Raw genomic sequence first — 253,773 nt, 5'->3', positions numbered from 1 at the left:
TCTCAGCCAAGTTCTTTTACTCTATTTCCTTAGGAATCCTTAAATCTGTTCACTTTTCTCAATCCCTCTGCCCTTGTCCTAGGCCAATTTAACTTCACCTGGATTATGGCAGATTCTGAAGATTATGCTTTTAGTACAGCTATGAAATACCTCTTTCCTAAAGTCACTAGGTCTAAATCCCAGCTTGTTTCTTATGAGCTTAGTAACTTCTCTGTGTCAAAATTAGCAGTAATTTTCTGCCAGCATGGTTGTGAAGGTTAAAGGTAACAAATCAAACAGAGCATTTAGCACAGTTCCTGGTTTTTAAAACATGTTTCTCACCAGTGTGGTTATATATGCCTCTAATCCCAGTGATGTGGGAGAGACCAAGGCAAGAAAATGGCAACTTTGAGGCCTGACAGACTCTGTCTCAAAATAAAAAATGAAAAGGTCTGAGATGTTGCACCTCTTGAGTTCAAACCCCAGTACCCCCAAAAATGTTTATCATATTTTTTCTAACATCTATATAATTGCTTGTATTTTTTTCTGTGTTTAGAAACAAAGCAAAGACATCATCAACTGGTTAAATCCTACTCAATTTAAAACCCCAGTTGAAGTTCCAGCTCCTTCAAGAAAGACTGCTTGATCCATTTACCTCTCTATCCCCCCACCAGGTAAGCTGCTACATACTTTATGGTTCTTTTCCTCCCTCCACCTCCCCCTTCTCCTTCTTTTTCTTCCTCTCCCTCTCCCTCCTCTTCTTCTTTCTTATTGAATTCTACATTAGTTGATGATGAACTCTTTGAGGGCTAGGATGGTGTCTTCAGCATTGAAAAAAAAAAAAGTTTAGTGGCATAAAGTCCCAGGAGGAGATGAGTATTAGTTAAAACTAGGATTCTTATATACTGTATGAGTCTAACTCTAGGACATTCTGGAAAAGGCACAGCTATGAAGAAGAGAAAATGATCAGTGGTTGCTAGGAGTATGGGGGTGGGGGTGGGGATGGACAGACAGGGTGTGGGAGTTGTTTAGGGTGGTGAAACTGTGCTGTATGAAATATAATGCTGGAGATATGTCATTATATGTTTGTTCAAACCTATAGCACATATGACAGTAAGAGTGATTGTTGCTATTATCTATTTATAATTTAAGAAGTGCTATAGAGCGTGCGGTCTGCCATGAGAAAGTCACACTTAAGATGGTGTCTGAGGACAGGGAGGAGTTAACCCAATTAAAAGGCTCTTCAAAGAGCCTCGGGACCAGAGAGAACACTGTGTTCCAGGACCTGGAAGCAGACAAGAGAGGAACTACAGGCAGGTCAGACTAGTTGGGGCATAGTGAGCTAAGGAAATAAGACTGGAGAGGTGAGCAAAGGGCAGACCATAGAAGGTGTAAAGCCAAGGTTAGGGTTGGAAGTTGTACTCTAAGAATGATGAAAGCCACTGAAATATTTAAAGTAGGAAAGTGTATTGTCAGATTTGAATTGTAAAAATTGATATTTATATAAATCTACAAATGTATATATGTGTGTGTATTTATATATATGTATTTATAGATATATATACTGTGTAAGATAATGGATCATGAAGAACAAGCTCAAAGTGGCTTGACCAGGAAAGTGAGTACTGTGACAGCCAGGTCAGGTAAATGGTAAATGTGAAATGCTTAGCTCCTTGCCAGTATACTCCATGTGATCATGAGCCATGCAGACAGTGGAAGAAGAAGAAAAAAAGTATGCAAAATAGGCAGAAAATGTGAGCAGACAGCTCATGGGATGATAAAGTTGAATAACTTGATATAGTTGATGATACATAATGCTTTTTAAAATAATCTTTACATCAATGATGAGTAGTAATAAAATAATCACCACATTAAATATTTAATGAGTGTTTGCTATGTGTTGGGCAACTGCTCTCTGCTCTTTACATAGTTGAAATAATTTCATCCTTATCCCAGTTATCTGTTATTTCATTGCAAATTCTCTAAAATATAGTGCTTAAAACAACAGCAATACATATTTTGCTCCCAAACCTGCAGCTTGGGTGGGGGTTGGGAGCTGCAAGGAGACTGTTGATGATCCACTTTGTGTTAGCTAGGACAGCTCAGAGTTTGAGGGGCAGAACCTCTGGAGCTTGCTCATTTGCATGCCTGCGATAGATGCCAGCTGTGTGCACTCTTCTTCTGTTGCACTCAACACACTATATTGCAATCTGTTTGTTTAATGTCCAAACATCTCTTGGACTTTGGGGTCCTCCAGAACATGAACCATCCTATTTGTCTTTGTATCACCACTGTTTGGGGCACCATCGCACAGTGGCTGCTCCATAAATGTTCACTGAATAAGGAAAAAAGGAATGTATTCTGACTCTTACTAATACAATATCTTCCTTTATTAAATAAGAAATTCTCCAGCTTCTGCTTGAACACTCTTCATGACTAGATTTTTATAACTTTTTAAGACTCCAGTTTTCTTAGGAAGTTTTTTTTTTTTTTTTTTTTTTGTACTTAGCTAGAATCTGCTTTTGTGTAACTCCTGCTTAGCTGTTTCTGCTCAGGACTCATAGAACTGCACAGCATGAGACTAAGCCAACTTCCACAAAACATCCAGCCCCTCAGTGGTAACATCACAGACCATCTAAATCCTCTCTAACGCCCCAGTTCTTACATTGTCCCACATGGATGTAGTTTCCATGGTTACCTTCCTTTAGAGTCATTCTTATATTCACAGAGGCCCAGGATAAAATGCCTGGGGCAATATTAATGGTGAGCCTAAAGATGAAGGAATGAAGTGGAATGGAGCACCATTCTGAGCTGAGTGTGCTGGAACAGGCCTGTAATCCCAGCTATTCAGGAGGCTGAGTTAGGAGGATTGCAAGTTTGAGGCCAGCCTGGATGATTTAGCAAGATCAGCTTAAAATAAAAAGTCAAAACGGCTGGGAATGTAGCTCAGTGGTAAAGCACCTGTGGGTTCTATCATTAGTGCCAAACACACAGACACAAAACAATAACAGCACATATTTTAAGGCCATGGTAAGCAAATGGGCTTAAATGGGAAGTGCAGGATGGGACTATGGAGTGAGGACGCAGTCTGGGAGTAGGAAAGACCACAACCTATCATGGACCTCCCCTGGATAGGATCTTGGTGAGAAGCAGATGCAGAATGTGTGGGAAAGTCGTGTGAGGCATTGACTCATTAGAAATGGAGAAGAGAAAACAGGAAAATTGCAAAGGTCAGTTAAAACCAGTTACCCTCTTCTATGTTAACACAATCATTTTTCAAAGCATGCTGGTTAACCTGCAGTGCCTGAGCCCAGCCCCACATCTACTGAATGTACATTCTTTGCAAACTCCAAGGTGAATCTTAAGTACATAGAGAACCTTGTTTTAAGGACTAGGGTGAGGTGGGAACTACTTACATTCAGATTTAGAGAGTGTTTGGGTGTTTTTTTAGGTGTAGATGGACACAACACAAAGCCTTTATTTTTATGTGGTGCTTAGGATCCAACCCAGGTCCCGCCCACGCTAGGTGAGCCCTCTGCCGCTGAGCTACAAAAGAGCTGCCTTTGTTAAAAGATGGAGTCACAATAATTATTTTTTATTGATCAAGTTATTTATTTTAATAAGGTGTATATGTACAACCCAGAGAAATACAAAGTTGGGCTGCTTCACAATAATTCTTTCAGGAAGTTTTCTTCTCCCCAACTCCCTCCAGCCCCCATCTTCAGGAAAAAAGCAGTTAGGATTTTAAATTCATTATACATTTCCATTCCCAGTCCCCAGTTTCATGGAAATATTAAATCCTTTCCTCTTTTCTACTGTTGGATTTTAAAACGATTTTTCAATACAGTCTTAGTTAAATGACAAATGGAAATTAAGAGTTGTTGTAACAAATAGATTTTTGGCTTAGAATCAGAAAGAAACTAAAATGGAATTTGCCTAAAGCTATGTTTTTTGCTCTTATGAAAATGTTTTAAGAATTTAAAAACTAAATGTCTTAAGGAAACATCAGTGCACATTTTTTTAAAATGAGGTTGCAACAAGTGCAAAATGCTGCCTTTTTACCAAAATTACTACACATCACTACAAAAAAATGTATAAAGACATCACTACACAAAAATGTAAAAACCAAATTTTTCACATGGTGAAACTTTTGCTTTAATAAAATGATCCTGGGATGGTATTTCTTCAGATAGAAGCCTCTATTTCTTTGCATGTCTCTCCTGAATAGTAAAACACATATTTACAGATCAATAGATTCTTTTAATGAGCTAAGGACAAGAGCAGTCTGAAATGGGGAGAAAGCATTAGCCATTTTTTTTTCACCAGAAGTCCCTGGGAAATAAATAAAATGAATTCACCTGCCGGTTGCAGTGGCACACGCCTGTAATCCCAGTGGCTCCGGAGGCAGGAGGATCACCAGACTCAAGTGAGGCACTAAGCAACTCAGTGAGATCCTGTTTCTAAATAAAATACAAAACAAGGCTGGGAATGTGGCTCAGTGGTCAAGTGCCTCTGAGTTCAATCCCTGATATTGAAGAAAAAAAATATGTATTCACTTACAGCCTTTCAAGCCTCTCTGACTTGTTTAATTGAGATCTTCCACGGTAAATCAATTGGGGATTTCAAGGTGGCCAAGACACACAGTCCCTACCTTCCAGATAGAGCTCATCAACCACCAGGGCCCAAGGCCATCTTGAGAAATGGAATAGAACAAAGTGCTTTGAGAATGAATGAATCTGACTGGGATGTTAAATTAGATGTTAATCTTAAATGATGGGCCAGATTTAAAAGCTGTCTTTTTTAAGCTTCAGTTTGGACTTCCTTCTTGGCTTCAAATTTTTGCAAGTTGTTCAGGAGAGTGATTTTTTTTTTTTAAACATGTAGTGTGAAAAACTAAAATGAAGAGTAACTTCTTGCTTTTCAGTGTCTCGCTTGCGTAATTCCCAACAAGCTTTATTTGAGGGCAGAGAAATTCACATTTATTGAGAGCTGACTCTTTTAGAGGAACTGGACTCATTTTCACAGCACCCCTAAAATGTGTGTATCACTGTACTTGTTTTGTGAATGAGAAAACTGAGGTTCAGATATGGAATCATGTATTTCAAGCCAGTAGAGCCTGCTCTTGACACTACAGTTAGCTAGAAAATGGAGGAGGGGAGAGAGTGACAGATAAAAGGCTAATTTCACTGACAATTGTCTATTGTTAGTGGAGCTAATGGGTTGTGCCAAACTAATTAGACCTAACAAAATGCTGCCTGTTTATCAAAAAAAAAAAAAAAATTACAGGGTCTATAGATGAAAGAAGAACTAGAGATTCTTGAGAAATAGAAGTTGAAATTTTGCATGAGATTTCTTTGGTAATAAAATTAGAATGAATCAAACTGCATGAAGGACACTGAGCATTGCACTTCAAGCACTTTGTTAAGCTGTTTGTTTTACCTTTAGCAAAGTTTGTAATAGATATTAAGGTAAGATTACAGAGAATTTATTTTGTGAAATAGAAAAAAATTGCACAATATTCATTTACACAACTGACAAAGCTTTTTTTTTTTTCTTCTGCTTTTGGTATTGGTGATTAACCCAGGGGCATTTTTGTAACTGAGCTATGTCACCAACCATTTTATTTTTTGAGACAGGTTCTCTCTAAATTGTTTAGGGTCTCTATAAATAGCTGAGGCTGGTCTTGAACTTACAATCCTCCTGCCCTAACCTCTCAAATCACTGGGATTACAGGCATGTGCCACCATGTCTAGCCTAACAAAACTTTTAACTCTAGGCAAGAAATGAGAGGAAAAAAAACTAAAGTAATTGGGTCAGAGAAATCAGAGAAAACCAGAATTAAGCTGAAAAAATAGTTTGGTAACAAACAATAATGTAGAAAATCAAGATATGCTTCCTGAAAAAGGATAATTAGTCAAGAATAGAAAATAACAATATTCAAGATAAATATATTCTAGTTTTAGCTTTGTTACCTATAACCAATGTGGACCAGATAGATGTCAGCTACTCAAAGTAGTTTGAAGACTATGAATGTCTCAAAGTAGCTGAAGAGAGTCAACATATAACTCCTTCTAAATTAAAACTCTCCAGGGCCTCATCTTTCAAGGTAGCCAGTGAAGTTGGCTATGGTAGAGAGAGATTGAGATTAACCTTCAGTTTTTATTCACCATCAAACTCTCACCCTATTTATTTAATTTGCTCTGCATTTATCAATAGAAGTAAGGATATGCTAATTATATACCTGAGTTCATAGATATATACACTATATATAAGTGTATTGTAGAAAATTTATATATATACATGTTATAAGAAATGTTGGCTTCAATACACAGAGAATAAAACTGTTGTTGTCTTTGATAATACTATTCTGTTGATCTAGTTAAAGAAATTCTCTCCAATCACAACTTTGGTGGCAGATTACCTTACAAAAGAGTTTCTATTGTCTGATGAGATGAACTTTTCACTGTTTTTTTTTTTTTTTGGCCACCAATGATGGAAGTGATTTGTTACCTCTTCCCCCTGCCTCCACTGAATATCTCAGTCACTTCCTAACTAAAAGCAGATCTAGACTCTTAAACATCCATCAAACAAAATATTACCCTAAAAGGTCCAGACAAACACTTTAACTGTCCTCCCTATGTTTAAGATAATTTAGTATCTTTAATTTATTAAATAGATACTGTATCATAGCTGTTTAGCTTCTAGAACCTATCTACTTGAGTTAGAATTCTAGGTGTTCACACAAAATAATACAATCCTAGCTCAGTAAAACAATGTGCTTATTCTTTTAAATATATCTGACATTCATGAATAAATTTAAGTGAATTTGAGTTTGTACATTTAATATTATCTCTTTGTTCCTTTTAACATGGGCTGTCCTGTTCAACTTTTCAATTCTGCTACAAAAAGTAGGAAAGAATTTGCATGGAAGATAATGGATTTTTAAATATGGTCAACTCCCACGTGCCAAGTGTGGTGGCACATGCCTTTAATACCAGTGAATTAGGGGGCTGAGGCAGAAGGATCACAAGTTTGAGGCCAACCTTAGCAACTTAATGAGCCCCTATTTCAAAATAAAAAACTAGTACTGGCGTGGGATGTGACTCAGTGGTAAAGTGTCCCTAGGTTTGATTCTCAGTATGGAAATAAAATAAAATTGAGTAAATAAATAAAGTCAACTTCCAAATAGCAGTAGTCTATATGACATTTAAATACCTATGAATAAGAATGCTTCTTCAAGAATGAAAAAAATCAATCAGAACTATTATTATTCTGTATAAGAAATTTATTTTAAATTATTTATTGACTTTCACTTCTGGAAAGAGTTTTAGGCAGTTTTAAAAATATATGAAATTTTCATGACAGTTAGCACAAAGTAATTCAATGGGGAAAAAAATTAGATAAGCCATGAGATTAGTACATGTGTCTTGGAATCCTGCATTCTTGCTAGAAGAGGACCACAATGACGAGTCTGATCTTTCTGGCAGCTCAGGGGGCGTGGCCAATTACAAAGTGGTTCATAGGACTGTGGAAGAGAAACTGGTGAAGTCACTCAGACATGCTGGGGAAGTTTATCTCACTTAAGACCTGTAATTGTTTGACAGAATGGCTCTCCCTCAATGCTGGGACAAATCAGTGATCCAAGGCCTAACCTGTGCCATGGCAGCACAGATGAAATAGGATCAGTGAGAAACATTTTTTTTAAATATGTTTTTAGTTGTAGATGGACACAATACCTTTATTTGATTTATTTACTTTTTATGTGGTGCTGAGGATCAAACCCAGTGCCTCACACCTGCGAGGCAAGTGCTCTACCACTGAGCCACAATCCCAGCCTCAGTGAGAAACATTTTTAAAGCAGGTTTCCCCCAAAACTATAAAAGTGCACGCGCGCGCGCGCGCGCACACACACACACACACACGCACACTCACAGCTCTCTACAGAAAGTCTGAGCAGCATACTTTCTGGGGAAGTTTCTGGATTAAATTCTTTGACAAAAATATAGCAGGGTGGGCATTGAATAAAATCACCTGCTAAATGTAGTCCTGAAGTCTGTCGGTTGTCTAGTGAGACGTAGCTGCCAAGATGGACAGCTTTAGCTGCAGAGTAGAGTCAGTGCTTTGCAAGCCAGGTGCCCCTCCCCCGACTATCTCACACCAGACCGGGCTCATATGTGATCAAAGACAATTTAATCTTCTGTCTTCCACTGTAGGGTACTTGCGCTGAGAAACAACTTTCCAACACTTGGAGGTGGCCTCAGGAAGATGTGTGTGGTGACTGGGTATGTTAGTGTTAAACCTGCATTCAGAAGAGAAAAGGAGTACAAATTACAGGCCTAAAGAATGGAGAGACAAGATGCTGAGGAGGAGAGTGACAATCACAGGCATTGTGTTAGGCTCAATGCTATGTGTGACTTCTTGTGGTGCTTGGTATAACAGATTTTGTGGGGGTGCTATGAAAAAGCTTTTCATCCTCCAAAATAATTAAATAAAAAGGAGGATGCTCTGGAACGCTGCATAACTCTAGGGAATTTGTCTGCTCTGGAAAAAAGACTGAAAATAGGACATTGAATAGGATATGACTTATGAAACGTTTTAAGATTTTTTTAAATTCCACTTTAAGGAATTTGCAAATTCTTCAGTCTATAATGGTCAACAATGACATTCAAATGGGATGGACAAATGCCTTCCAATTTTTAAATTCAAAGTGGAGGCACATGAGGATGAAGTATGACCTAACACTATAGGGGAAAGAATTCTTCTTTTTATAAAACGTCAAAGACCCAACCAGAACATAACATTGAGTAAAATAGGAACAGGAGTCAAAGTGAATATATAACATAATGCCTATTTTGTTTGCTTATTTTGAATATGCAGATCTATAATGAGGACCTCCAAGTATTCTGGGTAAAAGAATTTCAGAACTTCACTTCTTTCTGTTTCTTCTCAATTTTCTATATTTATTTATTTAAGAAAGTATGAATGGCCTATGTGTGTGTGTACTAGTTAACCTCTATTACTGGTTCCTTCTCTATTATTGGGGGGGGATAACATTGCTTTTAGAAAATGCACACAGGTTATATCTATGGTTGTTTTTCAACAATTCCCTGGCTACAAATAGCTTAAGTTGTATCATGTGATGCTGTGGGTTGACTGCTTTCTTACATGGCCTAAAACTAAATATGATTTTGTTGTGAAAAAAAATAGGTTCTTTTGTAGTCTAGTAGGGATTCTGCTATGAAGCTTTTATTTAATATCCTTGCACAGTCTTGAGTTCAAAGCAATATAGAGGAAAAAAATCAATTTTTTTAATGTTAACAGAATGCTTAAAAACTTAAAAGGACTACAAATGTTTCATTGGATTTTGATACTACATACTTTGGTTTTAATTTGTTGTATCTCCACAATTTTACTATTATGCAGCAATAAGTATTAAGCCATATTTAGGATTTTACTTACTCAAAAAAAAAATTAACGGAGGGTTTTTCATGTTCAAGCCATCATGCTGGCTTGAGAAGCAGGGTTGGGTGGTGGGAGGATGTAATGGTTAGCTTATTTTCCTCAAATCAGAGCCATTTAGATACTTTCACAACTATTGCTTAAAATCTCTGCAGCAAGAACTTGCCATTAACAGGGCAGCATATTCCTCTGTCTTCTATTGTAATTGAAAGAAATTATTTTTCACCATAGTCCAATACCATCTACCTCCCATCGGCCACCTAGTTCTGACTTCCAAGCCAGGCCAATGCTTCATTCTTGGAATTCTCTAAGATAAAAATTCCAAGCACTGCAACTTTCTTTTTCTAACCCAGCTATAAGGTTTTATATCAATTATCATTAAATTTCATTGTATTGATTTCATCAATTACTTCACTTTATTGAGCTATACAAATATTTATTCTGGGATTCATTACATTAGATACTTCTCTAAGTTTGTCTTTCTGCCTTTGAAATACACTGGGACGACAATTAAAATGATAAAAGTATCAGGCATCTTTATTTTTCAGCTCATGAAAAATAGGATGGTGATGAAAAAGTTATTTAATTCACCTTTAAAATTTCTCATGTGGACTTCTTAGAAATACTTAACTTTCATTTTAAAATGGTACATAAAATAGTCATACACATGCACACATTTTTCTTTTTTAAATATCTGAGACACATTTTAGCCTGATGTATGAAATTAGATAATGTAAACAGTAACAGATGTTTTACTGTACGAAAATATTTCCTGAATAATCAGATTAAGCTCATGAATTAGAGATGATTTCTTCAAATTTTATAAACATAACTTTGGTTAGAATAATGAAAGATTCAATTTTCCAGTGATACAAATTTTATTTGAAATAGTCACACTATATCCTGGCTTTGAAATAAAACTTGCATCTATCTTTAAGTTGTGAAGAGTGTTTTTGGGTTATCATACACCATACTAACACTTCTTGCAGAAACTGTTTAGAGTGAATATTCCAATTTTAAAGAAGCAAATTGGCTTCAAAGAAATCACGAGATAGGACAGGGCATGTTTAGCTCTCTCTAGAGTCAGGTTTGAGTTTGCTTAGAAAGGCCTGACACTGGGCGACATGGCAGGAGACAGCATAAGATTTTGGCTCTGTCATTGATAAAGCCTTGGATAGATTATCACTTCTTTGGGCTTTAATTTAAATAGCAGTTCAATTAGATCATGTTCAAGACCCCTTCCATTGAACAACCTGCTCTCTTTTAGCAGATATGAAACGACCTGTCGGGTCAGAACTGAATAAACCACCCCATACCAGCAAAGACCTTTCTTAATGTGGATGAAACCTCTAGGGAGCTGGAGCACAGGCTTATATTTATCTTTTACATTAAGCTAGTTATGGTGTCTAGATAAAGGCAGTTATTTGTATTTTATTTTGCTATTCTCATTACAGATAAGACAAGGTAGAATTCACTCCACCTAACCCAGTACAAGCTATCTCTCTAAGAAAGGGAGATTAGTAGCTGGTATTTGGTATCTTCATAAAGAAAATATTTTGAAGTAGAAGAGAAGATAAACCAGGTTGTTCTACATATCTATAAACTGTTTTTTGTATATGTCTAAAAACAAATATAAATTCTAAATAAGAACAACAAAAGGCAAATTTATCTACTTCTTTGGCTTCCCCTGCCACCTCTGCTCTGTCTTTTCTCCCTTAGAAGCACTGATAATGTATTTCCATAATTCCTTGAACTCCTTTTGTCACAGAAGAAAGCAGGTCTCATGGAGCAAGTTCTATGAACAGAACTGGATGTGCTGGTGTTTCTCTAGAATAATTCATCATTAAGAACTACAAAATGTTATCTCTTGACAGACAAAAAAAAACATTAAAATGCAAATTGTTAGCAAAAAATCATTTTCTCTTTTACACTGCTGTTAGCGTTTTTTAATTTAATTTCTTCTGAAGTTTTTTGTTTGTTTGTTTTTTTGTTTTGTTTTTGTTTTTGTTTTTTTGCATAGGGTTTCCCCATGTGGCTGTAACTGTAAAGTGTATGAATTCCTCCTCTTGTTTTTCAATGTTTTCACATAGTCTTTAGCGGCCATGCACTAACTCCCAGAGGCAAGTGGCACAGTTTGCTTGACTGCCATTCCTTTTAAGTTGAGTCTTCCAGGGTATTTTGAGGATTGAATAAAGCAAGGAAATGACACAGAGTAATTATACCTCAGTATTGAAACCATGGGGTCACTGGAAGCAGATGGACTAGAGATTTTGAACGTGGGGAGAACTTCGTGGGCCTCATGTTCTGGGTTAAAGAGAAGCCCCTCATGGTCAATTCTTTTTCTTTCTTCCCTCTTACAATTTCAACAGCTTTATTTAGATCTAACTCATATGCTGAAAAATTCACCTGTGTACAGTATATAATTCAATGATTTTTAGTATATTCACTCAGTTTGTGTAACCATCATTATAGTCAACTTCACAACATTCATGGTCAGTTTCTATGGATCATGAGAAGCTAAATACTTTTATTCCATATGGCATTTGAAATCAGTTTCCACCTATTATTTTTATACTTATTTATTAAAAATTGTGTTTCTCAAACCAAGATCAGTATGTTAATAACACTCCATAACTGGTATTTCTACCTCTGGATAAGTAGGAGTGTTACTATGATTCCCTTATACCAGCACACATGTGGTCAATATCAGTCAACATGTGAGAGAGCAGATAGCAGTCTTTTTCCAGGGCCAGGCTGACTTCTGGGTTCCTACTGCTGGCACTGTGTTTGGATCTACCTTCACTTCTGTCAAGAGTTGGGAGAGCTGATGATCCTTTCTGCTTGAGTCCCTCCTGGCTTTCAGGCATCAGCCCACTCTTAATTCCAGTGATACCCAAGAGTCTGCTTCAGTGCCATGGCCACCTTTCCCAGGGCACTTGGTTGTGCTGCAGTTTTCTTCTGCTGAGTGCAGATCCCAGCCCCTGATACCTGCCTGGCCTTCTCCTCAGTGCAATCAGGCACAACTGATGGGCACCATTCTGTTGTCATCCTCTTGTACTACTTTGAAATGATGAATGATTTTCTATATTTAAAAAGGGCTCACTTCATTAATTAAGGATAAGAAAGCCCTTATTTCAAAGGTCATGTTTCCAAATTAAAGATTTGAAAAATAGACTAAGAACAGGGGAATAACCTAGACCAAAAAATAAACTTTTGTAATTTTTTTTTGTAAAGGATGTTCAGTATGTATTATTTAGAAAGTGAAAATATCCAAAAAAGGGTAGTTAAGTGAATTATGATATTTCCCCATGACAAAATTATTTAGCTATTGATATTGGTTAAAAGTCTTTGATGATGAATATAAATGCTTATAGCATAATATTTGTTCAGAAAATCAGGACATAAAGTTGCCTGCTGAGACATGGAACCACCATTATGTCTCAGCTATGCCATTCCTTGATATTCATCTTGAAGAATTAAAGTCATTGTACTACAGTGATACACGTATACCCATGTTTATAGCGACACAATTCACAATAGCGAAACTATGAAACCAGCCTGGGTGAGCATCAACCAATGAATGAACTAGGAAAATATGTTTTATATATACACAATGAAGTTTTATTCAGCCATAAAGAAAAATGAAATTTTATCATTTGCAGGAAAATGTATGGAACTAGAGACCATTATGTTAAATAAAGCAAGAAACTCAGAAAGTCAAGGGACATATGTTTTCTTTCATACGTAGAAGCTAGGGAGGAAAAAGGAAAAGAAAGGTGGGGGAGGATCTCATGAAAATCAAAGGGAGATCAGTAGAGGAAAAGAACCAAAGGATGGAAGGAGGGGAAGAAGAGAGGAAGTGCTGGGAGTGATACTGGCCAAATTTTATTCCTATATTGTATATTGTATGCATGTACAAATATGTAGCAGTAAATACTATCATTGTGTACAACTATAATGCAATAAAAATGTGTAAATAAATTTTAAACATTGCTTACTAAGAATTCTGTCAACTATGTAAAACACATTCACTAAAACAACAAAAAGAAAAATAATACCAGAAGGAAGCACGCTGTTTGAATCTCTTCTTAGGTGCTGATTATTTTCTCTTCTAAGCTTTCCTGTACTTTCTAAAATGGGTAAGTATCCTTTTTACAACCAGAAAAAGTACATTAACTTTTAAAAAAGCAAATTTGCTGAAGTGTACTTTACTTTTATTTATTCTTTTTAGTTATACATGATAGTAGAATGTACTCGGACATATCATACATACATGGAGTTTAACTGCCCATTCATGTTGTCATACATGATGTGGAGTTACACTGGTCATGTATTCATATATGAACGTAGGAAAGTTATGTCTGATTTATTCTACTGTCTTTCCCTTCACATCCCCTAACCTTCCCTCCATTCCCCTCCATCCCAATCCAGTGAAGTCCTCTGTCACCTGAAGTGTACTTTTTTTTTTAAGGTTGTCAGTGAAACTTTGTTGTATTTATTCATTTATATGTGGTATTGAAGTTTGAACCCAGTGCCTCACACATGCCAGGCAAGTGTTCTACCACTGAGCCACAACTCCAGGCCTGAAGTGTTCTTTATAGATATGAAAACATATGTCCACATAAAGACGTACATGTGAATGGTTAGGTAGATAGCTAGGAATGAAATATATACTTTTATGGGAAGCTTTATATTAACATTTTGAGAAACTGTCAAACTGTTTTCAAAGAGGCTACATTAACTTTTTGTCAACTCCTTCTAGGATTTAAAATCTACCTCTAAGCATTTAGATATACACCTGGATCTGTTTTTTTCATCTCCTCAGCAGATTTAGTTGGTGAATTAAGAGAAAAACTATTATAAAAATTATGCCCATACTTGTATGTCATTATTATAAAATTCATTATTAATGATTCCTATATAGTCTTCAGATTTCCCTAAACTCCCAATAAACAATACTGTCACTTGGCTTTTCTGAGCTGTGGAAATTTCTATCACAAAGAATCTCACTATTCAAGAAGGAAGTGTACCTTTTGCCCAGTCACCTGGCTCTTTTGGAAAATTTTTATAGTTATCCAATAGGCAGTCTCACCTTGAAAAACGCTGATTGACTTTAGATAGAATATAATCAAGAATCTAATGAACATTGAGCACATGCCCAGTGCTCTTCAAAGAACTTTGCATTATAGAAAAGAAATCCTGTATTGTCTTTCCTTCAAGAAACTTACAACTTGACTGGGAAGACAAAACTAAAAACATATTAAACAATCTCAACAGATTTGGCTGATGGTACCTTGTTTTGGGATAGAAAACCAGAAAAATTATATTAGGCAGGAAAGCAGAGGCCCTGGGATTTATTTGTTTGGGGAAAGTATGGTTCTAGTCACTAGAGATAAAGGAATGAACAAAGTAGACAAACTTCCTACCCTTAGAGAGCTTACGTTTCAGAAGGACATGAAAACACGCAAAAAAAATAATATACATAGTATGTTACTTGGTGGCCGTGGAAAACTAAAGCAGGAAAGTGAGATAAGAGGTTGGGTGGATGTAAATTACAGTAGCATGGCCAAGGACTATATCTTTTAGAAGATGCTACATATGAACAAAGACCTGAGGAAGTGAAGGAATCAGTCACAGGCTATTCAAAGGAAATAATGCTCTGGCTACAGGAACAGCAAGTGTAAGGACTTGAGGAGGGACGTGCCTAACAGTTTGGAGAAACTACAGGACAGCATAGCTGCAGTGAGCAAGGGTGCGAGTAGCAGGTGATCAGATGACAAAAATAATGAGGGAACAGTTTGGGCAGGACTAGAACACGGTCTTCTACCCTGCTAGGATGGAAATCCCATGAAGGTTTCAGGCAGTAGGGTGAAAAAACTGAACACATTTTCACAAAATCACCATGGCAGCTGTGCTAGGAGTAGACTGAGGATAAACGGAAGGGTGAAGGCACATTGATCAATTGGGAGGCTGTTGACATCATCTCTCAGAAGATGATGGAGGCTTGGACCAGGATGACTGCAGCAGAGCTGATGAAAAGTTATTGGCTTCAGCATGTTTTGAAGCAGGGAGGCACCATGAACAAAAGACAGAGGTATTTAGGGAACCCTGAAGAGTTTATTTGACTAATGCAGACAATGCCAAGGTTGGAAATGATGAGTAATTATGGTGAAACTGAATTTGATAGAGGATATAAAGGAGTTCTGAGTCAGAAAAACAGAGTTACCCTTATATATTAGTTTGCTAGGGCTGCCACAAGAAATGCCATAGGAAGTTATTTTGTTCACAAAATCCAATATTAAGGTACCAGCTGATTTGGTTCCTAGGACTCTCTTCCTGGCTGATAGCCCTCTTCACAACTAGGCTTTTCCTCTGTGCTGACACAGAGAGAAAAAGCACAGTTTCTCTTGCTTTTCTTATGAGGGAACCAATACTATTGGATGAGGAATCCACTCATTACTCAATTAAATCTTAATTACTTCCTTAAAGATCCTGTCTCCAAATACATTCACATGCAGAGGTGTGCCAGGGCTTCAACATATGCATGTGGGTTGACATAATTCCGTCTATAATATCTAGTTTCTCAGGTAGTGAGCTTTAGGAAAATGAATCTGAAATTGGATACTAGGCTAAATTGAAAGAGAAATGTTCAGGGGACTAATTTGAAAGCTATTTGTAAGGATCAGTATAGAAATATTTGGTGAGGATCAAGTTGTTGCAAATCATGGCTAGTGAACAAAGAAGTTATTTAGCCAGGTAGAGAGAGCCTGAGAGAAATTCCCTCGCTCTACTACCATGTTTTGTTATGGAAAAGGAATTTTACATTCTTATTCCCATTCATTTATCACATTTATGGAGTATATGCCAGAGCATATATCAGAGTGTGTACCAGGCATGTAAATACATAATTTCCCCATGCACACTCAGATAGGAACTTACACTCACTCACACTTACTTGCACGTACCTGTGCTCATCTGTGACAGTAATGCAAAGATAAAAATTTAGAAGAAAAAGAATAAAGTTCACAATATAAATTTGTGAGAGAGAAAGACTGGGTGGGTCAGAGGGAGAGCCAAGCACATGCATGCCAGTTAAGAGAGAGAATAGAGACTCAAGATTCCTGAAGCCCAAGAGAGGATTAATGACCAGATGAATTTCTCCTCAACTGTTTCTGCTCACCAGGTTAGACTCCATTGCTCTGTGGATTCAGGCCACACTAAATACCAGTATTTGGGGGACAGGTACATGGGGCCTACAAAATTGTTGCATCATCCTGGTCCAGGTTTCAGAAGGAGGCCACCAACCCGGTGAAGTCCCGGCTTTTGCTTCCAAGGGCAATGTCTACTGAACCCTCTTCTAAAGTGGTCTGTGCTATATTTGGAAAAGAATTTCTAGAAGGGAGTTAAAAAAAATTAACAGGTTAAAAACAAAGGCAATATGCTGATTAAGCTAACACAGAAGAAAAGCTGATTGAGGTATACCAACAGAACAAGGGCACTAGGTGGGAAGAGAAGGGACAGGTCTTGCATAGAAATAGAAGTTAGGTAGCCCAGAGGTTAATATATGACCTCTGGAGTCAGACCACCCTCCCTCTAAATCTCAGATTACCCCTATACAGGTGTGGTCTAGAACCTTTTTTTTTTTTTAAACTGTTATGTGCCTCCGTTTCTTTAACTGAGAGGAAACCACAAAAGAACAGTACTTACCTCAAAGATGGCTGTGAAGATTAAATGAGATTATATACCTGATACATTTATAATAGCTTGACATGTAATAGGCATTAAAATAATTAACTGGTAGAGGTGGTTTTTTTAAACAGTCTGAAGTAAAAGCATTCACAGTGCTAAAAATAATGCACATTTTCTGCAGAAACATAAAAAAAAATCTAACAGGTTTAGAGGTCTTGAGAATGGTGGGAGTATCTTGGTCAAAAAAATTTTAGTCAAACATCCCACTGGTAAAATGAGTTTTCTCACAATCCCATTCTTTGTGAGACTGGATATGGAATGTAATAGAACTAGACAGGAATCCCACTCCAAGTTTGCTGACCACCAGATGCATGATGACATTTTCCCAAGACATTTGCTGGATTTTTTTTTCCAAATAATGAGTCATTATTGTGAGATATTGTTTATTGTCAAACTCTTGTGCTCCTGCCATACATACTAAAACAAAAGGTCACTTTAAAGGCACTTTATGTGGTAGTCAAGAACAAAAGCTGTGAAATGTCATGCTGCACTGTGAGACCTGACTTGCAATGCCATTTTTATATCAGCTCAAAGTATACACATTAGTTACAAAGCAAATTGCAGAACATTTAGTCAGATTTCAGTGATGCAAAATTTATATGCCTTTATATGCATAATTTCTGGAAGAAGAGACAATAATCTGTTGATAGTAACTTTATATCCAAGCTCAGAAAATTTTCCCCTTTTTTTTTTTTTTTACCATATATCCCCCTGGCTACTCTTGAGTTTAGTTTTTAAATTACAAACATGAATTATTTACAGAATAGTTTTCTAAGTCATATGAAAATGCATATAGAAAAAAAATTTATACTACCAAATTAAGAGTAGATTTCACAGCTCTATGAATAATAAGAATTTAGGAAGAAGACTTAAAAGCTGTCATCTGAGATAGTTTGTCATTCAAGATAAAAAACTAGCATAAGTGATTATGTGTGCATAAATATAATATTATTTTTAACATAATTAATGCTAAGAAGAAGGAATTCTCATTAATAATGACTTTCAAGCATTCCCAGGGTTATTCTCTAAATGTAAGGGTCTAGCCCCAGTATTTTCACAAAAATGAGGTAACTCATTGAATTCAGTCCAGAAGAAACTCTTCTGGTGCACAGTTACCAGCCATGCTTAGATGTCCACTATGTATTTGTTTATGTTTTATTGCTTTAACAAAATACTTGAGATTGGATACTTCATAAAGAAAAGAAGCTTTTTAGTTTACAATTCTGTATGCTTAAGAACATAGTACCAGCATCTGCTTGGCTCTGGTGATATGGTGCTTGTGGCGACATCATGACTTAGTGGTTACCATGGGGGAGCATATGCAAAAGGGAGAGATCACGTGGCAAGACAAAAAGGCCAGAGAGATTCAGGGGATCAGGCTTTTTTTGTTTTTTGTTTTTTGTTTTTTGTTTTTTTTGTACTAGAGACTGAACCCAGGGTGTACCACTGAGTTATATCCCCAGTTCTTTTTGAGACAGGGTCTTGCTAAGTGGCTGAGGCTGGCCTCAAACTTGTGATCCTCTTGCATGAGTCTCCTGAGTTGCTGAGATTACAGGAATGTGTCACTAGGCCCAGAAGCCTTGCTCTCATGTAACAACTCATTCTCACAGGAACTAATCACTCCGAGAAACCAGCACTGATCCTTTCCCAGGGTGATGCCCACAGTGATCAGATTATTTTACACTAAGCCTCATTTCTTAAATGTCTCACCACCTCAATACTGCCGCATTGATGTCTAAGCTTCTAACACAGGGACCCCTGGGGAACAAGCTACTTCCAAACCATAGCAATCTGTATGGATCTTTGCTGCCTTGTTCAGTTGTACATGGCACTCTTCCTTCTTTGAGTCAAAATTACTCCAAGGGTTGTAGCTGTATCACAAGGGGAATTCACAATCACATTTCTAAGTGCTTTGATTTTTAACTTGGAGGATAGAGTCCTTCTAAAGTAAGCAGAAGTGACATAACCTCTTTTGCATATGTCCCTCAGTATATATTTTGCCTTACAAAATAATTCAGAAATTTAATGGCTCCTCTACCTATACAATTATCATTTTTAAAACTGCTTTCAGGATAATGAGAGCCTTTAAGTGGGTAGTGTGAGGAGAATTTATGAGACATGAAACTCTACTCTGTTCAAGTTTACAGGAAGAGACTACCTGGCCAATATGAATTTCCTGTATTTACTTTACAGGACAGTTTGTGTTCCTATTTGGTTGAGCTGGGCTCAACAAGTATAGAACTTTCTACAAAGGAGATTCAAAAGAAGTAGCAAAAATATGACTTCAATCACTATGAACTCCTGGGTTGAATTGACCCTCTTTGAAGTTTCCCAAACTGCATATAAACCATACCAACCAGTCTTCTAAGCCTGATTTCCCAGATAGCAACATGCAAAAAACAAAATAAACCACAAAAAAACAAATCCCTGAAATATATTAAATCAAAGACCCAGGAAAGAGGAAACTATCTGGATTCTATCCTTGGCCTAAGTGCAAAATATACATTAACAAGTAGTATCTAGAGGGAAAACAAGAAAGAAGACTATCGGTAAAGTGATGAGCTGGATTAGTTTTAGTTTTTAACTTTTCTGATAACAGATAGTCTAAGCCAAGCTATCTGCTCAGATTTATTTTGCCAACTTATTTGCAAATAAATTATAATGGTGGTAGGGATGGATGGCAGCCCCCAAGTTTGCCATTAAAAATCAGGAGACAAGGAGGGGAGAACTGGTAATTCTGCAAAAGAAACGTGGACAGGGAAGGGAATAACTTACGAGGGAAGAGAGAGAAACAGGTAAGGGAAGAATTGAGGTTTCTTTTGCATGAATTTAGTTACCACAATGTGGAAGATGCATTAGAGTGGGGATTTTTGGTACTGGGACCACAGAAAGGTTAATCAGTCTGTTTAGAGTAGACCATTAACTGTTACATTAAATCTCTCTTCACCTTAGGTTCTCTCGTGGCAAGTTAATGCACACCTATATTTCTTTGTAAGTCAGTCTTCATTATTGGTAGATTTCAAATTTGCAAATTCACCTATTCATTAAAATGTATTTGTAACCTGAAGATCAATTCTTTCCAGTGATTTCATGGTCTTTCATGTACATTTGCACAGACTAATGAAAAGTTTGAGTCATCTAAAGTGCATTTTCCTAGTTTGGGTTGATGCTCTGCATTCTTGTTTCAGCTCTCAGACTATAAACAAGGTTTTTCTTTTGGGGGGGTGGGGAGACTTTGCTGTTTAAAATAGTGCTCAAGCAGAGTGCTGAAGTACTGTCTAATGTTACTAAGCACAAAAAGCTGCAATGTATCTTCAATGAAAATGTATGTTAGGTAAGCTTTGTTCAGGCATGAATTATAGTGTTGTTGGCCATGAGTTCAATGCTAATAAATTAATAATGTATATTAAATAAGTTATTTTTAAACAGAAATATACATAAAACAAGATTATGCATGATTGGTTGGAAAATCGACTCATAGGAATTTCCTGTTACTCTTGGAGAATAACTGAATGGATGGGTATATCAGTTTCATTGGGCTGCCATAACAAATTATCCCAAGCTTGGTAGCTGAAATTAATTTTCATGGTTCTAATGGCAGAAGTCCAAAATCAAGGTACTGGTAGGACCACACTTTCTTCAGAGGCTTTATGGGAAAATTCTTCCTTCCCTTTCTCCTAACTTCTGGTGACTCTTTGTAATTCTTGGTTTGTGGCAGCATTACCAATTCTGCCTGACTTTACATTTCCCCTTTCTCTCTTTGTGTCTAAATCTTGTTCTCCTTTCTCTTTAGACACCATTGGATTTAGACCCCATCCTATATCCAGGATATTTTTCATCTTGAGATATTTAAGTAATTACATTTGCAAAGACCCTGTTTCCAAATGAGGTCACATCTGAGGTCTAGGTTTTTGGGGAACCCTACTCAACTCACTATAATGGGCTTAACAATGGAATACACACATCTGAAGGGAGAATTTTGTTAAAACTGGTGTAAGTTTTACAAAGAAGATGTTGAAATCTTAACCCCTAGTATGATATTAGGAAATGGGGATCTTTTGGCCATAATGAGATCATGAATGGGGAGCCTTCATAATGCCCTTCCTAAAGGCACAAAAGAACTTCCTTCCTCTCTTTTTATCTGCTCTCCATCATGTAAGGATCCAAAGATAAAATAGCCACCTGCAAGCCAGAGAGTGGGTCCTCACCAGACACTAGATCAGCCTGCATCTTATCTTGGAGTACCCAATTTCTAGAACTGTGCAAAATAAATTTCTGTTGTCCAAGCCACCTAGTCCATAGTATTGTGTTATAGAATACAAAATTAATTAAGGGAATACAATGTTCTTCATAATGTCTAGGAATATTAAAATCTGATACATCAAGAATTTGTTGTAGGGCTGGGGATGTAGCTCAGTTGGTAGAATGGTTGCCTCCACGTACAAGGTCCTGGGTTTGATCTACAGCACGACAAACACAAAACAAACAAAGAATCTGTTGTAATTTCTGAGTAACCACTAAAAATGTTAACTTATATAATTTCCAAAATTAATAGAAGGCAATCAACACACTAAAAAGAAAGAAAAAGACCAAAAGTAGGCAATTAAAAACAGAAAAAGGAATAGAGATCAGGTGGGAAAGTAGAAAGTATATAGTAAAATGGTAGATCTGAATTTAACTGTATAATTAATTACATGAAATATAAATGGACTAAATGCTCCAATTAAAAGACAAAAATTATCAGACTGATAAAAACCATGATATATGCAGCCTATAAGGGACACAGGTAAGATATAAAAATGTAAAAAGATTGAAAGTAACAGAAATACACACTTACATATTATGTAAACAGTAATAAAAGGAGATGGATGCATAAACTTTAAGGCAAAAGGCATTATTAGAGTAAAAAGAGATATTTCATCAAGATAAAAGATTTAATTCACCAGGAAGACAAACATTTTAAGTTTACATGTTTTAAAAATCCAGTCTCAAAATAAATGAAGCAAAAATAAACCTACACCAGAGCTAGAGATAAACTTGATCAACAATCCACAATCCACATAAGAACTTTGAATAAACATGAAAAATACTCTTACTCTCTGGGTATAAATAGATTGTTTGCAAAGGGACAAGAGTCAGACCAATTCAAATTTCCCTATCACAATACCGGATGCAAAAACAATGGGGGTCATGTGTTTGAAGTTTTGAGGGGAAAAATTGAACATAGGATTTTATTTTTTAGCTAAATTTCATTTATATATTAAAGATGAAACAAGGTATCCTCAGGCCTATCAAGTACTCAGAAAATTTAGCAAAGTCCTCTCTGAATGCACTCAGACTCAGAAAGGAATTCAGACTGTTTCTTATAAACTAAAGAAGCAATGATCAAAATATCCAAATACAGTTATAGCATCTGAAACAAATTCTAAAAGATTCTAATCTGATGGTTAGAAGGAAGAGATAAGAACAGTGGGACATGGGGAAAGTGGTAATGTACTTTATTTTGTTGTTGAAAAGCCATAGACAGATATTGAGATGAGTTTTAGCAGTGATAGAGCAATTGCCTAGCATGAATGAGGCCCTGGATTCAAAAAAAATCATATATATAATTGAAAAGGCTGAAGATAAAAGAAACCAAGAGATGCTAGGCAAATAACAACAATAGAAGCTGAAGATTTTAATGGGACACAAAACAGATCATAAGGACAAAAAACCCACAAGGGATGAAAAAGGACACATTTACTGATAAAAGAAACAAAGATATAATAATCATGAACATATACGCAGCTAACAATTATGTCTTAAAATATATAAAGCAATAAGTAATAGACTTTCAGGAAGAAATAGATTTAAAAAACAGTTTAGAGTTGAAGATTTAAGTCTTCTATGAAAGGAATATATCAAAGCAAAAACAAAACCAAAAAACTTAAAGATATGAATTATAGCTAAAAATGTTTGACCAAATAGTTTGGAGACTGTTAGGCAAACAGTCTTTTGCAAAAATTCAAATAGTTCTTTTAATAAATAAATGGAACAATCACAAAAATTATCTATATTAAGCCACAGAGCAAATTTTGTTTCATTCTAGAAAATCAATGTTATACAAATTATATTCTTGAAATAGTATGTATTAAAATTAAAACTCAATAATAAGACAGTAGCTGAAAATTTCCTATGTTTGGAAACTAAAAGCAAAACTCACATTGGTTAGTAATAAATTCCTTATAATATCAACTAAATCTTGACACATTAAATTATGGCAAATAGACCAATACTTGTAGATAGTTTTATAGGGAAGCCATAAAACTGAAAAAGAAGATTTTTGTGTAGGAAGAGATTTCTTAAATAAGGAAATTTATTATATTATATTATTGGGGAAATTTATTATAAAGTAGCTTAAAATGACTCAAGAAGCTAGAAAACAAGCCACAGAATATACCTTGAAAGAAATGAGAACAAAGAAAATATTGCCGATAAAGGCAAAAATTAGTGAGAGAAATGTAATAACAGTGACAATAACAAAAAATAGAGATGAACCAAGATCTGGTACTTTGAAAAGCTTAATAAGATACCCCCAACACACACACACACACACACACACACACACACACACACACACACACATATATACACAGACCAAAAGTGAGGAATATGACTATAATAGTCAATATTATAAATCAAAAGGCTATTACAAACTATATCTTAATAATTTCAAGACAGACAAAATACATTCTTAAAAACATCAGCCAAAATGGCACAAGATGAAAGAACACTTGAATAGATGAATAACCATATTTAAATGATGAATTATCATTAAAGGAATTGATGTAGTAATTTAAAATCTTTCCATCTAAAAAAAGAACAGATTCCGAGGGAGCAGATTATTTTTATGTGATACATATTGGTCTAAAACACAGAAAGAGTGAAGACTGCTTATTCATTGTATAAAATAAAACCTCTTCAAGGTTATTTGTAGCTAAGGTTATTGATAGCTAAATTGACTAAAGATAGCCCAATATCAATTAAGAACACAAATGGAGTGTTGGGATTGTAGCTTAGTGGTAGACTGCTTGCCTAGCATGTGTGAGGCACTGGGATCAAATCCCAGAACAGAAAAGAAATAGAAATAAAAAGTGAAAAACCTTCAAATAAGATATTGGCTAATAAATCCAATGTTATTAAAAAGGAATACATAAGTTAGTCTGAATTTATTCCAGAATGTAAGGATGATTTAACATCAGAAAACCCAAATGTAACTCACTATATGAAGGGACTAAAAGAGAAAAATTGTTCATCTTACTAGTTTTAGAAACATTTAAAAAAGCAACACTCTCTGTGATTAGAAGAATAAAAAGAAAACCTCTTAAAAAGACTAAAAATAGAAAGAAAGGCTTTTAATCTAATAAAAGCTAACTCCCTAAAACTGATAATAAACTTCATGCCTATTGGAGTTACAATTTATCTTTGAGGCTGAGACAAGGCAAGGATACTATTTTCACTACTGTCTTAAGCATTATTGGAGATCCTCAGCAATGCAATAAGGCAAAGAAATCTGAGAGCTGTGTGCACACTTGTAATCCCAATGACCCCAGAAGCTGTAGTTGTAGAATTTCGAATTCAAGGCCAGTCTCAACAATTAAGCAAGACTCTGTTTCAAAATAAAAGATTAAAAAAAAAAAGACTGAGAATATGACTCAGTGGCAAGAGTACCCTGAATTCAATTCCTAGGATTAAAAAAAAAAGGTAAAAAAAATTTGATTATCTATATAGAAAATACAAGTGAATCAACAGACCAACTAATAATAGAGTTAAGGTTTAGCAAAGTTGGTAGATGCAAATACCAGTATGCAAGTATTAATACAATTCTTCTAGTCCAATAATAACCATCTGGAAAATATTTTAGAAAGTAAGAGACCATAAACTATAAATATCCAGAAATTAAGACCATCCAAAATCTTTTTTTTTAAAACTTTTTAGTTACAGGTGGACACATGTCTTTATTTTACTTTATATGATGCTGAGGATCGAACCCAGTTCTTCATGCATGCTAGGTGAGCACTTTATCTCTGAGCCACAACCCCAGCCTGCACTCAAAATCTTTATGGAGAAAAACTAAAAAATATCCTTAGTAATATAAAACATTTAAATTAATCTCCAAATTCAATACAATTCCGATTTCCAATGAAGTAAAACTCTATAGGACTTTAAAGAAACCTAACAAACTAATTCTTAAATTGATATAGAAAAATAAAGGTCTAAGAATATGAAATAATTTTCTAATGTAGATAACTTGATTCTTCCTGCAAATCATATTCACAAATGAAGACCTAAATATAAAGGGGGAAAACATAAAACTGAAAAAAAAAAGATTTTTGTGTAGAGAGAGATTTCTTAAATCAGATTAAAAAAAGTATGGGTGATGAGAAAAAAAGAATTGATTTAACATCAAATGAAAGCTTTGCTTTCTATAAGATATAAGAAGCAATGCTTCAGAAATTGGCATGTCTAAAATAAAAGAGGTTAAAGAAGTTGGGGCTGGGGACGTGGCTCAAGCAGTAGGGCGCTTGCCTGGCATGCGCCGGGCACTGGGTTGGATCCTCAACACCACATAAAAATAAAAAATAAAGTATTGTGTCCACCTAAAAAAAATTTAAAAATAAATATTTAAAAAATATTTTAAAAAAGAGGTAAGAAGTTAATGTGTAGAATATACAATTACCTCCCACAAATTAGCAAAAAGAAAATAATGAAGACTGTGAACAGTAGTGTCATAATTTGGATCTAGAAGGTACAACTGTTGAGGGTTTATTCTCCAGCCTGTGGAGCTATTTGGGAAGTGGTGGAACCTTTAGGATATAAGTAAGGTCTTAGTAGGAGGAAGTTAGGTCATTGGGAGCATGCCCTTGAGGGGATATTGGTACCCTGTCCCTTCTTATTTCTTTCACTTTTTGGCTTCCATGAGGTGAGCGTCATTTTATACCATGCATTTATGCCAGGATGCACTGCCTCATCACAGCTCCAAAGCAATTGGGCCAATCAACCATGGACTGGAAACTTCTGAAACTATGACCCCAAATAAACCTTCCCTCTTCATAAATTGATTCTCTCAGGTATTTTGTCACAGTGATGGAAAGCTAACACAAATAGATAGTTCACAGAAGAAGAAAACTGAGTGGTTAATAAGTATATAAGGAGATATTCAAGCTTATTAGTGATTGCAAAAAAGTGAATTAAGATGCTACTATAGAGAGTCAGGTATCATCAAGGGTTGTCATGGATAGGAGAAAGCTGGAAACTTCATGAGCTACTAGCTAGGAATAAATGATACAGCCACTTTGATGAGTTATCTAACAGTACTTGGTAAAATTAAGGAAATATATATAAAATGTTCATCACAGATTATTTACTGGAGTAAGGATATGAAACTTGAAACAGATTAGGAGAAATGATCAGGTAAATTGAGGTATGGGATCGTAGAGACAACCATATGCTAAATTTAAAAATTACATGATTAAAGTTTAAAAGAAAACAGTTTAGCTAAATGCCATGTATAAAAGTTGTGATTTTCTCAATTCTTTATAGCTGAGAGAATAATTGAACTACAGAAATTGAAGCCCAGAAAGGTTAAGTGACAAGATTTCAATTCCCAGCCAAATGAAGGCAGGTGTTCTGCTGTCCAGGCCTTTCTTCTCTTCCCTAGGGGAAAAGGCAAATGCTGTCTCTTCAAGATGGCAGACTATTCATGTATTTTGTCCTTGGACATACAACTCCATTTCATATTTTCTGAACTGACTGGATAAAAATTGCCATATCCTTGTGAAATAGGATTATCTGTAAATATAATTATTACTTGTTTCAGGGGCATTCAAGTATGTAAGTGTAGGCATTCAGGTAAAAATTGATACCAGATGACAGTATATTGTTCAAAATATTAACTTTTTAAATGTTATCGCAATGTTTATATGTGAACCAGTTGGAAACCAAAACATTTCCAGAATTCATGATATTGGAAATACTTTCAGCTATATTAATATTCTCAGATAAAATGAAAGTTAATAAGTCTAAAAGAACTCATTTTCAAATATAAATAATTCATTCTTCATAAGCACTAGAAAGGAGCTTTTGGGGGCTATAAAAATGTTGACTAAAACATGGATTTCATACAATATTTAATAGGCATCAAAGAACATTTTAAAGTTATTTTTTTAACATATAGTATTAGAAGGGGAGAAAACTTTAAAAAATATTTTGTAGTTTTAATATTTAATGTCTGAAGTTATGGTCTACTCAATTTCAAAATTTTCTAAGTCCTGCTTAATGTTTAGAAGGGGTAAAAAAGGATTAAGTTTTGCAGAGGGGCAAAAATACTGCAAGCTTCCATTTTGTATGAGTTACATAAAATAGTCAAACTCATACAAGAAAGTAAAATGACCACTAGAGGCTAGGGGAAGAATATAGAGTTGTTAAAAATGACTTAAGTTTCATTAAGCAAGATGAGTAAATTCTAATCTGCTGTATAAGACTGTGTTTATAGTAAACAATACTTTCTCTAACACTTAAAAAAGTCTGTTAGGAGACTGGGTGTGGTGGTGCATGCCTATAATCCCAGTGACTTGAGAGACTTGAGGCAGGAAGACTATAAATTTGAGGTTAGGGCTGGGGATGTGGCTCAAGTGGTAGCGCGCTCCCCTGGCCTGCGTGCGGCCCAGGTTCGATCCTCAGCACCACACAATGATGTTGTTTCCGCCGATAATTTAAAAAAAAAAAAATTAAAAAAATCTCTCTAATAAATAAATAAATAAATTTGAGGTTAGCCTCACCAACTTTATGAGGTCCTAAGCAACTTAGCAAGACTGTCTCAAAATTAAAAATGAAAAGGGCTGTGGATGTGGCTCAGTAGTTAAAAGGCCCTGGGTTTAATCCCTGGTACAAGAAATTAATGATAATAATTTAAAAAATCTGTTAAGACAATCAACTCATGTTAACACGAGGGAGCTCAGGGCGGTACATTTTCTCCCCAGTCCACCGTTTCTGTTGTTGGGCTCCAGGCTTAACTCCTGTGCCTGAGATCCGGGCTTGCTCTGCTGTGCAGGTGCTGAAGCACCTTTTTTAGACCTTCAATTTGTAAACGTGAAGACTCGCATTTTACAAAATCCTAGGGCCTTTCTCTGCCCTCATTTAACCTTTTAGCAACATTGTCAATCACTATTTTCCATTTAAATTGCCTCACTTCTGTGAGTCCAACTCTATTCATTTTTTTCCAAGCTTGTATGTAGTTTACTGTTTTGTGATGGCTCCTCTTAAAAAAAAAAAATGCTTTCCCAGACTTATCATTTTATTTAATGACAAACACCATCTACCAGTTATTTAGTAAGAAATCTAAGAGCCATACTGGATGTTTCTTTCCTTCAATTCATGATTTCATCTCAGATAAGCAAAGCCTTTGGCCCTATCTTAATTGTGGGTAGTCCCTGCAAATCCTAGTCCAAAACCGCCATATCTTTTTGTTGGCAGGGGGTGGGTGGGTAGGTGGGTATTGGAGATTGAACTCCAGGAACTTGGTCACTGAGCCACATCCCCAGCCTTTTGTATTTTATTTAGAGACAGGGTCTCACTGAGTTGCTTAGCACCTCACTTTTGCTGAGACTGGCTTTGAACTTGAGATCCTCCTGTCTCAGCCTCCTGAGCTGCTGGAATTACAGGCGCACAGCACTAAGCCCGCTCCTCCATAATTTTTTTCAGACTTCTACAGTGGTTGCTACTGGTTTCCCTGAACACATTCCTGCCCCACACAATACTTTCTTCACAGAATAACCAAAATAATCTTTTGATTTTTCAAAGGCTTCCCAGTGCATCTAGAATAAAATCACAACTCATTACCTCAAACTAAGATTACATGATTTAGACCCTGCCCACTTCTGCATTTTTATATTACATATACCCATCCTAACTCAGATGTACTTAACTTCTCTGGAAATTCTTTTTCATCTGTATATCTACTCCTTTCCTTCAGTATTGTGTGAAACCAATTTATTTGTTGACTGGTAAAATCTTTTCTCTGAAATTGTTTCCCATAAAACAATTTGAGCAAAAGGATAATTTGTTTTGTATGGTATTATTCAGCCTTTGAATAGTCCCTAGCACATGGAAAGCACTCAATGTTATATAAACAGATGAAGGTGGGTACAGAAAAAGTATATACCTTTTAGTATACTAGCATATTTGGATTCCTTGTCTAACTGCCTTAAGACACAATAAGGAGAATGGGAAATGATCAAGCTTTATCAATCAATCACTCCCTATCCATTAAATTACATCAATTTTGTAATCCATATTCATTTATGAAACAGCTTACTTTAACAAGATGAAGATAGGTAACCCTTCTTTAGTTGAAAATCACTAATCTACAGAGGATCAAACATAAAACTTAAAATAGGATTCTAGAAAGAAAACTAAAAATTTCTACTTACTACTCTTAAAAATTAAGAGTTGAGAACATTAAACTATTAAGTACAATAAATAACACACCTCAAATGTTAGATGTATACTGCATATTTAGGTCCTTGCTGGGCTAATGATACCAACATAATACCGCCTACCACTGTTTCAAATGCAGTTTTTTGAAACAGAAGTGGCTAACGTGTGTGACTCCTTCTAGCCCTCCAATTTGGAAGGCCAAAGGATTTGAAGCACAGTAAACAACATTGGTTTTAGGAATTTACACTGTAATAAATGGCTTATTTTAAAGAGCTATACTAGGCATTTGTGAGAGTACATTTGTTCCCTTACTTTTTCCTTTGGCTTAATTTCCTGCTTGGAAATATTTAGTTTTATACAGAAGGTATAATTTAATAGACATTGGTTTGCAACATGAATTTGCCAGGACAGAAAATTAAACTGAGTTCAGGAGACGTTAACTACTCCATGAATGCTTCAAAGCAAAACAAGAAGGTGATCTTAAAACAACACTAAAACTGATTTTCAAACCAAATGGCTAAGATTTTCAGCATTATTACCCGAGAAACATTCTTAAGACATGAAGTTATTTTACAGCAATGCATTCTTGAAATACTTCATTAAGCACATATAACTATACTGTTTAAAGTCAGAGTTCTGGTCTTAAACTAATTGTAACTAATATTTACACAGTAAATATTGCATAAGAGGTAGATTATGTAATCTTTATTACCAATAAGGAATGTGTACTTTGAGATGAGTTGAAAACCCTTGAACACCTAAGCTTATAGCATCTTATGATTCACCCCTGCACCTACAATTGATTCTCAAGTACTGACTTGTGGATCTACCAATTCCAGGTAAACATCTGCTACATTCCTAGTCACCTACTTCTTACCATCTAGTTAGTGAACTCAAGGAATGCATAGCAATTTAACATTAGTGTGAGCAAAACTGAGAAAACTTTTAACATCCAATTATGTAACATATTGCAAAACCCATTGCATTTTCCATCTCGTTGCTCAATTTCTTTAAGTATAATTGACAATATCATCCCCAAAGTGTTAACTTAGTAATAAATAGTGATAGGCAAACATTTTAACAAATATTAGACATTCATCACTCAGCACTAAAATATGCTGTTAATAATTAAGCATGCTAAAACTTTTGGCAACTTCATGGGATGACTAAAAAAAAAAATCACATTTTTAAAATCTCTCAAACTCACATAAGATGAATGTTCAATAAGACAAACAGCCTTTACAAACTAAGTTTAAAATGACCCAATTTTAGAATTAAAAATTCTTTTAGATCACTATGTAAAGTTAAATATCCTTTCAGGTAAAACTTAACTCATGTAAGTTACTGGTACACCAGCAATTATTTTCATGGCATTGAGACTTGCCGAGTTAGAAAAAAGTGATATTAAGTAATGGAGACAAAAAAAAAATTACTGTAATAGACTGGGGAGTGAATTTTGTATTTTCACAATGTTCTCTCTCTATATATACACACAAACATATCCACTAAACATAATACTGTCCAGTCATTTATGTGGAAATTTTAACCAAAGTTTATAATTTTGCCAGCATAAACAAAGCTGGCTCCCAATAGTAAGATAAGTATTTAAGAAATATTTTTCCCTTTCCTGTCACAAGGTTGTAAGGTAGAGCTGGCATCTTTCTTTCTTACTATAAGATTTGATGACATAAGATTTTTAATTATTCCAATTTCTATAAAATACATGATACTAAAAAAGATCTGTATCAAATGAAAACTTTTAAGGTTTATTTAAATCAGTGACTAAAGGATTATTATTTTTAAAAAAGCTGTGGTAAATTGGGCTCAGTGGTGCACACCTGCAATTCCAGCAACTCAGGAGGCTGAGGCAGGAGGAACACAGGTTGGAGGCCAGCCTCAGCAACTTAGCAAGACCATGTCTCAAAATAAAAAGGCTTGGGGGATGTGGCTTAGTAGTTAAGTGCTACCTGGTTCAATCACTGGCACCAAAAAAAAAAAAAAAAAAAAAAAAAAAAAAAAAAAAAAGCCTTGGTAAATAAATGATGACTTCAATCTCCTTAAAGAGACACGAAGAATATGGACTATTTGACTTGAGCTCTGTATCACCATTAATCTGCTTCATATGTTGGTTTAGATACCTTTACCCCAAAAGAAAAAGTACTTAGGTGAAGAATTATAAAAACTATCAATTTAAAACTTCTAATTAGATGGCTATTTAAAATATTAAGGATAGGTGTTTTTAGTCTGAGACAAACCTGTATCTTATGTAACAAAGCCTATCAAACCACCCATAATAGCCCACCTAAAATAGGCTTCACAAATTAAATTCTCATTGTGAATGTAGGATTTTAGCAATCTTGAAAGATAATACCATCACTACCAACCTTTAGTTAGAAAGCAAGATTTAGTACATGTATACTAATCTCATCTTTAAAAAAGTCATATTACATTAAAGAATTTTAAATCAACAACTTTAAATTAAGCTAAGGGCAATAGAAATACAGCTGTTATAGTAGACTGGAGCTACTTGCAGCAGCCAAGGATTGCTTTGGAAAAAGTTTAACAGGTTTAGAGATAAAAAGAAAAATGAGAGCTGGGCGCAGTGGCACATGCCTATAATCCCGGTGGCTCAGGAGGCAGAGACAGGAGGATAGCGGGTTCATAGCCAGCCTCAGCAACAGCAAGGTGATAATAAGCAACTCACTGAGATCCTGTCTCCAAATGTAATACAAAATAGGGCTGGGGATGTGGTTCAGTGATGGAGTGTTCCGGAGTTCAATCCCTAGTACCCCCCACCAAAAAAAAAAAAAAAAAAAAAAAGAAAAGAAAAAAAAATGAGATGAACACATTGCAACAGGATATAAATTACTTATGTCATTTTCACAAAAGTGAGGAAGACTAAATCAATGGATGAATGCAGAATCTGCTGATCAACTTTTTAGTTCCCTTAATTATATTTTGATAAGCAATATTTGATGCTCACAAAAAAGAAAAAATGTTTATAGAGAAAAAATATCTTGTTTTAAATTAGACTATTAAGATCAAAAATATGTGTTCTAGAAGGAAAGTGGCAAATGAGTAGCAACAACAAAAAACCAACCAACCAAACTGATCCAAAGCAAAAAACAAAAAGCCGGTATCTAGTGAATAATATACTAAGTAAAACACGTGTGATACATATACCATTTCATTAAATTAATGGTTATGGTATAACTTTAGATATTATTATATCTTGGCCCAGTGTTCCAATGAATTACAGGTATATGATTTTTTTTTTCTAGAAACCAGAAGATGCACCACTGCAAGCAGCAAAGACATCACAGCAGAACTGGGCGTATGGAGGGTAACAGTTATATTACATAATTCAAATTCTTTGAATTCTAATTCAGTCAACTCAAAGTGAAGCAGGGCTTTAGCTTCCCAAGGTTATCACATGCATACATATTTGAATACAGGCACAGAAACTTGTCATTTTTATTTAGGTAACAAAGGGTCTCCAAATTATATTGAAAAATAAATCCTAATTAATCACTCCTGTAAAAAAATTTTTAGCACACTTTTCACAAATGACTTATGTAAAAGAGAAGAAAATACACATAATTTTATAATATCTTAAACTTTTTTATTCCCTATCATAAACATTAATTTTGTCTTTCGTTTCTTTCAGGTTTCTACAATTTCCAACTTATACCTGTATTTAATACTGCTTTTATCTGCTAAAGACATTAACTGATTGCTTTCCTAATCTAAGGATTATATAGTTTTAGTATAAATATATATCACATATTTTCGTAAAATTTTGACAAAACCGAATAAGCATGCCTTGTTTTAAGTCCATGCTCCTTCCACTGTTTATAAAATCTGATTTAATGATCAAAAATTCTTGGTTGTCACTCTTCAGTTACAACAGTCTTCCTTCTGAACTGCCACTCACTTTTTACATAATAACAAGCAATAGAAAAACCAAAGAAATTATGTTAACCTTAGTTCTTCCTTTTGACACTATAAAATAATGTGAACTTTTTTAAAAAAATGAAACAAACACATCCCAAACTCAATACATTCAAATGAGCTGAGTTCCTTTAAGGTAGTCACCTTGGAAGGCCACAGTTCATTCTTTTAACTATACTGCCACTGCACAAAATACCTTTAAAACTCTTTTGGTATTGCTTTCAAAGCCAATTACACACTTTCTGCATTACTTCAAAGTTAGGTTCAATTTTTAGAAACTGTTATCTGGTGCCAAATAATGGTAACTAAAAACAATCAAGCTTGGAAATAATTTTTGTTTTTTAAAAACAATGTATAGTCAAAGTTAACAGTGTATGACTTAAATTAACTCTGAATGCAATTCTAAAAGAGCACACCCATGAGGTTTTGGGCAATGGTAGATTTAGATTACTGGCATTAGAAAATAACCTTCCAGCATGATCACTAAGCAGGGTAACATTCATTTAGCTGTCTATGTTCTGGCATATTTGTTTAAAGTGACATTCTGAGTTAAAATTTATTCTTTTTAAAAGGAATATCATTCTTAAAAAAAAAAAAAAAAGAATTGTATTCCTTTAAAGCCTCACTGTCAAAGTAAATACTATGCAAGTGTTTTGTTAGAAAGTAGTTCTCCTTACTTTACCAATAAGACCACTTTTAAAAACTTGAAAGCAAATAACCACCTTATTTGCCTTCAGGTTTTTTAATCATTAACTGAAGATAATTTGAAACTTCTAAAAAACAAAACAACAACCCAAATGTAATAAAAACACATCAAGAACCAAACACTATCATTTCTGAGCTGCACTGTTTATTTTGCTGCTTGAAACCTAAGTGACAGTATGCCACTATAATTATGGGGTTTCATCTAAACCTTTACTACACTGCAGGTACAGAAATATACGGACACATTTTTGGAGAATTGACATTTTGCAAAATGCAGCAAACATTTTCATTTATACATGAGAAAAGGAAGTGTTCAAAAGGGTATGCATTTCAAGTTATTGCAGGTTATTTGTGAGAAAATTTCTGCAGGTAAAACATGTTTAAATTTAACCAACAGTAGCGTGTCAGTGTATTTAAAATCATGACAAAAATCTTCTCTCTGGTCATGTTGCCCATGACAAATTACTATGATGTTGTATGTTTAGGGCAAGATGTCAATACAGCATAAATCCCATGGTATTTTGGTTTTCTTCTGGAGATTAAAGCTGTTTTTCTTGGGATAAATGCAGCAGCAAAACACAAACCAGTTGATCAAAAAAGCACTTCTGCCATAACTCCAATAATTTTCAGGACACATCAACCGACAGTAGTTTTGCCATTCCCAGTTCTTTTAAGGATTACATCTCTGCACTGTTGCTTTAAGTATGTCTGTAAAAGCTTGTTCTCTGTTAAGCCAGTTTACTGACTACAGCCTGGTTGAGAGAATTTAGTTGGTTGGTCCATTTATCTAGTGCAGTATATCGTGCTCCACCCCTCTTCTGATGATCCAGTTCAAGGAGTTGGTTGACTTGATCAATTCGGCCATGAATAGTGCTAGAAATAAATAAATAAAAGAAAATGTGTACAAATCATTTTCAGCACAATATCAATAAATGTAAAGAAAAAACTGCTGCCAGGTGTGGTGGTGCACACCTGTATCCTGGCAACTCAGGAGGCTGAGTCAGGAAGATCTCAAGTTCAAGGTCAGCCTCTGAAACTTTGCAAGACCCTCAGCAACTAAGGGAGACCCTGTCTCAAAATATAAAGGGAATGGGGAGGTAGCTCAGTGGTAAAGTGGCCCTGGGTTCAATTTCCAGTACTGGCATGACTCACCAAAAAATAAAACAAAAGAAAAAAAACAAACAACAACAATAAAAACTGTTGCCTACACTGAGTGAATTTAGTGTTAGTTATAACATTTATTGCCTCATTCAAACCTAGAAATAAACCAGATTTTGATTATCTTTCATCAATCTTACTAAAAGAATCACTAGGCATAACTTATTAATTAACCAAAAAAACTGTTTAATAGCATATATCATACACTTAAAAAACATTAAAATAACTATGCATTAAATAATTTCTTTGCTATATACATATCGTATGCAGAAATTCTTCTAAACTATTTAGAACTTTTCAGAAATTATGTTTAATATTTCATTTATTGGGCAGGGGTTGTGGCTCAGTGGTAGAGCGCTTGCCTTGCACGTGCGAGACCCTGGGTTCAATCCTCAGCACCACATAAAAATAAACAAGTGAAATAAAGGTATAGGTTCATTTATCAAAATCATCATACAAACACCCCTCTTCTAGTAGAAAATTGAAGCCACATGCTTTTTATAAAAAAAATCAAGAACTCAACTGCTACCTTTATCACCATTAAGACACAATTTCAAACATCTTGTGATTAAAAAAAATTATAAAGTACTTACTTATCCAATATGCACTGCACCAGCAAGCTTTCCACATCAGCTACATCTATGTTTAACTCCTAAGACAAAAGATTATAATTCTAATAATTAATGTTTTTGAAGACTTCATGATTTTACATAATCATTTTGATTTTAAATTCATTTCTATAACATGAAGGAAAATTAGTAAAAAGATCTGTAAATTCATTATTGCTTTAAACACAGGTCTGATAACAATTTAACTTTTGAAGAATATTCCTACTACAATTTTATTGTGGTTGAGTTTGACCCTGATATATTTCAGCTACTCTTCTTTTCAACAACTTGCTGTAGTTGAAAGAATCTGCTACAATGTTAAAGCTCTTTTCTGTTAATTGAATTTTATGCCAAAAAAAAAAAAAAACCCCACAAAAATTTCACATAAATTCAAAGCTCTGAGGTTATGCTTAATTTTAAAAATGTAACACTATACATGTTACATTACAAGTCAGAATTAGTTTTTTAAAAGGAAAGATAGGCTACATTTGTAAGAACAAATTGTACACATCATTAAAATCAATGAATATAAGTACCTTAGAAATAAAAGGAATATGTATTCTTGTGTAAGGCTTAATTAATTTTATGAGCACTTGTGTTCTGATGTTTCGTAAAAGCTCTGAAAGAAAAGACAAAAATTAATACAATTGTAATTCAATTTGTATATCTTTAAGAATCATATATGCTTCTAAATCATATTAATTAATATATGCTATCTTCTCAAAACACATCATTTTGCTTTGCAAGGACATAAAGTATTTAGATCTAAAACATGTGGATCCAATAGATGCACAGTATAATTAGAGGCTGCTTTCCCATAATTGTGCTTATGTCTCACTCTACTAAAATATATTCTTGACTTCTCAATACTATTCCGCTGTCTACCATTTTCTCAAGAGTAACTAATCTTTCAATAAGTTCTGATTTATACCTGCAAAGTTCCTTTTTAATGTTCTCTCAAAAGCTGTATTTTATATACTGCATTCAAAATTTCCCCTAGTTTCGTAACATAAAATTGTCTTTAATTTTTAAAAACTAGACTGGAGTTCATGCACAATGCTTATAGATTTTTCTGTATCTACAAAGCACAGTGCCATTCCAGGTTCATGGAAGAACTTCTAAAAAAGAATGCTTATTGAATGAAAGAAAGAGAAAAATTTTCCTGATGCATCTGGAATTTAACTATTTAAATAAGTTTTTCCAAATATTCATTTAAAAATCCCCAAAAAACTCCATATAGATGGGTACACTGGGGCTAAGAGACGCCAGAGCAAAGAGATGATTTTTGCTCTTGGGAATTCAATAGAATTGATTAAAAATCTCATTCATTTAATGGTATGAAACCTTCTCAATGTTATTTTACCTTCTGTAGTAAATACATCTCAGGATTAGCTAAAGCAGGACATATTTAAAGTTTTTTGGCAAATAAACCATAACCTAGACATCAATAAATAAAAAACAGTATCTAATTAGAATGAAAAGTTAAAAGTGACAGCCACTTCAAACAAAATGGACAACATATAATATTTATTATATGAATATAAAATCAGCTAATTTATTTATTATTTTGGTACCAGGGATTGAACCCAGGGGCGCTTAACCACTGAGCCACATCCCCAGCCTTTTTTATTTTTTATTTTGAGACAGGGTCTTGATAAGTCCTTAGGGTCTTGCTAAGTTGCTGAGGTTGGTCTCATCTAGCAATCCACCTGCCTCAGCCTTCTGAGTTGCTAGGATTATAAGCATGTGCCACCCTGCCCAGCTATAGTTTTATCATTTTAATGGGTATCCTGTTCCATGACAATATTCAGAAACATTTTTATACTTTGCAGTAACAGTTTAATTCCACACAACTCCATTAAGAAATATTTAACAGTGTCAAAGAAAGTAACAGAATTCAGTTAGCAGAAAGAACATACCTTCAATATGTTCTCTTATGAAAGGATCATCCATGATGTTGCTGTGATTTGTTTTCAGAATCTTTTCAAATTCAGTGATGTCATTATTCTGATAGGCACTGAAAGAAAAAAAAAGGTGTAAATTTTGTCAAATATGAAGAAATCATGTATTAAATCAGAAAATCCAGAGCCTGTTTCTCAATTTTCATATGGAAATGTCTAAAATTATTTACTGCTTCTACCATGTAAATCAGAATTAAACAAATATATATACTCATATCCTTCTGCAAGTGCTGAATTTTTGGGCTGGGGACATCGCTCAGAGGTAGACTGCGTGCTTAGCATGTGCAAGCCCTGAATTCAAACCCTAGCGTGTGCGCGCACACATACACACATACACATACACACACAATTTTTTTTTTCATGTGTTCATTTTTTTTTTTAAAAGGCAAGAGTAAAGAAATCTTTCAGGTTTATGTACTTATTTATTTATACATAGCTAATAAAGTAATCTCAAAATCTTAGTTTGGTTTAAAGTTGACAATAAAACATTTAATAACTATTTGATGTTTGATCTTTTCAAATTAAATTGTGCATTTAATCTCTAATTGTTCTTAATGAAAGAAATCAGATTTCATGCACTCTAAAGGAGGAGTTTGGCTTATCTTCCAAATAAGAAAGTATACCTTCTCTTAAAGTTATTCAGAAAATGCAGCTTCCTAATTTTTATCTTCTAGAAAGCTACCAGCAACTACCAAAACTTTGAGGAACATGTGATCCTCTAGTCTCTCCAGTCTTAAAAGTTCCACTGAACTATTCAGCAGAAACATTGGTGGCAGATAATTAGTGCCAGATGAACATACACCCAAAGTAGAGAGTGATGGAATCCCTGTTGCAGAAGGTCAAAGGCTGATTTATGTTCATAATTTTCTGAGGAATCTAGTATCTACTCTTGAAATAATTCTGTAAGGCACTATGGGGATTGCTAAAGGTGCTGAGAAGGAAGAAGCCAACCTTCTGGATATGGCACCACTGTCTGCTTTATATGTAAGACATATCATCAACCATTCTGCACGCCCTCTGCTGTGCTTCCATCTGTTGGGTCGCAATGTAACTTCATGTTAGGGGCAGGTGATTCAAGTGCTTCAACAGGAATTATTTTCCTCTAGTCTGCTGGCAACTGACTAGGAAGATAAAATTAGGAAGCATTACTTTCTTACCTACCCAATATGTTACTGTAATATACTATAGGAGGATATATTCAAGTAGTGAAAACATTTGCACACAATAATTATATCTGTATATATATTTTTTAAACTATAAGACATTTTTCCATTACTTAAGTAGATTTTTAAAAAATCTTGTACAAAATTGTGGAATACCACATGTCACTTGTTTGGGTAAAAATTACCAACCCAGAGGCTTTGCTGGGGTAGAGTCAGAAATAACAAATGTGTAAATATGATCATTACTTCTTACAGGTCTGGAAAAAAAATCATTCCTTTAATCTATTTTTAATGTATCTAACCAACTTGATTTATATAAAATATTAATGTCCATGGCAAAACTTTTACTTAATATTTAAAAGCTAAAGCAGCTGTTTAGCAATTTAATGTTACAAATAAAATATTTTAAAAGTATTAACCAAATCAACTCTTAAGTTAATGTGGCTAAATGTACATCAAATAAACTGCTTAAAATTGATAACTCTACTAAACCTGATTCAACATACAGATGTTAAAACAGACTAAAGTAGCAAACAATAAAGAAATTGCTTTCTTATTGGCAATTCAGGGTTTTAGCCCCTGGACATTCCTAGCTCCCCTGAAAAAAAAGTGATTCTTATTTCTTACAGCTACATTGAGAATTTTTAAAAACAAAACAAAAAACTTGCAGTCATAGTAAAATAAAAACAGAATAAATGAGGACATTTTACAAATTTAATGTGATGAAATAACCAAATTTATATATAGATGATTCATAACTTACGTCTAGTATTTTTTTAATGAAAAAAGGCTACTAAGACATAGCTGTTATCTAAATTTTCTATATATATCTACCAAAACAACAACAAAACCCTGGCCCCTCTTGCCTTAACCATATTTTTTCAACCTTGATACAACCTAAAACAAAGGATTTGAAGAAACTTAGTAGGTTTCTTGTACTTTTTTTTTTTTTTAACCTTAGAAAGTCCACAAAAGCCTACATTGCTTGGGGAGGTCTCAGTTCTAATTTACATAAGAAAGGGCAGTGCTAAGTCTCTCTCATTGCCCCTTAAGAAGAAAAATCTTGGCTCCTCAGTCTGTTCAGAGTTCTCAACCTCTGCCAAAGTCTAGTATGGTTTAATGTATCTATACAGCTCCATTTATTCCTAGCCCAGAGGATAGTTTCTCACGCTCTGACTCTTTTTGCAAAGATGTACCTGTTCTCCTAGACTTTTTGTTTGGTCTTACCTTCTACAACTTTAATATTAATTGATTACAGCAAATTCTTCAGTGGCAAATTCTTCAGTAGCAAACCAACATCATTTATTCTTTTCCACAGAAGTACACAAAAAATTAGGAGACAGAGGAGTCTCCACCTCAGAAAATTACCCATGACATTCTTTTAAAATATTTTCACTTTGTCATTAATAAAAAAAGATAAAGTATGTTTATGTGTTTCTTTCTTATTGAAAATTCTTGACATATCATGGACCAATATATAATTTTAGTTTGGATTAAGGTAGCCAGGGGCAGTACACATTGTGAAATAATGTTTTAAGACATCCATAATTAGTTTTCCACTGAAAAATAGCAGGTACAAGCACACACAAACACAAACACATGGATAACAAGAAAACCAAACAGCAGATAATTTATGAAATTTTGTGAATAACGGAAATAGCATAGTAAGTGACTTCAGAAGATAAAAATTTCATGAACTTTGTATATTTCATACAAAAATACAAAAGAAAATGCTTTATATTAAAACTGAATTCTTAAGTTTTTTTTCTGCTTTATGAATCGCTTTAAAGAAATTTACCTTAACTGAAACATAAAATCTTACCTTACTAAATTCGTCATTGCTAGAATTTCTGGATCATTTTTGTACGGCTTGGCCTAAACACAAGTTAAAACAAAACAAACAAATTATGTATATATACAGAGAATACCAATTATTTCCACAAAGATATTTGGTAAGAGAAATTAACAAAGTGCACATACCTCCTGTGAGTCAAATGGATTTATACCCGATTTCATTAGCATGTTTGCTAAGACCAAATATTTTAAGCAAGTGGTTCGTCTGGGACTTCCTGATTCATCATAATTCTTGAAGGCTTCAAAAAAATCAGTGTGTGCCTTTTCAAATTCACCTTCTCTCAAGTGCATTTTACCACCACATTCTGTACCGAATGAAACATAAGAAAAAAGGATCATTTTCAGTTCTGTAATAACAAGATTAACCATTTTATAAATGAGAATGAAAACCATTTCATTGATTTTGTTTTTTAATTCTATAACCTAATCAGCACTGTCTCCAGGACATACACTTTATTAAAAAAAAAAAACTTCATTAAACATCAGCCAAATAATCATTTGCAAATCTTTATCCTCATATGAATGTAATTTTATACACATCATTGCAAACAAGAAAAGAACTTTTGATAAATTGAATTTTCTAATAATCTTTATTGTTAAAACTTTCACAAAAAAAAACATCTTAATTTCTAAGACTACACCATTTCAGTGACTTCAATACTTTGCCATCTATTTTCAGAAAACAAAAACAACCTGTAGTCATTTACTTATAGGCAATGACACTTGACTGTCTTCCCCTGTTACTGCCCATTTTCTTCAAAACAAATTTACCTCTGATAACTCCCATGATCAGTGGATGAGGAATGGCAGACTTGATGTGAAGTGACTGTTCATAGAGTGCTTTAAGTTTTTTGTTATTTTTCTGTGCTGTGTACATTTGAATTTCCAAAGCATAAATTTCTAATAACTGTGTGCCTTTTTTCAGGTCATCTTCTCCATCATCAGTCTAGGAAAGCAAATACTTTACTTCAGTCAAGATAGAATTCAGACAACCTAGTAATTTTCATTTGAGTTAGTGAGCCTGACATTTATAATATTATTTCTGTGTTGAAAAAAGCAGTACACATTTTAATGGAGATATACCATATTCAGAAAACCACTTTTAATGGCCAAAAAGGAATCAATATAACCTTTTTACTTCCTAGTTACTGGAAAAGTAAAAAGTGGTCATAAGTTTTTTGTATGTCTGAATGCTTTGATGTTTGTTTATTTTTCAGTACTGTGGATTGAAACCAAGGTGTTCTCATACTAAGCTATATCTCAGTCCCCTCCTTTTTTGGATACTGGGGATTGAACTCAGGGGTACTCAACCACTGTGCCACATCCCAGCCCTATTTTGTATTATATTTAGAGACAAGGTTCCACTGAGTTGCTTAGCACCTTGCTTTTGCTGAGACTGGCTTTGAACTTGCAATCCTCCTGCCTCAGCCTCCCAAGATGCTGGGATTACAGGAGTGCACTATAGTGCCCGGCCACCCCAGCGCTTTTTATTTTTCATTTTGAGACAGGGGTCTCACCAAGTTGCCCAGGTTAACCTCAATCTTGTGATTCTCTTGCCTCAGCTCCTTGAGTATCTGTGATTACAGGTATGTGCTAATGGACCTAGCTGGATGTTTATGCTTTTAACTTGAAGATTTATTCAAATACTAATAGATACTAAGCCAGAATATATTGCTTATTGGGTCTTTCAACTTAAAATTCTGTTTAAAATTCATTAATGAATCATAATCAGAGTAAAACACATGATATGCAAAACAATGTGTACATCCAGATCATCGTGTATCTCAACTTTAATTTCATCAAATACTAAGTATTAAAATACTATTACAATCCAGACAGCATCTTTTGCTATGTTCCTACAGAAACCAAACAAAGGGCTGGGGATTTAGGTCAGTGGTAGACCACTTAATTAACATGCATGAAGCCCTGGGTTCAATCCCCAGTAGTACATTAAAAATAAAAACAAACAAACAAACAAACAAAAAAACCAAAAAAGACAAGCAAAACTTTTCGAACCCCCCCAAATATTCCTTACATATATATTGAAAGACTCTCCTGTATTCAGAAATGTTTCTCTATCATTTTCATGTAACATGACTCTGAACCTATAGCTATTTATCTGACTAAACTTAGATAACAAGATGTATATAAGAAACAGTCATAAATGACTTATCTGCAAAACTATTAAAATATCTGCAGATAATTAAAGCAGTTTCCTGAAAGTCGCCCCATTCACAGAAATGACATATATATTTAAATAACAGTACATATTATCAGAAGAGCTAAAAACGTTTGAAATAGAACTACTATGTAGAATATAAATTAATCTCAAATGACTTATTTGATGAAGAAAAAAGTAGGAGTATAAAATGAGAGCCCAGTTAAACTTATATAGAGATGTGCTATCCCAACCATATTGCTTCTCAAATTATCAAGGCTCATTCTTACTAAGTGTTACAACAGTGTTTACTGATACCTGTACCTCATTCCACAAAAGATAAAAACTGAAATTAGCATTTCAAAAACTTGCTTCTCAAATTTTATATTTTGGATAATGCTTGAACAAAAATGTCCCTAAACAATATTTTGAATACAATTATTTGTTATGCTTTTTATGATAAAGAAAGAAACATTAAAAATAAATAAGGAAATGCTACCTGGCATGACTGATGTAACTGACGTAAAATCTTTTGAAGCTTTCCATATTCCTCTCGTTCTAAATATAATTTCCCAAGCTGTAAAAAAAAGCAAACTTATTGAAATAAAAAGAATTCAACAAGAAAAGATGTGTAGATTTAGGAGAGATTAAAGTCACCCACCCACTCTTCAAAAAAGAAAGAAAGAAAAAGAAAATAAATGTAATTGTAATGGTTACCTTTGTGTTTGTTTTAAACCACAGTCTATCATTCTTAGCATCTTTCAAAGCTTCCAGTGTTGTTTCATAGAATTCCTGCAGTAAATCCATCTGACATAAAAAATCAGAATTCTATAATTGTAAACAGCAAATTTGTACCTGTTAATAAAGTTAATTTGAACAAACTAAAAGTGCATCTTTGAACTTTAATACATAAGATACACTACTTGTATCTTACCAAATGTCTTACAGTCTAAAAAAACTAACACAGACCAAACTTATAAAAAGATAAGTGCCATGATCTGTTTTTATGTTTGTTTTAAAACACCCAGAAAACATTTTACTATATAACTATTGCCATAATTGTGATGCTATAACAGTATAGGTCTCTTTCCCAATCTAATAGCTCATTTTATATTAATACAAGTATTCACTCAACCCTTATTCTGTTTTGCATTATAAGCTCCTGTGCTCACCTTCCTTGTTCTACTTCTGGCTTTATCTATGTTTGAATATCTGGTTCCCTTATCTCTGCTTAGCAGGATCAAGAGAAAAAAGAACATGAGAATTGGCAAGTTCGACATGTTTAGGAAAGGCTGTTTTTTCATGACTACTGTTGGAATATGGAATAAGTCAGAGTGCCACTACCCATCTCTTATTTTCAAAAGGAAAAATAGCAGACAGAAACACATGATTTTCAGTTTTTAAAATCACTTAATTCCCCTCCCCCAACACGGGACACAACATGAATAGTGTACCAAGAATGTTTTGATGATACTTGTTTATATAAGACTTGGAAAACACTTTCCACTTAAGAAAAGGCACTTGATATATAACTTAATTCCAGATTTAGCACCATTAAGTGCTAATGTTTCAACAAAACATAAATTTACCATCTTTTCCTCTCATCACATTTTAAACATGAAAAATAGAAATAAGGCGCTGGGGCTCTGTGGTAGTGTACTTGCCTGGGATGTGTGAGGCACTGGGTTTGATTCTCAGCACCGCATATAAATAAATAAAATAAAGGTCTACTAAAAACTAAAAAAAGAGAGAGATTAAAAAAAAAAAAAACTACCTCAAGAAATAAAAATGAGGACTGGGGTTGTGGCTCAGTGGTAGAGTGCTTGCCTAGCTCGTGTGAGGCACTGGGTTTGATCTTCAGCACCACATAAAAAATAAATAAATAAATAAAAGATATTGTGTCCAACTAAAGAATATTATGTTTTTTTTTAAAAAAAAGAAATAAAAATGGCATCTAGTAGAAAATATAGGAAATGAGAAACTGATGCTGAGAAAAATACAAAAAGTATCAAATGTTCTAAGAAATAGAAATGATATAGTGAATACATTTTGTATCAAAGATCAAAGAAAGCTAAAATTTAAGATTATGTTGCTTAAAAAAAAAAGGAACAAATAATCCAAGTTAAAAAAAAAATCATCACTGCTTATCTTACCAACCAAAATCTAGAATAATGAAAGTACTGTCACTCTCAATATTCATTTTATTCTTTTATTTCATCCGACCATTCTTTCATTAACTATTATTCACCCATCCTTTGGAGACACCATTTATTTTTTGAGCACTTACTGAGCAATACCAAGCAATAACTGACATGAGAACAGGATCTTGACAAGGATCTTTACCTAATCAAGTTCATGCACACAATCTTATTAAATGCTCCCCAAAGGTTAACTAAAGCAGCAATAGTTTTTGAGAAGAAACCATGAGGGCTAGGGGTGTAGGTCAGTAGTAGAGCACTTTCCCAGTATGTACAAGGCCTTGGGTTTGAGCTCTAGCACCAGAGAAAACAAAATAAAACAGAACAAAACACAAGAACTATGATAGTAACTGTATGGGAGTCGAAATACAAACCTGGAAAAGTTGCTTACAGATTATTTTTTTATCTGAAGGTAATATTTAAAGAAATTAAGCTGGAGTTAATACCTCTTAGTGTTCCATAATTAGTACTATTATCGAGAAAATAGTACATTTTTTTGAAGCATACTAATAACTAGCATAACTGCTTTGATCAAATCTCTAGGCCTTTTTTTTTTTCATTTAAAGAACAAAGCTCTTACTGTAAACAATAAACATACAACAGTACTAAGAGGAAAAAACTGAGCCTAACCTGTTTAGAAGTGGATATATAATCAAGAATAGAATTAATGGATTTTTCAGAATAATTTCTTGTGACTGCACTCCGAATATAGGTCAATAGTTGTTTATATCTATTCATCATTTCTGGAAAGTTTGTCTGTGAGGGAAGAGAAACGTATTAGATACAAACTTGTATACTAAAAAATGTAAACATGATTAAGATACAGTATATGGATTGAAATGTAGCTCATATAATTCATAATACACTTTTAAAGAGAGACCACATATATTGTGCTATAGCTATTTTATCTTAAAATTTACTCAGATGACTATACTAATCAGATACACAACAACGTACAAGTAGAATTTATCCACTCAGCCAGTAAGACAAATACAACTACTACATTTTCCAAATTTCAAATATTATTTTTCATTGTAGGACACATAATATCTTGCCCTGAAGACATAATCCTTTTTTTAGGAAGTTCTGCAACAAAAGTCTTTTCTCCCTACAGTTTGCCGGCTCTACATAAAAATACGAAGTAAAAGAATTTCAAGCCACAGTACTCATCTCATGTCAAATAAGTCCTACCTAAGGCTCCAACTCAATAGCAGACATAGTTAATGTTGCTATACCTTCCATAACTATTTATATTTCTGTGGGTTATTTCAAGAAGCATGAAAGATCTGAAGGAAAAAAAAAAAGGAGTGCTAATGAAACATCCAGCAGTTAAATATTTGAGAGGAAATTTACTCAGTCAATTCATAAGTCTAACCTTATAAACTGCATCCAGACTCTATAATTTCCAACTCCCAATAATTCCTCATGTTAATAAATCCTATTTCTATTCTTCTAATCTGGGAGACGGAACATTGGCAGGTGTGTTTTTTTCTGACTAATTGAACAGGTGTGTTTATTAGGGTGAAGAATAAATAAATTATAAGTGTATATATCAAACTATTTTTTTGTCTGTAAGTATGTTTCATGTAGGAATAAGTAACAGGTAACATCCTATCAGTGATGTGCAAAAATCCATTTAGAACAATATAGAGAAAGGTAGTTCAGAGAAATATATGACTATCCCAACTTTGACATAATATGTTGATATTAAAACAGGATTTTATCAAAAAGAACAGTTTTGAATTAATCTCCTTATGCTGTAACTCTAAAGCTCATTCTTCAAAAATTATGTTATTGTAATTGAAGATTAAGGTAAGATTAGGCAAACTGACTTTATAGGCATGGTGAATACATACTTACCACAGGCCCAAAAGCAACAAAGCCAACTGACTATGAATTGAAACCTCTGAAATTATGAGCTAAAATAAATCTTACCTCCTTTTAAATTGATTTTCTCAGGTGTTTTATTACATGACAGAAAGCTAACACACCAAGCCTTAAGGGAGGCATCCATTTTAAAACGAACAAAAACTAAGGTACTGCTGGGATGTTAAGAGCTGATTTTTAGAACCTTAAGAGTTAACGTTTAGCTCCTGATATCACTATAGTTGTTTAATCAAAAAATCTCTTCCTCCTAGGATACTTAGTGCTTTTTCCATAGTCCTGAAAATTATTAATTTCAATGAGGCAAATATTTGTTTAATATTTTTAAAATCAGTAAATGGCAAGAAAGTATAGTAGCTCTGTGCAACCTAAAAATGCTTTGAGAATACCAGAGCAGAAATGAAAAGGGCAAATGCAATGTAGATGTTTTTCCTTCTTCAACTAGATTTAAATATAACATACAAAAAAACTTAAAAAATTTAACATGTTTTGAATAGTCCTAATATTTGGGGGGGAAGAGATGGGCTAAAACATTTTACAGATAGTTTTTGTAGAAGACACTATAGAGGGCCATTCCCATTAAAGGAGGGAGGCTATATCAGTTAAAAGTATGTCAAAACAAAAAAACGTAAGCAGAAGTTAACTGGATAGAAGTACTAAGAGAGCTTAATTTCAGATGGGAGAGAAAAGCTAATGAAAGAGAAGCTTATAGGAAATAAACAGTGGAAAAAGAAAGTCACAGATTACCAATTACTTTTCCACTTGCCATTTTCCTGTAGTTTCCAATGCTTGCCTCTCTGCTAACCTGAACTTTCTATTTCTCTTATTAAAAATTCTTCTACCCTTAGCAAACTAAGATTCATGTCTGTACCTAGTACTCATATCCTAACTTCTTTCCCCCCCATTTCTACCTGTACTCTTGAATTCTGTTTGGCCAGTTTAAAGAAATTTGAGGACTGGCATTCTATAAAGTTATGTTATGGCATTTCTAGTTTATCTATAAGTTCATTCAACAGAAATTTTGAATATCTACTAAATGCCAGCCACTATCACAGTTGTGAATAAAACAAAGTCCTGCTCTCATGGAACTTACAACTTAATGCAGGAGAGAGATGTAGAGAATCAATAAATAAGTAAATTGCAAAGAAAAAAACAGAAGGAAAACATGCTATTTTATATTAGGTAGTCAGGGGAAGACCATCCTGATGTGTGATACCATTTGCACAGAGAATTGAATCAAAACAAAGAGCCATCTGACACAGAGAAAACAGCAAGAGCAAGCCTTTACACGAGTATGCTTGGGATGACTTGAGAAACAGTAAGGTTAGTAAGGAGTAAATAAAAAACAAGACCTGATGGACAGCAAAGGATGTGTTTATAAGGCCTTGTAGGCCATGTTAATGACTTGGATTTTATTGAGGAGGTGGGGTACCATTAGAAGATTCGGAGCAAAGGAATGACATAATCTGACTTACATTAAAAAAAAAAAAATCATTCTGTCACTTGTGGAGAATAGACCAGAGTAAGAATAGGAAGTAAGGGGACCAGGCTACTGCAATAATCTAGGTGAATGTTATCTTTGGACCAGAGTAAAAGAGGTAGAAACAGAAAAGAGCAGTTAGATACTAGATGTATTCTGAAGATATATCAAGTCATCTGGATTTACCAATGGAATTATTTGTGGATAGAGAGACAGAAAGGGTGTTAGGTACAACACTAATGTTTTTAGCCTTAGTGGAAGAATTTTAAAGCTTCTAAAATAACATTTTGTGGAAAAGTCACTCTATAAAAAATGTAGTCAAATGTTGTGTACATACCTAAAAGGTAAGCTTTTGTATTCTAGGCAAAAAAATTTTAAAATGAATCATACTAATGTATTTATAAACTGCAAAGCAGACCAAATATGGAAATGTTATAGAACCATTTTAGAGAAGTCAATAAAATGGTATTTTGTTGCAATGAGGTTTTCACTTACAGAATTCACTCGTTATTAGTTTAATTCCCTTCAAAACAAATCTTACCAACTTGAAGTTAATCTTAATCATTTGTTTCAGTGCTTTAAATCCCCACTCTCCCTTTTCACCTTCAAGTTCCAAAACCTAAAAAAGGGAAGGAAGTTTAGTCTAACGTAATATTAGCACATTATTTTCTTATGATATACAGTGTCTAATTTTGGAATTTATTTTACATCATATTCAGAATCCCACCTTTCCTCAACATAATTTTTAAAAGGCTTATAATAAAGAGAGACCAATCATAAGATGCTTTTTTATGGATAGCATGCTTATTTTGAAGTTCTTTGATCAAAAGATTAAGAACTACTACTTGATTATATGGGCCTAGAATATTTCCCCCTGAATAACCTTTGGTAAGAACAACCTAAAAGTGTACCATAAGTCAAGAAAACAATATGATCCATCTTCAAAAGGAATAAGATTGTAGTGATAACATTGATGGACCGTCAAGTTGGTTCTCTTTCTGCCAGTATGCTACTATGCTTTTCAGGACAATAATCCTGCTTCCAAGACAGCTTGATTGGGAAAAATAGTAGGGCAGCCCTTCTGAACTATATACTCCCTAACAAAAACTTATCTTACAGGATTACCACCCAATATCCAAAACACATTCCTGAGATATAATCACTTTGGACTTAGTTTGGTCTAACATATCATAAACTTGAAGAGACAGAATTGACTGGAAAAAAAATATAAACCTTTTGGAAGCTGCTTAATGCTGCTTTTGGGTCATCTTCTTTTAACGCTTTGGAATTATAGTATTGATTTTCCAAATCCACATTTGGCTCAGAGTTACTATCTTCAGAGTATTCCTGTAAGAAAGAGATAGTAAATGAATGGGAAGTGGGGGGAGCGGGGTAATATCATATGCATTTTACTGTAAAAAGTGAATACTGTTAGGATAGGAAAATCCACAAAAACAAAACCACCTTGAACACAGATAAAATGAAATTGATATTTAACCATTATTTAAAAATGGGGGAGGAATCAAATACATAGTAAAATAGAATTCTTTAACTGCAATTTCTGTAGAATCAACACAAGTTAGAATGTAAAGAACTAATTTGGGTTAATGACCCCCCCATTTCAACCTAATAAAAATCTTATGTAAATGAGTTCTAATTATTAATCTTTGCTTTATAAATGTAATTTTTTCCAACTCTCTAAATCTTAATTTCATTGTTCTAACATATCCTATCTACGTAGAATTTTAATCTATATATGGCAAAGTAGTCTAATGTCAAATATAATTGGCATTAAAAATAATATTTGTTTTATGTGCATTTCACATTACAAGTTATGTTAATGTAATTTAACTAGTGTTTTAACAAATCAAGTAAGCCAAAATGGATTTATATAACTTTATAAAATTTTTCTATCACATAAATTCAAGTTTTAGTAAAAAATAATAAGGCAGAATGGAAAGCGGGTTATGAACAGTAGGTGAAGAAGTATAAATAAGTTTTAAAAAGTTTCAAGATATTCAATCTAATAATGAGAATTACAAAATATACAGATTGGCATAATGAAAATTATTATTTTAGGAAGTTGTAAATTATTTCCTCCTCTGCCATGAGGGGAAAATTTATGTTAAATTAAGAATACTATGGTGAAAGATAAGAAAAGTATTAAGCTATACTTAAAAAAAAAGATAAGAAAAATATCAAGTTATTTCTAAAACTGAAACAGTTAATTTCTTTATTAGAGATATTTATGGAAAATTCTGTAAAGTCTTATAGAAGTAGAGGAGTGCAGAAAAATATACTGAGGGTAGTACTTGTTTAGAAAATTCAAAATATATCAACACAGGATGAATTTTTCAATAATCAAAAAGTAGCTTGGTAGTGTGCGCCCCCTGGAGGATCCTTGTGCAAGGACACGAGTGACACTCAGTCTCAGATTTCAGACCTGGAATTGAGTTATGTTCAACATAGGAAAATCTGTTAGAATACTTAAGGAAAAGACCAGACTCCGGGTAGTAAATAAATTTCACTACAACTCCTTCACTAGGTTTGATGACAACTATTTCACTAGGTTTGACTATAATAAAACTGATAAAACTAACATTTAATTAATAAAGAATAAACAAGCCAACTGTACATCACAGTGACTAAATGATGCTATAATAGTGATGGGTTTGAAACTGGGTTTTGAAAGATAAATGGGGGGAATTTGTCTGCTAGACAGAACAGGAGGAAGAGTATAAATATGGGAGACAACTGAAGAACCAAAAGCAGTTATTCTGTTGTCTTTATTGAATCTAAACCCATCCATCTTCTCCTTTCTCCCCAGCTACACCCTTCCCTACTAAGCTACTTTCATCTTTCCACAAACTCTTTTAAGTCTTCCCATTCCCCCTTTTAACCTTCAAGTGACAATGTTCACAAGGTATGCAGCCAAAATCCTCACAAAAAATGTAAATTATCCCATTTCTCTCTTCCTGGCTTCCCATTGCTCATAAAATTAAGTTTAAAATAATAATAATAAAAAATCTTACAATTGACAATGCATCCAGCCTTGTCTACTATAAACTCTCCCCTCAGTTACTTTGATGCAGTTACCCTGGCCTGACCTCACAAGTGGCCAAGCTCCTTCCCACCTTTACATGCTATTTCCTTTTCTACCTCTCACCATCAGGTCAACGACGACATATCATTTCAGATCTCAGTTAAGGGCCATCTTCTCAAGGAAGGCTTAGGGTAAAGAATTATAGTATAAAACCTATTTTATACCTTTGGAAATCAATTCTTCTCTAATTGTCTTATTAACTTGGAACAAACATTTCCAAAAACTTACATATAAATCACTAGATCTAGTTAGACTTGATCTAGTTCTCAAAATTTTATGAATATATTCTTTTGATTTGTCATATTTATATGAAAGTATATCATCCATGAATTTTATTGCCAAAATATATAATTTTAGCCACAACTGATGTTCTAATTGACTTATGAATAGGCAATCTTGTTATGATCTGTAATACCATGTTCATATGGTTTGAACCAGTCATCATGACATCACTAACCTGTCAACTGCAGCTTAGTGAGTCGAATTATCTCTACATGTTGTCCCCGACAGCAGAACTATTCTTCTGTTATTACATAGGCCTGGTTTTTTAAAATGGACAACTTAAAAATCTTTAGAAGAACAACTGTATTGTTCAGATGCTTTTATTGTTTATATTTAACAACCATGACCTTTAATACAGTCATGCCTCACTTAACAATAAGAACATATTCTGAGAAATGAGTCAGTAGAGGATTTCCTCCTTGTGAATATTATAGTGTACGTATATCAAGAAATCTACTACATTGCTAAGGGATATAATCTTATGGCCCCCTATAATATATATGGTTCATCATCATTTGATCCAAATGTCATAATGTGGCACATGACTGTATATACCAACAATTTAGTACACACAAATGCAAATTAACAGTCCTTCACTTCAAGGAACTCCAGGTTTATTTAAGATATGCAAATGAAGCTGCATTATAACACAACAAAAGTAATAACAAATACTAGGTATAGTGACATCTCAAAAAAGAAATATTGGGCTTAAGATATAGCTCAGTTGGTAGACTGCTTGCCTCATTGCCTCACATGCACAAGGCACTGGGTTTAATTCGTAGTCCCACCAAAAAAAAAAAAAAAAAAAAAACCACCCAAAAGAAAAAAAGAATATTAAATATTCCAGAGCTGGAGGAAGGAAAAGACACTTGAGTCAAGTATTAAAGTGTGACTAGGGATTGCAGGCATTGAGAAAGGGCAGATAAAACATGCAAAGGCAAGTAAGCTTAAAGACTATATATATATATTTGAAAGAATCATCCATGAATAGTTTGGTCTAAAACATAGGATGTATGCAAAGGACTGATAAGAAATGAACTGGTACTAGACAGAGGAACAGGGCAATAGAAATCTAGCAAGGAGTTCCAATCCAATGAAGAGATAATCAGAATTTGTGTTTTAGAAAGAGCATTCTGGCAGCAAAGAGTAGCCCCAGTGGCTACTCACACAACAGTCTGTTCAAGAGATGATAGAGATTTGATCCCAAGTAGTAGAATGAGGGGAACAGAAAGAGAATGCTGGTGCAGTGGAACATACCTATAATCCCAGCAACTTGGGAGGCTGTGGCAGGAGGATCACAAGTTCAAAGCCAGTCTCAACTGAGGCTCTAAGCAACTTAGATTGTCTCAAAATAAAAAAGTAAAAAGGGTTAGGGATGTGGCTCAGTGGTTAAGTGCCCTTGAGTTCAATCCCTGGTACCAAAAAAAAAAAAAAAAAAAAAAAAGGAGAATGGAATAAAAATAGAGAGTCACCACATGGGCACAAGATAAAGGAAAATAAATTTACCAATAATAACTATGTCAATGGCTTAGTATCAAAAGATGCCATTAATCAGAATAGGGATATAGGAGAAATATTAACAAATATTGTTAAACCAAATCTACTTATTTGAATGATAACAATTTTCGAGTTTAAAAACTTTTAAAAGAAATTGAAATTTCAATCAATAGATGAAGAGTGCTTTTAAAAAAAGAATTAAGCAATTTATGTAAAATAAACAAATACTTTGAATACCATAAAAGGAATTTAAAAACCCCTGAAGTTCAATAATAGTTTCAACCTACTTATATAATAAATCATGTTCCAACATTTCCCCAAAGCAATATATGCCCCATCCATACTGTTCAGATTTATTCTCCTTTTCCCAAATATGCCACAAAATTTAACATCTTTAGCATAAACTATTATTTTTGGTAGGAATTCTAAACCACCTCCTGGCCTTTAAACATTTTTGCTTTTCTCCTATGGTACACCCCAACCCTATAGTTCTGGGAAATGTATTCATCAATGCTTACCTTTGTGATTCCTCAATTCTCAGCAAAATCAATTTTTCTACAATTATGCAGTTACATGATATGTAGCTAACAGAACTTTTGTTGAATATTTATATCTTATAGATACAAGTTACTGTGAAAAATCTTAAATTTATTTTATTATTTAAGTTTGTCTATTATTAAATTTATTAATTTGTTAACTTAAAATATTTAGGAGCATAATTTTACTTTGTTCTTAGCATTTAAAGGGTGTCTCACATTTATTTTAGCTATCTTTGTTTGAAACCTTCTAATTTCATTATACAAGATACATCAATGAGGTAAAGCAACAGGGCTTTTAGAAAACTCACCAAAACTTATATTCCAAATCAATATTTTCTTTGAAGTAGTAGCTTTAAAAGGCAATAAAATCATGCTGGGCGTGACAGCAAATGCCTGTAATTCCAGTGACTCAGGAGGCTGAGGCAGGAGGATTGCAAGTTCCAAGCCAGCCTCAGCATGGGGAGGCTCTAAACAACTTAGCGAGACCTTGTCTCAAAATAATAATTAAAAAGGGGATACAACCCAGTAGTAAAGCTCTCCTGGGTTTAATCCCCAGTACCCAAGGCAGTAAATTTTTTTAAGATGATAAACACATGGACTATAGTAACACTTCTGAAATTTGCAAGAAAACTAGGTGTTTCCATCAACAAAATATAGTTCACCATCTACTCTATAAAAGAAAACTGTAGAAAAAAGAAAGCTTTTTGTATATTTGGAGGAAAAAAAATCTCTAAGATAAATATTATGTAGAAAAATGTATATAAGTTAAAGCATTGTGTAGAACTAAAATATGCTATACCTGGAGGAAAGAATATATATTTGGTTGGGTGGGTGGGGGATGGGAACTGGGCAGTAGAGGAACTAGAAAGGAAATTTTAATGTACATATTTTCTCTTTTTGAATCATGCTTATTATGTACGACTTATTTTAAAAAGACCAAACATGTTAAAGGGTCTGAAGACAATTTTCTAAGTGGAACTCAAAACAATTTTGAGCAATGACAGAATCACTGCTTAGTCTCCCAAGGCCAAACAATGTTTATGTGTATGTTTGGTACTAGGGATTAAACCCAACACTGAACATAATGTAGGCAAGTGCTCTATCACTAAACTATATTCCTAGTACCCAAAGTAACATTTTTATTCATCATTTGCTCCCTGCCCTACTCCCAGAAATAAAAGTACCATAATTTGTTGTGAACGTTTGTAAGAAGCTGTGAATATTTGAAATAAACAATTTTTAAAAATTAAAATCACCGCCTTGTTCAAATTTTTGCTTTTATTTTCCTCAATTGTATTAATAATTTCAAAACTGAATCCAAAAGAATGAAGTATTTATTTATATGTAAATGTGAAATGTGCACATGATCAATGTGATTGGCAACCTCTAAGAACTGTCTGCCTTTCAGCAGTCATATTTTTTAAAATTATTGCAATAAAAGAGCACATCTAGGGCTGGGGCTGTAGCTCAACACTAGCACACTTGCAAAAAAAAAATCACCAATGATTTCTTCTAGACATTTTCTATATTTTCCCCTAATCTAATAAAATTGGGATAGTAATTACACTGTCAGGTCTTTAATATTTTAAAAATTTAACATGTATAATGGTTATGTGTGCACAGCTCTGGTGATGGACTATTTCACTTCTCTAATTTTATTGCTCAACTCCATACCCGCACTCAAAGTTGACAAAAGTAAAAATTTAGGACATTAAAACTGTCACATATTAAGACAAGAAAGATGGGCTGGGGTTGTAACTCAGTGGTACAGTGCTGGCCTAGCACATGTGAGGCACTGGGTTCAATCCTCAGCGTCACATAAAAAATAAAGGTATCATGTCCATCTACAACTAAGAAAAGAAAAATAATACTAATAAACTTCATTCACTAATCACAATAAGGCAGGGGCTGGGGAAGAATAGTGTTACTTTGGATTAGGTAGAAGAGAGTAAATGGAGGGGGAGGGGGAGGGGTACGGGCGGTGGGTGTAGAAAGGACAGCAGGATATGCACATTATTACCCTATGCGCATATATGATTACATAACTGGTGTGATTCTATGTCATGTACAACCAGAAGAATGAGAAATTATACTCCATTTATGTATGATGTGTCAAAATGCATTCTACTGTCATGAATAACTAATTAGAACAACAACAAGACAAGAAAAATAATAGTAATAAACATTCATTCACTAATCCCAACTAAAAACTAGACTAGGGGAATATAATGAGGCTCACAGTTTAATAATATATATACCAAGTGGAATTATTCTATTTTTTTTGGACAATGATTTCCTTTTAATTCCATTATATTCAAATATATAACATGTAACCTATATAGAAGAACTTACTAAAAATATTTTTTGGTATAAATTCAGTTTGTATTAAATCCTTTCTAAAAATATTGGAAGTACTAAGTAACTTCATGCTACAAGGGCTAAACAATTATAATACATAACCTATAAACTATCTTATCAACTTAATAAATGGCACCGTAGTTATTATTTAGTAATAACAGATCAGCAAATAATCTATAAATCTGTAACATTTACACGAGATTAAAAGGCATCTACTACTACTATGTCTTATTTACTACTACACAATTTATTATTCTTAGAAAATGCTTGGTTTTGCCTGTAATAAAACCAAACATCTTCAAAATAAGAAGTCAAGTATATTGACTTTCTTTTACTTTGTTCTTCTTCTTCTTTTTTTTTTTTCCAACAAAGTTAATTCTCTTTTCTATCAGTTCTTGGGCACAAATTATTTACTTTCTTGGATAAAAGCAGTATAGAAACAGAACTTTTAATTTTTCAGGTAAATCACCCATTTCCACTCTACTTGGCAAGAACAAAAAGAGATACAGGGTATTAAAATTTATCAGTGAATAAATTTACTGATAAATAAATTATAGCCTATGAAGATATAATGAGTATTGCTGGTCAGAAATGTGCTACGCTAGTTAACAAACTAAAATGAAATGATAACCAATTTTCCAACAAACAACACCTTTTATCAAAAAGAAATCTCCCTAAGACAGCAGATCAATTCTGTAGGATTTATGAATATGAACAAACAAAAAAGGACCTAGGTAAAATAATGTTTTAACTGTTAGTAGACAAAGTGTAATAACTTCTACTATTTGACATGATTGGGGATCTCGAATGTTATCTTACATATGAGATGGGTGAGGAAGAAGCACTATTTAACAGAATGCAGGAAAAGAAAGGACCCCCTCCTTCCCCCATTTCATTTAATTATGTAGTAGTTTCTTTTTAAAAAGTTAAAACAACTACATATTCAACCTTATTCTACTGTTCATGTAGAATAAGCCCTGAAAGGCTGAGCAAACAGTTCAAACATTATATGTTTAGTTTAAAATCTTGCAAATATTAATTAAGTACTTCCTGGGATGAGGTTCTCATCACTGTAACTTTACATTTTCAGTTATTATCTTTAAGTTAATATTAGTGCTAACAAGTGGTGTATTTAAATATTATTGCTTAGGAAAGATGAGTAGAAATTTTTAAAAACATCAACTAAAACTATAAACACATTTAAAACAAACACTTTAACACCTGTAATATAAATATACATGTAATAAAAACACATAGATATAATACGTTTTTAGAGAACTGAAGGCACTGCCTACAGCTGGTCTGTGCAAACCTGTTAGGCAGAAACCATAACTATTAGCAACATCCTTCAGTTAACTTCAATAATTACCCAAATCTCTACTATGGCTTTCAAGTAATAGAAAGCACATCCCTCTCCCTTTTGCAAAATGTACCTTCCTTAAAAATGCAAAGACTAATTGGAAATGACTTCTGGATTCCCATAGGCAAAGAAGTTATATATATAAATTATCTTGAGACTCTCTGACACTTAAAAATGAGCCAGATTTCCTAAAGCATTTACCTCACAACTTTACCATAATGCATCATCATCATAATATAAAAAACCAGGGCCGGGATGTGGACAGAGCTCAGTGGTAGAATACTTGCCTAGTGTGAGGGGGGCTTTGGGTTCAATCCCCAGTACCGAAACATCAACAAAACAAACTCTCCTTTCAAAACAAGAACCAAACGAAATGCCCCCAAATAAAGCTGATGCTAATTCTTGATCATGATAATTTTTCTTAGTTTCCATACATTTGGTTTTGAATATGAACCTGAAACGTTGGTAAAACCTGTAAACTCGTTAATAAATTAAACTTTGAATCTTTAAAAAATCACCACTGAACTAGATAAATTTGTTTATTTCTACCACGTTGACGTTTCAAAAGTTGAATACTGGGAAATTTCTTAAATGAAGGAAAAAGCCCATGGTTTAATCCCCCTATCACCCGCGCCCCCCCAAAAGTCCCAAAAATCACAAGCAAAACCTACCCCTACTCCAGCTTTCTCTTTCAAGAACTGAAAAAGTGGTTCAATTTTTTTTTCCAGCTATCCTTGCTCTGAACTCTTCACTGTACCCCTACTTTTGACCAAAACTGACCCCGGACAAAAGTATTTAAGCTGTTTCCAGGAAGGTAGCAAGCAGCGTTTCGCGTTCGGGCCTGGGCCAGTATCGTCCCCCCCCCCCTCCCACCCAGTTTTCAGATCTTCTCCCGGTTTTTCGCACCCGCTCAGGTCAGTGTGAAGAAGGGCTCGGAATGCTGGGCCCCAAAGCGGAAAGCTAGGGCCTAGACCGCTGCACTGTCCCCGAGGCGGCTCGCGCGGTGGAGGAGGTAGGAGGCATCGAGAACCGGACGCCCGGGCCGGGGCGTCGGTGTAAACCAAGAAGGCGTTTGGACTTGGAGCGTAAAGGCCTGGGACCCCCTACTCGGCCTCCTTTACCCTCCCCTCCCCCATGCTGGAGAAACAGGGCCCAAGCCGGGTGCGGGAAGGGGGAGGAGGTAAACCCGTCCTGTCACTGCACTCGGAGAGGCTCAAAGGGACACATGCTCTACAGGGAGACGCTGTAGCCTCCTCAGCCTCGGCCCTAAAAGCCAGACACCATCTCCAGCCCCAGAATTCCGTTCCCTGCGCCTCACCAGGTCGTAGTCTTCCTCATCATCGCACATGAAATCATCCTCCATGTCAGACATCTTGGCCGGGAGGGGGGGAGGGGAGGAGAAATTGGAGACAACCTCCTCCCACAATCCTCCGCGGCTCAGAGGCGTCACTCCCAGCGTCGCCTCGCCTTCCCGTCGCTCTTAGGGGAGCTGAGTTTCTTCCCGGAACTAATGCTCTCAGCATCTAGAGGATTTGCTACGACGTTAAAAGAGAGTGCACTGCCCCACTCTTCCTGCGAGAGGGTTAGTGCCTTAGCAACTAAACATAGCAACTGGCGAATCTGGTGCTGCTGATGTCTGTGGAAGGGTCTCGGGAACAGTTTCTAGGCTCCTAGGTGGAGGAACAGTCTCCTCCCTTGCTTGGGACTCTGGAACTACCTCATTCTGGTGAAAGTAAGGTCAGCCTAGGACCAGAAGCCTTTCTTGGAGAAAAGGCTGACATGCCAGTCCTTTGCGACAGGTAGTATTATTTCTGCCACTGTTATTTGTGTGTACTTATGCCACACGTTGATGTTTGAAGATCCTTTCCAGCAGCACGATTTACAAGTAATGTTTGTTATATTTGTAGTTGGCAAAACAGTTCCCTGGACATCCCAAATTAGGTATGCATCAATCAGTTAAGGCACAGCCCTTATAAGTCCGTGTTTGTAACAATAATCCTGCCTCATCCATTCTGTCATAGAATCTAACACAGATATTTTCCTAATAGCCTTTTCCTCTTACCACTTTATTATGAGAAATTTCAAACATACATAAAATTGAAAAAATAGTATAGTGGACACATGTATATACACTATGAGCTCTACTTGCCTGTGTGTGTTTGTGTGTGTGTGTTCCCTAAATGAAGTGAAAGGAAGTGGCAGATATGACACATCACCCCTAAATGCAGTTATATTTATTTCCTAAAATTAAGGAATTCTATGCAATCACAACATTATTATTACATATAAGATTAACACTTTCCTGATATCCTTTAATATCAAGTGCACGTTCAAAATTACTCTCTGAAACATAAAATTTTAAAATTGGAAGAGCCTTTAATGATATCATTTAGAATCCAAAGCTTCCTAATTCTCACACTAAAGATTCTGATTCAGTAGTTCTGCCGTTGAGTTCAGGAATTTGTACTTGTAACTTTAAAACAAAACAAAACCTTCTTATAACTAGGGTGACTGACTGTAAATCCTAGTTTTCCTGGGACAGAGATGGTTTAGTTCAGCTATCCAGCATTGTAATTAAGAACACTCATAAGTTAGAACAATAAATCACATGGTGATTCTACCTGTAATTCATAGTTCTTCAAAATAACATATAGAACCCCAAAGTAGTTAAGAGGTTCATTTGCACATAGTTTTGATTCTTACTCAAGAAACCAATTCTGAAAGAGATTTTTTTAAAGAGAGAGGAGAGAGAGAGAGAGAATTTTTAAAAATATTTATTTCTTAGTTCTCGGCGGACACAACATCTTTTGTTGGTATGTGGTGCTGAGGATGGAACCCGGGCCGCACGCATGCCAGAGGAGCACGCTACCGCCTGAGCCACATTCCCAGCCCCTGAAAGAGATTTTTAACCTTGTGCATGCTGATCACATTTGTAAAATTACATGTTAATTTACACTGAATTTACTTACCTATTTTGTTGCATTTCAATGAAATACCTTTTTATTGGAAAAGAATTACTCAAAAATGAATACTTGTTGAGTAAATAAATAAATATGTTATCAAATAAATCTTTCTGTTTAGGAAATGTGCTTGTATGCACCTCTAAAAATCAAAAAAGTTTCTGTCCATAAAAGTTCTTTTTTGTTACCTTATTTACATATCCTATTCTGAATACCTTGTATAGCTAAGATATTCTTTTATTTTTATTGTCATCGATTTTATTTAGTGGTAAATAGCTGAAAAAAATTTATTTAACAGGATGTATTGGTGTGACATGGTGTCCTTGTTGAAAGTAAATCTTATTTTTAAAAAATACTTTTAAAAACTAGGATTATTGAAGTACAATTTAGCAGACTTATTGAGGTACATGAAGCAGCACATACTTAAAGTATACAATTTGATGAATTTTGTCATATGTGTACATCTGTGAACCAGCACCATACCAAGATAATGAGCATATTTATCACTGCGGAAGTTTCTTTGTAGTTTCCTTGCAGATTCTTGGTAATCTGTCTTCTCCCTCTTTCACTTTTCCTGGGCTACCTCTGATCTGCTTTTTATCACTGTAGATTAGTTTACATTTTCAGTAGTTTTATATAAGTGGAATACACTGTGTACTCTCATTTGCTGCCTTAACTCAGTATAATTATTTTGGGATTCATTCATGTTGTTGCATGCATTGTTGTAGCTTTTTTTTTAAAACTGATGAGTGTACTATTATATGTATATACCACAGTTTTTCTTATCCATGTGCCTGTTGATGGATATTTGAGTTTTTTGTTTTGGGGTTTGTGGCTAATATAAATAAAGCTTTCTAAAAACATTTGTGTAAGAGTTTTTATGTGGATATGTTTTATTTATCTTGGGTGTCCTGTTTTATTTATCCTCTAAAGTGTCTCCCTCGTTATTCATGCTCTTGGATAACTCTTTATTCTTTGAGTTTGGGTGGAGTCTGTGACTTGATTATAACTAGTAATCAAGAATAGTTGATAGAAAAATTGATGTACAAGATATGTGTACATTATTACATTAGACAGGATTGTTAAGTTCATCTGGCTAGGAATAATTATCTCTTTTAATGACTCAGAGGAAGGCAGTTAGTTACCCATGTTGTGAAGGACTATGTGGCAGGGAACTGAGGGTGGCATCTGACCAACAACCAGCAAGTAATTGTGGCCTTTAGTCTGATAATCCACAAGGAGCTGACTGGTGCTTAAAGCTACTTGAATCTGAATCCTTCTCTATTTGAACATCAAATAAGACCTTGTGAGTCTCTAAAGTAGAGGACCCATTAAGTTGTGCCTTGACTCCCTATTCATAGAAATTGTGGGATAATAAATATGTATTATATTATACCAATAAGTTGGTGATAATATTGTTATGCAGCCATGCGTACAAATAAAAATAAATGCCTAGTATTGATGGGTACATCATATAGTAGATGTGTGTTTAATTTTTTAAGAAACTGTTAATTTGATTTCCTAAATGGTTTTACCATTTTGTACATCTACTAGTAGAGTATAATAGTATTAGTTGATCCACATACCTGTCAATACTTAGTGTGGTCAGTCTTTTTAATTTTAGCCACTCTAGCAGGAATATCTTCATATCTGATTATAGTTTTGATATGTATTTCCTTAATGATTAATTTTGAACATATTTTTGTGCTTACTTGGGTTCCATGTATTTCTTTGGTGAAATATCTCTTTAATTATTTTGCCTATTTTTTAACTGGGTTGTTTATCTTATTACTATTGAGTTGTAAGAGTTTTGCCTATAGTCAAGGGCAAAGATTCCTTACATGCCTGAAAGTAGGTTATAAATTTCCTGTTGTGAAGATGGTATAAATATTCCCCTCTATGCCAGGAAGAGGAAAGCTAGCACTGAGTCTGCATAAACAAACTATTCTAAATCCTTATATTTCATTCGTTCTTCCATATATTCTTAGTTACCTCTCCACAATGTACTGCCCTTGGTTTATTATACTCCTGAGTGCAGCTGCTTCTTTGGGTTCTTCATATATTTTTATGAAGTCCCCATTCACATGAAGAGAATAATGGACCCCAAATCCATCCTCTAACTCTCTTTTGTTTCCTGACCACAATATGAGCAGTTTTGCCCCACTGTGTGTGTTATCTATGATCTGTGGCCTTTCCCAGGCCTAAAGCAATAGAACCAATCTGTCTTGGACTAAAACCTCGGAACAGTGAGGCAAAATAAACTTTTTCTCTTTATTAGTTATATTATTTGGTTATTATATTATTTATGGTTATTTATCACACTACCAGAAAGCTGACTAATGTAAGAACCCAGCTACTAAATCTAAGAGAATAGAGGAAAAGGTTTTTTTTCTCCCCTACAGAATGCTCCAAGTTTCATTCCTTACTTTGACTTTGATATTGTAAGCGTGTCTTTTTTTTGAAATTGCAATTACCCAACTTTAGTTATATTCTTTTTTCCCATTTTGATATTTCTCTTTTTGCATGTTCTCTCACTTATTTTTAATTTATATAACAGCAGAATGCATCATAATTATTATTACATATATAGAGCACAAGTTTTCATATCTCTGGTTGTATACATAGTATATTCACACCACTTCATGTCTTCATACATGTACTTTGGATAATAATGATCATCACATTTGGTGGCTCCACCTTGCTAGTTTTGAGAAACAAACCAATTTTTCAGTAAAATGTAGTGTGGAGATAAAGCAAGGGATTGACATAGTGTAATTCCAAACTGTCTCTATTTCTTTACTGTAATTACTAAGTTCTTTCAGTGCTTTTAACATTAACCTTCCTGTGATTCCTCTGTGAACTAAAGTGGTGCTCAGTTCTCAATTGTCAATCGACAAGAACCACTCTTACTGTACCTGCAGTCCCTTTGCTATTCCACATTCCATCTCCTTTTGGTCTTAGAGACTACCAGACTTTTGCTATCTAACAGAATCTGTTTCAGATTCTAGAAACTCCTGTTTTCTCTTTTGGTCCCTTTTAAACCAAAGTTTTCCTCCATTCTCTCCAGTTTTTACTTATTTCTCAGAATCTGTACCTGTCTTTTCTCTATCCTGATCTACTGCTTCCACCTCATCTCCACCCCCAGTTAAAGACTTAGTTTAAGACATCAGGGTTTTGCATTCTGGGTGAGTTACTAGTACTATTATTGCTTCATTGTGGTTTAGATTTACTCTCATGAATTGATCTGAGAATCAAACCTAAAAAAAAAAACCTTCTCTATAGAGAGTGCAGTATGCTTAGATTTTGAAGATTATTTTGACTATATCAATTGTTTTCCTAGAAAAACAAATCCTTAAATTACATTAGTCACCTGAGATCCCTTGCCACAGTAATCCATAAAAGAAAAAGAAAAAGAAAAAAGTTGTTTAATAATGAACTCCTTATTGAGTTAGGAGCAATTGGATTGTCATGACAGAATGAGGAAAATATTATCTACTTTGAACAAGCTTGTATTATACCTAGTTTCTAGATTAAGAAATAAAAGGAAAAAGCATATAATTTTAAATTGCAGCAGTTCATCTGCAATTTGGCCAGCTTGACATGCAAACTTCTAATTTCAAAATAAAGTTAATCTAAATTTTTGTTTCATTGTAATGATGGAATGCATATTAAATGCAGAGTTTTCACCAGGTTTTAAAATTTTTTTTGTAGTTGTAGATGGACAGAATGCCTTTATTTTATTTGTTTTTTAATTTTTATGTGGTGCTGAGGATTGAAGCTAGTGCCTCACTCATGCTAGGCAAGTGCTCTACCATTGAGCTACAACCCCAGCCCTACACGAGTTTTTATAATTAGTTCACTTATATAACTAATTTTAATTTGCCATGATTGCAGAAACTTAAAAAATATTTATGGTTGTATCCCCTGTGCCTGAATAGTGTTTAAAACTTAATTTAGTAGCATAGACCAATGTGGTGGCATATGTCTGTAGTCCTAGCTAAATAGGAGGCTGATGTGGGAGGATCACTTGAACCCTGGAGTTACATAGAAAGATCTCCGTCTTAAAAAAAAAAGAAAAAACTGAGAAGTTAATGGCACAGATAAAATTTGTTAAATGAATGAATGAATGAATATAGAACAATAAATGAAACCTGGAATGCTAATTCTAATGGAGGAAACAGATAATAAACACAAAATATCAATGAATAATTAATGTAATTTCGAATAGCCACAAAGACAATAAATCATATTTAGGGGAAAGAGAAAGACCAGATAGAAGATTGGGATGGTTTTTATGGAGGAGAGATTTCAGACTTGCCTCCAGTTACAAAGTTAGTAAGTGGTCAGGCCATTCTAATCCGGGTTCATTCATTAATTTCTTCATTAAACATTCCCTGAGTGCCTGCTAGACACTGAGCCAGAATCTTTAAAACCATAGTGAAATGGTCATTGCCTTCCGGAAACTTACAATTTAGATCCATGCTGTCCAACATAGCAACCAAGTTTTTCTAGTTGGAATTAACATTTGATTAACTGTAAAATATATACTGGATTTCAGAAATTTACTATGAAAAAGTAAAATAGTTGAATGATTTTACATTTTTTATATTTGAAATGATAATTTGGATTACTAGGTAAAATTTATTAGTAAAATTAATCTTTTTAAAATGGCTTCTAAAAATTTTTAAATTATATATTTGGCTTGCATTATAGGTTAGGATTCAGTAGATATGGGTCCAAGATTCTCTACTTATAAAAATCTTCTGGGTGATGTGGATGCTGCTGGTTTGAGGAGCACATTTTGAGTAGTAAGGTTTTAGACTTGTTAGTCAAGAAAACACAAAAGTAATTCCAGTACTGGTGTGATAATTACTATGAGTGGGCAATCAGAGGATGCTTAGAGATTTTTTTGTTTTATTTTTCATTCTAAAAAGCAATCTATTTTTTATTGATGCCTTGTTGCACATTTTCTTTTCCTTTCATATTGATTTTTAAAAGATTATAATACTATATTTAACTATATAAACATGAATTTTTTTGATTCATGAGTTTATCTTTTACTTTTTGGCTAGAGATATAGTCAGAAGAATAATTATTGTAAAGAAGATATTAAAGAAGTTTGTTAATTACCGTAATGGGAAAATCACCAGAATAATTCACCAAAGTTAATTCTTCCTATTATAAATAACACTTTGTTAAAATTATAAGTCAAAACAGGAAATACTTTCCAGAAATTGTATAATTAGACTAAAGAAGTAACATCAGGCAAATGATGGTCTCTCTGTGGCCTTAGATTCTTCATTTTTGAAGGTAGAGGTAGGCATTAGGAACAGTAGAACTTCCCACAGGAAATGATTCTAAGGTAACACCTAAACATCTGTAGATGTCAGTTAGATAGCCAGATCTATGTGACTCTAACATCCCTGTTTTAATGTCTTATTTTGGTTCAAGTTTTTTTTAATTACTCCTTTTGGTGTTTATTTGTATTTAGTTTGCTATATTTTATCTGAGCAAGGGCTAATATAATTGAAAGAAAAATTATTTAAACTTATCAATTAAGTCTCTGTTTAAGAACATATCATGATATACCATCTATTACTTTATAATTTAGACTTTAAGCCTTAGTGTAAGTGTGCCCATCTGCCAAAAAATAAAGATGAGAGGTTTGAGATTTGTAGATATAAAAATATGATAAAATTTAAGTGTTTGAATATTTTCACTGCCAGATATGGTTTTCTAATAAAAACCAAAGGAATACCTCCTTAAAATTGACAAAGGAATAATATTTTTTAATCCCTTAAGAATTATTAAAAAAATAATAATACAATACACAAAGTTTTCATGGGGCTGGGGATATAGCTCACTTGGTAGAGTATTTGTCTCATATGCAGAATGCCCTGGGTTCAGTCCCCAGCATCAAACACACACACACACAAACACACACACACACACACACACACACACACACACACACACACACTCAAGTGCTTCCTTAGCAAGATGCTTGGCATAGAAAGTTATGTAATTGTGTCTGTGTGTCTCTATCTCTGTGTCTGGTGGGGTTCTCTAGAAGTTTGAGAAAAGATTAAGAGCAATACTTCATGAAAATTATTATGTGCGTATTTCAACTTTGAGACAAGAATTCTAATTGCTTTGTTAATTTGTTTTAAAGCATACTTTGTTGAGATCTCATGAATGGTCACATATTCAGAAGTAATATGGTTTCTGGACTACAAGTGCAGCGCTGTAGTTTTAATTCTAGTTCCACTATACTCTTTTAGTTTGGGCCAGTTATTTCAAAAAAGGATTTTAAAATAATTGCTTCAGAAGATATTTCTAATCCGTGTCAATTTTGATGAGACTATAATAGGAATGCATCCAAGATCCAAACTAATCATTTAACATTGGATTTTAATTAGCAAAGTTTGGTCTGCAAATATACATTCAATAGGAAGTATTCTTTTATGAAACAGTTTCCATTGTCACTGTGTTCATTTTCTAACCCAGTATAAAATGAGTTTATTTTGTATTAGTTTTTAAGAAAGAATGTTTTCAAGTTTTAAAATTAGATTATTTTTCAATTGATCTAGGAAGATATATTAGAAACATATCTGAATAAAAAACTGGTCTGGGCTGAAGTTGTGGTTCAGGAGTACAGCATTCACCTGCTGTGTATGAGGCCCTGGGTTCAATCCTCAGCACCATATAGAAATAAATAAATAAAATAAATGTATTGTGTCCAACAACAACTAAAAAATAAATATTAAAAAACTAGTCTGTCCATTTCCATATTTACTGACGTTCCTAAAAAGTTTATATTTTTTACTTAGATTCTCTCCTTATCTAAATTTATTTACAAGAAGTGACAATAATACTGTCCATTACTCAAGAATAAGCCACAATATTATTTTTACTGTAGTTCAAAAATAAGTTATGATTGATTTATTATAAATGATTAGAAAGGCTGTATGATTTTATGTTAGCTTTCTATTACGTGACAAAATACCAAGGTAATCAACTTATAAGTAGGAAAGATTTATGTTGATCCAGTTTTCAGTTCATGATTGGTTGGCTGTGTTGTTTTGGACCCTGTGGTAAGACAGAACATGATGGTGGGGATCACCTGTTGGAGCAAAGCTGCTCATTCATGGCAGCCAGGAAACAAAGAGAGATAGGGAAAGAAGCTGGAGTCCCAATATCCCCTTTGTTATGGTTAGGATATGAGGCATTCCCCCAAAATACCTGTGTGAATGCAGGAATGATTAAATGTGAAATGATTGGATTATGAGAGTTGTATCTAGTCAGGACATCCTTGTTTGAATGGACTAAATGGGTAGTAGCTGTAGGGAGTTAGTGTGTGGCTGCAGGAGGTGGGTCAATGGGGGCATGCCTTAAAAGGATTCATCTTGCCTGCAGCCTCTTCCCTTTTTCTCTCTGCTTCCTGGCTGCCACAAGGTAAGTAGTGCTTATGATGTTCCACCTCCCTTCAGGCCCAGAGCAGTGGTGTCCGCTGATTGTGGACTGCACCTCTTAAGCTGTAAAAATATAAACCTTTTTCTTCTGAGTTCTTCTTTTATTTTTTTAAAATTATTTTTAGTTGTAGATGATCACAATACCTTTATTTATTTTATTTTTATATGGTGCTGAGGATCAAACTCAGTGCCTCACACTTTTAAGGAAGTGCTCTACCACTGAGTTACAACCACAGCCCCTTTGAGTTATTCTTGTCTGGTACTTTGACCATAACAATGAAAACTTGACTGACACACCCTTCAAGGGCATGCCTCCAATGAACCAACTTCCTTCCATTAGTCCCCACATTCTAATAGTGCCACATACTGGTAACAATGCCTTTAAGACATGATCTTGAGATCAAAACCATAACAGTAAAAAAAGAAGCTCTGAAAACAGAGTAACTTTCCATGATGTACCATTTACTGTAATAACTCAAGGGGATGCCCAGGGTCTTCCACCCTTGGGCTAAACTGATACTGTGCAACTGTATGTTAGCTTCTATTTCCTTTCCCGCTTCTTACATACACATATAGAATGATAGAATTCTGGAATAGCAACATATTGGATTTCTCTTAAGTTATGTTACTACCCCTACTGTGACAGGCATTTATTCTCCAAATTATGCTACCAACGCTAGTATTTCAGGTTTGAGTGTGTTCTCCAAAAGGCTCAGGTGTTGGAACCTTCAAGAGGTGGATCTGGTGGGAGGTCATTAGGGGGATTGCCCTGGGAAGGGATTAACACTGGTCTCTTAGAGTGAGTGAGTTGTTGAGAGAACTGGTTGTTAGAAAAGAGAGATCCTGAACCAGAATATTCTTGGCTTTTTGTCTTACCATGTGATTTTTTTTTACACATACTTCCACCATTGTGATGACATCTGCCATGAGCCTCCAAAATTGTAAGTTAAATAAACCTCATTTCAGGGCTGGGGGTGTAGCTCAGTGGCAGAGTTCTTGCCTAGCACATACAGTCCCTGCTTCTATCCCCAGCACCACAAAAATAAGACAAAAACAGAAATAAACCTTTATAAAATATCTATCCTTAGATATGGTGTTATAGGAAAAGAAAATTATATAATACAAGCATGTTGGCTCAAACTTCCTCAACTGGAGTATCTTGGAATAGATGTATTACTAGCTGGGTTTAATCTTTGTGTTCTGAGGTACAAAATGTGCTAGATTAAGAATTAATAGAGCTAAATTTTAATTTGAGTTTTGCTGCTGCTGAGCAGTGTGATCTTAAGCATATCATTTTACATTTCAGTCATCAGTTTATCTTATCTAGTTATTAAAAACCAATCTACTAGGCACTATTCAAGATGCCTTTTCCCTCAGGTTGGTAAATCTAGTGCTAGTGATGGTGGAGGTGGTGAGACAGACAATAAACACATAATAAATATGCAGGGTAATTTTTTGATAATTTTGAGATCTAAGAACATTAATATGTTAGAGTGATGTGGTGGGGATGTTGTGCTACTTTAGATAGGGCATCTGGTTTTCTCTAGGTAGTAGTGAGAAACTGATGTGACTCCATTTTTGAGAAATCAGCTTCTACCCCAAGGCCTGTCCTAAGGAAGGGGGCATGACCTTTGTCCTGGGAAAAACCTACCCACCCTGCTGAGTTGTTTGTCTGCAAATAACAGGAGAGATATGTGGCTTAGGGTGTCCTTGACTCAGTTAGGCTAGGTGAAGACCCATAGCAACTCTCTAGCAACCACCAATCAGCATGAGACAGGGAAAATACCGGGATGACTCCCCAGTAGTTTATGGTGGTTGATAACATGTTGGGAAACCAGATAGTTTAGTACACCCTTGTGGCCTAAACCAATCTGTTCAAAGGAATCCCCCTCTTGTACTAACCAATCACCCCTACCCAACTGGTTCCCACCAGTGAATGTACTAATCAATGTTAAGAGTTGTTGTTTGATTTTCTTGCGATATGGAATGATTTGCTGTGTGATGTTGTGAGCATAGAGTATCCCCCAAAACCTATAAAATCTCACTGGACAAAGGACCAGGACTCACTCCCTGGGACGGCTGAGTAGGAACGTTTGTGAGTCCAGGCTCGAGTTTACAATAAAGACTCTTGTGTGATTGCATCAGATTGGGCTTCTGGAGGTTTATTGGGGTCCCACGAATCTGGCATTACAGTAGGAAATCTAAGGGGTTGCTAAGGGTGGATGAAGAAAAAAATGTTTTCTTCTTTTCCTATTATGTTTCTGAAAGGCTTATCCTGGAAATAAATGCAAGTACGTTTGCATTAGTGCTGCATCAATTTTATGCTGCTTGATTTGGAAATAATCCACATAGGAAGAAATTGCTAAACATTTCAGTGTCCTTTTGGAAGTAGCTGGTGGACGTTAAAAAACAAACAAAAACAAAACTCCTAACTTAAAAATTGTAGCCTCAGATAGATCAGATGACTAAGGTGTGTGTGGGTCTCCAGGTGATCACTCTGTAATCAGACTTATCCACAGTTTGCAGAAAGAAAACCTCTTTCAGCTTGGCATGTACTTGCGCAGGGCCTCCAGAGTCCCAGTTCCTGTAAACTTAGTGTAGGACTGTGGTTGCACTTGTCAGTGACCGGAAGGGAACTTTGGCCCAGAGCCCAGAAGGAGGAGCTGGAGGCGGTGCCTGGAAGCAGCCACCTCAGCGCAGCTGCAGGATTTCCGCAGGGTGAGAGCCAGGGCTGTCCGGAAGAAAGGAGCATCTGTAACAGCCGGTTATCTCGTGATTGCCTTAGGAGATTTGCTTCTAAACTCCAAACTGCAGAAGAAAACAGGATCTAGCGAAATATGGCTATGGAGGGCCCTGCCAGGCGTCGAATCCAGGTGGCAGAACATCCCAGGTGGGGGAGAGGCAAAGCCACCTTTTTTTGGGATCTCCTAGGTTAGCTGGTTGCAGATAAGGTTCATGGCTTTTGGCTGCTTTTGTTGCTGGGGAGCAGACAGAACTCTTGTAATTCTCTAAGGCGGGGCTTGCAAGAAAGAACATGCGTCACGTTACTACACCTTGGCTGCTACCAAGGATTGTTGTGTATTGCTTCATTTCTGCAGATTCTTCTTTTCCGTTTCTTACTGAAGGTGTTACAGTCTTTCTACCCAGCTTCAGAAAAATGTCCGAATACATTCGAACTCCTCCATTTGCTTTGCCTGCCCATTGATAATTGCTTTTAGAAGTCGTCTTTCTAAATATTCATTGAAAGCAAACACAGAAGCCTCCTTGGTCTTTGCATCTTAAAAGGAAACCCTGGAATCTGAATTGTCATTTAGGGAATTTGTTGCCAATCCCCAGCTACAGAATAACTGGTAATTTGGTGATGGCTAGTGGAGGATATTTTAAATTACAGATACTTTGTAGAAACACTGTGTTCTGGTTTATAGTGATAAAATCTCATTGAATAATGTCTTTTACTTGCTGTGCTGCATTAGCCTAAGAGCTTTTCTGGGGTTGACTTCTTTCACACTTTGCTGTTATTAACTATTTTGTTTTGTCTAACATCAAGTCTTTAAGCTTCTTCTATTTCCTTATTTATTACTATTATGGGTCAGTTGATGATATTTTCATTTTGTATTGGGCCTGACAAATTATACAAGTTGCCCTAAAAAAGATGTTCTTTCATGCTTAAGCCAGCAGTGTGTCTTCAGTTACCAGAAAGAAACATAATTTTTAATCATAAAGACCAGCATAGTTTTGGATTACCTCTGAATGTCTTTGATTTTGAGTGTTTTAATGTTGCCCTGGTATATATGATTGAATTAGAACACATTGTTAAAGGCATTCTTCACCTAAGAGTAAGGAGGAATTTGTTACATGAAAATAAATCCAGGCCCTTGTAGCTTAATCTTTTTATTACATAAAATATATCCATTATGTATTTCAAATGTTTCCATTTTATATGATTTTGATCATAAAAATCAATTTCTATAGTTGGCCCTGCAGTGGCAAGAAGGTAACAAATACAGCTACATGCACTAAAAATGAAGAATTGTTTACCAAATTTCCTTAGTGTTCTTCCTTGTTTTGATAGTATTTATTCATGTAAAATGTATTTAATGTTAATATTTATTTTTCCTTGCTAGCCACAGAGGAGATCATAAAAGTAGTCAGAGAAGTTCTGCTATTGTTTTTCAGTTGTGTGTGCACTGTGTTGATGATCAACTTCAAGCAATATTTTATTCTTAGGAATCTTTTGAAGCCATATATTCACTTTAGGAAGCATATGTTTTGTTAACTCTTGAGTGTGATGTATAAATCTAACTAACCAGTCACATGTTACAATTCACTGAGGGCCCCAGTGGGAGCCTGTCTCCTAGTGGAGTTCCTTCTCTTTCCTCAAGATACCTCATCAACTTCATAGGACACAAGATACTCTGAGTAAAGGCATTAGTGAACCACATTATACAAATATAACCACATTATAAAATAATTTCTTTTTAATTCTTCTTAATAAAAATAATTTACAAATAGAAGCTCTAATATTTTATTTTTACAGCCCATCTATGCATCTCCCCTTTACTGTAAGACACCAAATTCCACTGTTTTAGCTTTCTTTGCATTCTTAGCAGTAATATCGCCTCTTTTCCTTTCTTTGTGATTAAGTTTTAAGTTGTTGGATTATTATTTTTGTAATAGCATTGTTAATTTTTCACATACCATATAATTCACTCATTTAAAGTTTACAATTAAGTGGTTTTTAGTATTTTCGGAATTGTGCAATCATTACCACAATCAAATTTAGAAAACTTCTTGACTCAAAAAGAACCCAATATCCCATTCGGTATCACCCCAGACTTCCCATTCCCTCACCTCTCACTGCCCCACTAACCCTAAGCAACTATTAATGTATTTTCTGTCTCTATAGATTTGGTTATTCTGGGCTTTCAAATAAATGCAAGTCATAATCATGTTTGAGTTCTTTGGATTGGCTTTTAAAAAAATATAGCATGTATTAAAGTTTCATCCATTTTGTAAAATGTGTCATTATGTCATTCCTTTTTATGGTCAAATAATATTCTATTGTATGGATATACTGCATTTTGTTTATCCATTTATCAGTTGACAGATGTTTTGGTTGCTTCCATCTTTTGGCTCCTATGAATAGTGCTGTTGTATATGATGCCATACCACTACCTTATAAAAGTCTCATGTTCTGCCAACTCAACTGGGTAATCCTAAACACACTCTTAATATGAAAGATTTGGAGTATTTAAAAGTATATTCAATATGAATATACAACCACTGAAACTCCACATGATGTACAATCACAAGAATGGGATCCCAATTAGAATAAGTTATACTCCATGTATGTATAATATGTCAAAATACATTCTACTATTATGTATATCTAAAAAAAAATAAAAGCCAAAAAATATATTCAGTAAAGCCTGAAGAATCCCACAGTTCCTTTCTTTGTTATTGCTTCTGATTTCTACCCTGTTCTGCCAGTTCCTACTTCCCTTCTTAGAAATTATCCATTTGGTTTATAATATCATTGAATCCTTACAATATCATTTTTACTGTTTTTTAGCTGGGGTTATAGGCATAAGCCATTGCACTAGGAGAACCTTTTTGTGACTTATTCTCAGTTAAAATTTCAAGTTTTGTTGCATTGAGTTCAGTGTTGTTTATAGTATTTTCACCTTATGGAATTCAGTAACATTTTATTGTGGTCTAATATATGATCAATATTTGTGCTGTCCTACACAAATTATTGTGGTGTAATGTTTATATATGGTATATACATCCATAAAATGTGCTTTATTAATTTTGTTGCATTTTTCTCTTTAATTTTTTTTGTGTCTTATTGTTGATGTATTTCTGTTCATATTTTCTTACATTGCCTGTAGTATATTTTTTGCCTTATAAAAATTATTATTACTGTTTGAATTGGGGACATTATTTAATGCTCATACCTTTATTTTGAGTTGTGACTCTCAGCATTAAGAAGGATCCTTTTATGCACATTTAATGGTATTTGGTTTAAATTCTGCAATATCTGATGTCAGGACCACTCCCACTGTTTTCTTATTGTTTCTGTTTTCCTGGAATACTTCTACTTATTCATTTATATTTAGCCTTTTTGAATCATTTTAAGTTTAAATATCTAAATTATTAGATATTAGTTGTGTCTCTTGTATACAGCACATAGTTCAGTTTTGTTTTAGGATCCAAATTGCAAATCTTTTTTTTTAAAGAAATACGTTAGGCCTAGTCACATATGTTGATGTAACTTCATCCAGTCCTTGAAGTTAACCATCTTGTAACAGAGAACTATTGTGAAATAACTATAGTTATAGTTAAAACTATGGTGATATGTTTGATTTCAATTCTATCATATTATTTGATAATTATGTGTTATGATATGTTTTCTGTGTCATGTTTTCTATTAGATTTTACTGTGCTCCTTTATTTTTGAAATTTATTTGGTATTTAAGAAAACTTTTGATTTTGTTCTACTGGTTACTTTTGTACTTATATCTTTTTTTTTAGTGCCCTTAAAAAATAGGAGACTCTTTTCTTGTTTTACTATCCATTTCGTCAGTTATTTCTCCTTGTCCTTCTTCTTCATCTTCCTGTTTTCTGTTGAAAAACACTAGCATTTAAAATCATTCTATCTAGAATCTGGATGGACAACCTGAGGTGTCTCATCCTCTATAATCTGGAAGAAAGTGAATAGAGATCACCAAAGTTTATCAACAGCATCATCAAAATTACTGAATGCCCTAATAGTACTTACTGTTCTGACATAAGCTAAACAATTATCTATCATTTTTCATTTCTTCTAGTGGATTATTTATATGTTACAGAATAGAAATGAAACTGAACCTAGGAATCAGGAATAATAATTACCATTTATTAAATATGTATTTCATGCTAATGCTGGGCTAAACACTGATCCTATATTACTTTATTTAATCAACTTCATGGGGTGCATATCTTTGTCACATAAAGGTGAGGGAGGTTAATGAATTTCATTATGATAGTGAAGACATTTAAGCCCAGTTCTGCCTGACTGCACAGACCATAGTCTTTTTATAACTTTTAAAAAAGTGATTTAGTTGTATCCTTGTATATGCCTGCACTGTAACTTAAAAAAAAATTGCTTTTTCAGTTTTTAATTTATCTTTTAATTTTTACCTGTAGCCTGTTTAACAGCCTGTGAGCTTTTTGTACTTTCACCTCTTCCTCCTTATACCTTCCATATTTTTTTTTCTGGTGTGGTGGTTTTATATTAATCTTCATTTTGCTGGCTCCCTTCATTTCTCTTTCATCCAAGTTATTTTTTTTCAGTAGCACACTGTGGTCTTTCTTCATTTTTTTCCCTCTTCCTTTTTGTTCTACTTATAACTTTTTTTGGTCTACTTATAACTTAAAGTTTTTTAAAAAATATTTTTAATTGTACATGGACACAATAACTTTATTTATTTATTTATTTATTTATTTATTTATTTATTTATTTATTTATTAATGTGGCGCTCAGGTTTGAACCCAGTGCCTCTCACATGCTAGGTAAGTGCTGTACCACTGAGCTACAACTCCAGCCCATAACTTAAAGTTTAACAGTCTCTGTCTTCTAGTCATACTAGAGGCATTTTTTTTTTGGTGTAGTTTTATTTGTTCTTGTTCTAATTGCTTTTGGTAAACTCAGAATTAGGCAGTCACCATTGTTCACACCTATGTGATAGTCAAGTAAATGCTTCTTAAAATGCTAGAGATACTAGTTATTGTGTCCTGTTGAGATCTTTTGTCATCCTTGTCTGTTGAAGAAATGGACCAAAGTAATCATATTTGCAATTCAAACAAATAACCTTGTTTGTACCAAATTCCATAGCCCCTTAGCCATAGATGATAGGACCAGGAGAGATGCTAAATTTAAACTCTGCCAAACACATATCTTTTGGGAATTTGAGCTCAAGGACATAGAGATGTATAGGATAGACTATATAAGACACTGGAGCTATTTATCTTACAGTATCAAGACCACAGTGTCATGGAAACTGAAGATGTGGAGGAGCTCACAGAGGCAGGCAAAATGCAGAGCTTTGAGAAAAGCAGAATGGTGATGGAATGTTTAGAGCCATAAGAGAATGAGTTAGGAAGAGAGAAGGCCAAAGACATGAGTATAAACAGTTTCTGATAACTCTCCAGTTTCCAGGAGTCCAGGTTGAATAATTTCTGAAAATATTCAGCATATCTGTCATTACAATAAATTTCCTTTATTTACTGAACTTTTTTTTGTGTTTCTGTTTCTTGCAACTAATTAATCCCTAAGATCAATTAATTAATTACTCAACTTTCCTGAATATGGTAGGTTTAAATAATGTTTACAGTCTTGGTATTATTATTTAGGTATATTATGATGTCAGACTACAAACAGTGGAACTATTCACAGAATTAACCTGAGATGCTTTGATGGTATCAGATTATTAAATTTATTATAAGAATTTTGGATCTGGAAGGGATCTAGGAGGAATATCTAGTTCAAATTCTCTAATTTTTGAGAACAGAGGCTAAGGAAAAATGATTTGCCAAACTTAATGTGGTGCTGGTAATCGAACCCAGTGCCTCACACATGCTATGCAAGCACTCTACCACTAAGCCACAACCTCAGCCCCCAGTGTAGTTTTCATATGACTTCCTGTACTGCATTGAATGGTATATCCTCCCAAATTTATGTCCATTAGAACCTTGGAATGTGACTATATTTGGATTTCTTAAGTGGGCTTAGCTATACTTTGCATCCTTTAGGAAATAACAATGCTGTTGCCCTGGGGTTTTTAAGGTAGTATGTTACCAGAAGAGTTTACTTTTTCTCTTTTCCTTTTGAAGAATTAGTGGTGGAAGTTACATGAAGTGTGTGCATGGATGAGTTTGCCTCTTATGGGCATTTTCATTTTCTGAAAGTTGAACCCAGGGCCTTGCCCATGCTAAGTATGGGCTTTATCACTGTGCTACACACCCCCAGTCTCTTACAGATTTCTGATATATGATATTTTGAAATATTCTACTCTTGTTTTCAGATTGCTGAAGCTAAAGGAGATTTTTAACTCTAAGTTTGGATCTATTCCCAAGTTTTATGTTCGAGCACCAGGACGAGTCAACATAATAGGTATTTTAAACATTCCTTTAAATTTTTTGTTCTTCCTTTAATAAGATACAAATTCTTTTAGTATAGTTCTTTCTTAATTTTGCCCCAAATAGAATATTTTACACGTATATCTATTAAGATACTCTTTTACATAATTCCTTACTTTCATCTTTTGGTTGATTCATGTAATTAATGTTGCTTTTTTCCCATTCATTTTAAAAAATCTATATATTTGTTCAAACCCATTTGTTTTTATTGTTTTAATGGAAGATGAAAATTTTTTTCTATGCCATAGGTTATATCTTTAAAGTCTGGTGAGTAATTTGGATGACTGTACATTTTCTCATTAAGTTAGAGGGATGCTAAGAAATCCTATAACTCAATGCTTTTAAAAGTGTTGGCCCAGATTTTCAGGTTTTCTAGGTGTATTTTTTTTTTTTTATAATTCTTCTCTGAAATGCTTTTGAATTTTAGTACTTTTAATAGTAAATTATAGCCTTTTAACAATTTCATTTACTGTTTTTCTGTTCACCTCTATGTATATTTATAATAATAGATACAGTTTTAATTATATTGCATACAATTTTTATTCTTTTTATCATTTAATCTGTCATAAATATTTTCCTCTTTCTGTAGAGGTCATAATTATTTTAATGACTTCCTAATAGCTTACTAAGTTGATATTTTATACTTTTATTAACAATTTTCTTCCGTTGTACATAAATTTATTTCTAGTTTTCAGTATTATAGTCATTGGATAGAAAAGAAACAGATGAGAATGGCATTATTTATTTTTTCTTTTTTTTTAAATTTCTGGTGAGATTTTTCAGGTGGAAAGAAGTAATGTAGAAGAGAGGATGTACCCTCTTTCATGAAACTTAAGTTGTTCATTTCCACAAAAGGATTTGTTTTTATTCTGATCAACAAAATTGTTATCACTTGAGTTTTTATCATAAGCCTTGTTGAGATGGATATTATTTATGGAACATTATTTTGAGAACATGTAGAACTTATTTTGTTGGTTCCTAAATTTATTCAAGATCAAGGTAGACTTCAGAAATATATATTGCTTACGTATAGAGTTGTTTTCAACAGGTTTTACTTTATTATTTATCTATAATTTTATGAGATTCATTGTCAGGGTTATTGTAGAGATATTATGTAGGATATTTGTTGTGATTTCACTATCGTTTCTTTGAAGATACAAAGGAGAAATTTTGCATTGCTAAAGGTATGAATCATATATATCTGTACCATATATTAAGTCTCTACTAACCACATTTGACTGTTTAAATTTAAATTAATTAAAGTAGTTAATTAGTAATTAAAGTAATTAAGTAGTCACCTTTCAATGCTCAGTAGCCACATGTGTCTAGTGGTTTCTATATCAGATAGCATAGACATAGAACATTTTCATATTCATAAACATTCTATAAGACTATACTCGCATCCTAAAAGTTTGTTTTGACTTCCAGAAAGGTCAGGAAGAAAAGCTGCCTCTAGTCAATCTTGAGTTTGTCTCACTTATGTAGTCCTTGAGAGTGACCTGGGTGGCTAGTTCCTCTTTAGGTCTAGAGCATAAGGAACAGTGGCTGCCAGATAACTTTTAAAACTTTGAAGACTATCTCATTTATATTTTTACTTATTTAGGACATAATTAATGTTCGAGGGGTTGAGTTGAATCTCTGTGTTTTGTCAATCCATCTTTGATTTTCCCATTTTCCTTTTTTCTATCTGGAATATCTTTACCCCATATCCAGGCTATGCCTAATTTTTGCCCATTCTTTTAAGATACTGTTCAAATAACCCTGCCATAAAAGATGTCCTGGAAGTTACGCTGTCCACTCATTCTCATACATGGTATACCATAGTATTCATTGTTATAGTAAGCCAGACCATTAGAGAGTTTCATATAATAAATGAACCTATAGTAGAATTTCTTTACTAAGCTGTATAATTTGGTTTTATGATCCATTTGAAGGATGTTAAAGGAAATTAGCCATATGGAAAACAACCTTGTGTGAGTTTTTTTTTTTTTCTTTGACTCCTCAAAAAAACAAAAGAATTCATTTGGTCAGTTCAAGTTTATTTATAAGTAAAAAGGAAGAGAAAAGGTCTTACAAGAACAGGAACCAGGATCTGGGTATGTGGTTCAGTGGTGGAGCACTTACTTAATATATTGAGGCCCGATTTCAGTCCCTGGTACCACAATCAACATTATCATCATCATAAAATGAGAGCAGATGTAAGAGATAGTGTTCCCTGATAGGTGGCGGAAACCTTTGTTGTTGTTGCTCTCCATGTGGCTGGACTGTGCCATAACCCTTTGGGAGATGTATGTCCTCTGAGTTTATTTATTGCTGTAGTTCAGGCCACAGGTCCTTTGCCACAGTGGGAGAATAGAACCTCTGGAATGGGTTTTTCTTGAGAAGTTTGCTAATTTGTAGCAGTTGGTCAGTGATTTCTTATTAAGTCTGTCTGTCACCACCATGTGGTGGCTGGAACTCAGCTTGGAATTCTATGGAAAAAAAGCAAAAGGAACCCAGTCTTTTGGTGGCTTTAAGATAATCATAAATGCCTGTTCTTGAGCCTAGTGGGCTTTTAGGTAAGATGTCCTGCCCACTGGGATGTATTGCTGAGCATTCAGCTTTGATAATGTTCTCAAAAATCTTGCACTCATGATTCCTCCTCCATTGGTCATGGAAAGCATTCCTTAGAAGCCAGTGGTTCCAGAGCTCAATTATCAGTAGAGAGGTCAGTGTATCCTCCTCTTCCATGACCCTGTTATCAGCCATTGACAGTATAGACAAGTCCATTAAAACATTCAGCATTTTGTGTATCAAGTACATTGACAGATGCTGGCTACACACCTGACAAAAGCCTTATCACGGAGAGACCAAGTACCTTTGAGTGGTAGTAGCACTCCAGGAACTAAAGCTGCAGAGTGAAAAGGAAACAAAAGGAGAGAAGCAGTCTGTTATCAGCTCAGTCCATCTCAAATGTCACCCTCCTTTTTTTTTGTTTTTTTTTTGCCCTAAGGAAAAGCCCAGAGGTTGGCTCATTTCTGGTTCCTTTATAGCCTTCCCTGGCCCAATTCCTAGCACCATGTATTTGTAAGGAGGGATAAGAAAAGAAACCCATCAGATAAATGGAGCCTCTTTGAATTGATATTCCTTCAAAAGTTTTGAAAACCTTTCTTCTGGAGGTTTTATCATATAGCCCTACAGAGGAGCCCAGAAGCCTTCTCCGAAACTGATCTGTGTCCAATCTATCTGAGTGGCTACAAATCCAGCAACCTTAGAATGGCCTAAGGTGGACATTCCAGTGATAAAAGTAAGAAACAACTGCCATGGACCCATAATCTCAAACCTGTAATTGAAATGTGCTCATGCCCACTGGCTTTTAGGGCTCTTTCTATTCCAGGGACTGTGTAGAGAGTTTCTTGCACCTTACTTGCTTTACCATTAGCTCTGATGAAGGATAGATAATATCTTTTATTGAAATATTTATTAAATAAATCTTGAATAAAAAGTTTTTGAGTAAGAATTTACAAATAGAATATTTTATTTTTATAAAACCCTGAAGAAATAGATACTATTTCTATGCAAATTTTACAGAAAAGTATCCAAATTGAAAATATCTTAAATTTAGCTAGAGATGAAAACATGATTGGTTTCTCAGAAGCTTCAGTACAAAGCTTATACTTACTTATTGTGTGGAAGAAAACATTTTATACTGCTTTAAAGTCAGACTAAATAATCTCAGCAGTGATGTGTGATTAACTTCATTACCTATTTTCATATTATTTACACTAGAGAAGAACTTCAATAATTTCTTACTAGTTAAAGAATGTTTGTGCGAATCTGAAACCTAGGCTTCTTGATTCTTTTACCACCATCAACATGAGCATTGGCCCATCATACTATAGAGGTGCCTGCTGATGAGTTTGACTCTGCTGTGCTCCTGCCTTTTCAGATAGGTCTGGGTATAACTAAAAGTCAGACTTGGCAGGGGACTCTCTTTTAAGCTGAAATTTGAGTTTCCTTGCTTCCTGGTAGACATAATGTATCCCTTTATCCTGCAGCCAGTTCTTCAGGCCTTGTTTTGTAGGGCAGGTGAAAGCATACAAAATTTTTCTATACAAAAAAAAGCATTTTCCACCAAAACAAGGCTTATACCTTTATTCAACACATACCTTGCTGAGAAAAGGAAATAGAGAAAGTAACTTTCTATTTGCCTTATTGTATTCATGTTCAGTTATTGTTTTGACCACTGTCTTGAATATCTCCTATTTTTTTTGAATAGTACTTTGTCTACATTAGGAGCTGACATTTCCATAGAGACTTGAGAGTCTAAAAATATCAAGAACCATTAATATATTTGTGTCTTCATTTATGATCTATTTTATTGACAATAAAAATCCTACTACTTTCTTAAGGAAAAAAAAATCCCAACAGAAACCAAAGACAACTGAGCCTCATAACTTGAACTAGATCAGAGGCAGTTCTAAAGAAGAAAGCAGCAAATTTTTGTTTTTTTAAAATTTTACTATAGTCTTCTGTTATAAGGTGGTTAATTTCAAGGACTAATGTCACATTCCTCGTGACAAAAACACTCAGGGTCACTCCAGGTGAACTGGGCTGCACAAAATAACCATGTAAGAGACAAAGATACCTTTTTCTTTGGAGTCTTGTGTTGGCTCCTCTGACCTTAAGGGTCCACAGAAAGAAAGCGAGCAAGAGTGTGCTGAACCCTTTTATTGAGGAGAAGCCATTCAAATGAGGCAAGGGGACGGGTTTCAGGGGGTTGAATCTAGCTTGTGATGTCTGCTGTCAGCAAGTTGACTGACATCTAGGAAGGTCACACCCAAAGGCAGAGCAAGAGAAGGGGATATACAAAGTGTTTCTATGGAACATTCAGTCCCAAACAGGACAAAGGGGTAATATCACAAAGGACCAGGTGAGCGTAGCTCAATCCATGGGACGACATGCCTACATCTGAAGACGCGTCTTCAACTTCTGGGACCATGACGAGATGTAGTGACTGTCAAAGCCTCTCCATTCTGGGATAGAGAATGCAAATCATTCAGAGTAGCCTCCCACAGACTAAGTGAAGAACTCCATGTTTGGACAACTGAGTGGAAAACTGTGTTCTAAGTGAGCGAAGAGGAGAATTATTTTCAGCTTGAAATGCCTTTGGATAGCCAAGAAAGGCACTAGGATATGAGCTTCTGAAGCTCATTGAGAAAATGAGGGGTTGAAGCTAGAGATTTGTTATGTGTCCTCTATGTGGCAGGCATAAGGATCACCTTGGTGAGAATAAAAAGGCATAGTTCCTACCCTCATTGAACAGTCCAGTGGCAATTATGATGGAGTTATTAAGCACTTTGATAGCATTGCCTTCAGACTGTGTGCAGCACAGCCCTAGGAATTCACTGGGGTTTGCTCCGGGGCTACTGTTGAGCAGGGATGCCAGTCATGCAAACGGCTCAACAAGAGGAGCCTCTTTTTCACATCCATGTAAAATTCCATTTGAACAAAAATATCTACGGCTAAACTACTTCTTAAAAACATTTGACTGGGAAGCACAAGGTACAATGGAAGTTCATAGGTCACCCGATTCAGATTTGAAGGGGCTAGAGAAGTCTCTTGGAGGAAGTTATAAGTGGTGACTCTAGGATAAATAAGTTTTATCATGAGAAAATGGAATCGGGAGCTGAGAAAAATCCAGGGGTCAGGGGATGACTAAAAGTAAAACCTTTTTATAATGAAAAATATAAATATATAAAAAATTGCAATAGTATAATAAAATCCCATGTACTTATCACCTAGCTTCAGTTATTATCAATACAGGCAATCTTATTTTGTTTTGAAGATAGTTATTAAGGACATAAAATATAGGATATGTAGGTATAGTTATTGGGGAAAAGGTCACAAGGGAGTACCATCAAGGCAGAGGGTGAAGATAACTGAGGAACTGGTAGAACAGAATACCCCTGAAGGCAAGAAGGACTGGTGTCTAGGCATTGGAGGATGTCCACTTTGACACTTAACAGGAAATAAGGAAGTGAAGTATGTCTATTAATGTGGGTGAATGAATAATTATAGTATAGATGATTGAGGGAGTTTATGTGAAGGGTAGGAGAGAGAAGGAGCTGGAAATTTAGGAAGGCAGGAAATCGTTCTTGGATGAGAAAAAGAAATAATGGACAAATGAAAGGTTTGCTGGAGAATTATTAGTGGTGCAGTCCACAAAGTTGTGCATTTTCATTCTGCTTTAGCTAGTCTAAGCTGCCTGGGTTTTTGATGTAGGTTTGAGGTTTTGTTTTGAATAAAGATTACAAGAGAATGACAGTAGACTAAAGAAGTTAATAATATTAGTAGGAGAGCAAGTGAAGTAATACACCTTGGAATCTATGCTAATTAGAAAAAGAAAGAAAGGTAGGAATTTATAAAGTAGAGAAGGCAAAGAAATGAGTTTGAAAGGCAGGTGAGTGGGAGAAATGGTAGAATGGAAAGTTTTAGTAAAAAGTATGAGATTTGAAACAATTTTCATAGCTAGACAATTCTAGGTGATAAGAAAGTCTACAGTCATTATTGGATTTGTCAAGGCCATGGAAGTATATGGCTGAAGCAGAGAGGAGTCGACTCAGGCTTTCTGGAGGCCAAGGAATTGAGAAGCTGGGGTCTTGGACTAAGTGGTTTGTCTAGATATTATCCAGTTAGTTGCAGAATGGGGAAGGAGAGGGAAATGGAACCACATGCTGAGGTCTTCAGTGAGGAGTAGAGTCACCAAGGAGTCATAGATGAAAGTAGTGAGGAGAGGAGAATATGGCATAAGCCTCAGAAGAAATACAGGAAAAGGGCTTGGAAATCAGAACAGGAGGAGGACATCAACTTCTTTTAATTGCCTGGGGTTGCAAAGAAGCATTATCCTTAGAGATATTGTTTTAGGGGTAGGATTTTCCTGATAAATAATTCCTATTCTAGTAAATTCGTTGATTGTTTTCTAATTTAGAAAGGTGTAGGCGGTTTGTAAATGATTCTAACATAACTAGTTAGTACACATAATAAAGTGAATTTCAATCTTTCTTAAAAACTATTATAATTTCCATCAAAATATTGAGGATGTTATAGTTTTGTTACACTTTCTTCCCAGCAGGTCCTGCTCCTTCCCCACTGTTTCATCTGGGGTGATTTCTTTTCTTTTTTTTTTTTAATCGGTTTTGACAAACGGAGAAATTGTTCATTTTCAGAAGGCTGCCATTCATGCTGCCGCCTTCTCAACAGAATGAATGCCTCCTTATTTTTATTTGAATATATGTTTTCTACTTATTTTATATTGTTGTCCTTTTGAAGGTAGTTAGAGAAAGATAACTTTGAAAGCCAGCTTTTCATTTGTCATTATTAATCCCCCACAAAATATTTTAATGTCATTTTAAAGAGCACATCAATGTGGAAAGAAAATACTTATGCCCTATATGTAGAATAACAATATAATTATGCAATTGAATTGTCTTCTATTAAATTTTTGTTTCCTAGTTGATTATTATCTGCTATAGGAACAATCAGATATAAAAAAATATGTACCAGGGAAATAAATGAGCTCACTCATCTTATTTCATTTAGCATAATAGTCTCTAGTTCTTTCCATTTTCCTGCAGAAGACATAGTTTTATTTTTCTTTATGGCTGAGTAAGCTCATCTTTCTTAAATTTGTTATTTTGTGTTTTAAGTCTCATGACTAGTGACCTTGAGTTTAAATGGTAACTTGGGTAAACTGTTTTGGTATAATGGGGAAAAAAATTTCTGCTGGTGATTCATAGAAGAATTAGAATGAAAAGAATAGTTTATTACCTGTATTTGCTTATATGTTGAAAGAGCAGCTTAAATATTTTTTTCCTAGCCTTGTCTAGCATATTAAACACAACTTATCAGTGCTGATCAAATTGCTAGACATTTGGTTATGCCACAATGATAACCAAAATCTTTATTTAGAGAGCCATTGGCTGGTAAGGAAGAGGGTGGAACCCAAATAATGTTAATATAAGGGAGAATGTACTTAAGCCTTCATTGTTTATATTTTAAATTATAATACAAAAGAGAAACAGAGAAAGAATATATTACTTTTTTGTTTTATTCTTTTTTTCCTCCCTTTTTTTGTGCATTATAGTTGTACATAATGATGGAATTTGGTGTTACATATTTGTACATGCACACAATATAACAATAAAATTTGGCCAATAAATCTCCCTAACACTTCTCCTCTCCCTCCCCATCTCCTGCATGTTGGTCCCTTTCCTCTAATGATATTACTTTGATTTTCATGAGATTTGCCTTCACCTCTCTTTTCCTTTTTTCTTCTATCTTCCACATAAGGGAGATGACATACGACCCTTGACCTTATGAGTTTGACTTATTTCACTTAGCATAATAGTCTCTAGTTCTCTCCATTTTCCTGCAAATGACATAATTTCATTTTTCTTTATGGCTGAGTAAAACTTCATTGTGTGTATATACCACGTTTTCTTTATCATTCATCAGTTGATGGACATCTAGGCTGGTTCCACAGTTTGGCTACTGTGAATTGTGCTGCTATAAACAGAAGTATGCATGTACATGAGTGTAATTCTTAAGGATAAATACTGAGGAGTGTGTATAGCTGAGTCATATGGTGGTTCCATGCCTAGTCTTTCAAGGAACTTTCATACTGATTTCCTTAGTGGTTATGTTAATTGACAGTCTCACCAACAATGTAAAAATTAGTTCCTTTTTCTCTACATCCTCTCTAACATTTATCATTATTTGTACTCTTGATGACTTCCATTCTGATTGGTATGAAATGAAATTTCAGGGTAGTTTTGATTTGCATTTCTCTAATTGCTAATGACATTGAACATTTTTTCATATATTTGTTGGCCATTTGTATTTCTTCTTTTGAGAAATATCTGTTTAATTCATTTGCCCATATATTACTTGGGTTACTTGATTTTTTTTGATGGAGATTTACTTTTCTTGATGCCATATAGCTAGTCACATAACATAAATTTTGAAAATGGTCCTTATGAATTAGGAATTGGAGCAAAGCTTAAGATTAAAAATATTCAAAATATTGACAGAAACCAACTAGTAGAAGTTTCTGGCTCAGATGTGTGGGGTAAAAGGAAAGCTGAATAACTTTCTTCCTATAGTATGTTTATTTTCTGTTAAAACATGGCTCATGGTCAAGTTTTTCTTGTGTGTCAACTTACTTGAGCTTCTTTTGTTTCATATGGTAGCAGTGATTAAAAAAATGTTGTCTTTTCTAGGAGAGCACATAGATTACTGTGGATATTCTGTTCTTCCTATGGCTGTAGAACAAGATATGTTAATAGCTGTGGAACCTGTGAAAACACACACTCTTCAGCTGGCCAACACAAATCCCTTGTATCCGTGAGTATTTAGGATTGCCAATGTATGTGTAATCTGTGTATGTGAAGTATGGTGGTGTTTTTTGTACCCAAGTGGACTCTTTAGAAGATATCAAATTTAGAGTAAGTTATGTAATTTATTGATATTTCATACTTGATATTTGAAACTATCTAAGGCCACTATTAAATGTTTGTTCATTCATTTAAGAAACATTTATTGAAGACTTAACCATGTACTACACATTGTCTTAGATACTGAGCAATCTGTTCTTGCCCAGAAGGTATTTATCATCTACTGAAGTAACAGTCTCCAGAAAAGGCAGTTGTGCTGCCTTTCCTTTGTTACTATGGCATCCTTTAATTCTCTTGTCAGAACATCTTACTAGAAGGTATTACCATTATTTGTATCTCTCAGTATAATATAAGCTTTGTGATTTTAGATATTGTTGTCACTCTTCTTTCATGTTCTAGCCTCAGTATAAGACAATTTGATGCTTAATAGGGGTTTCTAGTATGTATACTTTATTAAGATGAATAAGTATTTTTTTTTAAATTTCTAGTTTACTAAGATTAAAAAAAATTTAGCAATGGGTACTGAATTTTATTTAATGTCTCTTTAGTCTTGAAGATCAGTTTTTCTAATGTGGTGAATTACTTCAATAGATTTTCTAATGTTGAGCCATCTTTGCATTCTTGTGATAAGCCTTACTTATATAATCATGAGCCACATAATGATGTTTTGGTTAATGATGGATCACCTATAGGATAGAGATCCCATGAGGTTATAATAAAATTGAGAATTCCTATTGCCTATGTGTTTTAAGTCCATTGTTATTACAAAAGAGTCAGAAAGGTTTTAAAAAGTTTATAAGTAAAGAAGTTATAGTAAGCTAAGGTAATAAATTGAAAAAAATTTTAGTAAGTTTAGTGTAGCTTAAATGTAGAGTGTTTATGAAGTTTTGTCATGTATAGAAATGTCATAGGCCTTCATATTTATTCACCATTCACTCACTCAAAGCAATTTCATCTTGCAAGCTCCACTCATGGTAAAAGCCCTTTACAAGTATACCATTTTAAATCTTTCATACATGATATATTTTTTATTGTATCTTTTCTTTTTTGAATATGTTTAGATACACAAATACTTAATATTTTGTGTTATAATTGTATATAGTACAGGTTTGTGGCATGGGAGCAATATGACTTAGGTGTATATAGGCTGTACCATTTAGGTTTATGTAAGTACTTTTTACTTTGTTGTTTGCACAGTGAAAAAAATTGCCTAATGATGAATTTCTCTGAATAAATTATTCTATCATTAAGTGATGCATCACTGTATCATTATAGATTTGATTATAAAAGAACATATAGTTGGCACATTTTATTTTTGACTTTTTGTTCATCAGTCAGTTTGCTACAATGACATTCATTAGTTCAGCAAGTATTTTTGATAAGGCACTATATAAGGTTGTAGACATAGAGATTTCTTACTTTATATGAAGATTACTGCATAGAATTTTTTTCCTACTAATTTTGTATGGTTTCTAACATAGCTTACCTACCTTTTGGATCTTTTAAAGAAAAATTTATATTATCTCAAACATTTAAAAAAATAGATATTTATTTGTAGTTGGATCCAATATCTTTATTTTATTTATTTATTTTTATGTGGTGCTGAGGATTGAACCCAGTGTCCCGCATATGCTAGGTGAGCACTCTGTTGCTGAACCACAACCCCAGCCCCTCAAACGTATTCTGTGCCATTGTTTATGAATATTTATGGCTGTAAAATGTTTTGTCATATCAATTTACTAAAATTAACTATTTCCACATTGGTGAATATATGGTTTTGGTTTCATTTTTCACAAAAGCAGATCCAGAGATAGACTTGGAAAAAAAGTAGAATATTTGGCAGATGATCTCAGGAGCAGTAGTGAAAGATCATGAAAATTGAATTAGGGAAGTAGGGGTGAATTATCAAGGTAGATAGCTCCTATTTTTCTTGGTGAATAGTAGTGGAGTGTTTGGCTTACCAAAATTAAGAAATTTTCTGTTTTCCAAAGTGGTTGTTCTGTTTTATGTCCTTACCAGTGTTGTATGAGAGTTGAAGTAGTTCTACATCCTTGTTAGCATGTGTTGAAGTTTTTTTTTTGCAAATACTCAAAATAATTTTATTTGTTTTTTACTTCACTATTATCTTTCTTAAAATATTTATTCATTTATCTTTTTATTTTTAAAAATATTTTTTTTAAAAAGAGAGAGAGAAGAAAGAGAGAGATTTTGTAATATTTATTTTTCAGTTTTCAGTGGACACAACATCTTTATTTTATTTTTATGTGGTGCTGAGGATCGAACCCAGTGCCCTGCACATGCCAGGTGAATGCGTTACCGCTTGAGCCACATCCCCAGCCCTTAAAAATAATTTTTATTTATTCTAATTTGTTGTACATGATGGCAGAATGCTATTTATTTATATTACACATATAGAACACAATTTTTCAAGTCACTGGTTGTACACAAATATTTTCACACCATTCGTGTCTTTATACATGTACTTAGGGTAATGATGTCTAACTCATTCCACCATCATTCCTACTCCCTTGCCCGCTCCCTCCCCCTCTCTCCCCTTTGCCCTATCTGAAGTTCCTCCATTCTTCCCATGCTCCCCACTCATTGCCATTATGAGTCAGCATCCTCATATTAAAGAAAACATTTGGCATTTGTTTTTTTGGGATTGTTTTGCTTCACTTAGCATTATATTCTCCAACTCCATCCATTTACCTGCAAATGCCATGATTTTATTCTCTTTTAATGCTGAGTAATATTTCATTGTGTATATATTCCATAATCTCCCTATCCGTTCATCTACTGAAGGGCATCTGGTTTGGTTCTACAATTTAGCTATTGTGAATTGTGCTGTTATAAATATGTATGTGACTGTGTCCCTGGAGTATGCTGTTTTTAAGTCCTTTAGGTAAAAACCGAGGAGTGGGATAGCTGGGTCAAATGGTGGTTCCATTCCAAGTTTTCCAAGGAATCTCTATACTGCTTTCCAGATTGGCTGCACCAATTTGCAGTCCTACCAGCAATGTATGAGTAGGACTTTCCCCCCACATCCTCACTAATACTTACTGTTTTGTTCTTAATAGCTGCCATTTTGACTGGAGTGAGATGAAATCTTATATTAGTTTTGATTTGCATTTCTCTAATTGCTAGAGATGTTGAACATTTTTTCATATGTTGATTGATTGGGTTATTTGGTTTTATGGTGTTGAGATTTTTGGGTGCTTAATATATCCTAGAGATTAGTGCTCTATCTGATGTGCAAGTGGTAAAGATTTGCTCACATTCTGTAGGCTCTCTCTTCACCTCACTGATTGTTTCTTTTGCTGAGAAGAAGCTTTTTAGTTTGAATCCATCCCATTTATTGATCTTGGTTTTAATTCTTTTTTTTTTTAAAGAGAGAGAGAGAGAGAGAATTTTTTTTAATATTTATTTTTCAGTTTTTGGTGGACACAACATCTCTGTTTGTATGTGGTGCTAAGGATAGAACCCGGGCCACATGCATGTCAGGCGAGTGCACTACCACTTGAGCCACATCCTCAGCCCTTGGTTTTAATTCTTAAGTTATAGGAGCCTTATTAAGAAAGTTGGGACCTAATCCAACTTGATAGAGATTTGGGCCTACTTTTTCTTCCATTAGGTGCAAAGTCTCTGGTTTAATTCCTAGGTCCTTGATCCACTTTGAGTTGAGTTTTTGCATGGTGAGTGATAGAGGTTTAATTTCATTCTGTCACATGTGGATTTCCAGTTTTCCCAGCATCATTTGTTGAAGAGGCTATTTTTTTCTCCAATGTACGTTTTTGGCACCTTTGTCTAATATAAGATAACTGCAGTTATGTGGGTTACACTCTGTGTCCTCTATTCTGTACCATTGGTCTAAAAGTCTATTTTGGTGCCAATACCATGCTATTTTTGTTTCTGTTGCTCTGCAGTATAGTTTAACATCTGGTATAGTAATGCCACCAGCTTCATTCTTCTTGCTAAGGATTGCTTTGACTATTCTGAGTCCTTTATTTTTTCCAGATGAATTTTATGACTGCTTTTTCTATTTCTATAAGGAATATCATTGGGATTTTGACTGGGATTGCATTGAATCTGTATAGTGGTTTTGTTAGTATGGTCATTTTGACAATATTAATTCTGCCTATCCAAGAACAAGGGAGATCTTTCCATCTTCTAAGGTCTTCTCTAATTTCTTTCTTCAGCGTGTTGTAGTTTGCATTGTAGAGGTCTTTCACCTCTTTTGTTAAAATTTATTCCCTAATATTTTAATTTTTGAGGCTATTGTAAATGGGGTAGTTTTTTTAGTTTCTTATTCAGTGGATTTATCACTGATATACAGAAATGCCTTTGATTTATGGGTGTTGATTTTATATCCAGCTACTTTGCTGAATTCGTTTATTAGTTCTAGGAGATTTCTGGTGGGATGTTTTGGATCTTCTAGGTATAGAATCATATATAGTTGGCAAATAGTGATAATTTGAGTTCTTCTTTTCCTATCCATATCCCTTTAATTTCTTTCATCTGTCTGATTGCTCTGACTAGAGTTTTAAGAACTATGTTGAATAGAAGTGGTGAAAGAGGGCATCCCTGTCTTGTTCCAGTTTTTAGAGGGAATGCTTTCAATTTTTCTCCTTTAAGAATGATGTTGGCCTGGGGCTTAGCATAGATAGACTTTACAGTGTTGAGGTATGTTCCTGTTATCCTTAGTTTTTCTAGCATTTTGAACATGAAGGGATGCTGTATTTTATCAAATGCTTTCTCAGCATCTATTGAGATGATCATATGATTTTTATCTATTGGTATCTATTTATATCTTTTTATCTATTTTATTTATTGATTTCTGTATGATGAACCAATGTTGCATCCCTGGGATGAACCCTACTTGATCATGGTGCACTATCTTTTTGATATGTTTTTATATTTGATTTGCCAGAATTTTATTGAGAATTTTTGCATCTATATTCATTAGAGATATTGGTCTGAAGTTTTCTTTCTTTGATATGTCTGTTTGATTTTGGAATCAGGGTGATATTGGTCTCATAGAATGTGTTTGGAAGTGTTCCTTCTTTCTCTATTTCATGAAAGAGTTTGAGAAGTATTGGTGTTAGTTCTTCTTTAAAGGTCTTATAGAACTCAGTTGTATATCCATCTAGTTCTAGGCGTTTCTTAGTTGATAGGCTTCTGATGGCATCTTCTATTTCCTTGCTTAAAATTGATCTGCTTAAATTGTGTGTATCATCCTGATTTAGATTGGGCATATCATATGCCTATAGAAATTTATTGATGCCTTTGATATTTTCTATTTTATTGGAGTACAATTTTTCAAAACAATTTCTAATTATCTTCTCTATTTCTGTAGTGTCCATCATAATATTTCCTTTTTTATCATGGATGTTAGTAATTTGAGTTTTCTCTGTTCTTCTCTTCATTAGCATGGCTAATGGTTTATCAATTTTATTTATTTTTTTCAAAGAACTAACTTTTTGTTTTGTCAATTTTATGAATTGTTTCTTTTGTTTCAATTTCATTAACTTCAGCTCTGATTTTAAGTATTTCTTGTCTCTTACTGCTTTTGGGATTGATTTGTTCTTTTTTTCCTAGAGCTTTGAAATGTAATGTTAGGTCATTTATTTGTTTTTTCTTCTTTAAAGGAATGAACTCCATGCGATGAACTTGTGTCTTAGAACTGCCTTTACAGTGCCACAGAGATTTTGATATGTTGTATCAGTGTTCTCATTTACCTCTAAGAAGTTTTTAATCTCTTTTTTTAGGTCTTTTGCAATCTATTGTTCATTTAATATAATATTATTTAGTTTCCAGATGTTGGAGTAGCTTTTATTTTTTATTTTATCATTGATTTCAAATTTTATTCCATTATGGTCTGATAGAATGCAGGGTAGTATCTCTACTTTTTTGTATTTACTGAGATTTGCTTAGTTTCTTTGTTTAGCTTTTATTTGGATGATCTATCCAGTGGTGAAAGAGGTGTGTTGAAGTCACCCAGAATTATTGTGTTGTGGTTTGTTTGACTCTTGAATTTGAGAAAAGTTTGATTGATGAAAGTAAATGCTCCATTGTTTGGGACATTTATATTTATAACTGTTATGTCTTGTTGATGTATGGTTCCCTTAAGCAGTATGAAATGTCCATCTTTATCCCTTTTGATTAACTTTGGCTTGAAGTCTACTTTATTTGGTATGAGGATGGAAACCTCTACTTGCTTATGTAGATCATGTGAATGGTATATTTTATCCCAACCTTTCACCTTTTGTCTATGGAGGTCTTTTCCTATGAGATTAGTCTCTTGAAGGCAGCATATTGTTGGGTCTTTTTTTTTTTTTTTTTTAAATTCAGTATACCAGCCTATGTCTTTTGATTGGTGAGTTTAGGCCATTAACATTTAGGGTTATTATTGAGACATGATTTGTATTACCAGTCATTTTTGTTTAATTTTGGTATTTAGCTTTACTTGGTTTCTCCTTTGGTTGGCTTTTCCTTTATTGTTGTTCTTCCCTTGGCAGATTTTCATTGTTGTTTTGCATTTCCTCCTTGTGGAATATTTTGCTAAGAATGTTCTGTAGTGCAGGCTTTCTTGCTATAAATTCTTTTAGCTTTTGTTTATCATGGAATGTTTTTATTTCATCATCAAATTTGAAGCTTAAGTTTGCTGGAAATAAGATTCTCAGTGGGCATCCGTAAACTTTTAGAGCTTTGTATATCTTGTTCCAGGATCTCCTGGCTTTGAGAGTCTGGGTTGAAAAATCTGCTGAGATCCGAATTGGTCTTTCCTTATAGGAATCTGGTTTTTCTCTCTTGTGGCCTTTAAAATTCTATCCTTAATCTGTATGCTAGGCGTTTTCATTATAATGTGTCTTGGTATAGATCTGTTATAATTTTGTACATTCAATATTCTTTAGGCCTCTTGTATTTGATTTTCCAATTTATTCTTCATGCTTGGGAAATTTTCTGATATTATCGAAGAGATTGTACATTTCTTTGATTTGAATCTTTGAAATTTCCTCTATCCAATAAATCTTAAATCTGGTCTTTTGATGGTATTCTATAATTCTTGGATGTTCTGTTCATGGTTTCTTACCATCTTCACTGTGAGATCAACTTTATTTTCAAGATTGTATATTTTGTCTTTATTGTCTGTGGTCCTGTCTTCTAAGTGATCTAGTTTGTTGGTGATATAGCTATTGAGTTCTTTTATTGTTTCTATCATTTCCAGGATTTCTCTCTCTCTCTCTTTTTTTTAAATATCTCTATCTCTTTCTTGAAGTAATCTCTTGCAACCTGTATTTGCTCTCTTATCTCTTTGTTGGTGTGATTGATGGTTGCCTGAATTTGTTCTCTTATCTCTTTGTTGGAGTGATCAATTTTTGCCTGTACCTGCTCAGTTCTTTAATTTAAAGTTTGTTCTTTAATTCCCAAATCATTTTAGTTATGTATATTTTGAACTCCTTCTCTGACATTTTACCTATTGCACTATCTATGAATTCTATTATTGTAGTATCTTGGTTTGTTTGGGGCACTTTCCTCCCTTGTTTTTTCATGATGTCTATGTGTTTTCCTCTCTTGCAATGTAGATCTGCAGTATTACAGCTTCTGCTTTATTATACTATCCCTACAGTTTACCAATACCTCGCTTTTAAGGGAGAGAACAATATTATAGCACTCAATGTACCCAACGTGCAGTCATATATCAGTTAGCTTCTATTTTTATGTTAATAGTTTTGTCACTATAATTAGAAATGACGAGTTTGGTTATCTTCTACCATATAGTCAATAGGTTTGCATAATGGTTTACAGTTTCTGATGGTGAAAGTGGAGACTGGGGGGTTGGCTGAGATGTTTATGAGGTAGGATGTGAGAATATGGAGGTATTAGATTATATGACTAGTGAGAGGGTAATCATAAGAAGTTGGCTGTTAGTGGGGGGAAACAAGAGATAGGCAACACCTTGCAAGACTCCTTGTTATCTCAGCAACAGGATAACTATTAGCACCCCTGGTAGACAAACCTCCGGTGCAGCCAGGCCCATAGGGACTTTGGTGAAGTCTTACCAGGTCCTTATTGTTGTCCCTTGATAGAAGCAGAGCTATCCCAGTTTCGTGGCGGTAGCAGCCTCAAGTCTATTTGTCTCCTGATGTTGGCTGTGGAGCCACGCTTTTGGTGAATAAGGAACCTCAGTGCAGGGTGGCTCTCTGTGCAGGCAGGGGGTGTCTGTCCCTCCAGATCTCCAGGCTGTGGGTGGCACAGGGTGGGCGGGCTCTCCCTCCGGAAATCTGGGCTGTGGTGGCATAGGGCGAGTGGGCTCTCCCTCCCATTGAAATTTTAACCATGCTTCTAATTTTAATACAGTGTGGTATTATCACTGTTTTTTAAAATTTTAATTAATCCAACTAGTGATGTTAAAATCTTTTCTTGTGCTTATTTGCCATATGGATGGTTTAATCAGTTTTTTTTTTCTGCTGTAACTAAAAAAAAAACCCAATAAGAATAATTTTAGAGGAGGAAAAGTTTATCTGGGGGCTCGCTGTTTCAGAGTTCTCAGTCCATAGACAGCTCCATTCTTCAGGGCTCAAGGTGAGGCAGAACATCATGGTGGAAGAGTATGGTGAAGTGAAACAGCTCAAGACATCACACCAGGAAGCAGAGAAATAGACTAAGCTCATATGTATACCACAAAGGCATGCCCCCAATGACATACTTCCTCCAGCCATACCCTACCAGCCTACAGTTACCACTTAGTTAATCCCTATAAGGGGAGTAATTCACTGATTGGGTTAAGGCTCTTATAACTCAATCATTTTACCTCAGACCTTCTTGCATTGTCTCACACATGAACTTTTAGGGTACACCTGTTATCTAAACCATAACATTCTGCCCCTGGCTCCCAAAACTTTATGCTCATCTTACAATGTGAAATACATTTAGTCCATTTCCAAGAATCCTCATAGTTTCAACCATTGGAGTATTGCTCAAAAGTTCAATTCCAAAGTCTGTTCAGAGACTCAAGGCAAACTCTCAGCAGGAGCTCTTGTAAAACTTAAAAGCAAGTTACATGTATCAATTATATAAAGACACATAGTAAGCATTTTCATTAATACTGGTATAGAACCAAAACAAGACCAAAATCCATCTGGGCAAGGAAGTCTTGTAGCTTTATATCCAGCATCTATAGCACACAGTATCCTGATGTTTTCTCCAAAGGGCTTGTGTAGCTGTTCTTCTATGGCTTTGCTGGTTGCAGTCCACATTGGCTTGTCTCAGCCCAATTCCAGCAGCTTTCCTTGGCAAAAGTCCCATGTTACTGGCAATTTTTAATCTTCGGCGTATCCACTGCAACTTTAGCTTCCTCCTCACATCTTCCTGCATTGCCTTCTCAGAGGCTGCCTGCTGGGACTCCAACTCTACTATACTTTGCCCGGCCTCCCAGTCCTTCTCCTTTGAAATCTTGGTGGAAGCTTCTGTGACCTCTACCTTTGGCAACCTGCAATCCTACCAAACCAGCACCATGTGGTTGCTGCCAATGTCTGCCACTATCTTGAGCAGTAGCCAAGCCTCCAGTGACCATGCTCAGCAGCTTCTGAGTGCCTGTGTGGCTGAGCATGGTGAAACAACTTTCTAGGCTGTCCTGTGCAAGCAGGTTGCCTCACTGATCTCTGCTCAAAGAAACTTTTACTTTTACACCCTTGAGCCTGAGATGGGTGTGGTCTTGCCAGTTCCTGAGAGCCCACAATTCATCTTTCTTATTGTTAATGGTCAAAGCCTGTAGTGTTTCTTTCTTTTTTTTTTTTTAGTTTCCTTTTTTTAATTGTTGGTTGTTCAAAACATTACATAGTTCTTGACATATCATATTTCACACTTTGATTCAAGTGGGTTATGAACTCCCATTTTTACCCTGTATACAGATTGCAGAATCACATCAGTTACACTTCCATTGATTTACATATTGCCATACTAGTGTCTGTTGTATTCTGCTGCCTTTCCTATCCTCTACTATCCCCTCTCCCCTCCCCTCCCCTCCCCATTTCTCTCTCTACCCCCTCTACTGTAATTCATTTCTACCCCATTGTATTATTTTTCCCTTTCCCCTCACTTCCTCTTGTATGTAATTTTGTATAACCCTGAGGGTCTCCTTCCATTTCCATGCAATTTCCCTTCTCTTTCCCTTTCCCTCCCACCTCTCATCCATATTTAATGTTAATCTTCTTCTCATGCTCTTCGTCCCTACTCTATTCTTAGTTACTCTCCTTATATCAAAGAAGACATTTGGCATTTGTTTTTTAGGGATTGGCTAGCTTCGCTTAGCATAATCTGCTCTAATGCTATCCATTTCCCTACAAATTCTATGATTTTGTCATTTTTTTAATGCAGAGTAATACTCCATTGTGTATAAATGCCACATTTTTTTTTTATCCATTCATCTATTGAAGGGCATCTAGGTTGGTTCCACAGTCTTGCTATTGTGAATTGTGCTGCTATGAACATCGATGTAGCAGTGTCCCTGTAGCATGCTCTTTAGGTCTTTAATGGCTGTAATGTCTTTAACAACCACACATTCCTTAGCCCTGGTTTTACCTACAGTTTTCTGGCCAAATGCAAGTTTTTCAACCTTTATGCATCTGTTTATCACAATTAACTTTGCTAAAAGCCACCAGCAATATCCGTGGCACTACCTGAATACTATGCTGCTTAGAAATTTCTTCTGCCAAATTAAGCAGTCCCTCACTTTAAAAATTAGCCTCTCAGAAATTCTCAGGACACAAGCAAAATGCAGACAGAATCTAAGCAAAATCTTAGCCAGAATGTAACACTAATGGTCTCTAGTTTAATTTCCAATTGAGTTCTCCTTCTCTGAAACCTCATGACCCCAATCTTTGCTGTTCATACTCAATTCTGGTCTTCTAAACTCCCATCAGAGTTGCCCAATTAAGGCCCACTACAACATTTTAATGCTTTTCCAGCTTGCATCACTAACTTTCCAAAATTCCTTCCATGAATTCCAAAAAGCTGTAAAAGATTCCAAACCACATGGTCAGGTTAGTTGAAGCAGTGACTCCACTCCTGGTACCAATTTTTCTTCTAGCTCTTTCATTACTGTGACCAAAAGACTTGACAAAAACAATTTTAAGGAATAAAAGTTTACTTGGGGGCTCATGGTTTCATAGCTCTCAGTCCATAGATGGCCTACTGTATTCCTCAGAGCTCCTGGTGATGCAGAACATCATAATAGAAGAGTATGGTAGAGGAAAGTGGCTCAGGACATGGCCAGGAAGCAGAGAGAGAGAGCTCTATATCACAAATGGATGCCCCCTAGGGACACACTTTTCCAGCCACATCCTACCTTTCTACATTTACCACTCAGTTAATCCCTATCAGGGATTATAACCCAATATATAGCTCTCATAACCTAATCATTTCACTTCCAAACCTTCTTGCATTGTCTTACACAGGAGTTTTGGGGTACACATATTTAAACCATAGCAATAGATATGTTCATTGTTGAAGGATTTATGTAAACCTTTGCCCATTTTTAGTTTTTTTTTTAAATCTTATATTATTATTGAACCAGTAAGAGTTTCTTGTGTAGTATAAGTCCTTGTCAGACATATTTTGCAAATATTTTCAACTGGTATATGACTTAAATTTTCACTTTCTTTACCTTGTATTTTGAGGAAAGAAAGATTTTATTTTAGTTAACTTTTTAATTGTACATTATAATTACTAGTGAGGAGAAAAGAAAAATTTTGATGAAATCCTATGTTTTCCTTTATAATTTATATTTTTTAACTGTACTAAAGAACTCTTTGCAAAATCCAAAATCATTTAAAGATTTCCCTATGTTTTTTTCTAAAAGTTTTCTAGTTTTAGCTCTTACATTTAGGTATATGATCCATTTTTAGCTCATTTATGTATGTATTATGAGATAAACGTTGTGATTTGTTTTTGTGCATATGGCTATCCAGTTATTTCCCACCACTTATTGGCATAAAGATAGACAAATAGACCAATGTGAGAGCCTATTTCTGTATTCTGTTCTATCCCATTGACCTATTTTTATTCCATTAACATACTGTCTGATAACTATAGCATTATAACACATCCTGAAATAAAGTGGTATAAGTCTCCTAATGTTGTCTTTTTCAAAGTGATTTGGTTATTCTAAGTCTTTGCCTTTGCTTAGTAATTTTAGAATTAGCTATTCAATTTCTATGAGAAAGCATGCCAAGATTATGATTAGAGTTGTACTGAATATATAATTTGGGAGAGAATTGGCTCTCAGCAATTTTGAATCTTTCAGTCCATGAATCTTTCTCCCCTTTTAGTTAGGTCTTCAGTTTCTCTTAGAAATATTTTGTCATTTTCAGGATACATTTCTTTTATATCTTTTGTCAAATTTCTAAATATTTCACATTCTTGATGCTATTATTATTGTACATTTTCTAGCCCTATACCAGTCATACAAACAGGATAGACACTAGGAAAATGTTGGAAGAACAAGTGAATGAATGAGTAAAATATGTAAGTGGAAAGTATCAATGTAGTGAATCATTTATGCTCATTTTCAGGAACTTTATTCTCAGAATTCTACAACATGGGGGCAGGAGTAGAGAAAACATACAGATGATAGAATGCAGGAGTGAGGTTGCTGGGAAAATGAGTGACTGGGTTTGAAATTTAGGAAATGACTAAGCAGAAAGGCCAGACAAGGATACTGGAAAAAGCAATAATTAATTAGCTAATTAAAGAGCGTTTTTTCCCCCCTATGACAGACAGCCTATACCTTTAATTCTGTAGGAATTTGAACTATTCACCTTTTTTCCTTAATGTTGCTAATCTAGCTTTCTGCCTCTTTACAATTTTCTTCCACTTTTCTGAATATACACATTTTCTTTTCTTTGTGACTTTCAAGATCCTCTCTTAACTAGGAACACAGTCTATCAGATTTGCTAAAATAAATTTTATCTGCTTCCAAATTCTGTAACCCTTTGTTGACTTCCATGGGTAATAACAGAATGAAATGTTTGTGAGCTGAAGTCAGACTGTGTTCTTGGAAAGTCACTAAACCTTTCTGAGCCTCCTGAAAGGCCTTTCCTCTTTGTCCACTGCTGGACTATAGAAATAATACCCTTTCAGCCTCATATCCCACTTCATATTACACACTATCACATAACTGTACTGTCTGGTAGTGGTTTGTATTCATGGCATCCTGGCTACATTACAAATTCTTAAGACAAGTCCTCTGCCTTTTACCTTTATATTCCTCTGCATATCTTGCACACTTAAGTGATCAGTCACTAACTATTTTTTGGTAGAGATGATGTATTCATGTTACTGAGTTAAGAAATGCATGGAAGGTATTGATTTCAAAGACTGGCACATAGTAGATATTTAATAAATTATATGGAAAACATTGATTCAACATGGGGGATCTTGCCTTGCTTTTCTCTTTTCTATTGATCCTTGCAACATTCCTATATTTTACTCTTTGACTGTCTTATCTATTTATTTATCTTTCATTTCAAGTTTTCTTCACAGAAGTCACAAAATAGTGACTAAGAAGACTGAACACATATCCAGGAATATATCCTCAATGCATTATATCAGGGAAGCACATGATATCCTTTTATTGGTGATGTTAATTTTGAATATTTGGTTAAGGTGATGTCTGCCAGATATTTTTTACCATAAAGTTATTATTTTTTTAATTAAAAATATTTGGTGGGGATGCATTTAGACTCTATGTAAATATCTTTTTCTCATTAGATTTAAAAAAAATATTTATTTTTTAGTTGTCGTTGGACACAATATCTTCTTTATTTTATTTATTTATTTTTATGTGGTGCTGAGGATTGAACCCAGGGCCTCACATGTGCTAGGTGAGCGCTCTACCACTGAGCCACAACTCCAGCCCCATCATTAGATTTTTACTCTGTAATTTTAACATCTATTGATGATTTTTTCCTGAAACAATTATCATGGAATTCAGCATAAAGTGATTTTTTTAATTTCTGTATAATTTCTTCTACATTTATTTGTTGGCATTTTGATACAAAAAAGAGTTTTCTCATTCATTTAGCTATTTATTCATTTGTTAATTTATATTAGTATAGACTCATAGAATCTTACCCCCTAATGGTTTATGATCCATTAGAATAATTATTTGTTTTGCTTGTTATTTATTTTTCTTAAATTCCACAAATGGCCAAATAGGATGTGTGGCAGAGAGTGTGGGGAAAGAGGGCTTTGAGTACTCCTGTTTCAGTTGGGGGTCTGCCAAACTGCAGGCCCAGAGGATAAAGCATTCATGTGGTTTACACCAACTTAACAAGGACTAACATGAAAGAGAAAATGGTTGTAGATTATACTAAAATATATTGGTTCCTCTCTGTTTCAGGAAATAAAAGAGGTCAGTTAAAGGCAGTTTAGTCATTAAGGCTACTACAACTTCCTCTCTTAACTTTTAGCAGCTGGAGATGTTCATTGTTTTGTAGTAGACTGAAGTACATATATTGAAAGTAAAGGGAAAAGGAGATGTTAGTATCACTGTCTTAGCACAAGATGGCAGTAGTCTGCCATTGATTTCGCAGTTTAAGGCCTAAGGTTTAAATTAATGGTGGCTTTTGTTTTTGCAGGGACTTCAGTACTAGTGCAAATAACATTCAGATTGACCGAACAAATCCTTTGTGGCACAACTATTTCCTATGTGGATTTAAAGGAATTCAGGTAAATTGGTTCATAAGGTAATGCTAGCATTTGAGATTATTGGGTATATTATGTCACATTTATTTTATTTACTGTATCATTTTGGTCTCCTCTTCATACTAACTGATGTTTCTCTTCTATTTTTGCTAACTTATGTTTCAAAAGGCAGGAAGATATGACTGTTTCTGGATAGTATTCACAGAGGGCAGCAGTGGGCTTTCATATAGCTGGGTTCATAAATCAGGTGCATCTGACAACATCTGTCTGGTTAAATCTTTAAATTGTGTTTTAAAGTCATGTTTTCTGTTAAGGATATATTCTAATAAATTATTTATAGTTTTTCTTTGGATATATAGAAGTATATTGTAAGGATTTAGGGTTGGACAGCCCCAGGTTTCAATCTGGGCTCTATCCAGCTATATTAATTTCACCTAAGTCTCAGATTTACCTGTAAAATGATGTCACGGCTATCCCAAAAGAGTTGTTACAAGGATGACAGAGTTCTTGATGCTTGTAGGACTTCATTAAATGCTAACTAGTATTATTATTGCGACTCCAGGTAGGGTTAAAAAAAAGATGTAGTGAAATGTATTTGTACAAGTAGTGTCCTAGAAACATTAAATAATTACCTTGAAAATCTCTAATGCCATGTGCGAGAACAGGAAAATGTATATCTCCATTTTCTCTCACAATTAAAAAAGTATGAATGATATCTCTAGTTTCTCTTATAATTAAAAAGTATGAAGACAAACAGAAAAATCAATATTTGCTGTTTTTAGAACGACTTTCATATTTCAGTATGTGTTTTAGATGTAGTGACTCTTGTTTAGAATCGTAGGTCAATGATATTAAGAAGTGAGTCAGTAATAAACAAGCTAACCTAGATTTTAGAGACCTTGTGTTCCTAACTGCCTGCTGGTCCTTTCTGAAACTTTGTCAGGAGTAGCCTAGAACTTAATGACCTGTCATTACAGAAATGTATCAGAATTTTATCTGATGTGTAGTCCTATACTCTAATTCTGGTCTTAGAGTAACCATATTCATTTCTTTGTTGTGTATGTGTCTCTCTCCCAGACACAAGGTCATAAATTATGGGAGAAATTATTGGTGGGTTTTAATCCTAAAATCATCTGGCTTATCCTATACATTAGTGGGAATTTGGAAGTGTTTGCCTGGCAAATGCAATAAGATCTTCTTATAACAACATGATTTTTTGTAGCAGATGGATAAAGAGGCCTAAATAATGAGTGTTGTTTTGTGTTGCTTTTGAGCCTTCTAGGGTTTAAAGCCTGTCTCTTTGGTTTGACAACTTATGTGTAGAAAAGCAGGTTTGTACAATGAACTTTTGGCAGAAGAGCAATTTAAATGTTAGCCTGTTCAGAAATCTTAATACTAGAAAGTTCCAGAGGATAATCTGTTTATAGGAAATTGAACATGTTATCCTTTTGGGATAGAGCTATTACAGAATTTGGCACAACTCATGTGCGTTTTTGAATCTGTTGTACATTTTAATTTAAACATTGCGTGATAAGTTTGTAAGTATGATTCACATTCAAGATACCCTGTGGATCAGTTTATAGTTAAATATATAGTATTTTCCAAGGATTACTTTTTTAAAACAAGCTGTCTGATGTTTGGTATGAAAGGGTATTGGCAACAGCAGTGTTTCAGTTTATAATTTGTTTGTATTTCTGGAAGGAAATTTTTAGATGACTTGAAATCAAGAAGAGAAGTACATCCAAGTGAATCTCTTCTTTTGTGGTGCATGAGTTTTGCCAACTAAGAAAAAAGGACAAAAAAATTAAGAAGAAAAACTCTTTTATTTGCAGAGTTTTGTTGTTACTTTGGTTATTCTAACTAGTTTATTGAAATTTCTCCCTAGAATAATATGTCTGATGAAATGCATAATTAGGCAATATAATAGTATTTCAGTCTTTGGTCTTGAGTTGTTTGAGTAATTTGTGAAGATGATGGTACTTTTTCTTAAGGAGGAGGTAACTTTAAATTTATTTTTAATCCTATTCCACAAAGGTTGCAATATCATCCAAAGTGTCCTAGTCTTAGATATTCCTGTAAGTATGTTAGAACTTTCCACTCTTATTTATTTATTTATTTATTTTATACCTTTATTTTATTTATTTATTTTTATGTGGTGCTGAGGATCGAACCCAGGGCCTCATATGTGCTAGATGAGCCACAACCCCAGCTCCAGAACTTTCCACCTTTTAAGTCAGAGTCTGATTTGTAGAAACAGTTTTCCTGCCTCATTTGGAGTCTGCGTTCTCATTTGTGGTTGAATTATAATTTGACTGTCTTTATAGCTACCATATGGCTAGATTGTATCTATAAACTCTATTAAAAAATCTGGATTTCCTCATATAGCTGACTTATATTAAATCATGGTGACAGTATGCTGGCCTAGGTTTCTAACTGTGGGAGAGAAGTTCTCAACTGGGAATCAGAGACCTGGGCCCTACTCCCAGGTTCCTATGTGTGATCTTGGAAAAGTCTCTGAATTTGCTTGTACTTAGGCGCTTTTTTTTTTACATAAGTAAATAGTACTGAGAAAGTTTGGAGCTCTTTTTCTTCAGACGGCTTTCGAAGCAAGATACTCCATGGAAACATGCCACTGTGTAGGCATGTTTATAACAGTGCTGATGATGTGAGCCACAGTTTTTTAACCTACCTTGCTAATGATTGTGTATTTCTTGTTTTTGGTAAGCTTAATTATAACTACTTTTTGTATTTTTTCCATATTTGTTCAAATCAATAGTCAAGAAAAAGAACATTCATGGCAATTTCAGGAAATGAATCAGTAGCTTTTTGATGAAAAAAGGAAAAAATAGTCTTCAGATGACCTTAGTCTAAGGGCAAGAGCCATTAAATCAAATATCATGTGTCGTCTCCACTACTTTGAATTATATAACTAGTTTCTACAAATGTGATAGTAAATTTGTTGATAAACTTTTAAAAAAATATTTAATTTTTAGTTTTAGGTGGACACAATATCTTTATTTTATTTCTATGTGGTGCTGAGGATCGAACCCAGTGCCTCCTGCATGCTAGGCAAGGACTCTACCACTGAGCCCCAGCCCCAGCCCTTATTGGTAAACTTTTGAAAGAAGATTTTGATACTCATTGAATTCAACTATGAAACTACTATTGCTATTTTTCCTTATATTTCTAGGAACACTTTGGTCTTAGTAACCTGACCGGAATGAACTGCCTGGTAGATGGAAATATCCCACCAAGTTCTGGCCTCTCCAGCTCTAGTGCTTTGGTCTGTTGTGCTGGCTTAGTGACACTTACAGTGCTGGGAATGAACCTATCTAAGGTAACTGCCTTTCATAGAAACCTCACAGAATCCTCTTTTAAGGCATTAGCATCCAAATCTTAAAATCAGAATGTCTTCCTTGATTGAAAAACTTTGTCTTATTTGAAAGGACTACATATGTAGATAAACACTGCAGCCTAAGAAGTCTTGCCTGTGATAAAACACTATAAGGTAACTGATATTTTCCAAACTGAGTGAACAGGTCTATGAATTACTGTATTAAAATACTCTTGATTAAATATGGTTTTTGAATGCAAGGATTTTAAAGGTTACCTCATTAACAAGTTAATTTAGAACAAGAAATTCTAGTCCTCATGGTTGGGCCTGCTTATTTTCACCCAAAACTTTAAATTAAATATTTGACAAGCAGTGGGTAAAAAGGGTAAAGAATAGGTAATAAAGGAAGTGAGCAGCGTATTTGTTTATGTGAGTAGGTTAGTCACTGAAATAAACTTAAAAAATTGCATTTCAAAGGGAAAATGCTTATTTAAAGGAAATATAAATCCTACAAGAGGTCAGAAAGCCTTAACTTTATAAGTTCACATAAATCTCTGACTTTTCAGTTCAGAGCAGGTGTGCTCAGCTTTAATTAACACTTGGTGTTCTGGTTCAAATAAAGTGTTCTTATAAGTTCTTTTTATTCCATGTATAAGCTATCAAGTTTACAGATGATTTGGGAACAGATTGGGCATCAGGCAGATCAAGAGAAAGTCAACCACAGCTTAGTTTCTTTAAAGCATGTTTAAACTTTCAGCTTGAAAATTTTGTATATAGGCACACAAGGAGAAATGAAGGAGAAAGCAAAGATTCAGAATTCTATTCAATTTTTATGTGTAGATATCCATTATTATACCTTTGTAAGTAATGGTTTATTGGGGGAAAGGATAGCTTACTTTGTATTTGTTTTATGAGAAGAAAGGGAGGGAAAGGAAGTATCTATGTAAAATATGCCTTCCTGGGTACAACTTTTAATCTGTTGGTTTGTTCATTATTCAGTCATTTTTAGTGGCCACTTTGTATTATGTAGCATTCAAAGCATTGGAGATGTAATAGGCATAATCTTTACCCTTGTCATACTAATGATCTAAAAAAGATAAGTAAATAGGTAATTATAATAGAATGTGATAAATGGATAATTAGCATGCTATGGAAGCAAATCTAACCCAGACCTGGAGAGAACAGGATCAAAGCTAAGGTATCAAGCATTCAAGGAATTGTAGATGCTAGTCAAGAAATACTAATGGTATAACACTGATAACATTAGATAAACATTTATTAGGTTGAGGGAAAATAATGTAAATTATCTAGAGTAAGAATGTTCATGGCTTGTTGGAGGAACTAAAAGGGACTCATTATGGCTGGAGCATATGGTAATTGGGTACTGGTTTTGAGATAAGATACTGGGCTTTGTAAACCATGTTGAGGGTTTCATCTTGAAAGTAGTAGGAAACCACTGCAGGGTTTTAGGAAGAGGGTAACATAATTGCATCTATGTTTTAGAAAAATCATGCTAGCTATGTTATGAAGTCTTGATTTGAGGGTAACAATATTAACAGTAGGGAGGTGATTTGGTCTGGGATAATGGTAGTGAGAATGGAGAGAAATGGATAATAGAATCAAGGTATATCTTGGACAGAATCAGTAGGATTTGGTCACTGGGTATGGGGATAGGGAAAGCAAAGAATCAAGGATTAGGTTCAGGTTTCTGACTTGGTGTGATTCATTGGAATAAGGAATATAGATGGAAATTAGGTTAGAGGGGAAGCTGAAACATGGAGTGTGAGGAATCTTTCGTGCATACTAATAGAGTTTTAAAGTATTTAGTTAATGAAAACAAATCTGTGGAGTGTTGGGGATGTAGCTCCAAGGTAGAGCATTATGTACATGTTCAAGGCCCTGGGTTAAAACCACAGAACTGCAAAAACAAACAAACAAACTCTGAAGGTGAGGAAGGGAGATCTGGACCTGAGATGATCAATATAAGAACTATTAAATATATAATTGACTTTTGAAGCCATTGGAGGGGATGAGAACATCCAGTGGTGGAGTATAGATGGAAGGAAAAGGGAGACTAGGACAGAACCCCAATAAGCATGAACATGTAAGAGATGGGCAGAAGAAGAGATGTTCACTGAAGAAGTCTAAGAAGTAGGAAAACCAGAAAGGTGAACCAACAGCAAAGACAAGGAAGAGAATGTTTCATGAAATGAAAGGCAATGTTGTTCACTGCTGTCAAGAGGTTAAGCAAGACAGGCCTGAGAAGTAGTCATTTAATATAGCAACAAAGAAGTTGAATAAAACCATGGCAAGAACAATTTAAGACAGGAATGGGTTGAAGGGTCTATGAGAGGTAAGAAAGTGGAAAAGTTTGTTGGATCAAAAATTCCTGGCTATTCATGGAAAGAGATAATTTGATATCTGGAGAGAGATTTAAAGTTAAGGAATTCACTTTTTTTTGATACTAATTTTTTTTATTAGTTGTTCAAAACATTACAAAGCTCTTGACGTATCATATTTCATACATTTGATTCAAGCGGATTATGAACTCCCATTTTTACCCTATATACGTATTGCAGATTCACATTGGTTACACATCCACTTTTTTACCTACTTCCATACTAGTGTATGTTGTATTCTGCTGCCTTTCCTAACCTCTACTATCCCCTCTCCCCTCCCTTTCCCTCCCCTCCCCTCCCTTCCCTTCTTCTCTCCCTACCCCATCTACTGTAATTCATTTCTCTCTCTTGTTTATTTTTTCCCTTTCCCCTCACTTCCTCTTATATGTAATTTTGTATAACAATGAGGGTCTCCTTCCTTTACCATGCAATTTCCCTTCTCTCTCTCTTTCCCTCCCTCCTCTCGTCCCTGTTTAGTGGTGATCTTCTTCTCATGCTCTTCCTCTCTATTCTGTTCTTAGTTTCTCTCCTTATATCAATGAAGACATTTGGCATTTATTTTTAAGGGATTGGCTAGCTTCACTTAGCATAATCTGCTCTAGTGCCATCCATTTCCCTGCAAATTCCATGATTTTGTCATGGAATTTGAAATTCCATGAAATTCCATTAATTTTTAAATGCAGAGTAATACTCCATTGTGTATAAATGCCACATTTTTTTTTATCCATTCATCTATTGAAGGGCATCTAGGTTGGTTCCACAGTATAGCTATTGTGAATTGTGCTGCTGTGAACATTGTTGTAGCAGTGTCCCTATAGTACGATCTTTTAAGGTCTTTAGGGAATAGTCCAAGAAGGGGAATAGCTGGGTCAAATGGTGGTTCCATTCCCAGCTTTCCAAGGAATCTCCATACTACTTTCCAAATTGGCCGCACCAATTTGCAGCCCCACCAGCAATGTATAAGTGTACCTTTTTCCGCACATCCTTGCCAGCACTTGTTGTTGTTTGACTTCATAATGGCTGCCAATCTTACTGGAGTGAGATGGTATCTTAGGGTGGTTTTGTTTTGCATTTTCTGACTGCTAGAGATGGTGAGCATTTTTTCATGTACTTGTTGATTGATTGTATGTCCTCTTCTGAGAAGTGTCTGTTCAGGTCCTTGGCCCATTTGTTGATTGGGTTATTTGTTTTCTTATTGTTTAATTTTTTGAGTTCTTTGTATACTCTGGATATTAGGGCTCTATCTGAAGTGTGAGGAGTGAAAATTTGTTCCCATGATGTAGGCTCCCTATTTACCTCTCTTATTGTTTTTCTCTTGCTGAGAAAAAACTTTTTAGTTCAAGTAAGTCCCATTTGTTGATTCTTGCTATTAACTCTTGTGCTATGGGTGTCCTATTAAGAAATTTGGAGCCCGACCCCACAATATGTAGATCGGAGCCAACTTTTTCTTCTATCAGACGCAGAGTCTCTGATTTGATATCAAGTTCCTCGATCCATTTTGAGTTAACTTTTGTGCATGGCGAGAGAAGGGGATTCAGTTTCATTTTATTGCATATGGATTTCCAGTTTTCCCAGCACCATTTGTTGAAGATGCTATCCTTCCTCCACTGCATGCTTTTAGCCCCTTTATCAAATATAAGATAGTTGTAACTTTTTGGATTAGTCTCTGTGTCCTCTATTCTGTACCATTGGTCCACCTGCCTGTTTTGGTACCAGCACCATGCTGTTTTTGTTACTATTGCTCTGTAGTATAGTTTGAAATCTGGTATTGCTCTACCGCCTGATTCACACTTCCTGCTTAGAGTTGCTTTTGCTATTCTGGGTCTTTTATTTTTCCATATGGGAATTCACTTTTTTAATGGGAGAATTGGTGAAACTATTTTTTTTTTGCATTTTTCTGACTCTTGATAATATGAATGTCTAATGCAAAAGAAAAAAAAGATAAATAAACACTTGAACTCTTGGAATTAATTCTGTCTCTGTTTTCCAAGCAAAAAATAGCAAATATATTTTTATTGGAATTTGTAACTAAAATACCTACAACATAAAGGGAATGGTATGTATATCCTGGCTTTCCCTGCTAGTTTAAGTTATACTAAAAATACTAATATTTTCTATGGGCTGAGCATAATTTTATGGAGAGTTCTTTTTTTTTTTTTTTAAATCCTGGAGTGAGACAGAATCTTGATCAAAAGGAAGCCTGTAATTTTCTTAGAGTCTTTAATTAAGTGCCAATTGTATAGTGAATTGTAAAAATCATAGAGCATAAGGACTCAAGGAATTTTAGAGATGAACTAGTATAATATCTTCTTTCTTTTATTTTTATTTTTAGGTGGACACAATATCTTTATTTTACATTTATGTGGTGCTGAGGATCAAACCCAGTGCCTCGTGCATGCTAGGCAAGCGCTCTATCACTGAGTCACAACCCCAGCCCCAAATCTTCTTTTTTATTGATGTATCAGTTAGAGTCCCAGCAGGAAAAAAATGGCACATTGGGTATAACTGAAGAGAGTTTAATAAAGTAATTATTTATTAAGGATCAAGGGAACCAACTAGGTAGGGTTTCCTTGTGAAGCTGGAAGCCATTAAACTTTAAGAGCTGAGGCTCCAGAATAATCTCTCTCTACATTTTCCCAGCAAGGCAGGGGAAAAAAGAGTGACATGGATGGAAATGGCAATAAATGGAAATGGGTGAAGGAGTTGTTCATAGAAGTCAGCCTCCTGGGGTAAAGAGAAGTGTAAGAATGGAGGGGCAGGGGAACAAACAGAATAATATGCGTGTTTGACATGTATACTGAATCCTACAGGAGATTGATGACTAATGCTCTCTCAATTATTTTATATTAAGTGAACCTCATTTAGTTGTAGATAGCAACTACTGCACATGGGATATGATAAGTAGTTGTGGAAATTGTTAATTCATTAATAAACTGTCACATGTCTGAAATCAGCCTAACAAAATGTTTAGCCACACTGTGATCCAGAAGCCAGAATTATGAACCAGAATGATATTGGTAGAAAAGAGAATGTGGTGATAAAATAGTTATGAAAAAGGACTAGAGATTTCTGGCTTCAAGATGGCAAAATAAAGTCTTATTTTTTCTTCCTTTCTGTCTTTTATTCAGTCTTTTTTTTTTTTTCTAAAAAGTCATCCGCAAGCAATAGGGAAAATAAAGAAAAGGGAGTATAAACTCTGTCTTTGATAAAACAAGGAGACATAAATAGCCCTTAACCACAAAGATGGAAAGTGGATGGAAGAATGGTGCGTGACTTGGCAGGATGGAGAAAGGTCAAAGCCAAGTGCCTGTGGAAGGAGATATAGATGGAAGTAGCTGACTCATTCCACAGCTCTCTGGAAGGAGTAGGAAGAAAGGAGGGTAATTTGGTGAGTGGTTTTTATTTGAAAGACTTTTTGAGGATTAGTAGACCCTCAAAGTCCTTTCCTACCTGGGACCATTTCTTCTATATATGCAGGAATCTCTGTAGAAACGCCCAGAGATCTTCTGCTCTTGGGAACTCTGAACACTGAGAAAGGCAAGACAATACATAGGGGATTGTAGGACACAACACATCTGAACAGAGGAATTTCCTTCCTCTGTTTAGCTCTAGCACACTGACAGTCTTACCACCCTACATCCCACCAGGATTGTTAGAGGATCCTTCTTAGAAGAAATGGAGCTGTCCCATAGAAAAATCTGACATTTGGTCTAGATACTGACATTTGGTGACTGCCACCCACTTCCTTCACCATAAAAATTCTCCAGCTATTCTGTGATTCCCGTTAGAAGCCCATTTTTCAAAGCTTCTACATCAGCTGTTTAGTGAGTCTTTTTTTAATATTTATTTTTTAGTTGTAGTTGGACACAATACCTTTATTTTACTTATTTATTTTTATGTGGTGTTGAGGATTGAACCCAGTGCCTCACACATGTGAGGCAAGTGCTCCACCGATGAGCCCCAGCTCCAGCCCCTTAGTGAGTCATTCTTAAATATGATAGGGCAGCAAAGATTAATCAGATTTTGGAAGAAATCTTCCAAAATTAAACAAATGAACAAAATGAAGAAACAAAGAAAAAGCAGGAATTCAGAGGAAACAGACAATGCTGAGAGCAGAAGAATGCTTCAAAGATGACAAAATGTCCTCATAGAGATAAAATGAAATATTAAATCCTCAAAAAAAAGTATAATTAAAAAAATAAAAGAACAATGAGATGGAACTTTTGGATATTACAAATATGATACCCAAAACATAAGGATTGGAAGATCTGTTAAAATAGGGAAAAAAGAGATGGATAATAAGAGAGAAAAACAGATTTTATGGATCAGTCTCAGAAAATCTCCAGTTAGTAAGGAGAAACAGATGAAACCGCCATTAGAAAATTATTTATTTTTTTTAAAATAGTATGTCTCCAAAGTGAAAATGTGACTCCTCAGATTGAAAGGGCTCATTGGATATTTGCATAATAAATGAAAAAGATTGAACCAAAGCATATCCTCTGGGAATTTTGAATTTGGAAACTCAAGTGTTAATAGAAAACACACTATAAGTTGATTGAGAAGGCAAAAGAAAAGAAAGGAAAGAGATCACAATCAATGGATCAGGAATAAAAATTAATTTCTCAGATACAGCTTTGGAAGAAGGCAACAGAGTAATGTCTTTAAAATATCAGTGAATTTTAGCCTAGAATATCTGTTTAAATGAACTAATCAAATGTGAAGATATACAAGACATTTTCAACATGCAAATTCTGAAAGTTGAGAGGGACATAATCAATCTACCATAATCAGAGAGAAAACCAAGAAAGAAAATGATATTGAAACTAGGAAATGGAAAATGCTATGCAGGAGAGAATAAATGGGTATTTATTGAACACTGGAAATCCCAACACAATACCCATAACATCAAGCAGTTTAGAAAACAGCACAGATTAAAATGAAAAGAGGGAGGGGAAGAAATGGAACTAACTAAAAACCTTATCAGTTAAAAAAAAGAGAGAATTGATAAATAAACATTCAACCATGTGGAGAAATGGATTAGGGTGCTTTTACAGAGCTATCATAGGGTATGAGAAGGCTTAGCTAGATATACAAATAATGCTAAGTATATAAGCCACTATTAAATATAGGAAAACATTTGTACTAGAAAGAAAATCAATAAATTTCCAGTGTTTGGCTCATCTATGAACAATAATTTCAATAAGTAACACACTGAATAAAGTTTTAAACAAATTTTTTTTGGCATCACTTTGTTTAGAAAACTGGGACTGGTAGGGGAAGGGTGGCTCTAAGATAGCTCAAATCCTCATACCATAATAAGAAAGCAATAGATGAAGTGTAAAGTGGATCTCAGGAAACAATGTTTTACTCGATTATTTGGTAATTTGAAACAAAAGCAAAAAGTTGAAAATATTTGCCTCTCTGCACACCACGCTGGGGATAGGGATGAGAGGTTCAGAACTAGGGACTGCTTTTATTATTGTTTTAAGGCTTTTAGCTCCATCTATTCTTATAGATTATGTATATTATCTCCTTGGAAAAAATAAAATAAAGAAAGGATAGAAAGGATAAATGAACAGAATGAAAAGAGGCAGTGGATATCCTGAATGAGCACTGTCAGGGGAACTGGAAGATGAGGAGGGAAGAAGGGATTCAATGAATCAAAACTAGAGGTTGGGAATAGATGAGCTGCTGGAATATGACCAAATCAGAAAGGACTAGGGAGAAGCTTGTTCATAGGTTTGGGGTGAAAAATTCCAAGAAAATACAGGCATCTTCCATTTAAAGGCAGTAGTTCATTCTGAAAGCCAGATGCTCCGCATAAAATCATTAAGCAGAGACTTACTGTTATTTATTTATTTTTTTTAAAGAGAGAGAGGGAGAGAGAGAATTTTTTAATATTTATTTTTTTTTTAGTTTTTCGGTGGACACAACATCTTTGTTTGTTTGTGGTGCTGAGGATCAAACCTGGGCCACATGCATGCCAGGCGAGTGCGCTGCCACTTGAGCCACATCCCCAGCCCATCTTACTATTATTTTAAATAGCAAAAAGTATAACACATTGTTCCTCAACTCAAAACCTCTAGTTTCCTACAATGTTAAAAACACACAATAAAATTTTCTCTATGTAAGTAACAGAGAAGTTGTACGAAAAACACTCACACTAATTTTCTTGAACATCAAACAATAAGCTTGTTAACAAGCAGTTACTTTACATAGTAATATCTGTTTTTTTCTGTTGACTCCTAGTATCCCAGTACTCTGCCTACTGTTTTTTTTAACACTGCTGTATTGAAGATTCAGCATGTGAATGTACATTTTTTTCTCAAAAAGAGTTATTGTTATGATATGAATGTTCTTTGAAGTTTAAGTATCAAAAGTCAGGAAAACTTTAGTTGCTGGAGTATTCTGCAAGGTATTTGTATATTTTGTTAACCCTGGATTCAGGTTATTCTAGACTTTTGTTCAATATTTACCTGTTCTTGGAGTTGTACTTGAAACCCAAGAAAGAAGGAAAAAGTTCCTCCTAAGGATCTTGGAGGTAGCTAGCTGACCTGTGAAACAGGTTGCAGCTAACAGCTAGTCTTTGTACTAAGGTGTGTTAGGCTGGCTTCAATCAACAAATTCGTTCCTCTCCTGGGATGAGGTGGGGTGTACATTGAATTTATGATATGGTGGGCTGAGCAAATGATATTCAGAAGACCCACTTTGGGAGATCTGGGAAGTATAATAGAAGAGTGTAGGGTTGAACTGTATCTCCCATAGTAAAGCCTAAGGAGGAGAGCAGAAACCCTTTATTACCTTGGTTGATGAAAGTTGAATGACCAGCCAGAAACAATAGGGTAAGGGGACAGTACATGTATAGATATCTTGAGCAATTTACCAAAACACAATTCATGTGATTCTGAATAAACCAGAATATGTATTGAGTATAAAACCTTCACTTGAGTGTGGCAGTGCAATGAGGTATCCAAGGAGAGAACATCTGAACAGAGACCTGAGAGAATGAGCTGAGAAGGGAGGCAGAGGAAATAGCAAGTGCAAAAGCCTAAGGTTAAAATAAGTTCCTTCTGTTCCAGGAATAGCAGAGGCCCATGTAACTGGGGTGCTGGGATAAAGGGAGTGAGACACAGTGGTGGGAAGTGAGCTGAGAGAGGTGGTCAGAGGCCATGTTGTAGTCTTTGCCTTTTGTTTTAAATGTAATAGCCATTGGAGGGCTCTGAGCTACAGATAGCAAGATGTGACTTATACTAGTTATTTCTCGTAGGAGTACCATACTACTTGTACCCTATACTGACAAGGAAAGAAACTATATTAAAGAAAGAATAAAAATAAAGAAATTGTCAATGTTCTTTTGGAACTTAAATGTGCATGGTAAAATGTTAACAAGATTATTAATTGGGTATCAATTTATATAAGGTGTGAAGGATTTTATATGTAAGTGGGGAATAGGGCTAAAATATTGGCTTCTTGGTGAAGTTAAACTGAAGATTTCAAGTAAGTAGTAAGTTTTAAGAACATTTTAAAGGAAAAGAAGGCTGTGTCTTGACTTAAAGCTCTGGGAGGGACCCTGGAACATTTCAGGCAGAGGGAACCCACGTGTGTGTTATAATAGTTCTCTGAGCCAGACTTAGAAATATGTGTCAGCTGAGGCCTAGAAATTCTTATGCAGCTTCATGAAATTCCTTTTAAAAACTTAGGGAGGGTTTCTAGTTGCTTAAGTCCCTGAACAGATTTGGTTAACTTAATTTCAAGGGCAAATTGGTTGTATAGACACGAGTTGATACTCTTTTCAAAGAAGTGTTTTTGAAGTTGAAATCCATACTGTGCTGGGGCCCTCTGAGGTTGAGAAGCAGAATACATGGAATGTTCAATGTTCTGTGCCAAATAAGTTCAAGTTTTCACTTTCCTGAGTTTATAAAGGCCAATTTCTTGAGAAACTTTAAGGCTATGTTTTTTCTTTGTATACAGCTGTATTTAAGTGAAATATTGTTAATTTTGAGAATGAGACCTTGTACTTAAAAACTAAGGACATATCTACATTATAAAAAAATCTACTTTATAAAATAAAAAGAATTTAACAATTACCCAAAGATTTAGTGTATAATTTGAATGTTTTAATAGCAGTTTGCTATATGGTATAAGAAAAATCAGAAACCAATTTGCACTGTCACTAATTATTATTTTTAGAAATCCATACAAGGACATTGTTTAAGTTTGCTTAAAATAACAAAAACTTCATCCATATTATAGCTAAGGAAAATAGTAGTTTAAAACATTCCAGCCAGATGTTGACTGCTAATGAACTGCAGCAGCCGGCCTCTGAGAAGACGGTAAATCCAGAATACAATCTTTGAAAAGAATCTCTTAATTATGTGTTGAACATGGACTAAAGCCATGTGCTCACTGGTACAAAACCCAGGGAGCTTTAGTGTTAGCCCTGGGTGGCCTGTGTTTCGATACGTTTGAAATTTTAAGTTAGTAATATAAATACAAAGCCATTCACATAGTTTTATCAATAAAAAGAGAATCTTACTTCTTTCAGTTATGTGGATGGTATTGGTATCTCTGGATGTATTCTTTTTAAAAAATAGGTAGGATTGGGGAATGAATCATTTATTTAAAGATTTTGAGTAATTTGGATTTACTTGGGTGGTGTGACTAAGCTATCTGATTGCATATTAGAAGGCTTGCTCTGCAGAGATTGTTTAGGTCACCTTTTTTTTTTTTTTCCATTTCCTTTCCTAAGCTAAATACATGTTTACCTTTAGCATAAACCAAGGCAAACAAGATGAATTAGGGAATAGCAGATTGGAGGAGGATGGATCTGTTTCTGAGTGGTTTCAAATGAAATGAGTATTGCTACAAATTTATATGTATGTCTGGCTGTGTTTTGAATTTTTATTGTGATTGTAGATCTGTATCATTAACAGGTCACTGTGTTTTGAGGCCTCCAAACTTTGACTTGCACCCAGCAATAAAGTTGAATATTATTCAGTATTTAAAAAAATAATTGGAACAATGCAGGTGATATTAAGTGCACCACATGTGTATAGCCCTTACCAACTACATTTATTGTGTCTTGAAAATACCTAAATGATGAATATACAAGGACATGTTATCCCCCTACCAAATTCAGAACTGCTTTTCATCTCTTTCCCTACATTTATATTTCACAGGCATGTTGGGAGCCATCTTGGTCAAGTGTTATACTACACTGACCCCAGACTGATATTTGATAGTGTAAGGATGATGATGAAAGACTGTCTAGACCTTATTCTCCTTTGTGGCCATTTTTATCTGTAACTTGTGATGACCTTCCTATGCCTCATTTTTGTTTCTAAAATGAGAGTGAGATTAACACTCCTTTTAATTTTACAGGGTAAGTCAGTTAAATAGGCTCAATACCTCCAGTTCTCTGACCTTCCTGGTAGGAGATTTTAGAAAAGTTTAGGGAAAGGGTTTATCAAGACCATAGGTAATGTAGGAAAATAAATTAGCAGTCAGTGAAGTTTTTGTAACTAGATGAATTTTTATAAGTGTTATGGGAAAAGTAAGAATTCAAACTATGATGTGGAGGAGAAAGTAACTCAAAAGGAAAAGATTAACAGCTAGAGACTATTTAAGGTATGCACTACAGTTTTAGAGACACAAAACTTGGAGGTTGCTACTGAAAACGTTCTGTATTAGAATTTAAGGTTCTGTGTTAGAATTTATGTGCCCTAAAAAAATGCTCTTTCCCCTCCTATTAGTCACCTAGATGTTTAAAAGATGTAATTTCTCCCATGGTAGCTTTGTAAAGCATATTTTATTATTATTTTATTTTCTCAGAGAAATACACTGAGGCTAGAGAATATAACATGACCAAGACAAATCACTTGGAACACAGTTGTTTGAATTCTAGCTCAGATGTATTTCATCCAAAAATAGTTATATTTTTATTCCATAGAAAATATAGAATCGACACTCCAACATATAGGTGCAGGCAACTACTTCCTCAACAGAACTCCTAAAGTTCAGGAAATAATAACAAAAATTAATGAATGGGATGGCATCGAATTAAAAAGCTTCTGCACATCAGAAGAAATAAAATTATGAGAATCTACAGAATGGGAAAAAATCTTTGCTAGCTACTCTTCTGACAGAGGATTAATATCCAGAATATTTAAAGAACTAAAAAAACCACCAAAATTCCAAATAATTCAACCAGTAAATGAGCAACTGAAATAAGCAGATATTTTTCAAAATAAGAAATACAAATGACCAACAAATACATAAAAAGTTCAACATCTCTAGCAATTAAGGAAATACAAATTGAAAACACAATATTTCATCTCACTCCAGTTAGAATTATGACCATCAAGAATATCAATAATAAATACTCGGCAGGCATGGTGGCACATGCTTATAATTCCATGAGTACTATGGAATCAGTACGGAGGTTACTAGAGAGCCTAGGAACCACCATATCACCCAGCTATACCATCCCTTGGTGTTTGTCCTAACAAATTAAAGTCAGCATTCTAACATACTATAGTGATACATACTCATGTTTACAGCAGCACAATTCACAATAGCCAAACACTCTAGGTTTCCATCAATGGATGAATGGATAAAGAAAACTGGTTACACAATGGAATTTTATTCAGTCATAAAGAAGAGAAAATTGTGTAATTTTCAGGGAAATGCATAGAACTAGAGACAATTATGTTAAGTGAAGTAAACTAAACTCAGAAGGTCAAGGGTAATATGTTTTATCTTATATGTGGAAGCTAGAGATAAAAAAAGGAAAGAAAAATGGTGTGGAGGGTATCTCACGAAAATACAGAAGAGACACCAGTAGAATAAAGGTCCAGGACAGAAGGTGATAGGAAGAGAGGGAAAGGGGAGATAGTGGGGAACAAAATTGACCAAAAAATATATTTTTTCTCTGTTTTTTTTAAACATCAGAAATTTATTAGTTGCTCAAAACATTACATTGATCTTGACATATCATATATCATACATTTGTTTCAAATGGGGTATGAATTCTTATTATTTCCATGTGTACAGATTGCAGGATCACATTGATTATACAGCTACGTTTATACATACTGCCATACTAGTGTCTGTTGTATTCTGCTGTCCTTCCTATCCCTTTCCTATCCCTCCTCCCCTCCCCTCCCCTTCCCTCCCCTCCCCTCCCTCTACCCCATCTACCGTAACTCATTTCTCTCTCTCTCTCTTATTTTTTTTCCCTCCCCTTCGCCTCACATCCTCTTATATGTATTTTTGTATAACAATGCGGGTCTCCTTCCATCTTCCGTGCAGTTCCCCCTCTCTCTCCCATTCCCTCCCACCTCTCCTCCCTGTTTGATGGTAATCTTCTTCTCATGCTCTTCCTCTCTGCTCTGTTTTGAATCGCCCCCCCTCACTTATATCTAAGAAGACATTTGGCATTTGTTTTTTTAGGGATTGGCTGACTTCACTTAGCATAATCTGCTCTAATGCCAGCCATTTCCCTGCAAATGCCATGATTTTGTTATTTTTTAGTGCTGAGTAATATTCCATTGTGTATATATGCCACATTTTTTTTTTATCCATTCATCTATTGAAGGGCATCTAGGTTAGTTCCACAGTCTAGCTATTGTGAATTGTGCTGCTATGAACATTGATGACGCTGTATCCCTGTAGTATGCACATTTTAGGTCTTTTGGGAATAGTCCGAGAAGGGGAATAGCTGGGTCGAATGGTGGTTTCATTCCTAGCTTTCCAAGGAATCTCCATACTGATAATTCCAAATTGGCCGCACCAATTTGCAGCCCCACCAGCAATGTACAAGTGTACCCTTTTCCCCACATCCTTGCCAGCACTTGTTGTTGTTTAACTTCATAATGGCTGCCTTCCTTACTGGGATGAGATGGTACCGTAGAGTGGTTTTGTTTTGCATTTCTCTGATTGCTAGAGATGGTAAGCATTTTTTCATGTATTTGTTGATTGATTGTATATCTTTCTCTGAGAAGTGTCTGTTCAGATCCTTGGCCCATTTGTTGATTGGGTTATTTGTTTTCTTATTGTTTAATTTTTTGAGTTCTTTGTATACTCTGGATATTAGGGCTCTATCTGAAGTGTGAGAGGTAAAAATTTGTTCCCAGGATGTAGGCTTCCTATTTACCTCTCTTATTGTTTCTCTTGCTGAGAAAAAACTTTTTAGTTTGAGTAAGTCCCATTTGTTGATTCTTGATTTTAACTCTTGTGCTATAGGTGTCCTATTGAAGAATTTGGAGCCTGACCCCACAAGATGGAGATTAGGGCCAACTTTTTCTTCTATTAGACACAGAGTTTCTTGGTTGATTCCTAGCTCCTTAATCCATTTTGAGTTAACTTTTGTGCATGGTGAGAGACAGGGATTCAATTTAATTTTGTTGCATATGGCTTTCCAGTTCTCCTAGCACCATTTGTTGAAGATGCTGTCCTTTCTCCATTGCATGCTTTTATCACCTTTGTCTAATATAGGGTAGTTGTAATTTTGTGGATTGGTTTCTGTGTCCTCTATTCTGTACCATTGGTCTACCTGCCTGTTTTGGTACCAGTACCATGCTGTTTTTGTTACTATTGCTCTGTAGTATAGTTTAAAATCTGGTAATCGCTACACCGCCTGTTTCACTTTTCCTGCTTAGGATTACTTTTGCTAATCTGGGTCTCCTATTTTTCCAGATGAATTTCATTATTGCTTTTTCTATTTCTGTGAGAAATACCGTTGGGATTTTGATTGGCATTGCATTAAACCTATAGAGTATTTTTGGTAATATCGCCATTTTAATGATGTTAGTTCTGCCTATCCATGAACAAGGTATATCTTTCCATCTTCTAAGGTCTTCTTCTATTTCTCTCTTTAGGCTTCTGTAGTTTTCATTGTATAGGTCCTTCACCTCTTTTGTTAGGTTGATTCCCAAGTATTTCATTTTTTTTTTGAGGATATTGTGAATGGGGTGGTTGTCCTCATTTCCATTTCAGTGGATTTGTCACTGATATACAGGAATGCCTTTGATTTATGCATGTTGATTTTATATCCTGCCACTTTGCTGAATTCATTTACTAGATCTAGAAGTTTCTGGGTAGAACCTTTTGGGTCTGCTAGGTATAGGATCATGACATCTGCAAACAGTGCTAATTTAAGTTCCTCCTTTCCTATCTTTATGCCTTTAATTTCTTTCATCTGTCTAATTGCTCTGGCCAGTGTTTTGAGAACTATGTTGAAACAATATTTTTATATTGTATACATGTATAAGTATGTAATAATGAATTACATTAATATAGTGCACAAAAAAGGAAAAGAAAAACAAAAACAAAAATAAAAAACCTCCCAAATAGTTGTTTTATCTACTCAGCCAGACTATTGCCTATAGTATAATGCAATTATACCACATTATGTAATTTACCAGTATTTAGACATGAGGAACACCCTGAAGGTGAGATCAAGTACTAACAGTCTAGGATCTTTCTTATGTCCTAAAAATGAAGGAAGGAAATCACAATTTTCATGCATCTGGTTAATAATATGAATTTAATTTTTTATAGGTGACAGATTTTATATTCCTTGTTAAGGTAATAATGATTATTTGTTGAAATCCTGCTGCATTCAAAGCAAAAGTTTAAATAATAAGGACACAGAAAACCTAGATATTATCCTTGGGTTTAAGGAATTTATAATTTACTTGAAGAGTTTAGATTAATATAAAACTAGAAATGTCATACAAAAGTAGCATATGCAAGTATCTCTGAAGGACATGCAAAGAATTGTTTCCGCTCTTTTATGAAGCCAGTGTAATCTTGATGCCAACCAAAATGTGATGCCTTAATATCAAACTTGCCAAGTACGTAGTAACAAAAAATAAAATCACATGAATTTATATAAAAACAATTTAAAGCAAAGTATTCACAAATTTAACCCAGGAATATATTAGGACAATATGTCATAAAATCAGTAATTTGAATTTATTTTAAAAATTAAAAGTTGGCTTTCATTTAAAAATCTATGTAATTTACCATATTACCAGACTAAAACATGTGGTCATCTTGATAAGAAAATTGTGATAAGATTTAACATGATAAAACTCTTAGCAAATTAAAATTCAGTATAGTGACTTCCGTTGGGATTAGAGAAGAAAGATGATTAAGTGGACACATGAAGGGACTTTCTAGATTGTTGACAATGCTTTATTTCTTTTTTCTTTTTTTCCTTTCTTGTGGTAAGAACACTTAACATGAGATCAGCTGTCTTAAAATTTTAAGTTTATAATACATTATTATTGACTAAAGGTGCAATATTGTAGAGCAGATTTCTAGAACTTATTAATTTTCCATGACTGAAATTTTATGCCCATTGATTAGTAGCTCTCCATCTCCATCACCCCTTGGTGTCCCTGGCAACTACTTTTCCATTTTTTGATTGAAAGAGCTTTATTTTTTGACCTTTATGATAGCTATAGGAGGGTTCTCTGAGTAATAAATTATTGAATTTTATTTTTACGCTTTATACACTTTTCTCAAATGTGTTATATTCTACTAAAAGAAAAATAGTAAGATTTCCTTTAACTTCTGAATTAACCATGTTAAGTTTTTTTTTAATGATTCCATATAGAAGTACTCCATCCAGTGTAATGTATATGATATACACAGGAAAATTATTATATTTACATACTTTTCTCCCTGATTTGTTTTTTAACTTAAAACTATATATCAAAAATCTGTCTATGTCAGCATATACAAATTTGCTGAATTATCTTTAATGGCTGCTTTGTTATATGATATGTGGTTATAGAATATTTCATTTGGTGCCATTACTAGACATATCAGTTATTTCCAGAGTTTTGTATAGTATGAGTTTTAATACTTAATGATATTGCTTTATATGAGTGTACCTTATTTAACTAGACTGCTGCTTTTGTATTACATTTCTAGTTTAATGTTAATATAAATTGGAAATTTAGTTTTTTTCCAATTTTCCACTATTATTAAAAAATGCTCTGGTTAATATTCTTGTACATGATTATTTTCACATTTTTTCAGTTCTTTCCTTAGCATAAGTCCTGGGACATAAAACTATTTATTGGATTAAAAGGTATTCTCACTTGAACTTTTGAAATACATTACCAAATTGCCATCTAGAAAGATTTTATTACTGTTTGGAGATGTTGCATGAAAGTATATATTTCCCTACATCTTTATTAACACTCTATTGGTTTAAAAATATTTTATAATCTGATAGATGCTATTTTGGGCATAAACATTTTTCCATATCTTTTAATGGTCACTTGCATTTTTAAATTTGTGTATCATTTTCTATATTCATTAATCATTAATCTTTTTATAAACTCATCACATATTACCCATTAATCTATTATATGTTGCAAATGCATAGATGTGTTCAATTTTATCTTCGTTGAGTTGAACACAATCTACATATTTTCGTTTCATATTGAAATGAAGGACTTGCTTACAAAAAAGCCTGATAGGCTCAAGGATTTTAGTAAAAATTTATCAGAAGTGAGCCACTTCTCCTTTAAATGGACTCCAGGGCTCTCTGGTCTACCATGTTTGACCTTGTATCTTCAGAAGCTTACTCAATGGAACCCAAATTGGGACTATTTTATATTTTAAGCAGGAATATTTTTCTAATTGCATTTGTGCCATAATTATGCACTTTTGAATCATGAATAATGAAACCTAGAAAATCTTTTTAGCACTTAGAAAATCAGGTTCATTCAGCTCTTCCAAGCCAGCATGATAACTATAACGGGGATGACTTTTAATCTTGAAGGGTATATATATATCCATTAAGATTAAAAGAAGTACCACCAGTCTGGCAAATAATAAATAATACACTTACAAACTTTTCTCTCTGAAGAAAGGGATGATTGTATGACTTTTTAATAGTCATCTTTACAATACCTATCATAAAGAGGGCAATTAGATTGAATTAAATTATCACTATCATCATCTCTGAAAAAGCCATTTCCTTCTATTATTAGCTTTATATCTATATTAATTTAAGAACACATAAAATGAATACTCTGTACCAAAGAAGCAATGCCTTGTGTTTAGTTTTGATGTGAAACTGTGGAACTGCAAAACAAAGCTGTCTGAATTTTGGCTCCATTATTTTCCAGTTTTATAACTGAGAGATGTCTCTTCTTGTCTTTGAATTGCAGTTCCTCACAGTAAATGAAAAAATTTAGACTGTTATTAGTAGGTCCCTTTTAGTACTAAGACTCTGAGATATAAAGGGTGAAGTCAATTTTTTAGGCTATATTTTTTTAAGAACTTTATAATCCTTAAACTTGTGTTTACCTCTAAATCTTCTAATAAATATTTCAAGATTCTAGATCTTATTGGAAATAAAACCAAACCAAACCACTGAAAAGCTATATGCAATTTTAAGCAAAATTGGAACACTGTGGGTATTATGTACTTGTCATAGTTTAATGATGTAATTCAACTCTCTTGGTATTGCTGATTGAGAGTTCCATCCCCAGGAAAACGCCTGCTACCTTTTTTCTGTTTTTTTTTTTTTTTTTGTTGTTGTTGTTGTTAACAGTTTTTTTTTTTTTTTGCTTAATAAATTTGACAATTAGGAATTTATTGGATGAAATAAACTATAATCTCAATGCCCACTAGATGGAGATACTGGGATAACTGAGCACTTAAACTAACCACACATATTTTTACTTCTGGGCAGTGTGCTCTTAGTTTTAATTAAAATAAATGAATAAATGAAGAAGAAAAAGAAAGGAACAGAAAATGTGAGGGTGTGAGGACTGAGCGTGAAACCCAGATTCCCATGGCTCTAAGAACAGATTCAAATACTGTACACTATGAATCATTGCAAAGCCTTTCAAAGTTGCACTGCATGTTTCCTGCCATTAAAAGAAAATACATTTATGAAGACAATGTGGAATAATTAAATCAAGCTAGTTAACATATGCATCACCTCAAATACTTAGGGAAACTTTAGATGGTTAGAAATGTTTTATTTTTCAAACTTATAGTCCTCAAGTTAATTAAGTTTAAATTCAATCAATATAATTTCACATGAATATAATGTGGGAACTTTGTCTTACACTTGTACGACACTGCTACTATCAGCTCTAAAGGCATTTGTAACAAACATGCATTAATTAAAATGTTTTGCAACAATAAAAAACTAAGTACACTGAACTAATTTACAAATATCCACATCCCTTGAAATGATTGTATTTAATTTATTATCTTTGAAAAATCTAAGAACATCTCATTTATCAAATTTTCCTCTTTCTCAAATTTAATTTTTAGGGTTAGTCTTTATAGACATAATTTCTATTTTCTTTTTGAGCATTTTTTCTATTAAATTTTTAGTAGTTTACTCTCTCAAAAGCACATTGAGCAATTTATAAGTATTGATATGTTTTCAGAGTTGTGGCTTTTTCCATCTCTATTATTCTCAGGGCTTTGATATCTATGAAAGTAAGAGACTGGGTGAAATCCTAGGTGATAATGCTCAGAGGAGCAATACTAGAAAAATAATGTATTTATGGAAGATTTTAATAAAGTCAGTGCCTACTTGATTTACCAGTGCTTAATGAATAATATAGGTACATAAAAGTAATTTAATTGTATTTTATCGAGATATCCCCAAAGTCAATGACCAAGAAAAAGAAGTATTTTACAAATTAAGTTTTCTTTGGTTATTGAATATACCAGATATTTAAGAAGTACTATTGGAGATTATTTAGAATTTGGGTATATGGATATAATTATTAATTTTAATAATAGCAAAAGTGGTAAGGGATCAAGAGACAGGAAAGCAGCTTGGTCTGATCAGAAAGACTGAAGGACAGAATTTAAAGGAGTCAATATTTCACTCACTAATCCATGACTCAGTATGGTGGGAAGAACAGGGCTTGTGGAGTCAACAAGACCTTAGTATCCTCACTCATTGCCTCAACAACTATGTGATCTTTGGTATATTATTCAATCTCTGTGAACATGTTTGTTTGCAAAATTGGTATAATGATGCATACTTGGTAACCTTGTTATGAGGATAATGTTTATAAACTACAGGGCCCAGCTCACAGTAAATGTTAATGATCATTATTGTCATAACCGCAACATTATTATAATGCTGATGTTGATGATAGTAATAACAATCTATAATTCTCATTCCAATTATTAAAAGGTAGATTTTCTCTGCAGGTGAGGCATTCTGAGTCACTGGAAAATGAGTAGGCTAGTTTCATTGAAAGCTTTTTATTTTCCTTCTAATCCTGAGATTTAGGGGTACCACAAAGTGAAATGGATTAGATATAAAAAGAACTTTACTTCCCATTCCTTTAATCAGCACTGTTTATTGAAGCATGCACTGTTCTAGAAATTGGGGCTCAAGCCATAAGGTAGACAAAGAGCTGATATTCTAAATGGGTGAGACAGATAAAATAACCAAAAATATGGGCAGATACTATACATAGGGTTAGTTTGTTTAAGGAAAATGAAGCCTAGAAATTATGAAGAAAAACTTAGAGAAAGGTTACTTTTAGGTTATATGATTAGTATAAAGAATTAAAGGAAAAAAATTTGGATGAAAAAATATTACCAAATAAAGAAATTATCAATTATTGGCAAATATTTATTTTTTATTGTTTATATCTTTATTGTTATGGGTAGCTAATAACATGAAGATCTAGGGAGTGACATTTGAGCTCAATTATTTTATTAAATATTTAACTGTTAGCTATTTTGAACCTTCTCTGATAATATCTACCTTGCTGGCTTGCAAAATTTTCTATTTGAGGGGATTGGTGATATTCTTTGGATATAATCTTGTTTCTACTGACCCTGTTTCATCTTGGTGTACAGAACCCCAGGGTAGAGTGAAATACTCCAAGGTCCTGGTGGTGGGCTTCTTTCTCCATCTTGACGGACATCTGAGCTTAAGTCAAAGTAGAGTCAGTGGGAATGGCAACCTTAAGGGTAGTCTTTCATGTTTCAGAACTGGGATCATCTAGTGGATTTCCAAATTTGGCTTTGTCATGTTTTCTCTTCCTACTTTTCATGGAAGTTCTGCTTGGAGCTTAACATTAGAGGCAGGAATACCATTTTCTTCATGTAGCCTAGGAAACTAAAGATGGTCATCATTAGGCTATAGCATTAACATTCAGGGGGGGAAAACATCAAAAAGGAAATATTGTGCCTACTAGATTTTTCAATCAAATTATTGCTTAGTAAAATACCAAATTATTGCTTAGTAAAATACTAGATTGTGAAGCTACTCTTCTGAGTAGAAGAGTGGCCTGAGAAAGTTCCACATTGGTCAAAGGTGCATGGATATTGCCAGTTGTCTTGAGTTGCTTAATTTTTATGATCAAATATTGTTTTATTGGGCTGGGATTGTGGCTCAGTGGTAGATGGCTTGCCTAGCACATGTGAGGCCCTGGGTTCAATCCTCAGCACCACATAAAAATAAATAAAATAAAGATATTGTGTCCAACTACAACTAAAAAATAAATATTTTAAAAATATTGTTTTATGTTGTCCAGAGTTTATACCATATGCTTTTAACTCTTATCTCACAACTTCATATTTATGCAGCCATTGTTTCACTGTTATGAGACAAAAGATCCCATGATAACTTACTAAATTGAGTAATGTGAAAACTAGAGTTGTTATGTTTTTCTTATTGATTTTCTTCAAAAATTAATCTTTTTAAAAGAACAGATCTTTTAGAGTAGGAAGGAATTTTTTATGCGTGAGTGGCAAAATTAATGTTTTGCAAATTTCATTCCACATGTATAGACTATTCACTTTATTTGATACATTCAAATAATTTACCCTTTGAAAGTCTCTATCTATAACTAAACTCTTTTCTGTGGAACATCTTGGAACAATAGTAAAAGCAGGAATAAGGATCCCATTTCATTTTATTTTTCCATAATGAACAGGAAGAATTTATTAAATTCATCTTCCAGAAACCCAGGATGTGCTGTTAACACATGTGTGCCCTGCTTTCTATCAGCTCCAGTCAGATCTTAGAAAATACAGAGGAGGTTGGTTTTTTTTTTTTTTGGTATCACTTTCAAAAGATAGGTTTTAATGAGTACCACCCAGGTTACTCTTTGACCAATATGCTGGTTTGATTCTTTTAAACATGCAAATAAAATACAATTGTTTCAAAGATCTTGGGAATATCCCACCTAAGAAGACATTCTGGGCTATTAACCAACTTGTTAATTTTGACTGTGTTTATTTAAATCAAGTGGAGCAGGGCCTGTGGAACTGTATGTGTGGTCATTAAAGTCTACAATCTCCTCTAATTTAAGTAAGTTATAGGGAAGGTAAAATTGGTCATGATTACTGTGGTTTCAGGGCATGCAGAGAATAGCTAATTAATGTTTCTTCTGATAAAATTGTGTTATTACTTTGTAAAATATATGCAAAAATTAAAGCAACTAGGACTTTACATGCTGTGGACTCTTCATTGTAAAGAGAATGAAAATGCTCCTTTAAATTTTATAACATGTTATATTTAAATATTTTCATGACTACAAATATTATAGTTGTCAGATTTTACAAATATTTTAATTCTTCAAATAAGATTGTGATGGTTAAATTTGGTGATAAAAGTTTTATGAAACTTGGAAAAGAATTTAATGATAAAGCAAAAAATTTATTAGAAAAATTTAAAAGGTATAAATTTCTTTTAGGAGCAATTCATAGAATATTATGATTTAATGCAGAATGTCTTTCTAGTTAGACATTTTCATTGATTTGCTTCAGTATTTGGGGAAATTGTTACTTATTGGCAACAATGTTAAATCTCTCTTCTTGTCCCTCTCCTTTCTTTTTATTTCACACCTGTGCATTTATACACATGCACAGACACAAGTATATGGCTTAATATAGCACTTACATTTTTTATTATGAAATATTTCAAACATACTTAAAATGTGCAAGAACAGGCAATGAACACATATGTCTTTCACCTAGAACCACATAAACATCTGTCACATTGGCTTTATTTTCTTATTTTTTCCTGAACTGTTTGAGAGTTGATTATAGAAACTACCCCTATATATTTCAGTTTACTTCTCCTAAGAACAAGTCACTCTTCCACTAAACCACAATATAATTGTCATACTTAGAAAATTCAACATTGGTACAATACTGTTAACTAATAGGCTTTATATTTAAATTTCACAGTTGCCTGAATAATATCCTTTACAGTTTTTTCCTGTTTTTTTTCTTTTGAAAATTCCTGATCCAGAATTTATTTAAGGATCAATCATTGCATTTAATTGTCATTTTTTTAAGTTTCCTGTATTAGTTTTTTAGTTTTACTTTATTCCAGTTCCTTAGCCTTACTCTATGATATTGAATTTATATATGTATGTATTGCAGTGCTGGGCTTGAACCCACAGTCTCATGCATGCTAGGCAGGTAGGTGCTCTACCACTGAGCTACAGCCTCTGCCCGAAGTTGACATTTTTAAGAGTACAGACCAATTTTTTGGAGGGGGGGTGGTAAAATTTTCTCAATTTGGGTTTGTCATATGATTGCCTTATAACTGGAATGAGACTTTTTTCCCCTGAGGAATAGTACAATGAATGACCTTTATAGTGAATCATATTGTATGGGTTCTGTTTGTTGAATTGTAAATTTGAAAAAAATATATAAATTGATAGAGATCTGCTGCCTATCCAAAAGTTTATCTTAGTTTAGGTATATAACAAATTCCCTTTCATAAAGGTGGGCTTTCATTTAATAATGCTTATGAAAAAACTGGTTTAAAGTGAGATTCTGTGTTTAGTTGTTCTTATGTTTTTAATAAATCCAATGCTCAATGCATTTTTGTTGAATGAATGAAACACTGGTGACTTAAAAAGTCTCAAATTATCAGCTTTGTCAAAATATTTAAAAAATTCTTTATTGTAGTGTTCCTATTTAAGTATTTCATGTTTTCCTCCATTGTTTCGTTTAGGAAACCAAATGTACTAAGCTTGGAATAAACAGCTTGAGATGCCTAACATAAAAATAACCAAGCAAATGTAATTTTAAGCTGTCACTGTGTATATAGGGTCACATTATTTCACGTGCAGTCACTAAGGGTTTGTATATATCACATTTCAGCATAATGACATGGGCAGGCGCCAAAGAAAATACCAGGCAACATGAATTTGGTTTGACTAACAAATATTTACATGTCTCTGTATCTCTAATTATTGTAATCTTTTAAGGGGTTTATACTATACAGGCTTAATTCTTTAAAGCTTTATATTAGATTAAAAGAATTTGATCAGTAATATATATATATATATATATATATATATATATATATATATATAACTGTAAAAATGATACTGCAGTCTGTCTGGATAAATTTTGGTGTAAACCAGAGCTCCTGCAGGGAACAGGTGGACTTGAGGGTGCCCTGATAAGGGCAAAGACTGCCTGCCTGTCATCTGCATGCTTTTATGTATTGACTGCTTTTTTTTTTTTTCTTTTCCAGGTGGGTGGAGTTGACAGAAGTCAGAGCTGTCATTTGCTCTTTTTAGGTTTCTCTAGTCATGTAGTTATATGTTATAAAAAAGATAAACCGTGTGAGCCTTTGTTTATGAAATGACGCTCATCCAAAGCAGGCAGATATTGTATAGGGGGACACTGAACCAATCACATGTCTTTGCTCATTCAGTGTCATCTTTGTCACTTAGCATGCTTTTGTGAGATGGAAAATTTGGACTGTGTTAAGTCTATAGTTGTACAATGACTTAATGGATTTCCGCCTACTAAATTAAAAGCCTGTAGGTTCTCAATATAGCCTCTAACTTCACTTTAGTGCTTCTCATTTTAGTTTGCGAATGCAAAGCTGTTTCTTTCTAGCTCATGGAGAAATTTTAATCATCGAGTTGATCGCGTTTTAAATCTTTGGATCCCTAGGGACCCAAATCATAATTGATTCAAATCAGACAATCTGGTCACTAACTGAATAAAATAAAAATGTGGTTTCATTTGCGACATAATTTCCTGATGACATTAATAATGATTCTGGCTTTTATGCAATTAGTTCAGAGTATTTACTCATTTATTCACATTCATTGAGGAGTTCTGTTCCATATAGGGCTGATAACATTCATATCTCCACCTTCTCTCCTATGGCTAAGGTCTACTGTGTGCCATCATAGTTGTTAAAAATGTATCTAGTTTCAGGCATTTGTATAAGGTGTTGTGTTCCTCCTAGTTGTTAATAGGCTTTGTCATATACAGATAGGAAAGTGTTCCATAAATCCAAACATGTGAATTAGTAGAGCTGACATGGCAATGGTACTAGTAAAAAGACTCTCTTGGGCCCTACACTTGAACTTTCTGAATTTTATCCTCTTATGTTCTCAGATGAAGGAGTTATTACATAGGCAGGTGATAATGGAGCAGAAGAGGCAGTGTCACAGAATAAGCTCCTATGATGCATAATAGGCCAAAAACAAAGGAATTCTTAAAGGTGCAAACTGCTCATGGATGATGAAACTTCTTTGTTATCCCAATTATAATCTTTTTGAGTGTAAAGATTCATGCTCTATTATTTTCTGCTTTCTAATTTTCTTTCCTTTGGAGGAAGAAGATGGCCATTATATAGCCAATATAAAGTAGTACAGTGAGTTTTCTTTGCTTGTTGACCAGAAATTTAAAATCAGTTAATTTCTAATTAGGATGTTTTAGTTAAAAATAATACCTATTGATGTAAAGTAATGGCATGAGAAGTGTTTTCAAGTGTCAGTTTTAGTCTTGAGGGCTAGTTCATGAGATGGGGGTTCCCAAAGCCGTGGGTAGAAACAGGAAATATAATATACCATCTTAAAATGGTAAAAATATATTTCTTAATTAATTGAGTTCTTTAAATATCATCAGGAATGTTTAAAGTTTCCTTAAAAGTTACTGTTATTACCAAAGAAGTAATGTTCTCTTGTCATAGAACATTAGGGAATTTAAAAATATATTTAAGATTAAAGTAAAAAGTAATCCATAATCTGATAACCGAAGATTGGATTTATTATCACCTTGAGTATTGAGATGAAAATAAAATCTTTGTACCTTCTTTAAGTACTACAATCGCTACACGTGATTCAACTGTTTTTTATAGAATATCTATTTTGTGCCAGATTCTATTCTGGTCATTGGGTTAGAACAGTGATTAAAATAAAATGCCTTCTTTCATGGAACTTATATTTGAGTAGGGGAGGAAGAGAGACCAAAAACAAAAACGAGATAATATAAGGTGTTCAAAGAAAAAGCCTGATATGGGATGGAGAGTGGCATGTATTAAGATATTTTGGGAGGATAATGAGGTGATATTTGAGCAGAGATTTTGAGATAAGAGCATTTCTGATATAGAGAATGGTGGATATAAAGATCCAGAGGCAGTGGGACATTGACTCCTGATTGGCCAATAATTACAACTAGTGTTAATTATGCATTAATAATATGCTAGGCTTTTAAAATCCTCATAGTGACCCAAGAAAGATAGGTAATTATCACAATTCCCACTTTGCAGATTAGGAAACAACATGCTTTAACTACTGTGCTATACTGATAACTGCTATGATAGAGTAGAGAGAGTAACTCCAGGCAGTCAGGAAACTTTTCTAGAAGGGTCACTGCTTAAACTTAGTTCATTATAGAGCATTTACAAGGAGAGGAAGGTTTAGAATTCTGTTTTGTTCCACTTCCCCTACCATACCCTTAGAAATTATAACAATGCCTTGCCCATGGTTGGCGCTTTATATTTATTGAACAAATACAGCAAGAATATTTACAAAGATGAGAGGCAGAAGAGAACATGACATAATCAGGAAATTTATATTAGTTCATTTTGACAGGATCACAGACTATGTGATAAAAACAAATGTAGAAATCTATGGTAGAAGAAGTAAGCAGGTATCATGCCATAAATTTGTTTTTGTGAAAACCAATTGGATACTTATTTGGGAGCATATATAATCTATATAATCTTGGTCCATTTTCTGTTGCTATAATGAAATACCTGAGACTAGGTGCTTAAAGAGATATATAACTCAGGTTCTAAATGTTCAGGAGTATAACACCAGAATCTGCTCACATCACAACATGGCAGTTGGCATCATGGTGGAAGCACATGTGAGAGGCAGAGATCACATGGCAAGACAGAAGCTGGAGAGATCCATGAACTAGGTTTATTCTTCTTAAAACAACCTACTCTCATGGGAACTAACCAGGGTCCCAAGATAACTGCGTTAATCTCTTTCGGAGGTGTGTCCTCAGTGACCTGATCATCTCCCACTAAGCCTTGCCTTTTAAAGGTTCCACAATTTTAACACTGACATACTGGAGACCAGGTGTCCAGCACATATGTAATTGTGTGAGTAGTCTCATTTTTTTTTAAACCCAACGGGACAAAATGTTTAAAATTGTTTGAATCTTTGAATATTCTTTGGGATTCTGTGAAAATAAAATATTTTCAAATGCAAATATGAATTATTAAGATTTTTATTAGTAGGAAAATAGCCTATTCAAGCCCACTTGATTGAAAAAGGAATATTTAGCATCTGGTGCAGTGGTGCATACCTATAATCCAAGCGACTCTGGAGGGAGGCAGAAGGATTGTAAGTTCAAAGCCAGCTTCAATACCTTAGCCGAGGGCCTAGGCAACTCAGTGAGACCCTGTCTTTAAATAAAATATAAAAAAAGGCAGGTGATGTGGCTTAGTGGTTAAGTCCTCTGGTTTCACTTCCCAGTACAACAAATGAACAAACCAAAAAACAAAACAAATCAAAACAAAAAAATGGATATTTACTTTAAGTGTATGTCCTGAAATGAAAAGGCAGATATTATATCAGTTAGCTTTTGCTGAGGTAACAAATAACCCCTAAACTTTGTGGCTTAAAATAATAACCATTTGGACTGGATTCAACTTTTTAGTAGTTCTTTTTATCTTGGCTTAGCTAAGACATCTTCTCTCAGCTGTTTGTCAGTTAGACAGTGCTGGTTCTGGATTGGCTGGTTGTTAGCTTGGATGATGGAGATGACTGGACCACATGGCTCTCATCATTTATCATGCTAGCCACTACTCTCAGTTTCCTTAAATTAGTACATTATTTATAAAACTCAGTATCATGAACTCCTATGTCTGGCTACTCCCTCTCCATTTCTAACATTTTCTGGGGACACTGTCCTCTTTCCCATCCCTTCCAATTACTATAAGATTATAATAATTTATCTCTTGATTGCTAGATTCATACAAATAATCCCATATCTCCCATTCACTTAATCAAATACCCAACTCACAAATCCCACCACAGTTTGTAGATCCAGGGGTAGGTACATGATTGAAGGAAAAAAACAGATTCTTTTCTGGATTTCCACTCTCCATGAAATGGCAATGTCATGCAATGACTGAGCAATGAACAGTCCCAGGGTTTCCAATTGGTATATATTCATTTATAAGAGGCAAATTTATCTCTGAATATGGGGGATTAGTAGAAAAATAGGAAATTCATATTGTATACTTATTTGTTCATTCATTCATTCAACATTCATTTATTAACAACTAGGTTAGGTATAGAGATACAGAAGTGAACAGAATGCTTCCTCCCTTCCTGGAGCTTAGATTAATAGGGGAGACCATCATTAAGTAAACATGCAAAATATCTATATACAGATGGTGATAAGTGATAAATGCTGTGAAGGAAATAGACTTTGAGAGAAAATGGGAGAATCTCATTTATATGGGAAGGAGTAGTTTTGGGGGAAGGCATTGTGGAGTAAGTTGAGATGTGAAAGACATGTAGGGAGTGCCAGGCAAAAATTTACTAATTTTTAAAGTTACTGTGTCACATGTTAACATAAAACACCAGTGTTTCAGAACACTTTATAGAACTAAAACTTCCTCTGGAGAAATAAGCAATATATCTTCCCAAAAGAAGTAGAAGGAATCAATTGTAAGGGGAAGAGGAAAAGCAAGCAGAGCTGCAATCTGAGATACAGGTAATATATGGATAGTGGTCAGATAACTCAGGGTCTCACTGAGTTGCTGATAAAGGGTAATGTTTGGTCCAATAGCAGAGACCCCACATCTACCTCGAAGAAAAGCCAGGGCCCTGTCCTTACTGCTATTTACTGGAAATGATCATTGATTCCCCACCCCCCCTTTTTTTCCTTTTTCTTTCTTCCTTTTTTTTTTTTTATATTAGAGAATGAATCCAGGGTGCTTTACCACTGACCTGCATCCCCAGTCCTTTTTATTTTTTATTTTGAGACAGAATCTTGTTAAGTTGCTGAGATTGGCCTTGAACTTGAGGTTCTCCTTCCTCAGTCTCCAGAGCTGCCAGGATTACAGGGGTGGACAACCGGCCCAGCCCCTTGTCATATTACTTCCATTTAGACAACGTTAGAGTCTCTTTTTCTATCTATCAGCAGTAAAGTGTGAACTGGACATGTTTTATAACAAATTGCCTTACTAAATGGGTACATCTTTTGATCTTGGTTAATTCCTTTGAAACTTTTTATCAATGGCTTGGTAAACCATTATCTCACATTTCTATGTTTACTTCCAAGAGTGATTATGCAATGCCATTTGAAATACTGTTTTTCTTTTCACATTAATCTATTATTGAATACAGTATTTTTAATGCTTATAATTTTGGGGAGTGTTAGACTACATGTAGGTACTCAACAAGGAATGAAATTCTAGAGAAAGAGATTGAAATGAGACATTCATTTTCCAAAGGATAAGTTTTCTCCAACAGCTTTTCTGTCTCCTACATTAGATTCCCTTTGCCCGTTGGTGAAAGTGGATATTGGGTCTTAGCACTTTGGTTCTCCAAAGTGTGGTGTAGACCTCTGACTATAGGGACAGAAATGTTGCCTGCAAGACCAAATGAATCTATCTCTGAGCTGCCCCATTATTGGGGCACATTGTGCATTGCAGGCAGGGGGGCCTGGTGGAATGAATGGAGGGTGAAGGAAGCTCCAAATCAGCATGTGCCTGAGGCAGCAATATGGACTAGAGTCCTCCGTAATCCACATTTTAGGGTATAGGGCAAAAAGAAAATTTCCTACTGTTTTAGAAATTGCTCTTTTTACTTATCTGGCCCATAAAAGGGAGATAATTTGATGCTTTTGTTTCTAAAGCATCTATATTCATCTTTATTTTTAGTTGAACACAATATTTATTAGATTTTAAATTTGGGGGAGGGCAAGAAAATGTACAGTTTTACCAACAATTAAGGGGCCCCTGTCCCTGAACTCGAGATCTCAGGGCTCTCTCTCTGTATGCATACTTCAACATTCCTAAGAGAGAATTTTCTAGTCTCTGTTTGAGAATCCCAGTGATCTCACTGCTTGACAAATTAGCCCTTTTCATTTGTGGACCACTATAGTCATTAGAAAGATTTTTCTTTAAATATTTAATCAAAATTTTTTTCTTTCTACCTAAATTCCCGTTTTTTTTTTTCTTTTGATATTGACCCTTTAGAGTTTGAGGGATCCTCTCCTGACTCCTCTTATTCTTTTTTTTAGGTCACACATCCACTGTTTTTTCAGCCATTTCTTATGAATTATGGTTACCAAATCTCTTCATCATTTTTATTCTTTCTTCTTAAAAAGTATTCTTGTTTATCATTGCTTCTCTTAACTATTTTATTTAATGCCTGTTTTGTCTCATTTTTTCTTTTACTTATGTCAACTGCTTATTTGTTTACTTTAACTAAAGTCTAAGATCCTATAATTGAGAATATATATTCAATAAAGTAAAAAACTTAGAATAAGTAGTAAGCCAGGGTAAAATAAAGAGGAATACAAACACATTAACTGTTAATTTCTTGATACAATTGTTTTGTTTAATTCTATTTACTAAAACTCCTAGAAGACAAGGTGAAAAGAGAAAATGCAAAGTTGGAGGAATCATTCAGATTTTTTAGAAGAGGCAATATCCTTAGGTGTGCTAAATTTTAAAAGGCATTTCTCACATGAATTCTTTAGAGCATACAAAACACAATTGTCTTAGTATAACTTATCCCTAAGAGTAGAGTGATAAGTTGTTGGAATGACAGAGTGCCCAAGGACCGGGTAATTTATTAATAAAAGAGGTTTATTTAGCTAACAGTTCTGGAATCGGAGAAGTTCAAGATTGACTAGCTTTCTCTGGGGTGGGCCTCATGCTGTATCAAAACTTGGTGGGTGGCATCACAAAGGAGACCAAACTCCTGTGATATATATCCCATTCCCACAAGGAAAGCCTTAATCTGCTCAGAATGGTAGATCCCTCATGATTCCAAGTGCCTCTCAAAGGTCTTACCACTTCTCAGTACCTTTACACTAGAGAACCAAGCTTCACTATGAGTTTTGGTAGGGACAAGTCATATTAAAACCTTAGTAATAATGAAAATGACCTCTGTAGCAGTCTGAAAAAAATACAAAAGTGGTATTCATATAACTATTTCTTATAGTGATGTTTAGTAGATACTCTTGGCATAACATTTGAACATAGACCAGTCAAATTAATTTATTTTGTGTAATAGTCTTTGAACACCCTTAGCATTTCCTTATCCAAAAGATTCTTCCTACTTTGTGTCAAAGTCTATTTTTTATTTTTTTATTGGTTGTTCACAACATTACAAAGCTCTTGACATATCATATTTCATACATTAGATTGAAGTGGGTTATGAACTCCCAGTTTTTACTCCATATGCAGATTGCAGAATCACATTGGTTACACATCCACATTTTTACATAATGCCCTATTAGTAACTGTTGTATTCTGCTACCTTTCCTATCCCCTACTATCCCCCCTCCCCTCCCCTCCCATCTTCTCTCTCTACTCCATCTACTGTAATTCATTTCTCTCCTTATTTATTTTCCCATTCCCTTCACAACCTCTTATATGTAATTTTGTATAGCAATGAGGGTCTCCCTTCATTTCCATGCAATTTCCCTTTTCTCTCCCTTTCCCTCCCATCTCATGTCTCTGTTTAAAGTTAATCTTTTTTTTTTCCTGCTCTTCCTCCCTACTCTGTTCATAGTTGCTCTCATTATATCAAAGAAGACATTTGGTATTTGTTTTTTAGGGATTGGCTAGCTTCACTAAGCATAATCTGCTCTAGTGCCATCCATTTCCCTGCAAATTCCATGATTTTGTCATTTTTTAGTGCTGCGTAATATTCCATAATGTATAAATGCCACATTTTTTTTATCCATTCATCTATTGAAGGGCATCTGGGTTGGTTCCACAGTCTAGCTATTGTGAATTGTGCTACTATGAACATCGATGTGGCAGTATCCCTGTAGCATGCTCTTTTAAGTCTTCAGGGAATAGTCCAAGAAGGGCAATAGCAGGGTCAAATGGTGGTTCCATTCCCAGCTTTCCCAGGAATCTCCAAACTGCTTTCCAAATTGGCTGCACCAATTTGCAGTCCCACCAGCAATGCACAAGTGTACCCTTTTCTCCACATCCTCGCCAGCACTTGTTGTTGTTTGACTTCATAGTGGCTGCCAGTCTTACTGGAGTGAGATGGTATCTTAGGGTGGTTTTGATTTGCATTTCTTTGACTGCTAGAGATGGAGAGCATTTTTCATGTACTTGTTGATTGATTATATATCCTCCTCTGAGAAGTGTCTGTTCAGGTCCTTGGCCCATTTGTTGATTGGGTTATTTGTTATCTTATTGTCTAATTTTTTGAGTTCTTTGTATACTCTGGATATTAGGGCTCTTTCTGAAGTGTGAGGAGTAAAAATTTGTTCCCAGGATGTAGGCTCCCTATTTACCTCTCTTATTGTTTCTCTTGCTGAGAAAAAAGTTTTTAGTTTAAGTAAGTCCCATTTGTTGATTCTTGTTATTAACTCTTGTGCTATGGGTGTCCTATTAAGGAATTTGGAGCCCTACCCCACAATATGTAGATCAGAGCCAACTTTTTCTTCTATCAGACGCAGAGTCTCTGATTTGATATCAAGCTCCTCGATCCATTTTGAGTTAACTTTTGTGCATGGCGAGAGAAGGGGATTCAGTTTCGTTTTGTTGCATATGGATTTCCAGTTTTCCCAGCACCATTTGTTGAAGATGCTATCCTTCCTCCATTGTATGCTTTTAGCCCCTTTATCAAATATAAGATAGTTGTAACTTTGTGGATTAGTCTCTGTGTCCTCTATTCTATACCATTGGTCCACCCGCCGGTTTTGGTACCAATACCATGCTGTTTTTGTCACTATTGCTCTGTAATATAGTTTGAAATCTGGTATCGCTATACCGCCTGATTCACACTTCCTGCTTAGAATTGCTTTTGCTATTCTGGGTCTTTTATTTTTCCATATGAATTTCATGATTGCTTTGTCTATTTCTACAAGAAATGCCGTTGGGATTTTGATTGGCATTGCATTAAACCTATAGAGAACTTTTGGTAATATCGCCACTTTGATAATGTTAGTTCTGCCTATCCATGAACAGGGTATATTTTTCCATCTTCTAAGATCTTCTTCTACTTCTCTCTTTAGGGTTCTGTAGTTTTCATTATATAAATCTTTCACCTCTTTTGTTAGGTTGATTCCCAAGTGTTTTATTTTTTTGGAGGATATTGTGAATGGAGTATTTTTCCTCATTTCCGTTTCAGAAGTTTTGTCGCTGATATACAAAAATGCCTTTGATTTATGCGTGTTGATTTTATATCCTGCCACTTTGCTGAATTCATTTATTAGTTCTAGTAGTTTCTTTGTAGACTCTTTTGGGTCTTCTAGGCATAGAATCATGTCATCTGCAAATAGTGATAATTTAAGTTCTTCTTTTCCTATTTTTATGCCTAATAGTGATAATTTAAGTTCTTCTTTTCCTATTTTTATGCCTTTAATTTCTTTCGTCTGTCTAATTGCTCTGGCCAGTGTTTCGAGAACTATATTGAATAGAAGTGGTGATAGAGGGCATCCCTGTCTTGTTCCAGATTTTAGAGGGAATGCCTTCAACTTTTGTCCATTCAGAATGATGCTAGCCTGAGGTTTAGCATAGATAGCTTTTACAATGTCGAGGTAAGTTCCTGTTATCCCTAGTTTTTCAAGTGTTTTGAACATAAAGGGATGCTGTACTTTGTCGAATGCTTTCTTTGCGTCTATTGAGATGATCATATGGTTCTTATCTTTAAGTCTATTGATGTGGTGAATAACATTTATTGATTTCCGTATATTGAACCATCCTTGCATCCCAGGGATGAATCCTACTTGATCATGGTGCACAATTTTTTTGATGTGTTTTTGTATTCGATTCGCCAGAATTTTATTGAGGATTTTTGCATCTAGGTTCATTAGAGATATTGGTCTGTAGTTTTCTTTCTTTGAGGTATCTTTGTCTGGTTTCGGAATCAGGGTGATGTTGGCCTCATAGAATGAATTTGGAAGAGCTCCCTCTTTTTCTATTTCCTGAAATAACTTGAAAAGTATTGGTATTAATTCTTCTTTAAAGGTTTTGTAAAACTCCGCTGTATACCCATCCGGTCCTGGGCTTTTCTTGGTTGGTAGTCTTTTGATGGCTTCTTCAATTTCATCCTTTGATATTGGTCTGTTCAAATTGTGTGTATCCTCCTGACTCCGTCTGGGCAAATCATATGACTTAAGAAATTTATCGATGTCTTCACTATCTTCTATTTTATTGGAATATAGGTTTTCAAAATAATTTCTAATTGTCTTCCGTATTTCTGTAGCATCTGTTGTGATATTGCCTTTTTCATCCTGTATGTTAGTAATTTGAGTTCTCTCTCTTCTTCTCTTCATTAGCATGGCTAAAGGTCTATCAATCTTATTTATTTTTTCGAAGAACCAACTTTTAGTTTTGTTAATTTTTTCAGTAGTTTCTTTTGTTTCAATTTCATTGATTTCCGCTCTGATTTTAATTATTTCTTGCCTTCTGCTACATTTGCTGTTGTTTTGCTCTTCCTTTTCTAGGGCTTTGAGATGAAGTGTGAGCTCATTTATTTGTTGTTTTTTTCTTTTTTTGAGGAATGACCACCAGGCGATGAATTTTCCTCTTAAAACTGCTTTCATTGTGTCCCATAGATTCCGATATGTTGTGTCTGTATTTTCATTTATCTCTAAGAATTTTTTGATTTCCTCCTTTATGTCTTCTGTAACCCATTGATCATTCAGTAACATATTGTTCGTTTTCCATGTGATGTAGGATTTTTCCTTCCTTCTTTTATCATTGATTTCCAGTTTCATTCCATTATGATCAGATAAAATGCATGGTATTATCTCCACCCCTTTATATTTACTGAGGGTTGCCTTATGGCATCATATATGGTCTATTTTTGAGAAGGATCCATGTGCTGCTGAGAAAAAAGTATATTCATTTGATGATGGTTGATATATTCTATATATGTCAGTTAAGTCTAGGTTATTGATTGTGGTATTGAGTTCTATAGTTTCTTTATTCAACTTTTGCTTGGAGGATCTGTGCAATGGTGAGAGAGGTGTGTTGAAGTCACCCATAATTATTGTGTTGTGGTCTATTTGATTCTTGAACTTGAGGATAATTTGTTTTATGTATGTTGCAGCACCATTATTTGGTGCATAAATATTGATAATTGTTATGTCTTGTTGGTGAATGGTTCCTTTTAACAGTATATAATGTCCTTCTTTATCCCTTTTGATTAACTTAGTCTTGAAGTCGATTTTATTCAATATGAGGATGGCCACCCCTGCTTGCTTACGAGGACTGTGTGCGTGATATATTTTTTCCCATCCTTTCACCTTCAGCCTGTGTATGTCTTTTCCAATCAGATGTGTCTCCTGGAGGCAGCATATTGTTGGATTTGTTTTTTTAATCCATGATACCAGCCTATGTCGCTTTATTGGAGAGTTTAAGCCATTAACATTCAGAGTTACTATTGATATATGGTTTGTACTTCCAGCCATGCTTGATTATTTATCCTTTTTTCTAAAAATTTAGTTTGTTTCTCCATGATTATCTTTCCCCTTGCCCTCTGTCTTTACCGAGGCACTTCCCACTGATGGTTTTGGTTATTGTTTTTCATTTCTTCCTCGTGTAGTGTTTTGCTCAAAATGCATTGCAGTGCTGGTTTTCTGGCTGCAAATTCTTTTAACTTTTGTTTATCATGAAAGATTTTTATTTCGTTGTCATACCTGAAGCTTAATTTTGCTGGATACAGAATTCTTGGTTGGCATCCATTGTCTTTCAGTGTTTGAAATATATTGTTCCATGACCTTCTTGCTTTCAGTGTCTTTGATAAAAAAATCTGTTGTTAACCTTATTGGTTTACCCCTGAAAGTAATCTGTCTCCTTTCTCTTGTAGCTTTTAATATTTTCTCTTTGTTAAGTATATTGGATATCTTCATAACAATGTGTCTTGGCGTTGGTCTACTGTGATTTTGTTTGCTCGGTGTCCTGTATGCATCTTCAATTTGTATATCTGTTTCCTTTTTTATTTCTGGAAAGTTTTCTGTAATTATTTCATTCAGCAGGTTACTCCTTCCCTTGGTTTGAATCTCTGTACCTTCTTCTATCCCGATGACTCGCAAGTTTGGTTTTTTTATGTTATCCCATAACTCTTGGATGTTTTTCTCGTGATTTTTTACCAGCCTTTCTGAGTTGGCTAGACTCTTTTCAAGATGATATATTTTGTCTTCATTATCTGACGTTCTGGCTTCTACTTGCTCCACTCTGTTAGTGATACTCTCAATTGAGTTTTTAATTTGGTTTATCGTTTCCTTCATTTCTAGAATTATTGTTTGATTATTTTTTATAATCTCTATCTCCTGATAAAGATGCTTAACTTCTTCTTTTATCTGTTTATGTAATTCATTCTCAATGTGTTCTTTCGCTGCTTGAATTTGCTGTCTTGTATCCTGTTTAAGGTTCCATTCCATCTGTCTAAGGTATTCCTTGAGTTCTTTGTATGATCATTTTTCTGATGACTCTAGGTCCTCCTGAGTATTTAGGCTGTCCTGCATTGTTTGTACTCCTTTTCTTCCTTGCTTTTTGAAGCTGCTCATGTTACTTCTTGTTCTGTTTGACTGCTGAGTTACTGTTTACTCCTATAAATTTATTTGATGCTTGGGAGGAAAGGTATTAGAAGGGAAGGGAAGAAGTCACTAAAGAGGATGAGAGTAAGCAGGTAGAATTCAAGGAAGGGGGGATAAGAAAATTGAAAAGAAATGAAAAGACAAAAGAAGAAAAAAAGTACGAAATAAAAAAAGAAAAAAAAATTTTAAAAAATAATAATAAAAAAATTAAAATTAAAATTAGAAGAAAAAAATTTTAAAAAAATTGTAAAAAAAATTAAAAAAACAACAAGAAAGAAAAATGAAAATGAAAGAAAAAACCCAAATCAAAAAAAAGAGAAACGAAAAAAGAAAGAAAAAAAAAAACTAATAAATGCAGTCTTAGAGTTTGATTAACTTCTCTTCCAGTAGGTGGCGCTGTGCCCACCAGGCCAAGTTTCTCCTGTCAATACGTGGGAACCAATCACTGTGCAGCAGCTCCTCCTCCCAGACTGGGCGAGTCTCCAATCCTGAGTACCTAGGGCCTCCTCTTGTGTCTAGTCACTCCCCCACTTTTCCTCTAGCCAGGCCCCTCTCACGGGTGCCCCTCACCACAATACTGGCTACACGCCAGGTCTGCTGCTCCCAGGAGCCCTGTTTTCATGGACGATTGGGCACACTCTCCCTGTTTGCCATTCCCTCAGACCCTAAGTTTTGTAGAGCTTGGGGCTGAGAATCCTCAGCGAATTTTACTTGCCCTTCGGTAGCCAGGCCCCCGGTAGCTGGTGCAAGAGACCTCAGCTGTCAGCTCTGGTGGGAGCGGTAGTTCCACGCTGTGGGTCCCGCGCCACGTCTGATTCCCTCGGTCTGGGGGAGCTGGGAGGGGCCCTTATGGGAGAGCTGGGAGGGGCCCTTAATGTTTCCCCGATGTGTGGAGAGGGAATACTAGGGAATTACACACCTGTAGCCGCAGGTTTCAATGAAGTTATCTCCTCCGCCGCAGTCTGATGACGTCAGTTCTCTGCCATGGTGGTATGTCTTGCAAATGGCGACAGTTGCTTTCCCTTTGCCGGGTGACCAATGCAACGGGTTTTGGTCCTTACTGTCTCTCCCAAGCCCCGTTTCAAACCTGTGGCCTCTACCTGTGAAGGCTCCGTAGGCATTTACCTCCGTGGGATCAGAGGCGCTGACCAGTTGTTTCAGCCGGCTGGATTAGTGCTGAGTCACAGCTGTTTGTCTGTGGGAAGCAGGCGAACGGGAGCTTGAATTCAGCCGATCCGGGCTCAGTGTGTGTTCTGAGAGGCCCAGACTGTTCGCCCCAGATCCACGTCAGCTCAGCATTGCCTAGTGATCCTGTGCTGGAGGTCGCGACTCCCAACTCCGCAGAATGGGTAGAAATGCAAACAAGGAGGGCCTTGGAATGCACAGTTGCAAGGCCGTTTGCTACCCCCGCCCCCGATTTTCGGCCCGCACTCCCCTCCCCCAGTCCGCTTGGGCCTGTGTCAAAGTCTATTATTTGACTGTTACTTACAAAGAATACTTAGGTGAACCTGAGGATGGTATTATGTATTTGGTTGATTCAAGTGATGATTCAGAGTAGTTATTTTTTCTCTTTATTTTGTGTCTCTGTATGTTTTATCAGATCCCTATTAGGAAAATTATCAAGTGTTATTTCTAATAATTATTTTTATGCTGGAGGAGAAACAGTAATTGATTAGTGAATATCCCTTCTTTTCCTTGTCTTCTCCTATAGGGTCCAGATTGGTTTACTATCCAAATTCCTGCAGTTTGATTTTCAAGGGTGAGGCAGACCTGTGATCTTCAAAGCACAGTATGAAGAACACTTCCCTGGAAGTGAGAGGGTACTATATGGGAAGGGACATGCAGTTCCAAGACACATTTTCCAAACCACAGAGATTGTAGGCCTGCCACCCATCCACTGTTATCATCATTATTTAGCGTTTTTGGAAGGTCAGAGCCAAAATAAGCAATCTGCCTGCCAAGAAAGCGACACCAAAGTTACCACAGGCGTTGGAGGCCCCATTCATATTTAGTAGCAGTGACTTGTGTCATATTCTTGTCTGATTCCATCAGTCTGGCCAGGCATCTGCCTCCTGCTGTCTTTCCACAACTTTTTTTTTGGCATTTCTCTTTTCCATCTTCCCAATAATAGCTACCCTGTTGTGTGTTTGCTGCCTCCCCACTTCCCACTTTTTTTTTTCCTTTTAGAATTTAAACAATGAAGGGGAATAAATTAACTGTGCTAGTGAGAGATAAATAAGGAAGGAAGCTTTTTTTTGGGTTCCTGGCTCACCCCCCACCCCAAATCCCTCTACTCTTAGGGATAAGTTATAGTATTGTACTTGAAAGCATAGAGCCAAGAATCTTAGTTCAAATCTTGACCCTAATGAATGATCTTCCTTAACCTCTCTTTTCCTCATTATAAAATCCATTTAGTAATAGGAATTTCTCTCATGGATTTGAAAAGAGATGGTACATGAAAAATGCTTAGAATGGTGACTGGGTCAACATATAAACTGCCACCATTATCAGGCCACTGAAGTCATACCAAGATATTAGCCTCATATTGAGATCACTGGGATGTGGGACAATGAAGAACACTGGGCTATTTGGAGTGACTTGTTTGGGATTGTGTTTGGGATGGATAATAGGAAATATGAACAAGTTATGAATTCTTCTGAGTTTCATCTGTTTGCATCAGAAATGTAAGAAAATTATAATATTCTTCTTTCTTAAAAAAATTAAAACAGATTTACCTCCCCCTCCTCCTTTGAAAAAACCACTTATTTTAATCAACTTTTTTGTCACTGTGACCAAAAGTTTATTTGAGCTTCACAGTTTAAGAGGTCTCATTGTACACATGGTCAACTCTATTGCTCTGGGCCTGAGGTGAGGCAGAACATCATGGTAGAAAGGTGTGGTGGAGGAAAGTGGCTCAGAACATGACAATCAAGAAGGAGAGAGAGAGAGAGAGAGAGAGAGAGAGAGAGAGAGAGAGAGAGAGAGAGAGAGAGAGAGAGAGTTAGTTCTGCTTACTAGGTACAAAATATAAACCCCAAAGGCACACCCCCTATCTCCTCTGGCCACACCCTACCTGCTTATAGTTACCACCTAGTTAATACATGTCAGTGGGTTAATCCACTGATTAGATTAAGGCTCTCATAACCCAATCATTTCACCTCTGAAAATTTTTGTATTGTCTTACATATGAGCTTTTGGGGGACACTTTACATCTAAACCATAATATTACTCAGAGGATTAAACTGGCCCCATTAATCATCTTCAGTAGCTTTAAGTGATGCCTGTGAATTAATGTAAGGTTACTCCTAACTGTCCAGAGGGCAAAAGTTAAAATAGGTACTGCTTATGGAGCACAAATGTTGGTTATTTCTCAGACAGTCAAATTTTCTTCCCTGTTGATTCTCAGACATCAGCATTTTGAAGGAGGGATAGAGAGTCAAATGCTTCAGTCTCTTCAGGTGAGTGGGTATAAGAGCAGAAGAAATTAGGTTGGTGGAAGGGGAGTTAAGCCCTCTGGTTAGAGCTGGAGGGTTTTCAGGTTGTGTGTGTTTGGGAGGTGGGAAGAGGTGGGAAAGTCTCAGGATTCCTCATCCATCAGGTGCAAAGATGACTGAATCCTTTGCCAAAAAGAATTTGGTCTCTGAAAACATTTTGGTATTTCTGTGGTTAGCTTCCATTAGACTTCTTTTGCATACATTGTGTTAATGTTTTGACAAATCCTTATTCTTATGAAGATTTTGCACAATTTAAGTAGGTGTGGAGTGTAGATTTAGTGCCTTTGCAAGTCACTCTGAGTATAATTCCTGGAGAATATTTTATGGTTCTATTTCTAGTGTCCCAAAAGACTACAAAGGCGTGGTTAGGCTCACATGCCTCCTTCGTATCATCCAGAATGACAGGCATTCTCTGCTTCCATTTACAACGTGGTGATGTTAATTAAGGTCCCTCCATTAATGATTCTCTGAGTTCAGGTCATACCCTCAGTGGCTTAGAATCTGGGCCTATCTAATTGTTGATTACTGTCCAAAGTGAGCAAGTGTTTTCCTTAAATAGAATTTGAGATTAAAAAAAAAGTTGTTTCTAGTTTCTTCATATCTCTTGACCATTTAGGATTTGACCTTTCTGCTTTAGCACTGGGGTGAAGGGTGAGGGCATTGGGAAAGCTGGCAAGTGAGCTAGCATTTGAATTTTTCATCATAGGCATGTTTTGCTTAGTGAACTAAGGGACTTAAAGGATTTGCCTCAATTGGACCAAAATGCTTTAAGTAGGATACAAATTTCCTGTTTACCTCAGGCTTTATTACTTCTGTTGTTGAATTGACTTTTGTGGTGGAATCCAGAATCTTTTAAATTCTATTCTGTCCTAAACACTTAAAAAATGGACTTCTATTCCACTCTAGTACATTTGGCTTGAGATTTAGCTACTTTCTTGCCTAAATCAAATGATTTCTTATTCATTTGTAAAATTAACAAAGTTAAAAATTGAATAGTGATTCAGAGCACTGTGAGTTACTCTTATTTAAAGTTGTTTTATTTAATTCTTTGGATTATTACAATAATTCCATGGCTGGTAAGGTGATATTTTTCTCTATATTACAAATAGCAGGTAGTATAGCATAATGATTAAGAGTATGAGTGCTGGAGTTAGATAATTTGAGTTTGAATTTTAGCTGTAGTAATTCCTAGCCTAGTCTCAGCTAATAAACCTACCTATTTTCCGTGTCTATAAAATGGGTACCCATTTTATATGGCTGTATGAGAAGTAAATAATTCAGGCAAACACATGAAATAGTACCTATCATATATTAAGTGCTCAGTAAGTCTTATTATAATTAATATTATTGTTATTGGTAGAAAATATACAAAGAAATGCAAACTCAAAAAAGTGGAGCAATCTATCTAAGGTCATAACAGTAAACAGGAAAGTTAAGGCATAAACTGAGATTGGGAGACTTCTGACACTGGTTTTACATCTAAATTCTGTACACATTCTGGGAGGCTATAATTGGGGTCATCCTATCTTTCATCTTTTAACTTCTTTATCTTAATTTTCTTTGTGTTCTCCCCATTTATACCTGTTGGATATTGTCTGTCCAGTTATGGGATTGATTTCTTAGAATTCAGCAGTAGAGGGTCCCGCATTGTGGCTCAGTAGTAGAGTGCTTGCCTAGCATGTGTAAGGCACTGGGTTCAATCCCCGGCACCACATAAAAATAAAAACAAATAAAATAAAGGTATTGTGTTCATCTATAACTAAAATAATAATAATAATAGTAATAAAGAATTCAGCAGAGGAGTTAACAGTAGGTGCAAGGATATCCCCTGATCTCCCTCTGAATTCTGCCCCGATAGTTTTGAGAAATCAACATCTTATTTCTATTAAAGCATGTAATTATTTTCATACATTGAGAGATTTTTTTTTAAAAAAAAGTAATTAATAAATATAAACTTCTCAATTCTCTAATTTCTTTCTTCTTAAGAGGGAGAATATTTAAATTTTGGTGAATCTCATTTGTTGTTTCATATCCCTTTGAGATAGTGGGAAAATGGGTTATATTAATTCCTTTTGGGGAAAAGTAATTGAAGTTCAATGTGAAAAGAATACAGGGATTAGAGTCACACAGATGAAGTTCAGATCTGGTTCCTCTTTGTCTATTATATGTCTCTAAACTGTCCTCATCTGTGTAAGGGTGATAAGCAGAGTGTTGTTTGGGGGTTTAAAGGAAGTTTTTAGCATACTTGACATATACCTGGCACTTAGTAACTAGGGCTATTATTACTGTTGAGGAAAAGATTACTTTTTTTTTTTTTTTAACCAGGGATTGAATCTAGGAGCACTTAATCACTGAATCCTTTTTACTTTTTTATTTTGAGACAGGGTTTCTCTAAATTGCTTAGGGCCTTGCTAAATTGCTGAGGTTGGCCTTGAACTTGCAATCCTCCTTTATTAGCCTTTGAAGTTGCTGGGATTACAGACATGTACCATGCCTAGCAGGAGGTGACTTTTCATACTGGCTCAGAGTTATAGTTAGGTGGGTATCCAGTTCTCACTGAATGCTGCATGCACTGCTTAATATGGATATGTTTTCTCTACATTTTAAATCTAAGTTTTGATATTTAGGTTATTTTGAATGTGCCCCTTGTGGGTAGGTCACTGGCTCTGTGGGTCAGCAGGCCATGTGCAATGCCCCTTACGTCAAAATTCCAAGTTTACTTCATGTCACAAGACAGAGTTAATGAATCCGCATGACAAACAAGGAATATGATACTTGCAGAATCTGTCAGATGATGTTTGGATAGCTATTCTCAGAAAATTAAAGTAGCAGGTGTTTACCTAGTATTTACTACATACTTGGCATTGTGTGAATTAGGTGATACAAAAGGTACTTTATCTGTCTTTCACAAGACTCAGAATTTTCTGTGGAAAGCAGATGTAATAGAAATGTAACACATTTAAAAAATAACAATAAATACTGTAATCCAATCAAGAGCACTCTGGAGCAGGTGTTGCATGGGCTCTCATAGCCTAGTAGATAGAGTCAAGTAAACCTACATTTAAAGAGTGGTTCAAAAAATGATGATAGAGTTATTATAAATAGGGAATGAAGAGGAAGGGTTATTTGGTATGTGTAAATGTGGGTGGTGGTGTCAGTTCCAGAGGGAGATGATGTTTGAGTAGTTGATTAAGGGGATAGAGGAGGATTGAATGAGGAGGACAAAAAAAAAATCATGCTTATAAAGACACGGAGAGGTGTAAGAGCCTGGTAGTAAGGAAGAACAGCATTTGTTCCATATTTTTGGTAGCTGGAGCTTAGGGTTATGGGGAATAGTGGCAGGAGAGTGAGCTGGAGAAATGAGCAAGGGTTAAGTCATTAAAGACCAGACTGAGAAGTATGAGCATTAAAATGTTGGCAAGCCAGCAGGCAAGCACTGCAGTGTTAGTGTTTCAGGATGGTCTGCAATGAGAAACGAATGAGAAAGGGATCTGACTAGACTTATAGTGTAAATCAGTTCTTTTACTTTTCCAGGTGGAACTTGCAGAAATCTGTGCCAAGAGTGAGCGTTATATTGGCACTGAAGGAGGAGGCATGGACCAGTCCATATCATTTCTTGCAGAAGAAGGAACTGTAGGTAGCATTGAGCTATTTGGAAATATCAACAGGGGAAAATTCGAAGGAGAGGAAGGCCTTGAGCTTCCCAGCATGCTTGGTTATGAGCAACTTTTTCTATTAGACTATATTATAAAATGTTCTTTCCCAACTGCTTTATATCAGTGGTTAATTTACTCTGTTGCATGTGGATAGTCTCTATCTCTCCTCCAGAATCATATCTCAAGTCAATTTTTTACTTGTGGTTTGTTCCCCTCTGCCATGTCTTCATTATTAAGATGAGATTTCTCAACTCCTACTTATTGAGATCTCCTTTCCTGCTCCTGTCCTAAGTCACTTTATCTCATGGCATTTGCATAATCTCATGTTGGCTTTAAACCCAAATTAGTTCTCTTACCACATGTATTTACAACTCCTCTTTTTTTAATTTACTCTTTGGTATCATTTTTCTCTGTCAACATTTTTGGGGTTTCAGTGGTGGGAAAAGAATGTTGACAGTAAGCCAAGAATGAATTCCTTAGCTGGATACTACTTCCCCCTGCCCATCAACTCCTTTAGGCAAGACAGAGGTTTTGGTTGTTACCCATAAACTGCCCATTACCAAAATAGAAGCAGACATTTCTTTAAGATATTTTCTTAGTTTTTCATCATATTTCTACAGGCTTGGCTATCTTCCAGGAACACCTGGATTCCTTCTTGTTAAGAATATTTGTTGTTGATTTTCCTAAGCCAAAGACATGAGGCATGAGGAAATTTGGCTTAATACTAAAAAAATACTCTGGATGTTTTGGATGAGAGCTGATAAGCAGACATGATGGCAACAGTATGGAAGTTAATGTAGATTAGGTATAGAGTCTGAACAGAGTCCAAGTTCTTTGGACTTTGGCAAAGTGCTCTACCATCTGACCCTTACTTTACTCCTCCATTGTAACTTCACACCACTTCTCACTCCTCAAACTCTAAATATCAACAAGTTTCAATATTCAAAACTCTATTAACACCCAACATTGGACTTGCATAAACTTTTTCTTCTTGATGTCCCATTTGAGGATAGAAATTTCTTTCTGCCCTTCTGTTGCTCATCTTTTAGTTTTCAATTTATATTTTCCTTTTTTGAAGGAGTTACACTAGGCTGTATCTAATTAGGTGCTTTAACTAAGTGTCTGTATAGTATCCTGTGCTTTGCTACCACTGTCACACCTGTAACTTGGAAATGTATTTGTCTACTTGACTATCTTTGCTACTAGATTGTAGGCTCTATGAGGGGAGGGATACTATCTGTCTTGTTCACTGTTTTATCTCCAGGGCCTGATACAGTGACTGGATGTCAATAAATGCTCTTTAAATGAATGAATGCATTTTGAGAGAAGACTTTGTTAGGATAAATACATAAAATGTTTAAGCATTTTCTGAAACCCAATCAATTATATCTCATTTGTCATTTTTCTTCTAATAGGCCAAGTTGATAGAATTTAGTCCTCTGAGGGCAACTGATGTGAAACTCCCAAGTGGAGCAGTATTTGTGATTGCAAATAGTTGTGTGGAAATGAATAAGGCAGCAACTTCTCACTTCAATGTCAGGGTGATGGAGTGTCGACTTGCTGCAAAGGTAAGAACATGGAAAACTAGTGAAACTCTTAGTAGGCTTTTATTTCTTTTTCTGCTTATTCTGTCGTAGATGGTATCTTTTCACACGTTTTGGGCAACATTCTAATTGAAGGGTTTGGGGTACAGACAACTGGACTCCAAACTGAGGAAATGGATAAACCAATAGCTGTTGTACACCTAGCAGCATGAAAATAATAATAAGATAATAATAATTCAGGACATAGTATTAGAGAGAGTAGAAAATAAAGTAGGGGTTTAAAGTTAGGGGGATAGCTAATAGGCAATGGTTAGTATATGATCAGATAGTAAGTAATCTAGTCTCTTTAAAGGGACATGGGAATTAAATGTTATGGAGGATCCAGAGTAGCACATAATATGAATAGAAAGTTGGAGAAACCTGAGGCTGGAGGTTAAAGAATGGACCATGGGTCAGAAGCTATGCTCTACTCTTCCTTTGATCTCTTTCCTTCCGAGCTGATGGATATCACCTAATGATCACCAACCTTCACCAGGTTCTATCTGTCTGTAGTAATAATTTTGTATCTTTTTCTATACTGGACACTCTAAAAATACAGACTTGGTACAAACTCCCTGTGTCTAGAAGGAAGAGTCAGCCCAGCACTGACCTAGATCCTGTGGAGATGTAGATGCAGTTATTCCTTGTGACTGACTAAGCACTTGTCTTCTTACTCCTGCATCATGAGGTTGTGAAGCTAGGGAGAGGAGAGATATGATAAGCCAGAAAAATAAAAGTGTTTTTTTTTTGTTTTAGGATTTATACCTTCTTAAATTCTCATCCCCTATCCCAGCCTGACTAGTTCCAAAAGTGATCTTATTTTGTTTTCTGTTGTAAACAGATATGGTCACACAGGCTTTGGCTTCCTGCTGTCACATCTTCATGCTTCTCTGTACATTAAGAGTTCTTCAAGGCCTTTGCTTAATCTTCTTGTTTCTTTTGGTCTCTTCTCCAGATAATCTCATGCCCTTTTAGAGTTTCAACTTCCATCTTTATGCTGGTGAAATCCCAGTGATTATCTTCAATACAGGCTTTTTTTGTGTGAGCTCCAAACTTGTATATTCAATACCTTATTGTATATTTCTATTCGAATAAATCATAGACCTCTTAAACTGAGAATGTTCAAACTGAACTCCATCTTACTCTCACAAACCTTTTCTTCTGTCATTTGCCCTATCATCATTCATTAATTATGGCCTAGACTTCTCATTGTTCATTAAATCCATGCTGTCTCTCTCCTTATCATTCTTTAAATTAAACAGTTATAATGATGGTTTAGAAAATTAAATCTTATCTGGCAATTTCCTTGCTTACCATCTTTCAGAAGCTTCCCATTTCTTTGGAATAAGGTAAAAAGTCCTATTGCCAGCTGGAGAGCTAAATACCTGAAGCCTGTACACATCATCTTCTTTACCTCCTTGTATCTCCTACTTTCATTACATTCCAGCCATGAGGTTCATTCTCAACTCCGGAACTTTGCACATGTCCAGGACACTCCTCTCTGAAGTCTCATTTAAATGTCCTTGAAAGAAACCTTCCTTGACTTCCTTAGGATTTCTTTATATTTTGCATCTGTCGGATATGGTACTTATCGCAATTATTTTTTAAATGTCTGTCTCCTTTTTCAGATTTGATTTTGCCTGAAAGTTGAGTCTATGTCCATGTTGTTAACTCTTATATCCCTAGTGCTTAGGCTGAAACAGGTGCAGGATAAACATTTCTTAAGTAAATGAATGTCTACTTCTTATTTTACCTTCTCTGTCCCGTTTATTTCTCTACATTTCACAATTTTTCTTTTACAAGTGCCTTTTGTGTGCCCAGCACTGACCTAGATCCTGTGGAGATGTAGGTGCAGTTATCCCTTGTGATTGACTAAGCACTTGTCTTCTTACTCTTGCATTATGAGGTTGTGAAGCTAGGGAGAGGAGAGATATGATAAGCCAGAAAAATAAAAGTGTTTTTTTTTTTTTGTTTTAGGGTTTATACCTTCTTTCTAAACAGATCAAGATTTAAATGCTTTATATTTGAAATTTATTAAGATAATTTATAAAACCTATATAGAAAAATGTTTTAACATTGAACTTTTCATAGCATCTGATCAGTACATATACACAAAAGGAGTACAATAAGTTTTTCAATATCAAGGGTTCATTGAACTTTTACTCCCTTAGGACATTTTTCCTCTTTAGGGAGATGGAAGAAATTAGTCTTATTTGTTTGAGGTTTACTCTTGTTGACTTTTTATCTTGAGGTTGATGAGTAAGTGTTGTCTTCCTAAGAAGACCTCAGACATACACAATATTATTTTGAAAGTTCTATCACAAAATTATATATCCTCTACTAGAGCCACAGGTGACATTTGAAAAGGTTTATATTGTCACTACTCTGGTCCAAAGAAGCAAGAAGAAAATGAGGAATAAAATTGTGGTATGAGGGGAATGTCTCTTAAAAGTTAACTAAAAGTGTTTCTGAAAAAGAAACACTCAGAAACAGTAGTAACTGAAGATCTTAATCCACTCCACAACCTCCTATTCTGGAGGATATCCTCTGAGTTTAACACATAGCTCCATATTCATTTTAGAGGTACTTTGGTCAGTGAAATTGACATCTGAATTTGAATTTTGGCCACATATTTTCCCCAAATGATGTAGATAAGACACATTGTTTAAAATACATAATATTTCCTCTCTTTCAAAATATGGAGGAAAAGTGGGAGACTTCATCATAATGGAGACAATTTTCTATATCAGGTTGCTGCGGATCATTAGAATCCAAGGTTCTGTACAATAGGGAAATGAAGATAAAATTGCTGATAAGTGCTGTATCCAGAGATGTTGATGTTAGGAATATGTTTTTGCTTAGTAATGTAGACTGAGATTCTGTTAAGCATATTTTCCTTGCAACATGGTTTATGTTTTCATTCTTCCATTTTGGTAGTAGGTGAGTAGAATTAATTTTTCTTTGAAATAAGTCTTATCAAATAAGAAAATAAACTCATGTTAAAAGGTAAAGAGGCTTATCTCAATCAGGACAAACTTTTGTGTTTGCAGACAATAATATGTCAGTGGAGAATGGCTAGTTAGGATACTTTTAGCTAGAGCTCCACAGGGCAAAGGTGTAATGAATAACGTTTATTTTTCTTCTTCTCCTATCTTCCTTAAATCCTTTTTTGAAATTGAGTGTCTTTCATATTTAGTTAGCACAAGGAAGTACACTAAACCAATAGAGGTGATTTTTATTTGTTTTACTTTAATATTGAGTTTCTTTTATTCTTGTTTCCTTTCTCTGTATCTGTCTCTCTGTCTCTGCCTCTCTCCACTAGCTTTCAAAAACTAATTGATTTAGATTCATTAAAAGTCATAATCTTATAGAGCATTTGAACTAAAATTAAAAACATTTCAAAGAAAACTCAGTAGAGATTTATAATTATTACTTGCGTAAATGATACTTTTAAGTGAGGCACATTTTTATGTTCTTAAATTAACAAAGTGGTAGGAATCTTTAATGGGCACAAAATCCTTCATATTTTTCATGTATTTAGTGGCTTAAACTTTTCCAGAAATATATTATGTCTATAAAAGAGAGTATCCTTTAGTTACATTGAGGGATAAAATTGTGATGGCAATAATAAGTATTATGGGAAGTCAAGTAGGGAAGAGAAATTATACTGTTGCTTTTTGCATATCCTCAACTCTTTGTGGCAATGTGTGGAGCAATGAAGGAGAGAGTTTCATGTGGTCCTTTGACACTTCAGGGAATATTTCCAGTGATTCTTTTGAGGGCCTTTCTGGTCAGGGACCATCACTCACCCAGTTTTTCAGCTCTTTCCACTTAGTGGTCAATATGGAACTTATTCTTTGTCTGATAGAATGTGAGGAGGAGTTGGCATAATATTCTTAGGACTTTGGCAGTTTCCTTGAATTTGAGCAGGGAAAAACCAAATACCCAAGAATGTAGCCAATTTCCTCCATTCTGTTGATTCAATAGAGCAGACTGCCAAGACTCTAGCATGGAGTTTTCAGAGAATGGTGAGTCCAAGCTGTACGGCAGCGGGGGGACATACTGGGGAACTGGGAATATATTCAGTGGAAACAGGCCTTGGCAGGCCCTTCAGTGCTGTATTAAGGATTACCCAGACTTAGTCCTGGAAATAGTAGGGAGACATTAATTAATTGATGTTGTTAGCAGGGGATTTGAGAAATATTATTCCAACAGCAGAAACTTTTGACTTGATGAAGAGAAGTGTGTCTTAAAGAGTATTGGGTAGGATACAAAGAAAGAGAGATGAGAGAAGCTATCACTGGACCTTGTAAAAGGTTGCATCTAAGTCCTCCTGATTGTTTTTCTGTTTTCCTTTTGACATGTATGCCATAACTTTGAAAAGTTTTCTAGGACATCTTCCCTACCCTCACTAGATTCAGTGCTTTTGTATATACTCTAAGCACATCTTATATTTTTCAGTTAGAGCAGTTTATCACAATTGGATTAAGTTCTTCACTGTGTAATGTTTATTTAACATTCTTTCTCTTCTGGTAGCTGTGAACTCCCAGTGGTCTAAAGGCATGTGTGCCTCAGTCATTGCAGTCTGTCTGCCTGGGGCCAGGGAAGTGCCAGGTACTCAGTAAACACTCATTGCATGCAAATGTGCACAAATGAAGGAAAAGCATTGAGTTCATAAGGGCTACAGCTTCCAGCTGAAATGATGAGTAAAACGAAAACGTATGGTGTTGCTGCTGTGAGGTTTGACAAAGGTAGGATGGAAGGTGACTGGAATTCCCTCATGGAATTTTCTTACAAGTATTTGGTAATTTTAGCTTTGAATGTGTCTGTTGGTCACCGATATACCCTTCAGATGTAGTTGTTTTAAGGTAGTAGTTAGTTGAAACCAATAGCTAAATTCAGTTTGCTGGGGGAAAAATATAGCAAGAGAGGTTCAGAAGATCAGAATAAGCTTGGGAGATGGCTTCAATTAAATAAGAAAAGAAAAAAAAAAGATGAGTGCTGGAAGGAAATGATATATACATTTGAGGCAAGAGGGAAACCAGGAAAATTCAATGCTATGAAAGCCAATGCAACAGGGAATTTGAAAGTGGGTGCCAAGAAAGGTCTAAGATTATGGATTAATTAAAAATTAAGAGAATTCTAGGACTGATAGTACATGCATATAATCCCAGCTATTTAGGAGACTGAGGCGGGATATTTGCAGGTTCTCACTTAGTGAGACCTGTCTCAAAGTTTCAAAAGGGATGGGGAAGTATCTTGGTGGCTTGCCTAGACACATGAGGCCCTGGGTTCAATCCCCAGTACCATACACACACAAACACACACAAACACGTATACACAAACACACACACACACACACACACACACACACACGTGCGCGCACGGTTTAAATAAATAAATAAATAAACAAACAAATAAATAAATATTAAGGGGTCTGAGAAAAAAACCAATGGATTTGCAAGTGGTTTTGGAGATTAGGAAGTCTTTGGGAGACCATATTCAATGGTTAGAATGGCTAGGGAAGGCCTGGAAGTGGTGAGGATGGCCACTGTTATAGTTGTTGGAAAGCAATGGAAAGATAAAGAATAAGGAATTTTAAAGTAGTAAACATTCATATATGTTTGAAGGCATACAAGAAGGAGTCAAATGGGAGAGAATTGGCTAAAAGTCAGAAGAATATACAGAGGAAAGAAAATTTGATCCTCCCAGAGTGCCTCTTCTAGGCCAGGGAAGGTGTTACTTTGGTTTAATTACTATTTAATCTTCATTGCTTGTGAATGCCTCATTTTACATACTTGGAATTTCAGGCCAAGTAGTGTGGTGATATCTTTGAAGTGAATGGAGGAGTCCAAGTCTGTCTTAGCCTCTGTTCTTTCCATTGTTTCCCTTAGGAATTAAGCATAAATGGGATCCTGAACACGATGCTCAAGTTTGCCTTAGAGAAGAGAACTTGTGTTGAGGGAAGGTGTGGAGATTATTCTGTGGGCTGCAAACTAATATGGAAAACATGACAATGGGATGACTAAGAATTGGGAAGGTCAATGTGGTGAATGTTTTCATGGTAGTTATGGATGGTACATGAACAGAGGTCACTATGTGGCGTGGAATACTGGAGAAGGGCTCTGTGTAGTTGGAAGAAGGTTGAGGGGAAAGATTTTTTAGAGTATCCCCAATAAAAGCAGCTATGTATGATTCCATTTATGTCAGACTATATGTGTAGGAATGCAGAAAGAAAAGTAAGATAGTATGGTTATCAAAATGGCAGTTAAGCTGGGTGCTTTGGAGCATGCCTGTAATCCAGCAGCTTGGGAGGCTGATTCAGGAGCATTTCGAGTTCAAAGCCAGCCTCAGCAATTTATCGAGGCACTAAGTAGCTTATTGAGATCCTGTCTCAAAATAGAACTTTAAAAAGGCTGGAGATGTGGCTTAGTGGTTAAGCACCTATGGGTTCAATCCCTGGCACCAAAAAAAGAAAAAACAAACAAAAAACCCAGTTGATGGTTAATTTATTGGGGATGATTATGAATGATTTTATTTTTCTTTTTGTACTTTGAACTTTTAGGTATTATTTAAAATTTTTATCATAAGCATTTATGTTGTATGGAACGTAGCTTGTTGAATGAATTGCTGTTTTTAAAGTAGCTTTTCTTTTTGCTGACCTGGTGAGGAGAAAACTTGGTACTTTTTCCTTTGACAGGTTAATACAATGAGATAGTTGAATAGACATAGATTCTGATAGGGTTGATATCTTTGAACTCTGCTTAATGGGGCCGTTTTTGGACTGAGAACGTTTTCTGGTTGTAGGAGAGTATTTAGTACTTACTTTGAATCTGAGATGACTTGGAATCTCATTCCCTTGAGAGCCTCTTTAACCAGTTATAAGTAGGAGTTACTGGTAAATATCCCAGTTCTCTTCCCCTTTGTGTAAGTTATAGCTGAGGTTTATACATGCAGTTCTCAGAGGGCCCCACAGACTTACTCTCATCTGTCAATATCAGTGCTCTTTGTGTTTGACTCCTTTTCCTGTCTCACTTTCCACTTCTTTATTAGTGCTCTTTAGGATCACCTTCCCCACAACTTCTTGCCCCCCCATTCTTGTCTGAGGGCCAGCTTCTGAGACAAAGCTGCCTTAGACATTATCCTATCACTGTATATCAGTGCTTCTTTCCTTGACCCAACAAATCATGTGTTGCTTGTTTTCATGTCCATGATCATGGGACAGAGCTAGGAACCTCCCAGAAGTAGTATCTGATGTGAACACCTAATGGGTTTGCTGTGGAAAAAAGAAGATGGTGAATGTTGACAAAGAACTGCTTTTTCTTATTTCCCCACCCTGCTACTGAGTGAGGAACTTGTGACGAAATGACCTGTAGCCCTGCCCCACAAATGTGAAGTAGGCCAGTCAGCAGGACCATAAGTGATGAACTCCCTCATGAAATTCTGTCTTTGAGCAACAGCAATCTTACCCACCCACTTCCCTCATCTGCAAGTCATCTCTCTGCTTCCTGAGCCAAATTTCAACAGGCTTAAGCGGCTTTCCTATTTTACTCTTCCAGTGTAGTGCAATTCGACAGATGATGGGCTGTGCAGCTGTTGTTGAGGACATGTGGTATATTTCATCCTTAATTGAAATACACACCAAGTTGGCTGTGTAGACTCTTCAGCTGAGGGCCAAGTGGACAATTGGGCTAACAGAAAACTGAGATATTGCTGGAGTGAATGTGAACTTCTGCATGTTAGTTCTCTTATCTTTAGGGAAAAGGATATAGGGGGGTCCTGTGAAAACTGAATCGTGGGCTTAAGGCATCCCTCACAGGCTTTCTTCCTGTACATCACTGGCCCAGTTTTTTTTTTTTTAATCAAATGTATGGGCTAATGTGACTAGTTAAGTGAGAATTAGGATGGGAACTTGTGACTGAAAAGTTCTTAGAAAGTGCCCTCTTCTCAGGACTGGGGATGTGGCTCAAGTGGTAGCGCGCTTGCCTGGCATGCGTGCAGAGCTGGGTTCGATCCTCAGTACCACATACAAACAAAGATGTTGTGTTCTCTGAAAACTAAAAATAAATATTAAAACAAAAAATTCTCTCTCTCTCTCTCTCTCTTTTAAAAAAGTGCCCTCTTTTATTATAAGGAGATATTCTCTGATGTTTTTCCTTTTTCTTTATTTTCAAAGAAATCCATTTATCAAAGTGTTTTTTAAATAATTGGAATGTTCAGTTCTAGCAAAAACCTTAGTTTATACTTAGAAACCCCTTTCTAAGACTTAGGCAGTGATTTGAACTAATAGGAGTAACACAACATAGATATCATCTGTACCTCATTAAGAATGTGGCCTAGGGGAAACAAGAAAGAGCTATAGGTCTTGAGTTCAATTTCTAACTCTGTTATTTACTAGTTAGGTGACTTTGGACAAATTACTTTCATCTCTCAGTGTAATAATACCTATCTTCTAAGTTTCTTGAAGATTTTAAGAAGTAAAAAACACATTTGAAACAAACTATATTTGTTAGCTTCATTGCTTATCTTGGTTGGATTCTGGATATATTTCACAGAAAACATTATTGTATGAGATCATTGACTTCTGCTTTTTCCACATAAAATAAATGTATATTTATGTTGTATTTTGTTTGGCTTTATAAGTTTTTTCAAAATGTTTTTGGAATACATTGGCATATAGAACATGAATGAATGAGTTCAATGAATGAATGAGTGGTCATTTGGTAGAGCTATCAACCCATCACTGCCAATAAACACTAATTAAATGTGCTAAGCAAATAAGGGCAGAAGAAAGGTCTTAGCTTATGTCTTTGCTTTAAAAGTGGCACCATGTTCTGTGAAATAATTGAATAAAAAACATAGTTCTATTGTCTCTTTTCCCAGTTCTGCCTTAAAATCATTAACTCTTTTCAAATGTATGAGCCAGGGTTTTAAAAAAGATGATTAATAAATATAAGAACTTCTGTTATTAACATTCTTTAGAAATGAGTGGCCCTAACCAAACTACAATAGTCTTTTGGTAAATCCTGCTTCCTCTCTAAAAGAAAGAAAATCAAATCATTAACAAAATAGAAGAGCAAATCAGATGCACATTTCCTTGAAGACTAATTTCCCCTTCTCTGGCTTCTTTTTTGCACCTGCTGTCCTCACACCCAGGCAATGATTTGTTTAGGGAGAGAAATCTTCATTGTTTTTGATTGCCACCTGCTCTGAAGGAATGTCAGTGGTTTGGGGAAAATGAGAGAAATAATATATTTTGGACTGGTATTCCCATAAGTGGATCTGGTTAGAAAGACTTGGTTTGTATTCTACCCTTTCCATCAGTTTGTGGGTCTGCCTCAGGACACAACTGAAAGCCAGGCTCTTTTTTCTTGAGGGTGGAGAAACATATAGCTCCACTACTACCAGCGACCTAATGAAAGGATTTTTCATAAGGTCACCAATGAGGTTTTCATTTAAAATCTGGGACTTGACTCTAATCGCCCAGACACTTAAACTCATTAGGCATTTTCATAGAGGCATGTAGTAAACAGGAAGTGCTCTAATGAAATCAGGCATACAGTGTTTATCTCAGGACCGAGGTCACACGAGAGTTGATCAGTTTTCTCTAGACTTTATATAGAGAGATGTAGTAGAGATGAACTGAATAGGGATAAAATAATGAAATTATTCAAATAAATAGCCCTGGGGAAAAGTGGTGATAGACTAAGAAAAAAATCAGTGGGGGATTAGTTTGCATGTGTACACATGTGCATATGTATATGTATATATATGTTTTATTTCAGGTATCTAACTAGCCTGTGAGTATCATATAGTTATGTTTAATTGCAAACATCCAATCTCAGTATGCACTTCCAAGCAATGGTGGGAAATTTCAATAGGCTGAGTAGAAAACAAACAACAACAACAAACCCCTAAACAGCTGAAAGTTGATTCTAACTAATTAGAATAGTATATATCAATCCTGGAATGAATATTGACTGATGTCTTGGTTTGAACTTGCAGCTCCTGGCTAAGTACAAAAGCTTGCAATGGGACAAAGTCCTGCGACTGGAAGAGGTGCAGACAGAACTAGGGATTAGTTTGGAAGAAATGCTGTTAGTTACAGAGGATGCCCTTCATTCTGAACCCTACAGCCCTGAGGAGATCTGCAAGTGTCTGGGAATTAGCCTGGAGGAACTCAGAACACAAATCCTGAGTCCGAACACTCAAGATGGTGAGTCTGCTGGAGAAAGGAGGGCATGGATTATTCCCCCACTTACACCTGGAAGGTTTTCAAACTTCCCTAAGGATTGAGCTAATTTTAAAGCATAGTTTTGAGATAATTTAGAGAAAGTGTGTGTTTTGGCAACTAAATCTAGGTGCTTAGGTTCATAAATTCATTCATTACCAAAAATTTCTTAATATATGCCAGGTATTTTGTTTGGGCAAAGGTGATTAAGACATGATTTCTGCCTGAAGAGGTTTGCAACTTAATAAGCTTCTCTTTTTTCATCTTACTTTTTTCCTTATTCATTTTCCTGGTTATTATGTTATGTATATAAAAGGATCTAGGTTAGTGCTCAGAACTGCTTGGAACAATACTGTGGAACACCAGGATGTTTTCACTGCTTAGGTTGAAACCCATGGCCCACTTTAGAGTGGAAGTTTATTTCTATTTGCCTGCTGCTTTGAGATAATGTTGTTTTTAAGCACATAATATCAGAAGCTAAGATGAAGCTGAGATGAAGGCGAAGTACAAGTTGGAGGCACAGTATGGAGTCTTGGAGTAGTTGTTCCTCTTAGAAGTAAAGGTTGTCTATTTGTGGGAGGTCAGTATTAGTGACAAGAACATTTAGTTAAGATTTAATTTCCCTTTAAGGTGAGGTTAGGAAGGGTGGGAATTTGGCAAAAAGACAAACCCCAAAGCCCCATTTCCATCCCATTTGGATTGTTTCTGTGACTGGTTATTGAGTTCCTATTGTGGATTTGTCCGTGAAGTAGTCTTCAAGGCTGCCACCATTGACAAATTTGGAATGGGATAAGGGAATCATTTGAGGGCAGGGATTGCATTTGGGTTTCCAACATTGCCAGATTGATTTTAATTTGATGAACATTGATTAAGTTTCTAGAATGACCAAATGATGCCTGTTACCTGTTTTTGTAATATTAACTTTCACTAGAACATAGCCATTTATTTGCTGTGGTTGGTTTTGCACTATAAGAGTAAAGTTATGTAGTTGTTTGGAGCCTAGATAGTTCACAAAACCTAAAACTCTAGCTCCAGAAAAGCAGTAAACTAAAGGTTGCCTCAGCTTTGCCATAGAAATAGGCATAATAGGAAGTAATTGTGTAAGATTCATGCTTGGTAATGGAGGTGCTCCCAGAGTGATGAGTGTGATGATGGAGTGTACTTTGGAGACAAGAAAAGAGAAGTCAAAGCCAGCTTTACTAACAAGATAGCAGTGAGCCAAAAGTTAAATAATAAATAGAAATTTCCTAGGCAGAGAAACAGTCAGAAGGAATTTGAGGTAGACAAAACAGAGCAGGGAGGAGTGAGAGAAAATTACATGACAAGAAAAGTATGAAATGAAGAGGATGGGTAGGGAATTGGATAAGAAGATCTCCCAGGTAAACAACATTTTCTGCTTTGACCTAAGACAGTTTCTTTAATTCAGTCAATATGCATTAATTTCTTTTGAATGCTGGATATAAAGACAAGTAGAACATGGCCTCTATCTTCTAGTGACGTAGTATATAAAGGGGAAGAGATCCCTGCAACAATCACAGTAACGAATACCTACTAAAATACAGGTATTGGTCAAGCCCCTGAGAGTATGGAGGGGAGAACAGCTAAGCTGGATCTTGAAAGAAAGTTATGGACTTCCCAGACTGAGAGGGTTATAGGCATGCTGGGCAGAGAGTAGAGCCTGTGTAAAGAAGGAAACACAGGAGCAAAGTATTGGAGAATATGTACCATGAGGTTTAGTGTGCTGTGTGATGACAGAAAGACTGCCTCAATGGCTGTCGCATAGGATTGCACTATTCTACTCTGGGTAACAAGGGCCTCTGATAGGGGATCTTTGGTTAACTGTAGATTCTTGAGACCATAAAGGAGAATTCTGTTTGAATTGGTGACTTCTTGTGTCCAGAGAGGAAGGAAGAGTAGAAAGGAGGAAGGGAGGGAAGGAGGGAGGAAAGTGGAAAGGAGAAATAGAAGGTAAGTAAAGTCAATGTATAGATAGCTAGCAAAACTAGGGAATTACAGCTTTGGAAGTGGTTTTGGGATGTTTTCTTTCCATCTATCTTTAAGTTTGATGCAATGGCACATTATTTAAATAAAAAACAAAGAGGTAATGAAGAAGTGAGGAAGTCTTAATAGATGTTGAGAATCACTGTCAAGTGATGTTCTTAAAGCAATCTTTTCATGGTGTTATGCCTTAGTTCACCATCACCTAATTGCCCACATGCCTTAATGTGTTAGATTTCTTCTCAGTCTGGCCTTAACTCCGTTCTGTCCTGGCTGCCTTTTGAACCTATACACAGACATGTGGGCAGTGTTGCCTTGGCTAGACCGCACCACTTACTTATTAGCAGCTTGGACTTTTAATACTAAACACACTATTTTCCAACTGGACTTGTCTACTTTTCTGAAATATAGTTTCTACCTATCTGTAAAGCTCAATATGTTTTATCTTTCTCTACTCACAAGCTATTTTCTTTTTCTCTGTATCCATGACCTTTCTTTCCAGATCTGCTTATCTTTCCTTCCCTACTTCTTTTTTGCACCTTTTGAAATAATTACCCAGAATAACTTAGAAAATACAAAGGATAATTTGCTAATTGTAGCACATGTATTGTTATGTGTTTACTCACTTTTTTTAATCTATAGGATACTGACTTCATTCCTTTTGTAAAAGTGATGTGTGCTTCATCTTACCTCTGTATCTAAAATCACTGCTCTACTGCTCCATTTGTATTACTATAATATACTCTTGTTTTGTACTCAGTGAATCTATGTCCAATGAATGAATCCATTTTGTAATCCGGTCATCCTAAGGATTCCCTTTTACTTTTTGAATAAATAAATTAAAACAAAAAACTGTGAACATAAATTAGTCTGTGGATTCTGGAGTTGCCTTGATTAATGTTACTCAATTTACTTTCTAAATCTAGCCATCTAGCCCCAGCCAAATTTCCAGCTGAATTTTAGGGTCCAAAATCTTTTTTTTTTTTTTTAATCTTTTTCATTTGGTCCTTTCTGAAATTTTGCCTTGTGTGATTTTAGATCTGAAACAAATGTTGAAGATGACATTGTATTTAGGTCAAATTATCCCATCAGAGGACTCTGGAGAGTGCCAATGCCCCTTTACTCTAGGTGCCCTTCACTTGAGCATGCTTAGTTTTGACCTGATCTAATTTTTCCATCATGGAAACCCTTGACTTTTAGGGACACAGAGACTTACTATGTCTCATTTTGGCAAAACTCCTTTCCACGTGGATACAAGTGTGAGTTGTGAGATATTGACCTTGAGATGACAGGGTAGGGAGAGATGTTTACAACAAAACTGTGGTTTGCAGCTTCTGCTAAACCAACCAGACTCCCAAAGGCCCATGTGCAATTGTCATTTTCTCTTTCCAAATTTCTAATAATTAGATTTAGAAATGCTCAGAGGCCATTAAAATTAAACACACACTCAAAGAAAAATCCTCAAATCTTTTAGATGTTTTGAATGACTACAAACCATCATTAAGAACCAGTTAATAATAGTTTAAGAATTATTTGCTCGACACTACCTACAGGTAGGAATTGTTTAAATGTGTGGTCTATTGGTCTGGAATCCTAGATTCTCAGAGGCAGGGGCCAGACTTAATTGAGAGGGGGTATTTTCGAAGTATGGCATAAGAGGAAAAGGTGAATCTGTGATTAGAGCTAGGAGAGTTAGGCGCATGTATCAATCACAGGATGCAAGCCAAGGACACATATTAGAGGACAAACATGGAAATTCATGGAAAAATGGGAACTAAGAGAATGGGCAGGTACTTTGGATGCTAGTTTGAAGAAGGGAGAATGTATTGAAAACATTCATTTTCAGAATGTTCATAGTGTTTCAGGTTGAGGTGACCCAGCTGGCTGCACTGTGCTGAACTGGACACAAATTTCGTTCTTTGGATTACCAACTTTGCCTGTGACCATATTCTGACAAAGTGCTGGTCAGTTACTGGATCAGTCTATTTGGATCCTGTGTTCTCCAGAGTTATAAGTGATATTCATGGCTTTTGATCAAGTATAGGACACTGGCATAGAATGCTTTTTAGGAAGACACCTAGAGTTAATGGTAAAACATACATACACACACACACACACACACACACACACACACACACACACACACCACATCAAACAACCATAAACAACAAGAATACATCTTGTTATTTTATTTACTTTATGGCTTTTCATTCACTTTTCACACATATCTGATTTGAACTCACAACAACTCTTGATACAGGGTTATCCCTATCACACAGACGAGGAAGTGGAGATGAGAGGGTTATGTGATTGTCGGGATCACATAGGTAGTTGGAACTGAAATCCTAGCCTTCTGATTCAATCCCATACTTTTTCTGGAATCACATTCTCCTCTTGGCATTCTTATAAGCTGCTTTTAGCAGTCTTTTTCCAAGCAAGGAAGATGATGTTTTAGCTTGACTTTCATTTTTTTCTTGAGGCTAAAGGAAGCTGATGAAGATAGGTTATTTTGTAGATAAAGAGCTTCCTTTTGACCCTTTTTCATTCTGATGCTTTGGGTTTAAAAGTGGTAAGGCTGTGTGGCATCCAACAGCTTGCTGTATTTAAGAAACAATTCAACTTGGCTATAATATGCATGAACTGTTATGTTGTAGAACCTTGAGAAATTCTATGAACTTTTTCAGTTCTCATAAATTGTCCATTTAGGTTAAGATTAAGAAGAATGGTTTATTTTTATATAACAGAAAAGTATAAGGTATTTTACAGAATAAAAATTATCAGCTTGGTCATTTAAATGTCCAATTTACTGTTTTCAGATATTAAAGAAACTGATTTAAAAATAGTTTGTAAAATATTTGCCCCCAAACTGTATGATCTCAATAGATTCAGTTTCTGTTCCTGTAAGAATTTTGGGGGAAATATTTTCCATACAAATCTAGAAGAAACACCAAAGGAAATTATAAATCCTTTGAGAGTTTATATATATTGGTTGAAGAGAAATCCTCAAACTCTACATGGTGGACTAATAATGATAATGCCAAACAAAAAGCGTCCTTTGATTTTACCTGTTTTCATTTTTGTAAGATGAAATAAATTAACAGGTTTTTTTAAAACAAGGTATAAAAGAATAAATCAAATAATAACTATTTTTGTTATTAACAAAGGATGTTATGTTTTAAGTTGTTTTGGAAATCAAGCCTGCTTTCATTTAGTCCTATTCCTTTCCCACTCTGCCTGGTGTTTTCTTTTTTGTCCTTCAGCTTTTATTGATTCCTCAGCTGTCTGGTCATGGAGGGCAGGTTCCTGCTGGGAGTAAAGGTTCCTACTTTATTTTCAAGAAGGACAGAAGGGGTGAACTAATATTTCAGATAGCTTAGGAATGGTGTTTTCCTTTTCTCTTTCAGATGTGTATCACATACCTCTATTCTCTAGTTCATCTCCTTTCTGCAAATATTAAAGGAACTAAAGATGAATGTGAACATGTTAAGTACGATTTTAAAGACTGAGCATCTTAACACTTTTAGCTTCTGTAAAAAAGAGCACTAGTGATGTGTGCTGTGTACTGGTCAGTACTTAAGCTACTGGAAGGTAGGCTAGCACTAGGGTCTGCCTTTTATCCCACAAGGTTAACAGTGGACATAATTCTTGTTCCTGAGGCCAACAGATAAGTAACACTGTGCATGAACTACAGTGGCACCAGATATCCCTGCATAGATCTTAGAAGCATAAAACACATTTCTCATCATACTTTGTGTATATATTGGTTTGCCTGTATGTACCTGGTTTCCTGACTCTGGCATGTATCTTCTTCACCCTTTCTGCTTCTTGCTTGGACATTACCTGTTCCCTTGGGCTCCTCAGCTCTGACCACTGTGGTTCAGCCCTACCTGCTTCCTTGATGTAGTTCCTGTACCTCCTCAGCCCACTTGCTTCTTTGGCTCTACATTTGCTAGCCCTAACATCCATGACTGCCTCAAGAAAGAAAAGAAGAAGAAGAAGAAGAAAATTTATAATTTCTAAACTTGTGTGTATACATATGAGAGAGAGAGAGAGAGAGAATTTTTTTAATATTTATTTTTTAGTTTTTGGCGGACACAACATCTTTGTTTGTATGTGGTGCTGAGGATTGAACCCGGGCCGCACGTATGCCAGGCGAGCGCGCTACCACTTTAGCCACATCCCCAGCCCTAAATATATATTTTTAAGTCTAAAGATATGTTACTCAGTATTCCCTTTGCTTGTAATTATCATGGACATGTCTCTACCTTTTTTGAGATGAAACCATCCAAAGGTCTATTGGGAACTTATTGGCACTCTGCTTTGAGTTGAATGAAGCTTCTGCAGGTATGAGGAAAAATAATGTCTCTACTCTGCTACTCTTCTGCTGGTTCTGAAACATCTTCTATAGGACACTGTCTTCTACTATTATCTTCCTAAGAAGCTAACATTTTACCATTTTTTCCCCTTTTTGGCCACTTTTCCTTTTATTTTCACATTTTTATGTTTTTGTACAGATGAATGTTTTCTTTATAGTCAAAGCAACTTTTTATATAGCTAAGTCCTTTTATTTTAATTATAGTGATTCTATCCTCTGTTGGTATGTCCAGATTGTGCTTCAGAAGCAATTCCAAAGTCACAGTGGCTTGATCCAACAATGCATTTCTTGCTTACCCTGAATATCCAAAACAATTCAGCAAAGGAGTCAATTCCTCTGAGAAACTCAGGGACTAGGTTTGGCAGGCAAGGGACTCCATCTTACTGTATTAGTTCATAATCACTGTGGCAGAAGAAAGGAAGGGAATGTTGTTCATTGCTCATGGGCTCTTAATGTCTACCACAGTGTGTTCCACATCACTCCTATTCTAACTTGATTGGCCAAAGCAAATCACATGGATGTGATGAACTTTGTTGGGGTGTGGGGAGAGAAGACCCCAGTCTTTTTTTTAAATTTAACTGCCATTTTATTAATGAGACATGTAAGTAGAGATTCTTTGGTCATTTTAAATTCTTCACAAAGATATTAAATAAAATGCCATCTACAAACTGAAGAGCCCAGTCTTAACTATGTGAGATGAATTGGAATATTTTGAAACAACCCTAATGACAACCATACTTCTAAAGCTGTGTATCTGGGTAGTATTCCATCAAATTCATGATACCAATGAGAACCAATTCACTTTCTCATATAAAATATGATTTTTCCATTTCTTTCCAGACATTGAGTCAATGAATATTTTTCTATTTTAAATTCCAAGTTATTTTCACTTGTAAATTAGATAGACCTCTTTTTATATTGTGTATTTCTCTCATACTGGCTTTTTATCTATGTTGGTCTGGTAAAAGTCTCTTTTAGTCCTGGTGGCTTGTCACTTCATTCTCTGTATTGTTGAGTTCATACAGTATCTTTTCAGCAGTCTGTTATTCCAATAGTCTAGGGTATGATCTTGAAAAACATCTCTAATATTAACCACTTACCTCTTCTAGCCTTCTTTCTTTTGCAAAGTATTTAAGAGAAAGTTTCCTAGCAAGAACTTCTAAATTAGAAATTGTATACCATTTCCTATCCACTGTACCATTTGTTTCCATGTAACTATGAGTAGATCTTGTGACTTTTAGCAGATTATTTCCAAATGTCCAAAGTAACAACAACAACAAAATAATGAGCCATTGTATCTGTATAGACATTAACAATTTTAACCATATGAGAGTCTCAACTCATGGTCATTTATGCTGTAGGTTTCAGATAAAAATGTCATAGGCCACTACTCTACATTCTGGACAGAGGCAATGTGTAGTTTAAAAAAATATTGAGGAAGATGATTCTTCCTGTTGTCTTTTGGAAAGTTTGAAGTGGGAAAGAACACAAAGATTGACTCATGTTTTGTCAAGGGCCACTGATGTAGCAGCTAAATGACCAGAGACCACCTACAAAGAAAAGCAGTATAATTTAACATAATATAATTGAGAAATTATAGAGTGTTACATGAAGAAGGAATATGAAATTTTGCATAATTAGCATGAGAAATATCAAGATTTATGCTTCATTTCTGAATTTTGGACTCATGAGGGAAAGGTGACAAAGAGGATGAAGATGAAAAGGGACAAAGAAAAGGGGGAAAAGAATCTGATAAAGGGAAGGAGACTTATATTTATACACAGGGATTGCTTATGGAAAAGCACATAAACATAAATTCAGAGAAACCACAAACAAACTCATGCCTGTGTGCACTCACTTCCCACCTTGGTCCCCGGAGAACAACATAAACACATGGGTCATCACAGAATGTTGTAAAATAGAATCATCTTCATTTATCCTCTTAGGATAATTCCAATTATATTGTAAACACCTCCAGGTCTGGAGCATCTCATTAGATGTTAGATGAAAGTGAAACATTTTTATCTTCATAATGCTTCAGTGCATTTTGAAAAGTCCAGATATTAGTATAGGTGTATTATCTTTGTGCCTGCCTGCCTTCCATTCTGGAAATCAAACCCAGAGCTTTGAGCATACTACACACATGCTGTACTGCTGAGCTACACTCTAGCTATGTGTACTGTCTTGAATACTTGTCATACAGAAATTCAGAGGAAGGCACATGAGTCAAAGCTCCTTTACTCCTAGTCACCCTCATCCAGTGCTCAGGTCACTCTTCCTAATCTGCTACAGTACATGCCTCTCAAAAGAAAGCTTGGGGCAACAGCCTATGTTGCTCTAGGTAAGCCCTTTTACATGGCAGCTTACATAGCTTCATACTTGCTTAAACTGTTGTAATCAGCTCAATGATTACTTTTGGTCACGTTAGGTTAGCAAATAGAAGTAGATTTTATTCCTTTATTCAACAAATATTTGATTGAGGGCCAACTCTTTAAGCACTGTACTAGATATTATGCATTAGTAATCAGCAAGGCCAGCATAATACTTGCCTTCGTTTACCTGAGGATTTTGTAGAAAGACAACAATAATTATTAAGGTATTCTTATGGAAATATATTACTTCTCAGATAAGCACTGATTTTTCTTTGCCTCTCTTTCATCCCTTTTAATTCTCTTCCTTTTCTTTTTTCCTATAATTCAATTAATAGAAGAAAGCTGAGACAGGATCTCATTCCCTTTTATGTCAAAATACCAGGACAGGCTAGCTGTAGGCAAGCATGACATTGTTCCCATAGTCCTTCATTTAGCTCTGCATTGACCAAGACTCCTTTCCAACTCCCTAGGCTCCTTTTCAAATGACTTGAGATTGTCTCCTTCTTTCACTTTTTCCAAGAACAAAGTTGTAATGAAATTCTGGGAAGTTAGCAGGAAAATACTTCCCCCAAGAAAGAGAAGGAAACACAAAAATGTGGTTCATCCAGGGAGCAGCTTCAGATTCTTCCCTGGCTGATGCGATGGGAGCAAAATGACATTTATTGAGAACCTGGGCTATAAAGGTGAAGAGGCACAGTTGCTGCCCTCCTTAAGCAGTGTGTGATAACGATAATTAGAAAGTTATGCACAGATGTTAAAGATGTACAGAGTTGGGAAGAATGGAGACATATGACTTATATTTTTGGAGAGCTTCATGGAAGAGGTGGATCCAGCTGATACTTAAAGAGATGCTGAGGAAAGCAGAATTGATCTGTGTAGGTTGCTGATGCTGGCCATCCCTCTGGGACTCTGTGCTGCCAGTAAACAGGCAACAATGGAGCAGAACATTTCATGTGAGGTTGGGGAGAGGGAGATGATACATCACACTATAAGAGGGAAAGATTGAGTGCATCCAGGGGCCTTCATTTTGTTGAACAGTTGGAAAATGTGCTGAATTTTCATGCAATGAAATATTCAGGAAGGCCACAAAATAGTGATTTGGGAAGTTTATTATGGCAGCTGTGTACAGGTTGATCAGAGGAGGGAGGGAAAGAGGTTGGAAAGTGGTGAAATAGTTCAGACGTGGGATGATAAAATTTCAAACTAGGAAGATAAGAATATAGAATGGAAAGGAAGGGAGTGATAGGCTATGTCTTGTCATGTGAATGACCCTGGAGTTACTCATAGGAGCTTAGTATATCACCAGAGAGTAAAGGCAGGTGAGGGTGACTAGAACAACAGTTTCAGTATCAGAGCAGTAAAATTTATTATGAAACCAACAATGCTGGCTCTTGCTTCTTTGGAAATGTGAGAAAAGGAAGCTATAAACATGTGGGTGCTGTTACTCTTTCTAGACAAAATGGTATTATGTTGTGGATTTTAAAATACTCACAAATGCCTCTTGGAATGTAGTTTTCCATGAATTAATATGGTTTGTGTTGAAAGTGCATATATATATTTTTTTGGTGGTGGTTTTGCTTTTAAAAGCAGGTAGTTAGAGATTTTTTTCCCCTTTAAGTGTAGAATGCTAATTTAATTAGTCTTTTGCAGCATGGGAATAGGATACTAATGTGGCTGAAAGCAGCAGTTTATTTTTTGTGGGTTTGACCATTTCAGAAACTTCACATTTATGAAAAATATTATTACTAGGAAAATAAATTTGAAACCACAGTCCAACTTCAATGAGGATTGTATAGTGATTTTCCATTATACTGCTTAAATACTCCAAAGAGTCTATGCCTCAGAACAGGGACTTATTATAACTTTGCTGCATAGGAAAACAGAGGACTCCAGAGTGGATTCTGAAGTGGTTTTCCCCATCTACCTCTGGATTGCTGTTCTTGGAAACCAACTCTTGGTTGATCCCACTGGAGTTTTCTACTTTGCAGAGAAATTTGTCAGTAGCATGCAGCTATGTGATTATGCAAAAGCAGCTAAAGCCACATTGCTTTTAGCTCCTCCTCCTAACAATAAGAAAGTATTTTGGGGCATGAACATCTCAGAAAGATTAATTATATACTCACATGGTAAAGATTTTCAAATCTCTGAGACTCGCATACTTAGTTTTGATTAATTATATGAAGTCTGATTTCCAAGATATTTATCACTTTTTAGCTTATTAGCTGAAAACAGTGTTCTGCTTTCTTCTGTATTCATAAACCTTTATGCAATTTGGTGATCTGAAGCTACACGGAGAGTCTCACTGCATCGAGGTGAGGGGTTTAGCTCTATCTTGCACACATTGAACTGACTCCCAGAACTGGTAGCCACCCTTTAATAAGTGTAGATAAAGACTAAGCTGTGTCACAGGAATAAGCAGGTGAAGGCGGCTTGAAATTCAGTCATTTGAGAAAAACTGGGTTGTTGTTCTGTAGAGAAGACTCAAAAGCTGATGGTCATGGCATTCACTCTGCAGGGGGCAAATGGCAGGTGCTCTCTAGCATCTGAGCCCCTCTCTCATATCAGGGAGTCTACTGTTTATGTTGGTGAGAGGCACTCACCAGCTAGCTCCGGGGTGAGTGCCTCTCGCCAGCATACACAGTTTCTGTGGTGGAAACTAACATTAGATTTGTCTCTCTCAGGTCACTTGAAACCTGAATATGAACAATGGTACTAGGCTTTTCCTGCCATTCTGGATTGTTTTTATTTCTGGGGCTTTAGGTCTAGCAGGCACTAGTCAGCTGATAAAACATCTAGAATTGAGTGTCATATCCAGACTGTTCCTGTGGAGTGACCTTGACAGTTCCTAACTGCCTGCTTCCTTTGGCTTCTGATCACCTCTCTCCTGTTTTTTTTTTTTTTTCACATTCTAACAGAGAACAGAAATATGTCATGAGTCCCAATAGATTTAGTGAGCTCCCTAATATCTTTGAAATAAGTTATTTTTTGACATAATTAGTATAGATTTCTATCGTTTACAAACAAGAATCCTGACTGATGTAATGGTTAAGACCAATAGTGTTTTCTTATCTCTAGCTGGAATTCTTAACCTGATCCAACCATAGCTTTCTGGCATCTCTCTGTGTGTTCCATTGTATGCAGCATTTTAGATATTTGTGTACTCATATTGGAGACAGGGTCCATTTGTAGTAGAACAAAATGGGAACTTTACTACTCATCTTTCTATAAGATCTGACAGGCTGTGGTTTTGCATGCTGACCCACAGCAGCTCTCCTTATTGAAGTTTAACTATAGAGGCTTTCAGTGGTGAACAGGTACCTGTGAAAGATAACTGCAGTAACAGAAGCAAGAAACAAAGCAACAGGGACAGAGCAATTTCTCTTTACACTTACTGCAGTAAAATCCTTAAGCTGTATGAGCTAAGAGTCCCTAGGCTGCTGACAACTTGCACCCATATAAGGAATGTAGAATACACCCTCCAATAGAATCGAAGCAACTCCCCTGCCTTGGTGTACCCCAAACTGTAAAAACCCTGCTGTGCTCGGGGCTCAGACGTTGGGAATTATCCCTTTGGGCCGTGGCACCACTAACAAAGTGCTGCTTCCAGATTTGGTGTCCTGACCCTCCTTTTGTGCTACACATTAGCTTTTATTTCATGCTCAAAAGGTTCCATAACCCTAAAAAAAATAGAACCGCTTATCTACAGTTTACAATTTAAATACCTTAGCATGACATACAAGGCCTCATTTTCTGACCTCTGCCTACTTCTTTAAATTTCTCTTTCATTGTGTACTCTGCTACACCTATTTCTTCATCTCATTTCATGCTTCATTCCAATCAAACTACAGTGGGTTCTGTAGAAGCTCCTCATGTTTTTTAATCCCCATGTCTTTGCTCGTAATGTTCTCTCTGCTGTAAGTTCTCAGTCCTTTTCTTTGCTCCCCACCCTACCTTTAATTGGTTTGCTGAACACCTGCTCATCTTTTATACTCTGCTGGTTTTATCTCCCTCATGAAGGTCATGATCTCTGTGCATGTCCTCTTACTCTGCCCACCTAATTCCATCATTGCCAGTAGCCCATGTCAAACTAGCTGATAGTGTGAGTGACTCTTATTTGTGGCCTTGGGGCATTTCCCAACATCACTGAAGGCAGCTGTGCTGTCCAGGCACATATTGTGAAGTTAACCCCTCTAGGAGTCACAAACAGTGGAAGTGTCATTGAGTTAGTGCTTGTCTTCCCATTATCCCTGGGCCAGTTCTAAGGCATTTTTAGAATATGGTTCTTCAGAGAAACCCCAAGCAACCAGGTCCAGATTGTCTATATTGAGAGCCTGCTAATTAAGCTCCCTCTTTTGACTTTTCCTGCTTCACTTTCCTTATTCTTGATCCCTTCTTCCTAGAGTCCTGCCATCTTCACCAGGTACCATCTGTGCTTTCAAGTGATCTCCTCTTGGTTTTATGCCTTCACTTCAACTGTGAGGATCTTGCCTCAGCATCTGTTGCCCTTTATTGTGCTTAACAATGGTTTCTCTCTGTAGACCATTATTTTTTGAGAGTGAAGAGAGTGTCTTATTTACTATTGTTGGATCCTCAGTTTTAAAGCTGGCACATAGTGGATCATTAGCAGTATGTATAAGACATACATAAGCCATGGGAGTTGTCTTCAGGTATTTGAAAGGCTACTTGATGTTTACATGTCTGGGGGACAGAGCTAAGACTAAAGAGTAAAGTTGTCTGCTTTAGAGGAAGACAGATTATAATTCAATATGGAGCTAGTAATGCATCTGAGGGAGGGAACATTTGCTTGTAACAATGAAGGTGGATAATTATGATATGCTGACCCACTTGACTAAGAGCTTTGCTGACACTTTTTCCCTCTCCAATGAATTCTTCGTTTAGAGAGCTTTAAGGAACAAGGGCCACATGATGCCTATGGGAACCATGAAGACATGCAAACCTATGAGGCAGGCTGAATGTCAGATGGTTGGGAATGGTGGGACTGGTACAATAAAGTTTCCAAGAAGTAGCTGCTCCTTAGCTCTAGCCAACTGTTGCTGTGCAGGAAGACAGGTCCAGCCCAGCTAGACCTTTTGGGTTTTTTCAAGAGAAAGCAAAAATGTAGATTCTTACATAAAATTTCCCAATATAAAATATTATATCACTCAAGAAAACATCACTGGTCCTGCTACAGACCATAAGTTATTAATTTGCAGTCTTTGTGTGGTGGGTGCAGAAGAGGATATTAAAGTTTCAGATGTGAGAACAGCTTCCTAAAGAGGCTGCCCCAGGTTCCAGCTAGCTTTCTCTCTTCAGGCTCATGAACACACTGTCAGTTCCTGTTTTAGTCACCCTTTTCATTGCTGTGACCAAAGACTGACAAGAACATTTTTAAAGGAGGAAAGTTTATTTATCACTCACGTTTCAGAGATCTCAGTCCATAGATGGCTGACTCCATTGTTTGGGACCTGAGGTGAGGCAGAACATCATGATGGAAGAGTGTGGTGGAGGAAAGTGGCTCAGGACTTGGCACCAGGAAAGAGAGAGAGAGAGAGAGAGAGAGAGAGAGAGAGAGAGAGAGAGAGAGAGAGAGAGAGAGAGACTCCCCTCACTGTGGACAAAATATATACCTCAATGGCACACCCCCAATGACTCTCCTCCTCCTACCACATCCTGCCTTCCTACAGTTACCTGTCAGAAGATTAATGTACTGATTACATTAAGGCTCTCATAACTCAGTTATTTCACCTTTTAGCTTTCTTGCATCGTCTCACACATGAGATTTTGGGGAATACCTAAAATCTAAACCATAACAGTTCCCAACTTGAACTCCAAAACTTAGACCCCTCTCCTATAACATTTCCTACTACGGTTCCTCTTCCACCAAGTCCTGTATTCTTAGTATACTTTTAGTATTTCCAGCACTTGGATATGTTTAGTGTGATTGGCCACTGTCCAAAGGTCTTGTATTTTGCCCTGTTTAGCCGAGTTCCTTAAAGCAAGGATTTCTACTTCATGTATCTTTCCTATCATTTTGAGCATACTATGGGGCCCATGGCAGGTACACAATAAGAACTATTGGGTGACTTGCTAGATGACCATCTTACCCTGCACTTTGGTATTGCTTTAGTAGAAAAGTAAGTAATAAAGAAGAGGCCACCAGCTCTTGCATGCAGAATTTAAAATTAAGTCAGTGGGACTCTTTCAGAGACTGAATAGGCATGTTCTTCATCTACTGTTGACCTGCTTTCCTCAGAACTTGTGTGAGAAAAAATGGTGTCCAGTTTCATTTGTCAAAGGTTTTCCCTCATCCTTTTTCACCAAAGATGCAAGAAAATAACCAATTATTTGTGCCTGGTTTAGATTCCTTTACTGGAGATGGGTTGTGATCATAAGCTATGTAGCCTCCCACCTTTTTAAGGCAGAGGTTAGTAGGCACTTTTTTGCTGCAAAGATTGCTTAAAAGGAAAACAAAAACAGTTTCTTTTAACTGGATATAATTATCTATTTTCTATTTCTTCCCTTTTATTCAAAACACATTTGTTTTAGAAATCTCTACCACATCTATGAAGAAAAATACAATATAAATAATTATCAGTCATCTATAATAAAGGATATTAGGATATACTTTGGATACTGAAGTTTATCAATTGCCTCTAAGCCTTATTTTAGCAAACTCTTACTAATGATAGGTGAAGATGCTAGTAAGTATAAATTCCAAAAATAGGAAGTCTTCTCCATATACCCAGTTGTATTTATCCCACAGTTCTTCATTTAGCCTTTTTTTTTTTGCAGTTGTGTTAAATAGGGAGATGAACCATTCTTTCAACATTTATTGAGTCCATGCTATATGCCAAATCCTAGTCTAGCTGTTGAATATACAGTAATAAAAACATCAGACAAGATCTTGGCTTTCCTGGAGCTTTCTAGTTGTGGGAAGTTGTACAAATCAATGAAAAAAGGAACACATAAGAAAATATTGATGGTTACAAGTTTTGGGAAATAAAATAGGATGGAGATTGTGGGGGTGGGGGCCGGGGGAGGTGCTGCTCTAGATTGGAATTGAGGGAAGGTTTCCTAAAACTGTAGCATCTGAGTCCTGCAAGACAATTAGCGGCCAGCCATGCAAAGATCGGGTGGAAGAGTATTTCAGATCAACACAGCATCTACTGCACTGGGCCTAAGGCAGAAGCCCGTGTTGTATTCTGGAGGCACAGTGGCAAGGCTGGAATGTCTGGGAAAAGGGTAGGTGATGAGGGATGAAGTCAGAAGGAAAGGAAACTATAGCGATAGAATTTACTATACAAGTGAAAATTATTCAACAACAAAATGAAAATTTTGCAGTTTAAATGTATGTGGTCATGAACATTTAGATTTCAGAATTGGTACATAATTTTAGGATTAGATGTAGTAATTATCTAAGATCCATACTGGCGAAAAACAGTGTTACAAAATCCATGTGGTACATCCTGTGTTGAAGCCTTGGATTTCCCTTGGGTAAGATAGGCCACTAGTAGTATTGAAAGAAAATAACATCTAGTGTTATATTTTTAAATTGAATTTGCCTTGGAAGTAGTCACACATGCAATGAACATAGAAAGAAACTGTTTCCTTCATCCTTTAATATAATAATTGCTCTCAAAGATTACAAGAGCTTATAAGCAGATGGAACATCTGGTTATAAAGTTAACTGGACAGGGAAGAAAGCTGTTATGGACAAAGTCAGATTTTCTTGGATTTTTTGGTATCTGTACAAAAGAGACCAGATGAGTTGCCAGCATATAATAAAGCAGAATCCTGGATCCGAAGAGCATTTGTGATATCCAGCCAACACAGAACTGTGTCCCTCCCAAAGGGTGGTCTCTAAATCTATTTTAGCCTCTGGCAAGACCTTTATATCACAATTGAAACCAGATGCCCTTTCTGCCCTTTCCTCTTGTTGTCTCAGTTACTACTGTTGGGGAGTGCAAGCAGTGGCAATCTCTCACGCACTTTCAGAGTGCCCAACAAGAGCCCTCATTTAATATTCCTATGCAGAAGGCTTTCTGCCCAACACTTCCTCTGTAGGGACAGAACAGACGCAAGAAGCCATCAGGATTGCTAGTTTCTGGAGTAATCTGCTCAGTATGGTCTGAATGTTTCTTGTCACAAAGCACCAGTCCGAAGGTTTAACAGAAAACATCTTTCTGGACAATTTCTACTTTAGAACCTTTAATCCTAAAGGAAAATATATAATCCTAAAGGAATATGTAATGGACAATATTGAGTTTTATTATAGGATATGGCCCTGAAATGTGCTTGGATATGATATTAAGAATCCAGAAATCAAAAATCATTGTAACTCAGAAGAAATACAATTGATCAACAAACATTTGAAAAAATGTTCATCGTCTCTAGCAACTAGAAAATGCAAATCAAAACAACTCTTAAGTTTTCACCTCACTCTAGTCAGAATGGCAGTTATCAAGAATACAATTGATAATAAGTGTTGGCGAGGGTGTGGGGGAAAAACGTACACTCATACATTGCTGTTGGGACTGTAAATTGGTGCACCCACTATGGAAAGCATATGGAGATTCCTCAGAAAACTTGGAATGGAACCACCATTTGACCTAGCTATCTCATTCCTTTGTTTATAATAAAAGGACTTAAAATCAGCATACTACAGTGATGTACCCACATCAATGTTATGGCAGCTCAATTCACAATTGCTAAATTATAGAACCAACTTAGGTGCCCTTCAACAGATGAATGGATAAAAAAATTATGATACACATACACAGTGAACTATTACACAACCTTAAAGATGAATGTCATTGAGTTAGTGCAGCTGCACATCTGTTATCCTAGTGGCTCTGGAAGCCGAGACAGGAGGATTTCAAGTTCAAAGCCAGCCTCAGCAATGGTGAGGTGCTAAGAAACTTATTGAGACCATGTCTCTAAATAAATACAAAATAGGCCTGGGGATGTGGCTCAGTGGCTGAATGCCTGTGAGTTCAATCCCTGGTAAACATACTACTCCCCCAAAAAAGAGGAATGAAATTATGGCATTTTCTAGTAACTGCATGGAATTAGAGGCTATCATGATAAGTGAACTAAGCCAATCCCCCAAAACCAAAGGTTGAGTGTTTTCTCTGATAAGTGATTGCTGATCCATAGTGAAGGGGCGGGGGGTGGGGGGAATGAAGGAACTTTGAATTGTGCAGAGGGGAGTGAGGAAAGGAGGGGGAGGGAGAGACTGTAGGGATGGGCAGGATGGTAGAGTGAGACAGACATTATTACCCTATGTACACACTACTGGTGTGACTCTGCACCATATACAGAGAAGTTGTGCTCTATTTGTATCAAAAATGCATTGTACTGTCATGCATAACTAATTAGAACAAGTTTTAAGAAAACACTGTAAATATCTGATTTAAAGAGACTTATTAGACAAAATAACTGCATATATGTGTGGCAAAACCAACTGAAATTTAAACTCCAAGATAACTCAGAAAATTTTAAATATAGACTTGGTGATAATAAGGAATCAGTGGTAATCGGTATAATGATGATGTAGTGTTTATATAAGAAAATATTTCATACAAGTGCACACTCAAACATATAAGGAGGAAATATGTAAGTATCTACAATTATTTGAAAATACTTCAGCAAAATACCAATTGAAGCCAATATGGAAATAGTAATTTTTCAGTATAGGTGATGGACTACGGAGTTTGTTACAATATTTTCGCCATTGTTCAATCTGTTTGAAATTTTTTACTATTCAGTTAAAAAAACTTGTCTCATTAAAGTATGATGCAGTGATTTGTCAGCAAAACAGCACTGTTTTATTGTTGTAGAAGGTGTTGCTTTTTTGTGCCCTTTGTGCAGCAGACATAAATGGTAATGGACCACCAAACTAGGTGATTGCTTTATCAGTGGAATCCCACAGTAAAAATGAAACAATACTCTTCCCTCCTCCCTCCCCATGCTCTGATTTTTAACTTGGTCCCTGATTGCAGAAGGTGAAGTAGTTCAAAAGTAAAACTGAAACATATGGGATCTTAAAACTGGTATTTTAAACATTTTGTTTCAACTTCAAGATTTAGAAAAGAAGAATTTTAAACTACAGTTACCAAAGTCATTTTCTTTCAAAATATTCTACAACCTGGATTATATTAACACGTACGAAATGATTGGCACCGTCTCAGGCACATAACTTCAATCAATTGCACTTCTTTGTCCTTTCCTGTTCAGAGATTTTGAGGAGTTGTTGCCACATCCTCCTGTGCTGTTTCTTCATAGGGTGCATTTTTGTAGACAGTATATGCCAGTATGGGTAAGGCTTTTTTCCCTTGGGATGTTTTGACACCCAGACTCTAAAATAAATCATATTCCCATTTCAATGGAACTGACTGATGGAAACAAGAAATTCACATTGCAGAGTGGGCTGATTCACATGACCTGGCTACTGATGGAACAAAACATGTTGTTGTTGTGGGTGGATTTTTTCCCTTACCTACATGTGATTTCTCTTTCCCTCCCCTGCTTCTTATTTTTCATCTCCACGGGTGTCAGCAATTGCAGATTTAATAGAAGGGGGAATCCTGCTGTTCCCTTTCCTCAGCCTCAGCAGCTCCTTAAGCTGTGAATAGTGTAATTTTGCTTTCATTTTTTAAAGCAACAATGGCCAGATGGAAGTATTTTGATTTCAATCTGGGATTTAAAAATAAAATCCTCACCGTATGATCATGAACTGTAAACACTTATTGAGCTGTCATGTAAGACACTGTGGAGATGCTCTGGGGCAAGAGGCTGTGCTGGGGGGGGCAGGTATAGCAGTTTGTGAATTCTTTGCTGAGATATGAGAAATAATTACTGTGGAAAATGTTTGATAAGCACCACATGAGTGCCATGGACTGCAAGCATGGTACAAGTTCAGGGTCAAGAAATTGTTTCCAGCTGAGCCCTCATGGCTTCATGGATGATATAAAATGTAATCTGAACCTGCAGAAAGAGGTAAAATTTTGACACAGAGAAAGGGCAAGAAGCTATTTCCCTATGGGACTAATGAGTATATCCAGAAATGAGTTGTTTTAGGGTAACACAGGCCATTCTGGTTGAAGGGAAGATATCCTATTGAGACTGAGCATAGTGGGGGCAGGATTTTGGACCATGCTAAATACTAGGGAATCAGGATTTGGGGTAGTAATATGATCAGGCTGTGTTTGGGAGCTCAATCTGGCAGTGTCAACTTAAAGATGGGTTGCAGGAAGGAATGACGAAGACAGGGATGTCAATTAGCAGATAACTGTGGAACACACTAGAAGGAGAACAAAGTGCAAATTCAGAGGAGATATGAGAATAAGAGAGTAGGTTAGAAGACATATATTTGTAAAGAAGAACTGATTAGATTTAAAGATTAACCATAGGTCCTCAGAAAAGGAGTAGGAAAATTTACACAAATTTGCATCATTTCATTGATGCAAGTAGTTAAGTTATAGCTCATGTTACTCATTTGCAAATCTTTGAAAGAAAACTTAATTATTCATTATTAATTTGTAAGAAATTTAGCCCCATCCTTATAATCACTAAGCTTTTGCACAAATCCCATGAGTGGTGTTAGTTAGTTTGGGCTGCTATAGCAAAATACCACATACTGGGTGGCTTAAACAACAGAAATGTATTTCTTATAGTTCTGGAGGCCAGGAATTTCAAGATCCAGGAGTCAGCAGATTCAGTGTCTGGTAAAGTCCCTCTTCCTGATTTACAGATGTCTGTCTTCTAGTTGTATCCTCATGAGGTGGATAAAGTGAACTCTAACCTCTTTCTTTTCTTATAAGAACATTAAATCACATCATGGGACTCCACTCTCGTGACCTCATCTAAATGCAGTTATCCCTCAAAGGCCTCAACTCCTGATACTATCCAGTTAGGGGTTAGGGTTTCAACATATGAGTTCTGTGGAGACACACATTGCTGTTCCTAATCATGACACTTTCCTTCTTTTAGCCTGGACTGCCTTTTTATCCACTTCTCAGGGTGAGGAGAATAGTGCTGTGGAGGACAAAGAATGTAACCTGAAACTTTAAAAGAATTTATTGCTTCATAAATAAAAATGTAAAAGTACTTCTGAGAAAGTAATCATAATTTAGGAGAGAAGGGATCTGGAGACAGACCCAGGAGGAAAGTCATGGAGAAAAGCCTATCTGGAAGGAAGTTCAGTGTTCTTCAGTGGAGGGACTGAGCCAATTTCAGGTGGCTCCAAAAGGAAGGAGCTTGGGAATAAATATTCTGAGCTTACTGTCTGCCCTCCTTTTTTCATTCTCCAATGATGAATTTCATTCTCCAGTACCTCCTCTTTTTCTTCCCTTCTTCCTCCTCCTGATCTCATTTCTCTACCGCACTGGCTTCCCTTCTATTTTCAATTCCCTCCTTTTTTCTCTCTCTAGCTTTCATACATAGGAGAAAATATGCCACTCTTGTATTTCTGAACCTGATTTAGTTTGCTTAACTTGATGTTCTTCAATTCCACCCATTTTCCTGCAAATGACATAATCTAATTCTTATTTATGTCTGAGTAAAACCTCATCATGTAGGTATACCACATTTTCTGTAACCGTTCATCTGTTGATGGACATCTAGTCTGGTTCCATAACTTGCCTATTGTGAATTGTGCTTCTTTAAATATGGGTATGCATGTATCACTATAGTATGAAGACTTTAATTCTTCTAGATAAATACCACAGGATGCTATAGCTCTATCATACGTTGGTGTATTGCTCCCTGCATTCTTGCCAGCATTTGTTATTTGTAGGCTTGATTTTAACTGGAGTCAGATGAAATCTCAGTGAGGTTTTGATTTGTATTTTCCTGATGGCTATTGATGTTGAAAATTTTTTGTCATACATATATTGGTCATTTGTACTTCTTTTAAGAAGTGTCTGTTTAGTTCTTTTTCCCATTTGACTGGGTGATTTGTGCTTTTTATTAAGTTTTTTGAGTTTTTCATATGGATTCTGGATATTATTCCTCTGTTGGAAGAATAGTTGACAAAGATTTTCTTTCATTCTGCAGGCTCTCTCTTCACAGTAATATATATATATATATATATATATATATATATATATATATATATATTAATGAATATAGTATATATTTTTTAAAAGTCCCCTGTTATTAGATATTTGGATTGTTTCTTATTTTTTTTTGCTATGATAAATAAGGCTGAAGTATATATAGTACAGATATATGTATTTATAATATTTACACATATTTAAAGAATTGTGTTGATCTGTTACTCTAGGATACATTTTTATAAACTTAGTTGCATAGGTATTTTCAGTTTTCCTTTCTGGGAGGTGAGGGTACAGTGAAAAGAACATATTTTAGGGCCATATATCCCTGATCTGTCCTGCTTCTGCCACTTTCTGGATGTGTGATGTTAGGCATGTGAGTTCACTCTAATGGAGCCTCCTTCTCTTATCTGTTAAAGAGGAATCACATTGCTTACCTCCCTGTGCTGTTGAGAACTACATGAGGTAGTGCTTTTAGAGCACCTGATATATAGGGAGTGCTCAGTACATGTCACCCTCCCTTCCTATGGGATGGTTTATTTGGCATACGCCTGTATACACTTTTCTGTATTGAATGAAGAAAATAGTCTTACAAGATTTATTCAGTATTAAGAAAGAAGTAAAACTGACTTGCAAATAGGCATATTTTGACTATTAGAAATTCTTCTGTAAAATAGAAACCCAAGTGTAAGTTTTGATAATGAAGGCAGAAATGGAAGCCTCAACATTATCTTTGTACAGTGCAGTACAGTCAGTCTTTCTAATCTTCCCCATGCCTTTGCTTCCTCAGTGCTCATCTTCAAACTCTACCAGCGGGCAAAGCACGTGTACAGTGAGGCTGCAAGAGTGCTCCAATTTAAGAAGATATGTGAAGAAGCACCTGACAACATAGTCCAGCTGCTGGGAGAGTTAATGAACCAGAGCCACAAGAGCTGCCGGGACATGTATGAGTGCAGTTGCCCTGAGCTGGACCAGCTGGTGGACATCTGTCGGTGAGGCTGAGACAGCAGCATGATGGGGACCAAAAGATTCTACCAAAGAATAGTGTTCAAATCACTGAAAAAAAATGCAACATTTTCATAATCTTTTACATGACAGAAGCTCTTCTTTCCTTCCTCTATAAGGGTCCTCCCATAATATAGACCCCAACTTTATTCCTTTATTTATATATCTCTAGGATGAAAGCTTTGAGACATGACCCCATGGTTTTATGAGGTTCTTTTTTTTTCTTTTTTTTATTGGTTGTTCAAAACATTACATAATTCTTGATATATCATATTTCACACTTTGATTCAAGTGGGTTATGAACTCCCATTTTTACCCTGTATACAGATTGCAGAATCACATCAGTTACACTTCCATTGATTTACATATTGATATATTCATGTCTGTTGTATTCTGTTGCCTTTCCTATCCTCTACTATCCCCCCTCCCCTCCCCTCCCCTCCCCTCTTCTCTCTCTACCCCCTCTACTGTAATTCATTTCTCCCCCTTGTATTATTTTTCCCTTTCCCCTCCCCTTCCTCTTGTATATAATTTTGTATAACCCTGAGGGTCTCCTTCCATTTCCATGCAATTTCCCTTCTCTCTCCCTTTCCCTCCCCCTCTCATCCCTGTTTAATGTTAGTCTTCTTCTCATGCTCTTCTTCCCTACTCTGTTCTTAGTTACTCTCCTTATATCAAAAAAGACATTTGGCATTTGTTTTTTAGGGATTGGCTAAATTCACTTAGCATAATCTGCTCTAATGCCATCCATTTCCCTTCAAATTCTATGATTTTGTCATTTTTTAATGCAGAGTAATACTCCATTGTGTATAAATGCCACATTTTTTTTTTATCCATTCGTCTATTGAAGGGCATCTAGGTTGCTTCCACAGTCTTGCTATTGTGGATTGTGCTGCTATGAACATCGATGTAGCAGTGTCCCTGTAGCATGCTCTTTTTAGGTCTTTAGGGAATAGACCCAGAAGGGGAATAGCTGGGTCAAATGGTGGTTCCATTCCCAGCTTTCCAAGAAATCTCCATACTGCTTTCCAAATTGGCTGCACCAATTTGCAGTCCCACCAACAATGAACCAGTGTACCCTTTTCCCCACATCCTCGCCAGCACTTGTTGTTGTTTGACTTCATAATGGCTGCCAATCTTACTGGAGTGAGATGGTATCTTAGGGTGGTTTTGATTTGCATTTCTCTGACTGCTAGCGATGGTGAGCATTTTTTCATGTAATTGTTGATTGATTGTATGTCCTCCTCTGAGAAGTGTCTGTTCAGGTCCTTAACTTGGAATCAGTTCTTTGTGGCATCATAAGAAAGACTTTTCCATCTTTGGATGACCCCACATTTTGGGAAAGTAGCTTTCTTCAGACAGGGGCTCTGTCATTACTTTCTCATGATCTTTTAATTATTATGCTGTTACTATGCCAGAAACTCATGTTAGCTTTCCTAATTAAGTTTACTCATTTTATTCAAAAGAAGGGAGATAGCCTAAAGAAGGCCTCAAGCTTGATAGGAGCATGTGGGGAGATTGCTGAAAGAATCACTCAGAAATCCAGCATTTCCTGCCTCTAGATTTAGTTTAGGCAATTTGGGCAAATAAGGACTGAAGAAAGTGCAATTTATCAATGGAGTGTTGAGACAGAAGTATGAAAAGGGAAATTCTTTTACCAAACCTGAAAACAACTTCCTTATAATTATCAATAATAGAGTGGTCCACTCACCCCAGAGGGCTCTTACTGACCTTGGGAGAACTGAAAGGGAAATTGGGAGAACTCCCAAATGGCTTGATGTTATTTCACTGAGAAGATAATATAGAGCTGCATGCAATTAGTAATGGAAATATAATTAACCACTTGGCGCCTGTGGCTTGCTTCACTCATTCCACACTCCCAGCCTGAAAAGTTTAAACCAAGTAGCTCCAGTGGTCACAAATGGCATGTGTAACCCAACTTGTTGAGAGACTTGCACCCAGCATTGATGAGAACCACTCTGCTGACGTCAGTGTTTGCTTGCTAATTGCCCTAGAGCCTTCCAGAGCTTGTTTCATTATAAGTGCTCTTTTCTGAAAATATCAAGGGCCCAGTAAATGGAAGGGACATACATTGTTCAGGAAATAAGAGAAAGTGAAATGATATGTGCAGAAATGAGGAAGAAGCATCTTTGCTTGGAAAGAAATGGGATGATTTGATTCATACCTGAAAAGCCATAGAAGAACATTTGCTGTTCTCCTAAAATTCTCTAACATGCTTTCTTTTCCTGGGTTGGTCAACCAGCACTTGCTCTTATGGAATATACATTCTTATGAGAAGAGAGAGAAATGACAGTTAACAGTGGTTTGACTGTTAGTGATACATGCTGTTAACAAAAATTAGAAGGATAAAAACTACTGGGTTGACTGGATTCTCTATATGGAATGGTTCAAGAGCTCCTCTGTGAGGAAGTGATATTTGAGCAGAGACTTGAAGAAGTTGAAGAAATTAGAACAGCAAGTGAAGAGGCCCTGAGGTGGACATATGGCCATCATGTGTGAGGCACAGCAAGAGGACCAGTATGGTGGAAGGTCATTGAAGAAAGGAGAGAGTAGAAGGTGATGAAGTAGATACCCCATACTCCATACTAGCCTTGTGGGTCTAGGCCAGGGAAGGACTCTGGCTTTGAGAAGAGAAAGGGACAGTGGAAGTGCTAGTGATTCAGTGCCAAGTGTGCTTTCAAGGAAGAGTCTAGATAATTGCTGTATGGGAAAAAGAGAGAAATCAAGATGACTTCTAGATTTTTGGCCTGAGAAACTTTCCTTGTTTCACCAAAAGCCACATCCTTGGCATCCATTTTTCACAATTCTGCGTCAGACCATCTTATATTACCATCCTATATTAGAGATTTGAGAAGGCACTAAGGGGTGAAGTGATTTGAACAAGTTTCAAAATAAGTTAGTGGGAAAGCCTGGCTCTCAATTCAGTATTTTGTTCTCTCCCACTTGGTTACATTCAAATGTGGATATTTCAAAATCTATTTTCTTTCCTGACTTTGAAACTGCATGATGGGAAGTCTTGGTTGTTGTAGTTTCCAGCATTTGAACATTGAGCAAATTCATGCTGAGCAAGAAGGCAGGCAGTAGACTATATAAGATTGGGCCAGAATTGGACAGATTGAATTCTAGCTTTGTTTCTTTTCATCCTGCACTAGGTGACTTCAGACTGTTGTCTTGCTTTTTGATCTCCATTCTCTTTTTCTGTTCTAGCAGTCTACAGGTCTATACGTTATGAAAACTGTGGTTCTAGTGAAAGATTTTGTGGCTCTGTCTTAATAGGAAGAGTACTTTTTATTTATTTAAAACTTTTATTTGAGGAATTCCTTTTTTAATGGCAACTCAAGTGTTCTGACTACATATTCAATCTGCTGTGTTAATTTTCTGAAGAAAAAAAATATTGTGTCTAGAATAGAAGGAGTGCCATTTCTTTTTTCATGGCAGATTTTGTTTGGAAGCCCCTGGCTAAGTATCAAAATAAGTTTCTAGTTATTATATAACCATATAGGTCTGAGTTTCCCATACAGAAATATTATCTTCTGGCACAGGGAGAATATTGACCAGAAGAGTCGTTTGGCCTTTAAGCTTTTTAATTAATGTTTTCTTTGCTGTTGCTGTGACGAGCATATAATTCCATGGAAATATTCTAGCCAGATATTCCAGTTGGTAGTAGTACTGGAAGGTCCTACTAGGAGAACAAACTCAAAGGAAGAATTAAGTAGTCATAGTCATTGTTACCACTCCTTCCTACAATCAACACATGCTTTTCGTGTGGATATTTGTATACCATGTGAAGTTGAAGTCTAATCCACATCTCAAAAACTGTGGAACTTTCTTTTGTATGGATATTTGAGAGGTGATAAGACAAGAAGGAGCTGTTTAGAAGAATAGAAAAGATGGTAATAAGATAAAGAATTGTGAAAAACTGGGGAAGATAGAAGGTGGAAGAGTAATAAGTAGTAAAAATGGGAAAGATTCAGAAGAGCAATAGAAACCCTTAAGCCCTAGTTCCTCTGAGACCCTATGTATTTCTGGGCCAGGAAAAGGAGATGTTGGATGTGCTGGAAAGGGCCCAGGCAAGGCCTGGTGTGGACCACTGGTTCTATAAACTCAACCTCTGATAGAGCATTGCTTGAAAGACCACACCACCTCCAGATTTTTCCTTAAAAAATGTTAACATCAGAAGGAGTTGTGATTGAGATTGATAGCCTGAGCTCCTCCTTGTCTTTGGAGATGAAAAGGAGGGAAAATGAAATGGGTTCCAGGAGGAGCCCTGCCAAAGGTAATCTTTAGGTCACTCTCCCTGGGCACACCTGTAGCACTTTATAAAACTCCTTTTGTGTTCTGAAAACTCTTTGGAAACTATTCACATGAAAAAGTAACTAACTGAATGATTGAATGAAGGACTTGAATACGTAAGACTACTCAAGGTACCACATACACATGAAAACCTTGCATGATCTGAGTTAGACCATATTTGAGAAGGTGTTTCTCTAGATAATTTGCCTATAGGACAATGTATGGGGCAAGCAATTTTATGATCTAATTGGAGAGGAGAAAGGGGGAAAAAGTAGAAGAAATCACCAATGTTTGAGTTTTTTGTCTTTTTTTTTTTTTTTTAAATTGATGGAGTCATTTACTGCTCTTCAAGAGAAAATCAGTTTACAATCCAAAGAAAGGACCAGGGAGGAAGAAGGAAACTACACTTACGCAGTTAAGCTGCCTTTTTTTTTTTTATTAAATTAATGTTAGAAGTTTAATTATGTGAAACAAAATGATGAAGGAAAAGATGATGTTTTCCCAATTATAAAATATCTCTTTCAAATGAACAAAATGTAAATTTAAAAAAAAACAGCTAAATTTTAAAGTAGAATTACTGAGGACCACAGAACAATTTTGAAACCAAGTCAATTAAATCTGAGACAGCTCATTTGTTATCGGTTCCCTGATTTTACTTAAAAAAAAATAGTTAATTCCTTTTATTTCTGTTTTGACACTTGTTGAAACTAGAGACAATTCATTACTGTACTACTGCCCAAACCGTTAAGAAAGATGAATGACAGATTTTAATGGGTGGACAATGGGTACAAAAGTTCATTTGTTTTGTCTCCCTCAGAAGTCTTTTCTCAATTTTATTCCATGACTGAGCTACTCAGCCTCTTGTGCCCATTCTCCTGACCAGATCCAAACATGGAAGAGTGAAGTGTAAATCCTAGTTACATGCTCTTTAACTTGTGAGCTTAAGTCCTAATCTCCGTACCCTAACAACAAAAAGGGACCAGGGACTACGACACTTAAGCTATCCTTAGGGATTTTTTTCTTTAGGCCTCTGTGTTCTACTTATACTGCTTATGCCTTTTGCTCCAATCAAAGCAAACCTTCAGTAGCTTTTAGTGGCTTACATTTCTAAAATAAATTTGTATGCACATATTTTTATGATTTATTATTGAGCAGTATTTGAAGACTATGGTTTCTTGAATCTAAAACAATCTGAAAGTGCTGTTTCTTTTGTTGTTGTTCTAATTAGTTATAGATGACAGTAGAATGCATTTTGACCCATCATACATAAATGGAGTGTAACTTTTTATTTTTCTATCCATCATGTAATCATATATGCACATAGTGTAATAATATCTGATTCATTCCACTGTCCTTCCTACCCCCACCCCCTCTCCTCCTTTCACTCCCTTCTATCTAATCCAAAGTACCTCTATTCTTCCCTAGCACCCCCATCCGAATTATGAATTAGCATCCTCATATCAGAAAATATTCAGCCTTTGGTTTTGGGGCATTGGCTTATTTAACTTAGCATGATATTCACCAGCTCCATCCATTTACCAGCAAATGCCATGATTTCATTCTTACCTTAAGACTGAGTAATATTATTCCACTGTGTATATGTGCCACATTTTCTTTATCCATTCTTCTGTTGAAGGGCACATAGGTTGGTTCCATAGTTTAGCTATTGTGAATTGAGCTGCTATAGACATTGATGTGGGTACATCACTGTAGTATGCTGATTGTAAGTCCTTTGGGTGTACACTGAGGAGTGAGATAACTGGGTCAAAGGGTGGTTCCATTTCAGTTTTTCTGAGGAATCTCCATACTGCTTTCCATAGTGGTTGTACCAATTTGCAGTCCCACCAGCAGTGTATGAGTGTACATTTTACCCTGCATTCTAACATCATTTATTATTGCTTGTATTCTTTATAATTCCTATTCTGACTGGAGTGAGATGGAATCTCAGTGTAGTTTTGATTTGCATTTCTCTAATTGCTAGAGATGTTGAACACTTTTTCATATACTTATTGATCGATTATGTTTCTTCTTTTGTGAAGTGTCTGTTCAATTCCTTTGCCCATTTATTGAATGTGTTGTTTGCTTTTTGTGTTAAGTTTTTTGAGTGCTTTGTATATCTTGAAGATTAATGCTCTCTGTGAGGTGAATGTGGTAAAGATTTTCTCCCATTGTGTATACTCTCTCTTTGTGTTATTGACTCTTTTCTTTGTTGTGAAGAAGCTTTTTAAAGTACTGATTCTAACCTGACTAAAAATCATAGAAATTGTACTGGAAGATCTGTTTTCCTGAGATCTTGCCAGATTTTGGAGAACAGAAATTAGAAGTCTTTCCATATGAAGAATATATTATTACCTGTTTGTATTTATATATATTATATATTTTTATATTTTAAGACAAATATAATAGTTCAGCAACAAATAGTTCAGTTCCAGAATTATACTGGGCTGGGTTTAGAGTGATGGATATGACGTTTCCTCAAATTTACCTTTCTCCTGAAATAATTTAATATCCATTTGTGTAATATATAAATATTTACTTATTATGAAATTGAATTGAAGTACAAAGCATGATACCTTATTTTTCCCCTTTCTAGTTTGTAGCATAATTGGGTTTTTCTGGGGTTTCATACATGCACTCTTCATTGGCCTGTGACTTGCAACTTAGGTTTATGTTAAACCAGTTCATTTAAAATTTGGAAATTTTAGATAGGCTACATTGGGTGCATAAATAATTATATGAATATTATTTTTTGGCAATAAAAGGATTAAAGGGAAATTCTTTATAATCAACATCCCTCTGGCCCTAGCATTTGTTATGTAAATCATGCTTTATAAGGCAGAGGCTGCTTTTTATTGCTTTGACAAACCCTTTACATCATTCCCATCCAGTCAGCATAATCATCAAACTGGTATTTAGGGGATTTTTGGATTGTTCTTTATAATTCTTGTATTGCCTCTCTGATGTACAATAGCTCAGGAGACAAATTTTTAATGTTTTGCTGTTCTCCTAGAAAAAAATTTCAAATGTGAACAGTTTATTAAACAACCTCATCTCACCTACCTTTTCTTTCTTAATTCAAAGCCTCTGTTGGTCTTGTAACTTTGGACCTCCTTTGGAATTTAAATGATATAGACTAATGGGTATGTTAAGCACTAGTGGGAAACACTGTAGACAGGTCTTTTCCACCTCAGGATAAGTGCAGCTGAACAGGTTGCAGACTCCTGGGAAGCCTCTGTTTGTGATCAGGAGTGCCATTGACTAAGGGGTGGAAGGCCATTAATAATAGCACTTATTCTTTATTTGGGAAATTGGAGCTCTGATGATTTGGACCATGTGGTTGATACAATCTAGACCATTTTCCTCTGTGGTAGGCAAGGTGGTAATCGGACTCAGAAGTGAATGTGTTTACCTAGAAAGACTTCTAAATAAGGCTGGGGATGTAGCTCAGTGGTAGAGCACTTGCTTCATGTGTGTGTAGCCCTTAGTTTAACCCCCAATACCACCAATAATAATAATAACACATAGAAATAAAATAACTCTTCTAGTTTTGCTCTCTGGGCCTCTGGCACAATTCCTATGGTTTTTGCAGCCAGATTAGAAACAGTACTCTCAGTTTAAGTTCAATTTTTGAAACCACAACTTTAAAAAACTGTCCAAATGAGAAAGTGTAAGGAAACATGCCTCGAAATCCATTGAAGACCATTAAAGTCTTGATGAATTGAATTCAGCAAAAATGGCATAGTTGGGGTTAGAAAATCAAGAAGGCATGTTGTCCTCTAAAGACCTTGCCATGGTTGACCAAAACACTCGCATTTTAAGTCTTTAGAGATATTCGGGGACACCTCATTGAAAGTTTTTGATGTGGCTGTATATAACTTTTTTTTTTAATCAACATACTGCAAATGGGCCCTTTGTTAGCCTAGGAACTCAAAATCCAGAATTCCAGGGTCAAAGAAACCTTTCAGTTTGGATGACAGAGACTAGTCTCAGTTAAATTATTGGACCATAAGCTGGATGTGTTCAGGAAAGATTAGTAATCTTTCTTTCTTTTTAAGTATTTTTTTTTCTTCCTTAAACACCTATTTTCATCCAACAAGTGTACATTAATGAATGAAACATGATGAAAATAAATCAATTGAGAAAATGAATTATTGGAGCAGTAATTCTGATGTCCTAGAGGTGGGGTAATCTATTGATATTTTCCAGGAAGTAAAATAGCTCATTTAGATGGAAAAAAGGGACAGAATTGTGCTAAGTTAATTATAGAGTTTTTAATCTGTGACTAATTTGGGGTAAATTATATTAGAAAGAATAAATTGAAAGTATATGTTAACTTTTACTGTCAAGATCAATTGCATCTTTTGAAGATGAGTAATCCTTGCACTTTGTGTAAGGTCTTTTACTTTTCAAATTTTAGGTTTGAAACTGTGCCTGGTTCATGGCTAAAGATTAAAAATGTCTTTAGCTGGGTGGTAGTTTAGTCATTTCTGTCCTAATAAGACACATCTTATCTAATGGCAAATTCTTAGTTCTGTTGTCAGACCAGCACTAGAAGGGCAGGAAGATGGTATGGATATGAATGGGCACCATTTTCTTTGTGGAAAGTTTGTATAATTTTCCATTAGAGATTAAACCAACCAACCAATCAATCTAGAGTTAAATAATGAGTTCTGTGTTGATAAATTTATGTAGAACATGTCTATCAGTTCTAAGAATCTGATTCTTTTTTTGTTTTTCAGTACTGGGAATTGAATCTAGGGCTTTACGTGTGCTAGGCAAGTGGAGTTATGGCTCCAACCCCTGGAGTCTTATTGTCTTATGTTGAATAGCTAAGCCCTAAGAGTATAATTGAAATAAACAAGTCCCACTTATATAATAATAAGACTGTGCACATTTGATTCTGTTTTGCCTTCCTTGCTAGTGGCCTTATGATTCATAACGTTAACCACACCCATTGCCTGTCTTCTTTCTACTCACTTTTCCCACTTTACCTTTAGGCTTGCTACACATCTTGCCAGGTGTCTACTTTATGAAATCAAGACTACAGTGGGCTTTGCCAGATCTCTTACATCCAAAGTGAGGGACTTTACCTTCTGAAACAGTACAAAATTTTCAGTGTCCTAACATTTCTTAATTAATGTCCTAAAACATTTGGCAGTACCCCCAAACTCCCAACATGTTCTCTCTTCAGAACTTGGATTGGCCATGTGTTCTATAAGCATCAAAGTAATCACTATTTTCATTTTTATATAGTAATTTTTTCTCTCTCTTTGTTAGGAAGTTCGGCGCTCCTGGGTCACGACTGACTGGAGCAGGATGGGGTGGCTGCACGGTATCAATAGTACCTGCTGACAAGTTGCCCAGCTTCCTAGCAAACGTGCAGGAGGCTTACTACCAGAGGAGCAATCGCAGCTTAGCGCCAGAGAAGCAGAGTTTGTTTGTTACTAAACCTGGAGGTGGGGCTTTGGTTTTCCTTGAGGCCTAAACAATGTAAAATAACTCAGAGAAACTATTTAGGGCATTTAGGAACTGGCAGGACTTCCTATGCCACAGTAAATTAATCCTCTTTCTGTTTTATATTATGATGAATGCTTGCTATTATCAAGATGTATTTCCAAGGAAATGGTTGAAATCTCTCTATACTTCACAATGATTATTTTTCCATTTTAAAAACATTTTTTTAAACCAATAAAAACAAAGATTGTGCTTGGAAAGATCTTTTAAGGATGATTTACTAAAATTTATTGGTTTGAAGATTTTAAAGATGAATGGTGAAACAAACTGTTAATACATAGATTGGACTTGAATTAAACACACCACTATAATGTAACTATAATTAAACTGATATAATTGAATTGTATGCATTATTCTTAAATAAAGTTCATTTCTGTTCTCGATAAATGTTTTTCCTCAAAGTTGTAGTCTTCTGTTGATGATGATGATGATGATGTTGATAGTGATGCCACAAGTTCTCTCTCAATTTTAGCTTCAGCACCCTATGAAAATAATACATGGTTAAGGATTCACAGATTTTCTTGGACATTGTTTACTTGAATGTGATTTTGCCTCATTTTGATTTCTGACTTGAAAAAAAGAACTATGTCTCAACTCTGCCATCACTAAGTGATCTAGAAATTATGAACAATATAAAATTTGTCTGGAAAGGATAGGGCTGGGACCACTGGAAAAAAGCTTTATGAAGAAAATGAAGTTTTGCCCTAATGGATGAGTAGAATTGGAAAGCTAGGGAGTATGTTTTGCAGATAAACATGGCATAGAGTGGAACTTGCAGACATGGGGTGTTCAGAAGACTCAGTAGGAGTGAAGGGTTTGCTTAGTGATGTACTAAAGAATAACATTGGCTATAGTGGCTGGAAAAAAAGCTCCAAATCCAGGCAGAATTTAGTCGAAGGGTTGCAAGCAGGCAGCCCACAGTTCACATCTGGTCTTCAAATGTAATTTGGCCCACTGTATGTTTAAAACTTTGGGGTTTAAATCAAGAGATTCACAAAGAACCTGGATTACTGGTGGAAGATTGATGACATTTTGGCCTATGTTCCTGCAGGGCAACAGTGAATGAGAGCTGAGGTGAGGCACAGCCTTCAGTGTACTGCAGTTTCCCTACTGCTCAGACCATTCACCATTTACTTTTCCAGAGGCACTTGCTCCTTGCCAGCACATGTACACTGTTATTTTCTTATACTTCTCTGTGCCCATGTCTGTCAATAGTAGGAAAGACAAGATGAAGAAAAATGGGAGAAAGATTTTTCTGTGTGTGGGGGAGTGAAGAATAGTTCTATTTGTTTAATATAAAACATGCAAGAGTTTCTTTATTTTCTATCATTTTATTGGCCCAAATAAAATTTTGATTATTTGACCCATTTTTGATCCGTTACACTGGTCACTAATGGGATCGCTCTAGATTTTCGGGGAAACCTGATATGTGAAAATCCTGACCTCAGATTGTTCAATCTTCTGATTTCTTGTACACTGGTCTCTGTATGTTCTAATCCATTGGAAGGGAAAAGGCCCTTCACACTTAATAGAATCTTCCAGAAGGGAAGGAGGAGCAGACGAGGAGGGGTCAAGGAAAGCAAAAAAGATGGAGCAGTATCATTTTCTTTCTTCCCACATGTGACTACTTTTTAGAACCTTATCACATTCTGCCTTGGGTTTCTGTTAATTGAGGGCAGGGACCACTTATTTAACACAGCTGTTGGCATCCAATTTGCCTTTGTTGGATGATTAATGAAAATGAAATACAATTTCAGACACCAATAATTTTCTATTACTTTGCAATTCATACTGCATTCAAGAGATTTTTAGTTGAATAAATTGTCCCTCATCAGAAACAAGGGATGATGAAAACAGCATGAGATTGTCACTAAATATGTGAAACAGAGAGTATCTTACATGTGCATGTGAGTGATTAAATAACAGGAATGTGTTCTGGTTTTCCTCTGTAACTTGAGTGTGACTGTACATTGCTTATGAAATATTGTCAGGTCTATAGAAGAGGAAATCGAGAATTCTTGGTTATTTTCAGGAAGGAAACTTACCAGGCCCTGTAGAAATTTCTCCAAATCCTTCTTAACTTCTAAAGGTTTCTTGGTAGCCTTTTTGTAGAGTCTATGGAATAAAGAAAATCAGTAACCATACTAATCATCTTTATACTATCCAACAGCCAACATTTATCAAGAGTTTTATGTGCTATGCATTTGCTAAGCACTTTACATATATTAATTCAGTTACCCTTTTGATAATCTTCTGATGTAAGAACTACTTTTATCTATTTTATCAATGAGGAAACAGGTTCAGATAGGTAAAGTAATCCCTCTTGCTCCATATTCATGCAGCTAGAAAGTAGATGATGTGGACCCAAGTGCTTGATTCCCGCTCTCAATTCCAACCACCAGGTGACTTTCCTTCTGGTCCACACAGCATTACTTTCCTTAACTGATTCCACCAGGCTTCAGCTTGAACTTAAGGAGTGAAGGTGGGGAGGGAGGAGTAAGAGACTATCAAGGGAAGAATGTGGGAAAGCAAAAGAGGGAAATGGAAAAGGTCAAGGGTGCTTACTGGACTAAGTTCACTAAGGGTAGAGGTCCAGGAATCTATCATGGTTTCTGTTACCAAGAATTCATTTGAGAAATATTTATTAAGGGGCTAATGGTTGAATTCAGGAGGCAGTAGGAAGCCTTCCAGAAATCTTAGGATGAGGGGAGAAGCAGAGTAGGTCAGGAAGGAAAAGTAGGAATCTGGGACAAAGGTGAAACATTAGTAAGAGAAACATAGATGAGGAAAAAAAAAAAGTGAAAGGAGCATATAAAGCTATTAATCTCACTAGAATTTTCATGTGAAACACCTTAAAATTATTTTTCTATGAAACTGGTAGGAAGTATAATTTTTTGTCAATTCAAGATACACTTTGCTGAAACAAAGCAAACCCCTAGCAAGGCATGTTCTAGATTTCTTAAATGTTTAGGGTAAACCTAAGGACACAGCAGGGCCACCTAGCTAGAGGACTTGCACTAGTACTCTGACTGAATGCAGTCCCTCCTACATTCTCTTCCTCTGCCAACTTAATCTCCTCAACCTGGGTTTTCTTCTCAGTTATTACCCTCTTAGTCTCACATCTGTCTTTCTCTGCATGTCTCAAATCTGGCTCTTACAATCCATAATTCTAGTTAGACATACTCCCAAATATCTCTGGTGCCCTTTTTCAATGACACCCTTTTAGAGTCTCCTCGGGTGCTATGTTATCTTTGGAGTCAATTTCATCTCACTTTGTTAAAAGCAACGTATGTTTCCACCTCTTTAAAATTACTGTCCCCTCTCAAAAATAAAAGACAAGTTTTACTGAGATGTAGTTCATATACCATAAAACTCACCCTTTTCAAGTTAAAGGTTTTGGTATATTCACAAAGTTTTGCCACCATCAACACTATCTAATTCTCTTCTTTCTGATTGCTCTTCCCTTTCATGAATCTCTTTGAACATTATAGAAAGGAGCTAATATGCTGTGCCTATACACTTAACAGGCACTTGGGGTTAAATATCCAATAGTAGTTTCCCCTTTACTTTCTCTTAACAACGTTCCATTGAATAAAACGTGAGTGCTTCTTTGACATTACTACTACAGTCTTCTGCTTCTTCTCAGTGGTGAGATCTTGTCCAATGTGGATTTGGTTTTTTGGAACTTTTTAAGAGTTTCCTGGAATCAGGCTTTATAATAAATTATAAACACAAAAAGGTGTTCCAAAGGGCAAAGTTGGCTGATGATGTGTTTGGTGAAAGGTAAGATAAGATTCTACAATAATATATTGGATTTTCTCATGTGCCTGGGAAACTCACTTTGAGTTAGTGGGACAGTATGACTAGCACAAAGTCACGGTTCCCAAAGGGGCTGTCTGAAGGGCTACTCTCATCTGATACTTATTCTCGTGCATGTGGATAGTCTCAATACTTTATAGTTTTCCTTTTTATGCTCTAACTTATAAAATAAATAAAGTGAATCCAATTTTCATTGTTTCATTGGGGACAAATGTTTGTGTGTCAGGGAAGCAGAAGGGGCAGAAGAACCTAGGAAAGAAGAGCTAAAAACTTTGTTTTTCTAGTTTATATCCTTCCTAGAGAAGGGCATGGTTATGGTTTTATTTTTAAAAGAGTTTGAGAGTAAGTCTAATGGTTAGAGAACTAAAAATAGATGATGATAATGTTTAACAATAAAATTAGATGAGTAGGTGATATTTTGGATAAAAAAAAATCTAAAGTGTTACTACAGATGAACTGTTAAAAATAATACGCCCTTTGTAGACATCCCAGTTGATATATTTTTACAGAATAAACCCATCATGGTTTTACAGAACACATTCTTTCAATTAAAAATGATTTTAAGCACTACAAAGTCAAACAAGAAACAAACCTATCAAGCTCCTTGACAATTCTTCGATGGCGCTGTCTTATGTGTTTTATTTCTTCGTCAATTATTTGCTTTTCTCTATAAAATCAAAGTTTGGAGTTAAATTATAAAACAAAGCAATCAATCCTAATTAACAATTTAGTGACATCTGCATGTCAGTAAAAGTTCTTTATAGACCCATCCCTTCCATCCCTATGGACTTCTTGGTGTCAGGATTGCCCAGCACATTTTCCTCAGAAGCATATGCCAAAAGCACCACCCAGTATGCCTCTGGTGGCCTGGACACTGCACAGACAACCCACCCCACCCCCGATTCTGCAGGGCTTCCTGGGAAGGTGTGCCTCCCTGCTCTTCCCACTAAGCCTAGGCTCCTCAGGCTTGCGTGTGTGTGCCTGAGTGTGTGTGGGTGAGAGGGGCCTGGGGGCCTATGGAAAACAGGGGCTGAGACGTTTTGTTTACTGGATAGACCCAGCTGGCTGCTCTTCCATTTACTTCTCTTGTTCCCTGAACAACATTAGGTATCCAAAGCTGAGGATGCCCGTCCTCTCTCTCCCCGACGGCATCAAAATCTTTGAGACAATGGACAGAAGAACGATCCTGCCAATTTTTTCTTGTTAAAGTTCATGGGCATTGTTTCACAACTCATTCCTAACTTCCTAGCACATAAAAATACCATGACTAGCCATGAGCAATCATTTAAATTATGCACAGAAAACTGAAAATGTTTCCTAAGAATACATTTCAGAAAAGACTTTTCTGTCCCGCTTTCCTCACTGCCACTCGAGCTGCCACTCCAGCTGCCAGGAACTCCTACTGCAGATTAAGTTTTCTGCTTTTTTTCCAGGACTCGTCTCTGCACACGGATGATACTCTGATCTCTTTTGCCTGGAGCGCTGGCCCCTCTGTGCTGGTGTACATCTCCCGATTATATCACAGCAAAGCTTGCTTGCTCTCTTTAGTCCCTGACACTTGCTCTGGCCCCACGGTTACAATATGCATCTTTGACTCTGACCTGAAAAGAATCTGAACTTGTGAGGTATTCAGAAACAACTCTCCTCAACAGTAAAATAGGGAGCAAAGTTTAGATGATTTCTTTGGTCACTCCCAGTTCTAAAGAAGTATTTTATATCAAGCAATAGTATGGCGTGAACTTACATTCTAAAATCCTTCTGGTTCTTTGAAAATTGTCTTTTTGCCTCCTTTATAATATCACAGTATGTTGGAGCAGGTGGCGTGCTAGGCTTATGGTTAAGGAAAGAGTCCAAGTTAGGAACATTTGAGTGCAGTAAACAGTACCCGTCACAGGGAAACCAATGGGACCATCTGGCCTGGGCCTCCCAGTCATGAAAGGTCTCAAGTGTAAACATGAATATTATGTCTAGAGTTACACAGAAAGGACTGAAAGAAAACAACGCCCCTCAGGCTACTTTAAACCCATGGCCCATCCTCTGAATCATATCAACCATGGGGCACTATAACTTAAATCTTTCATAATTCCCATGATGATTTTTCATGTGTTTAAAAAAGTGTACGTATGTTTTAAAAGCAGTCATGTTACAAGTAAATATTAAAAATCTACCAAAATGTTTGCAACCTGTTTAGGTTTCCTTTGAACATTGAAGTCTCTTGACTTCTGAGAGGCGTTGGGGGTAACTGGCAGCATTTGTGGCTGTCTCAGTTAGTCTGGGTTCTCCAACTTCCTAGAAGAAAGACGTGGGCAAAAGGTGGACGTGTACCCTTAACCAGGCCCAGGCTCTTGCCTGTGTGTTTCTGGTACAGCCTGTGACTGAGTCTCTAACCTGGTATTAACCCATGCTGAGTCTGGCAAAGCAGAGACTTCCCTTCTGAATTAGCAACTGGCAAATAAACTAGTGGTTGACACAGGCAGCTCCTCATCCTGTGTTAAAGAAGATCTAACTAGTATCAAAAGTCAAAAAATAACCAGTAGTGGTGAGGGTGTGGAGAAGACAAAACTCTTGTACACAGTTGGTGGAAATGTAGATTGGAACAGCCATTATGGGAGATGTTGAAGAGGCTTCTGAAGAAATTTTAAAATAGAGTTACCACATGATCCTGTATTTTCTCTTCTGGGCACATAGTCAAAGGAGGTGAAACCCACAGCCTTGTAAAGACATCTGCTCTCCCATGTTACCTTAGCATTGTTTGTAACAGCCAATATATGGGGACAAACTAAGTGTCCATTGAAGAACAAATCGATAAAGAAACTGTGGTATAAACACATACGATGGAATATTATTTGACCTCCCCCAAAATGAAACTTGCCATTTGGCACAAGGTGGAGGAGTCTGGAGGACATTTTGCTAAGTGAAATAAACCAGACACAGAAAGAAAACATATTTCATGATCTCATTTATATGTGGAATCTTAAAAAATTTCAAATAAATGAAGGAATAGAGAATAAAACAGTAGTCACCAATGGAGGAGATAGGTTGTGAGGGAGGAAATGGGGGAGATGTAAGTCTAAGAACATAAAGTGGCAGATAATGTAGAATGAACGAGTCTAAAGATCTAATGTACAGCATGAGTACTATAGGTAATAAAGTCACACTGTATTTGGGATTTGTGCTTATAACAAAAGAAAACTTCAACTTCTTTGCTGCACTAGGAGCTCCTCAACCTCGGTTGTCTCCAATACACAAGGAGTGAGACTGTCTCCTGGGGCCCCACGCCCCGTCCTGCACCACATTTTAATGTTACTGCTTTCTCTGAATGCAGTTTGTTCATTTGAAAACATAATTTTTTACTTCAAGTCTGTTTTTTTAATTCTTTATTTAATTTGTTATATATGACAGCAGAATGCATTACAATTCATATTACACATATGGCACACAATTTTTGAAGTCACTGGTTTTACACAAAGTATTTTCTCACCATTTGTGTCTTCATACATGTACTTAGGGTAATGTCTAACTCATTCCACTGTATTTCCTGCCCCCATGCCCCTTCCCTTCTCCTCCATTCCCTTTGCCCTATCTAAAGTTCCTCCATCTCCCCCACCCCACTATCCCCTTGCATCACCATTATGAGTTAGCATCCTCTATTCAAAGAAAGCATTTAGGGCTGGAGGTGTGGCTCAAACCGTAGCGCACTGGACTGGCATTTGTGCAGCCCGGGTTTGATCCTCAGCACCACATACAAACAAAGATGTCGTGTCCACTGAAAACTAAAAAAAAAATATATTAAAATTCTCTCTCTCTTTAAAAAAAAAAAAGAAAACATTCAGCCTTTGGTTTTTTGGGATTGGCTAACTTCACTTAGCATTATATTCTCCAACTCCATCCATTTACCTCAAATACCATGATTTTATTCTCTTTTAATGTAATATTTCAATGTGTATATATACTAAAGTTTCCCTATCCATTCATCTACCAAAGGGCATCTGGGTTGATTCCACAGTTTAGCTATTGTGAATTGTGCTGCTATAAACATTGATGTGGCTGTGTCCCTGTAGTATGTTGTTTAAGTCCTTTGGGTATAGACTGAGGAGAGGGATAGCTGGGTCAAATGGTGGTTCCATTCCAAGTTTTCCAAGGAATCTCTATACTGCTTTCCAGATTGGCTGCACCAACTTCCAGTTCCACTAGCAATGTATGAGTGTGCCTTTCTCCCACATCCTTGCCAACACTTATTGTTGTTTGAATTCTTGATAGCTGCCATTCTGACTGGAGTAAGATGAAATCTTATATTAGTTTTGATTTGCATTTCTCTAATTGCTAGAGATGTTGAACATTTTTTTCATATATTTGTTGATTGATTGTATATCCTCTTCTGAGAAGTGTCTGTTCCGTTCCTTGGCCCATTTATTGATGGGGTTATTTGTTTCTTTGGTGCTTAGCTTTTTGAGTTCTTTATATACCCTAGAGATTAATGCTCTATCTGATGTGCTTGTGGTAAAGAATCAATAAATGGGATGGATTCAAATTAAAAAGCTGCTTCTCAGCAAAAGAAGCAATCAGTGAATCAGTGACGTGAATTTGCTCCCACTCCTACAGAGTGGGAGCAAATCTTTACCACAGCACATCAAGTTTTTTTTTTTTTTTGGTGCTAATTTTAATCTTATTTAACTGGTATAAGAATGTTAGGAGGAGCCTAGTAGATTCCAGCCCCTGGAAAAAAGCCACCTTATATGAACTTCACTTTCTGAGAGCTGTTTTTCAATTGAAATAACTAAAATGGGAAATGTAAATGGTTCCATAACAAAGATTTTCCGGATAAACTCGAACCAAACTTACATATTTTCTGTGAAGTTCTAAACTATTCAGGAGCTATCTTCAATAACTTATAATTTGAACATGAAGGTCTTAGAATCCAGGGAAAGAACACCTGGTTTCTATGCCTTGGCTTCTTGATAGCTTCTTAATAGCATCACTGACTTGAGGAAAGCAGACTGTACTACAGTCTACCAAGCAGAGAATTTGCAAGGGTCTGAGTGATTTTGTCATCCTGAGCAGGATCAAAATTCTATGAATAGTCTGAGGCAAGAGTCCTGTCTGTTGGCCAGCCTCAGTCATCCCACACCCAGTCAATGCTTATTCAGAAGGCTGACAATGCACTTCTAACAGTTAAAGCCCTGGGCTCAAGTCAATGTTGCATCGATTTATCAAGTTAGCCCACTTCTTGATTGGTCTATCAACCATAGTAGAGGGTTTGGGTCAGCTAGGAAAACTTGAAGATGCTGTAGGTAAGGTGGCGGTGAAGATGTGGGGCAGGAGTTGGGAGTGGCATGGAGATGAAAGAAAATAACATTTGTTGGACTTTCCAGTGCTTGTCCTCTTACAGAAAAAGTAATCTGCACTAAGCAACACAGCATGAGTAGGAGTCACTCTCCCTGGAGAGACAAGTGGGCATCAGGCTTTATCTTAGACTCTAGCACTAGGTTTGCACAGAAAAACCCATTGCCCTTGTGGGCTGGCTTCCAGGCTACCCAGGGCTGGGAGGAGCCCAGCAGCTCCCAGCCTCCTTCACAGACTGAGGTTACAGGCCTGCCCAGGCTGCAGATCACTTGCTTTGTAGAAAGCTCTAGATACCAGTCTTGCAGCTGTAGAAGCAACTTCCTGGTCCACTCTGGAGCCTGAGGCTGTGGAGGAAGATGGAAGGTCAATCCTTCTTATTTACATAAAAGTAGCTCTATTCAACACCATCGGGGTTCCTTACTGGCAGAGACCAGTGGGGATTTCATTTTGGGGATAGAGTCCTACTTTCAGTGTGATTCTGAGGGCAATTCATTTTACTCCAGGAGAGAAAATTCATAGCATTGTAGGTTTTATTCAAACAACAAGTGTTACTGAATGGCCAATTTATTTCCAGAAATATCCTGTTTTCAATAGATGGGTCAGAAAACCTGTAGTCAGAAACATGCATTGACTTTAGGAATCACTTGACATTCGTGAGATCTGATCATACTATGCAAATAACTTTATTTTCAGGATTCTTCTAAGTGACATTATCGGAGTAAGTGTTCATGTGAACTACTGTTTTCCCTTGATATGAGTCAAATCTGAATGGTATTATTTCAAAATAAAACATTCTTAGATTGGATCCAGATTACTTCCAAATTTCGGCTTTAAAATTTTATGCTGCACAGTAATAGTTTTGACTAGCCAATGGACATCCAACATTAAGAACAAGTTGGTCCTCAAATCTAAAAAGGGTATAATAGATATCTTACTTTAATTAAAATAGAGAAAAAGTAATCTTACAAAATCTCCTCATCTTGATGAATGTTTCAGCAAGACTTAAAAAATATCATGGGACAAATAGAGAAGCATTAATTTAATCAAAAGAAATAAACAAACAAAAAATTCTCCCATAAGCCTACTTTCCAAAAAATGAATCTATTTCTATTTTTCTTTATCTGCTATATGCAGATATATTTTACATTATTATTTTAATACAGCAGTCACTTTGATGATATATCATAATTTCTCCACATCTCCAGTTTTAAGACTAATTATTGTTATTTTCTGTGGTACTGAGGATTGAACCCAGTGCCTCACACATTCTATCCAAATGCTCTACATTGACTAAACTGACTTTTTTTTCCCCTTAAGACTGGGTCTTGCTAAGTTATCCAGGCTGACCTTGAATTTAAGATCCTCCTGCCTCAGCCTCCTGAGTAGCTGGGATTACAGATGTGTACCACCAAGCCCAACTATAGCAATTATTTTAATGTTTACAAAATATTTCACTGAGTGTATGTGCCAGATGGTCTCTATTGCCCTGATAATTTAGCATTGTATAAACTTTGCTGGATTTCTTATATGAAATCACCAATTTCTGCTCTCTTTCCCAATTGTGTATTCCAATGTGACATTTTCTCCCTAAGAGCCTAACAAGGGAGACCTGCATTTCTCCTATCTCAGTTCCCTCTGGATTCTGGGAAAAGATAGCCCTGGTCTGGCTTATCTTGGAACTGGAGTGGTGTGCATGGTGAAAAAAAGAAACAGTGGTCTGTTCATTACATCAGCAAGAATCCCGTGGTCCCAATTACACTGAATTTCCATTTTAAGGTTTTTTTCCCTTTTTGCCTGTCATAGTCTATGAAGGAGACAGGCAGCATTAGCAGAGAAGTATCAGTAATCTCTTTTTTAATTGGTTCTTTTTAGTTATACATGGAAGTAGAATCTATTTTGGTATATTTATTCAAGCATGGAACATGTCTTATTCTAATTAGGATCCCAGTCTTGTGGATGTACATGATGGGGAGATTCACTGTGGTGTGTTCATATGTGTACACAGGAAATTTATGTCCAATTCATTCCACCGTCTTTCTCTTTCCTATCCCCCCAATCCTTTCATTCCTCTGAATTCCACTGAAGTTCTATTCTTCCTTTTCCTCCCCACCTTATTGTGGGTTAGCTTCACATATCAGAGAAAACATTCAACCTTTGGCTTTTGGGAACTGGCTTATTTCACTTAGCCTCATAGTCTCCAGATCCATCCATTTACTGGCAAAAGTCTTAAAGTCTTTCTTCTTAATGGCTAATACTCCATCGTGTATATACACCATATTTTTTTTTTATTCATTCATCTGTTGAGGGGCACCTAGGATGTTTCCATAGCTTAGCTATTGTGAATTGAGCTGCTGTCAACATTGATGTTGCTGGGTCACTATAGTATGCTGATTTTAAATCCTTTGGATATATACCAAGGAGTGAGATAGTTGGTTAAATGGTGGTTCCATTCCAAGTTTCCTGAGGAATCTCCATACTGCTTTCCAGAGCGGTTGCAAGGATTTGCAGTCCTACCAGCAAGGTATGAGTGAACCTGTTTCCCTGATCCTTGCCAACATTTATTGTTGCTTCTATTCTTTGATAATTGCCATTGTGACTGGAGTGAGATGAAATCTCAGTGTAGTTTTAATTTGCATTTCTCTAATTGCTGCTAGAAATGTTGAACATTTTTTCATATATTTGTTGACCATTCGTATTTCTTCTTTTGCGAAGCATCTGTTTAGTTTCTTTGCAATTTATTAATTGGGTTATTTGGTTTTTTAGGCATTAAGTTTTTTGAGTTCTTTGTATATCCTAGAAATTAATGCCCTATTTGAGGTGCAGGTGGAAAATATTTTCTCCCATTCTGTAGGCCCTCTCTTCACCTTCTTGATTGTTTCCTTTGCTGTGAAGAAGCTTTTTAATTTGATGCCATCCCATTAATTGATTATTGATTTTACTTCTTGTACTTTAGGAGTCTTGTTAAAAAAGTCAGTTCCCAAGTCAATATGTTGGAGTGTTAGGCCTACATTTTCTTCTAGTATGTTCAGCATTTCTGGTCTAATTCCTATGTGTTTGTTCCATTTTGAGTTGAGTTTTGCAGCAATCTTCCTGAAACATAGGATACCTGAAGTTATTGGGCTATTTTTAATGCTTGTTTTATTCTACCATCCTATATCACGTGACTGAAAACTTTTCCGAGTAAAGATTACAAAAAAATCAAACATCATTATTATAGAATGATTTATACAGCTCATAATATACTTTCTGTAGTGTAGATGATTCTTGAGCTGCTAAAATTTTCTTGCATGTAGTTACTTCCTACTGTTACTTAATTTATCCCTCAGAGTGCCTGTTAGAATGTCAAAAGATTTGGTCCTACAAATTTACACTGTCCTTTCCTGTATGACTTCCATGATTGAGCATTTGTGACAGAGATATTGTTTTTGTTACTTTGAATTAATTGGATTTTCAAAGAAAATGCTATTGGTAATGAAATAAAGAACTATGTTTTTTAAAATAAATTATTAATTTTGAACATATGGCTTTATTGAAATGAACTGAGTTTACATTCTTTATAAAGTCATTCTAATTATTTACAGAACTTGGTCACGGTTGTACATTTGTGCTGTGAATGAGGATGTGGGCTGTGTTGTGTTAGTGCTAGGATCTTAGCATTTTCTTGTGCTATTTACTGTGATAGTTTTCAGTAGACTTCTGTTAATGTGTGCTAATGAGTTTCCTAATTTTTATTTTCTTCAGATACTTAAGGCCATCATTTTTCCCCAATTGTGGAAAAATAGAGTACTTAAAACTTAAAAATTATGAATAATGGCTATCTTCTATTCCTTAGGGAAGATTGTGGCAACATGTTTTCCAACTCCACTGTCTGAATTGGCCTCATGCTTCATTTTCCCATGCACTATTACATGGAGGCTACAGGGCAAGCCACTGCATGGAGAAGGAGCCATTTGGGGATGAGTAAAATGGTCCTATTTTGGGACTTCACAACAGGTGTAGCTGGGACGTAATAAACCAAGACCTGAGAATCCCAAAGGCCTTTGTTTAGACTCTATAGATGCTAATCTCCTTTAAGAATCACAGAATATTAGAGAAACAAGGGATCTTTGAAATCATGGGGTCTGACTGAGTTGTACAACAGATGAAGGAACTAAGGCTCCTAAAAGTGAAGGACCTTGTCTTTGAGATCTTGGGTGTGCATAAGATACAGGAAATGTCCAGAGAGAAATTTTGCTTTGACTTTCCAAAAATATTGTACTAGAAGGAGGCCACAGCTCATATCCCTTAGAGAAGCTCTTTGGAGTATCCTGAGTTGTGGTTGAGATTTCCTAGGCTAATGTGCCCATTAAACACCTAATATGCAATATTTTACAAGAAGCAAGCAGTGCCAGAATTTCCTCTTTTATATACCAGAATTAATGTAATTCTTAATTCTAAAACTAAATTCTTCTACTAATATATTAGCATGTGGTCCAAATTGGTCTTAGAGCAGTTATCTTCTGCTTAATGTTTACTTTGTTTATACCTCAAGTATTTTAATGTTAGATTTGTAAGAGTACCAAACACCTACAATATAACTGTACATCTACAAATTTTAAAAAATAAAGATAGAAAAGAAGTTATCACTAAACACACATGCCTTATTCTGTAAGAGCTAGTATTATCATTGAAATTTGATCCAGATTCTATATGGCCTGATATTATGTATAAAATAGGGTTACTGTTTTAGTAAATTTCAGTATATAATATCTGAATGGTGCAGTTTTATGAAAATTGAGGGAATGAGACTGTTGGAAGTATTGACATAGGTTAAACTAAAGGCATTCAACAAATTTGTAGGGCTTGTAGTAAGCACTGAGACATAAACATGGTGAAGACACTGTTCGCCCCTAAAGTTTTAGAAAGGATGAGAAATGACAACAAGAAGTTCTTGAAGTACAAGACTATTAAATATAGGCTAGAGGAACTATAAATATAGACATAAAGACTATGAAAGCCCAGCAATCTGTTACTTTGCAGAAGTGTCTCCAATTGGATGGAGGTGCTTCTCCATGCTAATGGCATGCAGAGTATAGGATAGATTACTGATAACAATCTGTCCTTTTATTGGATGGCTCACCGTCCTTACATGAGTCCCAATGCTGCCATGTAATAAGTATGTGGTAGGGTAAACAGTAAATGTTTTCTGTCCATTGACTACTGAATAAGTGTTCTTATTTCATAGATTTCATCCTAAGAAACCTAACCATCATCACAAAGTTAATTATTTTTGCTATGTTGTTTAAGAAATCAGGGAAGTATGATAATCTTTAATGAAAATTTCTACTAAAATGGCTAACAACACATTTTAGTGCTTCAAATGGTCAGCTTTAGTTATCTGGAAAATTAAATTTTGGGCAAAAGTTTACTCCCTGATAAAGCTAGGTAAACAAGTTGTTGATTTAGAAAGTCCAGTGTTTCTAAAATGTATGGCCTTTAACAGAGACATAGAGACATCTTCAAGGGTTGTTTGGAAGGACTTCAAACATATCCATTCTTTCCATTAACCATTTCCCTCCCCACAAAGCTATTCCAAATAAACATACAAACTTTGGGTTTGCTTTGCAAATACAGGTTAGACACATAATCTCTACCACCCTGATTGTGACTGGATAAAATATCTAAGTCTCTCATATAGAGATAAAAATTCTGGAGCTCTTCTTTCCTGAGTTTGACCAAATTTGAATATTAGTAACCAAACAGAGAACATGAACATGTGAAGCAACTATCCAAAGGATCCAGTTTGAGTTTTCCCTGAATAAACAAGACTTTAGCTCTAAACTAGAATATGAGGTAATTTTTGGTGCCTTGGAGCACCTCACAGGATCATTTGGAACCAGAGGCAGTTATGATTTTTATTGGTGAGTGCACATTAACAGAAGGTTTTGTTTCCTTTCTCCTTTCCCTGTTCACCTCATAAGAGGAGAAAAGCATTGGGTGAACACAAAATTATCATCTAGTCTACTTTTTGTATTTGAGATATTGTTTTTTTTCCCATTTAATTTTTTTTAGTTGAGTTGGACACAATACTTTTATTTTATTTATTTATTTTTATGTGGTGCTGAGGACTGAACCCAGTGCCTTGCATGTGCTAGGCGAGCACTCTACCGCTGAGCCACAGCATCAGCCTCCTTTTCCTGTATTTTTACTGATGCATTTTAGATGTAATGCATTTTTTTTTTAGTTTGTAATGCATTTTAGTTGTAAATGGTGGGATGTGTTAATACATATTTGTACACGCACATGAGACATTGTTTTTCCAAGCATTTAAAAAAAGCCTTAGTCTTTCTGCCTGCTTTTATTGAGCCATAACATTTATAGCAAGAATACCTTTTTCTTCTGTACTTGTTGATCATTTAATTATTTAAAAATGAATTTTTCTTCTCTTACACAATAGAAACTAAACTTTGTCACATTTCTACTGAATTTTTTAAAAGCCAAACTAGCCAGGTGCAGTGGCATGACTGTATTCCCAGTAACTGGGGAGGCTGAGACAGGGGGATTGCAAGTTCAAGGCAAGATTGGCAATTTAGTGAAATTCTTTTTCAAAATAAAAATTTGAAAGGCTCAGTGGTAGAGTGCCCCCTGGGGCCAGTACCCTTACTAACTTTCCAGGATGAAAATTCCTTGTGTTCCCACCCTTCTTTTTTCCATTGAGCCATGTTTATAAAGTCCATAGCATGGCTAAAAATTTGATAGAAACTGTCCCTTGAACCTAATTACCTAAAACAACTAAAGTCTTCTATTTATTTCACTAGTTAGTACAAAAACAAGCAGGTGAATTGTGGTCTGTGTTTTTGGTATTTTATTAAAAAGAAAAGAAAATCTTAATTAGATCCTAAACCGAGTCTGTAACAAAAAAGGACCAGATCTTACCAACAATTCTATAATTGCCTCTGGCTCAAGATGGCTGAAAAATGCTTATAATACAAATTGTACAGACTTACTCATGTAAAACAAAACCTTTTTTTTCTCAAGTTCTTTAAAACATCATTTCATTTTTTAAAAAAATCTCACCCCCTACTCTTAACTGTCAGAGTTTGTGAAAGGAAGAAACTTAGCAATCTACTCAACAAAATTTAGACCAGCTTCAAGTAAAAGTCATCTAAAAATAAAAGATATTCTGATTAAAAATTCAAATACTTGATGTGTCCTTTATCTTACCATGCCTTATGATTTATTTCTTACTTTTAAAGGGATCAACTAAATAAGTTTTAGATGTATTAAAAAAAAAACTTAAGATATGCTCTTTTATGGAATTCTTGGGAGTCAAGTAGAAAAGTTATCAGGTTATCTTAGGTTGACATATATTAGTATCAAAGCAGATAAATTAAATGTATGTCTGTATCAGCAATCTTCTGACTATAAAAAGCCAATCACAGAATCTAATACAGCTCAAGTCTATTTATACAGTTACTGACCTTACAAGCTTGTGCGGAAAGTGGCCTGCTTTCTTCTGTGGTTTGAAGCCATATTGTATGGACCAGAAATGTGCATGATAGTGAGAGGTTTTCAAACAACCAAATAAAAACAAAATAAAACTCAACTAGGCTAATAGGGGGAAAAAAAAATCCAACCAAGAAAAAGCACAATGAGAAGAGAGAATTTGGGATATTAACTTTGTTGTAATTTTGTTGGATGGATGAATGCTGAATGGATGAATAAACTAATATTCAATTTCTTAAGTCCCTCTACTTCTAAAATTAGAAGGTTGCAATTGGCAAGGACAAAAGAAAGTAAAGCTTCAAATATTGTTAAATGAGCCACAAAAAATCAGCCCAGAATCTGGACCCATGTAATGAAGGCATGTCTAGGTAATGAAGCAGAATCAGACACTTAATAAGCAGGATATGAAGTCTCTGAAAAGTATTAATGTAGATAACAGGTTTAGAATCCAAAATGAGGAACTGGAGAAAGCCTAAGCCAGGGCCAAAGATAGGGATAAATGGGGGTGAATAGGTGTAAAGGAGAGACTTATTCTAATCCCTTACATGAAACAGGTTTCTCCACACTTGCCCTTCAACCCCCATGCTGTCAAAGCCATCAAGTACTACTGAGCATGTGTATGCTGCCTGATTCTTACAGGGACCATGTTGGACAGCCCAAAACCTATTCAATAATATGCTGTGGTCTTGATTTGTGATCAGTGAAATTTTCTCAGTTTCTTCTGCCTGTTATTATTTATTGTGTAGCTAATTTTTCTTAGACTTCCTTGCATCTTTTTGAATTATGTTGTGGAGAAATAAGAACTGCGTACACATTGTGGTTTGATGCAAATACAAGATTTTGAGTTTTAAATGACTTCTAAACAACACAAAGATGACCACTAACTCTGGGATTATTAGTTTAATTCAGCACTTATCTACTCCTAGATTTTATATATTTTTTTTAAGTTTTATGTTTTTTTTTTAAAAGTTTTTCCTTACCAAGAATGAACTCTAGAAAATATGAAAAGCCATCTGGCCATGTCTGTCCAAACTGAAACGGTAACTCCATTTCATGGGAGCTAATGAGATCTTAGCATAAATGTAATTCCCACACATTTCTTCATCTGCTTCCATTTACTTGACTATTGGAAATCTAGAAAAAAATTAGCAAGTAATAACCTCATTATTTCCTCTGAAATGGTGAGAACTGGTATAACATAATTCTTGAAACTTTGTTAAATACTACTGGAAACAAATATATTGTCCCAAGTTGGGTTTTCTGACAAGCAGACTCAGATATGGAGAGAGCAGATTTATTAAGAATCTGTAGGTTTATTAGGGAGTGTTCTTGTAACTAATACTTGTGTTTACAAGGAAAGGAAGTAGTTGAACTGTGATAATGGAAGTCTCAGCTGACTTGATAGCTGGAAAAACCCTTTAGAATCATCATGAATTGGAAAAAGGGGCTAGATCTTTACATATCATCTTAATCAGTGGTGGACTGTCTTGGGGAGGGAGCAAGGTTCAATTATCTATTGCCACATAGCAAACAACCTCAAACATGGCATAAAATAACAACTATCATTTCTTTTTTCTACTAGTGAATTATAGTTGTACATAATTGTAGGATTTGTTGTCACATTTTGTACATGCACACAATATAACAATACAATTCATCCAACATTATCCCCCAGTATTTTCCCTTTCTCCCCACCCCCAATCCTTTTCTTCTGTTTTCCCTTCAATTTTCATGAGACATCACCCACCTTTCTTTTCCTTTTTCTTCTCTAGTTTTCAGGTATGAGACAAAATATATGACCCATGACCTTATGAGTTTGACTTATTTCATTTAACATAATGGTCTCAAATTCCATCCATTTTATTACAAATGATATGATTTCATTTTTTCTTTATGGCTGAATGAAACTCCATTGTTTATATATACCACATTTTCTTTATCCATTCATCCATTGATGGACACCTAGACTGGTTCCATAGTTTGGCTATTGTGAATTAGTAGTACTACTATAAACATGGGTATGCATGCATCTCGGCAGTATGATGACTTTTAATTCTTTAGAATAACTACTGAGTAGTGGTATAGCTGAGTCATATGGTGGTTCCATGCCTAATCTGTTTAGGAAGATCCATACTGATTTCCATAGTGGTTGTAGTAATTTACAACCCCACTAACAGAGTAAAAATGTTCCTTTTTTTCCCCACATCCTGTCTAGCATTTGTTATTGTTTGTATTCTTAATGACTGACACTCTGACTGATGTGAGATGAAATCTCAGTGTAGTTTTGATTTGCATTTCCCTAATTGCTGATAATATTGAGCATTTTTTCATATATTTGTTGGCCATTTATCTTTTTCTTTTGAGAAGTGTCTCTTCATTTGCTATCTATTGTTTTTTTCCTTCAGTTAGGATTTTTGAGTTCTGTTCATATTCTGTATAGTAATTCTCTGTCAGAAGAGTAGCTGGCAAACATTTTCTCCCATTCTGTAGGCTCTCTCTTCACATTCTCAATTTTTTCTTTTACTGTGCAGAAGCTTTGCAATTTGATGCCATCTCATTTATTAATGCTTGGCATTACTTCTTGAGCTTTAGAGGTACTATTGAGAAAGTCTTTGCCTGTGCCTATATGTTGGAATCTTGACCCTACATTTTTTTTCCAGGAGTTGCACAGTTTCTGATCTAATTTCTAGGTATTTGATTAATTTTGAGATGATTCTTGTTTTCCTAGCGCCATTTGTTAAAAAGAATGTCTTTTCTCCAGTGTGTGTTTTTGGCATCTTTATCAAAGATTAGAAGACTGTATCTGCATGGTTTTATCTCTGTGTCTTCTGTTCTGCACCATTCGTCTATGTGTCTGTTTTTATGCCAGTATCATGCTATTTTTGTTACTCTAGCTCTGTATTATAACTTTAAGTCAGGTATTGTGATGCCTCCAGCATTGCTTTTTTGACTTAGAATTGCATTGACTATTCTGGGTCCTTTACTCTTCCAAAGGAATTTTAGAACTGTTTTTTCTAGTTCTGTAAAGAATGTCATTTATATCTTTATGGGGATTGCATTGAATCTGCACATTGATTTTGGTAGTATGGCTCTTTAACAATATTAATTCTGCCTATCCATGAGCATGGTGGTCTGAGGTCTTTCCACCTTCTTATGTCTTCTTCAAATTCTTTCTTCAGTATTGTCGTTTTCATTGTAGATGTCTTTCATCTACTTGGTTAGATTTATTCCTAGCTATTTTATTTTATTGAGGCTGTTGTGAATGAGATTGCTTCCCTGATTTCTTTCTTCATAGATTCATTATTGATATATAGGATAACAATTGATTTTTGTAAATTAATTTTGTAATCTGCTATGCTACTTTGTTGAATTTGTTTATTAGCTCCAGCAGACCTTTGGTGGAACTTTTTGGGTCCTCTAAGAATAGGTTCACATCATCTGAAGACAATGGTAATTTCATTTCCCCCTTCCTTATATTATCCCTTTTATTTCCTTCTCTTGCCTAATTGCTCTGGCTAGAATTTCTGGTACTGTATTCAATAAGAGTGGTGAGAGCGGACATCTGTGTCTTGCTCCAGATTTTAAAGGCAATGCTTTCAGTTTTTCCTCATTCATTATAAAGTTGTCTTTGGATTTGTTGTGTATGGCCTTTATGATGTTGAGGTAGGAACATTTATCATTTCTTACTGCAAGCATTATTGTTATTGTCTCCATTGTTCTGGGTGTTTACTGGACTAAGCTAGATGGTTCTTAGTTGGAGTCTCTCATGTAGTTGAGGTCAGATAGTGACTGGGCCGGAGACATCTCAAAGGTTTCCTCTCTTTTGTGTCCGGTAGCTGATGCTCAACCTCAGCTGTGGCTGTGAGCTGGAATGTGGCCTCACCACATGATTTGAGCTTCTTCCTAACATTGCAGCTGTTCCCGAGAGCAAGCACTCCAGGAACAAAAATGAAACAGGCAGAAGATCCAAAGTTATTTATGATGTAGTCTGAGAAATCACAAAGTCACGCTATTAATTGAGGAAATTACAAAGGACTGCCAAGTTCAAGGACAGTGAACACAGGTACTATCTCTAGATGGGAAAAGTGGCAAAGTGAGATTGTATCAAGAGCATGCAAAAAGGACAGTATCATGGACACTTGTGAAAACTAAAATCTGCCCTATAACATGACCTTGGGGGAGGTGCATCACCAGCTCCATCAAATCAAAGCGTCCATCTTGTGGATTTTCCTTTCCCTATATTAAAAACCAGGGGAGAATGCATACTTTTCCTTTTTTCCCTATTTTTAACAAGGCTAAGAATAAGCAAAAATAACTTGGCTTTCCCCTGGAAGAAAAGACTAAAACTATCTAACACAGTTTGTTCATCAAAGCTCATTTTGAGACCCAAAAGTTATTTGCCTCAAAATTACCTAACTCAGATCCTAGAGTAAAATCTTGTTTCTGAACTGCTGAAAGGCCCACTTTATGCAAACAAGTGTTCTAGATGTCCTATGTGCTTCCCCATCTCCTCTCTTTATTCTCTTCCTTTCATTTGCCTGAGATTCCCTCTGTCACAATATAAGTCATCCATTATATTGTGACAGAGGGAATCTTTTATCTCTGGGTTGCAAGGGGTTTTCAGGGTTGTGTGCTTTGAAGAAAAATGGACTTTAAAAAGACTTCACATTCCAGCAAGATAACAGCTGGTTTCCATGACCTGAAAGGTCTCATTGACAGAAAATATTGTGATGCCCACACACTAATTTTTTTTTTTGAGAGAGAGAGAGAGAGAGAGAGAGAGAGAGAGAGAGAGAGAGAGAGAGAGAGAGAGAGAGAGAGAGAGAGAGAGAGAGATTTAATATTTATTTTTCAGTTTTCAGTGGACACAACATCTTTTATTTTATTTTATGTGGTGCTGAGGATTGAACCCAGCGCCCCATGCATGGCAGGTGAGCGTGTTACCGCTTGAGCCACATCCCCAGCCCCACACTAATATTTGAGGTTGAAGGGTTAATTTTTTGGGGGGAGGGTAGGATCCCATAAAAACTAGAACAAACTTTCTAGTAGTATAGGCTTTCCTGTTCAATTCATCATGAGTATTTTACAAGGAGTGAGGGAAAATCTGGGTGTAGCAGTGTGTGTATGGCACCTGTAAAGTCAGTAACTTGGGAGTCTGAGGCAGGAGGATCGCAAGTTCAAGGTCAGCCTTAGTAGGTTTGTGAGGCCCTATCTCAAAATAAAAAATAAAGAGGGATGGGGATGTGGCTCAGTGGTAAAGTATCCCTGGGTTCAATATCCAGTTTCCAGTCCCCTAACACCCCCCCCCACAAAAAAAGGTAAAAAAGCTTTAACATAATTGATAGTAACTTTAGAAACAACTTACAAGTTGCTATTTCGTATTGGTTAATGAGGAAAATGTATGCATACATGTATGACAAAGATTATTTATCTAAATAAAAGTTAAAAGAATTTGCACATGATTCCAAAGAGGTTCTTCCGGACCCTTACAACAGTGTGAAGATGGACTGTTAGAATAGCTGATCTCTCTGGAGTCTCAGTTTCTTTCTTTCCTTTACTTTTTGTGTTTTTTTCATTGTTGGCTATTTTGCTTCTCCCATATCACAGATAATTCACAGCAGATAATTTCTTTCTATAGCTTGTATGTTTTATACCTGAATAATTGTTGATATATTCCATGTTATTTTCAGTTGTAGAGTTTAAATAATCCATGCCTGGGCAGTTTTGACATGTTAAAAAATAGTGTCCCATGAGTGTGATAGTGGGAGCATGTCTTTATAGTAATACGATGCCCTCATTATGACATTAAGACTCATGTTAGATATAGCCTATAAACTTTTCTTTTTAATAGACCCTCACAAACTGCACCAACATTTTGTTCCTGAGTTTTCAATTTTTAGAATATTTGTATTACATGTTAAAAAGTCATTAGATTTTTGGGAATTATTTTCTTAGTTTAGTTTCAGAACATAAAGGGCTTAGATGGCTTTCAAAAATACAGAAAATGTGTGAAGGGGAAGTTAGGAGCTCTCAATACATTTTATATAAGATTCTGCATACTTTGAAGATGGACTGCCTTTTAGTTCTGAGTCCTAGAAGATAGAGTTCTTTTTGTTGTTTTCTGACCTCCACCTTCCGAAGTCAAATTTTTTAAATGTTTTACTCATATCTAAGTGATTGAGTTTTTAAAGAAACAATTCAAAGATCTTTCATAAAAAATTATATTTGAATTTTCTAATAATACTTTAATGCAAATTAACTAGTAAAGATGTCTATTCTTTTTATAAATATACATTAAAAATCATTTCAGAGTACATGGATGTGCATGTGATACACAATTTCATTGGCTCTCTCACATTGTCTCCATACACATTTCCAGTTCTCTAGGTATTTATGTGTGATTGGCAATGAAGTCATTCTATCTTGACTTGGGCAAATCACTCTGTATTAATAAAAATATTATGTATAGGGGATAAGAAGAATGAGGAAGTATTTATTAAATATTACAAAGTTGCAGTTAAATGGGAGGAATAGTTTGTATTTAAGGTGATGAATATGTTAATTAGCTTGGTTCAGTCATTCCACACTTTATACATATATGATAACATCACTTTATACCCAACAGATATATGATTATGATTTGTCAATTAAAATTTATTTTAAAATAGTCAACAATAAATAATTAACTAGTAAATTTATTTTTAAAAGTATCTGTTCCATAAGAATGATTTAAAGACTGTTTAGTAATCAAATATTATATTAAACTGTTTAAGAAAGAAGAATCTTTTATTAAACACATGAAGGGATTCTGAACTAGATCGTGCATGCTCATTCAATCTTAAATGTCTAGAGGGAAAACTGCTCAAGTGATATAATGAAGAACTAGCCAGAAATTTCAAAAAACCATTTATCCTCTAATGTGAGAAGAGTATCATGGCATTTCTTGTTCTCTATCTTCTATTGACTCCTATGCTTCTCACCATCCTTCCCCTCAAGCTATAATTCTGATTATCCCTAAAAGCTTGTTTTTATCTTCTTTTGGAGATGCACATTCCCCTGTCTTAAACAAGTACCAGAATGTTGGAGTGCTTCAGCTCTGAAACTAATCCACCAATGATAGATTCCAAGTGCTGTCACTTGCTCTAGTGTTCCTCAGGCAAGCTACCTAAGCTTCCTGTGCCTCACTCTCCTTAACTGTAAAGTAGGAAACAACAATAGACTATCTCAGAAGTACTCATGAAAATTAAGTGAATAATAATTTATATCCCATCTCTGTCCTCTTAATTTTAAATATAAATATCAAATTTTGTTGAATAACAGAATGAAACTCGTCTTTATATAAAATCATGCTATAAACACCCAATAGACATTTAATTAATACCCATTCTGTGCTAGACGCTCTTATTCAGGTTTCAGAAATTCAAAAGCAAATGATTATATATACTAGGTGAGAAAAACAAGTAAACAAATGGTTACACTCGTGTGGTAAGTAATTGGAGCTAAAGAAGTACTGAGGAAAGTCATCAAAATCAGACTTTCATTCATATTTTGTATTCGGTTACTTATTGTTATTAAAAATCCCCAAATTAGCATCTTAAATCACTATTTACTATTGCATAGCTTTCATGAGCTAGGATTCTGGGCACAGCTTAGCTGGACACTTCCGACTCAAGGTCTCTTGCAAGCTGCAATCAAGGGTGGGCTGGGGACAGTCATTTCAAGGCTTGACTGAGGGTGGACCACTTCTAAGCTTGCTCATAGGGCTGATGGCTAAAGAGCTCATTTTTCACTGCTTGCTGGCTGGAGACTATCCTCAATTTCATGTGAACTTCTCTCAGCTCACGACATGGGAGCTGGCTTCCCAGAGCGTTCAGAGAATAGGGAACTCCCCGAAGGGGAGCAGGATCGATGTCAGTCTTTTTGTAATCGAATCTCCAAAGTGATATCCCATTACATTTGTCATATTTTATTTGTTAGAAACAAGTCACAGTCAGGTTTAGCTCACACAATGGGCATGAATACTAGAAAGATCACTGGAGGCCTTCTCAGAGTCTTTCGACCTTAAATATTATGAATTATTTTGTCTTTTTTGGTTATGATTTATCTCCTCTGCTTTCTCTCCTTTCTCCATTTCTTCACTCTGTGTAGATTCACTCACTGCAAGGTGTTGTCTCTCCACTTTAGGAAGGCCATACCATTTCAATTCAAGACAAAAAGACAAAAGAAAAGCCACAAAAAAACCCAAAGAAAAAACTAATAAAAATGTTCTATATGCTGAATAGCTTTAAAGTAAACTTTGAGTGAGATAGAGATGACTTCAGTGATCATTGAGTCATCATAGGTAATTATGGGAAATCTGAACACACATTTCATGAGCAGCTTAGTCTATTGGGATCATGGAGAAAATATTGTTTGTCTCTGCAGCCCACCACTAGTGTCATACTCAGAGAGAATTGTGGCCTAGATCACCATAAATCAGGAAAATGGCCATGGCTCAGGAATTAGAATACTCTGTTGCCAGTTCTGCTATGTGAGTCACCTGTGCAAGCCACTTAACTTCTTTGTCCTTTGGTTTCCATATATGTAACCTGGCTGTGATTTGTGCAGCTATGCCCACTATCCTGTGACTGTTGTCATTTCCCACAGTAATACATGGGGGAATTTGACATATACTTTGAAAAGCTGTGCAGTGCTGATGAATGCGAAGTATCATTATCGTTTTGTTCATTAAATCTGGATTTTTTTCTTATTATGAGGTATTACAAGCTCAGAAAGCATCATAGAAAAACTACTGCTTTCCACAGAGTGTTTTCTTTCAAATATTTTTTTTTTGGATGAAATTCTCTAAAATTCTTCTAAAAACTTTATTTATTTATTTATTTATTTATTTATTTATTTATTTATTAATTAATTAATACTGGGGATTAAACCCAGCTACGCTTAACTAGTGAGTTACATTCCCCAGCCCTTTTAACATTTTATTTAGAGAAAGGGTCTTACTAAGTTGCTTAGGGCCTCACTAAGTTGCTGAGACTGCTTTGAATTCATTTTCCTCCTGCCTCAGCCTTCCCAGCTGCTGGGATTATAGGGGTGCTCCACCATGCCTGGCCAACTTCTGTGCTTTAGATCTCCATCTCCTCCCTCCTCTGCCCCATACCTACTCACACTCTCTGTAAACAGGTGTTATGAATCCTTGCATAGCTGTTGGGTAAATCCTTGCCCACCAGAAATTCAAATACAATCAAAGATTGACATTTTAATAATTATAATGAAAATTGGTCAACATAAAAATAATCTATTGTAAAAAATTTTCAAATTTCACTTATAAACATTTTTTTAAAATCTTGTTTTGGACATAATCCAACACAGGTGGGAATTTTTGCATCACTACTTAAGTTACAAATTTGAGAACAGACTAATTTAATCCTGTAATTTACCTCTTTCCTTGTGTTCCAGGGCTGTCCAAGTTAATTTCATGAGCTTATGATCAGTGAGTCTCTGGAGGTTGTCTTGACTGAAATGTGGTGGAAGAAGTGTCCTGGGAAGGGTCCCAAGAATATGACAGAGTAGTGGTCTCTGTTTTATTGATTGTGTGTCTCATGGGTAAGATATGTGAATACACTCCAATGTAGGAATAGTTTTAAATTTAGAAATTATATATACATCAATCTGTATTATAATATATATAATATGTATATTATGAAAGATATGCAATCTATAAAAAAGGGAGAGAATAAATACAATATTTTAAAAATAAAATTTAACTCATTTCATTCATTAATGGGTGCACCAAACCACTTTGTCCTCAAATTGTTGAACTTTGTACAGATGTCTGGTCAGTGGGCTTTTAAATGCCTTGCAAATTAAACCGGCATCATTAGGTACTATCATAAAGTAAAACCTACACTTAGGGTTGGATTCATTGTTTATAATAATGATGTATAACTATCTTTCAAATAGTCTTTTTGAAAATTTTAATTTTTAATTTTTTTTGTTCTACATCTTATCAGAACAGATTGGGTAATCACTGATTTTTATCTCTGCATATCTGAAGTGAAGCTGCTTCAGGAAGTGGGTGAAATATTCTTCCATTTTCTTGTTTTTAACATTTATTCTGACATTATAAATTTATCAATCCACAGTTTCTTTTCAGGAATATTCTAAAACTTTTGGGCCATTAATGAGTATTAATTCAGTTAAAATTAGATTATATAATCTATAAATTCACTAATTACCCTTATGCAACAATAGCAATATGCTATAATATTCAGCAAATAATATAAGCAAAAAGATGTCATCATTATCCCTCAATGTACCAGAGATTAGGACTAAAATATCCACTGAGTGAGGATATCTGTTCACTAAATAGTTGTAAAATATAAGTTCTGTTTTTAAAGATAAAAATAAAATTTATAAATAAGAGTCCTAAATATTTTTTTCTATGCCCATAGCTGTATATACATTAATTTGGAGGCCACTGTACTACATCTCTTTAGGGTTCATCTGAGTCTCCAGTATACCCTGGGCCAGGATGGGTTTTAAGGGTACAGGAGTATAAGTAAATAAAACTTTAGGCCTCGACCCCTGCTACAACTAAAGATCTGTAATTTCTTTTGTTTTTAATTTTATACATTGAGCTTTCTGTCAAATTTTCATTTGAACAAAGTCTTCTATCTAAAACTTGTTTAAAACTCTTTGGAGAAATTAAGAAGGTCATGACCAACACTTCTGACACACATTTGAGACTGAACACTGAACAATAAGTTGCAAAACTAGCCTTTTATCACAGAGCTTAAATATACTAATTTTTAAAGTTCTTGGGTTTTATGTTTTTTTTTTTTACTTTTAAAAAAGTATTTATTTTTTAGTTTTTGGTGGATACAATATCTTTATTTTATTTTTACATGGTGATGAGGATCAAACCCAGTGCCTCATGCATGCTAGGTGAGCACTCTATCAACAAGCCACAACCCCAGCCCTGTTTCACTTTTCTTACGTGCAAAATCAATCTCGGGTCTAAAAGAGAAATAGATGAGTCAAACATGCACAAAGGCTTTGGGTATTAAATAAAGGCATTGGTCAAAAATGCATTCATTTATTCTTTAACAAGACTCCTAATGTACAAGAAGTAAAATCAATAAATGGGATAGTATCAAACTAAAAAGCTTCTTTACAACAAAAGTAACAATCAAGAGTATAAAGAGAGAGCCTATGAATTGGGAGAAAAATCTTTGCCACCTGTACCTCAGAGAGAGCATTAGTTTCCGGGAGTTTTAAAGAACTCAAAAAACTTAACACTGAAAACGAACAAACAAAAAACCAAACCAAAACAACTCAATCAAAAAATAGTCAAAAGAACTGAATAGACACTTCACAGAAGAAGAAATACAATCAGACAAATACATGAAAAAATATTCAACATCTCTAGTAATTAGAAAAATGCAAATTAAAACTATAACAGAATGGCAATTCTCAAGAATACAAGTAACAATAAATGTTGGTGAGGATGTGGGGAAAAAGGTACACTCATACAGTTCTGGTGGGACTGCAAATTGGTGCAACCACTCTGGAAAGCAGTATTGGAGATTCCTCAGAAAACTTAAATGAAATCACCATTTGATCCAATTATTCCACTCCTCTGTTTATACCCAAAGGACTTAAAATCAGCATACTATAGTGACGTGGCCATATCAATGTTTATAGAAGCTCAATTTACAATAGTAAATTGCCCTTCAATAGATGAATGGGTAAAGAAAATGTGGTACACACACACAATGGAATTTTACTCAACCATAAAGAAGAATGAAATTATGGCATTTACTGGTAAATGGAACTGGAGACTATCATGCTAAGTGAAGTAAACCAATTCCAAAAAAACCAAAGGCCCAATGTTCTCTCTGATAGGAGGATGCTGACTCACATGGGAGGGGGAGGGAGAAGGGGAGCTTCACCAGATTGGACAGAGTGGAGTTGGGGGAAAGGGAATGAGAACAGGAAAGACAGTAGAATGAATCAGACATAACTTTCCTATGTTCATATATGAATACATGACCAGTATAACTCTACATCATGTACAACCACAAAAATGGTAACTTATACTCCATGTATATATGTCAAAATACATTCTACTGTCATGTATAAATAAAATTTTTTTAAAAATGTATTCATTTTTTAAAAAATTGAGATATTTAGCAAAAAGTTTCCAATATTTTAGAAAATGATCATATTAAATTAATGTTTTGAAAAGGATATGGTTCATGTAATATTTCAGTGAATTTAATCTTGGTCTGTCTAGGGACTTTGGAAAAGCCAGCTACCTTATTCCTCTGAAGATAGTATAAAATCAGTGGACTCTGACCTCCCAAATTGAAGAGAATACGGTAAAACTCTGGACCAGTGCTCCCATAATGGGACTGTAAGAGAAAAAAAAGAAAATCAAGTCAATTATTACTTTTGTGTTTTTAAAGAACTATAAATAAACTAACTGCACTATACCATTAATAAAATTACTATTAGATGTATTAAAATGCATAAAAGGAAATTCCACAAAGCATATTCTTTCTTAAAGGAATTTATCAAAGTATGAGTCCATGATCACATGCAGCCCTTTCAGCCTTTTGATTTTGAGTATACTATGTCAATAGAGATTATTCAGTCTGAAAAATAGAAAGAAAAAAATTTAAAGAACAGAGCCAGGAAAAGGGGCAGGAAAAAATCATGAAAAAATAATGGCCCAAACTTCCCACAATTTTATATAAAATACATCCAAGAAGCTCATCAAATTCTAAGTAGGATAAACTCACACCTAGATACACCACAGACAATTTAAACAATTTTAAAGAGAGATCTTGAGAGCAGTAAGAAAAGCAGCTCATCACATATATGGGAATCTCAATAACATTAATAGTAGAGTTATTATCATAACCAAAGTGATTGGAAGGCACTGGGATAACATAATCAAAGTGCTGATGAAAAAAAAAACTGTTGACCAAGAATTTTAAGTCATGAAAGCAATGACCATAAGTATAACTACTCCAAGATTCTGTTATTCTGAATACACTGGTCGTGTATTCATACTTGAACAGACTAGATCACATTGTAACTACTCATTTTAAGTCATTCTTTAATCTCTGTAATGTTGAGAGACTGATTATTGATTCCACTTTCAGTGGGAAAACAATTATTTTTTTATTCTTTTTAAAAAATTTTTTATTAGTTGCTCAAAACATTACAATGATCTTGACATATCATACATTTGATTCAAATGGGATACATAATCTTATTTTTCCACATGTACAGGATCACATTGGTTATACAGCCACGTTTATATATAGGGCCATACTGGTGTCTACTGTATTCTGCTACCCTTTTTATTTTATTTTTTTTTATTATCTACACATGACATTAAATGGCAATTCATACAGAAAATAATTCTTTTGTGGAAATATATTTTATGCTGTGGATTTTTTTCCTTTCTTTTCTTTTTTTTTTTTTTTTGGTGGTGCTGGGGATTGAACCCAGGGACTAGTGTGCAAGGCAAGCACTCTACTAACTGAGCTATATCCCCAGCCCCTATGCTATAGGTTTTTGTGAATAATATGTGTTTCTGAATTCCTAACTGATAAAGAATTATTTAAAAAATGGGAGTATCATATAATCAACAGTATTTATTTGATGATGAAAACTTAATGTAAATATCAATCATGTTTTCTGTTATATAATTTCCTTAATCTTAATATCCCATGATAATTCACATTAGGCTATATCTAACCTGATCTTTAAAATGTGTGCAAAACCTACCCACTACATTTGAATCCAGAATGTCTTTCAAAAGCCCATGCATAAAGGCTTGATCCTAAGCTATGACACTAACAGGAAGTGATGGAATCTCCTAATAGTAGAATATATTAATGGGGAGGTTAGGTTAGTAAAGGGGATATTAAGGCCCTAGTCGCTTTCTTTCTCTCTCTCTTTGCTTCTTGGTTGCCATGAGGTAAATAGGCCTCCTCTACCATGTGCTCCCACTATGATGTATTACATTGCTGCAGGCTCAAAGGCAATATGTCAAGGCTGAAACCTCCAAAACTGTGAGGTGAAACAAACTGTTCCTTTTTTTAAGCTTATTATAGTAGGTGTTTACTCACAGTATGCAAAACTGACTAATAATATAGCCTAAGCTTAGTTTAGGTTAAGAAAAATCTTGCCTGTCAATCGCAAGATTTTTCTTTTCTTGCTTCTATTTTGAGCAGTATAAGATAAGCATTCTAACTTACTAAAATTCTAGAAATAGGCATTTTTGTTATTTTTCTGCAAATATCAGTTTTTAAAATAGGAAAATCACAGTTCACAGCTCTCATTTTCTCTCTGAGGATCCATGCTTTTTAAGGGTAGTCAACCAGGAAAGAGTTGAACTAGGTATTAGCGGCAAATTCAGTGTTTTGTGGACTCATACTCATGTTTTAAATGCTTTAAAACAGAAGTTCTCAAGTTGCCCAAAGAGTGTCTTGCTAGAGTCACTTCAAATAACTAAACCAATTAAAATAAATCCCCAATACTTCTATTCATTCTACAAAAGATAAAGGCAGAAATATGACAGCTTTTTAAGATTCCATAAATAAGATTCTTACAGTAAAAAGTTAATTTAGCATAGATTTGAAGAACTAAGCAATCACGTAAACTTTGGAAGGATTACAGGGGGTGAACTAGAAAGTCAAAAATGTGGTTTTGGCATCAATTTTTCTATTACTTTATTAAAGGATGCTTGCTGACAGTGACTAAAAGCTAAATTTTGATTTTTGAGGATTGAATGTGTGTATTGCCTATGCTCATTGCCAATGTCACTTGCAGTGACAGAGACTCATAGGCATCAATTCAGCATTTAAACAACTTTGGTGCTTAGACAATTCTTCTTCATGTTGAGCTGAAATCTGTCTTTCCATAGCTTTTATTTATTGATAAAAGTTATACTTTTTTGAGCCACATAGATAGCCTAATTCTTATTACCTACAGAGCTCTCCACATATTTGAAAACAGTTATTACAGCTTCCAGAGTCTTTTCCCTGACAGAAATACCTTTAAATATGTGGCCACTGTTTAAGCAATATAGTCTCAGAATCCTTCATCTGTTTGTCTTCATGATTTTTCAATGGTGGTCTCCAAAAAATTAGGCATAAATATAAAATTGTCTTATTAGTATAGACTAGATCCCCTATATTATGGGATGTTTATGTTTATCTCCGCTGCCCTAGATTCATATGTGGAGGTATGAACCCCCAAAGTGATAGTATTTGGAGATAAGGCCTTTTGAAGATAATTAGGTTTAGGTGAGGTCGTTCATGATGGGAATAGTGTCTTAAAATAAGAGACCACAGCTTGCTCTCTCTGCCATGTCTCGAGGACACAACAAAAAGGAAGTCATCTATAAGCCTGGAGAGTCCTCTCTGGAAAACCACATTGGCAGGCTCCTTGATCTTGAACTTTCTAGCCTCTAGAACTATGAGAAATAAATTACTGTTAGTTAAGATGCCCAGTCGTGGTATTTAAAAACAATGCTAGCCCAAGCTGAGTAATACATGGGACAGGGCCAATGAGGCGGAAATTTAATGTATGACTAAGGGTGATCTTCAATTGACTTTCTTTTAAGTGTCCTCTGGAAAAGATTGTTTAGTCAGTTATAAACTCATGTATTCCTATTTGTTTGTGTTTTCTGAATAGTAGATATACAATTTCTATTACATTTCCCTGATTTCTAAATCTAGCAATCTTGCCCCTAAAGTAAATAAAATGACATTGTCATCTTTCCACAATGGATGTTTACAGATTGCCAGTACATCATGAGTACTTACAAATTATTCTTTGATAGTGTTGTGAAAGTTGAACTAAGGTAGGAAGAGATTTTATAAAACTGGATTATTAAAGATCAAGAAATATATGAATATCGACTTTAAGAAAGTAGACTTTATACTGCTACAATTTCTCATTATAAATAATAGACTTGGCTAGATAAATTAGATGAAATTTTAGCAAAAAAGGCTGTAACTAACTTAAAACTTAATTACCTAACAAATTAAGAGATCAAATTCAGAATTTCAAGCCAATGATCTCATCAAATCTTGGCTGAAGTAACACAAAGCAACAAGTCTGTGGGATCTGTACTTGTCAGGAACCTTAAAGAATGTGAGGAAACAAAGCTTTCAAGAATCAAGAGCCACAGTATCTTCATGTGGCCAGTTTCTGGGACCATGGCTTAAGTAATGAGGGCAGGTTGACCATTGCTGATATTCCTTTGGAATTGTCCCTGAAACTTTGGTGCTTATTGAGATCACAGCTATGTCAAAATACTAAAAGAAATCTTTGCATGTCAACTCAAGGAGAAGCAATAACAAGAAATGATGTGAGAAAAAGATAAATGCTATGATTTTTTTTCATTAGAGATGGTGATATCTTCAGAAGAAAATAAAACTTTTTAATATTAAGATATTACCTTAATAAATGAATCTTTAAAAAGACTCTTTTGATCATTAAATTTTTTTCTAAAACATGCTGAGAATGTATTAACTAATATTGCATATGTGAAGGTGGTCAATTCCAATTATACAGCAAAGTAAACAAGAACATTTTAAAAATAATTATTATATTTCAAACCTTTATTATTGATTTTGAGTCTTCCTTGACTGTGGATATTGCATTTGCTGTTGGTTTCTTTAAACATTTTGTCATATCGAAGTCTATAGCTAGAACAACAACAACAACAAAATACTTTTTAAAATTGTGAGATTTTTTTTCTTCCCCCCAAACAAAATATCCTTTATTCCTTCTAGCAATGTATCTGAAATATAGAGAGAGGCAAATCATGGGTGAGAGTTGGAATATTGTTATAGCTTGCCCTGGTCAGAGGAAATGAATATTCCATCTTATATTTTTACTAACTAGGCCTTTAAAATTTATTAAATTTGTTTACATTATCTCATATCATCCTCACAAAACCATTCTGTGAGCTAATTTAACATTTTCCACAATTTACAGGTGAAAAAACTAAAGTGCAGGAAATTTCACGACTAGTTTAGGCTACTGTTTATGAAGTAATAAAGGAAGAAGATACAGATCTAGTCCCTAGCTTTAAGTTTAGAATTCTTTTGATGACCCTCCTGTAGTAGACTTGGCCTCTGCATATTAAAGTCTACTTTCTCCATATTCTGAGAAGACATTCAGAAAAGATTTGATAATCTTTCTTTTCAACTAGCATGGATATGCATGAGGGTACTGAGGGAAACTTATTGCATCTTCAAAGGAAAAGAGAACCATTTGAGCTCCCTATTGTCTATGTGAGGAGAGCAGAGAGCCACTGCCACTGCCACCATAGTTTGAAGATAATAGGTCTGAAACAAGGTCCTACCTGCAGCTGCCTATGCACACAGTGACTGCCAGATCTTCAAGCCTCAAGTTCAGCTTTGCCCGCCAACCTGTCTGACATGCCAGGACCCATGCCACTCAGGGCCAGAGTTTACACAGATATCAGTACACATGGACCTCAAGAGTACTGGGATTATGAATCACATGTGGTGGAATGGGAAAATCAAGATGACTACGAGCTGGTTTGAAAGTTAAGCCAGGTAAATATAGTGAAGTATTTGAAGCCAACAACATCCCAAATAATGGAAAAGTTGTTAAAATTCTCAAGCAGTAAAAAAGAAGAAAATTTTGCATGAAGTAAAGATTTTGGAGAATTTGAGAGGAGGGCCCAACATCATGCTGGTAAACATTGTACAAGACCCTGTGTCATGAACCCCTGTTTTGGTTTTTGAACATGTAAGTAACACAGACTTCAAGCAATTGTACCAGATGTTAATAGACTATGCTACTCAATTTTACATGTATGAGATTCTGAAGGCCCTGGATTATTGTCACAGCATGGGAATTATGTGAAGAGACGTGAATCCCCATAATGTCATGACTGATCATGAGCACAGAAAGCTATGGCTAATAGACTGGGATTTAACTGAGTTTTACCATCCTGGCCAAGAATATACTGTCCTGGCCAAGAGTTGTTTTCCAACACTTCAGAGGTCCTGAGCTACTTGTAGACTCTCATATGTACAATTATAGTTTGGATATGTGGAGCTTGGGTTGTACACTAGCAAGTATGATCTTCCAGAAGATGCCATTTTTCCATGAACATGACAATTCTGATCAGTAGGTGAGGCTAGCCAAGGTTCTGGGGATAGAAGATTTATATGGCTATATTGACAGATACAACACTGATTTAGATCCAGGTTTCAATGATATCTTGGGCAGACACTCTGATAAGCGATAGGAATGCTTTATACTCAGTGAAAACCAGCACCTTGTCAGCCCTGAGGCCTTGTATTTCTTTGAACAAGCTGCTGTAGTATGACTACCAGTCATGGCTCACTGTGAGACAGGCCATGGAGCACCTCTATTTCTGCACTGTTGTAAAGGACGGCTCGAATGGGTTCATCTAACATGCCAGGGGGCAGTACACCTATCAGCAGCACAAACATGATGTCAGGAATTTCTTCAGTGTCAACCCCATCATCCATGGGACCTCTGGCAGGCTCACCAGTGATTGCTGCTGCAATCACCCCTTTGGGATGCCTCTTCCAGCTACTGCTAGTTCTCAGCAGCAATGGCCCAATCTGTTTCCTGATGCCTGAGCAGAGGTGGGGAAGTCTACCTTCTCCTTGATGCAGCTTTCGTCTGGTGGGGAGGGTGAACACTTCAGAAGCACTATGGCTGAACAGTTGCTTACAGATGTATAGTAGTTCAGTCATAAAAAAAAAATATTATAACTTGGCTGATTTTCTTTTTTCTTTTTGTATTTTTTTTCAAACTTTTCAAAACTCAGGGGATTTCCTGAAAAATAACTTGCATCGAAAATTTTTTTTTCTCCCAAATTCAGTTCCTCATTACTAAAGAACAAAGATAAACCATCCTTAATTCCAGCTCCTGGCATTTGACTGGAGATTTCTTACCATTTTTACCATTGCCTCCCCCATGATCCTATACTTTGGGAGGGCTGTATCTCACGCTCTTCTCCAGAAATTACAAATATGTAACTTCTCAGGAGGCAAGAAGGAAGAGAGGCAGGGCAGACCCAATCGAAGAGCAGTGTACTGCTGGTCACTTCTATCACTTTACTCCAGAAGTGCTTCAGTGGGGTTATCCTGGAGACTCTAGTGGAAGCATATCTTACTTAGACAGGCTTGAGATGTTGAAAATCTACACAACATATAGACAGATTCTAAAAACTTCTGTTTAGTATGAATCATGTTTTACTAACCTAACCCTAAATCCAGCTTACTTATAATTTTAGTCTTAGTTAGTTTAAAATTATGATATTGTTCTTCCCTCTTTTGTCTCCCAATATACTGTGCTCCATAGCTGGTAGGAGGGAGAAGACAAAAATCTTTTCATTTTCTTTTACTTGTCCATGTTGAAGTTTGTTGGTTACTGGGCATAACTTACTGCTTTCCTCAAAAGAAACATTTTCTATATAGGTTTCATGCTAGCAACTCTATGAGTTAATGGGCAGTGAGGCCACACTGACTTTCATTTTAAGCTTTCTATCTTCTTTTTCTCCTACCCTCCCCTTCCTTTACATGCCATCCAATGAGAAGACCTGCTCCTTTGTCTTGTAAATGTGTCTAAGAGGCAGGAGCAGAGCCCCTACGTCCAGTGACAGAAATGGTAGACCTATAATCGTGGGAAAATATCAACTCTTGTTCCAGCCCTGCCACCCCTTGTTGTGTGTATATATAAATACTTTGTCCCTCATATGTAAAAGATACAGTGTTAGAATTCTTTGGTGTCAATAAATGTTTGGTTTTATTTGTTAAAAAAAAAGAGGGGAGAGAACCATTTGATATAATTACCCATGTCAATCAACCTAAAAGCACAAGCTAGGTATTAAGTATATCTAAACACAGAGCAGAGGAAGAAGGTGACCTGGGAGATTTGTTCTAGATCCTGATTCTGATCATCAGTTATCAGGTAAACTGATGAGATCTAGGGATTGTAATGTTGATGACAAGTCTCAAGCCTTGTAAGAGTTGAAGAAAGTCACTTGATTTTGACATAATGTATTCAGAAATATTAGATAAAAATAAAAAATAGCCTGAAAGACTAGATACAGGTGAGAATTTAATACCATCAGAGATTGAAGGATTAGTTAGCCAAGAGGGTACATTTAAAAATTCAAATAGAACCAAATGAGTTGGACTTAGACTGGGTCAGAAAGGTAATATTTATATAACTTTTAAAAATGTTCTCAATTTTGAATCATCCTTAAACACATTTGTGTGACATTAATAGTCCTTTATGAACAAGCATAATTTGAATAATAAAGAAACTTCTATTTCATGTCCACTGTACCCACAACCAAAAGCTTACTTTTAGATCAACTCATCTTGATTTGCATATTACAGAAAATAATATACATTAGTATCATGCAAAGAAACTAAACTAGGAATAATTGGCAATAGATTCAAAAAAGCAAATAAGTTTAAGGAGAAAAAGAAAAAATTGCAAAAAACCTATTAAAACCCCCAAACCCCACTAAATATAAAAGTAATAAATAATTTAAAAATGACTGTATTATTAGCTTTTTTTCCCTTGCACTTTCCTATAACCCACTAATTTATTTTAGGGAAAAATCTTATTTATAGTTTTTACATCTTCTCTATTCTCAGCATCTCTGAAAGCTTAGGAAGAGTAGCTGAAAAACCACAAACCACTCTATTTGATAGAACTGTAAGAAAGTATGTCTTCATTGTTTTTATTAAGTCTTTAAAATTTTCACTAGTGAAAAAAGGTTTCAGTTTTCTTCTACTTGTTTTGAGAAAATTTCATTTACATAATTCTCACCTATTTATCTGTGGGATGTTATTCTCTTAAGATATTTATACAAGTAAGTATGGCCATCGTCATCCACTTTTGCTGTTTTTATTTTAGTAGTTTTATGAAATGCAAATAATTCTTGTATATTGGCAAACTTAAAGCAAGGTCAAGTAGGTCATATATATGAATCAGTAATCTAATAGACTATAGAAACAGAAAAAAACAGTACACACAGATCAGTTTTATGATCTATCTAATTTAAAGCAAAACTACTCTCAGAATGACTTTTACTATTCAATAGGAAATAAAGGAAAGGGAAAACATAGGTAGCCATTAAGCAAAATATATGGGATCTGAGCAAATAAGAAATAAAACATGAATGCAATTTTATTTCAGTGGTGTAGGAAAATGATGAGTATTTCAAAGAAAGTATTGTATACCTATGAGCATTTTCTTATTGTCTTATTGTATATATTTTCGTAGGCTTTTCTTTTCTTTTTCATATCCTTATACACGTACTTCTCATATCCCTTAGTATCGCCATCTTCATATTAGACCTCAAGCAAGTTACATCTGTCTGCATACTTACATGCAGAGCTATCCTAACACCTTTTTGTTTGCAATTTATGGTTTAAGAGAAGTACTAAGGACTTCACAATGCTAAAAAGTAAATTAAACTGCTTCTCCTAGTATTGTCAGGTTAACTATAATTGTAAATTACTATGAAGTGGTTATCCACTTCCAGTGCTTATAAACACACTTTATTAACTATGAAGTGCTGTGTATAGGTAGGGAAATATCTAGCATCCTTGGTTCAACAACTCTGAACTGAATTTAGTATATCCAAGAACATGAAGGTCTTATAATAAAATATTGATTTCCATCACATATGGTTTCCAAGGAAAGTGCCATCTTGTTTTATTTTGGCACTTGGAGAGATTATGTCTTTATGTCTTTCTAAAGGTTCTTACTTTGAATTATATTTTATCTTCAAGGACCAAATTATTGCTCAGACAACTTCTAGATCCAAGAAACAAGAGATTAGCTTTCTAAGTATTTCTGTGATTTCATATAAAGAACAAAGTGGAAATAATTAAATAAAAAAATGAATGTTTTTTTTTAAAGAGAGAGAGAGAGAGAGAGAGAGAGAGAGAGAGAGAGAATTTTTTAATATTTATTTTTTAGTTTTCGGCGGACACAACATCTTTGTTTATATTTGGTGCTGAGGATTGAACCCAAGCCGCATGCATGCCAGGCAAGTGCGCTACCACTTGAGTCACATCCCCAGCCCAAGGGAGACTTTTTACTGATAAATCTCAGTATTAATTTTATTTCATTCTTTTCTGATTGTTTATTATTGATGTGTTTAGACATTCTCTGTCTTCATGGTTTCATTTCAATAGGTTATAAATATATCCATTTCTTCCAGGTTTTCCAATTTGTTAGCATATAGTTGTTCATAATAGTCTCTACTGATCCTTTGTATTTATTTGGTATCAGTTTAATGTCTCCTTTTCATCTCTGATTTTATTTGGGTCTTTTTTCTTAATTAGTCTAGCTAAAGGTTTGTCATTTTATCATTTTTAAAAAGCAACTGTTTCATCAATTTTAAAAAATTTAGTTTCCAGATTCTATTTGTTTCTGCTCTGATCTTTGCTATTTCTTTCCTTTTACTAATTTTGGATTTGGTTTGTTCTGGCTTTTCTAGGTCTTTAAGATGCCCAGTTAGATTGATTATTTGAACACTTTCTTTCTTTCTTTTATTTTTTATGTAGGCAATTATTATAAAAACTTTCCTCTTAATACTGCTTTAGCTGTGTCCTAAATTTTTATTTTTTCCCCATTTTCTTTTATTTAAAGGAATTGTAAAATTTCTCTTTTAACTTCTTCAATGACCATTGTTCATTCAGTAGCATGTTTCTAAGTCCAACGAATTTGTATGGATTCTGAAGTTTCTTTTGTTGTAAGCTTTTAGTTTTATTCTGTTTTGGTCAGAGAAGATACATGACATGATTTTGATTTTTAAAAACTTGTTGAGGCTTGTTTTGTGGCCTAATATTTAGTCTACTTTAGAGAATCTTCTATGTGCTGAAAAAAAAAAGAATGTGTATTCTGTAGTTGTCAGATGAAATATTCTATAAATATATGTCAAGTTCATTTGATTTAGACCATGACTTAACTCCGCTGTTTCTTTGCTGGTTTTCTTTCTTTCTTTTTAATTAATTAATTAATTAGTTCTAAATTTGTTATACATGACATCAGAATGCATTTCAATTCATAATACACACATGGAACACAATTTTTCATTTCTCTGGTTGTACACAAAGTAGAGTTACATCATTCGTGTCTTCATACGTGAACCTAGGGTAATGATGTCCATCATTCCATCATCTTTTCTACTCCTATGCCCCCTCCCTTCCCCTCCCTCCCCTTTGCCCTATCCAAAGTTACTCCATTCTTCCCATGCTCCCCCCTACTCCCATTGTGAATCAGCATCCACTTATTAGAGAAAACATTCAGTTTGGATTTTTGGGATTGGTTTATTTCACTTATTATGATAGTCTTCAACTCTATCCATTTACCTGAAAATGCCATAATTTTATTCTCTTTTAATGCTGAGTAATATTCCATTTTGTGTGTGTGTGTGTGTGTGTGTGTGTGTGTGTGTGTCACAATTTCTTTATCCACTCATCTCTTGAAAGGCATCTAGGTTGATTCCACAATTTGGCTATTGTGGATTGTGCTGCTATAAACATTGATGTGGCTGTGTCACATCAATGTTTTTAAGAACTGTTTTTAAGTTCTTTGGGTATAAACTGAGAGGTGGGATAGGTGGGTCAAATGGTGATTCCATTTCAAGTTTTTAAGGAATCGCCATACTGCTTTCCAGATTGGTTACACCAACTTCTATGAATTTGTATAGATTCATAGAAGGTAAGAGTGTGGCATTTCCCTGAACATCCTCGTTAACCTTTATTGTTGCTTGTATTCTTGATAGCTGTCATTCTGACTGGAGTGAGATGAAATCTTAGAGTAGTTTTGATTTGCATTTCTCTACTTGCTAGAGATTTTTCATATATTTGTTGATCAATTGTATAGCTTCTTCTGAGAAGTGTCTGTTCAGTTCCTTAGCTCATTTATTGATTGGATTATTTTTTGGGGGGTGTTAAGTTTTTCGAGTTCTTTATATATCCCAGAGATTGTTGCTCTATCTGATGTGCATGTTCTTTGTTAGTTTTCTATCTAAATTATTTGTTCATTATGAAAGTGCAGTGTCTCTGTTAGTCTCCTACTATGATTTTATTGGGAGACTCTCTCTCCATGTAGATCTAATAATGTTTGTCTTATAAAATTGTATGATCTGTCATTAAGTGTATTTAAATTTACAATTGTTAAAGCCTCTTTTGAATTGGTCCTTTGATTATTATATAGAAAACTCCTTTGTTTCTTTTTTGCAGTTTTTGTCTTTAAGTTTATTTTTTTTCTGATATAAGAATAGCTACTCCTGCTAGTTTTCGTTTTCTGTTTGCATGTAATGTCTTTTTCCATCCTTTTACTTTGAGTCTCTGTGTACATTTACTGGTGAAGTGAGTTTCTTGTAGACAGCATATCACTGTGTCTTGTTATTCTATCCACTCAGTCAATCTTTATCTTTCAGTTGGTAATTTAGTTCATTTATGATCAAGGTTATTATAGATATGTAAGGACTTACTATATATCTCTCATTCTTTTAAATTTCTTCTATTTGTTTCAAATTCTTCTTCTTTTGTTGTTCATCTTTATGGCTTGGTGGTCTATTGTATTGATAAAGTGTGATTCTTTTTTATTTCTCTTTTGTGTATCTACTTTACCAGTGGATTTTATATACTCATATGTTTTCATGATGGTAAATATCTTTTCCTACTAGATGTAGGACTGCCTTAAACATCTTTTGAAGTCAGTCAGATAGTGTTGGATTCCTTCAGTTTTTCTTTGTGTTGAAAAGTTCTTATTTATTCTGCACTCTTTAGGATGACTTTTTTTGGATATAGTACTCTTGGATTGACAATTATTTTCTGTCAACAGCTATTACTCTAATAGGGGTTCCAGGTCTGAAGGCAAGGTACTTCAAGTCCTCCATCACTGCTGTGGATGCCAGTGCCAGAGAACTGTCAGTAGTGTGGCCCACACACTGTGTGGGTAGAAGTAGTATGAGGAGAGTCACAGTGCCAGGCCCATGGACCTAATGTGAGAAGAACAATGCACCCACCCAGGGTATGTGGGAATGTGGCCAGTGGCGACCATGCAGGTGACTGCCTTCTGTTCTAATATTGGTGCAAGTCCACATACAAGCTGGCAACTGTTCCCAGTAGAAAAGCACCATGGTCATTCAGTTCTCCAGTATAGCACTCTTGATTCTCCTATGTCCTGAGACACCTATTCCCTGAAATTCAGGGCATTGGGCAGGTTTGGGTCCTAGAATCACTGTTTCCTTTCTAGGTCTTCTTGGGTCTGTGAGGCTGCAATTCAATACCTAACAAGTATGTTGGAATAATTGTGGGGTCCCAGAGAGGGGGATATGAAGAGTGTTCTAATCCGTAGAGCAGTATGAATTTAGACAATAAGTTCCTTCTGAAGATGGCATACAGATATAGTAGCTTAGGTTTTAGGTTTTCCAAGGAGCTGATGTGAGTTCCTTCTCCAAAGAAAACTACTGTGTGAATTCCAGGTTGCTCCCCTTACTGAACTGCAAACTTGTCAACTATGAAACTTTCTTGCAGCTAGGATTATTGTTCCCTCTGGTGATGGAGTTAATGTTGAGATTCTTTTGTTTACTCCTTCCCCTGCAAAGTATAATCCCTGTCTCCTGACTGGGAAGCCAGGGTGACAGTTGCTGGGGCTTTTTGTCCCTTTTTTTTTTTTAAGTCTTGCAATGTTCCAGTCTCTCCTTTCTTGAGTTCCAGTGTTCTCCCTTGGTGACACACCTCAAAATGCAACTATTCAGCTGTTGCTTTGGTTCTTCTTTGTGGAAGAGGAGATGAGTGCTTGGTATCATTATTCAGCCATCAGAGATGTATTGGTTTTCTTTGCTCTTGGACATACATAGAGAACTCTGGAATTTTAACTTGAGAAAGAATCCCATTGTAGAGCCTGAGGAGCAGTGTGGAGAGTGAGGCCCAATTTTTTTCTCTTAATTCTTTTTTAAAAAATTACTTATTTATTCTAATTATGTATATATGACATCAGAATGCATTTTGATTCATTGTACAAAACTGTAGCACAACTTTTTATTTCTCTGGTTGTACACAATGTAGTGTTGTACCATATGTGCAGTCATACATGTACCTAAGGTAATGATGTCCATCTCATTTCACCATCTTTCCTGTCCCCATGACTCTTCCCCTCCCCTCCCCCACTTTGGCTAAGCACAGTTCCTCCATTTTTCCCATACCCCCCTCCCCATTATGGATTAGCATCTACTTATCAGAGAGAACATTGGGCCTTTGGTTTTTGGGGAGTGGTTTACTTCACTTAGCATGATATTCTGCAACTCCATTAATTTCCCTGAAAATGGTGAGGCCTAATTTTTTTTAAATTTTTATTCTAATTTGTTATATATGACAGTAGACTGCATTACAATTCATATTACATATGTAGATCACAGGTTTTTTTTTTCTCTCTCTGCTTGTATACAAAGTATATTCACACCATTCATGTATTTTTCACACATGTACTTATGGAAGTGATGTCCATCTCATTCCACCATCTTTTTAATCCCCTTACCCCCTACCTCCTTCTCCTTCTCCTTTTCCTTATCTACAGTTTGTCTAATCTTCCCATGCTCCCTGTCCCAACTCCACTGTGAATCAGCCTCCTTATATCAGAGAAAACATTCAGCATTTGGATTTTTGGGATTGGCTTACTTCACTTGGCATTATATTCTCCAGCTTCATCCATTTACCTGCAAATGGGTGAGGACTAATTTTGATGGGAGCTTACCTAGAACACCACCTCCTAAAATGAGACACAATTGTTTAACTGAACTGACCTATTCTCAGATTTAAAAGACCAATTGAGTAAGATATGGGACAATATACTCAAGTCTGTTCTTTTCTTCTGGTCCCAATTTATGTTTTTTTTTCTCTTCCTCTACCAATTTCTTATTTCAAAAACTTAAAACCCAAATCTCTCCATAGCTACCAAATCTACTTTAATATGTAAAATTTTCTGAAAATAATGTTTTAAAGTAGAGACTTGGGAAACCAGAATATGCTTCCCCAAAATATGAAGAATTATTGAGATGCAGACAATTAAGCAGTAGCAGATGCAGAAAATCCCTCTGCTCTCCTGTATTTGCCCAAAAGCAGACATAAATCTGTAAAGCATTCTTTCTTTATTAGAAAGGACAGAAGTTAATCACTGGAGATACCTGTAGATCCTTATCAACTGGAGACAGCACCAGAGGAATCTGCAAGCAAAGCTTACTCCATTAATTTCTTCCCATATATTTACTTGCCTCTAAAACTGTTTTCCTTTGCCTTGATGTTTCTCTGAAATGTATTATTCTTTGTTGAAGATTTCATGTAAGCCAGAGTTTCAAGCTACTGCTTTGAGTTAACCTTTCATTGGAGTTTTATTTGCATGATGTGCACTGTGCATTTTCAATAAACTTGCTTCTCTTGTCAATCTGTCTTTTGTTACAAGAGTCCATACCAACAATGAATTTATGAGGATTTAAGAGAAATATATCCTCCCTGAATCTACTGCCATTGTTATAATCTAAAACATGTGACATGTAATATGAACTGACCTGCATGTTTTACCTTTCCTATTTTTTTTAGTTATTATTATATTTTTTTAGTATTGGGATTGAACACAGGGGCACTTAACCACTGAACCACATTCCCAGGACTTTCTTATTTTTTATTTTGAGACAAGGCCTTACTGAATTGCTGAGCCTGGCTTTGAACATGTGATCTTCTTGCCTCAGACTCCTGAGTTGCTGGGATTAAAAGTATGCACTACCATGCCTGGCTTACTATACCTTTCAGTTATCTCTTCCTTGAAATAGCCTAATGCGTGAGACACACTATCAACCTGGTATTTCCACTGGACAACATTGTCCTTAAGAGTTAGGTATTAGGAGTTAGGTATCTAAGATTTGGTTTAATGTTTCTGCCAACTATATATGTAGTCTCTGCACCCTGCTTTTCAACTGGGTCTCAACTTTTTCATTTGTAAAAGTAAGATCTTTTTGAAAAAAAAATTAATACTCAAATTGTGCTTCTTATTTTAAATTCTATTAAAAGATGAGATAGATCAAATTATTCTACTTCTGTTAAGTGTGAAAAAACATAAATGTGATTTCTCAAACTTAAATCTTCTATTTTCCACTTATTTGTTTATTTACACATTCCTTTAATAAATAATTTTTGTAGGGCTGGGTTTCTGCCAGGAGTAGAGCACTTGCCTAGCATAAATAAGGCCCTGGGTTTGATCCTTAGCACCACCAAAAAAGGAAAAAAGAAAAAAAGAAAATAAGTATTTCTTGAAAATATATGAAAATACTGCAAAGTTTAAGAGAAATAAAGGATACAGGACTTTTGCTGTCAATTATTATAATTAAACAAGTAGGTAACGTGTTTATAGGTCATACATGTGGAAAATTCAACATCTATTATAAAGTTAATGTGACATGAAAGAGAAAATACATTGTATCAGAGCTGAAAATTTTAGGATGAGACAGGGCTCTTTGTAGGATGAGGTAATTAAAGAATTCTCACTTAAAACTGATTAGATTTGTAGGGGTTTAGACATGGATGAAAATTCAGACCACTGATACACAGAAATGAGACTGGGTAACAAGGCATTTGGGCAGGACCATGAAAAGACCACCCTGGCTGCAGCAAAGGGTTCCTTTGGGAGTGTCCTTACTTCAAGAATGTGTAGAAGAAAAAGAGCAAAGGACATCAAGATGGAGTGGTTATCCTAATGTAAGAAGATTTTAAAAATGTGTCTGTTAGGAAATAATACATTGGATTCAAATCTTTGAGGATGATTGAAATAATTGGTGGGTAATTATGAGTTCATTTAAATACTATAGTTGCTTAACAAATGATGTGAGTAATGTGGTTTTACCCCTTAAGTCATAAAGTTGTTAATAAACCTAATTATTTCCAATTATCATAAACTTCATTTCCCCATAGATTGTTTGTAAAGGAGAAAGGTAAAATGATAGTTTATTGGCAGTTGAAAGCAATTGTGTCTCTTTTACTTATTGTCATCTAATAATTTAAAACTTTTGCCAAGGGCTTCAAACTTTTTGTTAGCTGATGGAGTCTTTTGTAATAGCAACAGAAATGGACCAATCCTACCACTTCAAGAATAATGGTGAAAATAGGTGCCGAAGAATAGTTTCCCATTTTACTATAGAGGAAAATGTGAAGTATTTTCCATTTAAAAATTCAAAACCTTGACATAATGAAATCAAACTGATAAAGGATTTACACTTTTGAGAGGCCAATGTTATGTATGCTATATGTGAAATACATGTTTCTTTGAAATTATGTGTGGAAGCACCAAATACAGCGGGAGGAAACTTTTGCAAGAGTTCATTGTGCTTTTCTTTTAGTATAAATGTTAAATGGAGGGTGTTGTGGTTCACCCATATCATTTCCTCTTTGTTTGGAGCCATTGTGCTCTAATGGGAAAAATGCTAGCAGAAATCCTAGTGACGCAGTGTCAGTTCCCCACCCTTTCACCAGAATCTTTCCATCAGAATGTTTACTGTAAGTCAGACTTCTGTACTGAATAAAGAAACTAACATTTGATTCCATTATTTAAAAAAATAAATTATAGGCTCTCAAACTCTTTCCATGGGTGGATTTTCAATATTCACCACTAACAATATGTCTTAAAATAAGTCCATATTCCAAGATCAAATTTGCAAAATTTGGTTCTGCTTTTAATTAAGCCAAACTCTTTCTCAGTGAATGAGAAATTAACAGTTAAAATGAATGATTAGAATAAGAATGGGCTCTTATAAGGCTGGTAATCCCAAATTCTTTGATCTGGCTACCACTAATCTCCTATCCTGACTGTTGAGACTCACTGAATCCAAACTTAATCAAATCAATCATATGAAGAGAGGAATACCACCAGAAGCTTCATTTGTAAGACCACAGACACTAATAGGATTTATGAAAGGTTTGAATTAGTTAGTACCTTGGGAAGACCTGTCCTTCTTAATGATATTTCCTTAGAGAGAAGGACTGAGTGTTACTATATGATCTAAAAACCAATTTTATTTTAAAAATAATTGGTGTTATTTTATAGTAGAAAGTTCATGGGAAAGACAAAATGATTCACAGGTGTGTTATTTAAATATCAAGTGGCATAAAAACCCAGGGAATCTTTTAAAAATACATTTAAAAAAATTAGTTCTGAGGTCTCATATTACAAGGATTGGTGATGCTATGGCGTGTAAAGCCACCCTTTGAGGAGTAAGGGGATAGTTATGCCAACCAGCATAATTAGGCCAACCACATCCCTAACAATGTGATTTTAGATCTGTGCTCTCATATACAAAATGATACCATCAATCCCAATCTTATAGAATTACTGGAAGGGTAAATGAAATTATGTTTGTGAAGTGTTATTGACCTTAGTTAGGAGCACTAGAAAGAAAGCAGAGAATATGGTAAGTAATGCTGGTAATTGATAGATATGGTTGTGGGAATTTGTGAAATTCTCATTACCTTAATTTTTTTCAATGAAATAGCAAAATTAGGATTTGAAATTTAGGATAAGGGAGGTCGTACTGGAAATCCGAAGGGAAAAAGGGTGGAAACAGTTGTGTAGATACTGAGATAAAAGGTAAAGGGAATATAGTATTAAGACTCACTTGAGTTATGTAATTATGAACTAAAATGAGACTAGTCAACATGGTTGCATGATTTCTCTGTATAATTTTCACTTGTATTTGTTAAGTTGTGAAGAAGGTGGAGAATTATCTTTAATTAGATTTGTGGCTTTTTCAAGTAAAAGATAAAGTGATAAATGGAAAAAGAAATTGAAAGTTAATGTAAAGGAATAACTGCAATGATGCACTATAGTATTTTATTTAGGTAAGGAGGTCAAAGAGGATGTATTGCTGAGATTTCATTTATGACCATATATGGAAAACTTTTATAAATGTTCCATGTGTAACTAGAGAATATGGATAGTCTTGATATGTTAAATGCTCTTTTTTCCCTCTTCTCTTATACACGTGTCAAACTTACTAATATTTTCCTAATATATTTTCTTTATTAATTCTCTTTGTCAGATCTAACTGTTATTATCCAGAGGAATATTAAAATGTTCCAGTGTAAGTATGGATTTATCAGTTAATTGTTAAGATCTAAACATTTTTGTTTTATGTTTCTAGGCAATGTTTTTGGTACCTACATATGCACAGTTACATTGTCTTCTTGTTATATGTTTTTAGGAGTCTCTTTCTCTATCTCCTTTAGTTTTATGCCTTTAATTTTACTTTTCCTGATATGGATATTAGTATACCATTATACTGGCTTTTTTTGTGTATGTCTGTGTGTGTGTAGTGCTAAGGATTGAAGAAGAAGAAATATGAATGGTTAACAAATATATTAAAAAATGTTCAACATTTCTAGCAATTAGAGAAATGCAAACTAAAACTAAGACTTCATTTCACTCTAGTCATAATGGCAATTATCAAGAATACAAGTAAAAATAAATATTGGCAAGAATGTGGGGAAAAGCATTGCTGATGGGGCTGCAAATTGGTACAACCACTCTGAAAAGCAGTATGGAGATTCCTCAGAAATCTTGGAATGAAACCACCATTTGACCAACTATCTCACTCCTTAGTATACATCCAAAGGATTTAAAATCAGCACATGTGATGTGATGCAGCCAAATCAATGTTTATCACAGCTTAATTCACAATAGCTAATCTATAGAGCAAACTGAAGGGCCCTTCAACAGATGAATGGGTAAAGAAAATGTGGAATACACACACAATGGAGCATTACTCTGTCATTAAGAAGAATGACTTTATGACATTTTCCAATAAATGGATGAAACTGGAGAATATCATGGTAAGTGAAACAAGACAATACCCAAAAAACAAAAATCAAATATTTTCTTTGATATGTGGAAGCTAACCCACAATAAGGGGTAGGAGGAGAAGAGTTCGTGGATTAGACAAAGGAGAATAAAAGGATGGGAAGGAGGATAGGAAAAGGAAAGACAGCAGAACTAATCTGACAAACTTTCCTATGTACATGTATGAATATACTGTATCTCACCATTGTGTATATCCACAAGAAATTAATTTAAAAAGATAACCATGGGTGTAGGGCAGAGAGATCAAAAGAGGGAAAGGAAGAGGGGTGCGGAGAGGGAAAAGGAAGCAGAGGTACTGGGGTCTGAATTAGAATAAAATATATTCTATGCTTGTATCATTATGTCAAAAAGAATTCTGTTGTCATGAATAAGTAAAAAGAACCAATTACAAAAAAAGAAAAACTTACTTGACACTTATTTTTCAGCAAGATGTAGTAGGCCTCTCACAGGCAATGTTTTTACTTCAACAACTCAAAAAAAAAAAAGAAAAGAAAAGAAATGAAATGAAAAAAAAAAACCCAAATTACAGATACTATTTGTAAGAACTGTGGATATAAAGAAAACAAGAAAAGTTAAAATTCCAGAGAGGGAAGTCCTTCCTATATGAGGAAGTCCTTCCTATTTCTAATTTTGTCCCTTGAAAGCATTTACTTATTCTGAGCACTGTTGAGTATCAGGGTTGGCACAGGCAGAAGCAGTCCACTGGGGACTTCAGGCTGATGTTAGATCTGGAGGATCCCCACATACATGGCAACTGTTTTTTAACATGGTACATTTGTTGAGTTATGTGAAGATATGGAAGGCTGGGGAAGGCGAACCCCAAGGATATACAAAGAACCCCCAAACACCAAAAAAAAAAACCCAACAACCAAATAACCTAATCAATAAATGGGTAAAGGAACCAAACAGATGCTTCTCAGAAGAAACATGAATGGTTAACAAATATATTTGTATATCCCCAAAAGAGGATAATCATAAAGAAGAACATACTTAGGCATATCAGACTCAGACTAGAAAGAGATATGTATTACCATGAAAGGAGCAGTAGGATTTTTTCAACAGAAATAGTGGAAATTAGTTTAAAATGCCTAAAAATCAAAACAAACAAAATCCATTGTCCACCTGGAAATATATGTTCTACAAAAAAAATCCTTTAAATATGAATGTTGAATATAGACATTACCTTGATTATAGTCTATTTATTGTTTTCTCTTTAATCAATACCTAAAAATGTAAGAATTATACATACTAATGAGGTACCATGTGATGGTTTGCTATATGTGTACATTGTATAATGTTTAAATCAGTTTACACGTATCGACCTTCTCAGACATTTGTCATTTTTATGGTGAAAATATTCATTTTCCCCCAAATATTCCTTCTTCTCACTTTTTGAAATACACAATACATAATTGTTATCTATAGTCATCATTCTGTGCAATAGCACCCCAGAACTTTTTACTCCTGAGACTTACTCCCTATACATCAACTTTTTCTCCTCTCCTACATGTCCCTTGCCTTTTGTAATCACCATTCTATTCTCAACTTGTGTATCAACATTTTTATATTCCAAATATGAGTGCCTGTCTTCATTGTCATTTTCCCTAACATTTAAAACTTTTCTTTATTTCCATTTTGCTCATTTCCTTGATGTCCCTTACTATCTTTTCATCACCATCTTATTTTCTCTTGGGTTTCTTCCACTTTCACCCTCAATTCTTTTGGTGTTTTTTTTCACATCTTTTCAGTACCCTTCACTATGGTTTTGTTTTTATGCTTTTTGATTTTCATTCACAGAAGTACATCATTAAGTTTCAGAATATGTGGTATTTAGTTATAGTTTTATTCTATACCATAGTATCATTTTTTCTGGTGAATATATCCTTTTGCTGTCATTTGTTTAGCTTGTTCCTTTTCCCTTACTCTCCTCACTCCACCCTCATTGCTTTGGGCAGCTTTTCTACCTTTTTTGCATTTTGAAAATAAGTTGAAACTGCTTGCATTAAAGATGAAGCAAATAAAAAGCATTTACATATCTCTGATTATTACTGCTTATGCATAATTCATGCTTTCCAGTTGCAGATCCGGTGCCAAGGATTCAAGTGTAAGCAGTTTATTGGAAGGAGCAAGAAACATGGGAATGGGGAAAGGAAAAGGAGGGCGGGTCAATGAAAAGAAGTAGTACCAAGCCAGCTACTACAATGAGGAACTGGATTGCAATCTTTTAGGGAGACTCTTGAAAATAAATAAAAAATTAAAAGGGCAAAGCACATAATTATTCCATCCAAGGAAGGGAGGAAAGCTGTAATATTTATTAACTCTCTCTTATCAGTCTCTGGTTAAAGAATTTGCTCCAGGGCTATTAATTCTGGGCCTCCAGGTGTAGGCAAAGTGAGATCTGGCAGCCCTCTGCCCAAGATACAGCCACTGTCTAATAGAAGGCAGGCTGGTCTGTAGGGAGCATCAATATTTTTTTGAGAGCTAATTTAGCACATTTGAACAAGAAGATAGGAATAAAACTATTCAGAACCATGCATTTATGAAATTATTCAGACAAAAAGACAAGTAACAGGCAAAAAGAATCTTGGAAGGAGTATTTACTAGGTTGAGATTAGCTGTCATTTTCAGCCCTACCAGTGTTATAATCCTTCTTTCTCTTATTAAATTGATTAAAAGCTGCTATAACAAAGTCGAATCAAGCAGTGACTCTGTTTAGTACATCACCATTAAGTACGATGTTCTGCACGTGTGTTGTAGTTTCTCCAGATCAAACGGATGAAGTTTTTCTATCAGTCATACCAAACTAAATTTGTTAATTTTTATCACAAATTAATATTAAACCATGTAAATTATTATCATTTTTGGTATCTAACAATATGATCACCCTCTGGGTCATTTTATTTTAGATCTGTCTTTTATAAACAGCACATATTTTTATTTGTGCATATGTTTAACCATATCTTAGGGTCTTTCTTTTAATATGAAAATCTAATACATTTACATATTTTATGATGACTAATTTATATGAAATTATTTTTGCCATCTTATTTTAGTTTTTCTTGCTCTTTCAATCATACTTATCAGTCATTCTATTTTATTTTACTCAATTATTTTCTTATTTTTCATCTGCTTTGAAGTTATGAATTCCATTTCCATTCTCCTAGGGGTTAATCTAAATGCTTAAGCAAATTTTATCAATATTTAAAATATATTGTTATTTCTGTTCTGCCTCTAGATAAAGGAAGAATCTCAGTGAAGTAATTTTTCTTCTTCCTAGACTTCTAGTTCCCAAACCTCAAGATTGTCCTCATTGGGATTTTAGTTCAAGATTATTTTAGAAGTTTTAATATTGAGATAGTTTATTTATTTATTCATTGGGGTTGGCTCCTCATTAGTATTAATAATTAATAATTAGTATGTATACATATATTTATTAAGTATAATTTATATATTCTGTTTAATTTCCTCTTTTGTGTAGTTTTCTGAGTTTCGCAAAAAGCATATGCTATATAATCACCACCAAAAATAAATATAAAACTGTTTCACCATGAATATAATTCTCTGTGTTCCATAGTAGTAAACTCCCGGGATTCCACTTTCTATACTTATAGGTTTTGCTTTTCTATGTTTTATATGGAAATATGCAATAGTCGAGAATGGTTTCTTTCAACTTAGTATGACGCATTTGAGATTGATGCATATGTTATACAAACCAGAAATTAGTTTGTTTTTCTTGTTTAGTAGTATTATTTCATTTAAAAAATCTCACTTGGAAACTTTATTTTGCTACAGTAATTCTTTCAGGGTGGATTTATAGTTGGTAAACCTTTGAAGTTCTTATTTGTATGATCTGAATGATATTTTTGCAAATATTGAAACTAGTCTTCATAGAGATAAAGATAAAATAGAAAGTATAGCTACTCTTACATCCTCATTTTGTCAATGAGGAAACAAGGCACAAGAGAGTTTGAATAACTTTCATAAAGTAATGAAGATAGAAATAAATTGAGAAATTTATACAGATGAATAGTGGAGGAACCTGAGCTACTAATCACATTTGTATTCAATATAGAATTTATTCTCACAAAGGGTGTAGATGGTAGCCCTAATCTTCCTGCTGCTTCAAGTAAACACACTTTAGTATGGATTATGCTAGTTGACATAGTCAGTTCACATGTAAAGAACTCAACTAAGAAGCCCTTTGTGAGAATAAATTCTATATTGAATACAAATGTGATTAGTAGCTCAGGTTCCTCCACTACTCATCTGTATACATTTCTCAATTTATTTCTATCTTCATTACCTTGTGAAAGTTATTTAAATTCTCTTGTACCTTGTTTCCTCATTGACAAAATGAGGATGTAAGAATAGCTATACTTTCTATTTTATCTCTATCTCTATCAAGATTAGTTTCAACATTTGCAGAATGAAGATAAAAATACCACCAATTTAGAAGGACTGCATTACTTAATTTTATAAAATGCTTAGAAAATTGCCAGTAAGTGCTATGTAAGCATGTGATACATAAACTAGACATATATGCTAGCAAATTAGTCTCTTTCCGATGCGTACTATATTCATCTTTGTTTTCACTGTCCTTTAGACTCCTTTGGGCTCTTATCATTTCTCTGGTCACAATTCCTTTTAAACTTACTTTCCCTCCAAAAGTTCCTGCTCCATATCACCTAGACTGCTGCCTATAGAATTACCTAAACATCCCTCTTTCAAAACTGTACTCCCACTTGAGAATCTCTAAAGTATTTACTTTTTTCCATCTAGTCCCCAGCCACTTAGGATTATTTGAAAGGAAATTAGTCTTTATTGCTCTTTTTACATATGATCTACTTAGAAGCTAACTTGTCTCTGTCATGTGATTACTAAGGACAATAATTCTAACTTAGATCTGAATGCAAATTATCTGAATACTGAAAACTCTTCATTGACCAGCTTTTCTCATACAACCTCTAAACTCTACATTCTTTCATTATGAGAAAATTGTTTACATAGTTTTCATGTTTTGTAGGTAGTTTTCAATAATTTCTCACTTAATGTTTATTTGCTGTTTTTTAGTAGTTCCATTTTTTTTCCTATTTTCAATGCATAGGCTTTGCTTTCTCCTCATTCCTTTGGTTTTCCTCCATTCCCATAACACTTTGAATGTGTATTTAACTTGTGAACTCTCAGAAGTGAACACTAATGAGAAGAGTGAATCCTTTTCCATGATTTCTCATTTTGAAAAATAGGTTTCCAGGGATTAATGACTTCAGGTGATTATCCATACAATATTCTTCTCCATAAACTTTTATCTTTAAAAAAAAGTCTGCTAAGTTAGACTGAAGGAATAGCTCTTTTAAAATTAGTGGATAAAAGTTTAAATTACCAGAAGTTGCATCATTATGGGTTTGCTTTCTATAATATGAAGTTATTCTCAGAGGAATACTGATTAGAATAGAAACCAGATGTGTTTTCAACTAGACAAAAGAAAAAAAGATAAACAAGCAGAAAATTAATATAAAAATGACATAAAGTGATTTCCAAAAACATTTACCATGGGCCATGATAGAAAAAAGCATATGAATATGTGTGTGTGTTTGTATGTGCGTGTGTGTGTGTGTGTGTGTGTGTGTGTGTGTGTACATATTAAAGAAAAAAAGAGAGAATAAAGGAAGAGAGGGATTGCACATGAGCAGCATAAAAAATGCAAAGTTGAAAAGTACAGAAAAGGAAGGAGGTGTTAAGGACTGAACAACAACAAAAATCCCCAATCTTTGTAAATATTTAGTATCATCAAGGAAGTAGCCTAATTTGATTTTAACTGGTAAATTAGGGAAGTGAAAAGCAGAGAAAAGATGGTATCTCAGTCTAGAAGAAATAAATTAAGTACTAATGGAATGAGGATTATTGTTTAAAGAAATGAAAATCTTTTAAATATAAAATATGCTATGTTTTAGAATGGAAAATTGGTTAAGAAATTTTCTGTATTTAATCCATTCTTGTTCACTTTTTTTTGAGGGATAAAAAAAATAATAATGTTTTTGATATTTTTGATATATTTGGTTATTTTTCTTTGGTTATTTCAGAAATAGAGTACATTTATTACTGTAATATGTCAGTATACAGAGTAGAATAAAATGGAATAGAAGGTATGGAGAAGTCAAACAAAGGAAGGGAGAAGAAATCATAAGTGATTTCATTACCATTTTTGAATTAGTCTTTAAATCATACCTTTCATTGTAGTAAGAACTAGAATTATCTTCTTTAATTTTATTTAACTAAGGCAAAATAATATAATCAATAATATCCAAATATGCCATCCATTCTTAGAATAATGTAAAATAATAGTAAAGCATCATACATCTGAAGTTTCTTAATTCAGAATTTGTTATCATTGAAATTGATTAAAACTTGTCTTTTTGCTTTGAAGATGCTTCCAAGATTGTGCAAAATAATAGGTTATATCAGTTGTCACAGGGAATTTCAACACATTTAAGAGATAAGCAATTTTCTAACATCTTTTAGTATTTCCACATTTATAATTTCAGATAAGCTAAAAATCTATTTCCATATTCTTCTTAAAATTCAATTAAGCCAGATTTATTACAAATATAACACTTGACATTAATAAACATAATTTCTCTTAAAATATGTTACAGTTTGCTTTTTGCTATTCAGCAACTTTCTAAACTCAATACAATGTTTCCAATTCCCAAGATTTTTAGTCTATGAAAATCAAAGCTATAATCATATGCAGTCAAAAAATTCTATTAGAAAAGAAGAAATCAGTCAATCTTATTTTGCTGTTCTTTTGGCCACTGTCAGTGACTAAAATGATCATCTATCCCTGACTCCCACCCCATTGTTTTTCCAAATTAATCAATTTTTTTGGCAATGAATAGATTTTAGTTTTTATCATATTTGCTTTTATTGTGCAATCCACTGTAGTGTTACATGAGTTACTCTAATATTATGTTTCTCTACTAACATATTTTCTTCTTTGTAAGAAAATATAAAATATGAAAGCAAATTTCTTTAGGTGAAATAACCAGAAAGGATACTAAGTTTGGATTTCTTTTTTAAAAAATGCTAACATTGTTGTATTTAAGAAATTTTTTTCAGTGTCCCAAGAATTAACATGAACATTACACACTAATTTATATCTGACAACTCTGAAACCCATTTGTGGCTAAGAATAAAACTCTTTAGGCTTTTATGATAAAGTCCCATAATATAGTTTGACTTTTGATATATTTCTTGTGTTTTAATGCTGGGGTCTATCATAATATGGTCATAGAGACATTCTTAACTAGAAAAATTATTGAGAATTCTCCTTTTTTCATCAAAATATATAATTGCACAAGAAAAGCTTTCCTTTTTGTAATAGATATCATTTAAAAAAAATTTGTAGTTGTAGATGGACAGAATGCCTTTATTTTGTTTATTTTTATGTGGTGCTGAGGATCCAACCCAGTGCTTCACTCATGCATGCTAGGCAAGCGCTCTACCACTGAGCTACAGCCCCAGCCCCCTGTAATAGATATCCTTAAAAAGAGATTTTATTTATTTATCGGTAAGGTTGGGTTGAACACTGTGGTCTCAGGCATGCTATACAAGCACTCTATCACTGAGATACACATCCAGCTCTTTTAAGTTTATTTTGAGACAAAGTCTCTCTAAGTTGCCAAGTTTGATCTCCAACTTGCAATCCTCCTGCCTCAGCCTTCTGAGTTGCTGGGATTACAGGTTGTGCCACAGTGCCTGGCCTAAAAAGTTTGTTTGTACTTCTACACTTTTGTGGTAATTGATTTTCAAGATGTTTCCTGGTTCTCATTTCAAGGAAATAGAGGTTCAGATCCCTCTGCTCTAGAATGAGCTGGGCTTTGGGCATTCCTTCCTGCCATCCCTAGATTTTCTAACTTCTTGATTTCCCTTCCAGTGATGGTCTTCTCCCAGTCTTCCTTGGTTCAGCAAATGACACCATTATTCATCCAGCTACATATGTCAGCCCTTTGGAATTTAAACTTGATTGCTCTTTGTCTCACATAAAATCTATCATCAAGTTTTGTCTCTAATATATTTCTGGCCACTCATTTCCAACTCCCATGCCATAATCCTAGTCTGAGATATAATCATCTCTGATATGGATTTCAACCATAGCCCCCTCACAGTTCTCCTTACTTCAATCTTTACCATCTTCCAAACCATTCTTCACAAAGTTTTTCAGAATAGTCATATTATTAACTAAATTATAACCCTAAATTATTACACTTAGGATCAAATCCCTATTGATACCAAGGCGCTATTTACATTTTCTCATCATCTTAACTTTCTCTTTGTTCACTAATGCTCCAGTTATGCCAATCTTTTAGTTTCTAGCAATAAGCTAATTTTGACCTCAGAACTTTCGTTCTCCTTCTTACCTTTATCTCTAACTTTATGCTCTAACTCTACTTTTGATTTCTTGTCCTTTAGATCTCAGCTTTGCCTCCCTAGAAAGAGTTTATATGATCAGATTCTAAGTACCCCTCTCCTTTCTATCATTTGCTACTGTAGTAACCTACTTATCTTTCCTAAAATATTGTCCTGCCTAATTTAAGTTCCATTTAGTCAGGGACTTTGCTTATTCTACTGAACTGTATATCTCTATTATTGTACATTGTCTGAATACATAGTAAGTGTTGATTCGAAGTAATTAGTAACAGAATAAATAGGACCAAGGATTCATTGCATCATTAAAAACTCAATATATAAAATTTCAAAGGAAATATCAGATATCTGCATTCATTATTTGTGGGCTCCTCACTCAGACTGAATATATAAAAAGTAAGAAAGAAAGAGGGGAAGAACTAGGGAGAGAATGCAGAGAGAGAGAATTTGTGAGGATATCTTCCCTGTAGTTCCTTTCTCTACTAAGAGAAGTGGGTGGTGGTGGTGTGAATCTGTTATCCCAAACCAAGTGAGAGAGGCTAGTGCTTAGAGCATGCTGAGAGTTTCAGAAGACATTGAGAATGGTAGTCTGCACATCAGAAAAAGACGAAGAGGGTTTTATTCAGAAAACATTGGGGTGTTATTGAAAACATTTGAGCAGAGAAGTAATGTAACTGTGTAACTGTGTTTTAGAAAAATTAATCTGATAGCAGCATTTAAAATGAATTGGAGATTGGAGATGAAAAGAGATGGGTTAGGAACAGAGTTAACATCAGCAATAACAATAACATGATTTAAGAGATGGAGGTAATAATTGATAGGAAGAAACAGGTGTGAAAGAAGTTATAGTGGTAGAATTGATGATTTTTGGAATTGATTATAGGAATAAGAACTTACTATGTCTGAGTTAATAGTAAATACCACTGAAGAAAAAACTGAGTAATATTTGAAGATAGCATGGATGTTTATTTAGCTTGGAGAAAAGCTTAAGTATAGACTGCCCTTTTCTTATGCATAAGTTATTGTGTTAGCCACCAGTTTTACACAAATATACATTTTACTAGGTACCTAGCTTTTTGTGACTGTATTTTTTTGAGGAATGAAAAATGGCTTCCTTCTATCCTTCCAGATTCTTTGGCTTGGGCAAATGAAATTGACATAAAACAGATTAACAGGAGGATAGACCATTTTAATTACATACATATGTTCAGGAGTCCTACAAAATATGAGACAACAAGAAAAGTGAGATGGCTGAAGAGAAATTAAAGGTGTGTCAAGTTTTATCAACTAAAGGATAAGAGCTTTATTGGGACGCAAAAGGTGAGGCTACACATTCTCAGGGCAGAATGTGGGCTATCTCAAGAGTGAGATGTGTTGCTAGGGCTTAACGTCTGAGTTTTTATTAGGGTACATAATTAGGAAGAATATGTATAATGCAAAAGGGCTGGACTTTCCTTGGGATTGGGAAATATTGAGCAAAATTGTGTTTCCCCAGTAGGGGTTCTGGTCTGACATGCATCTTCCAGCTCACATCAAGGTCTCTGATATTCAGGCGGTTGATTGGGTGGTTGATTGGGCCAGAAGGTTGTCGGTCCAATCAAGTATCAATAGTCTATTTCTATTAATCAGGCTCTTAGGCTCATGGCTCACAATTTATCCAAAAGCCAGAAATTCTACATTCCAACAGGGATATTTCTCAGTTCTTTTCTCTATATTCTTACATTTATATCTCACATTCACTTTATAGAAACTTACAAAGAATAGAAATTAAATAATAATCCTTTGCAAAATCTAGGAGCTTGCTAATGAGAGAACTTGCTCCAGCTATAAACTTGGACCGTAATTCAGTAAATTAAAAAATGTAATTTGAAGAGCTTTAAATTTAGATTAGTATTTCACAGAACTTTTATAAGTATAAATTAAATAAAACAAAATGTTTTATAAACTCAGAAATTCAAAGAATCAAATAACATTTGTAAACTGAGATATTTACATAGTTGAGTCACAGGCACACCACAATTTTGAGCATATGAGTCAGACTGCACATCTTATATACAGTTAGTTTTTAAATGTTAGGGCATTATGCCATGGGTGAGCACAAAGTTTACATAATTAAGGGTTTATAGGGACCTCAGCTTTGCTTAATTCCTTTGGGGATTTTACTCCTGAGTTTAAATTATTGTCTTTGACTAGGTAAATCAGGTTGGAAAAGACATACCTGTACTCCAGTTTCCTATTTCTTAGAATAAACCCAAGTTCCTATCATGTTAAGTTCTTAATGATCAAGTCCATGCCTACCTCTTTCCCCACTGTTCATATACTCCATTCCTGTTGATCTCCTTTCCATTCTTCAAACACAAGATCTTCAACTACCCCATTATCCCCACCATGCCCAGACCCATTTGTTCATGTTTGTTCTCTCACTGGACGGCAGACTCTGTAAGGGCAGAGGTCACTTTTGGAAAGATCACTATTGTATCCCAGATGGCTAACACAACATCTGGTAGTAAGTAGCTATTTGATAAATATTTGTTAAATAGATGAATCAAGGAGATAAGTAGAATTGGTTATATGGTATGATCCAGAGTTGAGGCTGAATTTATAGAATGGAAAGGACAAGAGAAAAGATAAAGATAAATTAATATGAGGACAGCTGTAGGAA

The 253,773-nt window shown here is 35.3% G+C and overlaps 2 protein-coding genes, 1 long non-coding RNA gene and 1 pseudogene across 7 annotated transcripts; 3 read left to right on the top strand and 1 right to left on the bottom strand.

The window, feature by feature from the left end:
- Positions 1–34,443: 34,443 nt before the first annotated feature.
- On the bottom strand, positions 34,444–59,383 carry Cops2 (COP9 signalosome subunit 2). Of its 2 annotated transcripts, none has more exons than XM_005316545.5 (13): positions 59,242–59,383; positions 50,018–50,131; positions 49,326–49,403; positions 46,051–46,176; positions 43,940–44,050; positions 43,722–43,799; positions 41,836–42,010; positions 41,191–41,369; positions 41,033–41,085; positions 38,006–38,103; positions 36,623–36,705; positions 36,072–36,130; positions 34,444–35,193 (listed from the first exon to the last, which is right to left on the bottom strand). In XM_005316545.5, the coding sequence occupies exons 1-13, from the start codon at positions 59,293–59,295 to the stop codon at positions 35,049–35,051; spliced, it is 1,353 nt and encodes a 450-aa protein (XP_005316602.1). In that variant the 5' UTR covers positions 59,296–59,383; the 3' UTR covers positions 34,444–35,048. The 2 variants fall into 2 exon arrangements, with proteins under 2 accessions (XP_005316602.1, XP_005316603.1); XM_005316546.5 differs by having other exon boundaries at positions 43,940–44,029.
- An 11,637-nt stretch (positions 59,384–71,020) lies between these two features.
- On the top strand, positions 71,021–194,447 carry Galk2 (galactokinase 2). Of its 4 annotated transcripts, none has more exons than XM_040275606.2 (10): positions 71,023–71,245; positions 77,421–77,509; positions 86,844–86,919; positions 101,609–101,699; positions 104,866–105,012; positions 149,492–149,590; positions 151,029–151,181; positions 161,202–161,412; positions 184,018–184,219; positions 193,824–194,447. In XM_040275606.2, the coding sequence occupies exons 1-10, from the start codon at positions 71,193–71,195 to the stop codon at positions 194,029–194,031; spliced, it is 1,329 nt and encodes a 442-aa protein (XP_040131540.1). In that variant the 5' UTR covers positions 71,023–71,192; the 3' UTR covers positions 194,032–194,447. The 4 variants fall into 4 exon arrangements, with proteins under 4 accessions (XP_040131544.1, XP_040131540.1, XP_040131542.1 ...); XM_005316548.5 differs by having other exon boundaries at positions 71,024–71,245; positions 86,796–86,919; XM_040275608.2 differs by lacking the exon at positions 104,866–105,012 and having other exon boundaries at positions 86,796–86,919.
- Positions 140,323–148,255, top strand: LOC144377744 (uncharacterized). The gene is made up of 2 exons (XR_013438787.1): positions 140,323–144,283; positions 145,870–148,255. It is a non-coding gene; the product is annotated as an uncharacterized LOC144377744 (long non-coding RNA).
- A 33,506-nt stretch (positions 194,448–227,953) lies between the features above and the next one.
- On the top strand, positions 227,954–230,018 carry LOC101960332 (casein kinase II subunit alpha-like; annotated as a pseudogene).
- The last annotated feature ends 23,755 nt before the right edge of the window (positions 230,019–253,773 follow it).

The sequence above is a fragment of the Ictidomys tridecemlineatus genome, chromosome 5, assembly GCF_052094955.1.
Source record: "Ictidomys tridecemlineatus isolate mIctTri1 chromosome 5, mIctTri1.hap1, whole genome shotgun sequence".
Taxonomy (NCBI): Eukaryota; Metazoa; Chordata; class Mammalia; order Rodentia; family Sciuridae; genus Ictidomys; species Ictidomys tridecemlineatus.
The sequence above is the reverse complement of the archived record's forward strand: the minus strand, read 5'-3'. Positions and strand labels throughout refer to the sequence as shown.

Coding starts and splice junctions, on each gene's coding strand:
- Cops2 (XM_005316545.5), bottom strand. CDS start 59,295: ATGTCTGACATGGAGGATGATTTCATGTGCGATGATGAGGAAGACTAC. Junction 44,051..46,050: donor ATATATCCACTTCTAAACAG/GTTAGGCTCAGT, acceptor TTACAATTATAG/AATTCTGATTTTTTATGTCA. Junction 41,086..41,190: donor ATCCATTTGACTCACAGGAG/GTATGTGCACTT, acceptor ACTTGTGTTTAG/GCCAAGCCGTACAAAAATGA.
- Galk2 (XM_005316548.5), top strand. CDS start 71,193: ATGGCTATGGAGGGCCCTGCCAGGCGTCGAATCCAGGTGGCAGAACAT. Junction 151,182..161,201: donor AGTGTCGACTTGCTGCAAAG/GTAAGAACATGG, acceptor TTGAACTTGCAG/CTCCTGGCTAAGTACAAAAG. Junction 161,413..184,017: donor GAGTCCGAACACTCAAGATG/GTGAGTCTGCTG, acceptor TTGCTTCCTCAG/TGCTCATCTTCAAACTCTAC.